This window comes from Scardinius erythrophthalmus, assembly GCF_964197995.2.
Source record: "Scardinius erythrophthalmus genome assembly, chromosome: 17".
NCBI classification, from domain to species: Eukaryota; Metazoa; Chordata; class Actinopteri; order Cypriniformes; family Leuciscidae; genus Scardinius; species Scardinius erythrophthalmus.
This window is the reverse complement of record NC_138237.1, coordinates 35,998,592-36,286,949: the sequence shown is the minus strand read 5'-3', so window position 1 is coordinate 36,286,949 and position 288,358 is coordinate 35,998,592. Positions and strand designations below refer to the sequence as shown.

Sequence of the window (288,358 nt, the reverse complement as noted above, 5' to 3'; positions counted from 1 at the left end):
TTTCGCGTCATCTTTTTTTTCAGCGCACATGAAAACCACAATTGTCAAAGTGCATGCTGATGAAGTTTTATTCTTCTATACTTTCTTGCGTCATAGCCTATGATTTAATAGGTGTCATCATATGACTGTGGGATTTGTAATAATCTTATAGGACTGCCTGTAGCAGGCATTAGACAAATACATTATTTGTAATTCATTCACTGTTACAGCAACTAAAAGGTGTGTATGTGGATATACTTAATATTTGAAGTCACCTCCTCTATCTTTACCAGCAATCCTAAGAACTGAATCATTATACTTGCTTTGCTCATTGTTTATTGTGTATCCTCACCTGCTTTGGACACTGTTCAATAAAGCGTTTTGTTGTTATTCATCCATCTCTCTCTAGATTCTGATATCTCCTAACATTATCTTAATTTTAAATCACATTTTGAAGAATACAATGAATAATAAAATAAACTACTCATTTTAAAACTCTTTTCTTCACTTTTACACTTGACATACCCCAGAGAGCAAGCAACCATGGAAACATTGCATTCAATAGCATTTGATTAGCGTTACAAAGTGATGGTTATGAAATATCAAAAAATAAAAAAATAAAAATAGGCAACGACTACTGGATTGCAACTCTGTGCCCTTCCCACCGCATGCAGTCTACATCCCCAGTGGAAGATGCCTCTGCCGACCACAATTTTCTTGGATGATCCCTCAAGACTGTGAATCTCAGGTAGGCTAGTACGAGACCAATTACTTCTTTGGTGAGTTCAATTCCAACAGTGGGAATGTCCCATTTCCACCATTCAAGAAACTCTTTGTTACATGTCAGTGAGTATTTGGTCTCTGCTGCAGTTTCTTTGTTCACATAAATCATTTCAGCTATACCAGGAGCTTCAGCCTTCTCACTGATTCATTCTTGACTGCAGCTGTTCACATGGACCAGGTGAAATGTGTCTTAGAATCATAAGCCACCATATCCTCTCTCAAACAGATCTGGGTATGCTGGGCATGCATCATCCACAGTCTTCACTCTTTGTAGGGTGAGTCTCCCCTCCTGATGGCTCTCTGTAGAATTGATCACAAATGTGTTCTTTATTGCTCTGGTATTTCTAAGATCTGCCAGGGCTTTTTCCACTATTTGGAATAATTCTATCACTCTTCTTGGCTGGTTTCCTCACCAGTTTCCATGGGAATTGTACTTTTGTTACCATATAGATTTTCTAACACTCTGAATACATCATCAGCGGTGTTATAAGAAGATAATCTGAGGGCTTTAGCAATTTTATCATCAATGCTGTCCACAAGCTGGATCATAACCTCTCCTGAGTCATTTGGCTCACCTTTCCTCTGGAGATTTTCCCAGTCACTTTTCCAATTATTGAAATCTCCATAATTGCCACTGAACTTGGGTAAACATGTTGGTTTAATTCTTACTATTGGCATGGGCTGCAGGTGCCATCACATCCAGTTTTTCTCCCGCACTGGTTTCTGATGCAAATTCAGCTTTTCTTGCTTCAAGCTAATAACTAACCACTTTATTTTAGTGGGGGGGAAATCCGCTTGTTTCTGATGCTGGAATCCTTCTTAAGTCTTTTCGGAGAAGCAAACAAACTGTTTAAGCAGGGTGCATTAAAGTGAACATTCCCTATGCTCTTCCATTTGTTCTGTTGTCAGTAGACTCAAGTGCATGCAGTAGTTCACAAGTTCCACCTCAACCGAAAATAAAATAAAAGAAGATTGTTGAATTAATAAAGTATGTAAGTTGGAGGGAGTTTCTATCCTAGCATTTATATCTTGGATTGATTATTTAGTTGTTTTTTTGGTAGATGATGAAACATGCGCCCCTATCAGCCCAGTCACATTTCTATACACATGTTCAGGTTTACAATGTCATAATTATGAAATGACAACCTGTGACGTTCTCAGAGCTGTTCACGCTCTCAGACTCTAAATTATGTGTTTCTATGGTAACACTATCAATGGCAAATAGAATCTGCAGTGGTCAGGTGGTATGGTAGTCATGTGTTACAAGTTGGAGCTCTCAGAAAATTCAGTTTACAAGTTGTAATTCCGAGTTCTACGAGGACATGAATGCTTTATTCAAGTTGGAATCTCATGAATTCCAAAATGAATCACGTGAGCAGTTGACGGGTGGCACCTTTTTCCCATTTACCAACATTTCCGGTCAAATGTTTTAGAACATCCCCATTTTCCAGGTTTTTATAGAAATTTAAGCAGTTGAATAACCTGAAATTGTACTAACTTAAGAGATAAACTGGCAGAGGTTAACAAAAAAAGAATTGGGTTAGCAAAAACTGAAAAATAAGTACAGTACATTTCAGACTTATACAAAAAGGCTTTTTTCAGGGAAGAACAACTTACAGCTGTTCTGCGGCAGTGGAAGTAAATTAAGCCTGACAATTTAATGTTAACAATTCCTACAGGTGTCCCAACTTTTTTTTGATTACAAACTTTATAAAAGCAATGTTGGAACAGACTATATGTTTCTATACCCTATTAAGCATTATTTGGAGAGTATTAAACTGCAGCAAGTAATATATTGCTCTCACAATTGCAAGAAAAGGGGAAATTAACAAAGGAAGACAGACAGACCATTATAACCCTTAAAAGTATAGGTCTTTCCTTTAGAGAAATTGCTAAGAAAGGGATGTGATGGTCTGGGCCTCTTTTGCTGGATCTAAAGTCGGCGACTTGCACAGAGTGAGTGGGACCCTGAACCAAAACTGCTACCACAGCAGTTTACAGTGCCATGCATAACCCTCTGGTACACTTCTAGTTGGTCAGGGGTTCATTGTACAGCAAGATAATGACCCAAAACACACCTCCAGGCTATTTCAGAACAACCTTAGAAGAAAAAAAAACAAGGCGGTACTCTTCAAATCATGGAATGGCCAGCAAATTCTCCAGACTTAAACCCCATCGAGCTGGTTTGGGATGAACTGGACAGACCGTTAAAAGCAAAGCAACCTACAAGAGCAAACTATATTTGATTTCTCTATTCGACATGGATATTTGCAACCAGGTCCTTAGTGTCATTTGCTTGTTTGTTAATTATTGTTAATACATTTTGGATTTTTGTGACTGTCCTACTGCTTTTGGATCCCTCTCTTTCCACTCACCCTCACACATGTGACAGTACCTTCAGTTCAGTGGTTAGGTATTAAATTGCACAGATAAACATTATATATGTATGGTTTTTAATCAGTCTGTAACATATATCTATAATAGCTTTATAAAGATAATTACAGATTATCTAAAAAATACGTATTATAAATCTGTGCATTATAATACCCAATACCTTTAAGAACCGCACCCATGTTTACCAATTGTTTCAAGGTGACAGACTTGTTTGGAGATAGTATGCTCTACCTGCTTAAATGGTTAAATTAAGTACCCCAATTTAAGTGCTTGGCCTGGTTCCTCTGTTCTAACTGACACCAGAGAGTGGCTGACACATTAAAACAGATACAGTAATAGACTTATAATACTGTGCTTTAATTCTCTCCTTAAAATTAATTCTGTTTATCTGCACAGGAGATACACAGTGAGTCACACAGGCTTGACGTGGGTTCTCTTGGCAGGGCCAAAAAGAATTCAGAGGACGTGGCCTACTTGTGCCATTCAGCCTGTGCTTTTAAATGAAGGAGCCATTTTAGATTACATGTGAAGAATGCTTGGTGGACCCAGATAACATTGACACACGCTTGTGTAACGAGTTATAATTAGTGCAATCCAAGTTTAATGTGCTGTTGCTTTTTCATTAAAAGCCTTATTATTTTATTACTGATTTATTTCCGTTTTTCTTTGAGCAATTTATGTTGATTCTGCGATTCACTCTCTAGAGACTTTTATTTTGATTTTTTTTGTGCGCGCCTCTCTCCAGTTCGCATTGCACACTGGGAGGTACGCGTTTTTCAGAGCTCTCCAATTTATGAGCAAATTAAGTTTGCAAAGTGTGTAAATTGATTTAATATCATCTTGTAAAAAGTACAGAGACTGTATAGTGTGTTCTGTTGTATGTTATATGCGTGAGTGGATTAAGAATTTGAAGATATGTTGTGTGGGCTGTATGATATGTATTAGCAGGGTTTTGAGCCATTATCAACTTTATTGATGTTGATCCACAGGTATTTCACTTTTATTGTCTTTTATATTATTGTATTGTGTTAATGATAATGTTTCAATGTTAATGTGTATTTTGCTCAAGTGTTACACATGGAGTTTGCATTGTACATGCTGGGGAGAGGTGAATGTTGTCATGAAATGCCCACAAGCGATTTATTAACTTTATTGATGTTGATCCACAGATGGTGAGAAGTCCATGTTGGGCGTGACTGTTAATAAACATCCCCATTTTGGTGAACCGCAGTAACAGTGTCCTGGTCCTTGTAGCCGACAAAACGCAGAGAGAGAGAGAGAGAGAAACGTAGCAGCGGTCAGCTGCAGACCAGTTACACTTGTGGGTATGAAAATGCAGTAAAGTGGCATTTATTTCAACAAAGGCCAACAGATTAGATTAGATTAATCCTCACCTGTAGAAAATACTAAGTTTTAAGTATTAATGTGAGAGTTGTTGTATTAAGGATTATAAAGAAAATGTGATAGAAGCTTTGTGATGTATTGTGATGTACATGTCAGAAAGTATTCATGTTTATGAGAGTCTGCAGCAACAGCATGCAAATTATGAAAATGGTAGAGTCGTGGTTAAAAAATAAATAAATCCAGATATTCTGGTTTCAATGGCTTTGAATGGCCTTCTTCAATGTGCCTCACACAGAGCAACAAATAATGTTGTAAGTTTTATTCACACATCACTTCAGGTGAGTGTGAGTGTCAAATGACTTCCTCTTTTTACCTTGAGGTACTAGCTAAGGAATTTCACCTTAAAGTCAGCATGACGCAGAAGTTGAGATAGACTTTTTGTCCCTATTGTGACATATTTGAGTGAAACAGCTTCTCAAATAAGAAAAAAGAATGTAGGGCTGGATTTGATTTTGTCCATCGGTAATTGATTGGATTGTTGGTTTGCTATGGCTGTGATTTCAGGTGACAGATTGTCCCACTTTTAAGCAAGTAAACGCATCATCACGGAGAAGAGAAGGTTTAACACATCTTTAGTATAAAAACAACTCATTACAATTATATAACGTTCTTAATCATGTAAATCAATTAAATTAAAAACCCACACTTAATTCTTTAAAACAACCAAATTAAAAAAGTTGTATATTCTACATAACATTTCTCCTATACACCATTTTGTTCTAAAGATTATCAAGTCTCCCACCAATTTGGAGTAAGCAAATTAAATTTTCAATCTGCTTGTGATTAAAACATTAATCTCTTTAGGGTTCACTCCACCTATACCCAATGATTTGTTTTTCCTTGTTTTCTAAATTGACAATTTCACAGTACCCAAAATATAATTTAAAAGACACAATATTAACTTTTTTGAGACTTTATATTTTACATTTCCAATACAAGCACATTCAGAGAATTCTTCACCTAACCCTCTAAACCATTCTGTTAACAGTCTAAAAAGCCCTTCTAAATGTTTATAATGCAAAAATAGATGTTCCACAGTCTTTTTTTTTACCACAGAAATTACATTCTCCTCTTACTGCTGGATTAAGGTGATTCACATATCTGTTTGTAACTATTGGCCCATTTATTATTTTCCATTGCAGATCTGCAGTTCGCTTCTCTACTTTAGACTTGTACAGGGTTTGTTTCTGAAGAAATATAACTGATATCAGATATAACTGATCTCTCAAAGGGAAATTCAACCTGAACCACCTTGTCCACCTCAGTGGTTTCCGCTCTTTTAGGACCTAATTATGAAATGTTTTAACACTTATTGTGTATAACACTTTCTTAGATATTTGTCCAGATCTCAAGATTCTCAGGTGCCTCTATAAATGAGTCTTCATATCTTCCTCATAAGCAGGAAACGTTGACCGTTTTAGATAAATAACGTAAATCTGTTCATTCAAAGTACTCCTCTGAATCAAGTGTCTATAATGTCCTGACAATGAAGTTTAAAGGAGTAGTTCACCTCAAAATGAAAATTTCCTGATAATTTACTCACCCCAATGCCATCCAGGATGTTCATGTCTTTCTTTCTTCAGTGGAAAATAAATTAATTTTTTTGAGGACAACATTTCAGGATTTTACGGTAACCAAATTGTTGAAGTCCAAATCAATGCAGTTTCAAAGGGCATGATCCCAGCTGAGGAATAGGGTCTTATCTAGCGAAACGATCGGTCATTTTCTAAAAAAAAAATAAAATGTATATACTTTTTAACCACAATTGTTCGTCTTGTGCTGGTCTGCGATGCGCCAGGCATTACGTAATCACGTTGGAAAGGTCACGCTGGACGTAGGCGGAAGTACCGCCCCATTGCCACCGGCCAATATCGTCAAATTCAATTATGCCAGCAGTAGCATAGACCAGAAAGGACTAACCGTCATTCCGGACATGAAACGATATATCCAGCCTTGATTCCTTCAGAAACATGAAAACTTTCCGTTGTAAGTTTACGACATAACATGTTTTAAAGCCGATTTCTTACAGGTGTTGAAAACTTTTTCTTCGTCGAAGCAAGAGACCAGGAGACGTTGGGGATCACGTTCAAACAAAGTTATTCTTTATTGAGGACTTCGCTGTACGCGGCTGCAGTTCTTCCCAAATCATTCTAACTAACATACTTCACATGGTTTCTTTATAGGCCTTTCAGTGGGCTGTCTTTAAAGGTGCTAAACATACACACAGCCTTAGAGGTAACCACTAAATCTAATCATCTAAAGACAATAGAGGTAATTGCCCCCAACTGACTTCCCCAAATGTTATAAACACAAATGGTCCCGAGAACTAAGACTAGGTAACATTCACACACAGTCCAACTCTTAGTTGGAAGATCAAAGGCTAACAAAACCCCTGACTATTACAATGTTTAGACAGCTGACTTAAAGCTGACTTCTGATCAGTAAATTGATGCCATCATGTTCACCTTGAATGCCCAATACAGTGTAATTCACCTTAGTTTTTCATGTGATGTTATGTAAGGAAGTAAGATCAGCAGATCTTAAACATATTCTTAAATTTGGATTCTTCAGTCCCCCGTTTGAGAGTTTTTAAAAACTCTCACAAAATACAAATTTAAACACATAAAGTTAATTCTTGTAACTGGTGTAAGTTACAGGCACATCGCATATGTTCATTCTTGTAACTTGTGTAAGTTACAGGCACATATAACTTGCTCTGTGTTGTTCATCTGTAATTGCATGTTGACACAGAAACAAACATGCACTTAGGGCCCGTGAAATCTTACGGGTGTGCTGGACGTGAGTCATTTGTTGGTTGACACACTTGATACTAACAGGTTTCCGAACCATGAAAAGTTATCTTCAGTCATATTAACCAGGTGCAGCACTCAGATAATGGTGCAGGCTTGTAGTCTTGATCATATCGATGGATGACTGAAGGTTTTGTATTTCTGCGTTGTGTATTTTTTTTCTTCTTTTTCTTTTGTGATTGGCTCGTTCAGCAGTGGGAGTAGTTGTCTTCTTGAGGTTGTGGCTTCATATGCAGGTGAGACGTCGTTGCATATGGATTTTTGGAAAAAACCATCAAGTTTTATCTGCACACTGTAAGACAAAAAACAGAGAGCAGTATTTCTTCAAAACACTACGGTTGTAGCAGTTTAAACACTATGGTTCTATCGTTTTCAGAGTCTACTGTTGTCGTTTCATTCTTTCCCTATTTCTTAATTGATTTGACACCTATGGACCAGTGAGGTAAGGATGGACTAAATGGGGAAAGGCCTATGAGGTAGTGTCTTCACCCTGGATTGGCCCCCGACGCCTGTTGCGTCAGTTCTTTCCAGGGCCCTCACTGAACCGTGTCCTATTCTGTCCCTGTTGTGTGCACACTGTACAGTGTGTGAGAAAATTGGCACATCTCCATTCTCCAGTGAAACATCAGTCCTAATAAACATCATTAACAGAGGATGGTTGTCTAACTGCAATATTCTGTGGTATAACATTTTAAGGCTGTGAGTTTTCTGAATGTCCCCCAAACAAAGACTGTGACAGTCACTTTTCTTTTGTTCTATTAAACAAAAATAAGTCTTTCATCTTTGTTGTAAGTTACTGGGGAGATTAAGCAATCACAGCCCAAATTGTTAACACCTCAAAAAGCTTACCCACGAGTCCAGTGACGAGGGGAGGGGTTGCTTCAAAGTTGCAAACAAATGTAGTAAGAGCTGCATAACATTGTTAACTTGTCTTAAGTTATTTTTATTTTTTCGACATTCTTTTCGAAAATGTCCGTGCTTGCCACAGTAAGAACAACTGGCTTCTCTAGGACTTTTGCGTTTCTTTGGCTTCTCTGAGTTAACCTTAAAGGATGCTGCTGCAATTTTTACTCTTGCCTTGACATCAAAGTCTCTTTCCCAAATAGCTAAACTGTCCAAGTTGTCTTGCAGGGTTCTATTTGACCATGTAAGATCTAAGAAAGGCAATGCATTTCTATGTTCTGACAAAAGACCATCGGACCATGTGCGAACTAGAGGACCATTATGACCTAACACTTTCTCTGGAGTGTCGGCAATTCCGCTGTAAACGGCAGCGATCTGACAGAATCGTTCTGTGTACTCACAAACAGTTTCATCCTTCTTCTGTACACAATCAGTGAGCTTTGACCAGTCCACTTTCGGTCCAACAATGTTCTTTAACACTTTAACAACTTCCTCTCTCAATTCATCTTTACTGGCCTGTTGCAGTTCAGAATTATTTACAGCACTTTCAAAATCATTGAATTCTGACTCAGTCAAGATCTGTGATATTAGCTGGGTGACTTCAGCTAGAGTCATATCATAGAGCCGCATTTTGCTGATCAATGCTCTTCTAAACTTAGAAAAATTTCTTTGCACTGATGGCAAACTTTCAGCAATTCTCTCAATCTCTTTAGGACCTAAAGATGTTTTGATTGCTTGTGGCTGCAATATGGGGGTTGCACATGGAACTGTATCAACACCTTTTCCCTGAGGCTTTTGTCTAGCTACGCACACTTCAACTGCATTTACATCTGCATTGACATTGTCCTCTATACTATCAAAAGACTGTAAATCAGGATAGCTTTCATCTGACTGTTGGTCTTCTAAATCACATTTGGTTGAGGCTTTGTTATGGCCCACCTTTGTCTTGAGACAGGACATGTGAGTCTGCAATTGTTTGTTCTGATCGTTTAACGTAGCAATACAACGAGCTTGTTCTTGTGCAATGGATAAGCTAAATTCTCGGTAACAACAGATAATAGCTTTCATATCGTTCTTGCGAATACTTGCTCCTAGTACCTTCTTACAATCTTCAATTGACCAAACTTTGACTGCATCAATGCCAAATTTCTTTGTTAAATTCAATCTGACTTCCTCAGTCACGATTGAGTCCATGCATTCTCCTAACAAGGACTTAAACTCATTGTCTGTCCATAACGGGCTAGCTAATCCACCTTTCTCTGTCGTGGGTATCAGCCTAGCATTCCTTCTAACCATTTTGTGACTTCCTTTGTTACTTAATCACAAAACACTAAAAAAACTTCTCTCTACTGTCTTGCAAACAGAGGGTACAATCTTATTAGCACATGAGGCTAATCTAATTCTAAAGCTAATTCTCTAGCTTACAGATAGGTCTTCTCTAGCAAGAGCATACACACAATATTAACATGTAACTGTTAATCTTCCCTGCCAATAACAGGGGGTAAATTTCATCTCTAAAAGAAAAACTTTTTAGAGGCTTATCTTTAGTTAACCAAACTCTACAGCTGTTTGTTAACTTCTTCTCTGAACGGCGCAGAGGAAAACATTTGTACTGGTCTGCATTGGTTCTTTTAATGGAGTGAAACTCACCGAGTCTTTCATTTGTAGAGAAAGATTCCGTCTGGAAAAAATTCAGTCTTTGAGATCTTTTTGGAGCTTGAAGTTTTCAATCTGGATTCAGAAGATTCAGTCTGGAACTCAGTCAGCTTCGTTGAGATCTTTGAGCTTGAAGTTTTCAAGGTTCCGTCTGGAAAGTTCATTCTTTGTTGAGTTTCAGTTTCTCCATCCGGGTCACGGCACCAAATTGTTGAAAACTTTTTCTTTGTCGAAGAAAGAGACCAGGAGACGTTGGGGATCACGTTCAAACAAAGTTATTCTTTATTGAGGACTTCGCTGTACGCGGCTGCAGTTCTTCCCAAATCATTCTAACTAACATACTTCACATGGTTTCTTTATAGGCCTTTCAGTGGGCTGTCTTTAAAGGTGCTAAACATACACACAGCCTTAGAGGTAACCACTAAATCTAATCATCTAAAGACAATAGAGGTAATTGCCCCCAACTGACTTCCCCAAATGTTATAAATACAAGTGGTCCCGAGAACTAAGACTAGGTAACATTCACACACAGTCCAACTCTTAGTTGGAAGATCAAAGGCTAACAAAACCCCTGACTATTACAATGTTTAGACAGCTGACTTAAAGCTGACTTCTGATCAGTAAATTGATGCCATCATGTTCACCTTGAATGCCCAATACAGTGTAATTCACCTTAGTTTTTCATGTGATGTTATGTAAGGAAGTAAGATCAGCAGATCTTAAACATATTCTTAAATTTGGATTCTTCACAGGTTAGCCATGAGGTTTTGATTGGGCTAGATATCTTACCAAACCGAACAAGTTCCCATTCAATAACTTCATCAGGAATGAAAGGGGATACATTCGAAATAGTGACTTTAGATATTAGCGTAGCCAACGGAAAAACTGAACAAAAAGTTCTGTTTATCAATATTCCACTTAAAATTAGTCGAGCAACTAGCTGTTCTTCTTTAAGAAAAACAACTACTGCTTTATTCATCCTTGATGCCGAGGCTTCATTTTCACAACCGACCTGTTCACCTACCGCTAACAGCACACTCTCCACCGGAACTCCCTGCTCCGGCACACACCTGACTCGATGGCGTGAGATAAATAAAGTTTTTTTTTTTTCAAACTTTAAAAAGAATTTTAATGGAGAATCCATTAATTCAGCACTTTGAAACCGGGATCTAATTATGGCACATTGTGTTGTCAAACCTAGCATATCAGCTATAGATTATTTTTCTTTTTTAATGTGATCCATAAAGATGGCATCTTTTGTGGACTCTGAAAGCTCTTGTAACTTCATTAAATCTTCCAACACACTCACTGACCCATTATTATCTCTTGTAGTGTTGTAAGTATATTGCTGACACAATTGTTTAATGTGTACCTTCGCACAGTCGCCTGCTTCATTGTCAGGGAAGAAGATTTCATGGCTTTAGAATTTGTCCAGATCTCTTTAACAACTTCTCTAAAAAGATAATCAAACCGTAAATGATTATTAAAATGCCAACAGGCACTTTAGATTTTTTGCCACAACACATTTAATCAAACTATGATCAGAAAAACATACCGGAATTATGAAGCATTCTCTAAGCATACACTTAATTGATGCTTAAAAACTGTTAAGTCTGTCAAGCCTTGACATCAACTGATTGTCATGGGCATGAGCCCAAGTATATTGTCTCTGTGGAAATGAGAAGGCCATGGAAAATTCTTCATATATCAATAATGCTATGAGACTTTATCGATTGAATTAACCTTTCTTGATTGCATGTGGTTTACCATGACTCCTATCTATAACATTTCTAGTACAATCAAATTCTCATCCTAAAAAAAAAAAAAAAATAACATTAGTGCTAAGATCATTTCAAAACATTATCCAAAGTATTCAAAACAAATCATTCATTCTATTGCCATATACACACACACACACACACACACACACACAAAAAAAGTCTCATTGTTTTCAAATGAGTCTGACCTTCTACATCCTTCCTTTATTATTAAACATTGTAGGAATATGGAATAAAGCTCTTAGAATATGACACTGCAACTCCACCACTTAACAAAGTGGAATGGCTTAAACTATCTAAGCCATCAAATTATTTTGGCTATTCTGCAGCATTTAAAAAATATCCTACATCTAACAACACAGAACCCTCAACTTCTAGATTTACAATCTCATTTCCATTGCCTTATCTTCACTATTATTACATTATGACTCATCTGATTCACATGCTGATTGTTCTGCCCTCGGGGAACTTCTGACCTTTTGTACCCAAGGTGCATCTATTCCATCTTTTTCAACCATTTTTCCTATCAGAATCTCAGAGCTATTCTTAATTTTTTTTGGAACAACGACTGTTTATCCACATTATCTTTAAAAACGATATATACATCGTTTCAATAACTTGCTTCAAATTGGAATCATGTTTATTGATCATGGAATGTTCAACGACTGTTATATCCTACCACTATCTCAAAGTTGTTGATACTGCATCATTTTGTGCCTCCATTGCTGATGTCTTTGATATCTCTTCTCCCTTCCTGATATTATTTAAATATCACATCATAATTTCTGAAATCTTCTGAAATTTCTCAAATCTTACAAAAGCATGCTCCTGTTAAGACCAGAAGCGTCCCTTCCGCCCATTCTTCTCCTTGGTACACTCCTGAGCTTTGTATCCTAAAGGCCACTGGTTAGACGGCTTGAGCGTCTCTACAGGAAAACTGGCCTGACTGTTAACTATTTAGCTTTTATTGAACATGTCAATAATTACAAATCGGCCCTGAACTCGGCTCGTTCTAGTTTTGTATCTGCCACAATTAACAAATCAAGCAACAGGCCAAAGCATTGTTTAACACAATAAATAAACTTAGCAAACCTCCATCTCAGGTTGCACTAGCTTCAGATGAACTTTGCTGTTCATTACTGAATCACTTGCTAAAAAAGACAGATGCCATCCACCAGTGCTTCTCTAACGATGCTATGAATATTAGATATTTGCCGAATCAATCTGGTCAGTCCCTGACTTTCTTTTCTCTGACTACTCCATCTTCTGTCTCGGAGTTAATCTTGAAATCCAACCCTTCATCTTGTCGCCTTGCCCCTGCTCCTACTCCTCTTCTGAATCTCTGTCATTCAGTTATCTCTGCACCTATCTCTCACTTCGTCAATGCATCTCTTACCTCTGCTTCATTCCTTCTGCCACTCAAAACTGCTGCTGTTAACCCTGTTCTCAAGAGACCCAACCTTCATCCCTCAGTTTTATCGAATTATCTTCCTATTTCAAATCTACCCTTCATAGCAAAATTACTGGAAAGTACTGTTGCCTCCCAGCTTCAGTCATTTCTAGTCGAAAATAATCTCTTTGATCCCTTTCAATCTGGTTTTCACCCTCTTCATAGTGAACTGAAATTGTCAAGGTACAGAATGATCTACTTCTTTTTGGTGACTCTGGTTCTCTGTCTATACTCCTGCTGCTCGACCTCCGCTCTGCCTTTGATACTGTCTCCCATGAACTACTAATTTCTTGCCTTTCGGATGTCGGTATTTCTGGTGCTGCTCTTTCTTGGTTCTCTTCCTATTTCTCTGACAGACAATTCTACATTTCAGTACAAGATTTTCTCTCACCTACTGTCCCCCTGAAGCAAGGTGTCCCCCAGGGATCCGTTCTCGGGCCATTATTATTCATAATATACATAATGCCTCTTGGTCAGATCTTCCACTGTCATGGTTTTAATTATCATTTTTATGCTGATGACATCCAATTATATACCATCTGTACACCTGCTCTATCTATCACAACCGACAAAATCTCTGCTTGCGTGCATGAAATAAAAGATTGGCTTCATTCAAATTTTCTAAAACTTAACATGGACAAAACTGAGATTATTTTTACTGGACCTCCGTCACTCACTAGCAAAATGCCTACCAATTTCACCTGTGAGATTGCTGGCTCTTACATTAAACCATCTCGTACTGTTAAAAATCTTGGTGTAAGCTTTGACTCCTCTCTCTTTTTCCAGGCTCATATTAATTCTATCACCAAATCAGCATTCTTTCATCTATGTCACATCGCCCAGCTCCGTCCCTTCATCAGTATCAAAGACGCTGAAAATGTCATCCATGCATTTGTCACATCATGTCTTGATTACTGTATTGCCCTTTTCATTGGTCTATCTGCTAGCTCCATTTCCAGATTGCAATACATTCAAAACTCTGCTGCTAGAATACTTACCCACACCAAGTGTTCTGCCCCTATCACCCCAATTTTGTACGATCTTCACTGGCTTCCAGTGGCTTATCGTATTAAATTTAAAATCCTCCTGCTCACTTTTAAATCTCTGCACAGCTTGGCTCCCCCCTATCTTTGTAACCTCCTCCACCCCTACACCCCGACTTGCTCTCTACGATCCTCTGATTCTAACCTTCTTGTTGTCCCTCGGCATCGCTTCAATGGTGGGCAGATCATTCAGTGTTGTTGCACCCAAACTATGGAACTCTCTCCCCCGATCACTCTGTTGTGTTAATACTATTTCTGAATTTAAAACTAAGCTCAAAACTCACTTATTTTCTGAATGTTACCATTCTTAAGTGGTATTACATTTCATTGTGTCTGATTGTATTCTGCTGTTTACTGCTCCATTTACATTATTCTCCTTTACTGTACTTTTACTCTCATCTACCTACTGTTGTTTTGTTTGTTATCATTGTCCATTGCCATTATTGTTGCTTGTTCATCGTAAAGCATCCTTGAACCCTGGAAAGGCGCTATATAAATAAAACTTATTATTATTATTATTATTATTATTATTGAAGAGAAAAGTTTTCCGTAACTAGAGAGCATTCTGTCTAGAACCGCGTTCTCAATAAATGGTGGCATATTAGATCTGTGGTTCCCAAACTGGGTTACATGCAATTTCTTATGAGTCATGCATTTGCTTTTTTAATGCACATTCTCATAATACATTATAAGCTGATTTATAAGTATTAATTAGTCAGTTGTATGGTTCAATGTATGTATTTATAAAGATACAACCTGCATTACTATAATGTTATTATATTATAGTTAAAATTACTTCAGTAATTCAGATTTCCGTCAAATAAGTGAATATATTGTTATTAATAGCTGTGTTGTGTTCTTATAAATACTTATTGTGAATGATAATACAGTTACTAACTTCTATAAATGCATCATTGATGGATTTAGGTAAAGTGAAGACATAGGATGCAATTTTCCTAAAGCAAATGTTAAGAAATCATAAAATGTGCTCATTATACATTTTAAGTTGTTTACTTGTAAATGTAACTAGTGAACAATAATTCATGTAATAAAATAATGATAAAAAACAGAAATTTTAAATACAAACAGTTTTTTTAACAACTTTGTTATGGTAAGCACTAGCAAAACACTGCAACAATATATTTTAAAGTACAAGTAATGCATCGTTTCCTTGTCCCAAGTTAACAGAAGTCAGCATTAAGGGAGGAGACAGGACCCAGCAAAACATGTAGGAAATATGATCCTGAGTACTTAAAGTTAGGTTTCACCTGGTCGGGGGCCGAGACTGCACCTCTGCCGCAGTGTTTGGTCTGCAAGGAGGTGCTAACATGAGACCATGCAGACTTCGGCGTTACATTGAAACTAAGCTTACAAATTTAGTGAACAAGCCAGTTGAGTTTTTTGAGAGGAAACGTGATGATTTGCAGTCACAAAAAAGCATAATACAGTCGTTTGGCGCTATTAACATGAAGGCGACAGAAGCATCTTATCGTGTTTCGCTACGTATAGCAAAGGCAGGCAAACCCCATAACATCGGCGAAACATTGCTACTCTCTGCAGTTAGAGATATGTGTCCAGCGATGCTGGGAGAAGCAGCTGCTGCTAAACTTGACGCGATCCCTATCTCTGACAATACCATCCAGCGATGAATATCAGACATGGCTTGTGATGTCAAAGAGCAGGTCCTGGACTGTGTTTGTGAAAGCCCCTTTCAGGCCATTCTGCTGGATGAGTCCACTGACGTTGCACACTGTGCTCAATTGATGGTGTAGGTTCGGTTTATCAAAGAGCTCAGTGTGCAGGAAGATTTTTTGATTTGTGTTCCTCTACCCGCCCGCACAACAACTGACAAACTTTTCAAGGCCTTGAATAACTTTTACCAAGCTAATTGCCTTGACTGGGGCCAGTGTTGTGGGATAAGCACTGATGGGGCAAGAGCAATGACTGGCCGTCACAGCGGTCTCGTAAAACAGGTGCAGGCAGTTGCACTGCATTATCCATCGCCAGGCTTTAGCAACAAAAAGGATGCCCCAAGAATTGCGTGCCGTTCTTGATGAGGCTGTCAAAATTGTGAACCTAATTAAATCGCATGCCTTAAACGCCCGTCTGTTCTCAATCCTCTGCAATGAGATGGGTGCTCTCTTCCAGCAGCTGCTCCTGCACTCCAAGGTCAGGTGGCTCTCTCGGGGCAAAGTCCTCACCAGGCTGTGCGATTTGCACGAAGAAGTCCTCCTCTTCCTCACCGAGATTAACTCCCCACTGGCAAAACATCTGGCAGACATGAACTGGCTTGCTATGTTGGCCTATCTCTCCGACATCTTCGATAGGATCAACTCCCTCAACACCTCTCTCCAGGGCAAAGAGTGCCATGTCTTTTCGGCACACGACCAAGTGTCTGGGTTCAGGAAAAAGCTGGACTTGTGGTGTGCTTGTGTTGAACGAGGTTCGGTGGAAATGTCCCCAAACCTGGAGGATGTTGCGGAGAAGACAGGACTGCCTCTTAACTCTGTCCAACCGGTCATCACTGTGCATTTGAATGGGTTGTGTGACCAGTTTGGCGAGTATTTTGGAGAGGACACAATGGGAAAGTTCTCTTTCCCCGCCACACCCCATGATGGACTAAGCCTGCAGGAGGAGGAGGCCCTGGTCGAGCTCAGCTCGAATATGGACTTGAAGCAGAGACTGGGAGAAATGCCGATCACGCGTTTCTGGTTGTCTGTGGAGAGCGAATTCCCCCAGATCTCCACTAAGGCTATGAAAGTCCTAAGCCCCTTGACCTCCACCTACTTGTGTGAGTGTGGGTTTTCCGCACTGACCCTGATTAAAAACAAATACAGATCAAGGCTGCAGGTGGAGGACGACTTGCATTTATTTCTCTCTGCAGTGCAGCCCTGCATCGAACACCTCTGCGCATCGAAAAACGCGGCCTCATTGTTCCCACTGATATGGACGATTAAATTGAAACTCAAAGTTGTGTTGTCTTGAATGCATAAATTGGTTGGGCCATAGGGTTGATGCCGCTCTTGTAGTGCAAATGACGTGAATGGCGCATTTTGTTTGTTGTTTAAATCGGAGGTTTTATGTGGCTGAAATCATTACAAAAATTGATGAAAATATATTGTAGCGTCTGGACCAATCAGACACACACAAATTATTCGTTTATTTAATGAATAATCCAGCAAACTCACTCTCCCAACCGAGTCCTGTGAAACTTCCCCCAAAAACTAACATCTCAAATGAAGCTAACACACTGGCAGGACGCGGTGTCTTGTTACAGGACACACTGAGACTGATAAGAGTTTTACGATCCAAAGGAATGTCCGGAGAGCTGTGAATCTCCCTTAAATTCTTGCAGAGGAGGAGAAATGAACCCTGTTAATCCTATATATTCTATATATAACGACTTGATAAATGTGTAAACATGTATCTAATTTCCCCACCTCATGATTTTCCATGTGGTTGTTTTTTGTATTCTTGTAAACTCTATTGGGTTAATATTTCAGACTTTGCATACTATGGTCAACTAAAATCATATGTGTGGCATGTTTGGTCTCTATAAATAGGTACTTTGAAGATCGAAATGATCGTGTACATAATATGCCGATAGCTGTGCAACATATGAGTATTACAAGAATCTTTCTTAGTTTTTTCATCAGACACCAATCCAGTGTGCCATTGCAAATGGGCATGCTTAGAACAAGGACTCATAAATCTCCTCCACGGAAGAAACTCCCAGTCAGAAATTTTCCCTTCTCATTGGTTGAGCCAGGCCTTCAAGGTGTGTCCTTCGTCAAGCTTTAAAAGGCATCTTCGCTAGCCTCCCGCCCTCTTAGCTTCTTAGCTGCTGGCCTCAACTGTCCGTCACGTTGATCGTTGTCCTCTGCACGGACCATGCAAATATCAATTTAATGAGGTGCTCTGAAAAAAAGCTGATGATTCTTTTCATAGTTAAATAGATATTTCCATAGTTCTATTTCCTGCTTCCGGTTCAACATCACTCACCCTTTTACCTATGCATGTATGTATGTATATATGTATGAATGTATGTATGTTTGTTTAGTGTTAGTTATGTTTGTGAGTTAGTTAATAAAACTTGTGCACAATATGAATTTGGTTTCTGATTCTGATACAAAGTCCCTTTTACGATCTTGATCTTGTTACATGCTCTAAGTGCTGTACATGCTAAGAAATAAAAAATTTTCGGTGACCGTGAAAGATACACTTTTCTTAGAATAAATGAATAATCAAAGAGTTTGTTGGAACTGATTAATTGATTGTAATATTAATTTAGCTTACCTCAAAGTTAATCTAATTAACTGACCCAAATATTAATAATTAATCATAATTGGTAATTATGGATTATTATTAATATTTCCCCTTTGAGCTAATATTGTTACAATATGAATCTGTGAAGCGATGCATAAGGATGTAGTGTAACGACGCCCATTTCCAGGAATGAAGTAATATTTTGTTGGTAGTACCAGTTTGCAACAATTATTAGTTAACACTAAGTTGTCAACACTTCGGAAAAACATTAATTCGTCGTTACACTAGATCCTTATGCATCGCTTTCTGCCAGGACTTTAACGCGCTTTTCCCAAATAACGTAAGTGACGTCGACGTCCGGGTTAGCGGTAGCATGAGCCGTCAGGCAAGTGTTATTTAAATAAACTCCTGATGTACTTACAATCTTTCCAATGCCTCATTTTATGAGTACAGAACCTATTTGTACGACTGTAGAAGTTTGGTACCATTCTGGACATTATTAGTGGGGTAATTTACGAGATACATCATAGGATCCGTTAGGGCCTGCACTAAGCCATCCGGCTGATTTCTCTAAATAAGCTCTAACTTTAATAATGTTCGACCAAGGGAAAAAATGCTTCTGGGGGGTGTTTGGCTCGAGGTCATGGTGCAAAGGACCCTAGGTTGATTTTACTCTGAACCATCCCTTTAAATTAGTCGATCATCGTGGCACAATCTGGCTGCAGTAAATGTGAAATTTTTAAACAACTTTGACAAGTCCTTTTATTACCCGCTTTAAATGCATGTTACCTGTCGGGCATTGTTTCCCTAAAGCCTCCTGGGTGGTGGTGGCACCAGGTTTTGGCCCAATCATAGCTGCTAGCAGCTATATTTATTATTATTGTCCAAAATTAATCACATTTTGAGAACTTCATGAACATCATGAAACTTTGATCACTCCTCAAAAGTGGTGGAAATTTATATCTGATATGGATTTCAGAATTCAAAAATTTCTCCGTGATTTTTGTGCAGATTTTGCCATTTTCAGGCATCATATTTTAACGAATTCCTCCCAAACATTTATTCAGATCATCTTCATATTTAGTCAGCATAATCCAAAGGCCTTTGCGAGGCTAAATTGTGAAGCTTTTGAGTTTTTGTTGAAGGGTGTCTCTGTGGTGGCCTGACAAATTTCCATGTTTTGCCATGAAATAGGAAGTTGCTGTAACTAAACCATAAAATGTTCAATCTGCCCCAAACTTCACATGCTTGATAAGAGTCCTGGCCTAAGGCCACATGCCAAAATTCTGTTATATTCATAGCGCCACCTATTGGAAAAAGGATGTGACATGTTTTAGACTGTAATGCACTCCTAACAACATATTAAAATGTGCCATCAGGTGCTATACATGGTAGAAACATGCTAGAAACATGTTAAAACATGCTAGCAACACTTAGCTAAGTGTTAAATCACAATATTAATGTCATGAAACAGGAAGTTGCTGTAACTCAAACATCCAATCATCCCCAAACTTCACACCCTGGTGAAAAAAAAAAAAAAAGCTAAGTATACTTGCAGCCAGACTAATTATCAATATAGGGGAGCGCGGGGCACAACCTAACGCGGGGTTAGTTGTAACACGCTTGTTTTAAATACTTCCGCACATGCCTGGATGACGAAACTTTGTTTATTTACTAGTTGCCATATCAACACTATATAGAAAAAAAAAATCCGCCAAAATTATTTTCTTTTTGGAAGATATCCATAGACATTTATTAAACCATAGCAAAAGTAAATTTCTTACTTAAGTTAATTTTTCATCTCTATTTTTTGTGTTTATTTAAAATAAGACAAATCTGATATTATTTTAATCTCCAAGATGTTATTTAACAGTTGAGATAGTTATTTAATGTTTCGCTAACTAGCAGAAGACACTAGCAGGGTTTAAATCCCAGTTGTGTCACGGTTCATGAATTCACTGGTTTCTTCGTGTCTCGTGTATTTGTTGTTTTGTGTGTGTGAGTGTGTGTGAGTGGGCGTGGCTGCTCGTTCAGTTGATCAGCACTCCACCTGATCTCATTCCCCTCATCAGCTACCATCAATCATCTCTGCTATATAAACTCATCGCACTCTCCTTTCCCTGTCAGATCGTTGGTTTTGGTGTCCTCAGTGTGTTGTCGTCGTCTGCTCTTCCGGTTCCAGTTCCTGTTCCAGTTCGTGTCCTGTTCGGTGTTTTCATGGTGTTCGTCGTGTTGGATGTTCACTTCACTGGATTCACCGTCACCTGTCTTCACCTCCACGCTGACCATCAAGTCCCTGCGCCACCAGCCCACCCGTGTGTTATTGCTGTGTCTTCTGACCTTCAATAAAAGAGTTTACTTGCATATTGCTTCCGCCTCTGAATTATGACAGAACGATCTGACCAGACGATGGGAGCAGCAAGTGGATCCTCTTCGCTTGATGACTTCATCAGAGTAACCATTTCTCGGATAGAGGCTCAAGAGAGGACATCTACGGAGTCGGGTCGGGCCATTCAAGCTCTCGTGGCGCAGGTGTCCGAGCTCACCCAGCAGCTTCAACATCTACGAGCTCCCACTGCGCCACCACCCACACCGGCCACTCCCCCAGTTCCACCATCAGGCGCCTCCCAGGCAGAACCCCGTCTACCGGTCCCTGAACCCTACAGTGGTGAGCCGAATTTTTGCAAAGCTTTTCTAACACGCTGTACTATGCATTTCTCTCTGCAACCCAGAACATTTGCCACAGAACAAAGCAAAGTGGCATTCGTACTCACACTACTGACTGGGAGGGCAGCTCTGTGGGGGACGGCGGTGTGGGAGAATCAAGATCCGTGTTGTGCCTCGTTCCAGACACTCGCCGCCGAGATGAAGATGGTGTTTGACCGCGCGGTCGCGGGAAGAGAAGCAGCACGAACCCTGGCGGATCTCAAGCAAGGAAGCAGATCCGTATCAGATTATGCCATTGAGTTCCGGACCTTGGCGGCTGAGTGTCAATGGAACGAGGAAGCGCAGTGGGACATGTTCCTGCATGGGCTGGCTGACCGCGTCCTGAGAGAAATCTACGCGTTGGATTTACCCGCTACACTCAACGGACTCATCGACCTGGCACTTCGCGTGGATTCTCGTCTCTCTCGTGTTGAATGGATGAAGTTACCGGTTCGGGCTTCAACCACCGTGGAGACCACGCAAGCCAGCGGCGGGGACGCGGTCAGCCCCGTCTACGATCACGAGCCCATGCAGGTCGGGCGAGCTCGGCTTTCCCGGGAGGAGAAGGAAAGGCGGAGATCCCAGGGCCTTTGCCTGTACTGTGGGACTGCTGGTCACTTCGCTTACAACTGCCCGGTAAAAGGGCAAGCCCGGCAGTAAATCTGAGGCTACTGTCGGGTGGGATCTCCGCTGAGAAGACCTCATCAACATCAACTCTCCTTCCGGTAAGACTTAGATGGTCAGCCAACACTCACGACTGTCTTGCACTTTTGGATTCCGGGGCAGAAGGTAACTTCATGGACTACACATTCGCTCACAAGATTCACGTTCCCCTGTTACCACTCACCCATTCCATTGCTGTGCACGCCCTCAACGGTCAAGCCCTTCCCACCATCGCATTCACCACTGGACCCATTACACTCACTGTATCCGGCAATCACACAGAGACTACCTCATTTTACATCCTGGACTCCCCCCTGGCACCTGTTGTTCTCGGTCACCCCTGGCTAATCAAGCATAACCCCAAAATTGACTGGCAGCAGAGATCAGTGTTGGAGTGGAGCAGTTTTTGTCATGAGTCCTGTCTTGCGTCTGCCTGTCCGTCTGTTATTGTTTCTGCTTTTCAGGAGGAGGCAGTGGATTTATCAAACGTGCCCACGGAGTATCTGGACCTGAAGGAAGTGTTCAGTAAGTCTCGGGCTGCTTCTCTCCCTCCGCATCGTCCCTATGACTGTGCAATAGATCTACTGCCAGGTACGTCTCCGCCTAAAGGCAAGCTTTACTCTCTATCTATTCCCGAGAGGGAGGCCATGGAGAAATATATTTCTGATTCTCTGGCATCCAAATTCATCCGACCTTCCTCTTCTCCTGCGGGGGCGGGGTTCTTTTTTGTGGGGAAGAAGGACGGTTCTCTGCGACCTTGCATTGATTACCGAGGGCTGAATAACATCACGGTAAAGAATACTTATCCTTTGCCGTTGATGTCTTCAGCCTTCGAGAGGTTGCAGGGAGCGTCGGTCTTCACAAAACTGGACTTACGTAACGCTTATCATTTGGTCCGCATCAGGAAGGGGGATGAATGGAAGACTGCGTTTAACACCCCCAGGGGGCACTTTGAATATTTGGTTATGCCTTTCGGGCTGTCCAATTGTCCAGCAGTCTTCCAGGCACTCGTCAATGACGTGCTGAGAGACATGGTCGATCAGTTCATTTATGTCTACCTGGATGACATATTGATTTTTTCTTCGTCTCTCCAGGAACATGTTCAGCACGTCAGACGAGTGCTTCAGAGGTTGTTAGAGAATGGTCTTTTTGTCAAGGCGGAGAAATGCGCTTTTCATGCACAGTCTGTTCCTTTCTTAGGGTACATTGTGTCGTCTGAGGGGATGCGTATGGATCCTGAGAAGGTTAAGGCTGTGGTGGATTGGCCAAGTCCAGATTCCCGTAAGGCCCTACAGAGGTTTCTGGGGTTCGCCAATTTTTACCGGCGGTTCATTCGCAATTTCAGCCAACTAGCCTCACCTCTGACCGCCTTGACCTCCCCCAGAACTACGTTCAGGTGGTCAGACGCAGCCGAGGCTGCGTTTGCCAAACTGAAAGGCCACTTTGTTTCAGCCCCCATCCTAGTTACCCCTGATCCATCACGTCAGTTCATGGTGGAGGTCGACGCGTCAGAGGTGGGGGTAGGTGCAGTGTTATCCCAACGTTCTCCTACAGACGACAGAATGCATCCGTGCGCGTTTTTGTCTCATCGTTTGTCCCCTGCCGAACGTAATTATGATATTGGTAACAGAGAGTTGTTGGCAGTCAAGTTAGCATTGGAAGAGTGGCGTCACTGGTTAGAAGGGTCGGGGGTACCTTTTATCGTATGGACCGATCATAAGAATCTGGAATACATTAGAACCGCTAAAAGATTGAACTCTAGGCAGGCTCGGTGGGCACTTTTTTTCGGACGTTTTGACTTTACTCTCTCGTACTGCCCGGGCTCCAAAAACATCAAGCCTGATTCTTTGTCACGTATTTTTGACCATTCCGATCGCCCGTCTACTCCCGAGTGCATTTTTCCGGAGTCCCTAATTATCTCCACACTCTCATGGGAGGTCGAATCGAAGGTCAGAACGGCCTTAGAAGGGGTAACGCCTCCGCCCGGTTGTCCACCGAACCGGTTATTTGTGCCAGAGCAATTACGGTCCAACGTCATTCAGTGGGGTCATTGTTCCAATGTGGCTTGTCATCCAGGAGTCAGTCGTACCACGTCTTTAGTTAAGCAACGATTTTGGTGGCCACGTATGGCTCGTGACGTTCACAGTTTTGTTTTGGCTTGCTCAGTTTGTGCCACTGGTAAGACTTCCAATCGACCCCCAGATGGGCTCCTTCAACCGCTGCCGATCCCTTCGAGACCCTGGTCCCACATCGCTCTAGATTTTATCACCGCCCTCCCACCCTCTCAGGGTAACACGGTAGTTTTGACCGTGGTGGACCGATTCTCGAAGGCGGTCCATTTCATTCCCTTGCCCAAATTACCCTCAGCCAAGGAGACAGCGGTAACAGTCGTTGACCACGTCTTTCGGCTACATGGCCTCCCGACAGACGTGGTCTCCGACAGAGGACCCCAATTTGTGTCCAAATTTTGGCAAGAATTTTGTAGATTACTGGGTGCGACTGTTAGTCTGTCCTCAGGGTTTCATCCCCAGAGCAATGGCCAAACTGAGAGAGCCAACCAGGATTTGGAGAGAACGTTGCGATGTTTGGTCTCCAAGAATCCTTCCTCATGGAGCCAACGACTGTCAATGGTGGAGTACGCCCACAATTCGTTACCAGTATCATCTACGGGCCTATCGCCGTTTAAGTGTAGTCTAGGTTACCAGCCACCAATTTTTCCTAGTCTGGAATCCGAAGTCGCGGTCCCCTCCGCTCACGCCTTTGTCCAGAGGTGTCGCCACACTTGGACTAGAGCCCGCGAGACTCTACTCCAAGCGGGAGCGCGCACCAAGGCTAAAGCCGATCGCCACCGGTCTAAGCCTCCCGTATACGTCGTTGGTCAAAAAGTGTGGCTTTCTACTAAGAACATTCCTCTCCGCTCCGTCTCTAATAAGCTAGCTCCCAAATTTATTGGCCCATTCACTGTCACCAAGATCATTAGCCCGGTGGCAGTCCGCCTCAAACTCCCTCCAGTGTACAGGAGGATTCATTCCGTCTTCCATGTTTCCAAAATCAAGCCCGTGTTTCATTCTCAGTTTAATCCGCCCGTCCCGGTTCCCCCCCCCGCCGCGTCTCGTAGAAGGGGAACCTACGTATTCGGTTAATCGCATTCTGGACTCAAGGCGGAGGGGACGCGGATTCCAGTACTTGGTGGACTGGGAGGGTTACGGTCCGGAGGAGAGGAGTTGGGTTCCTGCCAGAGACATCCTGGATCACTCTCTTATCGATGATTACAATCGACAGGTAAGGGAGTCTGGGGACGCCAGGAGGCGTTCCTAGGAGAGGGGGTACTGTCACGGTTCATGAATTCACTGGTTTCTTCGTGTCTCGTGTATTTGTTGTTTTGTGTGTGTGAGTGTGTATGAGTGGGCGTGGCTGCTCGTTCAGTTGATCAGCACTCCACCTGATCTCATTCCCCTCATCAGCTACCATCAATCATCTCTGCTATATAAACTCATCGCACTCTCCTTTCCCTGTCAGATCGTTGGTTTTGGTGTCCTCAGTGTGTTGTCGTCGTCTCCTCTTCCGGTTCCAGTTCCTGTTCCAGTTCGTGTCCTGTTCGGTGTTTTCATGGTGTTCGTCGTGTTGGATGTTCACTTCACTGGATTCACCGTCACCTGTCTTCACCTCCACGCTGACCATCAAGTCCCTGCGCCACCAGCCCACCCGTGTGTTATTGCTGTGTCTTCTGACCTTCAATAAAAGAGTTTACTTGCATATTGCTTCCGCCTCTGAATTATGACAAGTTGTGCAGGCGAGGGCATGTTGTAACACTGTGTTACAATGTGCCCCTATTAGAAATATGCTATTATATTCTATACTTTTATTAATTTTATTGAGAAAACGTGAGAAAAAAGGTGAATAAAGACTGAGAGTCAGTGTTCAGAAATTACTAATTATTTATTTGTTTTGAACTATGTTGTATAGCTGTGTTTTCATGTGTTCGTAGTCAAAACTCAAAAATGAGTTTATATTTAATTATTAAAAATTGGCATTATTTTATATGAAAAAGTTTTTTAATTGTATTTTATTTTGAAAATATTTTAGTTTGTTTTGTATATTTTTTTTTATTAGATCAGATAACATTTTAAGCTGCCATATGTTATGTTACAATGTGCCCCACACATGTTACAATGTGCCCCACCTATGGGGCATGTTGTCACATTTCACTTCCATTCTTTCGGGGTATATCAAGAAAAAAGTATATACTGTATTAATTAAACAAAAACACATAATTGTAGTAGACATGTGGGAAATTAATGTGGGAAAAAATAAATACTCTGAACCATAAGTAGATTTACACAAACTGAGAAAGTCAAAAAGCGTTAGGTTGTGCCCCGCTCTCCCCTACTTCAAGTGTGTTAATGATTAGTGATTAGTTAGTTAGAGAGAGAGAGAGAGAGAGAGAGAGAGAGAGAGAGAGAGAGAGAGAGAGAGAGAAAGAGAGGAGGGGTCTCCTGAAGCACATGTTGGCGCACTTGCCCACGAGGCTATTGTTGTGTGATATATTTGAGTAAAACGTATAGGCTCATTAATACCTTTGGCTTATTCCAAATACTACAAATTAAAAACTTTGTCTTCAATAACAAATGCACATTATTAGACAAATAAAACGTATCTATAATGTAATTTGAACGTATACTTTCAATGCATTGGTACAATGATCATTTACAGCACACAGTTAAATTATACCTAACATATATTTTTAATAAAGTGCAAATAAATACACTTTTAAATAATAAACAGAATTTTCACTTCAAGTATATTTTTCGAAAATGTACTAAAGTAGCCTACAATTATTTTAAAGTGTGTTAAAAGTAGTTTTGTGAAAATAGGTAAAAGCATGATGCTAATATACTTTTAAAGTCCAACTGAAATCAAAATTGACCCAATTTACTTTGTTAGCACATATTACTAGTCTTGTGGTGAAAATTTAATCCGTGCAAGTTAATACACAGAAAAAAATTGTTTGCCGTCGTAATCTTTAATCGAAGTCTGAAAAGTTACTTCCGGTCTGGAATGGCGGATGTTGTTGGTTTGACGGCTTGGGTTGGGAAACGCTTAACCACTCCCCTCAAACCGTTAGTCTGTTATGAGCGAGAGATGGAGAGGAGGAGCGCTAGAGTAAAACCCTGCCCTCTGTTCAATATTCCTTTTCACTGGGAAATACGTCACAACACTGGAGAAAAGTCGTTTGCAACTTCAGGTTCACGCAGACTTTAATATATTTAAAGATAGTAAAATTTTTGTTAGCATATTTGCAATTTACTATTGAAACATTTAATATATTTCAAATACAATAAAGTATTTTTTTTTTTTTTTTTTTTTCACTAGGTCATGTTTGATGAGAGTCCTAACCTGAAGACATGCCAATTTTCAGTTTTAGTCTTAGTACCACCTACTGGCAAAAGGAAGTGACATTTCACATTGTCATGGACTCCTAACATGTTAAAAATGCTGGCAGTATGCTAGAAACATGTTAAAGTAAACCAAGTTTAAGCATTCTAATAATGTCATGACACAGGAAGTTAAGTTGTTTCAACTCAAATACATTGCAATACAATACAATGTCAAATCTACCATAAACTTCACTTTTGATCAAAGTCATGGCCTGAAGACATCTACATGTCAATATTCAGTTATAGTCATAGTGCCACCAGCTGGTAGCAGGAACTGTCACATATAAATAACTATGTATGTATGTATATATATATATAAACCTGGGATGGAAACAAGGCTTAAAAGTAACTTTGCAACTAAATACCAAGATAGCATGGTGACATTGATAAAATGTTGAGTTGTGCCCCAAACCATCATTTTGGTTGAGATTGAAATTTTAATGTTTAAAGTTTGTTTAACCCTCTGGAGTCTGAGGTGTTTTCTGGGCACTGGAGGTGTTCTGACATGCTCTGACATTTGTGCTTTTTTCAGTTATTTATAAACATGTTAATGGCAAAGGTGTAAATTCACTCTATATAGCACAAACAGGGCTACCAAAATATGTGATCACCATGCATGTATATTTTTTTATTTTTAAGAGAATAATGCTTATGCGTGGTTATTGAAAAAATTAAAAATGAAAGTTGCTGAAAGAAGACCTCAAAACTCATAATAAATATGCATGAATAAGACTTTTGAGAAATGGATGTTCTTCCTTCGAGTTCTGGCTTCAAAATTATGTGAAAATAGTCTTGCTTTATCGTTCAGATAAAACAGTACATTGATTTAAATTGATGTAAAACAGGTTTTGCTTGGAAAGCCATTATGCGAGTGGGCGTGAACGAGGAGTGGTTTACACCTTGGAATACAAAATGTCCCACCCATTATGCATAATGACTCTGCATAATTAGCCATTCATTCAGGTGTGACACTGACTGAGCCACAATGCAAGGACAAAAAATTAGAAGAAGACTTATATTGACCATTTAAGATTTTGCTTACATCTATCTTGTAAATATGTTTTGCTATTTTATTAAAAAGGTTACAATTACAACAATAATTAAAATTTCAACAATATTTCAAGTGTACTCTTTCTTTGTAAAAAAAAAAAGATTATAGGCCTACATTTTAGGCCTATCTATGTATTCATTAGTTTGAATATAGCCAAAATTGGAACAGCTAACATCTTAGTTGATGACTATATTTTATATATATATAAAAATTGCTAAACAAAAGCTTATTTGATATATATATTCAGTATATTCTACAGTAAAAACTGTACTCAAATCTAGTCAACAAAATGTTGTCTTTCATATTTCGCCTGACTGTAACGTTGTTTTTATGAAATATTAGGGCATATAAATGTTAATTTGCAGTTTAATACGTATTGCTTATACAAATAGCCTACATTTTATTTCAACATATTTCAGTCGATTTTTACTCATCTCATTATAGTAATACAGTTTGCTAAAACATCATCATTCATTCACACACGCGATTTAAATTTAAACTGTCTTTTTGCGAGCTGTGGTAAACAGCGCGCATCTCTGCCGTTCATTCATCAAAAACAGAAACCCGATTCACGTGAGAAGAAAAAAAACTTACAGTATTCCTCAGCTCGCTCCTCGATATACCCGCACTTCTGAGGTAGGCTACTTTTTTCATCAAAAGCTTATGTGGCAGTATATTCTACAGTAAAAACTGTACTCAAATCTAGTCAACAAAATGTTGTCTTTCATATTTCGCCTGACTGTAACGTTGTTTTTATGAAATATTAGGGCATATAAAATTGCAGTTTAATACGTATTGCTACGTACAAATACGTACAAATAGCCTACATTTTATTTCAACATATTTCAGTCGATTTTTACTCATAGTAATACAGTTTGCTAAAACATCCTCATTCATTCACACACGCGATTTAAATTTAAACTGTCTTTTTGCGAGCTGTGGTAAACAGCGCGCATCTCTGCCGTTCATTCATCAAAAACAGAAACCCGATTCACGTGAGAAGAAAAAAAAACTTACAGTATTCCTCAGCTCGCTCCTCGATATACCCGCACTTCTGAGGTACTTTTTTCATTATTGTTATTGCTCACAGCGCTGCTGAGGCGGTGTTAAAGTAATGATCTGAATAAACTGATATGTGGGCGTTCACAGGTTTGCTTGGATTGCCTCATTCATTTGCGTTTGAATAGTGCGCGCTCTCCGTAGGCGGAGTCACATTACATTTGAATTAGCTCTAATGAGGTCGACTGGAATCGCTCTCTTTTAATACAGATTTCACAACATGAGAATATTTGTTTTTTATATAAATTACTTCATTTAAGAGAAGAGAATTCAAGCTTCATGCCTGTATGTCTGTTTGCCTGTTTGACTGAGTATTCGCTGAGTTATTGTTCATGTTCGGACGCGTTTCAGAATGGACGACACTGACAGATAGAAGGCAGAACTCGCATCACGTTTATTTTTCTTTATTTGGCAAAAAGCACAACACTTTGTTTTTATTGTGAGTATACACAAAAATAATACACATTTAACAGAATCGATTGATGTATGAAACTTGTTGTGTAAAATCAAAGTCAAAAGAGTATTTTGGGTCTCAATTCAACTCATAAGGAAAAAAGCGAGCAGATCACGCCGGCGTGATCTCCGACCTCTGAGGGTTAAAGCATTGGCATTTTTATGAAAGCCAACAGCACACATGGGTGAAGACCGTGACATTGAACTAACAGTGATTTGTAGTTGATGCCCACAAGATCATGCAGGTATTTATCTCTGCAGAACACTAGTGGGTGTTTCCCAATCAGTGGGGCGTGTCAAACCATGATGGGCATTTTCAACCAAGAGTTAACAAGTCTGATGAAAAACATCCATTGTAGTTTGAAATTGGCCCATTTTGGTTCCCTTTCGAGGGAACTCGCACTGCGTCTTAAAACGACTGCTTTGGGGACGCTCCCTGAGCGTGCGCCTCTGAAGTATGAATGAAACTATTCCAATCCTGATTGGTGTTGCGTCATGACGTAACATGTGACGACATACCCGGAAGTATAAATACACGCCGATACACACACATACTAGCTTTCGCTCTTCAGCAAGCGCTCTCTGTATACTGTCTGTCTTATTTGGTGTTGTATTGTCACGTATCTAAGCAGAATAAATGGCGAGTGAACAGTTTAAACAATGTGTGCACCCCTGCCCTAGATATATTACGGGTGGGGACACACATCAGTTATGTGTAAACTGTTTGGGAGTGCAGCACGCACAGGCAGCTCTCGAGGGAGCTGCTTGTGATCACTGTGAAGCACTTCCTATCAGAGTGCTGCGCTCCCGTCTGGCTATTTTTGATGAGGATGGCCAGGCTCGCGTTCCCCGCGGTTCGGGTCCCGCGTCCGTTGAGGCGGCGCGGCGGCTGAGATCGTGGGGTTCGCAAAAGGATCTTGCAGACGAGAATGAGACTGCTGAGGCACTTTCTCATTCTTCGGCTGAAGATTCTGAAGCCCTCGTTTGTGGTGCAGAAGCCCGCCCTGCGGTTTCTTCTGCCCATGACGAGGGTCCGATGCTTGAGTTGTCTGCTTCTGAGGAAGTGGATGTACTCAGCATCGAGGCGGATGATCGTGAGATAAATTCGCCAGCTCACGTTCCCGCTTATGAGGAGCTTGTCGAGGTTGTGACGCGTGCAGTGGCCAGACTTAACATCAGCTGGCCACTTGATAAGCAGGAAGTAGAAAATAAAAGCAAATTAGATGAACGCTTCCTGCAGCACCGCTCACAGCCTCAGCGCCGGGGTTTACCATTTTTCCCTGATCTACATAAGGAAATATCTAAATCATGGGGAAAACCACACTCTTCTCGTGTCTCATATCCGTCTGCTGTAGACTATAGTCATGTGGTGGGTGCGAGAGAGGTGGGGTATGGGAGATTGCCGCAGATGGAAGAGGCTCTTGCCAGCTACCTCTCTCCTGAAGCGGCATCATCCCTGAAAGCCCCGGCGCTGCCCAGCAAACCATGTAGGGATACCTCTGCATTGGTGGGCAGGGCATATATGGCGGCAGGTCAGGCTGGTTCATGTCTGCACACAATGGCCATCTTGCAGGCATACCAGGCCGACCTACTGAAGGATTTGGATGAGGGTGAGGGTCCCACACCAGAAGATCTTGCGGAACTTCGTAAAGCCACAGATTTGTCTCTCCGGGCTACCAAGGAGACGGCCCGTGCTATCGGCCGCTCCATGTCAGCTCTGGTAGCCACGGAGAGGCATCTGTGGTTGAATTTATCTGGTATTAAGGACAAAGATAAAAATTTTCTCCTGGATGCGCCGCTCTCGCCTTCTGGCCTGTTCGGTGACGCAGTTACAACTGTCGTCGACAGGTTTCAGGAGGCGAGGAAGCAATCTGCGGCGTTCCAGCAGTATCTCCCTCGCCGCTCAAAATCCAAATCCTGGAAGGCTGGCCAGAGCGGCCAGCCTCAGCCGTCGACAAGCTCCACATACAGACAAGAGCAGAAAGAGAGCGTTGCCTCTAGAGCCCCTCCTTCGGGAGCTTGGCAACAGAGGAAACGCTCTCACCCGAAGCCCGCTAGCCAGAAGGGTGACCTGAGGGACGTCCTTCAGGCAAGACAGGCTTCAGGAAAGAGGTCCTAACCAGAGTGGTAGGATCTCGGAGGGCTGTCCCCCCGCACGAGAGCAACCGAGGTTGTTTTCGCAGCGGAGCCCTCAGGAAATCGATGTGGGTTTTCCGCCGTCCACGACGCTTCGGTTCACATCAATTTCCAGCGAATGCACACACCAAAAATGTGTAAACAAGCATCAACTATGGTCACAAAGTCAGTCTCGGCTAAATCCTGCCGGTCTTTCGCTTCAGGTGGTCGAGAACAGTGCTCGAATAATACCCGAGGCCAGCCTCGAGAGGCTTGTTCCTTTAGTAGAGTTTGCAGAAGCGTGGCAACGTCTTCCCAATATATCTGCATGGGTCCTGCGTATAATAAAAATAGGGTACAGACTGCAGTTCGGTCATCGTCCCCCCAAGTTCGCTGGGGTGGTGCAGACTGCAGTGGTGCCCGAGCAGGCTCGGGTGATGGAACAAGAAGTACAATCCCTGCTGGCCAAAGAGGCCATAGAACATGTTCCTCCTCCAGACAGGGAGACTGGGTTTTACAGCCGGTACTTTAAAGTTCCAAAAAAGGATGGAGGGCTAAGACCAATTTTAGATCTGAGACACTTGAATCGTGGAAATTCAGATTCAAGATGCTCACTATTCCCATCATCGTGAATCAAATCAGATCCGAGGACTGGTTTGTCACAATAGATCTAAAAGATGCGTATTTCCATGTCTCCATCCTTCCTTGTCACAGGAGGTTCCTGAGGTTCGCTTTCGGGGGCGAAGTGTACCAGTATCGGGTTCTTCCGTTCGGCCTAGCACTTTCTCCCCGCACGTTCACCAAATGTATGGATGCAGCTCTGGCTCCACTGAGGCTTCAGGGCATTCGTATATTGAATTATATCGACGACTGGCTCATACTGGCCCAGTCTCGGGAAATGGCAGTTCGGCATCGAGATGTCGTCCTTGGCCACATTCGAAACTTGGGGTTATCAACTTGGGGAGACTCAACACGAAGAAAAGCGTGTTGGAACCAGGCCAGAAAACTACGTTTCTGGGCGTGGTTTGGAATTCGGTTACAATGCGGGCACATATGTCTCCCGCACGTATCGAGTCCATACTGGTCATGGTTTCCAGGATAAAGCTAGGCCATGCTATCACTGTAAAGCATTTTCAAAGACTGCTGGGCCTCATGGCAGCGGCATCCAACATAATACCTTTGGGCCTGTTACACATGAGGCCCCTTCAGTGGTGGCTGAAAGCCAAGGGGTTTTCCCCGAGGGGGAATCCGTTCCGTACCATCAGGGTCACGCGCAGATGCCTTCGGTCCCTATTGATATGGAAGAAATCTTGGTTCCTTTCCCAAGGGCCAGTGTTAGGAGCGTCATGTTGCCGAAAGACCGTTTCGACAGACGCCTCCCTCACTGGTTGGGGCGCGGTCACGGACGGCCGCTTTGCCAGGGGTCTGTGGCAGGACCATCATCGTTCTTGGCACATAAATTGCCTAGAGATGTTGGCTGTGTTCAGAGCTCTGAGGAGCTTCCTCCCAGACATCAAGGGCTACCACGTCTTGATACGCTCAGACAATACGTCAGTGGTCGCTTATCTGAATCGACAGGGGGGTCTCAGGTCGCGCCCTCTATACAAACTGGCGCATCAGATTATCCTCTGGTCCCAGGGCAAGCTGTTGTCCATCAAAGCGATGTATGTCACGGGGGTTCAGAATCAGGGAGCAGATATCCTGTCGAGGCAGGGGCTAAGGCCCGGGGAATGGAGACTTCACCCAGATGTGGTGGAGTTAATATGGCAGAGGTTTGGACTAATGGAAGTGGATCTGTTTGCATCTCAAGAGACGACTCACTGTCCACTTTGGTTCTCCCTCACATATCCAGCCCCACTAGGGTTGGATGCCATGGTACAGGCCTGGCCGAGGCTTCGCCTGTACGCTTTTCCCCCGATTGCTCTGCTCCCGGGGGTTCTGGAGAGGGTCCATCGAGAAGGAGTCAGTCTACTGCTTGTAGCCCCGTTTTGGCCGGCCCGAGTATGGTTTTCAGACATAATAGCACTCCTGATAGGCCCGCCATGGCAGATTCCTCTGAGGAGGGATCTGTTGTCTCAGGCGGAAGGCACAATTTTCCACCCTCGCCCAGAGCTGTGGAAATTATGGGTGTGGCCCCTGAGGGGGTACAGTACCTAGATGCTGGTCTTTCAAGTGGAGTAGTTGAAACCATACTTAGCTCCAGAGCTCCTTCCACGAGGAGATTATATGGCCTCAAGTGGAATGTTTTTTCCGCTTGGTGTAGAGAACATGAGGTGGACCCAGTTAACTGCCCAGTGGCTTCAGTTCTGGAATTCCTTCAGGATCGTTTCTCTGCTGGTCTTACCCCTTCCACACTCAAGGTGTACGTGGCTGCCATTGCGGCTTTTCATGCACCACTAAGTGATGGGCCGCTGGGGAGGAACCAGCTGGTCATACGTTTCCTCCGTGGTACATGGAGGATGAGACCGACAGCCAGGACCAGAGTTCCTGCCTGGGACCTGGCAGTGGTTCTTGAAGGGTTATCCCTGGCCCCCTTCGAACCACTTCAGTCGGCTTCACCTGGGAACTTGACTTTGAAAATGGCCTTTCTCTTAGCCATTACTTCGCTTAAGAGGGTGGGAGATCTCCAAGCCCTGGCAGTGTCGCCAGCTTGCTTGGAGTTTGCCCCGGGAGGAGTTAAGGCCATTTTGCATCCAAGGCCTGGTTATTTGCCTAAGGTGCCTTCTAACTTGGCTAGGTCTATCGTTCTACAGGCATTTCATCCTCCACCACATGTGTCGGCAGAAGAAGAGAGACTCCATGTGCTTTGTCCTGTCAGAGCACTGAGTGTTTACCTTGAGAGGTCCTCTTCTTGGAGGAGGTCGGACCAACTATTAGTGTGTTTTGGGTCACCTAAGAAGGGGCTCCCTGCATCCAAGCAAACAATCAGTAATTGGATTGTACAGGCTATTGCTTCGGCTTATCAGGTGCGCAATTTGCCTTCACCTTTGGCCATAAGGGCCCATTCCACTAGAGGTATGGCATCCTCTAGGGCCCTCTACTCGGGGGTACCCCTCCAGGAGATCTGCGAGGCAGCCGGTTGGGCTAGCCCTCACACTTTTATCAGATTTTATAGTTTGCACCTCCCTAACACGCCCGGTGCGCGGGTGCTCTCGCCCTAGCTTGTGCCTTTTGAGCTTCACACAGGGGTAGGCATTTTGATGCGTGGCATAGTGGGCATTCGTTCCCCAAAGCAGTCGTTTTACGACGCAGTGCGAGTTCCCTCGAAAGGGAACGTCTCGGGTTACGTCTGTAACCCTTGTTCCCTGAGAAGGGAACGAGACACTGCGTCGCCTTGCCACGCCCCTTCATGCCTGAGAGCGACTTGCTTCATTGCGAGGCTAGTGTGTGTGTGTATCGGCGTGTATTTATACTTCCGGGTATGCCGTCACATGTTACGTCATGACGCAACACCAATCAGGATTGGAATAGTTTCATTCATACTTCAGAGGCGCACGCTCAGGGAGCGTCCCCAAAGTAGTCGTTTTACGACGCAGTGTCTCGTTCCCTTCTCAGGGAACAAGGGTTACAGACGTAACCCGAGACGTTTTGCTTACTTCCCAGTAGTTTAATTGATGCTTCCTCATTAGAGAGAAAACACGGGTGCATCTTATAGAGAAGTCTTGTTTGTTGAACCACCTGACATACTTACATGACTTCTCTAGCACAGTTTCAAACAATATTGCATCTACCTTATTATTTCTATCATTGTTTTGCGTGCTTGTTATTTGCGTTTGATTTGTATCGTAACTGCCTGTATTTAGATACATTAAAAAGTTATTAAAGTGTTTAAAGTGAATAAAGCATCCATTTTTCTACATTCTTAAAAAATGCATCTTGCTTTAGTAATGTTTATTAGGAATTTCCTGAACAAATTTATTGAAGTGCAAGAGACATGAACATGAGTTAGAAAGTCACACTGCACACACAGCCCATGTCTTGCATCCATCAGTGCTTGCAGAGCACATTACTCCTTTAGTAGGAGTGAAGGCAGATGGATAATAAAAAAAAAAAAAAAATGAGAAGCACCCTTCTGATAATGCTGACATTGATTAAACATTGGCTGCGTCCGAAAACTGATAAATGCTGCCTTCGGAGGACTCATTCTAAGGTTGTGAGGCATCAAGGCTCGTCCGATTGCAATGCTAGTTTTACTTTCTGTCTCCTGAGATGCCTTCATCTGATCGTTTTTTGAAGAATAGATGTATCCTTCTCTGCCTTTGATATCCCACAATCCTGTGCTTTCCATTTTGTGACACTTCAGCTAGAAAAATAAAGATGGCGTCTGAAAGTTGCGTCTGGTCGCACATTTTTGATCAACGTTTTCCACTTATGATGTCATTTCTAGCAAGAAATTACTATTGTAGTCATTAAATATTCACTTCATTTTCAACAAAGCTCGCTCTATTCTGCTGTAGATCATTAAACTGTCACACTGCCTCAGAAGTCTGTCTGAAATCAGTTTCATGAGGTGCCATTGTGTGCAAAGTCAAAATTCAAAGTACAAAGTCATTGCCTGATGGGGCAGCGAGTCAGCTTTCAAGCAGTCAAGTTTTCAGACGCAGCCATTGAGTTTTTAGACTTGTTCGACTTCATGCAGATTGCGTGACGCTACACAAGCCCAGAAAAAACATACATCGCGGTGAGCGCGCTAAATACAAAAATATCTCCCAGCATCATTTCTTTTTGGATATAAACACTCAAAATTGACCATATTCATACAAGAAGATTTGCCATACGCATAATAACTGGCAAGGGATAGCATATCGGACACGACCATCACAACTTCGAACTTCATTTATCACGTCTAAAAGTAAGCAATGGCTTGTTTAACGTGTTTGTTATAGTTAATTTGACTAACATTAAATCTAGAGAGAATAGTGGTCAAAACAGCATGCCTCTTTATACAAAATTATGTTTTTAAATGTAGCTTAAGGCTGTCAATAGATTCAAATGATAATTAATGATGGCATATGTTTTGTATTACGTGCATAAATTCACAGACATTTGCCACAGTTTCTTTCAAATCATGCTTTATAGCCAAATATGTCGCTCTTTCCAATGACGGAAAACAACTTAGAAAACTGTTAATGATGTTTTGTTGTGTTTTATGTTTCTCTTGAAGCAGGGTCAGATGTTATCAGGGGGTTGGGGGGCAAAATGCCAGCAGAATTAATATGCACCCAAAATTCAAGATGTGGTGGACTATAGTTGACTATAGTTCCAAACAAGCCACAGAAAAAGAGTTATGCGAATCTGAACAAATCCGGGGGTTTTGTGATTCAGTGACCTAGTTGCTTAGTTCCAGAAGGAATCTGCCATTTTGAATGAATCAGTTGACTGAATGCTTCTATGACTCATATATTAAGACGGTGATTTGGCGCCACCTATTGGCGGTTTTAATTTCATAATTAAAAAATATATAATTTATTATTTTTTAGCATCTATTTTTTTTTTCTATATTAAAATGATTATATTTAAATCATTAAACTCATAACATTATTTATGGTGTTGTAAATGCAGTGTAAATGCATGGTTATAAAATAAATGGTTAGAACATTTTCCTGGAAATCAATTAAGGGGTCAAATATTGGCACTTAATGGGAAAGTTAATGTCTGCCGGTGATATTCCATAAAACAATAAGCAAAGTTAAACATATGACATTTACAATAAAACCAATATAATTAATGCATCACATTTGTGAATTTACCTTCAAATGTTTTACCTTAAAGTCCGCGTGAACCGGAAGTTGCAAACGACTTTTCTCCAGTGTTGTGACGTATTTCCCAGTGAAAAGGAATATTGAACAGAGGGCAGGGTTTTACTCTAGCGCTCCTCCTCTCCATCTCTCGCTCATAACAGACTAACGATTTGAGGGGAGTGGTTAAGCGTTTCCCAACCCAAATCCTCAAACCTACGTCATCAGGGAAGGTCCTCCAATGCAGAGGGGAGGGGCATTTTCAGATTTTGATTAAAGATTACGAAGCCAAAAAATTTTTTTGTGTGGATTGACTTGCATGGATGAATTGTTCACCACAAAACGATCAATTTAGGCAAACAAAGTAAATATGGCCAATTTTGATTTCATGTGGACTTTAAACATTTTTCATATAATTGTTATTATAATAATAATAATTCCAAAATTTGATAATCACAAAAACATGCTATAATAAATTATATGAGTATTATTAATATTACGATATAAAAGTATAAGAAAGGTAAAAATAAATAAGATTGAGGCCAATATAAACTCTACTTTTTTTTCTGTTTGGTATAGTAACATGACCTCGACTTGACCCTTAGCAGGACTCGACTTGACTTGACTTGGTTGTGTGTACTGCGACTTAGACTTGCTTGAGACTTGATGGTAGGGACTTGAGACTTACTTGTGACTTGAACATGTGTGACTTACTTCCACCTCTGTTTATTTCACTTCAGCTGTGGTAAAGTATGCAAACACAGCGCGAGCGTCACTACGGGAAGGAGAAAGTGTGTCCGACTTCACGTCTCTGTTTTCAGCTCCTCTCGCCTGAACGCGCCAACACTCGCCGATCGGTTTCATCCAGCCGCAGCCGATGTCCAACACCAATGGTCGACAGCATAATCACCTGACCTGGGACTTGATGCTATCCTGTGCCTTAAAGGGACACTCCACCCATTTGCATTAAGCTTTGCATTGTTAGAAACCCAGTCATACTATTGAATGGTCGTGCAACACTCTCTCAATTTCCCCTGAGACGGGAGAAATCCGTTATTTACCTCTTACACTTCCTCCCACAATGACGCAAAAATCGTCATTTTGCGTCATTGTCGGAGGAAGTGTAAGAGGGGGGGGATTTCTGTTGAGACTACAAGCACTCGTTCCTCATCTCTCCCAGGGGGCGGGACCCGCTCACGCTACAGACCTATTACAGATCAGTGGGTGGGACTTTACTCTCTGACCCTGAAAGCAATATCCGCCATCTTGTTTGAAGCTAAGCTAACAGGCGCTGTGGAGACAGATGTACAGTTATGACAATAGCGGAGGAGAGTGCTCAATATGATATAGAAGAAGAGGATTTCGGAAGTCTGATGCTTGAATCAGATGTTTGTGGCTACCTTTACAAGCCGCATTATAGCGAAGAGCAGCCGAGGCAGAAGACCTGCCTGCCGCGGACGAGGAGCCCGGACTGGCTCGAGTTAGGGCGGACTGGTGGCGCCGGTGATCTCACTATGCAACTCATAGACTGTAAGATGCAACTACGAACACAGAGATAGAGTCCGTCTGCGGCAAAGAATTTCAACGATGACAATTTCTCCTGGACGAAATCTCTGAATCAGATGAGGACACGGACGTTTGTGTTGTGAACTATCCTAGTTTCACACCGCATATGTTCTGACTGAACATCCAGGTACCATGCAATAATTCACCTTTTCGAAAGAAATACAAACGAGGAGTAATGCACTAATGAGTTCGCCAACTAACTAGACATTTTGTGTGAATGTGAAATGAATTTCAAGCTCTGGTGGTAGCTAGCCTTGTAGACGGAAGAGTGATTTCTCTTATAGGCAGATATGCGCTGTTCTGGATTAGTGGGAGTGGCTTGCGGAGCTGTGCAATGTGGTGCATTGTGGGAGTTGTTGTCTTTCATACAAATGCGTCCTGAAGTTATTTTTTGTCACGAAGGCACCAAATTCAAAATTTATTTTACATTTCGACTACATATATGACCCACTTTCAATAAAAAACAATGTTCCTATGGGTGGAATGCCCCTTTAACTCACTATTAAATTTGAGGAATGTAACTGAGAACGTAACTTGGCTAACGCTTTAGATTACAACCCGGAAAGTACTGCGGAATTAAAAAGATTTTACAGTGTAACTTTTGGTAATTATAGTGTACCAATAAAATACTTACATATAAGTATAAGGGAACAATATGTAATGTTTTCTGAATAAAGGGGTAACAACCAGGAGAATTAAAAAAAAATATTTATATTGTAAGTATTATAGAACTAAGGGGTACTTATTCTACTATTAGGATACACCAATCTTGGGAGCAATTTAGCAAGAACATACACTGCATACCTTTTTATAATAGTAATGTACCAATATATACTGTATAGGCTTTTTTTTTAAATACAGAAACAAAATATTCACACCTCCACCAGGCTCTTCCTCACCATCAACACTTCGCTCTCTCTCCCTGGACTTCTGATCTCTCAGTCCCATTTTTCATTTCACACACATAGCACGCTATTTGTCCTTGTGCAGTTCTCCCTCGGAAAACGATAGCAAGTTTAGGATACATTTTATCAGAATTTAAAATCCTTAATCTGTTTGAACAAATGTATTTCCCAGATGCGAATATCACCAATATGTCTATAAGATATTTTAATTACCATGATGAATATTATTTGATTTACAGGGATAATCTTCTTAGACTGTTTGTTCTGTTTCTATAAATTTCAAAATCATATTCAAATGCTAATTAAAAAAATGCTTGTTAATTAGATTAGAAGAATAATTAGGTGTTTTACTCCAGAGCAGAACATGTAGACTAGCTTTGAATCTACGCAGGATTAGGAAATACACTGAGTCTCTGTGGTTCAGATACGGCGCTCCTACCTAAGTCACATGGCATGGGAGGGTGTCACATTGGCAAAGGCAGAATGCAATGTGCGGGCAGATCACATTTTTCTTGCACTTTCACTGGTTTCATCCTGAACTAAACTTTTTCCTCTGAAATTAATAAAATAATATTTTTTTTCTCCATATGAAACAACTAAGAATGTAGACTGCAAAGAAGAGGCAACAATTAAAATAACATAAATCATAAGTTATGTTTACACAGACTTTTTAATATGGTGAAAGAACTGATAAGAATGCAAATGTGTGCCTTTAAATGCAGATTTGGATAAAAGCGTCTGCCAAATGCATGTAAATGTAAATATGAAATGTCAGACATATGTAAACCAGCAGAGATTATCATGGTCTGTTTATATCACATTATTGTGGTGTAATAAAAAAATAAATAAAAAATTAGCACATTTCAGAGTCACGTCTCTTAAAACAATGTGAGCTATGATTTTTCTGACCTTTGCCTGGGAGAAAATGTAAATGTTGTTCACACCATAGTGTGATACTATAAATCTGAACTACACACACACACACACACACACACACACACACATATGAACGTAATATAGTAACGTATATTAGTAATACTAACACTTTCTCTTCTATTCTATTCTATAATAATAAAAAAATAAATATATAACATTTACTGCGTTAGATTAAAATGAGAAGGGTCATAGCACTTGCATATTGTTGTCCTACTGTTAGTTTAACTGCTTCTATTGTTCTCATTTGTAAGTCGCTTTTGGATAAAAGCGTCTGCTAAATGAATAAATGTAAATGTAAATGTAATATATATTACATTATAATGTGGTTTGGAATTCATTTGTAAGATTTCATTTATTGTAAGATTTAAGAGTTGATTTTATTTTACTAAAGCCTTTTGTGATTTAATAATCATGCTAGGCCAGGGTCAAGGTTTAGTCAGGTCTAGTCTCTAAGGCTTTATTCAGATAGTCAACTTGTTTTTTTGCTGTACTGATTAAACTAAATATACTTTAGTAGGATGAGGGGAAAATGTTGTCTGTCATTTTGTTGTCTCTCTTGCAACTTTGACCCTGGCCTAGCATGATTATTACATCACAAAAGGCTTCAGTAAAATATTTGTACAAAATATTCACACCTCCACCAGGCTCTTCCTCACCATCAACACTTCACTCTTGTATGATTATTAAACCACAAATGGATCCAATTTAATGACACATTGTTTTTAGCGCTCTCAGATCGCCTCACAATGTGCATGAACCACACAAACCCATTACGAACACAAGGCTCTCAAGGTTCACTTTACTTTTCTACACATTTATGCATGTCACATATAGATATTACATGTTTGTGTGTACTGCGAATAAAAAAGTGTGTGTGGGTAAAAATGGCCTCAAAATCAAGGGTAGTTTACATCAATACGGTTTGTCTACATCAAATTCTATTTGAACAATAATCTAAATCAACAAAACAAATGTTTGCTGAGTCTCCTGTGCATTTTGGATAAGAAACGTTTTTTGATGCAGTGTCACTGCCTATGTTGAGTGTTACAAATTGGTCACAAATTCAGCAAGAATGCTTGACAAAGTAGCTATCATGGTTGTAGACATCAAGGCCGTACACTAGATTTTGAGAGTGTTTGTACTCTTGTAAAGTATGAAGGTTTTATCAATGCAGTTACTCAACTTTTTGTCACGAGAACAGAGCGTAAAAAGAACTTTGTTGTTTATTGTTTTGTCTTTTGGGAGAATAAAAAGTGAAAAGCTTAAAAAAGTTATTAGAAAGCAAATCAACTCAAATGCAGTGCCTGAGCATGCATATCTCTATTTCTATGTGTATGTATATTTGAGCATCTAAAACTAGCTTGTGTATGGCATTCGATGGCACTACTCTGCTGGTCTGCCCCAGGTGTTGAATAATACATGGCTCTTTATTTTCACTGCACTGCAAATTTGTCTTTCCGCACCAGGTGAATCGAAATATTTGAACATCAAAGCAGGGCAGATAAATGTTCATGCAAGCACAGGTTCTGCGTATTTGTGTGATCATGCACGGAAAGTCAAAAAAGAAGGTAAAAAAAAAAAAGAATAGAAGGAAAAGCATACCTTTTAAAACAGCATTTTGTGTGCCATCATTTCCATTTTAAAAGTCCTTTTTGCTTTCTTTGGGGGTTCTCAGCTGGTCTTGCTTCAGGACACACATTTTACATTGGACCATGTGGATAACCAATGCTGTGCAAATACATTTGAAAATACAAAAATGAGAAAAAGTAAAGCAAAACATGTTATAAACAGATTTTAATTGGTTCAAACCTCATACACACTAAACAAAACTTCCATTATATTTTAAGTTATTATTATTATTATCATTATTATTTTTTGGTCTGAAGGTTAATTTTGAGTCTGACTTGACTGAACATGATGCCTTGGATCAGTTAATGAGTCAAATGTATTGAACCGCTCTGGGATGCGTTTCTCAAAAGCAAACAAAGAATGGTGTGAAAAGGGAAAAACATCCAGTATGCGGCAGTCCTGTGGACGAAAATGCCTTGTTGATGCTAGAGGTCAGAGGAGAATGGGCCGACTGATTCAAGCTGATAGAAGAGCAACTTTGACTGAAATAACCACTCGTTACAACCGAGGTATGCAGCAAAGCATTTGTGAAGCCACAACACGCACAACCTTGAGGCGTATGGGCTACAACAGCAGAAGACCCCACCGGGTACCACTCATCTCCACTACAAATAGGAAAAAGAGGCTACAATTTGCACGAGCTCACCAAAATTGGACAGTTGAAGACTGGAAAAATGTTTGATGAGTCTGATGAGTCTCGATTTCTGTTGAGACATTCAGATGGTAAAGTCAGAATTTGGTGTAAAAAGAATGAGAATATGGATCCATCATGCCTTGTTACCACTGTGCAGGCTGGTAGTGGTGGTGTAATGGTGTGGGGGATGTTTTCTTGGCACACTTTAGGCCCCTTAGTGCCAATTGGGCATCGTTTAAATGCCACGGCCTACCTGAGCATTGTTTCTGACCATGTCCATCCCTTTATGACCACCATGTACCCATCCTCTGATGGCTACTTCCAGCAGGATAATGCACCATGTCACAAAGCTCGAATCATTTCAAATTGGTTTCTTGAACATGACAATGAGTTCACTGTACTAAAATGGCCCCCACAGTCACCAGATCTCAACCCAATAGAGCATCATTGGGATGTGGTGGAATGGGAGCTTCGTGCCCTGGATGTGCATCCCACAAATCTCCATCAACTGCAAGATGCTATCCTATCAATATGGGCCAACATTTCTAAAGAATGCTTTCAACACCTTGTTGAATCAATGCCACATAGAATTAAGGCAGTTCTGAAGGCGAAAGGGGGTGAAACACAGTATTAGTATGGTGTTCATAATAATCCTTTAGGTGAGTGTATATACACTCAACCACTGTCTGAAAAAGAATCCTAATAGTATACAGGCGTTAAATGTTAAGTTTAGATGTTAGATGTCACAGTCACGTATTGGAGCTCAATGAGATGTGGCTGAGAATTTTTTTGCATCTAAATAACGTACGTATGGATAAGCGCCTGGAATAAGTATGTCTGGATAACGGATGTGAACCACATTGATCATTTTTTATCTTTACTCCTATTCTGTCCCAACTAGGAATAGGGCCCCCAAGGAAGGCTTTATGATCATAACAAAACCTGGAGGAAGCTTAAAGGGGTGGTATAATGCCCTTTTCACAAGATGTAAAATAAGTCTCTGATGTGTGTATGTGAAGTTTTACCTCGAAATACCCCACAGATATTTTTATACAGCATGTTAAAGTTGTCACTTTTTGAGGGTGAGCAAAAACACACCGTTTTGTGTCTGATCCTTTAAATGCAAATGAGCTTCTGCTCCAACAGTGGAGCTACAACAGCTTGCACTCACACACACATGCACTGAAAATTTGAAAAACTTTTAGCCTTTTATGTTCAAATCGGATTCAGACAATGATGGAGAGACTCAAGAAGTGACAACATGTAGAAGCAACAGGACATTTCTGAATGGTTAGTTGGTGAATTTATGTAGCTTATGTGTAGTTATCTTCTAGTCATTGATTAGCATATTATGTCTTGATAATCTATAAATCGTGTTCCAGGGGCGGGGTTTATGTAAATGTTAGGGTTAGTGATGTCACTAACCCGGGATGAATGTCGTGTAGTCCCTACCAGCCGTTTGTTGTAGTCCTTAAAAAGCGATTTCTTTAAAAGAAAATATCTCCCTTTGCTTTGAACTTTGAGCGTTGTAACTTTGCAGATGTTGTTTATGTTCAAACAGCAACATTACACACTAACTAAACAGTCCCTCCAGGATTTCACGATTTTTTTGTGTGATTTTTGCGATCAAAATGACTGATTTTGTGGTGGTAATTTCCAGAAATTTGTGAAAAAATTTGCGATTTTTATATTTTATAATTAGGACATCACATTTACCATAAAAGTATTATGTCAGATGCACAATCGTCATACATGACACAAATCACAAACAAATGCATAAAGCTTGTTTATTTTGGTCTAATCAAATTCTCATCAAATTAACTTTTAAAACAACCTATGGGCACAACCAGGAACATCCAAGAAATGATTTAAATAATCAAGTAAACACTCAGTAATGAAATAAGAACAAAGGAACAAATAACAAAAAGAAACAAAACAGGACAAATAAATACAAGGATACAGTTACAAACAGTGGATAATTTACGTTTTTTTTTATTTTTTTATTGTGCTGTAGCTATTGTTGTTAACAACACTGACAGCAGCAGGTAAATTAGGTTACTGTCACTTTAAGACCTACTACAGTAATGACAAACGTCCCAATCAGTTATTACTGATAGTTTTACGTAAATACTCGCCAAGATGAATATTTTGAAGTAATTGTTGCTATGTGTATTTGTTCAAGCTATAAAGAGAATTTACGCTGACAGGCGGTGACACGCACACGCACGCGCACACACACACACACACACACTGCAGTCAGGCAGTCATTTGGTCAACACAAAACAATTTACCCCCACTCTCGTGCATGCTCTCGTGCAATATATCAGGATATTGCGTAGCCCGCTCCTTGGCGCTTATGTGAGAGGGCAGGTGAGACAAATTTTCTTTCGCCATGTTTCTGACAGACCGCTCACAGACATCACGCGTGCGCAACATCTGTATCCACGTAAAATACATTGAAACTTTAATTAAACTAGAGATATTGCAATTGGGTGATTATAATTTAATGTTTTGTGAGGTCTTTTTAATTTTTTGTGATTATTTTGCGGTTAAATTAGGAATAATGCAGGATCGCAAAAAAATGCGACAATTTGTTGATTTTGCGTTGTATTCAGCGATCGCGGAATCGCGAAAAACTGGAGGGACTGACTAAAGTTAGAAAAGTGAAATCATAATCAACCACCCCTTTAACAAATCCGTCTCCCATAGGTCTACGACAGTGATCAAGAAGGCTTTAGTATATTTTATAACAGTAACACATGAGCAATACTTTATGAGCCTAAAACAAATGCTAGCTAGCTACATATACATCATACATCCCTAAAGCATTTTCACCTTAAAGAACAAGTCTTCTGTTTCTCATGGCCTTTACAATAGATAATGCTTTGCAATGAACTCTGTTAGAGAAATACATATGGCAATTTATCTGTTCAATAAAATACCTTACTCTATAAAACACCATCTCTGCTTCACTTTTACATTTCAAACCCCACAGTTATTCTTGCCATCTCTGAAAAGCCAAGTCAATTCCTATTCTCACATTATTATGAGTGACGTATGAATGCGATTTCAAATTAAAATCCACCATCGGGTCTAAAATGCAACACTTATAACAGGGTTACCACAGTAAATCAGGGTAAGACAAAAACACATTTTGGAAGAAGAATCTGACTCTTTTAATTTTTGTTAATTAACATTACATAGTGTACGTTTAATTTTAGAAATGTCATTTATAAAAAAAATATACATATATTTTCTGTACATAATATTAAAAGTATTAAAATACAATCTGTTTTGATTGTTGTGTTAATTGTTTTTACATAATGTAAATGAGTCTATAAAAGGTTCATAGAGGTCGCTTATTCGGATGGAAAGCAATCCGATGGGACTCGGGCTGAAATTGTGTTTGTGTATGAGCTAATGTATTCAAGTTTTATTAATGTTATTGTGGTATGAAATAGGATGGGGTCGAGAGCCGCAGGACATTTACGTAGCTGTTTTTATTATTTGTTTATTATTTATTATTCGTTTTGTTTTATTAATTACCTTATATGAGCTCAATCATACTTGTCGTCATCCTTTGTGGACGTACTCGTGACAGTTTGTCAGTGTAATGATATTTTTAATTTTGGAAAGTGAGAATTAGAGTGTAGGACATTATAGGCTCAGATAGTAGCACATATAAGGTTGCCTATATGTAACAGATATTTTTATAATATAAATGGGTTTAGACCACTAATAATGACACTGAATGTGGGTGAGTGAATGTGTGAGGTAGTGTTACGGACATGAAGTTCAGAGAAGGAACATTACACAAGAAAATAACATCACCATAAACTGTGAATCTGAACACTTTTAGAGTTTTATACAGTATTTATTGAGAGTTCATAGATTTTCAAAGATTATAACAGAATTTTAGTTTTTCTGTCAGTCCATATGCATCTGATGACCCTCTGGTTGGCGTCGAAGAGGGCTTGTTGGTTTCTGATGTTGTGAGATATTGTTACATCTCTGTGAATGGAAGCTAAGGCTTAATCTGTGAACATGTGCAAAAAACATAGTTTGCCGTCATTATCATTCTCAAATGAGTTTTGTTGGAGTATTTGGAGTATTTTTTGTTAGAGTACAAATATATAAAAAATATGAATTAAAAAAGTAAAGTAAAATAATGAGAGGCACAAACAAAAAGCAAAGCAGTAACCAAGCGTTTGACATTTGTGCATTTTCTCAGAAACTAGTGCTCACACACATCCATAGTGTGTGATTCTGTGTCTCACATCCCCCCTCCCCCCAACACAATCATACACAATGTTTTTTTTAAAACAGCTTAAAAGGCCTAATTGTGGCATCTAATAATTGTTAGGACATGAAAGGGAAAATACATTTCAAAAAAATAAAATAAACCATTGTAGTTTTTTCGAATGTCAATGTGATCCGAAAAAGAATGCTAGAAAGGAACGGAGAGAGAATGGACTGCACAATAAATAATGCTGGGTATTGAATTCTAGACTTCCTGCTAGGCAATAAATAAATAAATACATACATACATATTTGTTTACTAAGGAGAGTAGTTTCAAATTGTTTACATTATTGATTTGTCATCAAGTATTTCCCATAGCATTGCTTTGTAACCTTTGCATTAACCAGTAAAGTACAAACAAGAAAGCTTAGAAATATTACATTACACATTGTTAGAAAGAATTTTGTATTTACATGAACACCCTGCTCCAATTAGATGTTTAGTATAGTTCATATTTACATCTAGAAATTGTTTTTGGAATATATTAAAATAAGTCCTAATGCCCGAGTCCTTACATAATTTCCTTTTAATAATGTACAACACCAAGATATCTTCTGCAGACAGAGTCAAACAAACTTTGAAGTTTGGAACAACTTCTAAAGAATGGACAAAGAAAACCATTTATGTATGTATGAATAGGAGAAGTAATTGCGTCAATGGACCGCAGAATCCGTGCCTAAAATATCATATTGTTACACTTAATTGTTACATAATCTCTTACCATCACTATGAATATACAATCAATGTTAATAACCTATTTTTATTGTCCATTGTGCATTCATACATTTCTGATCCTTGAGTGAAGAAGCTATGCTTATGCAGATATGAGAACTTTTGTTTAATTTGACTTTTTAGATTAATTGCAAAATATGTTTTGGAATGTATGGTACCAGTATTGCATGCAGTAAAGATATGAGTTAGGGATGCATTATTAAACATTGGTAATAAGTACGGGTTGCTTGATTTTCTGCATGCTTCCACAATTCCCTGGTTATGAATAGTGCTTCATAAGATTTAGTTAGTTTCATTCAATATTTAGTTATTACTCGTGTTCAAAGTGGGTGGGAGAAAAGAAAAGAAAATCAAATCAGTGTTAATTACTTCCTTGAGCTTCGAACTTCTTATGTGTTCGTTCAACCCTGTTGTCTTTTGATCTTAAAAAAGCCAAGAAAACAGATTATTGATATATTGAGATATAAAATGTTGGTGAACATGATACATATTGTTGTTATCTCTATGACTGTTGATAAAATTGAAATTTCACACCTTGATGGAAAATGTCTTGCATGCAGGTCCATCATGATTACACATATCTAAAAATTAATTGAATATGACAGATGTACAGTACCATTAAAAAAAAAAATTAAAATTAAATAATAAATCAGAAATATGTAATTAAATTAAAATGTATAAATAAAGATGAGCATATATACTATCCTCAATGAAATCTGTTCAGTATTGTGCTTTTAATTTTTTCAAGCATTGTAAGGCTAAACTATATTCATATGCCCTTCTCACGTGTGGAGGATGATGGGCTCTGATTGGCTCTTCTTGATGGAAAGCATCATGTGTCATGATGGAATTACAGTATTGGTTCAACATCATGAGCCACTCCACCATATCAACAATTCACCATTTTCAATTCATTTCATATGTAAACACAGAACTACTCTCTTCTTCTGAATTCTGTACAAGTGATATTTACAATACATGACACAGAGGAATTCATTTTGCTTACTATTTTTCATTGATGAAGCCAAGAGATTCCTTAACTGCTGGCTTTTAAAACAAAATCAGTATGAATATGTATAATGCTTCAAGATGTTCAAAGCGCATATATTGTCTGTAAACATACATCCAATCAGAAAGAAAGAAGTTGAATAATACTCTCAACATGGCATGCCCACATAGAGGTGCAAGTAGTGTTTATAAGATAGACAACTGATGCAAGATAAAAAAAAAAAAAAAAAAAAAAAAAAAAAACCCTGCTGGATTTGCCAAAGATTGTGAGGTTCATAGCCTTGAATCTTTGCAAGATAGTTCAATGTTTTGTTTGAGGTAATTTGCAGCTGGTAAACGAGATCTTCCAGTGCGACTGGGGGTACAACTTTATTTTGATGGTCTTTATTTTGACTACAAGCAACATGTCAACTAGCAAGTCATTAGAGTATTAGTAGACTACCTGCTCTATATCTACTAAACAGTCTACTAATAGTCCAATGAGAGTTAGTTGACAAGTACTTGACTGGTTACTAATAGTAGAATGTCTAAAGTGGACCATCAAAATAAAGTGTTACCCAAATGTATAGCCTACTTTCATTTTAGTGATATATGTGTCAAACAATGACCCGGTTTCACAGACAGGGCTTCGATTAAGCCAGGAATAGGCTTTAGTTCAATTAGGGCATTTAAGTAGCTTTTCTAAATGTGACTTAGAAAAATAAAATCAATACTGGTGTGAATCTTGAGCCAAAGTAATGACACTGACATATTTTAAGATATATCAGTGCAAGTTACTTTGAGTTAAAACAGCTCAAACATGCCAACATTTTAGTCTGGGACTAATCTTAAGCCTTGTCTGTCTCAATTTCCGTTAATTGCATTAGTGCTTCTGTACAACTATTCACAGAGACATCTGTGCCATCGATTAACCTTGTGGATTTTTGTCAAAAGTTAGTACCAATCTATTCTCACTCAAAAGGAGACAAAAACCGAAGCATGATCAATCGCTTTGCGTTCAACTACTAAGACAATAATAAATTGCATGCTTGCAATTTCTTGCTTTATGTGCCTCTTATCATTATAATTTTTTGTAAAACAAAATAATGTTTTTAATACTTTTGCAACTATCTGTAAATGTAGAAATTATTTGTATCCTTTTATAGATATGTTGAGCACCTAATCCCACTCATACCCTAAACCTAACCACTTTTCAACAAGATAAAACACGTAACAGGCAGATGAAAGAACAGTCACAGTCATTTATTGCATACAAGTATGAAAAATGACTTGCGGTGCATTCCAAGTCCTCTGAAGCCATATGTTATTTTTATGTGAGGAACAGAGTGAAATTTAAGGTTTTAATCACTAAAAATCTTCATGCTCTGTGAAGACATCCAATAGCTGACGCTTCTTCAGCAAGATTTGCAAGTTTTGAATAAATAATTGTGACTGTACTTGTATCCTCTTATATCCTCCTTTATGTTGTTTTATATTGAGAAATGGTTAGAATTAGGTTTAGGGGTTAGGCGCTCAAACTGTCTAAATTGTAAAATCAGGGATTAGCATTAACTTTTTTGCTCAGTGGTTTTCCAAAGTTACTAGCCACTCAGCATTTTCACTGGCCACCATTTTGACATCGATTCCATGGGGGAAAACTGGCATATAGATATTTTCAATATTATCTCATAACCTGCTGTCACTTTAAGACCTGACGCACTGATCCATTACACTGTGACACATGTGTTTCTCAACTGTTTACGTTCAATTCAAACATAACTGACTGTGCTTACATGAATACTCATCAAGACCAGCACTTTGACATTATTTTGTGTGTATTTGACTGTTGAAGTGCAATAAGCAGCGAAAAACTCAATAGCTGGGTTTCAGTCACGTGATTATGCTGACGTGCGAAGGCGGCGCGATTTTAGGCAGAGGGCAGGAAGTAAACATGGAGAATACGTCTATGGAGGAAACCATTGCAGAGAGTCCGTATTGTACGGATTTAGATCCAGTTTCAAGTCATAGATACAAGGAGTTAATTAACAGATATGTTGGACGTGACCCGTTCCTCATGAAGATTAGTGAGTTTTCGGTAAAACTTAAAGATTTGCCGACAGTCGAGGCTGTTGACATCACCAACTATCTGGTCCTTCAGACATCGTACTACACCAGACAGCAAATGAAGGCCAATAAAAGTCTGGAAGCGTACAACTTTTTTGTCGAAGAGATGCCTCTGATTTAGGCTTAGTTTTTTGGTAACCAAGGTTGACCGTCGGAGCCCAGTCTACCGACTCAACGTCAGTCCCAACTCAACTTAAAAAGTCCCAATGAAGTCCATATCAGACTACTGGTAACTTAATAATCACTACTAAGTAAATGAGCATTTAACGACAACCTAATGCTATATAAACACAGACACAAAAACCATGTTAGCTAGCTAACATACCTCCGACGAAGTGATCGCTGCAGACACGGGCATTAACAGACTCTGCGGTAAATGAATATTGGATATTTCAGTATTGATGTGTATCAAAAAGTCTATAATCTATAACACTACATTGCACTTAGTTTTTTTTTTTTTTTGATGCCTTTTTAAAAGACTACAACTGTAAAATTGATATATTCTATATAAAATTCAAACTGCCAAAATGACTTGTAGTTAATGTCAAGCCCTGAGTGTAGTGTAAATAAAATTGTGGCTTAAACTAAAAATCAAAACTCAACACTTGTGTCATAATGACAAAATTATACCCCAATATATAATTTCCTGACAATAAAAACCGCATGTCCTTTGTGTCCGTGTATTGACAGGAATGGCTTCTCATTAAAAGCAATGGTAATCCTAGTCTGTAGATAGTGTACTGTATAGCAATCGCCAAAGGAGTGCCTTTAGCATCTTAATAGTGGCAAGGCATCTGTCAATGCTGCAGTTTGTGATGCCTTTGGAGTGAGAATGGTTTGAGACTACACACAAGGTGTCAAGGTTAGGCCGGTCACTACATGTTGTAACTACACCATTTTGCTATTTAAGAGCATATATATATATAGTCTGATAAATAAAATATTTATCATTTTTTGCCAGTGGTGTGGTTTTTTGGAGTGCTCTTACAAACGGGAAAAAGGCATATATTTTTCCTTGTCTACTGCCATTCACATCACAGCTCAGAGTAATCTCTGCTGAAGGGTTTGAGTTTAGGTTTGTTCCTCTGATGCTTTCAGCCAATAAGCATGGCCATTTCCTGCTGAATAACAATCAGTCATGTGGCTTTTTCACCATCATGAACAATGATGGCAGAATTCAGGTCACATACTCTCAAGCATCAGTAGAACAACTGCAATTGAGATGAATGGGAATGCTAATGGATAGACTAGCATTACACAAGATTTATGGGAGCTATAAAAATGATTAGAGTTAGCAGCTGAATCGAGTTGTTTGGGGTAGTTAGAAGTAATACCTTCAACTTCCATAGCATGCTGAACATCAAAATTAAACATAATATAAGCATATTGGAAATGTAAAGCTTACCAAAGTGTCAATAAACTTTAGAGTAAAGGATTTGAGTGTCACGTTTTACCAAAATAAATGAGGTTAAGGAAAAGTTTATAATAAATTCTCTTGAATAAATAAACTATCATCTGTGTGTAAAGTAGAAAATACAACCATATGATAAAACTATTCCTATAGTCTCTTTACTCAATAGACCATAAAAAAAGAAAACTATAAATAAAGGAATAAAAATATTAAATTATTGAGTGCTGCTTTCTTAACAACTGAGGAAAGAACTGACAGTGAAGTGCTGTGGATGTCTAATCTTTAAGATTTTTCTGTTGCTAAAAAGATACTAATTTGCAGCAATAACTGGTTTGATAATTTTGCAACAAAACAAATATACCTAATATTGAACAAAACTCTCAAACGCACTAAAAACTACTGACTTTTGGAATAGGCACCATTTGTTCTTAACCTCTTAGAGTATCGGTGTCAGCCAGCAATTAAGGTGAACCCAAGGTTAAAGAGAGTTAGTCCTGATTTTAATCTGTCAACATAAGTCCTGCTTGTATTGCAAAATCAGACGCAGGATAACGGAAGAATATACTGACATAAAAATTTGTGGCGCTTCTTGGACGGCCCCGCAATCCAGTTAGTTGACATAATAAAGCCAATAGATGACATTGAAGAAAGAAAATACGGTGGGGAAGATCATTCTCGACCATTTGTCGATTGAATTTACATCAGTTAAGTCAGGGATGTTGATTTTAAGCTGTGAAGTGCGCCGTCGTAGTCGGCTCTTCTTCTGAGCAACGTGGCGTTCCAGCGCATTGTGCCCGAAGTTGTGCCTGGCCAGGCCGGCTTTCCGATACTGCAGTGTGGTGCTGTCAAAGGCCAGCATGGTTGAACGGGGGTCGCCCAAACCCAGGCTTAACTCGGATGTGCCCATTTCATTCTTGATCTCCAGAGGAGTGAGAAGGATGTTTTCATGGGGGTCCATCTAAGACAAGAATACAGATGGACAGGTTAGTAATGGTAACAGTGTTATTTACATTTTCTTTCTTTTTTTCCATTACTTTGTTATGCATTATAAACAATATCAATTGGAAAAAAAAAATACAGATTGATTTATGATGGTTTTCTTAAATATCTTAAACGTTTTTTTTTTTGTTGTTTTTTTAAATACATTTCCAATACAATTAATCACATTTACATAAAACATAAAGAATAAGAGTGCTAACTTACCTACTGCTTTTCATGAATGATTCTTTATGCTTTGTGGCATTTTAACACAGTATTTAACATAGACTGAGACAAACCAACAAAGTGCCAGTAACACAGTATAATGGAAAAGAGTTTGGTGCACATAGAGATGTAAAGCAAAGTAAGGTAAGGCATGATGGTACACATGATAGTATTTATGCTACATATTTCTACAAAATTCTGACCTTTCCATGACATGTAATAGGGACCGATATGTAGAAATATCTAATAAATACAAAATATATATATATATAAAAAAAGTTTAATTGTTCACCCTTGTATTCAAAACAGATTACCTGTTCCTTTCTGAATTGTATTTTCAATGGTATTTTATTAAATAGTATCTAAAATAGTAAAAATCTGTTTTGGTGAGTGGTTTGGAGGGAAAAGAGAGGTGATGATGGTAATGGAGAAAAAACAAACACATTCTGTTATGATTTACTCACCCACATGTCATTCAAAACCTGACTTTCTTTCTTCCTCGAAACACAAGAAGAGATTTTGAAAAATATTCTGTCCATTCTTTTTCTATATATTGAAAGAGATCCAATATGACAATAAATTTACCAAAAAAAGCATGACTTGTGTACTTTGTGACTTTTGCAAAATCATCTGAAGCTGCACAATAAGACCACGGAAAATCTTCCCTTCTGAAGAAAGTCATATCAGAGTCTGGACAACATACGAGTGTTTAAATGATGACAGAATTTTCAATTTGAGTCAGCAATGTTTTTAAGAGGAAACAAGAAATCGTAAAAAAAAACAAGAACACCACATTCTTAATCCCAACTCGTCACATTAACATACAGGCTACCCCTTTAGCACCACTTTTCGACATGCAAGGTACTCCATTGCTTTTAATGAGAAATATAAGGTATAAATACACAAACGCAATGGTCATGGGAATTTTGTCATCATGATAAAAAATATAGAATGAGTATAATTTCGCCATTATGTTTGGATTCAAATGCTTAAGAGTCTATGATTGGATCATTATTGCAGTGATTATTATGTTTCTAGAATGTTATATGCTTGGCAACAGTTCTTCTAACCCTAGTTGATGGAGTGTGTAATTGCTTTTCATTTCTTAAACAACCATGTACCGTTTTCCAGGATGACAATGTCAAGATTCATCAGGCTCGAATTGTGAAAACTTTACAAAGTGCTTGACTCTTGTATTGACAATACAAAATGTGATGCTCCTCTTGATAGAAACAAATGTTGTGATGTTTTTTTCTATCAAGAGGAGCATACATTTTTGGTCAAGATCTTGTATTGACAACGCAAGAGTCCAGCACCCTGTAAAATCTCCTCTAGCACATCCCAAAGACTTTCAGTGAATTTAAGGTCTAATGTAGATAAAATCAATTGAATGCAACCACTTACGATAAAAAAATTGATTAATTTGAACGAATCATTTTTTTCAGTGCATTCTTTCCCCATTCGATCCTGATGAATCTTGACATTGTCATCCTGGAATATGGCCACGATGTGTCTTCCTACTGTACATGGTTGTTTAAGAAATGAAATCTACACACTCCATTAATCAGGCTTAGAAGAACTGTTGCCAAACATATAATGCACTAGAAACATAATAATCACTGCAATAATGATCCAAACATAGACTCTTAAGCATTTGCCTATTTAAATCCAAACAGCGACAGTGTATATTGTGGTATGATTTTCAGTTTAAACAGCTAGAATAATTTTATTTACATTACACTATTTAAACATTTTTGCACACATAACTGAACCCATACCGCTAAATCAACCCATTTGTATATTATATAATAGAAAACACAGGATATAACAGGCAGATACAACTACAGTCACAATTTATTCAAGATGTACATATATTGGAGGGTTCTGAGGCCAAACGATTGATTTACATGAGGAGCAGACCAAAAAGTTATCACAATTTTCATCCGCCGTAAAGCTCATTTCCTAGTGATGGGGAGTCGACTCCAAAAGAGTCGATTCCTCGACTCGTAATAACCCTCATGTCGGAGTTGACTCCAGCACAGGAATCGACTCTCGTTGTCGACTCCGTTGCTGTGTCTGAAATCGCTCAATCGTGCATCAGAGAGCTGGAGCTGTCGCAGAAACAACATCACAGTCACACACTTTTATCCTACATGTAGCTTGCTTTACAAAAGATAACAGCCAATTACATTGTAATTATACATACCTCAATGCCAGCTTTGTGGTTTCACCAACGTTTTTTTTTTATACAATCGATATTAAAGGGATGGTTCGGAGTAATTTCAACCTAGGGTCCTTTGCACCATGACCTCGAGCCAAACACCCCCACCCCCTCTAAATAAGCTCTAACTTTAATAATGTTCGACCACGGGAAAAAAGGCTTCTGGGGGGGTGTTTGGCTCGAAGTCATGGTGCAAACGACCCTAGGCTGAAATTACTCCGAACCATCCCTTTAATTTGGTTTGACATGGTTATTCTAATTTGTGTTCATAATCAGTAAACGTTTACACTTTTTTTTTATGTGTCCCTGTTAGAGTGTAATTATACATTTAAATATTTAAATACTTAGTAATATGAATTAACTACATGTACTTACTATAGAGTTATGGTAGGGTTAGGGTTTGGTTTAGGGCTAGTTGCATGCAATTATGTTTTATTTAAAGTTATTACTATAGTAAATACATGTAATGTAACCTGTTACAAGGACACATTAAAATAAAGTGTAAAATAAAGTAAAAAAAAAAAAAAAAAAAAAAAACTGTTTAAAAAATACACACATTAATATGTGTATTATGTGTATTATATGTACAGTGCTATGCATAAGTTTAGACACCCATGCTAAAGTTGACTAAAAAGAGGAATAAAAAATCATCTTTTGGAAACTGAACTTAATGCCTTAATTAGGAAAAATCCAACCTTTAAGGACACCAATTTTCTTTGTGAATGAATAATGTATCGTAAATAAATAAATGTTCTTCCTTAAAATACAGGGTGCATAAGTTTGGACACCCCTATGTTAAATTCCCATAGAGGCAGGCAGATTTTTATTTTTAAGTATTTTTTGTAAAAAAAATTTAGGATACTATGCATCCTGATAAAGTTCCCTTGGCCTTTGGAATTAAAATAACCCCACATCATCACATAGCCTTCACCATACCTAGAGATTGGCATGGTTTTATTTCAGTTAGCCTAATAGCTAGTTTGATTTGCATTGAGAGATAATCTTATGGAAAGTACCCCATGCCAATCTCTAGGTATGTTGAAGGCTATGTGATGATGTGGGGCTATTTTAATTCCAAAGGCCAAGGGAACTTTATCAGGATGCTTAGTATCCTAAAAAAAAAAAAAAAAAAAAAAAAAAATACTTAAAAATAAAAATCTGCCTGCCTCTATGGGAATTTAACATAGGGGTGTCCAAACTTATGCACCCTGTATTTTAAGGAAGAACATTTATTTATTTACGATACATTATTCATTCACAAAGAAAATTGGTGTCCTTAAAGGTTGGATTTTTCCTAATTTTTTTAATTAAGGCATTAAGTTCAGTTTCCAAAAGATTATTTTTTATTCCTCAACTTTAGTATGGGTGTCTAAACTTATGCATAGCACTGTATTTAGGCAAGACATTGTTTTCAGTGAACTTTCCTGTCCAAGCAGCTTTTTGGACTAAACTAGACTAATTTGGCCAATCACGCTTAACAATGTGTGGCTTAATAAAAGGAGTTTTAGGCTTCATGTCAGAAAAAATTTAAATAAAAATAGCCAACATTTAGTGTGTAATAATACTGAGCCCATAAAGTGGAAAAAAAAAAATATGAGATGGGAGAAAAAAAGTTAATGAATTTGCGTTCTCTCGCAAATGTTTTGCGTTCCCCCAAGAAACTTTGCGTTTTCTTGCTTAAAGGTTTTGTGTTCCCCTGAGAAAGTTAGCTTTCGATGGCAAAACGGTTTGCGTACCTCCGAGAAACTTTGTGTTCCCTCGCAAAATCTTTTCAGCTTTTTTGCAAGCGAACACAAAGTTTCTCAGTGGAACACAAAACATTTTGGCAAGAAAATGCAAAGCTTCTCGGAGGAACGCAAAACATTAGCGAAAGAACGCAAAAGCCTTGACAAATATTTTTTCCTCCATCTCATATTTTTTTCCTTCACCATGTCCCTTTAGGTGCTCCGTATAACAATGACGGCAATCTTGTGTTCTCATTGCTGAACGTATTTTGACAAAGTAAATGGAGAAAATGGAGTCGATTCCGGGAGTCTATTCCATTGACTCCTACGGTGGGAGTCGGAAATCGGTGTCAACTGCCAGAAGAGGCATTACATCAGCTTTGATTGAGAAATGCTGTTGGCTTTTCTGTGCCTTGCAACTAATTGCGACATGCTAATGTTCGGGTGTATCATTTGATAGATATGGCTGCACACGTTCATTTTCATTTGCTCCAAAAATATCTAGGAAAGTATAAATATTTATGAAATCATCTCTACTTTTACAAATGCATTCAAATAATTAAATGTGGCTTGATCTGATCTATAAGGCAAACAACAGAAAGCAATAGAGTGCCCTGCACATTGAAAAATGATGATAAAGAGGTACCCTGCACGTTAGAAAGGGTTCCTGACCAAGCGTCCATATGTGACAAGTTGGAAGAGAGAACATGTTGTAAAAATAGACGGGGTCTCAAATAAATTTGCCGCGCTATACGCCATAACTCTCTTGATGAACGTTTTCAGTACCTTATTTTTTGAATCGCCTAGTCCTAATGCTGCATCGTCCACAAAGATTGGTTCCCACATGGAGTCATGCGCGTCAATATCCCTCTGTTTCATTCTGGCATACAGAGCATCGTCTCTCTGAACTACATTTCCCATCAACCACTGAAAGCATACAAAATCATCACCATCAAAGCAGTCACTTTTAAAAAAAATTAGAAGTGTGAGGCAATGCAAACCATCATTCAATAACTTCTACTACATCTAAGCACCAGCGAAACATCTTCAAATTTTAACAAACAATAGTCTTGACCAGTTCCCTGAGTGCTGTTATTGCTCAGTGGTTTTCAAATATAGGGTCAGTACCCAAAAATAGGTCACAGATCTGTAGCTATTAATAGGGTCTCAGAGAGCATGGGGAAAACAATGCTAAATGCCAATAATAAAATCCCCAATATAAATATAAATATCTGGGTCTAGAAGCAAAAACCAGCTGAGATCTACTGATATATGTCTCTATGTTGTAATTATATAAAATATATAAACAACTTAATGACTACAGTATCACAACTATTATTTTATCTTCTAACCATAGTACATTACTAGCCAGCATTATCCTAAACAATCAGCTTTTTCCTGAAATACTGCTAATCCAATCTAGATTATTATGTTGCTTTTTCTCATCCGTCTTAGATGCATTTATCTTATAGATGCAAGAATACATTTGTGAATCCTTGCAAATATCTGGATTTCAGCATTGATAACTCATAAAACAGTTCTGGCAGGTTATTATACAGAACCACTTTGACGACAAAACAGTATTTCAGATGTTGTGCAAAGAGATCAGTCCGCTGGTAAAGCCAGCTATGCTGTCCCATCGCAAAGTCACGTCTTTTTTGATGCTCATCGAGGAATTTATTCGGTAAATGTGTTTCCATCGTGGTGAATGTTTTCTTATCGGATAAAATGCTTATCTGACTCAATTGAATGCATAACTTTTTTATTTACTTTTTTTTTTATGCTCATTTTGGCATTTCCATCCAGTGTTTATTTTTAAATTTTTTATGCAAAATCCTAAAATGTGCATAGAAATAGGCGGATGGAATAGTTATTGACTCCAATTGGTTTTTGGAGAAGTCGTAACACAGAGGTTCACTTACCAGCCTGCTCTGTCAATCATACATCAGTGTTTTCAAGTTTTTTTTTGTTTTTGTTTTTTTAAACGTACAACTTTTTGTGTTAAGTCAGATTGTGTTTATACATGAAGATCAGACCACATATTATAAGCAATCAATGCAGAAATCTACTAACTGTATTCTCAAAGGGTTAACAAGCTTATTGTAGCAACTGCATATTTATCTTTTTATTATTTTGACCTGATGTCTCCCGAGTTTGATGTCATAGGGTAAAACAAAAGTTAATGAGTTATTCTCACTGTGATGACGGATTATTGCATTTGGTTGTTTGCAAAAGTTCTGCGAATATCTGTAGTCAACATATTAAATTTCATATACTAATGTGGTGGTGGTTGCATTCTGTGCATTATGTTAAAAAAAGGTTTGACTCAAATTCTACCTCAACATAAAACCACATTGACGTCTGCAACAGCCAAACAGCTTTCATTGAACCACTGCTTTCATTGTCAAACAAACTACTCTGTATGTGCAGATTGTATAGTGCAGTCTCATGTTGGTTACAATCACGTCAGACATTGAAATTACAGTGAAAATATGAATACAGACTAGACAGAACATTCAAAACAAGCATTCACAAGTAACAGGCATTGACACTGACATCGATTTGCAGTGACAAAGCCACCTGGAGTCATTTAGGCCTATTTAAATTCAGAGTTGCCAACAGATTCCCAGCAACATGAGTGTCAGTGACCGTTTTCAATGTTCTGTTTTAAACACTGTTTATGAAAATTTTACAAAAACGTTCTGAGCAGAACTATTCAGTATAATAATATACTATTTTGGTAACACTTTACAATAACGGCCCAGTAGTTAATGCATTAACTAACAATGGGCAATAATTTTTTTTCCACAGTAGATATTTATGAATCTTTTTTAACATCATATACTAAAAAGACAACAGGCCATTGTTAGTTCATGTTAGCTCAGGACCATTAAAACATTAACAGTTACAACTTTTGATTTTGTTTTGGTAGATGTTGAACTTAACATTAACTAAGATTAAAAAATGCTTAAGAAGTACTTATTATTAATTCATGTTAACTAACATAGTTAAAGGGTAACTACTGATTTTCAACCCACTTTGCTATGTTACTATGTCAGTAGTATATGTAAATGAACATTGTGTACACTTTCTCCACGTTACCTGTATATTTGTCAGCAAATGCCCGCTGGATGACATAAACCATACTTTTGAGAGCTCCAAGGCTTTAATAAAAAACTACAGATCATACTTTCACATTTTGTATCCCAGCTCATGGGCAGTCAGGTCAAGCCCAGTGCATTATGGGTGCTAAAGTCACCTTTGTATCTGTTTTCTATGGAAGCTTTTTTTCCGCCACATAATAAAAAAATAAAAAAGGTAATAGCAAAGTTTTCTCTCACAATTCTGACTTTTTTTTCTCAGAATGTTTATATCTTGCAATTCTGACATTATAACACACAATTGACCGTTCGCAAAAGCCACGCCCCCTAGTTATTGTTACTACGCCCGTCAAACAATTGAGAAACAGACACATGGCTGGGTTGAGCTCCATACCGGTATAAGTGATTGGTTTTGGAGTAATGCAGCAGACATATCCTCCAGGGAATGACAGAAAGGGTTGCAATATGCAGTGGAGGGAAATGTTCAAAATGTTAAAATAAGCAAAGACGGGAATATTACAACAATCGAGGCCAGTGCTTGAAGTGGGGGAAAAAAGGTGCCAGTAGGCTAACTGTTACTCTCTTGCATTGGCAAATCATGACATTTGAGATTAATACAGTGAAAAACAAAACTTGAAGATATTGCTGGTACAACAACAATTTATTGTTATTTATAAAAGGGGTGGTTGATTGCTATTTCACTTTTTTCATTTTAAATACTGTGTAATGTTGCTGTTGGTGCATGAACAGTATCTGCAAAGTTGCTGCGCTGAAAGTTCAACGTAAGAAGAGATATTGTCTTTTAAAAATCAGGAAGTTTAATGCCTACAAAAACAACTCGAATGGGACTACAACGAGATACTTCCCGGGTTTTATACGTAACTAACCCATACATTTACATCAACCCTCCCTCCGGAACATGTTCTCCTGTCGAAGAGGAGGAGTTATAGTGGAGAGCTGTAGCTGTCAGGTCTTCTGTGTTCAGGCTTCCTACAGACGCTGTAGTTCGTCAACAATGGTTAAAATTTAAGTTTGATTATGTTCCTGACAATTACAATCGTAGTTTAGCTCTCTGTGCTGCGCATTTTACGGAAGACAGCTTCCAGAATCTACACGAGTTCAATGTCGGATTCAACAAGAAACTATTACTCCAACATGAAGCAGTTACAGCTTTAAAACCAGAGGCCACAACCTGCAAGTAAGATTTAATAATTTTAAATGTATTTGCCTGTATAATTTAAGACGTAATGTTTTAGTTTTATCAAGGATGTAAAAAAATGCCAGTGCTGGCTTTAGTATATGACAGATGCGTACAAATATTTTGGACCCGGATTTGTATATGTACAAATTTTGTAAACGTATTTTCCATGTATACTTTATGACGGAATTTTTTTATTTGATCAAGAACGCAAACCAATGCCAAAGCTGTTTGGTTATAGTAGCTAGTTAGTTCGATGTTATTTTGTGTGTATAAGAAACGTGTACAAACTTCAAAAAATCATCGCAACAGCGAACTTCAGCTGCTGTTATCACATGTACACCTAAAGAAAACGACAAACTGAGTAAACTACCGGTAAGTTTTGTGAATAGTTAAACGGTTGTTCATTCTATCAATAAAACAATATCTTTAAAAAACGGTATTACTCAGTCATGTATTCAGTTATATTAAATGTTTAATCAGGGGGAAAGCGTATCTCAAAAGCTAACAAACAGCAGTAGCATTTTCAAGTAACAGCGTGTGGAAATTCTTTGAGAAAATAATAATAATTTAAAAAAAATTACCATTCAGAAACGTTTAGTAAGAGCCGTGTTTGCGGAGGTTCTGCTTGACTCTCTTCATCACCGCTCTCTGGGCTCAAACTGATGAGGCAATATTGACACCATTACATTTGACCTGGTCCGGAGCACGTGCAACTGTCGCCCGTAAAGGTAATGGGCGTGAAGATTCCGGACGCAGTTTAGCCAATTACAACACACCGGCCGAACTAACCAATCTGAGCTCATTGCCTGTTTCTGAGGGAGTGGTTTCGTAGAATCAGGAAGTCAACTGGTCGTTCAAATGACAGAGGAGGAAGCGGCTTACAATAAAGGTGAAATTTATGAAAAATAAGGCGTTTTTTAACAAACGAAACACGAAGACATGTTATATTGCAGCCCATAAACACAATCAAGCAAAGAAAAAAGGCAGTAAACCACCCCTTTAACAATATAAATGTATTTAAACAAGTCGTGTGTGTGTGTGCGTGTGCTTGTGTGCAAACGGAACTACTCCAAGTCTGCAAGTCCAAAAATACATTTAGGCTATGGTGAGTTTACTACATTTTATCAAATGCATTTATGGTGAGATGATTATATTTTCATGTCAATCTGTGTTCGTTTTGACCAAGAACCATGCTCTGTCACTTTAATTCAGCGCATGCAGCACAGCAAAAATAGACTCGGTGCTGAAACGATTGCAGCACCCGTGTGCAGTGTGAAAGCTTTACCTGTTGCGAAACAGGTAAAGCTTTAGGTGCGAAAAAAAAAAAACGCACTGTAAACGCACTGTAAACAGACTCCGGAGTATATGTGAAACGGGCGTGACTGACGCTTATATATTATATACGCTGACATATGTATGCTTATTAATCTTCAAGGCATTTAGCTGTGAGTGAGGTCTCCCACACTGCTTAATCCATTGTCGGCATCTTTCCGCTTGGGTCTTGGGTTTTGGAAAGGCGAAAAAACGACCCCTCGCTCTAAACTTTTGGGGTACCTAGTGTCAGACTTGCAGGTGCCATTGGCGCATCGTTTCACCATGTGCTGAATTTGCAATGTTTGACGGAGGTCCTTCTCCTTAGTTACAGTTGCTGAGCTAGGATTGGACGAGGAACGTTCGAGGGCGGGGTTTTGCGAATGGTCAATTGTGAGTTATAAAGTCAGAATTGCATGATATTAAGTTGCAATTGTGAGTTATAAAGTCCGAATTGTGATATATAAACTCGCAATTGCGAGAAAAAAGTCGCAATTATCTTAAAATGTTTCATTCTGTGGCCGAAACAAGCTTCCATGGTTTTCTCTAGTCATGTGGCAAACACGTGCAAAAAACAGTGCCTTTCTACTGCATAGAGTGCCAAGTTTTACTAAAAGCCCTCCTTGACAGTGTTCAAATGGAACCTTACTGTAAAGTGTCACCAAAGTATTTTTATAATTCAATTTTTTCAACTTTATGTATAATTACTGTTAAAGTTACTGTGCAGCTATTATAAACTTTGCTAAGTGTATTAAATTTCAAACATACTTTGTTGGGATCCATTCTCATTTTTTCATTGTTGGCTGTGGAGGCTTTCTCTGCCGCTCTCTTCTGCCGCTGCGGTCCTCTGCCGAAGAAGATGTAGTTGACCAGTGCGTACTCCAGCAGAGCCAGGAAGACGAACACGAAACAGCCCATCAGGTACATGTCAATGGCTTTGACGTACGGAATCTTTGGAAGAGTCTCCCTTAAATGTGTGTTGATGGTGGTCATGGTCAGCACGGTGGTGATGCCTAAGTTCAAAAGGGAATTATTGTTAAGGGTGCAAATGACAAAAAGTGGATTCTATTGAGGAACTGTAATTCTTGGAAACAAAGAAGACAGGCAGGATCAAGGAAGGGAGGTAGAAGCTAGTGGCTCGAAGTGCAAGGGTTTTAATGAAATAAAAGAGCAAAACAAAAAGCCAGGAAACAGGAAACTTAAATACACACAAAAAAAAAAAAAAATATGACCAAAAACCAGGGACTCGGAGGGGAACAGAAACATGAAACAAACCCAAAACAAGGGTTTCAACAACTGACAAAACACAAGTGAAAACATACGTGTATTAATACACAAGGGCTAATGAGAAAACTAGAAAACACCTGGGAACGATAACGGGCTAATCAACAGCGTTAAGAGCCTAGCACACTGAATCCGAAATTGTCGTCCGGAATTTTCGCATGTTAAAAAATAAATACTATCTCATGTTGTGTTAATCACATTTACACGCTGCCTCAGAAACTTTTGTCCAAAAAAAAAAATGTCTACGGTTAACGTTTGTGAACGCTGTTTTACCTGTTGTAGCGAGCAGGACAATGCTGAGAGCCGTGAGAGAACTGCGTGAGGCCGGTGGCGTGATTACTGATGAGCGTCACCTGCGCAACGCACTGGTTTCGTATCTCTCACAGCCCTCGGCCTCGTACTGCCCGCCACACCTCTGCTCCCTGTTATCTCTGTCGTGGCCAAGGAGGCGAAATCTGAACTCTATGAGCTTCCTGTCACGGTCACGGAAACCGATTTTGAACTCTCTGAGCTCCCTATTACGGCCATTGAGGCTGTAAATATTCTCTATGTGCTCTGTTTCAGTGATGCTGTGGTATCTAGCACCGACAGTACCGTCATGGCTCCAGGCTCTGATGTGGTCTTCAGAACCGCCTTAGGGGTATTCTGCTCTGTCGTGGTGGTCTTCTGCTTCTCCGTGGGGGTCTTCAGTCCCGTCTGCAAGGCCGTGGTCCTCTACTCCGCCAAGGGGTATCTTCAGTACCGTCTGCTCTGCTGTGTTGGTCTTCAGTCCACCTTGGGGCTCTTTTGCTCCTACTGCACGGCAATGGTGGTCTACTGTTCTGCCTGCTCCACCTTGGAGGTCTCCTGCTCCGCCGGCTCCACCCTGGAGGTCTCCTGCTCCGCCTGCTCCACCCTGTAGGTCTCCTGCTCTGCCTACTCCACCCTGGAGGTCTTTTGCTCTGCCTGCTCCACCCTGGAGGTCTTTTGCTCTGCCTGCTCCATCTTGGAGGTCTCCTTCTCTGCTGGCTCCACCCTGGAGGTTTTCTGCTCTGCCTCCTCCTCCTTGGAGGTCTCCTGCTCCGCCGGCTCCACCCTGGAGATCTCCTGCTCCGCCTGCTCCACCCTGGAGGCCTCCTGCTCTGCTGGCTCCACCCTGGAGGTTTTTCTGCTCCACCTGCTCCACCCTGGAGGTCATCTGCTCTGCCTGCTCCATCCTGGAGGTCCCCTGCTCCGCCTGCTCCTACTAGGAGGTCTCCTGCTCTGCTGCCTCCACCCTAGAGGTTTTCTGCTCTGCCTGCTCCACCCTGGAGGTCTCTTGCTCTGCCTGCTCCACCTTGGAGGTCTCCTGCTCTGCCTGCTCCACTTTGGCGTTCTCTTGCTCTGCCTGCTCCACCTTGGAGGTCTCCTGCTCTGCTTGCTTCACCCTGGAGGTCTCCTGCTCCGCTGGCTCCACCCTGGCTCCCTGAATTGTCAGCTCTGCCCTAGATTCCTGAACTGCCGACTCCCCTTGTTCTCTAGGCCCACTTCCGCGACACAGGCCTGGCCCTTCATTCCTCCACCTGTTCCACCTTCGCTCCACCACCCTCCTTGACTTTTTGTGTCAGTTTTAGGAGCGTCTGGAATCTACTCCTCATGGGGGACCTTTTATTGTTTCCATATCAACTGTTCACCTTCACCTGTCCTTCACTTAGTCTCTTGTTACCTTCATGTATTTAAACCCTCAGTCATCGTCTTATCATTGTCTTGTGTTGAAGTTGAAGTTTCATGCTGTTTTTTCTCTGTATCGTTCCTGGTGTTTATTAAATGTGTTTTCATTTTTCTTCTGCATCAAGCATCGTCGTGGATTATCACATCTAGCCAGCGTGTGGCAATTGCATTCTATGAAAACCAAATGAGATCCCCCTAAGTATGTCCTCATTTAGAAAGTTCGAAAAACATTTGCAATGTGTGAGGGGACTTTATCAGAATTCTTTTCTTTCAGTTGATGATTCAGAATCTTAAAATGGTGTGATTTTTCATGCTCTCAGTCGGCAGAGTGGGAGCTAGGCACCTTAATTGGTGAAACACAAAGCCTTCCTGCTTCTCAACAGAGATTAAGAAATAGTTCTGTCATTTTAAGCAGTGAAATATCCATTCAGTGTCATTCTGACTATTTTCATGAAATTCACCGCTGATCCTTTGACAGGTATTACAGAGCTTATGAGGTACAAAATAAGTATTTTTCTAAAATCCTTGTTTTATTGTTATTATTATTATTATTTGCACTACGACAGATGCTAAAGTCATGTCATTGAAACCTTTTTGTCAACGAACATTTCGGCCTGTTTCTTATCTCTTTTTGACTGCTAAGTACTGAAAGTGTAATATGCATATGGTACCAATATAGCCATGATTCAACTTGATCAATAGCACAGCAGATTCCATCCTCCTACTCCTGCCTCGTGGTTTGGCTAAATCAGATGATTATGCACTTGATACAAAGTACTGTGGTAACTGACACAGACTATCCATCCATGCAGATGCACATTTGTATCCAAATATTTGATGATTCTAATCAGTATGAGCTTTAAACACTTATATCTGCTCATCCTAATGTATATATATACACAATCACTCAGACTTCTGTTAAATACTAAAGTTGTCATGATCCAAGTGTGTTTAATTTTCATGGACTTTTAGGGTAAGTTTACACGACAACGATATGCTTAAAACAGAGAAGTTTTTCCTTTGAGTTTTCCACATTCGTGTCTACACACTGTTTCTTTGCCTGCTTTGTATCTGTGGACCACCTGAGTTTGTTTTATTTAATAAACTACTTTTGTTTTGGACCCTTTGAATCTTGTTCATCTTCCTCAGGACCTATACATGGCAGCAGTGGTTTAAACTTGTCTGGATGAACGAGGCCAGGCCAGACAGCAATCACAAAGAGTGCTCTTTTATTCACACTGAGAAGCCAATCTCAGCCTTACATAATCAGTGATGACAGGAAAAATGTGGAGGCTTATGAGAGAGAGAGAGTGAGAGAGAGAGAGAGAGAGAGAGAGAGAGAGAGAGAGAGAGAGAGAGAGAGAGAGAGAGAGAGAGAGAGGACGTGTGGTGATAAAGAAAATCCAATGAGTAAAAATGTCTGTCACGATGCTTGATTAAAGACTTTTAAAAAGGATCTTAGAGGGTACTTGGGGTGAATCATGTTCCAGTGATATTACATACACAAGGGAAGATCATTAATAGAACAGGGAACAGGGGAGACAGTAATCAGGAACCATAGGGGCTTTCGCACCGGAGGAACCTTTTCATAGTTCCTACAACTATTTGCAGAAGTACCCACTTTTTGTCATGTTCGCACCGTAGGAAATGGGAACGACGTTAGTTCTAGGAACGCCTTTTGGGGGACCTTAATTAGCTCCTACTTCAGAGCAGGGTCAAAACCAGCACTAAAGGAACTGCCAGTGATGTAAGTGAAGCGAACGCACGCAAACACCAGCACTCGCCATTTAAAAAAAGCCTATCTATTGGCGCTTTTCCACTGCATGGTACGGCTCGGTTCGGCTCGGTACGGTTCGACTCGGCGCGGAACGGAACGGTTCGGCTCGCTTCGCTTTTCCACTGCGTGGTACGACTCGACTCGATACGGCACGGTTCGGCTCGCTTTAGCTCGGTTGCTTTTCCACTGCAGTTAGTACTGCTTCAAAGTGGGTGGGACTGATCGTTATAGTTGCCGTCTCTACTGCCATGACATCATCATATTAAATGCAAATTTTTCATTCCGTGTTGCCCCAACGAGAGGAACGTCTGCACCTCGTCCACTGACCACGATTCAGCTATTTCTTTTTTTGAAGTTTATACTCTTTTTTAAAAATACTTTTATAATCTAGCGGGTTTAGTGTCTCGTGTCGTAAATACAATGACGCTGGTAGTGATGATTCTGTCTGACCAATCAGTGATCTGCAGTGTTTTCACGTCACATTTTAGTAACGGTACGGTACGCTTGGAACCTCTACAGAGGTGGTACCATTTAAAGCGAGCCGAAGCGAGCTGTACCGTACCGTACCATGCAGTGGAAAAGCGCCAAAGCGTGCCGAACCGAACCGAGCCGTACCGTACCATGCAGTGGAAAAGTGGGAGAATCGGAACGCTGTGTGCTCGGGCTCTGGCGTACTCAGCGCCATCAAAATAAAAGTCACAACAACAAGCGCAGAAAAATGTCACGTCAGTGTTCCAGCTGGTGGTGCGAATGCAACCAGGAAAATGTTCCTAAGGGAACGTTTAGTTCTCTGGGAACCACCCTGGTGGCTAGTTCCTATAACCAAGTTCCTATAACTACACAGTGCGAAAGGGGTTCATGACAACTAATGATAGAATCAGAACAAGACATAAACGTAACATTTATATCATTATTTTCTTGATAAAACAAAATTGCAGAAGAGGGTAGAGCAGAAAATAAGGAGAGAACACTGCTGCACTATAACAGAAGTATATTTAAGTATATATATATAATGAATGTCACCATATGTGTGCACCTACCTAAAGCAACCCTGGCAGCCGAGGCATCATAGTTGATCCAGAAAGATACCCAAGATAGGATGGTGATTAGGATGGAAGGCATGTAGGTCTGCAGAATGAAGTAGCCAATGTTTCTCTTAAGCTTGAAGCTCAGGGAGAGGCGAGGATATGAACCTGGATGAAAATAACCCAGCAACAAGATCACAATCCATTAGCTACATTATAAAATGCTTTTTCAACAGTTAAGGGATTTGTATATTTTGTCATAGGACCAGAAAAAGTCCCACTCAAAATGTTCTCTGTTAATCTTAATTACGTATCATACTGTGTATGTAATATTCACGTTTGTGCATAATGCTGTTTAAGCCCGTAGCATAAAAGTGATGTTTGAACATATATACTGAACATATGCAGTTGATTGAGATAATTTATATTTATTACATATAGTTAGTATCTCTCTCTCTCTCTCTCTCTCTCTCTCTCTCTCTCTCTCTCTCTCTCTCTCTCTCTCTCTCTCTCTATATATATATATATATATATAATCTTTAATAAGACCGTATAGGGAGGGAGAGAAAGGAAAAGACAAGGGAGGGAGAGAAAGGAAAAGACAAGGGAGGATTGCAGAAGATGGGGTCAGGAAAGGATATCACACAAATCATGCCATATGTCAGAGCAGGGCCCGTATGATATAATATAACATTTAATATATAGGGCACATGCTTAGCCATAATGTAGCGTGTGCACAACGCGCATACGCTTTGCTTCTCTCATCTACACACAGACGCAGCAGTTGCAATTTTTGCAAACCATACATTATTAGAAGGAAAAATATTCCACGTTCCATCCCCAAACAATGTCACTTCTCTGTCTTTTACGGCCCTGACGAGAACGTCGGTCTCCTCGGCTGTGAACCGTTCCTGGCGTACGCCTGGCAAATCCACAGTTATAATAGCAATCCGCCATGGGACAAGCGCGCCTGCTCTTAAAGGGAATGTGAGATGTCGCTCTGATTGGTTTATTTCACATTACGCCCAAACCACACCTATGAATAATGAAGCTGCTTCAGACCAACCCATTTTAGATTTGCGTCGAGATCCACCCACAAAGTTAATTGCGTTTCGCGTTTGATACTTGCGTTTCAGATCGTTAAAATAGGGCCCCTAGACTTAATAACATAGTCGTCTTGTTAAAAACTAGCAGGCTTGGTAGAGCTGTTGAAGTTTAACATCAGAACACAGTCTTCATCCTCTTTGGCCTGCTGAACCAAACATAATTTTTAAAGACTGCATCTACAGCTAACCTCCTGACTTGCATGACAAATTCATGAATATGAAAATGCAATCAATGAATAAATCAAGTGGTCACACAACGATTTGTTAAATAACTTATAAGAACACCCTGTGTCTTGTTTTTAGTGTATGCGTTTTTCATTCTCAGACCAGAGTTCCTTCATACAACCGCTGGGGCCTGGGACACCACTAGACATGCCAAATTGAGAGGGTTCATGAACCCAGATGTGTTGCTTATTTTTTACTAGGGTTCATGAATGAGTTGCTTACTGACTGCCTCTGACTGAAACTGCTTCCTGAAGCAGAAACTGCCCACTAGAGCCAGTCGCATATGTGTCTATGTAGTAAATGGGTTTGAAAGGGAGAGGGTTTTCAACCTCAAAGTGTCATAATATGTGATGCAGGTAAGTAACATAGACTTTTTTCTTTTCATTTTTTTTTTTTTTTTTGCATTTGAGAACACCACTATAACTTTACTATTTTAATAAGCTGCAAACTGGTCTTTTAAGTAAAGTAAAGACTTTACCTTTACTTTATCAATCATATAGTTATTTCAGTTCTTGGCTTATTCCTACAGTGTTCTGTAGTTTGGTTTTATTACCTGTAGAAAACACCACGTTTTTCGAGATGAGTTTGTAGTCCACTATAGAGAACTGAGGAAGCTCTATCCTTTCAACCCCCGTTACTGCATGGTCACCACCCCGCCAGTAGAACTCAATATCATCTGTGGTGTAGCCATCTGAGGGAGACAAAGGCAGATATTAAAACATATATGGATGGTGGTCATGTGATTGATGTCTCATTGGTTGTTCTAAAGTCTTGGTCATTAAAATGGCCAATAAATAGGCATATTCTGGCATCACTACAAGTGCTTAAGTAATGAAAAAAAAAAGAAATAAATGATACAGCTTACTTTCCTACCTTATAACAATCTGCATAATCTTGCAAATCCATTACACAAATGAACAAACACTTGCAAAGCTAACTGAAGTTGACTAGCTAGTGACCCAAAAAACAACAACAAGATGTTTATGAACATTTTCTGCAGCTGTGATGTTGTCTGGACAGATGCCACAAAATACAATAATAAATTGTGGGAAAAATGTAAAACAGTTGTTGAATTTATAAGAAATGAATTCTCTTATTTGCTCTTAAATGATTGGATCATTGGATTGGATAACGTTGCCATATTACGAACCGTCATCTACAGAAAACAGAGTCTTAATTCATTATAAACTTTGCATATACATAATTTAACAAGTTAAATCATTCAAGGCATGCTAAGATGTGAAGACTTATAAATGATGAAAAAAAGTTCAGCTGTGAACATACATCTGAGGGGAGCTCTGAAATGGACCTGTAATATGGGTCATATTCTCTATGAGATATTCTCTTCTTTCTATTAACAACAGAGAAATGTGTCTGTGCCATATGTTGCTGCGTGAATCACTATTTTATTGTATTTTATTTTATTTTATTTTATTTTATTTTATTTTATTTTATTTTATTTTATTTTTTGGTTAGGATATACCCTTGACTTCTATTGTATGGACAAAAAACAGACTCAAATTATTTTCTTTTAAGTTCCACAGAAAGATAGACATTCAGGTTTGGATGACACTAGGGTGAATAAATGATGGCATTTTGGGTTGAACTATCCCTTTTAAAAACATTGACATTTGTAAAGAGTTAACACCTAATTTATGTAAGACACTGATATTTGTCGTTCGTCAGGCTCTCATTGAATTAACACCCAACTGCAGTCCTAACTGCAGATCATGGTATTCACAGGTAAAATTATGCTCCTCATTACTGTGGGTATATGGTTTCTAAAATAAATAAATAATTATAAGCTATAGAATTTGTAATGAAAATATTGTACAATAAAAATACGAAAACAACCTCTATAAAAGTGATTTGTATTCCGTAATATTTAATGTAAGTAATAGCCACATTTTAAATACTGCCAAAACACCATCTTTCTTCAGTATTGGTAGCTGCAAGGTAAATGACTATAAAGGTGGTGGTGCTGGATTGATAAACTGTGTGTTTAAGCATTTTCCAATTTACGTCATCATGTATTTTGATGGCCACAGCTGTTTTCAGCTATAGATTCACCACAGAACCTGTAATGTTCCCATATCACACAGAGTTCTGACCGCCACACGGAGGTGATTTACTAAGGTTTGCGCTAGTTTACTGCTATTTACGCCATAATTTATCTCCCAAACAAAAGGTGTCTTAAAAAAAGCTATGTTAATTTGCGCTGCTCTTGGTAGATTGTATTGGTCATTATGGTAATCATCCGGCTGCATCTGTTTTCTTTAATTTGTGCGTCGTCAGTTATGGAATTACACTCCCAGGCTAATTTACTCAGTTTAATAAATCTGGCCCTTAGAGATGCGCCTAAAAATACAGAGCCTAATATGGGGGAGGTCTGTCTCGCTTTCACTACCTACCAATTGACCGCTGTCCCTGCATGATGGACCAGTCCATGGCAATATATATATGTATATATATATATATATATATAAACCTTGTATAGGCCCCAAATTGCGTCGGCCCACCAGGAAAGTGCCTGGTATGCCAGATTACCAATCTAGCCCTGGTTGAACTGAACCTGTGTTATTAGAGAGCAGAGGATAAGCACATGCAAGCCTTGGGTCAAAATCATTGTCAAGTCAAATCATACAGCACTCCATTTCTGACCTCAGCTGCAGAAAAAAGCCATCATAAATATTCAACAAAACATGAGATATTTTGTTTGCTTCAGTGCTCTCTGTGCTGAAACTGACAGAAACACGAACAGCCAGCCCATCTATCCATAAATGATTGAGAAACATCTTATTGTATCGGAGCAAACAGCACTCTGCATCAGACCAGAAAACTTGGTCTTGCATAATCCATCCATGGATGGTCCCCTGAGCGACTGTTGACTTATCAGGCTGAGTGCCAAAATGCAAAAGAGTGATATATCAGAGAAAAATCTCCAAATTGTTAGCAGATAAAATAATGTGTTTCATAAAATATATATATTGTTTATAATTGTTTTACTCTCATGCCTTTCGAACCCATTTGACGTTCTTTCTTCCTTGGAACACTAATTATTTAAAGCAGAATGGTGAATCTGCTCTTTTCCATACAATGAATGTTAATGTTGACCATTATATTTAGTGAATAATAACTGTTCTCACACAAAGCTATAAAATGTCTTCAACAGACAGGAAAATATAGTCCATGAATTAGACTATCTTCATGGTGCTTTTTGGCACTTGACAGACCTTGGTCTTTGTTCACTTTCATTATATGGAAAAAAATCATGAACAAAACCATGACACCATGAACAAAAAGAAAGTCCTATTTGTTTAGAACAACATCAAAATCAGTAAATTATGACTGTTCAAGACTAGGAGCAATTGAAAACATTAGGGTTACTAATGTAACACTATGGGAATGCCTTCAGTGTGCGTAAGTGTATGAAGCATGTGTGGATTCACAGATTATTGCCCTCTTCAGTCATATGAGGTCACTGGTGCACTTGCATGACTGTAAAAGGGCACCACATTAAGCGTTATCAACTTTGAGAGGGCGCTGCTTTCTCCTGTGGCATCTTCTGTTCATCTGGGATTGAATGATTCAGTTCCACTTGGTTGGGCCGCCAACCTATGCTCAGGCTGAGACCAGTCTCTGCCTTTAGTACAGTATACCAGGTAATAGTAAGGGGGATAGAGCTGTGAGCTCCCTAGGCATTTAATCATTGGCACAATGCATGGCAGCTTTTTGGCCACAGTCTGACTCGCTTGGTGGAGCAAAGCAATGAGCAGGCATGATTTTGTAGTGGTTATATATTCAGTGGGTATTAATGTTCCCATAGTGTCAGCGTAATGATTCATATGAGCCATGTTCACTGAGAAGGGAACGAGACGCTGCATCTCATTGTCATACTCCAGGCATGCCTGCTGTGTCTTACTTCAGACAACCTGAAGCTGGTGACGTATTGTTTGGGTGCCCTTTATGGTACATGCCAGTGCGCCAGTGACGTCATCCTACTGCCATAGCCAATATGAATGAATGTGTAGCACACGTGCTTCCGCCTCATGAATTAAAGCTGCCAAATTGTCTGTAGGTGTGTGCATGTGGGAAAAAGTTTAGCACACCACCAACCCTAAATGGGAAAAGAATTGTTGCTGTGGACACACATTTAAAAATGAAGATTAAGGATCTTGAAAACGTTTGTAAAGATATCCATACAATAAAGTCCCAATTGGTTTAGCTTTCACTGAAAATGATGGTTAAAATGACCATTACATCACACAAACATGACTTCATATTATTTTGCAAGGAATAATGGCATTTGTGTGGTTGGTTGGGCCACTTAACTCCATTGTTTCTATGTCATTGAGCCTGACTTTGCAAATTAGCTTTTGCCGACATTCCTGTCAGGGCTCTTACATCACTGTATTTGAATCGCTCCGGTAGCTGTGAACCCACATGCACAGGAACTCCAGGATGAGAATGAGGAAGAGGAATAGAGTTAAACTAATTCCACAGGGATCTGTTTCAAAACCTAGTTGTTGCCTTTGAAGGCTTCCTATAGTAACTGAAATGGAACCTCTTAAGTGGCGGATTAGGAAGGCTGTAACTTTGTGCATCATACAAATACTTTGCAAAGCACATACTGTAGAAGAAATCAAAAATTGATTTCAATAAAGTTTGCTGTCAACATGTTACTTAAGTCAAGTAAAGTCACCTTTTATACAAAACAGATTGTTTTAAACATCTCCACAGTAATAAACAGGAAAATAACAGAATCAAAGACGACGCAAACGTCATCAAATATGAGACCAATTCAGATTATGCTGTAAAGATAACAGTGTTGTTATTCAGCTTGAGTCAGTTCAAGTTTTGTTCTCATTTGAAAGTGTCAGTGCAGTCAAATAAAAAATATTACTAAGCTAATATTAATACTAAGTTTATTATAATCTTCTATTATAATAAGAATATAATAAGAATAAAAAACAGTGCACATAATGGTCACCCAAATGATGGGTAAAATAGTCATTTGTAATTAGTCTGAGCTGTTTTAAAACTCAGTATTGAAAAAAAAAAAAAACTTATTATGTAAGTTACTTATTATAACTTATTATGACAATTGATTATGGAATGCCTTCTACACATGGATGCATGTGACACTGCCTTGGAAATGACATAAATAAAGGAATTTCCGAACGGTTTTTCAGCCTTTGTGTCAAATGTGCCTACAGTATAATGCCTAAAAATGCTTCCTTCTTAGGCAGCCCACAAAGTTGTATAAAGGTTTCAGTCCTGATTTGAAATTTGCGTACATCTCTCATGTTTGCATAAAATTGCCCCCCATTAAAGCATTATGGATACTAATAAGGATTAAAAATAAATAACCTTAAGTTAGGATTGACTTTAATGTGTCTGAACTATATGACAATTCTTAATAAGCCAGTCCTTCCTAAAAATAAAATAAAAAAATAATAATAAAAAGGATAAACCCTTCACCCCTAAGTGGCAGGGTGAGACTGAAGGAGCAAAAAGCCCTCTAGTTATTCGTTCCCATTCATATTTATATGCATGTTGTAGAATCGTCTACTAGCGCATTTAACAAAAAAGAAAACAGAGATCTAGTGTGGGAATGTCTCCAGTAATCCACGTGTGCCTCTGCAGAAAGTTTGACCCAGATGGTTCAAAGCTACTTTAATCCTTTTTCTAATGTGCAATTAAAAGTGTCCCTAAATTCACACATGGTATGCATCATCTCCTTATCTTTGTACAAACACAGAGCAGGAGAAGTCAAAACAAGACATCTATATAGGCAAAACTCTTTATACACCAGAGGAGATGCACTATGCAGTTCAAGAATTGGTTCTGATGGCTGCCTGGCTCTATATGCTGTGCTTCAGCAGTGCAGAAAATTTGAGTAATATGTAGAGGCCTGGTAAAATGAGATTAGACCATCAAAAGTCAACATAAAAGTAAAAAACTATGTTAAGTCACCTCTATGAAAAGGACAAGCTTTCCTCATCCCCTATTTCTTTGTAAAATATATTCTGTATAACAAAAATATTTAAGATCAACCTGAGCACTGCAGCTACTTTCTTCTTACATAACTCAAATAATGTAAAATCCAATTCATTTGATTTATTTAGTAAGCAGCCATGTGTACAGTATAAAGTGGGATAATGATTTATAAGGCTGGTTTGAATTCCTGAAAACTGTTCTGACTGAAAGACTGAACACAACATTTCTCACAAAAAAACAGACAACATGCAATACAACAATAAACCCACTAATCTGGAAAGAAGATCTTAAAAAAAGTGAATCTAAAAGCTCATTCTCATTTTTTTTTACCCCATGATTATATGATGATAACTATGGAATACAAGAATAATCAAATATCCAGATTAAAACAGAACTAAATAATAATCTCAGGCTAAATTTTAAAATCATTTAAAATTGGAGTCAGATTGAAAATTATTCCTTTGCCAATGCCATTGGATTCTGTCATTGGGCCAATGTGTGAACCTTACAGTACAGTCAACCAATCAATATCACAAAATAAACTCTAAACGAGTTGTGGACAAATTACAGTGACTTTTCTAAGTTGTTCTCTTATATAAAGATATAATATTAAGCAGAATTACAAAAACATATTATTAGATTATTTTCAAGCATATCATAGTGTTATTTCAATAGGAGCATATTTATTTCCAACATATTGATTTTTATCAAAACATTTTCTTTTTGTCTCATGAAGGTATTAAAATTACCTTGGAAACCATGCCTTCACCAACTCTAATCTCATAGGCTTTCAATCTTAAAAAATGAAATTCACCATAAAATATAATTAATTCAATATATAGAAGTATGTCAACGTAAACCAACTCATTATTTATTGTGTAGGGTAAAAAATGGTAAAAAAAATGTTCCAAATTGCATACATGTCAAAGGAATTTAAACATCATTCGAAGCTACATATGCTTAGATCGGTGTACAACCATTCATGTACTCTTATCACTATCTCTGGTGCTCTGTGAGGTTTTTTGATATCTATCATTGCTTTAATTGGGACCTCAACATGACAAGAAGAAAGTTCCTAATGAGATCAGTTTGCCAGGACATTCTCTACCAACATAGTCTCCAATTAAGCGGATGTCTAGGCAGACAAGCACAAGTGAACAGAGAGGGATCAGTTCTCAATAAGGAGCTTAACCTGTCTGTCTCTTGTGCCCTGGTGTTACTGTTCTGCCATCAGTCTAGGTAACGATCAGAACCTGGCAGAATGACAGTTCACACACTACATTGATCCTTGAACTGAAGCTCTTAAACATCTATAAAGGCAACTACTAAACAAGCACATGCATCTTATAATGAATTTCCATTCAATTTCACTTTAGACTCCAATGCATAATGGTATTCAACCTGTATCTTTGATTTAGAATACATAAAAATGTCATTTACGTCTTTTAGTTTGTCAAGAGATTGAAAGCACCTTTTTTGAAGAGTGCGCATGTGTGAACGAGCTCTAGTGTGTAAGAACGAGCCTATGATTGAATCTGGAAATAAAGCAAAATAACTGAGAAAAATGAGAAATAGTCCTCAGATGCCATGTCCGTAATTTATAGCAAAACATCCAGTATTAATTCAATCTCAAACAGATTCATTAAAAGAAGTTATTACTCCACCACCTCCAACGTGGTGGTTGAACGACCAATTTGCAACAGTACGGTTTTGGGAAACAGTCGTGACTAGCTACTTGATTTCTTTAATGATGCATTGTACTATGGTAGTTAAGCAGCGAGTTACGTCGTTGAACGGGAAACGCACCCTAGAATAGAAATATTGCAGGAGTAGCCGGCGTTATAGGAACACTCCTAGATGTGACGACTGTCTGAAGCCTTTCTCTCTCTTTCTCTCGCTGGAATGCATATGCATGTCTTCAATCAATTTTGCATGTGAGCTATTTGTGCCCGAGCCAAGAAACTCATGATGCTATCTCTTCCGGCCTTGAGGATATTTTATATTCTGCCACTTTGGACGCAGCAGAGTTTGACAGCAGGCAGACTGAAGCTCTCCCCCAAAGCAGTCAGGAGGCATGGTCTTCATTGGTTTATAAGTTGGCCAGCATGAAGCTCAGTCTAGACTAGACAATCATGTTATAGCTGACCGTACAGCAAGTCTACTCTTGAGGTTTTGGAAGCAGCCTTTCTCAATGCATGTGACAAACTCTGCTACCTCTGACCTCACCACAATTTCTGGTTTAGTAGAACAGGGGTTTTCAGAGATTCTAGTTGCCCATCTCTGACCGTCTTGGTCAGGAAACAGAGGCGAGGCCCCCACATGGAAAATTGTGTTGATCCACTGAAGCGTATTCTCTTTTCTCCTCACTGCCATCAATAATCTGTTCTGTCAGCTCCACTGCATCTGGCACTTCGGACAACAGCAGACCATCCGTGTACGAGTTACAACGATCTACTCATTTGTGGTCCACACATAAAGGCTTTTGGAACACACAAGTCATGCCTCGGCACACATGTCGATGACATTGTGCTTTCGGCAAATGGTGTCCCAATGGTACATGCTGGGGCCCCTATACAGGTTTGTTGGGAAAGATTGTGTCTCCTGCTAGACGGATTCCCCTGCTGCTCAGTCATTTCAGTGTCTTGGTTTTGTTCATGTTTTCTTGTCTTTTATTTTGAAATTTGTCTTGGAATCACAGGACTTGGAATCACAAGAGTCATGGTAGGGAGGTCCAATATACATATATAAAGTACCAAGCTCAAGCGGTTGTGGAGCTTGGTCCAGTATTGAACTTCCCTACCACTTATTATGCTTTTCTTTTTTTCTTCTTTTTTTTTTTTACCTTGCTTTTAGTATTTAATAGCTGCCTTTAATGCACAATTTGTCATACTGCCACTTTTTCTAGGAAGCAGCTACGTCACCATTTTAAACATTTGTATAATGCCGCCTGTTGGCTATTTTGTCAAGTTCAGTATTCAGTATTGCCAACAAACACAAGTTATAAGACCAGAGATTATTACTTTTTTTCTACTGCAAGGGCAAAACATAATTACATGGACTTTCACGAATTTAAGAATCAGTAATTAAGATGTATTTTTAAAACTATTCCTCAGCAGTACAAACACAGCCTTTCATTCACACATTTTTTTTCTAATGATTGCTTCCTGAACCTTGCAGTTCGATGCCATGATGTACTGTAGAGAAATGAGACAGTTATAACATCACATCTGAAATGTAAGAGAGGTATGAATTTAAGAAAAATAAAAGTAAAAAAAAACCACTGTAAAACGTCCAGCTAAGTCAATGCTTGTGAAGGTGGTTTGGGTCAATCAGCTTGTTCTTCTTGACTGTCATTATTGGACTCGTGGCTCAAACTGATAAAACACGCGCCATAGTTAGCGTAGTTACAGTGGTATTTACAGCACCACACGCTCTAAGTGCTAAACTAATCACAGCAGACAGGGGCCGAAAGAGTAATCAGAGCAGAAAACAGCTTTTCAGAAGCCGGGTTTTAAAGAAGAAGGGTTTTAAAACAGAGCATTTAGACAGAGGGTGAAAAACACTGAAGTATTTTAATTAGTAAAAAGGCCATTGAGCTAAATCTGGATCCTGCATCCTAGAATTTAATAATTTATTAAAATAAATTAAATTAATTAACCTTTTAAGCCCTGAAGGCATTTTTTGATTTCTGAGTGACATACACAAAAGTAAAGACTACGAAACTAAAGCAAGAGGAGTTAAAAGGTAAGCATAGTTTGATAGTAAACTTTTTATATATTTAGATGGAAAAATCATTACATTTGGACATTCTCATGCTGAGAAACTGATAAAAGACAAACTAAATAAATAAAGTGTGCTTAAGGGAATTTTTACATATTTTTCTTATTTGGCATGCCATAACGCAGGAAGAAAATAAGGTATGAGGACATTTCTTTACATGTGAGCTGCATCTAGATCAGCATAAATTAATACAATTTTACAGCATTTGGAACCAAGGTAGCCTTTTTGTTTAGCCTTTGACACCCGGAAGGCATTTTTATCATTTCAAACAGGAGCATCCACTGAAAGTAATGATGTGCCATTTTCTACAATATGTGCATGTTTTATGAAGTTACAAGCGTAAATGCCACGTGAAAGCTACATTTGATTTTACTTAGCTACATGTGTGCCTGTGGAGTTTTATGTGTGTTAACTCCATGAGAGAGAATATATTTAGATCTAAGTGACGGATTATGGTGAGTTGGGCTCTTTTTAATCGAAAGAATCTGCTGTAAATAATGGGTGATTTTCCACAATCAGAACATGTTTCATGAAGTTACGAGCGAAATCTGAATATTATAAACATATTCGTCTTGCAGGGCTTCACATACAAAAACTAGCCCAAATTTCAAAGCCCAAAACAATTACGCTTATTGTATTCTACTCTGTAGGACCTTTCAAATGATATATTACACATGCCTATCTGAGCTGAATGATGTTTTTGACATATTACAGTACATAGTACAAAAAAGTGTGGGAGGAGGTTGGGTGTATAGGGTTAATACAATTAATTATAATATTTCTAATTACTTTTTTTTTTTTTTTTTTTTTTTTTGAAAGTAGGAGGAGCCCATAGATCAAAAACAAATTTTTTAAACAAAACTAAGGATTATTATTGTGGTAAAAGGGGCTCCTTGGAGTCAAAGTGATTGTGAACCACTGTGATATGGTTTAGGACATACAATAGCATATAGATGACCTCATAATTTGACTGCCACTGAAGTACTATTAGGCCTTTGTTGTTCTCATGTTGATGTTAGGATTGTGCGTCATTGGAGTTCTTATAATACCGATGCTGCTACAATACCTGCATCTTTCTGCTGTGACCTATAGTGGGTGGATGGATTGTGTGGCAGCTCCTTTATTATTGTACCTTTTTTAGAGTTACATCCAGATATACGTCATGGCAGATATTCGTTTTATAGCTCTCCTTGGGGCTAAGTCGCAGTTCATTTCTCCATGCATGACATTTTCTGAAGACATACACAGAGCAGCCAACAGCTGTGATGGAGTGGGAGTTGCACAGAAATTCCTAGAAACACAGAATGCATAATCTTGGCCATCTATTTATTTTGACCTGCATTATGTTTTGCAAACATCTGCACTGTTTCTAATAGCACCTCACCTTTCCAATTAGAGTTGCAGGAAAAATATGTATGCTGCAACTTCTGGGCTTCCTGTTTACACTAATTATGATGCATTTCATGCCCTTTTGAGGTGATTTCCAATTTTCATGTCAACTATAATGAACAGAGCTTTGTTACAGTTTTTCTCAATTCCCCATTTTCTCACAACTATAAACACAATCTCAGAACTACACACCAACTTAAATCTCAAACTGTCACATCAAACACAATTATTTTAGCCAAAAACACGTTTGTCAGAATAACACACAAAACGCCTCGGTTACGACTGTAACCTCGGTTCCCTGAAGAGGGAACGAGCGTTGCGTCGAGAATGACGCTATGGGGAACGCTTTGCGTGATGACGTCTTGAAGCACATGTAAAATCAGTCCAATGGTGTGGCGGAACGTCAGAGGCGGGTGACGTCACATACCAGGAAACTATAAAAGCCGGCCCGAAACAGAAAACGAAAGCTTCGTAAGAGTCTGAAGTCGAGCTGACAGGCATGAAGGAGATATGGCAAGGCGACGCAACGCCTGTTCCCTCTTCAGGGAACCGAGGTTACAGTCGTAACCGAGGCGTTCCCTTTCAAGGGAACTCCCGTTGCGTCGAGAATGACGCTATGGGGAACGTCTATACCAACGCCTCCATAGCTACGAATGTCTGTCCTGTGTGAAATCTAGAGAGCAGCATTAGGAAGACAAAACATGAGACCCTGGAGCAGAGTCTAGATCCAGAGAGTAAAACCTGACGAAAGTGTGCGGTGAGGACCAGCCTGCCGCATCACAGACGTCCTGTAAAGAAACTCCTGAAATAAGGGCCTTAGAGGCCGCCATACTCCTCGTCGAGTGCGACCGGACAGCCAAAGGAGAAGGCTGCCCAGCCGCCTCATAAGCAAGTGAGATAGCCTCGACCACCCACTTGCTCATCCTTTGCTTAGACCAGGGGTCGGCAACCCGCGGCTCTAGAGCCGCATGCGGCTCTTAAGCGCCGCCCTAGTGGCTCCCTGGAGCTTTTTTAAAAAATATGAAAATGGAAAAAATATTTCTTGTTTTAATATAATTTCGGTAGGAGGAAAAACATGACAAACATTCTTAACCCTTTCGCACGTACGATCACATCGGTCGGTGTGATTAGAACGGTCAGTGCATGACGTGATCAACTGCTAAATTCAAATGTGCTCTCGCGCGTTGGCTGGCGCTGAGCCAGAGACAGGCGCGCTCGGCTCAGAGCTGTCATATATCACAACTTTTCAGTGTTTTCAACCACATAATGTTTATTTTAGGTTTCAGACATATAAATACAAAAAAAAAATACATTTAGAGTTTGTAAAATACACACTGATGTTAAAGGAAGAGGCAATAATAATCCTTTTCGCTTATAATTAGACACGTTTTATTCATATCAGATACACATTGTGTAAGTAACTTTAAAGTTTACTCTATTCTTCTCCCAGTTCACCAGCCACTTACTTTTATGTATTTCGGGAGAAGTGGATGAATTCACATGTTGTAAATCCAACAGATCCGATTCTCTGAACTGTCTGCGGCACAAACTAAGATGGCGGCGCCCATCGCGCATACAGCTCAACTAACGCGATCGTTATAAAGGTGTTTAAACAACAAAACACTTCCAATTGCATATATTTGACAATCGGAATATCAGATATTTCATGCCATATCTAAAAAATTTGTGAATATTTTGAATAAAAAAGGAAAAATGACAAAAGCAGATCATCATTCATTCAGCTCTGTTGCTGCTGCGGTGTGTCACGTGACACGCAATGACGCGTCACCATGGAAACCATAAAGTGACACATTCTAAATAACGGTCGCCTTGAAAAACTCACGGGTCAGTCAGAACATTTTAAACTTACGTGTGAAAGGGTTAAAGTTTTTCAACGTTGTAAACATAATACACGAATAAATAAATCGAAACATAATACATTAAAATTATAATGGAAGTTAAACTTAAAGCACGATCGTACAGCAGAGTAGTCACGTGGTGCGTCATTCTCTCCAGGATGCGCTGCAGGGAAAATAAACATAATCATGAACGCTCACTATGTATTTGTAGCCTACTTATCATTTTGATACTAGGGGGCTAATAACGCTAATATAGACACTTGCAGCATGTGTTGCCTTCATTATAAGGCTTATAAGGCTTTTAATTTTTTGCGGCTCCAGACAGATTTTTTTTTTTTTTTTTTGGTCCAATATGGCTCTTTCAACATTTTGGGTTGCCGACCCCTGGCTTAGACACTGGACCTCCTTTGTTAGGGGACCCAAAGCACACAAATAATTGATCACTTTTACGCCACAGGGCAGCTCTGTGGACATATGCGTCTAACGCCCGCACAGGGCAAAGCAAATTATTAGCCTCCTGGTCAGCATTTTGAAAGGGAGGAGGACAGAAGGCCTGCAGAACAACAGGTCTGACCACATTAGTGGGGACCTTGGGGATATAACCCGGTCTTGGATGAAGAAACGCTTTAACCATACCCGGAGCAAACTCTAAGCATGACGGAGCAACCGACAATGCTTGGAGATCCCCTATTCTCTTGAGAGAGGAAATAGCAAGAAGAAAAAGAGCTTTCAGCGTTAAAAACTTCTCAGGAACCTCCTCAATGGGCTCAAAGGGGGCCAGGGACAAGCCTTGTAATGCAATGGACAGGTCCCATGGCGGAACCCTAGAGCGAACTGCAGGCCTCAGCCTCCAAGTGCCACGAAGGAAACGGGATATTAAAGGGTCTTTACCCACAGACATTCCACCCAAAGGAATGTGGTAAGCACCAATGGCCGCCACATAAACCTTTAAAGTGGACGGGGTTAGACCTGCTGTGAACCGGTCCTGCAGGAACTCCAGCACTGTACCAATTGGGCAGTTAACTGGGTCCAACCGACGGTCACTACACCAAGAAGTGAAGACTCTCCACTTCAGGGCATAAAGTTTCCTCATGGAGGGAGCTCTGGACTGTAGAATGGTCTCAACAACCTCAGTTGAGAGACCTGACTCTATGAGCTGGGCCCCCTCAGAGGCCAAGCCCACAGGTTCCACAGTTCTGGGCGGGGGTGAAATATTGAGCCCCCTGCCTGGGACAGAAGGTCTCTCCTGACGGGTAACTCCAGAGGATGCCCGTCGAGGAGGGAGACCAGATCGGGAAACCATACTCTGCCCGGCCAACGCGGGGCTATAAGAAGCAGGCAAACCCGGTCCCTGCGAACTCTCTCCAGAACTCCCGGGAGCAGAGCAACTGGGGGAAAGGCGTACAGACGTAGCCTCGGCCACGTCTGAACCATAGCATCCAGTCCCAGAGGAGCTGGATGCGTGAGGGAGAACCAAAGTGGACAGTGAGAAGTCTCTCGAGACGCAAACAGATCCACTTGTGCTTGGCCGAACTCCCTCCATATCAGTTCCACCACCTCGGGGTGGAGCCTCCATTCCCCGGGCCTCGGCCCCTGCCTCGACAGAGTGTCTGCTCCTATATTCTGGACCCCGGGGATGTAAGCTGCCCTGAGTGACAGCAACTTCCCCTGGGACCACAAGAGGATATGGCGTGCCAAGTTGGATAACGGGCGCGAGCGCAAACCCCCTTGGTGGTTGATATAGGCGACTACCGACGTGTTGTCCGTATGTACTAACACATGGTGTCCCCTGAGATCTGAGATAAAGCTCCTCAGAGCCCGGAAGACAGCTAACATCTCTAGGCGATTGATATGCCAGGAACGATGATGGTCTTCCCACAGACCTTGAGCTGAGCGACCCTCCAGGATCGCTCCCCAACCCGTGAGGGAAGCATCCGTCGTTAGCAGTTTGCGACGACAAGGAGCTCCCAACACTGGGCCCTGGGACAGGAACCAAGGTTTCTTCCACATAACCAGGGCACGTAAGCATCGCCGCGTGACCCTGATTGTGCGAAATGGGTTGCCCCTCGGGGAAAACCCCCTGGTCCTGAGCCACCACTGCAGGGGCCTCATGTGCAGCAGTCCAAAAGGTATCACGTTGGAAGCTGCTGCCATGAGACCCAACAGTCTCTGGAACTGTTTGACAGTGAGTAGCTGGCCTAGCTTTACACTTTTCACAGCTGCAAGAATTGACTCTATACGTGGCGGTGACAGGCGCGCCTGCATCGACACTGAATCCCACACCACGCCTAAAAAAGTGGTCCTCTGTAGTGGAGAAAGCACACTCTTCTTGGCGTTCAGCCGTAACCCCAGCTCTTTCATATGGGCGAGAACAACATCTCGATGTTGAACCGCCATCTGCTGCGACTGAGCTAAAATCAACCAATCGTCGATGTAGTTCATAATGCGAATGCCCTGGAGGCGCAGTGGCGCCAGAGCTGCATCCATGCATTTGGTGAAAGTGCGGGGTGATAAAGCTAGGCCGAATGGAAGAACACGATATTGGTATGCTTTGCCCCCGAAAGCAAACCTCAGGAACTTCCAATGACACGGACGGATGGAAATATGGAAATACGCGTCCTTGAGGTCTATCGTGACAAACCAGTCCTCGGACCTGATCTGTGGCACGATCTGTCTCAATGTTAACATTTTGAACTTGAGCTGCATGACTGATTCGTTCAGAACTCGAAGATCTAAAATGGGACGCAATCCCCCGTCCTTTTTCGGAACTATGAAATACCGGCTGTAAAACCCGGTTTCCCTGTTGGAGGGAGGTACATATTCTATGGCCCCTTTCTCTAACAGAGTGTTCACTTCCTGTTCCATAACCAGAACCTGCTCGGGGCCCACCACTGTGGGCAGGACCCCCATAAACCGAGGTGGGCGTCTTTTGAATTGAATCTGATACCCTTTTTCTACGGTCTGCAGGACCCAACGAGAAACATTTGACAGTAGCTTCCACGCTGTCAAAGATTCTACTAGAGGTACCAGCCTCTCGAGACTGGTTTCTGGATTTTGTTGTTGTTGAGTAGTCAATTCGTCGCCCTGTAACGGCGCACCGGCAGGGAACGACCGAACAGACTGCTCTAACACCCTCCTCAGAGGGGGCGGGCATCCCGAGGCCACTACGTTTCCGGGTGGTCCTTGAGATATGTGCTCGCCGGAGACCGCTGCGCCCTGTAACACCGGAGGTGGCAGGGTTGGCAGAACGGTCCCCTGAGGGTACCGAAGAGAGACGGGCACCGTAGAAAGAGGTGTTAACCGCTCTGCTTCGGGGGGGACTACCCTCATTTGTCCTGAGCCCTCGGACGTCAGGACTTTTTCCCAGCAGCCTTCTTGGCGATAATGACGGTCCGCAGATCCGTCTTACCCCTTGAAGACTGCTGGGTTTGAGCGCGCCCTCCGTGTCCCCGTGATTTTTGTGGGGGAGCACGGGAGGACACACTCTGTTTTTGAGTGGCACGGTGTTCAGCACTCTTTTTAGATGAGTGAGGCTGCTCCCGCTCAGCAGCCTCATAGAAAGAACGGCGGGGGAGAAGCTTTTGAAGTGTGGCTGCCTGCTTAGAAGCTTCTTGTGACTTAACAACAGCACTATTTACAGCATCACCAAATAGACCTGATGTAGAAACCGGAGCATCAAGAAGAAAATGTTTTTCTTTGTCCTTAATTTCACTCAAATTGAGCCACAGATGCCTCTCAGTGGCCACCAGGGCTGCCATAGAGCGGCCGATGGATTTAGCCGTCTCCTTGGTGGCCCTGAGAGACAAATCTGTGGCTCTACGCAGTTCAGAGACTGTATCAGGACCAATTCCCCCGCCCTCATCTAAATCACCCAATAATTCTGCCTGGTATGCTTGCATCAAGGACATAGTGTGTAAACATGCTGCAGCTTGGCCAGCGGCGGAATAAGCTTTATTAACCAGGGATGAAGTCATTCTAACTGGCTTGGTGGGTAATACAGATGCCTTCAGGGAGGATGCCGTTGCTGGAGAGAGATAGCTCGCGAGCGTCTCTTCCACCTTCGGCATCTCCCCGTAACCATGCTGCTTATAGTTTGAGATGGATGAATAGTGTGATGTTTGTGCACTATAAACTCTGGATGACATGGGTTTCCCCCACGATCTCGACACCTCGGTGTGGAGATCGGGGAAAAACGGAAGGCTTCTGCGCTGAGGCTGTGCACGAGATGGCAGGAAGCGTTCGTCGAGCTTACTTTTCGAGCGAACGTCCTGCCTATCTTCTGGCCACTCAATACATAATCTGTCGACTGCTCTTGTAACTACTTCGAGCAGTTCCTCAAATGCATGAGACTGAGGTGGCGAATCCTCAGACCCAGCGTCAACACTAACAACGTCCACCTCCTCAGAGCTGGACAATTGCAGCATTGGTGCCTCCATCGGGGGGGAAGAAACCGCAGCGCGTGCTTCCACACCCTGATGAGAGGCACTGGATCTATCAGACGGTTGCTGAGATAAGGCAGAGCCCGTCTCAACATCCACTGATAGATCCATTTGCGAACCCCAGGTCTGAGATCGCCGCTGTGCCTCGGCAACAGCGGGACCAGAGCCCTGGGGAACGTGGTCGGGATTGAACCGAGCCAAACGGGATCGGAGCGTACGCAATGGAAGCGCACAGCAATGCACACAGTCACCACCCTCGAGTGCTGACTGGGCATGCTCCTCTCCCAAACAAACAACACAAAGAGTGTGTGTGTCACCTCCCGTTAAATAACGCGGGCAGGGATGGACACACACTCGATACTGCTGCTTGCTCGCCATAACTGAATATATATATATAGACAGACAACACCAAATAACAAGGACAGATTTCAACACAAAGCGCAACTGAAGACTCAGAAAGCTTTCGTTTTCTGTTTCGGGCCGGCTTTTATAGTTTCCTGGTATGTGACGTCACCCGCCTCTGACGTTCCGCCACACCATTGGACTGATTTTACATGTGCTTCAAGACGTCATCACGCAAAGCGTTCCCCATAGCGTCATTCTCGACGCAACGCGAGTTCCCTTGAAAGGGAACCTAACATATACATAGACTAGTTTCTAGTGAGATCACACTAGTGAGATCAATTCATAATACTGTAACAAAAAACACTTATTGGGATACAGGAATTAATTTTGCAGCTCAATGTCTATTATAGTTCTATACATCATAAATGAAAGAGTGCCGATACAGTTAAATGCAACAATGATCATTTTCATTTCACTACTGTGATCTTACTGCAGATGAAAAATGAGATGCACCGACAATCGTTTTGGAACTGGATGGTGACTCCCTGAATTGAAATAAAACCATGAGGTGCCTATATTTTTATCCATAATGTTTTAGAACCATTAGATGGAACATTATCTAGATGGAAAATTAGCTGTAGCTATAATGTTAGCACATAATCTTTCCCATAGAGTTTAACCAGAGTAGCGTTAGCTGAGGATCTTCTTCCCTTCATATCAGTGTCATCCCACCCCACAGGACCACATCTGAGCAATACTGACAGTGCTTGGTGAGAAACACCTGATATTAACTTCTTCACAGTTGTCAAAAATGTAGTATTGAATTTTCTGGTTTTGAGATTCTCCATGAATGCACTGGGTGTCTGTAGCACATAGCGGGCCATGTTTTAGCTGGACTGCCATACATCCAATGGCCTCCTAGTTTCACATGGCCAGGCTTTTTACTTAACATCTGGTCCATTTTGCAGCTTAATCTGGCTAAGAACTGCCCATTTAGACATACAGTAATGTAAATAAACCAGTTTTAAACCAAAAAACCATGCAAAGTTTATTGCATTTTTATATGCTTTAGAGTGGCAGTTTGTTTGGAAAAAGATCATACTACAGCAAAAAAAATAAATAAAAAAATAAAATAAAATATGCAGACTATATGATGAGAATTTCTGTCCCTGAAAAAGTGATAAAACATATCTAGGGCCCTATTTTAATGATCTATTCACATGGTATAAAGCGCACAGCGCAAGTCAACTTAGGGCGTGCCTGAATCCACTTAAGCTAGTTTGAATAGTTAAAAATGGTCGGCGCATGGTCTAAAATGGTTGTCCCTATTCTTTTAATGAGTAATGGGTGTGTTTTGGCCGTAATGTGCAATAAAAAGCCAGTTGTGTTCGCACCATGGTGGATTTGCTAGTTACAAGGCTGAATTTGCAAGCGGAAAAAAATTAAAGCTTCTCTAGCGAGAAAAAGGATCTGCTCGTGCGCAAGGTTATAGCGTGAAAGCAGACCATCTATGAGCCATATAGTACGTGCTTTGTGGACCCGCCTATAGGCACATATTACTAGCGTGCTCTTTAGATAAGAAAATATTCCAGCATTGACTTTAGACCAGGTTTCAGTTGATCAATGGTCAGTGTATTTCAGTTTCCTCAAAATAGCAACGCACCAACAATGTGCCTGAACGCACCTCGTTTACAGACCAGCAGCCCATGGGTGTACAAATGGGTGCAAAAGCATTTTCTATTTAAACAACGTGGTGCAGGACGTGAAAATGATAACTGTGTCGGGCTGAAACTAGCAAAAAACACTTGCAGCCTGGCGCTGCATTGCACTGAAATCTTGCATGCTCTGAGCATGCTCTGAGCCTAACACCTACTAAGATTGGAACTGAAATAATTAAGCCAGCTCTTTCTATTTTGTGTGCAATATCCATAAGATGGTGCATGAATAGACTTCTGGGAGTCCCATCAGAGGATGACCTGGCTACCTGACCCCAATAACTATTTTTGTTAAATGACTTGCTGTGCATTCAGTATACATTCATCAATATGTGCTCTCAGGGAAATGAACCCATGACCTTGGCATTGCTATAGGTAATGTTAGAGTATAGCTGATGCTCTCAGCACACACTGTGTTCCCAGAAACCTCTGTGGAGTTTACTTGAAAGAAAGTAAAACTTGTGAAAAACTTGGACAGAGCTTGTGAAAGAAAAAGGTAAAACCAATTAGACAAAAGTTCATAGGATTCTCCCAGGATTTGAGGTTATAGACACATAATGCTCACTGACAGGATGTCAATACATGCCAATACAGAATGCCATTTCACAAAGAAAGAAAGAAAGAAAGAAAGAAAGAAAGAAAGAAAGAAAGAAAGAAAGAAAGAAAGAAAGAAAGAAAGAAAGAAAGAAAGAAAGAAAGAAAGAAAGAAAGAAAGAAAGAAAGAAAAAAGCATTTCCCAGTTGAGAAACCATGGACTTGGACATCACATTGCAGTTCTGCAAGCTCTTAAGGTGGAAACCATAAAAAAAAAAAAAAAAAAAAAAAAAAAAAAACCTTAGCTCTTCTCTACAATGCAGCCAATGTGTTGGAGTTCACAAGAGCACAATTAGCAAGTGTGTACACATGCCCTTTTCTGATCTCCTCTAGCTCTCAGCTTTCTATCTTTCTGCTTTAATGACAGCAGCCAATGGGCCATGCGTAACAGTAGACGCTGGAGGATTACTGCTGGATTTCCACTGATTTCCCAGTGTACACCGCATATATAGAGTCACAATTAGATTTGATTAGGCCTTTTCTGCTCATGGCGCTGTGTAGCATGAATGCTGACTGGCTCTCTTTATCTCTTGGCTTTATGGAGATGAAGGTCATCCTAATTAAGGTAACGGTGGAGTACGGCTGGCTTTCTACACACACACTGTGCTCACACCAAAAATGTGTTTCTACTACAAAAAAAGAACCCCTTAGAATTTGACCTGCACCCGAAAGGTATATTTTTTAACCTAGTTTTTTGTAATCCTTAAGGTGTCTAGAAAAGGAATTTTGATGTTCCCCACGCAAATTATTGTACCATATGTGACTTTTTGTATCATTGCCATGATTAGATGATGTATGGTGCATTAAAACTCAAATAAACACAAACAAATGTAAAAAAATAGGTGACATTGGATTTCTGGAACTCCTCCCCTATGGACCCTATTAATATATGTTTTCTAACGTTTGTATTTTTATAGTCTTTATGATGTCTAATAAGCAAATGTTGATGATCCCTACTTGAAATATTGTCTCATGTTGGTCCAAATGAACATCTCCCATAATAAGGAGTTACTATTCAAACCATTATATTGGTATTATATTTATAGAAACAAAACTGAAAACCACTCATATAGTCAAATGTGTGTATATACAGTATATAGGGTACAACAAATCCCCATAAGAATAAACTGAAATATAAAAAAGTGATTCTAATCAAAGGTCAAAAGGTCAAGGGCAATGATGTCTATTCATGATACAGCAGGTCTTCATAATCGACCTCTTGCTCCTCGTCTTCACCATCTCCATCCATCTCCTCGACTGTTTCCTCTAGCAAGTCAATGAGTGAAGTGGGGAGGATAGGTCCACAAGGCCACACTGGTTCCAGGGTACCCTCTTCAGTCTTTTCCTAGCCTTGGCCAGGATCATGGGGCTTGGGACACCAAAATATTGGTGTGGCTGCTCTCTTGTAGTTGGCCAGACGGTGGTTGACACGGTTGATGTGTGGGACCAGGTTGTCTCTCCAGGGCGGGAGCCGGGACAAATCCACCTTGAATCTGGTGGTAAGCGTCTCTGTTATGTCCGCTCAGGATGAATTAATCTGTGTTCATTTGGTAATGCCTCGCTGCATGTTTAGGTTGCAGCTGTTTTGGTCTGAAATGTTTGGTTCCGGTTTGTCCGAAAAGTAAAGAGAGTTGCTTGCATTGTCCAGCGTCCTTTTTTATACACAACAATTGGCGATGAGGATGGCTGAATTTTCTCTTCCTCCTCCACCTCCTTTCCTCGCACTTCCCGGTGAGCCTACAATACCTTGGAATTGCTGGCATCAGTCTTTTGAAACATACCTACAAGCTACGGGACTAGCCGACGTGAGTGCAGTTCGTAAAACAGCATTGCTGAGGCACTGTTTAGGAGTCGAGGGACAACGGGTACTGGAGACGTTAACTGGCAACGGGACTAATACAGACTATGCAGGGACAGTGAAACTTTTAAAAGACCAGTTTGCTGAACCGTTTTTAAAAGACGGTTTATGTTTAGACAACGACACCAACTACCAGGGGAGTCCGTCCATCAGTACGTCTCCAACCTAAAAGGTTTAGCCAGCCATTGTAAATTTGGCGCATTGACAGACGAGATGATACGCGATCAACTGATTGAGCACACTACACAGGCTAAAATCAGGGAGACATAGCTACTCGAATCAGACGACTTGACACTATCTAAGACAGTTGCCATTGCATTCCAAATTGAAAGTGCAGCGGAATGTGCAGCTAAATTAACACAGACAGAATCATCATTAAGCCAAGCAGTATGCATAAGAGCACAGTCACATGACCAGCAACAGCAGCAGCCATCTAGCTCTGGTTTGTATGTACCAGACACAGCCCCAGACCCAGTCATGCATCTCACAAGACAACAAGGGTCAGCATCAAAGGCAGTTTTCCTGCGGTAACTGTGGATCAAACACACATGCCACCAGAGCCCGGCACTGTCCAGCTAATGACCAAACGACCACGTAACTGTGGCAGGAAAAATCACTTTGCAAAAATGTGACGCTCTGCCCCCTCCAGGTCGGATGCACACACTCCCCATGGTTCACCCACCATAATTCGCCATGTAACATCGGGGCCCATGCAATTCAAGTCATGTACAGTGAATATAAACACAGTGTGTATTCCCCTGCTGCTAGACACAGGTGCAAGTGTCTCCCTCCTGAATGCCAGTACCATAAGTTCTTTCATTCCTGTCCACTGTCCACGCCCACTGCCGTCCTACATGGGTATGGTAACTCAAAAATGTACTTGTTGGGGTCCATCACAGTGACTGTTAGCTATGGCACTAGGGTCTTGCCCTCCTTTGTCTACAATGTGGCCCGACGAGGGGTGAATGTAATGGGGCTGGATCTGTTCATGGCATTGGGATTTTCGCTCATTGACACAGGGGGGGGCTGCCATTATGACTGTCGCTGCCAGACCGCATTAGAAGTGGTCATCACTGTTTGAAGGGCTGGGCTGTCTGTCTGCTTTTGTCCATCAACCCCTCATTGACTCCTCGGTGACGCCAGTCGCCCAGCCACTGCGCCGTATTCCACTGGCCCTGAGGGATGGAGTGTCTGTTGAGCTGCAGCGGCTGCTGGATGCTGGTATCACTGAGCCGGTTGATGCTTCACCATGGATTTCAAATTTGGTTGTGGTAGGAAAGAAAACAGGGGCTCTGCGAGTCTGTGTGGACCTCCGCGCAGTCATCCCAGACAGATACCCATTGCCCACGTCGGAGGAGCTCACGGCACATAAATAATTATAGTATTACAGCCTTCAAGTGAGTATTGTTAGTCAGTTATTCTGTAGCATGTAATGGCAATTAATGCTGAACATAGGTATTGATACATTGTGACTTTGTAATACTATAATTATTTATGTCCTCAGAAAACTTGGTGACAAGTGGTCTGTGGAGTGGGATCTGGTGGAGGACATCGAGGTATTTACATGTGTAATGTATGGCCAGGCCCGCGAAAAATCTGTGAACAACGTGCGCAGCATCGTGCTGAAAAAAATTATTGGAGAGGATGAGACGCTTACCACCAGATTCAATGTTGATCTGTCCCGGCTCCCGCCCTGCAGAGACAACCTGGACAACCAATATTCTGGTGTCCCAAGCCATGATCTTGGCCAAGGCTGGGAAAAGACTGAAGAGGGTACCCTGGAACCAGTGTGGTCTTGTGGACCTATCCTCCCCACTTTACTCACTGACTTGCTGGAGGAAACAGTCGAGGAGATGGATGGAGATGGTGAAGAAGACGAGGAGCAAGAGAGCGATTATGAAGACCTGCTGTATGATGAATCATTGCCCTTGACCTTTTGACCTTTGATTAGAATCACTTTTTTATATTTCAGTTTATTCTAATGGGGATTTGTTATACCCTATATATACACACATTTGACTATAAGAGTGGTTTTCAGTTTTGTTTCAATAAATATAATACCAATATAACAGTTTGAATAGTAACTCCTTATTATGAGATATGTTCATTTGGACCAACATGTGACAATATTTCAAGTAGGGATCATCAACATTTGCTTATTAGACATCATAAAGACTATAAAAATACAAAAGTTAGAAAACATATATCAATAGGGTCCATAGGGGAGGAGTTCCAGTGATCCATTGTCACCGTTGATCCAATGTTACATTTTTTTTCGTTTATTTGAGTTTTAATGCACCATACATCATCTAATCATGACAATCCACATATCTATCAATTCATCATGCAAAGACGAAGAGAAAATGGGGTGGATTGTGTCTGTAGGATGTATTGTTCAAATTCTTTGTAGATTTAAAGTTTTCATTTTTCACAGCCGAAAATCAAGCATGGACACAAAAGATGATACAAAAAAAAAGCACATATGGGACGATAATTTGCGTGGGGAACATCAAAATTCCTTTACTAGACACCTTAAGGATTACAAAAAACTAGGTTAAAAAAATATACCTTTTGGGTGCAGGTGAACCCCCCCCTTCCTACCAGACTAAAAAGACAATGAGATTTGATACCACTGATGTCAAACCTATCTCAACACATCATGGCGAGTTTTAATGTGTGCAAGATTCCATGGCAATGGGGAAAAGGATTATTATCGGTAAAAAAAAAAAGTCTTGGGTTACGACTGTAACCCTTGTTCCCTGAGAAGGGAACTAGACGCTGCGTCGAAGGCGGCACTTTGGGGAATGTCTCCATTGTGACAGCGTCTAAAGCACGTGTGGAACTAGTCCAATCTCTGCTCTTTTCAGGAGAGGCGAGGGCAGCCTGTGCGCCTCATATGCTGAAGAAAGAAATAGCCTCCACAATCCACCATCCATCTGCTTAGAAGCAGGGGGGAACAAGGGGAACCCTTCTTAGGTCAAGTCAAGTCAAGTCATCTTCATTTATATAGCGCTTTTAACAATGTAGATTGTTTCAAAGCAGCTTTACAGAGATAAACGTATAATTTAAGGTAACAGAGATTGTTTTGGCTTTATAGCGGTTCTTTAATAAAGTTATATTCCAGCTAAAATTAGTTTTGATTGATTCGCTTCCGTTGCAACGATCATTTGTTATTAAATTTGTGGCCGCTAAGACGACACCATTCTCTCTACACAGACTTTAACCCTCTGAGGTCGGCAAACGCGCCCCCGCGTTTTGCTGGATTTTCTTCACATTGTAGAACTATAAACTTAAATTACTCCGTCATTTATGGTCATCCAGAAAAAAGAAATATAAAAAAAGAATCTGTGATATTTCTACTTTTGTATGTGTCCACTTACAATCAAATCAAAACATTGTGCTTTTGTAAAATAAATAAAATAAACAGGGTGTGCGTTCTGCCTCTCCGTCGCGGTGAACTTTTTTTTCTTGAGCACATCTATAAACTGAAACAAAACTCAGCGAATACTTGTCACACATTTATAAGCCATATACCTTTATAAACATTTAAGTGTGTACTTTTAAATGATCGGATTCAAACTGAAAACAAATATTCTCTGTTTAAGTAATTTGTATAAAACCAACAAGATTGAATATATGTGTGCAGGTTTGGAATTCCCTACAAACCAAGCCTAAACAAAGTACTGGTGTTTCCTTATAATTTTTGATACAGAATTTTATTTTATTTTATCAATTCGGGGTAGGTACGCGAATTGAGTTACCCGACAACGCTTTATCTTTAGAGTGGTAAAGGGATCCTCCATAGGGAGAGACTAGTTGGCACTTCAGCACTGCATTGTCATCAAAAAAAGAAACATTATCTTAAAATTGTTTCGGCACCTGAGGTTATAACTATAGCTCCCATACAACGACGCAATAATAGCATGATAAGCTTCGCGTTTCCCAGTGAGCATAAACAATGGCGGCGGCATAAACAAATTTAGTCAAAGTTGTCAATGGCCTATAAATGAACATTCAAATTCATAACAAACAGTGGGTGAAAACAATCATTCACACAAATTGTCGCCCTACTGTGAATTTGCTTGATCATTTACAATAGAGATTGATCGCTGCTAGAAACATACATGTTGTATTCACCAAAGTTAACGCTGACTGCATAGATCTAGCTAATTACATCCTTGTGTTGGTTTGGCGAACATGAACTATGTCGGATTGGAAGCCCTTCTGCCGGCGGAGTTCTCGCCACCTTTCTAAGGTTTTTCCGATGTAAATTCGTGACTTCGCGCGTTCCTTATCCTTGTCCCTCTTCTTTGCAATTTGTTAATCGGAACGTCGTCTCTTTGGTCGTGTGTCGGCCATAATTCAAACTTCCCTCTTCATGCTTCTCTGTTCTCTCTCCTCCACACACCCCCTTCACGTGCACGCACACTAACCCCCAAAACCCCACCCTCCAATACTTCTTGTCAGTTATTGGCTGGAGCACTGTTTGTTATGTTTCGTGGCAAATAACAAATAAAATTAGCATCAATACACAGTAACATAAACATTAAAATAATACGATTAAAAATGATAGCCAGATTTTAAAAGTGTCTTGCAACATGTTATTTACTAACATGTACAAGTTCAAATAAAGTTGACAAAAAGGTTTTTATAAAAAGATAAACCTCACATATTTCAGACTTTATCTTTTTTGACTCATTCTTTTTATAAAAAAATGATTTACTGACATTTACAATACACTTTAGCTTATCTTTTATTATTAATAGTACAATTCGGTCCGATTTTCCCGTGGCCTCTGTCATTGCTATGCAACCATGCTCTGCGCTCTCCACAATGACAAAAAAGTTTTAGTGGCTAATGAATTTCCACCGCCGAAAAACGCTTGCTGTAGCTCTGTTACAAGATTTATTTACGGAGAAGAGAAAAACACCCGTAGTGTTTGGGTGCACTCCCATCCTTCATGTCTTTTTTCATGTCGCTGTGCCTGAAAAAAAACGAGTGCGTCGCTTAAATTATAAGCGCGCTTACTGCGCGCCTACATTTGAATGAACTTGAGCGCGAAAAAGACGCGATATGTGAACTGCCTCTTGGCGAGCGACTTCGATACTTTTTTGCTACTTTGTAATAACTTTCTGCGGCCAGCGTTTCTGGAAATGAACGAGGGTAAAATCTTTTTTTAAGACCTGACTAAATGAAATTTAAGACCGCGGATGAAAATCTACCTGTTTTTAAGACGTTTTAAGGCCTTAAATTTAAAATTCAGAATTTAAGACTTTTTAAGACCACGCGGGAACCCTGTGGTAAGAACTCGAGCTGCTGCGTTTTGGACCAGCTGTAGTTTGTTTATTAAGTGTGCAGGGCAACCACCCAGTAGAGTATTACAATAATCTAGCCTTGAGGTCATGAACGCATGAACTAACTGTTCCGCATTTGTCAATGAGAGCATATGACGTAATTTAGATATATTTTTAAGATGGAAAAATGCAGTTTTACAGATGCTAGACACGTGACTTTCAAATGAAAGATTGGTATCAAAGAGCACACCCAGGTTCCTAACCGACTTAACAGAGCAGCCATCAAGTGTTAGACAGTATTCTAGATTATTATGTGAGGAAGTTTTTTGTCCAATAATTAGAATCTCTGTTTTTTTTTTTTTTTCAGAATTAAGTAGTAGGAAATTACGAGTCATCCATTTTTTTATATCAGCAATGCATTCCGTTAATTTTGTGAATTGGTAAGTTTCGTTAGGTTTTGAAGAAATATACAGCTGAGTATCGTCGGCATAACAGTGAAAGCTAATGCCATGTTTCCTAATGATATCTCCTAAGGGTAGCATGTACAGAGTGAACAGCAGCGGTCCTAGTACTGAGCCTTGTGGTACGCCATACTGAACTTGTGATCGATGAGACATCTCTTCATTTACTGCTACAAACTGATAACGGTCAGATAAGTATGATTTAAACCATGCTAGTGCAATTCCACTAATGCCAACATAGTTTTCTAGTCTATTTAAAAGAATGTTGTGGTCAATGGTGTCAAATGCAGCACTAAGATCGAGTAACACTAATAGAGAGACACAACCACAAAGCCTAAATCCTGACTGGAAATCCTCGCAGATATCATTTCTTTCAAGAAAGGAACACAGTTGTGAAGACACTGCTTTTTCTAATATCTTTGACAGAAAAGGTAGATTCGAGATCGGCCTGTAATTGACTAATTCTGTAGGACCAAGTTGCGTTTTTTTAACAACCGGTTTAATCATAGCCAGCTTAAAGGTTTTCGGTACGTATCCTAATGACAAAGATGAATTAATGATATTAAGAAGAGGATCTATGACCTCTGGAAGTATTTCTTTCAGTAGCTTAGTTGGTATAGGGTCTAACATACATGTTGTAGATTTAGATGATTTAACGAGTTTAGTAAATTCTTCCTCTTCTATAGAACCGAATGAATCAAATTTTCCCTCAGGGAGACTACAATGCACTGCCTGATGCGATACTGTAGTAGACGGTTGCATAGTTATAATTTTGTCCCTGATATTATCAATCTTATAAGTGAAGAAGTTCATAAAGTCATTACTGCTGTGTTGTTTGGAAACTTCGGTGCTTGAAGCTTTCTTTTTCGTTAGTTTAGCCACCGTTTCAAATAAATACCTAGGATTATGTTTATTTTCTTAAATAGGGTTGAAAAATAAGCAGATCTAGTAGCTTTTAAAGCCTCTCTGTAAGCAATCGAACTCTCTTTCCATGAAATGCGAAATACCTCTAATTTTGTTTTCTTCCAGTTGCGCTCCATTTTTCTGGCTGCTCTCTTAAGGGCCCGAGTGTGCTCGTTGTACCACGGCGTTAGACTATTTTCTTTAATCTTCTTTAAGCGCAACGGAGCAACTGTGTCTAAAGTGCTGGAAAAGAGAGAGTTAAAAATTTCTGTCGCAATATCGAGTTCTTCTAAGCTATCTGGGATGCTGAGATGGTGAAACTGATCAGGAAGATTATTAATAAAGCAATCTTTAGTGGCAGAAGTGATAGGTCTAACATATTTATAACAAGGAGTCGGCTTTGCAGCCTTGGCTAAATGAAGTTTACACGAGACTAGATAATGATCTGAGATGTCATCGCCCTGCTGCAGAATTTCAACGGCATCAACATCTGTTCCATGTGATAGTATTAGATCTAGAGTATGATTACGACAGTGAGTAGGTCCTGACATGTTTTGTCTAACTCCAATAGAGTTTACAATGTCTTTAAATGCCAAACCCAGTGCATCTTTTTCATTATCGATGTGTATATTAAAATCACCAACAATTAGTACTTTATCTGCAGTCAATATTAATTCTGATAGAAAGTCCGCAAATTCTTTGATACAATCTTTATGGTGCCCTGGTGGCCTGTATACAGTAGCCAGCACAAATCTCAAACGTGATTTATCATTTATACTATATATTTTTACATTAAGTACTAACACTTCAAAAGAATTATATTTAAAACTTGAGCCAGTCTGTCTGCTTCCTGACCTGAGGCCCAGATTGTCATGTTTGAGCTCTAAGACTATGTGCCATATTACTAGAGAGAAGAGCAGCATCATCCCAGGAGGGATGATAACCATCTCTTTTCAACAGGCCTCCAAGGCCCAGACAGGAAATAGTAGGTATAGCCTTTCCTGGTCAGCTGATAAGTGGTGGAGGATAAAAGGCCTGCAGGATAACTGACCATGCAACATTGGATGACACCTTGGGCACATAGCCTGGCCTAGGGTGGAGAATGGCCTTTACCCTCCCAGGAGTGAACTCGAGGCAAGAGGGAGTAACAGAAAGAGCCTTGCAGGTCCCCCACTCTTTTGAGGGACGTTATGGCAGGGTAGGGGACCTGCAGGCATTTTTGATCGACGAAGCGTGCCTAGAATTTGGGCGGGCTAATTCTCACGTGATCCTGAGACCCAGGCCTGGATACGTGCCCAAGGTTCCCACCACTCCCTAACGTTTAGCCTACTTTGCTTAAATTTGATGCAATAAAAGAAGCCTATATTTGTTTCAATTCTAAATATGTACTGTAATTTCAGTATTGGGATTATGAATTTGTTTAACTACAATGTTTCACTTGAATTTATCTGCTGGTCAGTTCTCAACAAGCCACGTCAGATTACGCAATAGAAAGAAAGAACTGACACTTTTAAAAGTCTGTGATTGTAGCGCCTCTTATCTGTAAAAGGCAGCAAATACACACCCCAAATAAAAGTATTATTCTGGTTGAGCACCAACTGTAGGGCTTGACATTAACACCCGCTAAATGTGGGTGGATTTCAGCAATGGTATGTAATGCAGTCACTCCTACTAGTCAAGTTGGCGGGTTGAATTTTATATATAATATACAGCATGCATTTTTTTAATTGTTGTCTTTTAAAAAGGCATTTGAAATAAGAAACTAAGTGCAATGTAGTGTTGTTAAAATATTGATTTTTCGTTACATATCGATACTGAAATATCTGAAACGCTTCCAATACTAATTTTCCACAGATAGCAGCTGCGCTTTCTTGCTCTCTCATCTCTCTGACGGCAACATCCCTTCACTCACTCGTTTAATTTGCATATTGCAACCTCATGCTAAATCCTTTATTTTTTTTTTTTTCATCAATATGCACTTCATACCTCTTAATGGAAAAGCAGAAAACATATTTTTGATAACATATTTGGGATAACTGTGAAAATGCATGTCAGAGTAACAACTAAGCCTTGAGGTCAAAGGAACTGTGTCACGACACAGATCATGGGAAGACTACAAACACAGCGGCCAGACGAAAAGCATGTTTTTTTGAGATGCAGGGCTTAAGGGACTGTTCATGGTAGAAAGAAAGCTGAATGCAACAAAATACACAGATATCCTTAACTAAAATCTGCTTCAGATCACTCAGGAGCTCAGACTGGGCCAAAGGTTTACTGTCCAACAGGACAATGACCCTAAACACATAGTCAAGACAATGTAATAGTGGATTAGGGATGACTCTGTGAATGTTCTTGAGTGACCCAGTCAGAGCCTGGACATAAATTTAATCAAACATCTCCAAAGAAACCTAAAAATTGCTGTCCACCGACAGTCCCCATCCAACCTGACAGAGCTTAAGAGGATCTGCAGGAAATAATGGCAGAAATCCAGGTGTGCAAGGCATGTCACATTATAACCAAAAAGACTTTATTCTAAAAGGCTGTAATCGTGGTTAAAAAGTCATTCAACTAAGTACAGAGTTAAGGGTCTGAATACTAATGCAATGTGATATATGAATCAGCTTAGAGAGTGCAGGTGGAACCCGTCCTATTTCAACCTCTCATATAGTGAGTGTCTGGTGTTCCCTCTGCTATTGAGGTGTGTGGTTTCATCATGTCACAAACTAAAGAGTATTGTAAGGCCTTCAGAAAAAAGAAAAAAAAAGGTTGTGGATGCCTATGAATCTGGAAAGGGATTTAAAAAGATCTCCAAATTATTTGAAATATATAATTCCATTTTAAGGAAAAAATAGACCCATTGAGGCAATGTGCTCTGGACAGACAAATCAAAGATAGAGTTGTTTGGGCACAGTAACAGCAGACATGTTTGGCACAGATCAAAGGCAGCTTTTAAGGAGAAGTACCTCATACTGTGTAGCATGGTGGTGGACATTTTATGGTTTGGGGTTGTTGCCACAGGGACTGGACAGCTTGCATTTATCGATTCAACTATGAATTCAACATCATATCAATGAGTGCTTAAAGAGAACATACTGTAAAGCCATCTGTCCAACAGTTGAAATTGAACCAAAAGTGGACCTTTCAACAGGATAACGATCCTAAACACGCTAGCAAATCCACCAAAGAATTGCTCAAAAAGATGAGCGTAATTGAATGGTCCAGTCAAAGCCCAGATTTGAATCCTGTTGAAATATTGTGAGGAGATTTCAAATGGGCTGTACATACAAGAATACCTTCAAACACCTTGCAACTGAAAGAATATTGCATGGAAGTGTGGTAAAAAAAAAGGTCAGATGTCAGTGACTGGCGGACAATTATGAAAAACGTCTACAAGAAGTTATTTATGCTAAAGGGGGCAGTACTAGCTAGGCCAGGGATGTACTTACTTTTCCCACAGAAGAAATTCACATCTACTGATATTTCTGTTGAATAAATTATTGAAAAAGCTTTTTTTTTCAAGTGGATCAACTTTATTAATAGGCACTGTTTCAAAGAGAATCAAATGTTTGTTTGCCAAATATGTAAAACAAAAACAAAACAAAAAAACAACAATTTCAATGTACTTATTTTTTTTCACTTCACACACACATATGCATTTTTTATTTTTATCATATGAGTATGACAAATTAGTGGAGAGAAAGTCTCACGGGACACTCACAGCTCTCGATTTCCAGTGTGCAGTTCTGCTCATCTAGTGGGTATCTGCGTAAGTCCATCATGCAGGCGGCTGTGGTAGTAATCCTGTGCACACAGAGGGTATAACTATTAGTCACAAGCAACTATTTCTCTAGAATCCTGTTCTTCATAGACCTATGTCTGTGCTGGAGTCAATTACTTCCTGCATATTCTTTCACATTCCTTTTTTTTTTTTTTTTTTGCATTTTCACCCATTTCATATTTTATTCCTGTAATGCACTTTCAAGGAAAGTTTTGTAAATTTTATTATGATGGTTTTAAAAATCGTTTTCCTGAGCCCTCTAAGGGAGCACCAGTTTGGCTCACTCCAGCTGAAGGACATACCACTTTTCAGTATTCTGAAGGGTGCAAGGCATTCTGTTTACAACTTTTACTGCCTGAATGGCAGTAAAATGAATGATTAGAAATTAAAATTTGAATGCCTGAAGCATTCTGCACAAGATTACCTTGATAATAACAACAATATTCATGTTTTTTAGCTGTTAAGATTGTTGTGGACAAATTTATGTAAATACAACTAAGTCATTCAAATTGATGGTATTCAAATTTAAATTAGGTGCATACAAACAACTAAAGGTTTTAAAATCCCAAAGTAGAATAAATAAATAAAACTCAAGGTTCAGAGCATGAGCTAGCTACCTGAATAACATGATCATGCAGCAAATTCAAAAACTCTTCGCTAACAGCTTTGCAGATCCAATCCAATAACTGGTGGATAAAATAAACCCAATGTCACATATTGATGGGTAAAAAACAAAACGAATCCTCAGAAAATATCATGTTCACTCAGGAATATGTGACATCGGTTTTGAGTGCAAGACATTTTTTTCAGTTGCATTTTAGAATACTAAAATGTGCTTTATGTATAGCTGTGTAGAGAACTACTCTAAATTAATTCAACCATGTCACTACACTTCATTTTGATTTCATGACTGTTATGCCTAACAACTTTGTACTTTTAGTGAATTAAATACTTCCTGTCTTCCTCTTCAAAATAGAAAGTATCTAAAGAGGGTTTGAACTAAGTAAATGCGTTTTCAGCTCTGTAAACATTTACTGCAGTGGTAGGTGCAAGAGAAATCCTCTTGCAGGGAAGGATAGATGAGCGAAAATCCGTGTCCTAGTTTCCAGTCATACCAGAATCACCTTGCCTCCATGTCATAGCAAAGTGGGAATACCAAAGAAAAGAGGGCAAGCAAGAGGGGTATTAGTATCTGCTTTGATGTATACACTACAGTATATTACACTTAATAGTCCAGGAGCATCTGACAAAGACTTGCCTTCAGCTTCTAGTAGGGGCATTGTCTATTTCTCCCTTTAGGTTTCATTAAAGATGCTGATAAATCTGAAACTTCTCAAGAGACAAAAAAGAATATCAAAGCAGTAAAAGGGCCAATCTAACCAGTGTCAGATCATTGTCCAGCCCGGTCACTTTGGCTACTGAAAACTGAACTCAGACCAAAATAATTCCCCTAACATCATTTAGTAATTCAAATTGACAATAGAAGCAAAGAGATACAATTCTTCTGAGTTATAAAGGTTCATGTGGAATGCTTATTAATATTGAAAAGCTATTATTTTGTTTATTTAATTTTTAATAAAGTATGTTCTGACTCTGGATGGTGAGATATCCATTTTGGAAAGGAAACAGCAATGAGAGGCATCTGGCCATGTCTCGGGCTGTACTCTTTCACCTTTCAAAGTTACAATCTGCCAAAATCAGTCAAGCAGAGTAAGGGCCCTGGGTGTGTTAGCTGACTGGCAAGCCTCGGTGAGAACAAAGAGGAAAAAGAATGATATGAATTCCTCAGCGAGAGCTTGTTCAGTTTGCTAAATTTGCTATCAGGACTGGCAGCTGTTGTTAAGGTAGAAAATGGTGTTAGTGAGAGTGGTTCAAGGTAAGAACTATACTCCAACATCAGTCTAAGTACCATCATGTTCTCTGCAATTAGGCTAGACGTGTCAAATCTCTCTGAAATCACAATATTTATTCTCATATATATTAATAATTATGTAATTATTCAAGAAAGAGTTTTCTGTGGAAGGTAGGAGAAAGTGCATTCTGGAGAAGCACATGGCAGAGGCATGCAGTAAAGAAAGGCATGCAATAAATAATATTGTTGAAAGGGGTCATATAATGGTACATGCACTTTTACAAGTTGATTGTACTGAAATGTGTGTTGGCAGTGCCTGTACACAACCATCATAAAATGATAAAAATCCATCCAATGTTTTTTTTTTTTTAATCTTCTTATATGTTTTCCCCTGTCTCAAATCAAGCCGTTCGATTTTGTGACGTCACAAAATTGACGCCCCCCCACAATTGTTGATTGACAGCAGCGTTTCAACACAGACCCGCCCACGCTCGTGAGCGAGCTGTCAATCATAGTCCGTGCGGACCGGCGCGGTCATTGTTGATACGCTGGAGCACTGTCTATGAGCAGAATGGCGTCTGAGCGATTGTGGTGTTCTGTTCTTGGGTGCAATAAGGAACACAGCATCATTTTGATGTTCCTAAATCCGAACCACTGAAGACGCAGTGGCTGAGTTTTGTTTTCGAAGGGAATATTCCCCTCGATCAACGTCAATGCTTTCATGTTTGCGCGAATCATTTCACACACCAGACTGCTTTACAAACGAGGGTCAGTATAACGCTGGTTTTGCTAAGAAGCTGCTCCTGAAAAAAGGATCGGTACCAACTATTCGTGTTCCTGCTGCACCTCCAGAAGAACTGAAGTGAGTGTAACGTTTTATTAACCTTTATATTAATATTTATATTAATCTTTGCAAATCGCTAGCACGCTTCACGATGAATGCGGCTAAGGTTTACAGGGTACATTACGACATGTTTTCTATGTACGACGTTCTCAATATAATTCATAATCCCACGTTTATAATGAACAAGACGTTATGGTTATTGTGTTATTGTGTTACAAACTGTGTACGCACAGAACAGAGGGGCGGAGTGAGCAAAGCTCATTATCATTTAAAGACACATGCACTTAAACGGCGTGCTGAAAACAGAGCTGTTTTTGACCAGGTAAAATTTGTGTTTTCTTTCAATACTAATGCAAATTTTTAATTAAAGTATATTACAAACTTTTAATTTAGACCCTAAAGAATCATATTAGCTTGTAGAAAAATGGCATTATATGACCCATTTGAACAATATTCGTTTACTGTTGCATTGACAAGAGACCATACTGTTTGAATTGATTCATTCTAGTCAATTACTAGGCATTTTCACCCATATCATTTTTTTTTCTGTAAAACATGAAAAATATTTTTAAATAGTTTACATTTTGTTATAAAAATAAAATCTAAAAAAATAACATACAGAGAATGTTCTTATTTGGTTCCCAAGAAAATAACCAAATGGGAACCATATGGGAACATTAGGGGGAATGTTCTTTGTTTGATGGGTTATTACAATTTATTTCTGGACATCATAATGTTTTTTTTTTTTTTGTGAATTTGTTATTGTAAATATTGTTACAGTGTAATTACACATTTAAGTACTAAGTAATAATAATTAACTACATGTATAGGGCTAAGTTTAGGATTAGGGTTTGGTTAAGGGTTAAGTGCATTAATATGTTATTACTGTAGTAACTACAGTACATGTAACGTGTAACAAGGACGCTGTTTTAAACTAATTATTGTGCTAATTTCTCTCCAAATCCCAAAGTGTGTGACTCAGATCTGTTTTGTTTTATTTATTTATTTATGTTTTATTTATTTATTATGTGTTTTTTTTATTTATTTATTTTTTTTTTATATGTGAACAGCACAAACCACATGGAATATTTTTTTTTAGATTCTGATTTGGGCCATTTCCATATGTGAAATTAAATCAGATACAAGTCGGATGTTTTGCAAAGAGATCTCACTCTGAACAGTCATGTCGGATTTCGTGCGACTTTTACGTCACTCTAGATCAACATTTGTTGTGATGGGAGTCACTCCAAAGATTTTGGGCCTATCCAAATACGCACACTTGCGTTCTTGGCCACTTGAGAGCGCGTGCACGCAACAGAAAGTAAGACCGCCAAAACTCAGTGCCCTTAACGCACACTAAACCCACACTATCCGAAACGGTACTTGAGGCAAAGAGTATCCCATCATGCATCATGTTCAGAAACTCATATGCCCCAAAATCATAAGATGTCGAGGGAAACATTCCACTGTAAGTTAAATTAATTAGATATTACAAATAATTTGGTAGTAAAACATAAAGTGTTGTACATTTTATTGGAGCAAAGATGAGTATGTGTATTTTGAACATTTGCAACTGCTTTTTAACACTTAATTAGAAGCACCGCATTTACTAAATTGTGTCATCTGTTACATAGGGACTACTGAACAGATATTTAGATAATTATTTTTTTTACAACACTATGGGCTAGTTTTACTAAACAGGGCAAATTAGTGTGAAAGCACAAAACCAAAAAGTGTAAAGTTCTGCGCGTGATCTACTGACGGCGCGCAAATTAAAGAACATAGACGCAGCCGGATCATTTACATAATGACCAACGCAATCTACCGAGAGCAGCGCAAATTAGCGTCTGGTGTAAGACATGCTTTTTTTGGGGTGGTAAATAATGGCGCAAATAAATTGACTAGCGCAAACATTAGTAAATCACCTTGCATGATTCCTTTAAATACTCTCCTCCCATAAATTTTGTGTCTGAAAGAGAAACTCCTTCAAATTCATATGCAACATGGTCAGTCGCAAAAATAACCGTCCACGCCTTTTTAGCGCTATTTTTTCACTACGTGTCTTTAGTAAATCCTGATAATAGTTTTTTAACGCCAAAAGAGGGTTTGCGCTGGTGCAAGCTGTTAGTAAATCTGGTTCCCTTCTCTGTCAATCACTTCAACGTACGTCGTGACCGACTGATAAGAATCTCACTAGAGAGGCCAATCTACTTTGAGTGAAACTAAAACGAGCCAATGCACATTGGCATGCAATCATTTGCATCAGCTGTTTAGCCTCGCAACGCGGGTATAAAATGAGCAGAAGGTGCGATTGCATTTCAGCTTTTTGCTTCGGAGCCAAGCACTTCGATGCTCTCTTTAAACTACAAGAGTTTTGAGAACTATTACGAGCTTTTACGAAACTATTACGAAACTATTACAAAGTTTATTTTTTGGATCTCTCCACTCTGTTGCGACTCTTTTTTCTCTCTCTTTCTCTCTCTCCCCTTCTGTATTTTTTTGTTTTTGCTCTTGAGCAAACAGAAAGCTGTTCTTACAGCTGGTAAGGTGAGCAGGTCAGAGCGCTCAAAAGCCGTTTTGACAGCTGGTAAGATCAGCGAGAGAGACGTGCACAGACAGGTGCACATTCCTGTCTGTGTTTGCGTGACTGTTCCCCTGCATGTCTCAGCACCAGTGAGAGCAGTCTGGTGAAAAATGCTTATTTACAAAGATGACATTCTATCTGTGTGTTTCTGGATGCGGTCGTTACTTGTGATCGCGGGATGGTCACGATCGCTGCCTCGTGTGTCTGGGCCTTGAACACGCCTAGGCAGCTTTCATAGATGAGTCATGTACCCATTGTGGGAAGATGACCATCTCGGAGCTGCGGTCAAGACTATCGTTCCTGCAAAGGGGCGGAGTCCCCGTGCCTGCGCCTCGATCTAACCCTCCTCAGAGGGTTGCTTCGGGCTCTGAGGATCTGAGACCTGAGGATCGCGGTGAGCGCGCTTCCTTCAGGGAACCATCCACCTAGGAACCGTCATCCCTCTCACGCTCCGTAGCCAGCAGAGCCACCACCGGAACGCTCTGGACCTCCCTCGAGGTGTGTACCAGTTGTTTCTTTCGGTGCTCCCCGCGATAAACAGATGACGATCGCTGCATCGGAGGGTGGGTCAGACTTCTCCGTGGACGACGACTCGGCACTGTCGCCTCCTTCTGGTGTGTCAACGGTGCCCAAGACGGACCTGGAGATGATGGCCATGCATTCCCGGGCCGCCAACAGTATCGGGCTTGTGTGGAACCCTCCACCGTGTCCCGAGCCCTTGAGGCTGGACAATTGCTCCTTTCTTCCCGGAGCTCACAGGGATGTGGACAGCACCTTTTACTGCCAGAAACCGTTCCAGGCCGTTTCTGCGCTTTGTGTTCGAGGGTCGAGCATATCAGTAAAAGGTCCTGCCCTTTGGGCTGTCCCTGTCTCCCCGTGTCTTCACGAAAGTCACGGAGGGGGCCCTAGTTCCCATCTCGACGACTGGCTCATACTAGCACACTCTCAAGATCAGTTATGCGAACACAGGGACCTCATGCTCAGGCACCTCAGTCAGCTGGGCCTTCAGGTCAACTGGGAAAAGAGCAAACTCGCCCCGTGCAGAGGATCTCTTTTCTTGGTATGGAGTTGGATTCAGTCGCACAGAGAGCGCGCCTCACAGAGCAAAGCACCCAGTCGGTGCTGAACTGCTTGAACACGTTCAAAGGCAGGACGGCGGTCCCACTGAAATTCTTTCAGAGGATCCTGGGGCATATGGCAGCGGCAGGAGCAGTAACTCTGCTCGGGCTGCTCCATATGAGCCCGCTTCAGCACTGGCTTCACGGCCGAGTCCCGAGATGGGCGTGGCATCATGGCACTCACCAGGAGACAATCACACCGGCATACCGCCAGACCTTCAGCCTGTGGTCAGACCCCTCGTTCCTGCGTGCAGGAGTCCCCTTGGAACAGGTGTCCAGGCATGCTGTAGTATTCACAGATGCCTCTGCGACCAGCTGGAGTGCCACGTACAACGGGCATGCAGTGTCAGGGGTGTGGACGGGCCCCCAACTGCATTGGCACATCAACTGCCTTGAGTTGCTAGCAGTACGTCTCGCTCTGAGCCGCTGAAAGAGGCCGCTATAGGGCAGAGACGTGCTGGTCCGTACGGACAACACTGCGACCATTGCGTACATCAACTCTCAAGGTGGTCTATGCTCCCGTCGCATGTCGCAACTCACCCGCCATCTCCTCCTCTGGAGTCAGAAGCATCTGAGGTTGCTTCGAGCCATGTATGTCCCCGGTGTGCTCAACCATGTGGCCGACGAGCTGTCACGAGCTGTGCTCCCGGGAGAATGGTGACTCCACCCCCAGGCGGTTCAGTTGATTTGGAGAGAGTTCGGGGAGGCTCAGGTAAACCTGTTTGCTTCCTCAGAGACCTCCCACTGCCAGCTGTTTTACTCCCTGACTGAGGGAACACTCGGCATGGACGCACTGGCTCACAGCTGGCCCCAGGGCCTCTGCAAATATGCGTTTCCCCCAGTGAGCCTACTTGCACTGACACTGTGCAAAGTCAGGGAAGACGAGGAGCAGGTCCTTCTGGTGGCTCCCTATTGGCCCACCCGGACCTGGTTCCCAGAACTCATGCTCCTCATGACAGTCCCTCCAACTCGCCCGCCATCTCCTCCTCTGGAGTCAGAAGCATCTGAGGTTGCTTCGAGCCATGTATGTCCCCGGTGTGCTCAACCATGTGGCCGACAAGCTGTCACGAGCTGTGCTCCCGGGAGAATGGCGACTCCACCCCCAGGCGGTTCAGTTGATTTGGAGAGAGTTCGGGGAGGCTCAGGTAAACCTGTTTGCCTCCTCAGAGACCTCCCACTGCCAGCTGTTTTACTCCCTGACTGAGGGAACACTCGGCCTGGACGCACTGGCTCACAACTGGCCCCAGGGCCTCTGCAAATATGCGTTCCCCCCAGTGAGCCTACTTGCACTGACACTGTGCAAAGTCAGGGAGGACGAGGAGCAGGTCCTTCTGGTGGCTCCCTATTGGCCCACCCGGACCTGGTTCCCAGAACTCATGCTCCTCATGACAGTCCCTCCCTGACCCATTCCTCTGAGGAAGGACCTTCTGACTCAGAGACGGGGCACCCTATGGCACCTGCGTCCGGACCTCTGGAAACTCCATGTCTGATCCCTGGACAGGATGCGGAGGTTCTCGGTGACTTACCCCAGAGATACTTAACCCTCTGGGGACCAGGCTGTTTTTGGGGTCCTTGAGATGTTCTGACATGCCTTGACATTTGTGCTTTTTTCAGTTATTTATAAAGACGTTAATGGCAAAGGTGTAAATTCACTCTATACAGCACAAACAGGGCTACCATAATATGCGAGCAACGTGTATGTAGATGTTTGTATTTTTAAGAGAATAATGTTTATGCGTGGTTATTGGAAAAAATTAAAATGAAAGTTGCTTAATTAAGACCACAAAACACATATTAAATATGTGTCCACAAGACTTTTGACTAATGGATGTTGTCCCTTTGAGTTCTAGCTTCAAAATTATGTTAAAATAGTCTTGCTTTATCGTTAACAAAAAAAAATACATTGATTTAAATGGTGTAAAACAGGTTTTGCTTGGAAAGCCAATATGCGAGGGGGAGGAGTAGTTTACACCTTAGATTTCAATGTCCCACCCACTCTGCATAATGACTCTGCATAATTAGCCATTCATTCAGGTGTGACACTGACTGAGCCACAATGCAAGGACAAAAGATGTATTTAGAAGTAGACTTATATTGACCATTTAAGATTTCGCTTACATCTCTCTTGTAAATATGTTTTGCTATTTTATTAAAAATGTTACAATTACAAGAATAATTACAATTTCAACAATATTTCAAGTGTACTCTTTCTTTGTAAAAAAGAAAAAGAAAAAAGATTATAGGCCTACATTTTATCATATGTATTCATTAGTTTGAATATAGACAATTGCTAAACAAAAGCTTATTTGATGTGGCAGTATATTCTACAGTAGCCTAAAAACTGTACCCAAATCTAGTCAACAAGTGACTGACTGTAACGTTGTTTTTATGAAATATTAGGGCATATACATGCTAATTTGCAGTTTAATACGTTGCTTATACAAATACATTTTATTTCATTTTATTTCAACATATTCCAGTCGATTTTTACTCATCTCAGTAGGCTATAGCAAAGCAGTTTATTCTTTCACACACAGACGCGCGATTCATATTTAGGCTAAACAGTCTTTACAAATATGTCCCCTTCATTCATCTCACAGAAAGGCGAGTCATATTATAGAAATGCGATTCATCTTTTTGCGGTTTACATAGGCCTACACTAACGTTATTCCATAACGTTATTCCATAACGTTATTCCACACGTGAGAAAAGAAAACAGCCTACCTCACTCCTCAGCGGAATCTGCTCCTCATATCAGGATATATTGCTCCTCATATCAGCAACATCTTTTCTCCATAAGGTAGGCTAAATTATGCCTCACTCGATCGCGACGCGCTTTGTTTACAGCTGATGTGGGCGTTTCACAGGTCTGAAATAGTTCTCAGAATTTGAGTTTGAATAGCACGCGCTCTCCGGGGAGTGGTCACATTACTGTGAATTAGCTCGTAATGAGCTCGACTGGAGTCGCTCTCTTTTTATACAGATTACAGAAGCTAAGAATATTTGTTTTTTATATAAATGACTTCATTTAAAAGATGCAATCTCAAGCTTTATGCCCGTGGGTCTGTTTGCCTGTTTGACTGAATTTTCGCGGAGTTATAGATCATTTTCGAACGCATTTCAAATGGGAGTTTACTGACAGAGAGAAGGCAGAAATCGCATCATGTTAATTTTTCTTTATTTGTCAAAAAGCAAAACACTTTATTTTTATTATGAGTATACAGAAAAAAAAGAAAATGAACAGGATCGATTGATGTATTACACGAAAATGAAAGATCAAAATTAACAGAGCATTTAGTGTTTATTTTCATTGCAAAAAAAAAAAAAAAAAACGAGCAAAACGCGCGGGCGCGTTTCTGGTCCCCAGAGGGTTAAAACCACCACTTCTGCATGAGCGCTGTCTACGAGACGTGGGTACGCCTTGAAGTGGAACCTGTTCATCGAGTGGTGTTCCTCTCGCAGAGAGGAACCCCGAAGATGTTTGATAGGGTCAGTGCTTTCCTTCTTGCAGCAAGGTTTGGAGCGAAGGCTGTCTCCCTCCACCCTCAAAGTACATGCTGCCGCTATTTCAGCTCCCTTTGAACCTTTGCAGTCAGCGGACTTAAAGCTTATTTCTTTGAAGACTTTGCTGCTGATTGCACTGGCCTCTATCAAGAGGGTAGGGGACCTGCAAGCATTTTTGGTCGATGAATCGTGCCTGGAGTTCGGGCTGGGTGACACCCATGTTATACTGAGACCCCGGCCTGGCTATGTGCCCAAGGTTCCTACCACTCCTTTCAGAGACCAGGTAGTGAATCTGCAAGCGCTGCCCCTGGAGGAGGCAGACCCAGCCCTGGCTTTGCTCTGTCCCGTTCGCGCTCTGCGTATTGTACGAGGACAGAACTCAAAGCGTAGAGCTGCGGGCTGGGCGACACCTAACACGTTAGCTAGATACTATAGCCTACGTGTAGAGCCGGTCTCCTCCCGTGTTCTCACCCTAAACAGGTAGAAGCATTGAGAGGCCCGGCTCTGTCGGCTTGCTGCACCCTACCGTGCTCCATATTCTCCAGAGTGAAAAACCTGTGAGTCCTCCAACACCCTCGGCCATGGCGGAGCGTCCGGTGCCAGGCTTTTATCCATTGAATCCTTGAGAACCGGGTTTAGGCTGGGTCTGTGGTCTGGGTATGTGTATTCTTCACGGCTGCTCCTAATCGAAGCCTGTGTCTTTCCCTTGGGCTAAGTCACCCAATATTCATATGCAGTACAACCTAAGGGCTAGTCCATATGTATATTTCCACATAACTCCTTTGAAGATTGTGGCTTCCGCAGCATCCCTTCCCTCCATAGAAAGGGCACGCTTTCCCAGTGTTATCCAATAATTTCACTGTATGGGTTATCACGAAACAACAGTGTCAGAGACACTCTGTTTAAACCCTCTCCTATCGTCCTTCCAGGCAAGAAGGGGTAGAGGCTTACACAGGGCACTGGACGGGGTGCACCAGCTGTGGCGCTTTGGTAGTGATTCCTATCAGTCGGTCACAACGTACTGTACGTTGAAGTGACCAACCGATAAGGGAACATCTCGGTTACATATGGTAACCCTCGTTCCCTAAGGGAGGGAACGGAGACAAACATCCCGTCACCACATCTGCTGCTGCCAGCCGGGGCGGCCAGCTTATCAGGCTTGGCTCCTCAGCAAAAAACTGAAATGCAATCTCGCGCTGCGAGGCTGAACAGCTGATGCAAATGATTGCATGCCAATGTGTATTGGCTCGTTTTAGTTTACTCAAAGTAGATTGGCCTCTCTAGCGAGATTCCTATCAGTCGGTCACGACGTATGTCTCTGTTCCCTCCCTCAGGGAACGAGGGTTACCATATGTAACCGAGACGTTCTTAAATGTGCAGTGTGTTATTTCTCAAAATTGTTGATATTCAAAATCAACCCAAACAAACACACCCCTCTCTTCATTACTCCACCTCCAAAGTTCACCCTCCAATCCTAACCGCCCAGCTCCAAGTTAGTCTCGAACCCCGATCACTGGCATGAGTGGCGAGTCCACTAACAGGGACTCTAAACAGTAAACACTGCATTCTCTAGCAGTCATCAGCCTGCACAACTCTCACTAACTGGCCTCTGTTACACACTCAATGCAAGAGTGGATGTCTATTTATCGTAGTAGAAGCGCAACAAAATAAATTCATGAAAAATAAAGCTAAGATGATGAACAAACTACAAAGAAGCACAAAAAATTAACATACAGATCATTGTTAGTTGCCAACAGCACAGCAGCTCCAGACAAACAATGACAGTCAAAACCAGTGTTCCTCACGTTTGGAGCAAATAAAAGCAACCACCGCATTTGTTTTCAGGTCTGTTATCCATCGCTGGAAAGCTTTTCTAAATTTAGCGTGGGCCCTAAAGCTCTTTCTTGATCATAACCCTTCATTTTCCAATGATATCCTTATGAGCTTTTCTCTTTTGCAAGGTCTCTCAGCTATCTCTCTTTCTACAGTCTTTCTTCAAATCTCCCTCTTGCTTATTTTCTCTCCTCCACCATCATACGCCCCCTAATGCTGATTGGCTACACATTTGTTGTTGTTTCTGGTTGTCGGTCTGACCAACTTTCAAACAGTGTTTTTCAAATATCGCTTCCCATCGGGTAATCAAAACTTTTCAAAACACAGACTTACATTCTTCACACCCACTTAAACATTTAGGTCAAATACAGGAAATACATCTTGTAGGTAGACAAGTGGTCAAGTGCAGAGACCACGAGTGTGGGTATTTGAACAGGCCCTTTACACACCGGTAGTTCTTTGGTACATTATGCATGATACAATTTTCAGTGATAAACCAACTCATACAATAACTGTTTTGTCAATAACCTTCTGTCAATCTAACTGTCTCTGGCATGGGCGGGGATACAAAAATGAGGAAAGTACAATCTACAGTTTTGAAAAAGCCCTGGAGCTGTCAAAAGTCTGCCGGATGACGCAAAACTAACAAATGGATGGAATTTCTCAGTCCAGGTAACACAGAAAGAGTAAACAGACGTGCAAAAACTACAAAGCATGTTGAAAATCTGTGAAGCTACACTTTAAAAATAACTAGCTGTTTTCAAGCTTTGGGGTGGACTGAAATGTGCAATAATGAAGTGCTTCAGAAAGTTTTAAGATACACTGTATGAAGGAAGAGAAAAGTGGACACTTTCTATGCTACTGTATTCATGCAGTCTTTTATGAGACTTTAATTGTCACTGCATCACTGAGATAAAAACAGTTTCTTCTTCTTCTTCTTCTTCTTCTTCTTCATCTTTTTTTTTTAAAGAAAACCCTGTTAGACAACAAAGCCATCTGTTTAACTGCAGGGCCACAAAAATGCCAAAGTCAAAAGATCTTTAATTAACAGTGCAGATTATATATAATGGCAAACTGACTGTCAAATAAATAAGACAGTAACTAAATTATTACTTTCATGCGCAAAAACATCTGAATGGTGTACCCAAGTTTAGTTCACACACACACACACACACACACACACACACACACACACACACACACACACACACACACACACACACACACACACACACACACACACACACACACACACACATATATATATATGTGTGTGTGTGTGTGTGTGTGTACATTTTATCATAAAAGATGAATTTGACCAAAAAACACAGCAAACTCTGATTTACTTGAGCAAAAAGTGAAACAATATTCCATACTCAGTCAGTTGTTAATGTAGATTTATGAGGCACTTGGTAACTCGTCATATAATTTTAATAATGCATTTCTTTACTTCAGCAAGATAGTTCAACTAATGTAAGGCTAATTATACTATAATTAGTTATACATAAAGAGCATATCTCTGTCTAATTAGTAGATGCTCTCATGCATATTTATATAATCAAGCATGAGTGCATTTAATAGCCTGAGATCTTACACGTAAAGAGCCAAAAAGTGTCAGTGAAGTCAAATGCTCTTACTTGCATTTTGTTAAGAGTCAGTTGCTTTATGAAAGGACAGCACTCACTCATGACAATGTCAGTCTACTTACACCAGTGAAATTTCATGATTCCTGATACCAACTTGTCCACAATGAAACATGCAATATGGACAAGGGGCGTGAAAATGTAACGTCAATGTCCCTTCAATAACAGACCGTTGTGTAAAACTCTTAGACATATTTTTGGCAGCTGATAGACCGTTTGGACTTGGAAGCGGTGACATCAGACTTAACGAGCGGACTGTGTCAGAGATCCGACACTTTTCTCACAGCTGATTGGTCCAGGTCCAGTTTGACTTTGACGTGACAAATCAGTGATATCTAAGTGGTTGAGCTGTTTACTTACTTTTTAAATAGTCTTCCAGTTAATGTAATAATTTTGTTCATTTAGACTGATCTGTGAATGTGGAACACACACGAAAACCAGAGGCAGAATTTATCAAGTGAACCAATCATAGCCAGTCATATCCAATCACATCCAATCATAGTGCGATGAAGGCATTGCATCCTCTCACGTGACTTTCCCCCAATCATTCTCAACAACCCCCGACTAAACCCACTGCATGCTTTAGGTGGTCTGTTAAAATGGGCTCAGGGGGAGCAATAGAGACGCTGCGTCCCGCTGAAACTTTACCTGCTGGTGTCACTGTTGGACAGTGTTACTTTAGAAAAACGAGTGATTTATACACTTTTTAATGTTACATTTTTGTAATATTTGCATTGTTTTAGTTTTGTAATATGGATTATTTTCTCATCCTATTTTTATTTTTTTTTTATTTTTTTTGAGGAGGCACTGCCTCCCTTGGAAACGCCATATCAGGCTGCTTTTACACTGCAAGTCTTAATGCACAGATCAGGGCCCGTATTCATAAAGAATCTTAATGCAAAGAGTAGCTCCTAGTGACAAAATTCTAAGAAAATTCTTAGAAATGTGGGCATTTACTCTTAAATTTAAAGAAAAAATCCTAGTAAAGAAAAAAGTAATTCAGAAAGCATCTTAACCCTTAAAAGAGGTCTTAAGGTCAAAATTGTTAGGAGTACGGACGAGGACTTTTAAGAGGCTTAAGAGTTTCTTTAGCAGAGGAGAAAATGGCGAAGAAGGAGAAGAAATGTGTTGCAGACAATGGATGACAGTGAGTTAATAAGACGCTTTAAATTAGATCATGCAGGGATCATGTTTGTGACTGATCTTTTTAGAGACACGCTAATATCTCCAACACAGCGCAGAAATGCCACAGCACCAGAAATGAAAGTAATCACTACATTACGATATTTGGCAACTGGAAAAATTCCATGTTTGATACATTAAAACCAACATTCAAACCACCATTTAAATAGACATGCCAACAATCAGTGTAATTAGAAAGAGTGGAACAATTTTTATCATTCTAAGCCAAGCAAATACCTTATAGGAAATCAACAGCATGGTTAATAAAATAAGGATTTATATATATAATGTGTGTGTGTGAGAACGGTCAAATAGGAAAAATTACGCATGTAATTTCAAAGTGAAGGCTTAGAATAGACCCTATACTTAAAATCACTTTTTCCCCTTCTTGGACAACCAACCAATCACAGTCTTCAAAAGATTGTGTCATACATAGCAACGGGGTCAACCCCGCCTTCTTACTAAGATAAAAGTTTTTGTCTTTTCCTTACTCAGAGTTGCTCTCAGATCAGTCCCGAATTGCTCTTAAGCTAAGACTCCAACGTAAAAGTTTTTAAGCTAAATTAAGAGTTTTCTGAGAGGATTCTTAGAATCTTTATGAATACGGGCTCTGATCTTTTTACCAAATCAGATTTTTCCCCCTTCACATTCTCTTTAGACATGACTATCCGATATCTGTGTTTACGTTAATCCCCGTCCAAAACTATTCTTTTGGTGAATGCTTTACTATGCGACATGGTTGACCCTCGGGCCATGCTATTAAAATAATTTATATAATTCACATCGGGTGGCACCATGATTATTTGCCAGCATGCATATCTAACTGCAGAACCACGTATCACTGCAGTGTTGATGACAGCAGCCTCAGACCAGAAGTTAGGGTAATGCTAACATTACCTTTCACTATAACTAGAAGCTCTTTCTTAATGAATGCCCCACCCCACCCCACCACTAAACCTACCCTTAATGATGCTATAAGCTCCACCCCAACACCGGTCTGAGGGGCTGTTTACACAACACCGTTTTCAGCTAAAAACGTAAAACTTTTTAAGCATTTCGGCCGTTAGTTTACACGACAACGACGTTTTGGGTGCCTGAATTTTTTTTTGCAAATTTGAAAATCAGTTTTGAAAACGGGTTTCAAAGAAAACGGTCTACGTGTAACAAAAACACGAATCTCTGAAGACGATGACGTCATGCATATGCGTATTACATGTTCAGTCTATAGTGTTTCATCGCCATCTAATGGCCTGGCAGCAGAATACAGGGTTTTTAATAGTTTTCGCAGATCTGTCTGAATTGGGATCGCTTTGACAATGGTGTAGTCTGTACGCGGAAAACCCAACGGAAAAACGTCTCCATTTTAAGCATTTCGCTGTCTTGTAAACGTACCGTGAGACTGCTGGTCTGGCTCCGATGTCCTCAGGCTGCTGTGACGTATGGCTCTGCAGTTCTACAGTTGGTTATTATTGGTCAGCATAGATAAGTTAAAAGCTGTCATGGATGTTTGCAGTGCAAAATCAGATTGAACGGACCTAGAGCAGATCTACGGTTTGTTTGTTCTGGAATTCTCATGTAAAATAGCGAGGTACGGTAATATTTGAAGTAATTCGAATGAATTAGCAAGAGCGAGAAAGATATTGTGAGTGTGAACAGTGTTGTTGTTCCTCTCTGTACAATGTCTCTGTGTAATAGTGAAGCTATGAGTTTAATTACAAAAACAGCAAAGTTATCACCTCATTGCTGAGATTTTTGCTTTTGTTTTTTTATGAGTAGAGACGCTGTTTTATTTATAAAATTCACACGCCAGAGGTTGAAAACCTGTTTCTGTGAGTGCGCAATTTCTATATATATAGTTTCCACCTTAATAAAAAAGGAGTTATAGTTATATTGCGAGGACAAACAGTCACCTCTATCTTTGTGGGCAAACATGTTGCCCTCGCCTTGTGGTGACTTGGAATTCCAAGGGGATTCAGATATACATGTTTAGATGCAGGACAGATGTCCAGATATCGGATATGTATCTGATTTAAAACCACAAATTCAGAAACACAAATTATGTTAGATTTGAGTAAAGTTTTATACCAGTGTAAACAGAGCCTCAGATAAGGAGAACATCCAAAATGTACACTGTTGGTGTGTATCCAGAAAGAGGGTTGGGAAACACTGATATATAGGAATATATATAGGAATATACAGATTTTAGACTTGCACCACACTCTTCTATCACAAAATCTTTCTGATAACCAAAAGACTGCATTCTCACAAGCCCAAGGTGATATAGCCTCCTGACCACAAATGTCACGCAGCAAATTGCCAGGTTTTTTTTTTCCTGCTCATGTCTCTGACTTCTCTTTCAAGATGAAGGGGGCTGTTTCTCAACACTGCCCGTGAGAAGTGCAGAAGTGATGTAAAGCTCAGGTGTGCGCTGGGATTTGCTTCTGTTCATGCAGCTTCAGGGTTTAAAGCAAAGCATGCTTTGGACATCTGCCTCTCTAATCCTGCATTTACACTGTTAAAATCAATAATACTTGTAAATTCATGGCATGGATGAATCTCACATTTCACCCTCATTTAAAAAGAAAGGATATGAGAAATTGTATTGTGCTTAAAGAAAATAGATTAAAAAATCATTTGTACTTTGATTTTTTTAAAACAAAATTTAAGCACTTTCATCCACAAGCTGAGCTCCCAACAATTCTTATTACTGTAATAAAAACAAAATACATTCTTATAGATTGGTGCAGGGAAGACGTCAGAATATGGGGTTTTACAATGGGGGTTTTCGATTTATGCGTAAAATAAAGCCTGTGGTAAACATAACTTCACTAAACTTTGATGTTTTGTACTACAATGTAAATTACACACATCCATAGTAAAAATATGAATTTTGAAGCAGCTATGTTCATTTCTAAAAAACATAAGATTTAAAAAAATAAATAGATAAGTTTGGCGTGTGAGTGTGTGCAGAGTACGACGTAGAACAAAACATCGAAACATCACTAATTTACCCTGTTTAGTAAATCTGGGCCATGTTCTCTAAAAACAAGTCTTATCAATGGTCAAACTTTATTTAAATGTATCATTGTTACAGTGTAATTACTCAAATAAGTGCTACATGTACTTACTAAAGGTTTGGTTTAATGTTGTTAAGGCTACTTGTAATTGTGCTTGATTTACCGTTAATACTGTCGTAAATATGTGTAACATATGTAACAAGGATGCATTAAAATAAAGTGTTACTCAGTTTTGCTCCCAATGTAAATCTATCTTGTTGTAAGGATGTTTAGACTGTTTTATTGGAGAACAGAATGAAGTTACTACTATGGTTTTGCAGCAGAGGCAATATCTAAATCTGTAGAAATGTCAAAATTATGTCTGTAATCATATCAAATCGGATGTGGCCCGGGCTTAACCAGAAGTTTTTCATGCAGTTTCTATATTCCAAATATGCCTTGTATAATTCATAACATATATATATATATATATATATATATATATATATATATATATATATATATACACAGGGTGGGCCATTTATATGGATACACCGTAATAACATGGGAATGGTTGGTGATATTAAAGTCCTGTTTGTGGCACATTAGTATATGTGAGGGGGCAAACTCCTCAAGATGGGTGGTGACCATGGTGGCCATTTAGAAGTCGGCCATCTTGGATACAACTTTTGTTTTTTCAATAGGAAGAGGGCCATGTGACACATCAAACTTATTGGTAATGTCACAAGAAAAACAATGGTGTGCTTGGTTTCAACGTAACTTTATTCGTTCATGAGTTATTTACAAGTTTCTGACCACTTACAAAATGTGTTCAATGTGCTGCCCATTGTGTTGGATTGTCAATGCAACCCTGTTCTCCCACTCTTCACACACTGAATGGCCCCCAAGGTCTCCCGATCTGACCCCCTTAGACTTTTATCTTTGGGGTCATCTGAAGGCAATTGTCTATGGTGTGAAGATACGAGATGTGCAGCACCTGAAACTACGGATACTGGATGTCTGTGCTGGCATTTCTCCTGCGGTGTTGCTATCAGTGTGTGTGAAGAGTGGGAGAACAGGGTTGCATTGACAATCCAACACAATGGGCAAAACCATTGTTTTTCTTGTGACATTACCAATAAGTTTGATGTGTCACATGGCCCTCTTCCTATTGAAAAAACAAAAGTTGTATCCAAGATGGCCGACTTCTAAATGGCCACCATGGTCACCACCTATCTTGAGGAGTTGGCCCCCTCACATATACTAATGTGCCACAAACAGGACTTTAATATCACCAACCATTCCCATGTTATTACGGTGTATCCATATAAATGGCCCACCCTGTATATATATATATATATATATATATACTAAATGGTACTACAAAGGCACCATTTCTGTGCAGGACAGGTGGGAAATGTCCAAACCTCTCTTTTTCCAAATTGTAATATTGTCTCCAATAAAAAGAAAATATGAAAGCCAAAAAACAAAAAAAACAAAAACAGTTGAAGTTTAAACAGATCCAATGAAAGAGAACAGTACATCCACTGCCGCACACAGATGATGGCAGAGAACTGATGCTAAGAATGTCTTAGTATGTAAACCTTAACAAATGCAACTTCCACATGCATAAACTCTATGACCTTAATAACGCAGCACTTATACTCAATCTGCGTGTGATGTATCAGGTTAACATAACTTCACACACATGCTGCTTTAATAGTCTTTGCAAGAGCTTGTGAGTAAGACAAATGAGACAAATGCCTCCACAAGTATCCATCACCTTGAGGTGCAGTGAAATGTTACAAAGGGACAATTTAAAGATTCTGTCTAGCACATGCTAAATGTGTTTGAGGTACAGCATTACAAACTGCAGAATAAACTGGCAAATCATTGGTAAATAAATTAGTCATGAGAGAATGACTTTATCCTAGAGCGTTTGGACAACATTATCCTGCTATTTTAATCTATTTAAAAATGCCCTTGATGTGGATTAAGCCAACATACACATTACAGGTAATCTCTTATGCACACATGCATCTATTTTCCCTAAAACTGTGAGTCATCTTCGTGGGCACACAGTATGGTTTATTTTAGAGACAGTGTAAATACTGCCATGACTTCAACAGATGCCAAACATTCGGGTCAAAGTCCTCTTAGTGTAAATGTCATTTGACTGTACAGGTCTTTTCACAAGAGCTCATATGGGAACAATCTGATAATTCCATATGATTATATAAACAAAATTAAGGCTTTGTCTAGTGTTTATCACAAATGAACACTTATGTCAGGGTCAGAGTATGTTTGTTTCATTTTGGTCCATTAGTTCCATTCTGTTTTTGTCATATGTTCATTTCAGCTCCTTGTGCTCATGTCATTGCTGTCATGGTAATGGATTGCCTTGTGCACCTGTTGCTTGTTGAGTTTGCTATAGACCCTTTTACAGTTGGTAAACACGGTGACGTATTTGTGTGGGCGGGGCTTAGCTGGAGGCAGAAAGATCCCTCTGGCCGCTTCACTAACGTTAGTTTGCAAGTTTTGTTAGCTTGTTTTTTAACAATGACTGGAGAAAATCCGATTTTGTCTTAATGTGCAAGGTCACTCACTGTCCAGGATGCCGATTGTTATTTGCAAAATTTTATTTTAACGGACGGAACCAGATGACCGTACACGCTCAGTCAATGGACGAACTGACAGGATTAACGTTAACGCTACCTCCGGTTGAGTGGCCTGACTTCTACACCTACCCGATAGAGAAACCGAGGGTAAAGAGAAACTGAGGACATATAAATATATTTAGATGCCTATAATATAACTATGTGCCGAATGGTCATGTAAATACTTGTGTGGTGCGATCCGCAGTTCTGCCTAGCCAGCGCCAAGACGACAATGTAAAGAGTGACACTACGGTGCAATTTTAATGATATGAATATTTTCTAGAAATAAAAATTCCAGATACAGCATACTCATTTTTCATTGATTCTTGCACCCAAGAACACAACAAGATGACTTTTAATAATAAAAATAATAATTTAAGCTCCTTATTATGTAGCCGAATCTGTGCTGGTTTGTATTGGCCGCCTCCAGTTTTCCGTTTGTTTTGCCTCCAGCTAGCGCCGTGACGTAGGCGCAAAAGGGGTCTATTGTCTGTGTATTTAGAATCTGTTTTATTATGTTGGTTGTCCTGTATTGTCTTTACTTTGCATGTGGAGCTGTTGTGTTTTTCTGCTCTGATGCTCCTTGTTCTGGATTATCTTCTTAGTTTTTCGTTTTGTAAATATAAATAAAGTAAATATCAATATCAATATAAATATAAATACAAATGCTGCATCAAGATCCAAATCGCCTCTCCTCACCTCAACCTCGATGTGACAACTTACATACTTTTACAATGTATTTCACTACAGACTGCATGCAGTAAAATGTGATTGTAATGTATTACTCAGGGTAACAATCTAAATACTTCTCCAAATAAATCAGGAATTGAACTTATAAGTTCATCTTGTTTTAAAGATTTTTTTTTATTATTATTATTATTTTTATCAAATGTCTTAAGGTCTGATACTCGCTTCTCATTTATTAGCTCATAGTAGCCTCATTTTTATAAGTCAGATTCAGCATAATAGATGATTGTTGCCTAAATGTGTTAAACATGTACTTTTTACATTTACATGCTAAGTAATTTGCTGTTTATGCTGCCCAAACATATGATAAGACATACTGTTGCTGTAGTTCACAGCATCTAGCAGTCTGTGGATTCCTTTTCTGCACCAACAAGACTCCAGAAAGTTACCTCACACTGTGGGTTCTCAACAGTGCTCAAAAAAGGTGATTTTAAGTCTGAAGTTGAGGGCCTTGACTTATAGTTTTAGGCAAGGTTTTTATATACAAGCACAAGTTTGACTGTCCCTGATAACAGGTACATGTATCAGGTCAAATCTCACAGGAATATGAACCCAAACACAGGTTTAAATAGAAGAGTAAACATCAGGTAAGTAACAAGTTCACAGTAACTTTCTGGGATAGTATAAACATCTGAAGAAAATGTATCTTTCCACTTGAAAAACACCAACGCCATAACAACCTAAAAGAATACAAAACAAGATTACAGGGGAAAATATAACTGGAAGATGATCAGATGATTAGACAGGAGAAGGTCAAACACAGGAACAGGTAATCCAGAGAACATGACTACAAACTCCATGGCACAAACTCCTGTGTCAAACTCTGTTCCCGGAGGGACACTCTCCTGAACAGTGCCGCTCCATACAGCTGCAAAACACCTGCCTGGAAGTTTCGAGTAATCTTAAAGACCTTGATTATCAAGTTCAGGTGTTTTTAAAAGTCATTTGACCCAAAAGTCATAATAACTGAATAGTTTAGATGAAATCACATCACAATTTAAGCACTAACAAGGAAAATGTGATGGGTCTTCAAGTGAATGACAGCTGATGCAGTAGGGTTACACAAAACCTGATAAAATATTCTTCAATCTGAGAACAACAAAACAGCTCAGAGAGAATAATGAGCTGAACTCCTTTGATTGAACAAAGTTTAGCACTCTAAATGGCCCCGACAATAATATGCCAGCTTTTTTAATAACTAATTTTGTACATTTGAAACAATTGGCTAAATGCTCTTTGCTCCAGAGAAAATAGATGAGAGGTTAAGTCAAGCCAACTACTAAGCATTTGCTAAAGTCAAGCCAAGTCACCTTTATTTATATAGCGCTTTTTACAATGCAGATTGCATCAAAGCAGCTTCACAGTGATAACATGAAAATAATACAACAAAGTTTGTTTCTAGAGGAACATTTCGTTATCGTCCACCCTAAGGAAGATCGATAATATCCTAAAAGATCCTGAAGCCCAAATGAGAGATGAGAGTTACACAATTATTTAACTTCTTTCCACAGGCAGCCGAAGAAGCAATATTTTAATAAAACCTCATTAGCTTATTTTTAACAGTTACATTTTCATGTCAAATGTAAATTTGTGGTCAGCTGGGTCAAATTTGTATTTCTTTCATACATTTGTTTGTATGGACCAAGTTATTTTCGTGTTTTTCTTATGTTTCATTACGGTTTCTTTTGTTCCCTATGTTCCACTGCTTGTCTGTTATCATGGTTACTGATTATGTTCACCATTAGTTTAGTTCCTTGTCACCCCTGTGTATATATTGCCCTATTTTTGTATCTCGAGTTGTTGTCGTTGTCTTTATGTGGATGTAAATCTGGTGCCTTTTAGCCTGTTATTATCTTAATTAATTTGGTTTAATAAAGTGAAAAGGTTGCATTGAGATCCATTTCTCCTCCTCCTCCTCCTCCTCCTCCTCCTTGCCTGACCCTCAATGACAATCATAGAGTTCTCATTTATGGCTCATTTAAATATTTGATCTAAAAGATGTTTCTACTAATATTTCATCACATAAAAAAGAAAAAGTAAAAAGAAGAAGATCCAAGCTGGATTCACACCCACACATCAGAGTGCATTTTATTTTTTAAATAACAGATAGCAAAGTATATCTAAGATGTATCTAAAATAGTGAGATTTTTCAGTGCAGGGCTATTTGAAAACTCACTTGCTATCCTTTTTTGAATGTATCTGTAAAGAAAAACTGAAACAAGATGCATTACATGAAGAGTTTTAATACATTTAAAGGGCACCTATAATGCCCCTTATCAAAAGATGTAAAATAAGTCTATGCTGTCCCCAGAGTGTGTATGTAAAATGTCAGCTCGAAATACCCAACAGATAATCTTTTTTACAGCATGTTTAAATTGTCACTTTTTGGGACTCATAAAAATGCGCCATTATAGTGTGTATCCCTTTAAATGCAAATGAGCTGCTGCTCTCAGCACAGAGGGTGGACAATAATGCCTACAGAGTCAGAGAATATATGCTGTATGGAGATAGAACAGGTGTAGTTTAGTTTAATTACGGTTATAACATATTTGTCATCAGCTTTGATCGACTAATAATAATTAGTTTATAATTAGGGCAAAAATAGTTTATTGTACATCACACAAAAGATGAAGCGTCAGTTTTACTCCAGAAAATCAATGTAAGAGCTGAATAAACACAATATAATAGGTGCTCTGAAAAAACAGTAAGAAAAATTTACTTAATTTTTCTTTGGCAAGTTTTTGCACAAATATTTTTAAAGTAAATTTCACACATATTTTTAAGTAAATTTCACATATGAAATTAAGTAAACTCTACTTAACTAAATGTGATGCGATCTGGGAAAACCCACCACATGGTGAAATTTTACCTATTACAGGTTTTGATATCATATGGATGCTGGTATCAAGCCCTTTCCAAATCTGTTTTTATTTTTATCATAGCTTGTTGCTAGCAGAAGTTATGTTTATCTGAAGTCGGCCGATCTCTATGATTTTCTGGAACGGAATTTTGAGAAAAACAGGTTTAAATAACTGTCACCGTTGAGACGCGTCCATCTCGCGATTGTTATGAAACTGCGTGACGTTATAGTTTAAACAGGATTGGCGCGAAATGCGCACTATACACATTCACTGTACATGTATGCGGTTTATTTTAAAGGTAAACTATCTTTGTAGTCTTACGAGACGGACAGGTGTATGGGATATACGGCGATTGTTTTTTTTTTTTTTTTTTTCACCTCTGCCGGGCGCTAATGGTCGCATAGAATGCATTAGAGAAAGAGAGTATTTTCAGCTTGACACTATAAATCGCTGTTTTTCTGCACTAAACAAGGGAATTTTGCCAAGATATTTTCAGAGATAAGAGAAAAGATGTTATAGAATAATAATTTAATGGAAAAAAAAATTTGACAAAAAAACTGACATTCAAACTATTTTGGAATTTACTGAAAACGGCCCAGCGCGACATCCGACGGGTTTTCCCAGATCGCATCACAAATTAAGTTTAAGCAACAAAGGAAATAAGTAGTTTTAACTTGGCAAGTAAAAGGTTGAGTAATATCTATTTAGTTGAAAGTTTCTTTACAATAAATGTCACTCATTGGATATTGAATTAAACCACACTTTTAAAGTACATGCTTTACTTAGAAACATCTAAGTAATTAATACAATAGATATTCTACATATAGGGAGTCACACATCATGTGAACGCAGAGACCTCAATACTTGGTAGACAATACACAATGACGGTAACATTTGATGGATCGTTTTTGTGTTTGAATGTGTCATTTTGAGTGGAAAATGATCTCCAAATGTCACAAAATGGCAAGTTACTAATCCTAACAACAAAAGCAATGATGAAACAGTGTAAATACAGCTGGAAAACAGTGAAAAATCTACCTCATTAAGTATTCAAGGCCCAGTCATGATGGGAACACCAGTATCAGAAAAGTTGAGTAAATTTACTTAATTTTATAATGTTGATATTTACACTTTGACTTTGGCACATTTTAGAGTGGCCTTTTATTGTGGCCAGCCTAAGGCACACCTGTGCAATAATAATGCTGTCTAATCAGCATATTGATATGCCACATAATCTCGGCAAAGGAGAAGTGCTCACTAACACAGATTTAGACAGATTTGTGAACAATATTTGAGAGAAATAGGCCTTTTGTGTACATAGAAAAAGTCTTAGATATTTTAATTCAGCTCATGAAAAATGGGGGCAAAAACAAAAGTGTTGCGTTTATAATTTTGGTCAGTGTATATAAATATACAATTTTACATATATGAAGAGTTCAGATGCAAAAGCCTCTAAGTGCCATCTGAAATTTTCTTCTAGAATGATAATTTTTATCAAGCTTGTATATTTAAGTTCAGTAATTTCACTTAAATGGCAATGAAGATTACCTATTAATTGTCATTTAAGTGAAATTACTGAACTTAAATAAACCAATATTCACTAGTTCACACTTACAAATAAGTCAGATAGAAATAGATGCGTATTTGGCGTGCTGTCCGAGGAGAGGGCTCCGGGCTCGGTATTCGGCCCGAACCCAGAGTACTCCCCCCGTATTCCTGGCTGTAAAAGATTGAGCCAAGAGTGAGGAGTCGGGGTGGTGGAGGGATGCTGGAAAACTGTCACGGAATATTAGGTGAGTTGACAGAGTGGATATATATATACTTCTTGTCATGCTGATTAGGGTAGACATAATTGTTTGATGACGAGTAGATTGGATTGATTATTTGAATGTGCTCCTCCCGAACTTTGTTTATAAAACATCATATAGAGCCACCTTGAGAGTCAGAAACTTCTCAGAGGCTGACTCCAAGGGCTCAAAAGGAACACCTGATAAGACTTCCAGGACTATAGCCAAATATCACGAATTCCAAAGAAAAGTGTAGCAGGGGACAGCCCTGCTGAAAGATGTTCTTGCAGGAACCAGCAGCCATATCACCCTGTAGCCCGTGTTGCCCACTGAAGCTAAGCAGGAGTAAGTAAGTAAGGCCAGCAGAGGGTGCTCACCCTGTGGTCTGTGTGGGTCCTAACGCCCCCGTATAGTGATGGGGACACTATACTATAACAAGAACCGTCCTTCGGAAGAGACGTTAAACCTAGGTCTTACTCTCTGTGGTCATTAAAAGTCCCATGGCACTTCTTGTAAGAGTAGGGGTGAAACCCCGGTGGCCTGGCGAAATTCCCTCCATTGACCCTTATCAATCATCCCCATCCACTGAATTGGCTTGATTATTCTCTCTCCTCTCTACCTTTAGCTAGTGTGTGGTGAGTGTACTGGCGTCGTTGCTCTGTGGCTGCTGTCGCATCATCCAAGTGGATGCTGCACACTGGTGATTGAGGAGAGATTCACTGGTGGGATTGTAAAGCGCCTTGGGTGTACAGTAGTGCACAGTAAAGCACTATATAAATGCCTCTTTTCATTTCATTTTTATTTCAACTCAAGCATACCACGTACCACGTTGCAAAGAGATGCCACTTCAGGTCATAACGTTTCCTCATGGAGGGAGCTCTAGCATTTAGGATGGCCTTACCAACCTCAGTTGAGAGACTGGAATCTGTGAGTTGGTACCCTATAGGGGTCAAACCCACAGCATCTAAATATTGGGCAGAGGGTGGATAATTACACACCGCACCTGAGACCTTCAGGTCGTTCCTGGTTGGAATCTCCCATGGAGAGCCTTTAAGGAAAGATCCTAGGAAAACAAGACTCAGGCCGGCCAAAACGGAGCAACAGGCAAACTCTGTCCCGGTGAACCCTCGATAGAACACTCGGGAGGCAGAACACCACGTCTGCACCATGGTATCCAGCTCTAACCGAGCTGGAAATGTCAGGGCGAAGGGAACAGTGGGAACAGTGGGGTCAACTCTGCTGAAGCAAACAGGTCCACCAACTTCACCATTCCCCGGGCTTCAGTCCCTGCCTCAACAGGATTTCCACTCCCACATTCTAATACCCTGGAATAAAGACTGTCTTCAGTGATAGCAGTCTGTTCTCAGCTCAGAGCATGATCTGCTGCTCCAACCTGAACACAACTGTCCTGATGATTTATACATGAGACTACGGATGAGTTGTCCATCCAGACCAACACATGGTAGCCCCTCAGGTCTGGGAGGAAGTAATTCTGAGCCATAAATACAGCTTTCCTCTCTAGGTAGTTCATGTACCAGGAGATTTGCCCCAAATCCCCAGGGGCAGGGTGACCATTCCGGACCGCTCTCCAACCTGTGAGGGAGAAGTCCTTGGACACAGTCTTGCGACAACAGTTCGCTCCCAACATGGCATCCAAGGCATACAAATTGGGGTCTCTTACACATAGAAAGGGTACAAAGACATCTGTGCATAACCCTTATTGTTTTCAAAGTGTTTCTTAATGGGTGAAACCCACTGCTCTTGACCCAGAACTGGAACGGTGTAGTGCTGCAGCCTCATTGGTATCACATTAAGAGTGGCTGTCATGAGACCCAGCAGCCTCTGATATTGGCTGATAGGAATATCCTGACATAGCCTGAGTACTTTCATGGCTGTAAGGATGGACTCGACCCGACCCGAGCAGGTGACAAATGTGCCTGTATCGATGTCAAGTCCAACAACAACCTCACAAAATTCTTCACAAAAGTCTTGGAGAGAGCATGCTTTTCTTACTGATTAACCTCAAGTGGACAAGAACAAGATCGATTTCAAAACGCAATTTTTTTAGACTGAGCTAGAATCAGACACAGTTGTCAGTGGAGTTCAGTACATGGATGCCCTGACGTTGCAATGGAGTCAGGTCGGCAACGTGCAGTATGCCCCCAGTCTTGACTAGCCGAATAGTCCAGATGGTGAATTCCGGCGTCCAACAAGAAAGTTGTTTCCTTGTCCTTAATGCTGGAGAGGTATAGCCACAGATGCCTCTCCGTGGCCACCATTGTAGCTATTGAACGATGGCACAGGCTGTGTCCCTCACCAGTGTTCAGGTGTTTTAGCAGGTCAGCCTAGTACGCCTGCAAAACCGCCATCATGTGCAGTGATGCATCAGCCTGACCTGCAGCTTCATATGCCTTATCTACCAGGCCAGATTTAATTTTAAAGGACCTGGATCTCGAGAGCTGATCAAGCATGCTCTGCTCCCAAACAAATCACACTCAAATCATGAACATAATCCCTCATAACATAGTGAGGGCATGGCACCACACATTGGTTATACTCTTTTCTAGATGCCATATTTCACTCATTCAATACAATACAGGGTAGACAAACAATATCCTCCACACAAACACAGACACGCTGTGTCTTTATGACAAAGAAGCTGATGACATTTATATTGACATCGCCTATGTTCCGTCACCTGACCTTGAACAAAAATTGCTTAGTTTCAACACGTGCTTAAGACACACTCAAGTAGAAGCGTTAACATTGCGTCAACGTCATGACACAGCATTGAGTTCCCTCAAAAGGAACTGGTAATCATAAGTATTGTCTATTTCAATCAGTTTGATGATGCACAAATCTAGAGCATATAACCATTTCGAATTGTTAACATATAAAAAAAATTGTTGTAGATGCATTGATTTACTCAGAAAATCGAAAGCATCTGCTGTGTGTATTCTGTCATGGGGATTATGATGCTTTGGAAAATATTGAATGAAAGATTTGTAATGTTTTAAATAAATTGCTATTATGTGATGAATAGATGCTTTTGAATTGTTACCTGAGCCCATAAAGCACAGTGCCATCTGGATGAAGACGGATCATTCTGTTCTTCACTGTTACACCATGTACAAAAGACTTCTTGTCATTCAGGAAGTATGTATCCGGCACCCACAGCTGATCAGCTACCCTGTTATCCAGCGTCAGGTTAAGAGGAATCTCAGAATAGGACAGGCGTTTGTCTCGCCAGGCTTGCTGGAAATACATAGTCAATGTGTAGTCCTGAAAAAACAAAGCATAAACACAGAGAAGATTAATGAATTACCAGGTCTAAAGACAATATAAGAGAGTCAAAGAAAGAAGATAGGAAAGAAAGGGAATATTTTAGGGAATATTTTTAAATCTTTTGGGGGTTAATATTACATGACTGGCTTTAAAATTTGATGATGTAACGTTAAAAGCAAGAGTGCACACCAGGTTAAAAATGAGTGTTAAAACACTGGAGACTAGTACAGGTATAATGACAGAGAGCACACTGGGACTTCTGAACAAAAATGAACCATTTCAATCATTCTTATAATAGTTCAATCATTTAGGCATTGTTCACCTAAAAATGCCATCATGTCGTTCCAAACCTGCATGCTGATTTAGACTATCAAATAACTCACTGACCTTTAAAACAGCAATGACACTTTTTGCACAGGCATTTCAAAATGCAAAGTATTCATCAGTAAGCAACCAACGTACATGAAAAAGTACAAAGCAGGTGACAGAATATGAGAGACTAGGAATGGTTGTATCATATTTTGCTTTTAATGTTTGTAACTGTGTTTTTTGACTATTTATTTTAAATTGTGATATGTTTTCTTAGTTGTTCTGAAATTCAAATAAAAACAAGATGTGAAATGTATAATTTTTTTTGCCAAATTCAAGCAAATAACACTGGGAAAGGGAATACATAGGGGCATAATTTGTGAATGTCTTAATGGCATGTATTAGTTTCAGAACAAATATTATTTAAAAGGTAAGCAACTATTTAAATGTTCTCTATTAAATGCAAGAGGCACTCATGCACTTTTACCCCACAATCTTTCATCATTAAAACTGAAGTGTCGCACTGGAATTCGGCTTATGTTAATATTACAGTCCAACTTCACTGATTTGATTGGCCATCTCAATCATTTTACATTGACGAATGCTGCTAGACCAGCTTAAAAATGTAACTTTTTCCAACATTTTGTCCTCCTAACAACAGGGCGGTGCGTAATGAAGTGCAGGGGGGACTTGTCACCCTCAGTGGAGGGCATGGCCCTAGTTTGTACACAACAGCATTACTGCTGTGTAGCAGAACTCAAAGTGTGTTTGGGGTCCAGAAACCCCACTGATTTACCCTAAAATATTTTTAATTAGTTCCTAATTATTTCTTAATTAAAACTAATTAAAACCCAACAGGCAAATATTGCTTCTGTTTAACCACCAAGCAGACATGCACTTTTCAGAAATGTTGGATGATGGTATAATTCTTTCTTCTTTTAATTTTCCTTTCCGTTTGGGGTTAATTTTAAATACATCGTAGGAAGGTAAATGAATAGATATATAAATAAACGGCTAAGTCTCTTGCTAAAGCGTTTAGCATTAAAAGAGACTCTGAAAAATTTGTCTGTGGCACGTGGTGCTAAATGCCAGTCCAATGTACCTCAAAGGTGATGATGACATTTTTCTGTTTACACGCTGATAAACCCAATCTCAGATTTGCTCTCTTGCTGCAAAGCTTATTATGAAATACCATGCAACACCAGGCGGGCTTTCATGGCTTTCTCTTATCATTATTAAAGGGAGTTCTGGAAAGTTTTAAAAGAAACTGAGTTGCTGAGACTTAAAGAGTATGCTTAGTATGATCAGCAAGACTTCTTAAGGTTCTAATCTTCTCCTCATAGTACTTTTATCAGGCCAGGTACTGGGATACTGAAGAGAGCTGTCTTCTATTAGGATACCTGTAATCTATTTACTCTGGCTAGAAGTTTGAGTGTGGCTCATAGTCTGGGAAAACGTACTCGGTTACTAACGTAACCTCGGTTCTCTCTAGAAGAGGGAACGAGTACTGCGTTTTATCAAAACGCTACGGGAAAAGTCTCTTTTCACGAAACACTGAAGCAAAAAATTATCCTTTAATTTTCATATATGTAAAACGCGTTGCGGCAGCAGCAGACAGCTATGGCGAGACGGCTTGCTCGCTCATTGGCTGCTCTGCGGCAACTGCTTAAGCCAATCGAGCGAGGCCTGGGATGACATCAGGCCAATGAGGGCGCTTCGCGCCCTCCTCGCCACTTCCCGCCGAAACGGGCGTGGCTTACCTCTATAAAAGGAGCTCGAGAAGGCTGACTCACTTGATTTTGATCGCCGAAGCGAACCAGAGTGAACCGTACGCACGGCAGAGAACGCAGTACTCGTTCCCTCTTCTAGAGAGAACCGAGGTTACGTTAGTAACCGAGTACGTTCTCTTACGAGAGTCCTCTCGTACTGCGTTTTATCAAAACGCTACGGGAACCCCTTGCAAAACGCCGTGCGTGCTGGGATAAAAACACTGATCACCAGAAGCTTTTTCAGGCATACAGTGCATAATCACCAGATTGACTCACACAGAGTCAGGGAATAAGGGTGAGAGCCTTAAATCCCTATATTTTAGCGTCGTAGAAAAACATGTCCACAGACGCAAGTATAATCACCACATAGACAGGGTAGGGAACCTGAACTAATGTGGAAAGTGTGGGTCTTACACAGTTCTGCCCAAGATAGTCGGTAGCGCATAGCGCATGAGTTTCAGCGGTCTGATTAGACGGCTGAACAGATTACACCGACAAAAGCTTAGCCTGCAAGGCGGGAACCTCTAGGTTATAAAACCTGATAAATGTAGACGGCGAGGCCCAACCCGCCGCCGTACATATATCCTGTAGGGAAATCCCGCTGGACCAAGCCCACGAAGAAGCAACGCTTCTCGTAGAGTGCGCTCTGACTCCCAACGGGCATGGAATGCCCTTGGCAGTATAAGCCAGCGCTATGGCGTCAACTATCCATCTGGATAGACTTTGTTTCGAAACAGCCATTCCTTTAGAACGTCCGCTGAACGAGACAAAGAGTTGCTCTGTCTGTCTGAAGACAGCAGAGCGGGACATATAAGCTCTTAAAGCCCTAACAGGGCAAAGAAAACTCGAGTCCCCTTCCTCACTCGATGCCGGCAGGGCAGCCAGGGATATAACCTGAGCCCGAAAAGGCGTGTTGAGGGATTTCGGCATATAGCCATGCTTAGGTTTGAGTATGACTTTAGAGTCATTAGGACCAAACTCCAAGCACGCCGGGCTCACAGAGAGCGCGTGCAGGTCGCCTATGCGCTTCACTGAAGCGAGAGCCATCAAAAACACTGTTTTGAAAGACAAATGTTTGAGGCTAATAGACTGGATAGGCTCGAAAGGGGCACCTTTCATGGCCGCTAGGACCGTAGAAAGGTCCCACAAAGGAACTGAAGGAGGTCTGGGTGGATTCAGTCTCCTAGCTCCCCTGAGGAAGCGGATGACTAAATCATTCCTTCCCAGCGACTGACCCAGCGTTGAACCAAAGAACGCTGAAATAGCCGCCACATACACTTTGAGCGTGGAAGGGGATCTGCCCTTATCCAACAGCTCTTGTAGGAAGGAGAGAACCTCCGTTACCTCACATTCGAGGGGTGAAATGCTCCGAGCTGCACACCAGCCGGAGAAAACCGACCACTTCGAAGCATAAAGCCGCCGTGTCGACGGTGCTCTAGCCTGAGTGATGGTATTCACGACTCCCTCTGTGAGACCAACGGGTATCCGTTGAGCACCCACACATGAAGGGACCACAGTTCCGGGTGTGGGTGCCAAATCGAGCCCCCGGCCTGCGAGAGGAGATCTCTCCTCAACGGCAGCGGCCATGGAGCGATATCTGCCAACTGCATCAGAACTGGGAACCATGTTTGGTTCTCCCAGAACGGAGCTACAAGCAGGACTGGGCATTTCGTTTCCCTGACCCGTTCCAGCACCTGTGGCAGGAGGGAGACGGGGGGAAAAGCGTATAACGGGCAGCGCGGCCACCTCCGGGACAGCGCGCTGTCGGTCTTTGAAAAGAACGCGGGGCAGTGCGCGTTTTCGCGGGATGCGAAAAGGTCCACCTCCGCTCTGCCGAATCTCTCCCACAACAGCCGGACTGTTTGTGGGTGTAGAGACCATTCGCCCGGGGGAACATTGTTCCTGGACAGTCTGTCTGGGCCCACATTCTGAAGCCCAGGTACATGCACTGCTCTCAGCGAGCGTAAGTTGTGCTGAGCCCATAGTAGGAGGCGTTTCGCCAGCCTGTACAGGGATATGGATTTCAGACCGCCCTGGCGATTTATGTAGGACACCACAGCCATGTTGTCCGAACGGACTATGACGTGTTCGTCCTTGATGCGGGGACAAAAACGCGTCATCGCGTTGTGCACTGCCAGCATTTCTAGGCAGTTTATGTGTAGGAGCTTTTCTCGTTCCGACCACAGGCCGAAGAACGGTCTGCCCTCGAGCAGAGCCCCCCATCCCGAGGCGGATGCGTCTGTCGACACCATCCTCACTCTCGAGGAAGTCCCCAGGCTTACACCTGATTGGTACCAGTCGTCCGCCGTCCAAGGCACCAGGGCTGAAACACAGCTCTGATCGACCTTGAGGCGTAATCGACCGGACGCCCACGCTCCGCGCGGTACCCGCGTTTTCAACCAGAACTGCAGCGGGCGCATGCGGAGCAAGCCCAGCCGGAGAACTGACGATGCTGAAGCCATGAGACCCAGCATCTTTTGAAACTTCCTGAGCGGGGTGACAGCGCCGCGGCGGAAAGACCTCGCCGCGCGCTGAATGATCAACACGCGCTGTGGTGACAGCCGCGCTGTCATAGACTGTGAGTCCAGAACGACGCCCAGGAACAAAATCGATTGACTGGGGTTCAATGAACTCTTTGTCCAGTTGACTGTGATACCAAGATTCTCGAGGTGATCGAGTAAAATGGTTCTGTGCTCCACGAGCTGTGATCGTGATTGAGCTAGGATCAACCAGTCGTCCAAATAGTTCAGCACTCGCATGCCTCTGAGTCTGAGAGGAGCGAGCGCTGCGTCCATGCATTTCGTAAATGTACGGGGTGCTAGGGACAAGCCGAATGGCAGGACTGTATACTGGTATGTCTGACCCTCGAAGGCGAATCTCAAGTATCGCCTGTGGTGTGACGCTATTTGTATTTGAAAATACGCGTCCTTCAGATCTATTGACATGAACCAGTCTTCCCGGCGAACATGCGCGAGAATTTTGCTGGTTGTGAGCATTTTGAAACTGCGTTTCACCAACACTCTGTTCAACCGTCTTAGATCCAGTATGGGTCTGATACCGCCGTCCTTTTTGGGGACTAGAAAGTATCTGCTGTATAGCCCTCCTTCGCTTAGAGCTGGGGGAACGCGCTCTATCGCCCCTTTGCTTATCAGTTTTGATATTTCGGCTCGAAGTAGGTGAGCTACTTCCAACGAGACCGTAGTTTCGACGTGCGCTATGAAGCGGGGAGGGCGTCGACAAAACTGTAGCGAGAAGCCTCTCTTTATAATGCCTAGCACCCAGTCCGAAACCCCTGGGAGCACATTTACTGCTTTGGGCGCGGCGTCTGCCTGAGCAGAGCGCACGCTCACAGTTCTCGTTTTTACAGAGAGCCTGTGATGTGTTAGACATAGTGTTTGTGGGCACTGGGAAGTGGGCACTCTCACTATGCTGGAAGCGCAACCGACCTGAGTCGATTTTATGTGCGCGAGCCCTACGTGTAGGGCTGTGCTTATGTGTAGTGATGGGCACTGAGGAGTGGGCATCGAGACTACATTTATAGCACCATCGGCCGTGGCCGGGACACCAGAAAACACACTCTTTTCGAGATTTATCTGGGTAGCCGTGAGAACGGCTTTTGCGTGCAGGCAAGCGGGCGGCAGTGCAGGCTTGCTCTCTGCAGAAAACACTGGAACAGTCGCAAACCTTGGGACTGAAACAGCGGGGCGCTTGGGTGGGAGGCCGGCCGCAACGGGACTCACACACCTGCGCTTTCCCAGGCTTGCTAGGACTTCTTCGGCACTTCCGGTTTTACCACAACCCTCGATCGCGGCCCGCGCGAAGAGGGGCGCCGGGCGCTGGACCGAGAGCGGGGCCTCGAGCTGCGCTGTTGTGGCTGCTGCGAAGAGGCGGCCGAAGGCGGGGGCTGAGGCTGAGAGCTCCGCGGGGTCCGTTTGTCCCGAACCGCTGCAGAACCGGAGCGCTTCGGTAGGAAGTGCTTGAAGGCTTGAGACGCTTTCTGGGCCTCGGTAAATCTCTCCACGAACTCGGAGAGAGAAGAACCAAAAAGGCCGGTGGAAGACAGCGGGGCATCGAGAAACGCAGTGCGCTCGGAATCGGCCATCTCCGTGAGCGTCAGCCATAAGTGCCTCTCAGCGACAGTGGCGGAAGCCATACACCGTCCCATGGCTTGTGCGGCGGCTTTAGTAGCTCGGAGCGTGAGATCTGAAGCGCTCCTTAGATCCGCGATGCAGATAGCGTCAGGTCCCATCTCGTCCAGCTTACGGAGGAGATCACCCTGGTAAATCTGCAGCGTAGCCATGGTGTGTAGCGATGACGCGGCCTGCCCAGCGGCGGAGAAGATTCGCGCGAGCAGCGTCGACGTCATGCGGCAGGCTTTGGAAGGCAACACCGGTTTAGTCCGCCGTCCAGCAGAGGGCGGGCAAAGGTGGGTCGCTATCGCCTGTTCCACCGGCGGAAGAGAGAGGTAGCCTCGGTCACTGGCATTATCCAGAGAGGAAAACGCGGGTGACACAGATGAGCGCGTCCGCGCAGAGTAGGGCGCGTTCCAAGCCTTCGCAACTTCTTCGTGTAACTCAGGAAGAAAAGGAGCGGGCTTAGATTCCGGAGAAGTGCGCTCACCAGGGAGGAAACTACCATCCAGCCGGGTTCGAGAGGGGGGCTCCGGTGCAGACCACTCGAGGCCGAGGCTCGCCGCGGCCAGTGCGAGTACCCGCATGAGCTCCGTCTCAATGTTGGCTCTCGTTGAGGGCTTGCGGGCAGGGGGCGCGAGATCCTCAAAGCTCGCCCAATCCTCGCTGCCTGAAGCTAGCAGAGAGCAGGAATCCTTCTCCCCCGACGCGGCCTCTGAACCGACTTCCTCTGATGAAGCGGCGGCAGACTGCGGGCGCTGAGCATCAGGAAGTGATTCAAGAGAGGCCGGTGAAGCTGGCGGGCGAACCGGCGAGCTGGGTCGGGCTGGAGCGGGTTCCGGGACCCGCTGCGAGCGGCGCTTTTTACGGCGCGGCATCGCGGCGGTGAATGCAGGCTTGGAAAAGGATGCCAGGCGAGTCCTCAGAGTCACCATCGGCAAAAACTCGCAGTGAGGGCATCCGCCGTCAGCGAGCGCGAGCGCTGCATGGTCCTCACCCAGGCAGGAAACACAGATGACGTGCTTGTCTCCCTCGGTGAGTGGGGCTCGGCACGAGCCGCAGGAAGGCATCTTGAAAAAGACGCAGCTCTCTTAGGGGTGAGTTTTGCGAAGAACACACACACACACACACACAGAAAAGCAATAATATGAAAAGGATATAGGCGTCGGAAAGCGCAGCAGGTACGGCTGTAGAAGGCGGCGTTGGCCAGCGGCTTCGAGGGCTCGTCCCGCTGATGTGCTTGCCTCAACGACGCTGCTTCCGTGATCCAGCGATGCGTGCGCTTCGCTGAAGAGATTAAAATCAAGTGAGTCAGCCTTCTCGAGCTCCTTTTATAGAGGTAAGCCACGCCCGTTTCGGCGGGAAGTGGCGAGGAGGGCGCGAAGCGCCCTCATTGGCCTGATGTCATCCCAGGCCTCGCTCGATTGGCTTAAGCAGTTGCCGCAGAGCAGCCAATGAGCGAGCAAGCCGTCTCGCCATAGCTGTCTGCTGCTGCCGCAACGCGTTTTACATATATGAAAATTAAAGGATAATTTTTTGCTTCAGTGTTTCGTGAAAAGAGACTTTTCCCGTAGCGTTTTGATAAAACGCAGTACGAGAGGACTCTCGTAAGAGAACTATACATCCTGTGTGCCACCAGAAACACTACAGTGAGGCAGCAAACAACATAAAAATAGCTGTCACCATTGCTATCCTACATTTTCTCAGTGGAGGTGGCTGTCAAATGCTTGGAGCTAATGAGCATCATGGTGTACAGTAAGCTAGTGTGGGTGGGGATGGATGATGTTTCTGTTGTGCTTCTGTCAGAAAGGAAGGAACCATGTGAGTAACATGCTCTGGAAAGAGGTTTTGGGAAGTGTCTTCTGAAGAATCATGGGACAGCACCTGTTATTCAACCTCATCAGAGAGTTGACATCATCTTCAGAGTTCATATGGATTTTCTGCAATGGGTGACCACCACTCAAGAGATAATTAAATGATGAGGGTCGCCACATGAGTGCAACAATTACTAGACACAATTAGAGCTGTCTGAAGTCCAGTCTCATTAAGTTGTTGAGTTTAAATTTAGAAGATGCAGCAAATGCATTAACAAGGGCGATATTTCAGTAAGTACGGTCTAACGTTTCCTGAAAACTATGAGCATCAGATTTTTTTATTAGGTTAACTTTAAGTTCCATTTCATTTATAGTAGTTCTCTCTTTTTTAGATGTTTTTGTACCGTAAATGTAACACTGTTCCAAAAATTAAGTTATATCCTTATGAAAAAGAAGATTATTAAAGTGTGCTATTATCATTCTTCTCTTAAACTAAAAATAAGAAAGCATACTTTTAGTCTACGTTTTATGTACTTCTCAGAAATATACTTAAAACTGCACTAACGTATACTTATAGCCTACTGACAGAAAGGTCTAAGTATATTTGGACTACACATGTACTCATTCTTTTGATTGAGATATACTTAAAAGTAGATATAATTAAGTATTCTAAGTATACTTGGCATACAGTGTACATACAGTCTTACATACATACATTGTTTGATTATATATATATATATATATATATATATATATATATATATATATATATATATATTATATGTATATGTTGCTAATCCTGGGTATCTGCATTTTTGTGTAGGCTAGTGTACATTCAAATCTGACAGAATTTTTCGGCTATCCATGTTTTCACTGTTATACAGTAGGGGGCGCTATTATGCATCTTTTTAGTACCGAATCTCCAGATCAAAACACAGGTGAAGAAGAAGCAGATGCAAGTGATAGAAGATTGCTTGCACAAATGTAAAATAACGTGATCATCAAACATTAAACAGCATATACTGTAAATCAAAACTCCCTAATGTTACCAAATGAAATGTCAAACCCATGAACCCGACTGTGAAGCTTTGGGGGGTGTTGACGGATGTTATTTACTCCATATATGTTTTGATCATCATTCTGAATCCGGACTTAGTCTTTGACAGTTTTCCCAGCTTTTTGTTTAAAATGTAGCTTTTTTTATTTTTATTTTTTATGAAACTTACCCACATTCAAGTGTTGATAAAAAAAGATGCATGGAGCTAGAATGTTTTTAAAATGGAAAGAGTTAAAGTACAGTTAAAGTTATATTTCAAGTCTAAAAATAATACCTAAATAGGAACATAGTAGCATATAAAGTGCAAAAATAAGTGTGTTATGTTCGGTTAAAGTAAACTTACAAGTTTATGCAGTGAAACTACTTAAACAGGATGAAACTACTAAATTAGTAGTTTACTCAGGTACACTTCAAAGTGTTCTTTCATAAACAAAAAAATGTAAACTACTAGTTCACTTCTAGTACTGTAGAGTTGTTGTACAAATGAGAAACGCAGTTGTGAACTAGTTGTACACTTAAAGTTTACTACTGTTACTCTTATAGTATACTTAAATATTTTTTTTATTCACTAAAAAGTGGGCCAATCAAGCAGTTTTGAAATAGTGCACAAGTTTACTACTATTACATTGATATTAGTATACTTACTACATAAAGTATACCTAAAATATACTTTACCTAAGTATACTTAATAAAATTAACTTGAAGTATACTTCTTTTTTTAAGGGTAAACAAGATCCAATAAACAAAAGTGGGGTACAATAGAGAGTTCCTTTTAGAATAATTCTTTGATCTATTTTTTTTTTTCACAGACAGTCCCAATCTATGTGAAAATGCCAATAATCGGCAAGTTCAATGGACCAGCAAGTTCACAATAGTCACAATTTCACACAGCCTTTTTATTATATACACGCATGTGTGTATTGGGTGAGAAACAGAGCTGGTCTGAGACTGGTTAGAGTTAGTCAGGTTAAGAAGTCTCAGAACCAGCTGACCTGGGGGGATTTTTTTCAGTGTTCAGTTCTTGTGTTTGTAATGCTTTAAAATATAACGAATCTGTGGGACTCGATTTTAGATGCATTTGGTCCTTGCATATTAATCAATAGAAATCGGCCTACAGGCATTATTTCCTTTGTAGTTTTAGAATTAAAGCAGGGCAGGGTAAACTCTGCAAATGCTTTTTTATCCTTCTCTCTCATCAACATTTGAAGTAGCTTCTCTATTTCATGGCAGTGCTCTGTGAATTGGAAGGGCCAGAATATGAAAGCCACTGGAAGCTCAGAGCGGCTGTGATGTAAATGACTGTTATTCTCGCTTCTGTCACACTGTGTCTTTTCTCTGAGGGAGGTTTTTTTGTTTATTTGTGTGCATTGACCAGGGGAAGACATGATAGCATCTTGATGACTACTGAGAAAAGTGTGAAGCCTCTAATCTTCTCTGCTAAGTTTTTTTTCCCCCTTTTTTGTTCCCAAGGCTTCTATTTATTAAACATCAGTAGCAGCAGAATCAGTTCGCTAAGTGCTAAGTCTGTGCTAAGAGAAAAATCTTCTTTCTGTTTCCCCATAAAGGTCCAGAAATGTGTCATTTTTTTTTCATCAGGTGTTTGATGTCCTTTGTTAATGTGATGTCATTATGTTCCTGTCTTGCCGCCAGCCAATCTCTGCATTGCTGATCATGGTTTAGAGCATCAATAGATCTGCCCTTTCCAAAGAACACAAGAACGCACAGACAACTTAATCCAGATATTGTTAGAAGGTCTGGCACATCATCTCAGATGTATAAAGCGAAGTATGAATAAAGAACCCCTGGTTCTTTGAATAAGTACAGCGTTTACTCAGGAAACACTAAATATATAAAGGCTAATGTTTTATGTATATGAGGAGCGAAGAAGAGTGTCTAAGTCTAGCATTTGTCCTCTAGTCATAGCCAGTACTGTCTGAAATAGCCTATGTGAAGAACTTAATCTTTTTTAACATGAAATTTTGGCCAAATGACAGAACAAGCTAAGAGCCCACAGCGCTAAAGGAAACTTAATAAGTTGATGAAAACATAATGTGATGCACCAACTGAACAGATGCAGCCTTTCTAATGATGGACAAAACATGCATTTCTAAAATTCTCTGATCACCAACCTGGTAACTCCCTTTGAGCTTGTTTTGGAAATGTTTAATATCCCTGTCCCCTTAAATTAAACTCATGAAAAATAAAAAAACAGATGTTCACACACCAGCTGAGATTTACCCTAGATATTTTTGAAGACACAGCAGCTCAATCGAATGGAGCATCAAACTCAAAACACATACAATCAGAGCTGTATCAGCACTAGAAGAGGGAAGGAATATAAACTAGATCTCTGTGCAGTTCTGTGGAGTGTGTCCCTGTAGATAAAGATGTAGCTGGCCGCCACATGATTTAGACACTCTTTGAGCAGATTGTACACACTATGCCTTGGCTCTATAATGAAATGCCATATGTTTCCCCTGTGCATTTCACAAATGTTATGTCTCTGAAGTGAGAAAAAAGACATACAAAGCCATTGTGATGCGTAAGGCTGATCAGCTGTTTTTCTGATGCATGTTTCATGCAAATAAAATCTGAATTTATCTATCGGGCGGAAGGAATTGGGGGTTGGATCTCACTAAAATGAGATGAATTAATGATTTAATTTTAGTTAAATTGTGGACACATTTTACTTACTTGCTCTCTCCAGTTTAAATCATGACATTTTTAATCAATTTGTGCCCTCAATTTTATGAATCCATCCTCATTTTTTTTTTTTTTTTTTTTATGACATCTATGTTTTATGTTAGGTTCGCAATGAGTTATACAGACATTCTCAATGCTTTGGATTGCATATAAGCATTTTAAGTGAGAGCCATTTTGGATTGAACGTTAAGAACAGAGTGCTTTACCAGTGGTTATATGGTTACTTGGAGGCTAAGCGAGGAAAAAATAAGCAATGATTTAGCTAAAATGAGGGAACTAATTACCATGTCATGTGCCAGCCTGGTCTCATTGTTTTAACAATACTGAAATGTACAATACAAACGTGTTGACAACATTTAAATGTAAACATTATTATGTCTTTACAGCGGAAGAAACATAAACTATAATATATATATATATATATATATATATATATATATATATTTTATTTACAGATGATATTTGTATAATTGTCATTTGTACATTTTAAATATCAATTTTAGATCCCTTAACCCTACCCCCAAACCCAAACATGACCATTTCATAGAGAAAATAAAAAGAATATATAAAACGTAATGGACAGAAATGTGTAGGAAAATGACAATTAAAATGCTAATCCCACTCTTACCTCTAAACCTACCCATAGCCATTTCTTAAAAAATATGTACAGCTATAAAGAAAAACATAACCGACAGACGAGTGTAATTGAAATAATTTATTAATTAAATGAAAAAATGTCAAAAACGGTACCAAAAGTAGTCCAAATGACAATGTGTTGCCGTTGCAGTTCTCTCTGGCGGTATATAATAGTTTTGTGAGCAGAATTTGAGCTATTAATCAGTAAAAATGTTCACTTCTTGAAGGCGCGCATTTATCATTTAAGCACATGTCAAACCTGTGATGAAGAAGCATGAAGTTTGATATCACTGCTGTAAAACGTGTCGTAAAGCTTTTTGAGGCGGCATTTATTTGCTGGGATTTTATTTATGGTTGCTGCTGAGAATGGAGATGAAGATCTCTGAATAAAGGCTTGAATTTGGCTCTGTTCACAACTGTATGGATTCTAAAGATTTGGATTATATTGATTATTTTTGTGAATTTATGTTGCATTTTATTGTCAGTTACTACACTGGGAAAACAGCTTTTGTGTCCAACGGCACCTCGCCCTATATGAATGACTAAAGTTAGAAGTAAATAATGTCTATTCTTTTTCTATTACATTCTGTGCCTGTGTGAAGCATCCACTAATGTCTTTTGCATGCACGCCCTGTGCAGTCTATTATTATATGTAGTGGGTGTCAGGTATGAGGGAATATGTGTGTTGATGTATTCATGACCATGCGCTCAGAGCAGCGGGCGTTCTACATGTCGCTGTGGGCGATTTCTGGGCCCTGCTGTTGCCTGGACGAGCTGTCGTCCTTGGGAGCCATTATTATGCTGTCCACCTTTCCTCCAGCTTCATCTATTGATGAAAATGAGATATAACAGAACCCTCTTCACGTCCATGGATCGATATTGATCCATTTTGTAAAAAAAAAAAAAAAAAAAATTGGATGACAGAATTGGACAAAATAATGGATATGATTTCTGTCTGTGTGCGTGTGTGTGTTGTTTTTGATGAAAGCACATTTGTTCAGGGCTCATTGCTTCAGTGGAAATGGTACACGTTTAAGGGTGGGGTATGTGCACACACACACACACACACAAAACACCCTTGGTCAAGGACACCCCTGAGGAGGCAATATCCCACCTCTATAGGAGTGAACTGCACCGGCAGGGTCTGCATGAGATGATGATGCATTGACAGATTGTAATGACTTGGAGGGTTAGTTCACCCAAAAATGAAAATTATGTAATTAATTACTCACCCTCGTGTTGTTCCAAACCCATAAGACTTTGGTTCATCTTCGGAGCATGAATGAAGATCTGTCCCTCCATTGACAGCTTACACAAATACCACTTTCAAGCCGCAGAAAGGTTGTAAAGACATCATTAATGTAACCCATGTGACTCCAGTGGTTTAACCTCAATTTTTTGAAGCGAAAAAAAAAAATTAAATTACCACTTTATTTAAAAAATATTAATCTCCAACTCTGGTTCACGAGAGTGCCACGGCGCATGTAGGGTTGCCACCTTTGATTTGTGAAAAACCGGGACACTCAGATTTTTTTTCTGTTGTTGTTGGGGGGGGGGGGGGGGTTTCACTTAATGCTGTAAACATACAGAGAACCTTATCAGCTGGTAAAATTATTTAAGGTCAAAAATAACTTTATTTAACAAATTAAATATAATGCATTTTTTTATTATAATAACAACTTTATTTAATGATAAGTAAATATAATAAATATGTAATATAGTAGCCTATGTTTAGCAAAATACTCTCTATAGCTCTTTTTTTCTAGCTAACTAACGTGCTATAGCCTATTATGGTCATCAAATGGCTTTCCTGAGGTAAATGTTATGTGACAATTGTTCTCCAGCTGTTTTATTGACCCTTTCCGCGGTTGAAAAACACTGATTGATCGATATTATGGATGAATTTCGGTAAGTTGTACGTTTTATTTTAACATTGTTCATTCGTGTTTATTTACTATTAGCTAGAGGCGATCAGTTCACGTGCCGCTAGGGATCTTTCACGTCACATTTACAAACGCCAAAACGGTGTTTATTGTTTGAATTTCGTAATAAAATTGACAGAATCTGAGAGCTGAGATTTTTTTAGCGCAATTTTCCACCGGACAAAATTGTGCTTGTTAACTCATTATTTCTGTTCTGTGCGTCTGTGCACACCAATCTTGCACTTCTATCTACTCCTCAACCAGACCACCTAGAGACTTCGGGTTTTCGGCATTATGTTAAGGAAGGTCTAATCTCGGGAACGCACAAAAAAAAATCCAGGAAAAGATTTACTATCTCTTAGTGTTGTGATCCCGTGAGGTGAGAAAATTGCGCTAAAACACTCACTGAGTTTTTATTACTTGTTTAAATGTCATAAGTAACCTGCTCTGTCTAGTCTGTCGGTCTCCGTGTCCTCTTTGCTTCGCGATTTTTCTGTGCCTGAGAAGGGTTAATTGCGCGTGGCAGCTCTGCAGTAACAGAAGGAAACGGTTTGAAACCAGGAAATTCTACTTTAGAAGTACATTTAAAAAAAAAAACGGGACAATTCATGTCCCGGGAAAGAATATAAATTTTCCGGGACTGTCGCTCAAAAAAGAGAACAATCCCTGGAAAACCGGGACGGGTGGCAACCCTAGGTGCATGGGTGTTTTATTGACCCGAGAGCAGACATATGGTGTGTGAACGCATGTTGGAGATTAATATTTTGCAAACAAAGCACTCAGGCCGCTCCATACATTTGAGGTTAAACTACTGGAATCTTATGGATTACTTTAATGATGTCTTACTACTTTGTGGGGCTTGAAAGTGGTAGTTGCGTAGCTGTTTTTCATTTCGGATTTCATCAAGAAGATCTTCATTTGTGTTCTGAAGATGAACGAAAGTCTTACGGTTTTGGAACGACATGAGGGAGAGTAATTAATGACAGAATTTTCATTTTTGGGTGAACTAACACTTTAAATTGGTTAACATTGTTAGTTCATGACATACAGTATATTAGGTAATGAAAATACTTACAAAAGAAAAATACATATATTTTTCACATTTCAATTGAAACTAAACTTATGTCAGTGCTTGTATGCACAGAGTACTGTGCTTTTCTATTACCATTATCTATTAACATCTATTAATAACATATTGTTATGGTCTCGTTGCCAGAACCACCTAACCAGCTAACCAACCAATCCCCACTGTAAACACCAAAAAAGCATTTTTTTAAAACGTTTTAAAGCTTGACTGCCTGTTATATATTGTACATGCAAATGTAACATTCTTCAATCAAATCTGTTATTTTATGTGTAATGCAATAAACAAGGTCATAAAATAATAAACAACACAAGGGTGAGTACATTATGGCAGAGGTTTCAGTTTTGGTTGAATTATTCCTTTAAAATGTAATCTTTAAACATAATGTTTCTATAAAAAAAAAAAAAAAAACACACACACACACACACTGCTTAAAATGGCCCTTGGCTATAAACACCCACAAATAAAACACTTCAGGCTATTATTACTCATATGTAAATTATAACATCGATGTCCGGTTTTTCTCTTGTTTGCTAAAGTGCAGAAAGCGGAACAGTGTTAAGTCACTAAATAAGTCTGTTATTGTATCCGCCAATTAACAAATAAACTGGCAAAAGAGGCTGGCATACTTTACGCACTCAGTACAACATTTGATGCTTCAAAGGTTGTGTGTATGTGTGCAATAAGCTCTTCTTAAATATTTTATTAATATTAAGTTCTCCCCTTCAACCATACCATTTTGCAGTTAAAAAGAATGTTATTATTTAATGATACAATGATGCACCATACAAAATCCTGAGGTTCAAAGGAATGGTAGCTACTGTGAACTTGCACAGATTAACACAGAAGAAATTACACATGTTTGAGGGATGTTATAATGTGGTGTATTTACTGTAATTAAGGTAGGCAATGATTGAGAGTGAGTGAGTGAGTGAGTGAGTGAGTGAGTGAGTGAGTGAGTGAGTGAGTGAGTGAGTGAGTCAGTGAGTGAGTGAGTGAGTGACAACAGACTGACACTAAGGCATTAGTGCATAAAGCTCTCTATGCCTGCATTTTTGCCCTCCTCTCTCTACCCTTCTTCAGTTAGCTCCCTTAACTGTGCTTGTAGGACTAAATTATTAAGTGTCCTTAGGGTTTTTTTTTGGCGCTAACATAACTGCTGATGCAAACACTTGCATTCTCCTAAGTTTCATAGGGTTGTGTTATTTCTCATTTCTTCTAGATGAGTAGAAGGTGGTGATTTGGATATTGGCCTTTAGGATGTTTTTTTCAATAATCAATGGTTTAGTGAAATGTAGTGTTATAATTGTTCATTGTTCAAAACTGGGTGCTAAAGCAGGAGAAGCAATTCTTACTAACTGTGACACCTTTGTATCTTATCCCACTCAAAAACACATTTAAGATCTGAAAAATGTGAGAACAAATGAAAGTGTGTGCCATCAGGAGTGTGTGAACAGATCAACGGAGAGCTTTATTTCTCACTCATATGCGACTACTATTAATCTGCTAAAATAAACACAGGCACGGATACAATTCCTAACTTCTATCGGTTTAACAAAAGAGGATCGAGCCGTATATATTTATGAGGATGTGAAATCATCACAGATTCCTAAAATAAAATGTTAAATTTACCAAAACTGACAAACTGTGTATACATATTTAGAGCAGTTCACCATTAGTCAGGTGGCAATTGGATCAAAACTAATGTTTAATCATACCGTAATATCCCATTATGATGCACTGCTTGCAGTAACCAAAAGGCTTTTCTGAATTGTTTGTGTCATTACCATTTCATCACAACCATTACTAAAAGTATTTGTGGTAAAATTAGCCTATTAAGGTACAAGCTATCCAAGCATCTGCCTCCGTTGCATTAGATCATCATTTAAACATTCTGTGGAAAATCACAGTCCTAATGAGATGCCCTGGCAGTTATTAGCAGGGTCTTTTTTCTTTTTCTTTTTTGTATTCTAACTTTGATGCTGGTAAGGAAAACAAATACAGACCGTGCATTCTCCTGGGCCAAAAAGTAGTCTTCGATTGTAGCTTACATATAGTCATTCATATTCAAGAAATTTGTTAATTATGACAGTATTTAACAATTAATACAAATTACTGGTTTACATAGAGTATATGTGTTATCTATGAGATCATCAAAGCTTCTGGAGCATTTTGTATCACATGCAAAATTTTCTACTTCAAAGTGAAAAATAGGAAGTCAGACTAACACCTGATATAAATAGGGCTAATATTCTACCTGTAGCAGTTTAACTTTACCTCACATAACCAGTCATGTAGGGGTTCTCACACGTGGCTCCAAATATGTTTTGGACACATGTCCCGGTGAGTGTGAGAGTGTCAAATTCCCTTCTTTGATTACGGGGTTCCAGCCAGGAATTTCACCATGGCAGTGAAGAACAAGTTTGTCATCTGCCCAATCTGAAGGATTTATGAGATATTGCACAATGCCTCGGTTACGACTGTAACCTCGGTTCCCTGAAGAGTGAACGAGATGCTGCGCTGTAACTTTACGACACTATGGGAATGCCTCTGCATGATTGAAAGGCAAGGTAAGGCAAGGCAAGGCAATTGCATCTTGAAGCATGTGTGAAATGAGTCCAATGGTGTAACAGAATATCATAGGCGGGTAAAGTCACGACCAGGAAGGAATAAATCACCCCTGAACCAATCAATGTCAGCTTCTGATCTGCTGAAGTTGCTCACAGGCGCGCTGGAAGTATGACGGGGTGGCTCATCATCTCGCTCCCTCTTCAGGAAACAGAGGTTACCGACGATGCTGAATCGGGGAGAGATAGCTCGCAAAGTCTGCTCCACCTTATGAGTATGGTTTCTTCTTCGGTGTGGAGATCCTTTGGTGTGGTTTATTCCTTCCTTGTAGTGACGTCCATCACCATTGGACTGATTTCACAAGTGCTTCAAGACAAAATCACGAAGAGACGTTCCCATAGTGTCGTAAACTGACGACGCAGCGCAAGTTCCCTTGAAAGGGAACTTTTAGTGCCTCTTACTATTATCAAGCGTGACCTCTTGGATAAATTAAAAGAATTATATTTTTGCAGTAAAGTCGAGTAGATTGTACTTTCCCCCCCCCATTTTAAGTGTATTATACTATTTGTTATATGTTGAATTCATGTTTATAAAGAAGACACTTCATAGCATGACATCACATCACGACCGTTGCAGTGTCCAAAGAAATTTTGCATGCTCAAAGTCTAGTGTGACCACGGCTTTAGGCTCAGAACGTGGTTGTATCTGTTGCTGCCTCACAAGCTGAAGACTCATTAAATATAATGAATAATTTGTGTGTGTCTGATTGGTTCAGATGCTACAAAACTTTAGATTGGTCGTGAGCCCTGTGTCTCTCCTGGTTGCCCATTGACGGCAACATTGCTCAGCAACATTGCTCAAAAAGTTGCCCAGTGTATCATCACCTTCAGACCACCACCAGAATGCCTTTGGCAATGTTCTGAACACATAGAGTCTAAATATGATGGGAAAATATCATGCATGCATTAATTTGTACATGAGCAGCTGAATTGTGTAAGATTATGCATTACAAATAGCTGTCATTGAGAATTACCACATTTTGTAAAATGCATCAGAATCTGTGGTTTGTTAATTCTCTTTAACCTTTATTTAACTGGAAATCTTTTCTTTGTACTTTTGTTAAAGTTTTCACTGAACTTAATTGTATTTTGTAAAAATAAACACATTTCTATTTTGATGGCTCCTACACCAAAATCAAATAAAGCTTAATTGTTCAGGAAATGAGGAGACTAATTATTGCAGTTTTGCCAGTGGAATTTTTGCCCAATCTTGCCTGATACAAGACAGCTTCTCAAATCGCCCGTGCTCATCATTATCTTATTCTCTTTTTCATGATGGGCTATACATTTTCTATGGGAGACAGATCTCGGCTGCATTTTTCAAAAGCATTGTGAGCTACGTAAACCGTAGACTATTGATGGCAATAGTTCTATGATCAACTTAGACTTGCGATGCTTTTGTGAAACGCTGCAGGAAGTCAGGCACATCCACACTTACAGTGTAGAGTATCTACGAAACCACTCTGTTGTAGCACATGCAGAATGAGTTCCTGGCATTGTCTTGCTTCCCAGGAAAGTTGTCATATTGATGGTATTGTAAGTATCTATACAATCCCAATCTCCACGTCAATGACACCTTCACACATTTGCAATTCACCATTGCTGTCTGCACTGATGCACTCCCATACCATGACAGATGTTTGCTTTTGCATCAGCCGCTGATGAAAGTCTGGATGGTTGAGAACTTGTTATCCGTTTTTCACAAAAACAAATGAAAACGTGGACTCATCTGACCACAGCACACATTTCCACTGCCTTTTGGATCATCTAAAATCAGCTCGGGCCCAGAGAACTCGGCAGCATCTCTGTATGGTGTATAGCTTTCTTCTTGCGTAACAGAGATTTCTTGATGCAGCGGCATACTGTTAAGTGACAATGATTTTCCAAAGTACTCCCGAGCCCATGTGGCTATTTTTAACACAGAAGCATGACGGTTTCTCATGCAAAGCCATCTGAGGGCTCGAAGGTGACGCACATTCAACAGAAGTTTCCTGCCTTGCCTTACACAGCCTGAGATTTTTTTCTGGATTCCCTAAGTCGTTCCACAATATTATGTACATGTTAGATGGTGAAAGACCTAAATTCTTTGTAATCTTGCATTGAGAAATGTGATTTTTGAATTGTTTGATAATTCTCTCATGATATTTGGCACAAAGTGGTGAGTCATGACCCATTTTTGCTGGCAAAGACTGAGATGCTCCTTTTATACCCAATCACGATAATTGACCTACTTATTGTGGACTGTTTCAAAACAGTTTAACTCAGATATTCTATAATCTTTTCACTTTTATTCTGCCAAATTTTTTTTTTTTTTTTTGTATATATATATATATTCCATCACATGCTGTCATTTCCACCACAGAGGGCAGTGTGGTGGAAATGACATTTCTGTAGTTTTTTGTGAAAAAAGGGAAGATAGCTTCACTGATCCGCTTTGAATTAATACTCAGCATTTCATGCATGCAAATTATTCTTATTTAACTTATTTTTTTTTTTTTACTTTTTAAAAACACCCTTTGAAGTTACAGCATGTTTCCACCACATGCTGTCATTTCCACCACAGAGGGCAGTGTGGTGGAAATGACTGTGGTGGAAATGACATTTCTGTAGTTTTTTTGTGAAAAAATGGAAGATAGCTGCACTGATTAGCTTTGAATTAATACTTAGCATTTCATGTATGTAAAATACTCCTATTTAACTTAAAATTTGTAACTTTTTAAAAACACCCTTGAAGGAAACAGCATGTTTGGAAATGACGTAGAATAAATATATTAACTGATCAAGCAATATTTACCTTGATTTTTCTTATTTGTTCTTGATGAAAATTTAAAATTGCCTCCATGTCCAACATGTGCTCTGAGGTCTCTGAACATTTCCATAGAAACCACCTAAACAATCTTTCACACAAACTTTTTAAAGGGACATTACAGTGTTGTGGTGGAAATGACACCAATACTGTGCGACAGCTATATTTTGTATAAAAAGTAATATTGATGGTGGTCTCACATTAAATACTATAATGTATTTTAATTATTTTACTAGTGCTTAATTTAAGTATATTAATAGTTACCAGATAAGTCATACTTTTAAACTGTATTTTCATTGTTGAAGTCTGGGTGTGCGACAAGGAGAAAACAGTGATTTTGACACCTATAAAGAGGTTGAAAAGTATGAAGAAATCATAATAGAAAGGTAGTAAAAAGTTTTTAAGGAGGTTTTATTGTTAGTTTGAAAAAGAAAGAGGATTTTGTCCAAAATTGTATGTATTTTTAAAAATATGACCAAAGTACATAAAAGTGCCCATAGTCTAAGAATCACCCATATACACCACCGGTCAAAAGTTTTAGATCGGTAAGATTTTTTATGTTTTTAAAAGAAGTATCTTCTGCTCACCAAGGCTGTATTTATTTGATTAAAAATACAAACAAAAACAGTTATATTGTGAAATATTATTACAATTTATTTAAAACAGCTGCTTTCTATGAGAATATATTAAGTGTAATGTATTCCTGTGATCAAAGCTGAATTTTCAGCATCATTACTCCAGTCTTCAGTGTCACATGATCCTTCAGAAATCATTCTAATATGATGATTTGATGCTCAAGAAACATCATCACAGAAATCCAGACCTAAATCTAAAAGATTAATGGTCTGGCGTCGACTAATGAAAATCGGCCAGCTCGAGGGGCGGCACCAAGCGTGCATTTGAAAATCTTGCTGCACGCAATAAATAACCTTATTAGACATTCTCTGATTATACTCTTACCGTATCCGGTTGGCGAAACAGCAAAAACGTCCTTCTTGCAAAGGAACGATTCGAGCGGCGTCTTCTGTTCCTCTTTTAGATAAAAAGCCAAGTCTAACTCGTTCATTGTAGCGGCCAAAGCCGTTTCAAACAACTGGTAATCATCCATAGCCATCTTGCAATGTTTACTATTGACTTCGACGTCACAGCGCTGTCGTCTTCTGTTTAGCTCGCCTATATCAGATAACCCGATGTGATTGGTGCAGCTCAGATCGAGGGGCATATGAGCATCATTATTCGACACCAGAGTAACTCACTGAGCAAATTCAACTTGTGCTCTCACGAGAACTCTGGATTACCAGGGTAATGATGAATAGAAAGTTCAAAAGAACAGCATTTATCTGAAATGGAAAGCTTTTGTAACATTAAACACTACCGTTCAAAAGTTTGGGGTCAGTAAGAATTTTAATTTTATTTTTGGGGGAAAGAAATACAATAAATCAATACTTTTATTCATCAAGGATGAGTTAAACTGATCAAAAGATACAGTAAAGACATTTATAATGTTAGAAAATATTCTATTTTAAATAAATGCTGTTCTTTTGAACTTTCTATTCATCAAAGAATTTTGAAAAAATTGTACACAACTTATAATACAGTTTTTTTATTTTTATTTTTTTTAATGTTTTTTATCAAATAAATGCAGCCTTGGTGAGCAGAAGAGACTTCTTTTAAAAACATAAAAAAATCTTACCAATCTAAAACTTTTGACCAGTAGTGTGTGTATATATATATATATATATATATATATATATATATATATGGTCAGTGAAAACATTGGAAAAATGTTTTTGATTTTTGATTATTCACAGATTATTCACAGATTATTGATTTTATTGCATTTTGAAACATTTTCAACTTTTCTGGGGTTGTATTTCTCCAAGTATGAAATGGATGTGTAATAGGTTACTTCAATTTGAAGGTTTTCAAACATATGTATGAATGCATCTAGATGGATCCTTGTGGCCTCTCTTTGTTTCATCCAAAAGGCTGCATCCAAAAGGCTTCTAATGAATTGCTATGGCGGTATGGGCCTAAACATTAGGAATTAGTCTAAATAGGGTGAAGGGCAGAAACTGCATGTCGACCAATAAGAATTCCTGTTACTAGGGTCCTTTTAATTGCCCTCTAATAGATATCTGTCAGTTGTCCTAACATCCTTTTCTGATGGCATTGGACATTTGTTTGTGCTAGTCCACCAACATCCAATCAAAATGTAGCAAACGTTTCTCCACTGTTGCACTCAGAGAGGGGCCTCGGCAAAAAAAAACCTGGGCCCTGGAATGTGCTGTTCACTGCATGCCTGTTTTTTTTCTCAAACAGCGACCCCTAGAGACCCCGACTCTGCCATGATTCACATCTGAAATGCGTGCTAGTGTCTTCCATAGAGGCTGCTTCATATGTTGTTGATATATATGACGTCGTGCCATAAAGCAAGTCATGATTCTCGCGAGATTTGTCGGGGCGCCAACTCTCAAACTTGCATTGCTGGTTTTTCCAGCGGCGTCCACCCCGCTTTGCTATCGGGATGATTTTCCCTACAACGAGTTTGTTTACCATCTAAATGATTTCGAAGCTGTTATATTAAGGTACAAATCTTGCATAGTGTGCCTTTAACAGATATTGTACTCTCTGGCAGTATACAATAGTGTTGCGTAAGGTACTGAGTACCTGAAAATGTTATCCTGATAAAATGAAAAACAATTTGGAATCAGAAGTAGCCTACACCAAACAGAATGAAATGTTAAAAAATATATAAAACTTTAGAATAATGGTCCCTTGTCAGTGTTGGGGTTAAATAATTACATGTAACAAGAGCTACGTAATCAGATTACTTTATTTAAAGTAACAAGTTATGCATTACTTTCAAATTTACAACAAAATATCGGAGCTACTTTTTCAAATAAGTAATGCAAGTTTATTAACTGACACCTCTTTTGTGACGATGATTATAGTAGTTCTAGACTAAAGGTGAGCATGCATTTCCTCATCTCACTAGCACAAAATAGACTCAGTATTCCTCAAAATTAATAAAAGCATTAAAATGCAAATTCAGAATATTATGAAAACCTAAAATAATTAATGATGTTAAATAACACATATACTTTTTTACTGTGTATCTGGTATGGGTTTCAGAATTTAGTGTGGCAAAATGCACCTACAACATGTCACTGCACTACGTTTCACGAACATTTATACAAAATTCGGTAGGCACATGTAACATCCTAATACCTACAAAAAAGTATCTTACTGCTAACCCCTAAAACCAACAGTAAGTCAGCCATTTTGAAATTTTCACTGCAATTTTTGTGCCAATTTTGCCATTTCAAAGCCACATACTTTAACAAACTCCTCCTAGAGTTTTATTCAGATCAACATCATATTTGGTCAGTCCTTTGCTATGATAAATTGCAAAGATTTTGAGTTCACACCACCTACTGGCAACAGAACGTGACATGTTTAACATTGTCATGCACTCCTTTCATCATATTAAAATATGCCAGAAAGTGTTAAACATGCTAAAACATGTTACACCATGTTAGCAACACTTAGCTAAGTGTTAAAGCATGCCATGAAATGGGGAGATGTTTTAATTAAAAAATGCAATGTCCAATCGGCCTCAAACTTTACATGTTTGATAAGAGTCCAGGCCTAAAGACATCTACATGCCAATATTCAGTTATAGTTATTGCGCCACCAGCTGGTAGCAGCAACTGAGTCACGTATAAATGACTTTGATATAATCCTCCAGTATTTACCCATTTGAATGCATATTGCTATATTGAAAATCCTAACACCGTGTCCGCTGCAAGCTGACCACACCAGGCGAGAAAAAACAACCACTGCAAATAAATAAAACAGGGCATCAGTTTACCTTCGGAAATTTGTCATGTTACGCCCCATCCAGTGTAGACAGTATCACTAATTATAATGGTTTATATTTGCTTTTGTCACGTCACATCACGCCGCTCATGTCAGGTGTACACACGATGTAGTGCCACCAGGTTGCAGTGGCACCGGTGCGAGGGCCCGTTCTTTGCTGCTTTAGTTAGTGATGCATTTTATGGCCATGTTCAGAGTAAAACATATAATTAATCTCCATGCATATTTAACTATCAATGACAGACCATTATTCTAAAGTGTAACCAAATGATTTACATTTTAGTAGTATGTTTTAATGTCTATGCAAACGTAAGTAAATGTAGGCCTATATGTGGTAGAACCACAATTTAAGTAAAGTACATGTTTAAATATTGGAATATGATATACTTCATTATCAATGTGGAAATGTTTTTTATTCATCTTAAAATTCTCTTGGAACTACAACTAAAAATGTCTCACTAACCTTAGTCTGAGCCTCAGACATGCTCAGAGATCAGAAGCTACTTCAAAACACAAGCTTTTCCAAGGAGAATTTGTCATTCCCTTATCATTGCTGTTTAGAGGCCATCTATTCCTCCATAGTGCTTGCAAATAATTCTCCGTAGAATTCAAATGGGTTGCATGAGATTTGTGCACTGTACCATGCTATCCGGTGGCTGTGGAAACGATACACTTTGTGCTATCGATTTGCAATGTATGGTTAGTTGCACAGATAATTGATCAGTGTTGAAAAAATAGTGATCCAATGATCAGAAACAAACACTGATGTTGTCAAATAACCAATATCTGTAATTCTGGACTTTATACACTATGCTAACACATTGCGTCATCACTGCATGTAATCCACCAGACATGAGGAAGATTTACATAGCATAACAAGCAACACGCCACAATATGCTGTCGATCCCGCAGTTGCCCTCATGACAAACAAACAAGTCTACGATCTGCTGATGGCTGCACATTGTACTCGTCTTTCACTGTCAGCAAAAAGCAGACACCACACTGCCAAATGACTTGCCGAGATTATTTCTGAATCTCTCTGCCTGGGTGGTGGAAGTGCTTAGAGATAATTGACTGACAAGAAGCGGCTCATTTGAATCATTGGGTAACAAGGCCTCATAAACTCTTGTTAGGGTGTCAGTGTTGTGTCATCAAGTGACTGTGACATCTGTCTCCAGTTCGTACCACATGTACATCAGAAAGTTGACGTGCTTATTACGAATGTCCCAAAGAATTTGGGACATTATTACGAATGTCCAGCAAGACCCTCCACTTTGAGTTAATATAACACCTTTCATGCATTCCACAAGCAAAACCAAACCTTAGACTCTCCACATGTGGTTGAATATAAAATAGGCATCTAATGGAGCAATCTAACATGTCCTGAATACTCTCTGGATCTGAGATCTAGGCAGTATTATTTTAGGTTTCAGACATTTAAATACACACAAGTGCAAGCAAAAAATACATGTATAGTTTGTTAATGATTGTTTTACACCTCTCACTAAACCAAAAAAAAAAAAAAAGATTTTCTAAACAGGGTAAATTAGCACAATCCCATAAAAGCACAGATGGGAGTGGAAAGTTCTGCACGCGATCTACTGATGACGTGCAAATTAAAGAACACAGACGCAGCCGGATAGTTTCCATAATGACCAACGCAATCTACCAAGAGCAGCGCAAATTAGCGTCTGGTTTAAGACATGCTTTTTTTGGGCACTAAAAAATAATGGGTCAAACACCAGTAAATTGACGAGCGCAAATGAAAACACACTGATGTCTATTACAATCGATTACAATTTGATGACGTGTTTTATTCATATCTGATACACATTGTGTAGATAACTATAAAGTTCACTCTATATTTATCCCAGTTCACTGGACACTTACTTTCATGTATTTTGGGAGAAGTTGATGAATTTAAGTGATATAAATCCGACAGATCCGATTCCCATCACTCGTTATAGATTAGCTAACATGATCATTACAAAGGTGTTTAAGTTACAAAACACATTCACTTACACATACTTGAGAATCTGAATATCAGATAGTTCATATAGTTAACAAGTTTGTAAATATTTTTAATAAGAAAGAAACAACTAAATAAAGTGATTGTGGCTGCAGTTTGTCACGTGACAAGCATGGTGCTTCACCATGGAAATAATGAGGTGATACGTTCTAAAATAATGGTTGTGTCACGATCTGGTCCACAAAGTATGACGAAGAGAAAGGTATCCGTTTAAATAGTAGAGTAGCTTTAATTAAACAACACAAAAGATGAGAAGCGAAGTAACAGTGTGTACTTAAACAACACCAACTGACAGAAGCTGAAGGCTTAAGGACAAGGGCCAACAAAGAAGCTAACAAGATAATTAACAAGGGAAAGGTGAATAGGATGAATCAATAAAACACATGGGAAAACTGGGTCAAAGGAAAACAGGCAAACAGAAACTGACCACAATGAAAATTAAGACAGAACAAAACATAACCCTGACAGTTCACCTTAAAAAAAGAATCACGCTGGGGGCTCAGCTATAATGTTTATACTTGAGTGCCAAAGTGCTGAAACTATTATCTTTATCTACTCTGTCGGATATATCTTATTCAAACTTTTATTATTAAATTAAATAATATTATTATGAAGTAATATTACTATTTTTATGATTTTAGTATTACTTTATAAATACGTTTATGGGGCATCTATTTTATTTTGTTACTTTTCTTTATCACAGCATATTTAAACAAGACAAATTACGTCCCTCCCTTTTAATGTTGTGAATTAAATACAAGATAGAGGCCTATGTTTTGATTTGCAACCTCACAATCGAATCACAAGCATCATCAGTATCCCAGTGTTTAGCGGAGTAAGTGCACTGTGTGTTCACAATTTACTCATTCATGTCATAGGAATTAAGGGAGAGAAAACCCACAGCCATCTGGTTTTGAAGGCTAAACTATATTTGCCAATCTGTTAGACACTTTATAGTGTATTTGGATCCACATATTACTTTCATTCTTTTCCACAATTGTTTAAATATTTAGCTTTTCTTTCTTTTTTTTTCTTTTTTTTTTTAAAATGTCTAATGAGGTTAAATAATTGCATTGAGTTGTGACAACAATTATTGAACCTCATTAGACTGAAATTTAAACAAGTCGCCATAAAATAAAATTATGCATTGAATGCATCTTTTTTAATATAAAATCAAAATAATTATCTTTTCTTTATACGGCCTTTTTTTTTTTTTTTTTTTTTTTTGGTGTGTGTATGACTCCACTCTGTAAAAGGAAGTCAACGTTTTTTAAAGTATGACAGTTGTTTCAATGTTTCCTGCAAATTATGTGGTGGGGGGTGGGGGGTGGTGGGTTGGGGGGGAAGTCACTCACTTTAAATCTTTAATTAACCCTGGACATGGTTTGGAAGGCGGCTTAATTTCACAGCTGAAAATCCATGAGTGCTTTCAGATGCTGCTGATCAAAGAGCTCTCAAGACTGGGACTGGGGGGATGATGAAGAGAGAGAGGAAGACAGAGGCAGAGGAAGTGATGAGAGAAACAGCAGGGTTGTGGTAAACATCCAGAGGAAGACGGGAAAGCAATAGAAAGATATTTCAGGACAAAAATGACTTGTGAGGAAACCAGTTGATGGGCCTTCACACAGCAGCAGAATATGATTGTCAGTGCACTTTGGAATTCTAAATATGTTTTTTTCGTACAGAACAGATACATCTGTAACCAAAGTGACTTTTAAAGACTCACGACTGAATTTTGAGAGTGACTTTTGCTAGTTTTTTGTTGTGTGAATGCAACCCTAGTGGAAAACTAGCTATCTATCTGGGATTAGGGACTATTCGACATGTTGCCTTGCCCCTGTGATAGAACAAGGTTTTAGGAAACACCAATGAAAAGCACAGAGGCAATATTTCAGCAGATCTGTATGTGTTAGAGCATTCCTTTTGTGTTCCAGTAGAGCATATTTGATTCTGGACAATGTCCCTTATGTCTCTAGTCTGCTGTCTCAGCAAACAGAGTGTCTCGAATCCCCTGACTTCTGTTCTCTGAGAACGGCTGTCTAAATTCAAACATTTGGCTAAAACATCATAGGGAGAGAGAAAACATATATTGCCTCCACTGATGCTAAAGTATTCATGTTAGTAGCACATTTGAAACAAAAAAGTCCATAACATATTAGGCATACCTAAATATGTTTTCTTAAATTGTCACATTCTGCTAAATGTTTGAATTGTTAGTTAACCTAAAAAAATGTTGTCATATTTACTCCCTCATGACATTACAGCAAACCTGTATGTCATTGATTTCTTCTGTGGAATAATAATAAAAAAAAAAAGTATATCTTTAGCAGTATGTTCTGGGTACTCTTTTCCAAACAATGGAGAAGTAAATAGTTACAAGGCACTAACCAACATTGTCAAACCTGGCACAACACCAAATGAGAATTGAAATCTATGATGGAAGGGGAGATTTTTTTATAACGGTTGGAATAAAGGATTACATTTTCTGTCTGTTTCTCACACAATGCTTTTCTATGGTTTCAGAGACTTGACAAATGTAATAGGCTGCCTATAGACAATTTTCATTGCCATTGGCATGGGGGAAATGTTCACTCCCATTTACTTTCATTATATACATGCAACTTTTTTAGTGTTACACATAAGAAAGAAGCCCATACTTGAAAAGTAGATAATGACATTTTTAATTTCTAGTCATTTCTATCACTTTAAAACAGTTTTGAAACAGTCTGCATTGTATAAAGGATTACATAAAAAATGGTGACTTTATAATACCACAGAATTTCTGATTCTGTGAAGAAACTTTAAATTAATTAGGGGGTCAGTGAAGATTGAACAACAACAAACTATTATTATTATTATTATTTCCCAGTAATTTAAATAACTGATTATTCTAGATTTCTGGAAAGTAAAAATAAGATCGGCAGGATGTAATTGTTAGCAGTAACAGTGTTGAGGGTAATGCATTACAAGTAACTCAAGTTATGTAATCAGATTACTTTTTTAAATAACTAGTAAAGTAACTCATTACTTTTAAATTTACAACAAAATATCAGTCACTTTTTCAAACAAGTAACGCAAGTTACTTTGTTTTCTCATTTATTGACTGGCAGCTCTCCTGTCCCCATGTTGAGAACAATCGTGAGTATTCCTCAAAATTAATAGAATCAGCAAAATGCAAATTCAGAATCCTACGCAAACCTCCAATAATTAAATATGTTAAATAATGATATATATATATATATATATATATATATATATATATATATATATATATATATATATATATATATATATATATATATATATATATATAATTTTTACAATATTTAAAATAAGTCTCTGTTGTCCCCAGAGTGTGTATGTGAAGTTTTAACTCAAAATACCCCACAGATAATTTTGTACACCATGTTAAAGTTGTCCCTTTTTGAGGGTCAGTAAAAAACGTGTCGTTTCGTGTGTGTCCCTTTACATGCAATTTAACTGGTGCTCCCGGCACAGAGAGCGGAGCTTTAGGAGCTTGTGTCTGTGTGTGTGTGACTGTGTCATAGAAGCTCCGATTACCTGACAAGCACTAAAATGTCAGAACTCTTCTGCCTTTTAAACTGGAGTCGGACAATGATGGAGAGACTCAAGAAGAATCGACAACATGTAGAATGCAACAGGGCGTTTCTGAATGGTTAGTTAATGAATTTATGTTGCTGATGTGGAGTTAACTATCTTCAAGTCATTGATTAGCATATTCTGTCATGACATGATAATCTATAAAATCGTTTGTGTGGGAACTGTTGTAAGATGCCTACAGTGACATGCTATTGCATTTGTGTTACGTACTGTGTATTGCATGTGAAAAGACGGATGCAACAGCTTGAGCAGAGACGCACAAATGTGCTCTACAACAACAACTCTTCCTCTTCTCAACATGGACTGCGCATTCCCGGGGGCGGGGTTTATGTAAATTTTAGAGTTGGTGATGTCACTAACCCGGGAGGAATGTCATGTAGTCCCTACCAGCCGTTTGTTGTAGTCCTTAAAAAACAATTTATTTGAAAGCAAATATCTTCCTTTGCTTTGAACTTTGAGTGTTGTAACTTTGCAGATGTTGTTTATGCTCAGACAGCAACATTACACACTAACTAAAGTTAGAAAAGTGAAATCATAATCAACCACCCCTTTAAACTTTCTTCTCCTGCATTCTAGTCTTCTGTGGTCCAGAATAGCTGCACAGCTTAAAGGTTTGTTTGAGTTGCGACTTCTATTGTACAGGTGTTAACTTGCATTACCTTCAGCCTTATTATTTCAATTCAAGTAAGCTTCTTGACATCCTGGTTCCTCCCAGTCACCAGCCCACCACACTATCTCCATCATCAAGGCTGGACTCACCTGGTAAGCTGGTGTCGCACAGCTCCTGAGCTTCACCTTCACCGCTGTCTCCCTCCAGCTTCTCGGCTCCACTTCAGGTCTCTTCTCCACCAGCTAAACTCCGCGAGACGGATCCACTGGCTTCACTGCAGGACTCCAGGCCCTTGACCCCACCTCAGCCTGTCAGCCCGTTGGCTCCACCTTGACTCTGCACTCCCTCAGCTACGCCATGGTCTGTCATCACTAAGGCTCCACCGGGATTCCTCGTTCCTCCGGCTTCACCTGGGTCCTTCCGAGCCTCTGGCTGCGCCTCAGTCCTCCATCCCTTCAGCTCCACCGGGATCCTTCTTCTCTCTGGTTTTGCCTTGGTCCTCATTCCCACCGGCTTTGCCCCATTCTTCCAGTCCCCTGTTGTCACCTCAGTCCCTTGAACCTCCAGACCTGAAATGTCATCACAGCCCGTCATTCTTGCGAGATCCCCACCTTGCTTGGCTCCACCTTTGTTGGGGTCCCATGGCTTTGTAGAAAATCCTTCAGGACTCCTCCTCGGCTCCTCCCTCTGTCTGCTCCGCCGTGGAGGGCCATCTTCCCAGCTCCTCCTGTTATACCACGTCATCGCCGTCCACCTCCCGCCCTCCGCAGTTGTACTGTCATTTCCGGGAGGGGGCTGTAGTGTCAGGAATATGTTTTGTTTAGTTGTATATTCGTTCCGGTGTGTTTGTTTCTTGTAATTCAGTTCAGTTTAGTCTTGATTGCATACTAGTTAGTCTCCTTGGTTACTGGTTACTTTCAGCTGTGTATCTTTAAATTTCCCTGTGTATTTATACTCCCTGTTTTGTTCAGTTCATGGTTGGTTCTTGTCTTTGGTTTGTGTAGTTAGTGACATTATTCTCTGTGTAATCTCCTATGTATGTTCTCCTAGTAAAGAAGTTATTGTTTGATATTCTGCGTCATGCGTTTACTAACTACCACCATATGCGTGACATTAAGTTAATATGTGGGAACACACTTAGTAAGCACTGCAATTTCACAATGCCCACTAGGTGTCGCTGTGGGATCGTATTAATGAGGTAAGCATATAACTGTTTTTGTCAAGTAAGCTTCATTCATAATAAACCGTTGCAAACCCTGAGCACTCTCTAAACTCTCCAGGTGCTCCACTGCTCTCGCAGTTGACGTTAATAACAACCATTTAGAACATTTAGATAGTTTCTTGTTAGTATGACATGTGGACTTAAATAGCTCTTGAGCAAATTAACCAAGCTAACATGCAGTACAATCATATAGAATTTTCTTTTTTTTTGGTGTGTGAAAAGAATGAAAGCACCATTTTTTAAAGCTACACTGTGTGATATTTTCCCCCATCTAGCGGTGAAATTGTATATGACTACCCAGTGAATATTAGTTTCTGTTCCTTTCAATTCCGAGGGCATTTTAACTCCTACGGTGGCCGTATTATTCCAAGATTAACATGGCTTCCAGTTCGACTTCGTCAATGAGTGCTCCTTCAAGTATTAAGATTGCGCCTTTAAAACTACTCATCACCAGTGATCCGTCGCAGCGCAGATTTATGTTACAAGGTAAACCATACTTTTTCACCATTGATGCGAGGAAAAGTAACTCAAGTTATACTAGAGGTCGTTCTGGCGTTATGCACAACCATGCTATGGTTAGACAAGCAACTTTAAACTTCGAATTTACACAAATAGGCTGAATTACCTGTCGAGAAGAAAGCAGGCAACTTCAGCGTCCGTTTTAAAATCTTTGCTCCTCATGAGCTCTTTCCATCTGGGAAACGTTACTCCAATATTGACTTTGGTCTTGCTGATTTGCCTGTCACGTTGACGTTTTAATTCTCTCTTTCGCTTCCTTGGCGACCCTGCTAACTTACATGTCCTCGAAAATAGGCGTGATCCTCCATCTGCAGCAATCTTTCAAATCTGTCGGCAGTCGCGAGTAATCTCCCCCTCGCATTCGTCATAGTGTCACTAAGTGTAAAATGTGAAAGAGGGACATACCTTGAATTTCCAGGTATGTCCCTCTTTGGTGAATGTATTTTCAAGATGGAGGCGCAACATGGCTGCCGCCATTCGAGCGACTCACTCATATGTATTATAAATGGCAGATTTTACACTTACGAGAGTACTTTATTAGTTGGTGGAAGTAATTACACATGATTCAGCACATATACTTTTTAGCTTTAAAGTGCAAATGCGCGTATATGCTCTACTTCTGGTTGAACCTCAGAGTATGATGTACAATATAACATGGGATGAACTCAAATATCTAGAAACAGCATTACAATAAAGAAAAAAATAGCTAAGTAAACTGCAGATGCCATCGTCATTATCTACAGCAGAATCACAGATACATTTAATGGAGAAAACTGCATACTGATCAAAATGCATATATGCGAGTAAAGTGTACACCAAATATATAGTTGCATATAAAAGTGATACAAAAATACAAATTAATGGCTATTTGTTTATAATTCATTCAATTTTGAACCAACTAATTAGTATACGTTATTATTCCATCACCCCATTACCACCACTTTACGTCATTAAGTTCTATTGTTGAACCATCATTCAAACGATAGATGTGGGACAAATTAACTAGGTTTTCGGGAAACAATTGTTACTAGATAGATAAAGTCTAGGTTACATATGTAATTCCAGTTCCCGGAGAAAGAGAACGAAACGCTGCATCATGAAGTGAATGCCATCAGTGTACCAAACATGCCATTTTCATTGGCTGATGACAGTCCATTATGTCAGAAGTGGAGCACCCATGAAATTAAAAGGGCGCCTATAAGACACGACATCAATTATTTTGTCTGAAGGAGATGTGCAGGCAAGCCCTAGGCATGGCAATGAGATGAACCGACAAAGAGCAGAGCTCTGAGGCAAAATGCCTCAGCTATGTCAGCACCTTGACAAAGCTCTTAGGGAGTAGCCTACCAAAGGGAGTATATTCTATAACCTCAGCAGATCGGCCTGGTATGCTTGCCACAAAGCCATTGTCAATTAAGCGTTTGGTGGTCTGTAGCGGTTTAGATGGCAAGACCTGAAAGACTTCAGCGAAGATGTCTCACCCTGTGAGAGATAGCTGGCCAGTATCTTTCCAACAGCTGGCCAGCATGTCTTTAATTCGAATGTTGGAATGGAAAAACACTAGCTGAATAAGGTTTCTTCCAAGACTTCTCCACTTCATCATGAAGCTCTGGAAGAAATGGAAGGCTCATGGGGGAGGGAAATTCATGGCCTGACAAGAATCACTCATCAAGTCTACCCAAAGCGACTTCCAGTTTCTCATGCCTGCAAGCCAGATCCAATCTGTCTGTGGTTTGGGCCATATCCAGCAGTTCCCCGTCAGTAAATGAAATTGGCATGTTTGGTATATGTGCTTCAGACACCAGTCACACTGATGGCGTTCCTCATATCATATCAACTCCATGTGGCAGCATTAAAGTTCCACTTCGAAAGGGAACAACTTTTTAATAGATTAAATTGATTGTAGTTTGAACCATTTAAAGAATATATTTTAAAGGAGACAAAGAATTGAGGTCTGCTAGTGTATTTGTCTTATAATTCAGACAAATATGTACTTTTAATTAAGGGAGATTCTCAAGACAATGATTGTCCAACAAATCATTCCACTCTGAGTGGATGGCATCTGAAGATGTAACAGAATGTTTAATCTCCCTGACACTTGTTTCTATCAACTTTGTTTCCTAGCAACCATAAACCTCATAAGTGCAAGAAGTCTGATCTGGTCCCGGTCATGTAACAGCTGACATTTCACTGCTAGAGCTGTGAAGTAATGTAATGGCATCTCACATGTTATGAGTAATCAAATGAAAGTGATCACACCTTATATAACTGCTCCAGTCTTCAAATAAATGAAATGTTATATTTTCAGCAGAATTTGCAGAAAACTCCCAGAAATACAGAAATAAATTGTTATGTCATATGATAAATTAACCCCCTGGGGTCAGCGGTCGCACCAGCGCTATTGTCTCGCTTTTTTTCTTATAAGTGCAAAAGAGACTCAAAATACTCTGTTGATTTTGATCTCACATATAAGTGTTATGTATAATTGAAAACTGTCTTCTTTTATTTATGTACACATAATAAAAACAAAATGTTGTGTTTTTCGTAAAATAAAGAAAATAAACGCTGCGCTATATGATGGGTGTTCTGCTGTCTCTCTCAATGTGAAGTTCATTCTGAAATGTGACAGAAGATGACCTGTAACTCAGTGAATGTTTGTCACACAGACTTGAGAAGTATGTCTTTACAAAGCTCTCTATTTTAAAATGATGTAAATGATATCAAAAACAAATATTTTCTGTTTAAGTAATCGGTATGAAAGCAACAACATGTACAGTTTCTCCAGCCCATGCTCATTATCTCTAATGTGACCATACCCACGTGCGCATGAGCAATTGACACGCAAATCGTCCACGTGAAGGAACGCAGACGCACTGCGTTTTTTATGTTACTAGACAACCACAGAAACAGCTGTCCTGTCAGTCAAGTAAACGTCAAAACAGGCTTTTATTAACTTTATTTACTTTCTGTTAACATTGTGGTAGTTACGGTTCGTGAAGTCGTTAAGCTCCAGGTAACCCGCGAGAGCACCACAAGTTTATCCTCCATCATCGCACTCTCCAGGCGTTCCAAGCAACTGTAGCTTTCATCACTACAACGGAAGGCCCGCCTCTCCATTCATTCGATTGGACAGTGGAAAAAAAAGGCGATGAAGTCGGGCGCTTTTTCCGCTCAGAGTTGCTTTTTTTTCAACTGGTAAAACGTGAGGCCCCCGGGGCGCATAAACAGCGTGCAGAACGCTCACTGCCATAGGAAAACAATTGAAAAAAGGCGCCTCTCAATGCAAAAAACACGTTAGGTGTGACCGGGGCCTTAGAAGATCGCGATTTGAAGATGAGAAGATTTTTTAAGGCAAGACATTTCCACTCATAATAGTAAGCATGTTATTGTTGTATAAACTTTACAGTGTGCGTTTGAAAAGCAAAACACGCCAAATATTAAGCTTCATGTTTTTACTCCAATCTCATTTCGTAACGTCATAACGAATGGAACCATTTGAAGTAACATATGATAATCCATATATTTTTCTCTTGTGTAGTGTTACTGAAGTGTTCCTTTTTAACAATTTATAGGCCACCTGCTATATGCTATTGTTATTATTATTTTATGCAGCCCTACACATATATTCCTACAAGGCACAACAAACCTGGTGCTCATTTTATATATATATATTTTGAAACAAATAATTTTGTATAGTATAAGTATATTTTAGTTGTAATTAAATTGTAGTAAAGCATAACTTTAAGTGTATTCAGTGTACTTTTGTGTACTAAATTGGAACAACTTAAGTATACTTAGTATACTTTAAATATATGCCTGTGTAGGGACTTATTAAATGCTTGATTAGTGATATTAAAGTGTACTTTATTTGTGTTACATGTACATTACAAATTCAATACAAGTGTATTCGAAACATACAAGCAATATATATATATATATATATATATATATATATATATATATATATATATATATATATATATATATATATATATATATATATATTATATTATATATATATATATATATATATATATATACTCACCTAAAGGATTATTAGGAACACCTGTTCAATTTCTCATTAATGCAATTATCTAATCAACCAATCACATGGCAGTTGCTTCAATGCATTTAGGGGTGTGGTCCTGGTCAAGACAATCTCCTGAACTCCAAACTGAATGTCAGAATGGGAAAGAAAGGTGATTTAAGCAATTTTGAGCGTGGCATGGTTGTTGGTGTCAGACGGGCCGGTCTGAGTATTTCACAATCTGCTCAGTTACTGGGATTTTCACACACAACAATTTCTAGGGTTTACAAAGAATGGTGTGAAAAAGGAAAAACATCCAGTATGCGGCAGTCCTTTGGGCGAAAATGCCTTGTTGATGCTAGAGGTCATAGGAGAATGGGCCGACTGATTCAAGCTGATAGAAGAGCAACTTTGACTGAAATAACCACTTGTTACAACCGAGGTATGCAGCAAAGCATTTGTGAAGCCACAACACGCACAACCTTGAGGCAGATGGGCTACAACAGCAGAAGACCCCACCGGGTACCACTCATCTCCACTACAAATAGGAAAAAGAGGCTACAATTTGCACAAGCTCACCAAAATTGGACAGTTGAAGACTGGAAAAATGTTGCCTGGTCTGATGAGTCTCGATTTCTGTTGAGACATTCAGATGGTAGAGTCAGAATTTGGTGTAAAAAGAATGAGAACATGGATCCATCATGCCTTGTTACCACTGTGCAGGCTGGTAGTGGTGGTGTAATGGTGTGGGGGATGTTTCCTTGGCACACTTTAAGCCCCTTAGTGCCAATTGGGCATCGTTTAAATGCCACGGCCTACCTGAGCATTGTTTCTGACCATGTCCATCCCTTTATGACCACCATGTACCCATCCTCTGATGGCTACTTCCAGCAGGATAATGCACCATGTCACAAAGCTCGAATCATTTCAAATTGGTTTCTTGAACATGACAATGAGTTCACTGTACTAAAATGGCCCCCACAGTCACCAGATCTCAACCCAATAGAGCATCGAATGGGATGTGGTGTGAAGAATAACAAATTTTAAGAATCTATTTCAAATAAGCTTCCTTACATAACATCATGGTAAAGAATATTGTATTTAGTTTTTAAGGTTAAGATCTCAGAAAAGTTGCAATTCCTGTTCTCACCTTATTGTCTTTAATGGCTCTTGGAGCCCCAGTTTCACTCAGACTGATGGGATTAGCACACAAATGATTCACTGAGAATCTCACCTTTTGTTCTGCAAATGGCTTTCGGAGCCCAAATGGCTCTTGGAGCCTTATGCTGATTGAATTAGGATTGGCCAGACCCTCTGTCTAGGGTGTTACCTAAACCTGTTACATGCTTTGTTTGAATTTGTCTCCACCTTCAAAAGTCCCTCCTCCTAAAATGCCTATAAGACACCATGTACAGTTATGTACTTTAGATTATGTTGGACAAACAGCAGCTGCGCTCAATAAAGAATAACTTTGTTTGAACGTGATCCCAACATCTCCTGGTCTCTGCTTCGATGAAAGAAAACTTTCCAACAGGTGGAACGGGAGCTTTCGTGCCCTGGATGTGCATCCCACAAATCTCCATCAACTGCAAGATGCTATCCTATCAATATGGGCCAACATTTCTAAAGAATGCTTTCAGCATCTTGTTGAATCAATGCCACGTAGAATTAAGGCAGTTCTGAAGGCGAAAGGGGGTCAAACACAGTATTAGTATGGTGTTCCTAATAATCCTTTAGGTGAGTGTATATATATAATATATATATATATATATATATATATATATATATATATATATATATATACACAGATGGTACTCAACCAGAATGCCTATTACCGCCGCGCCAGCCACCGTGGCAAAAATAAACCAGTCGCATTTCAGAGTCATTTCGCCAAATATTGTGCAAAACAGCAGCAATTGCGTTGGGGTTCACTTTACACTAAGGATGAAATACTACAACTATGGTAAACAGAATAGAACATTTTTATAAGGCCAGAAAAATAGAATAACAAATTAAAAATAGAGACGATAACAATATAACCTATATTTCATATTGTAGGCCTAGACATCGGTGGGCGACAAGCCTATTCCCCAGGGAGCAGTGCGATAAATTATGTGCAATGAAGCTGATTATTTGTACTATTCTATTGAGGAATGAGACGAATGAAGAGCGCTTCTCGGCTCGCTCGTGTGAGTGAACACACATTGGAACGTTTGGGCATTTAGCAACGTGTAAGTTCATGAATGGCCGAGTGGTAGAACTTACGTTTCGATCATTTAGATGACACAGGTTCAAATCCCAAACCAACTTGGACTATGGTAATTTTTATATTAGCCTATTAATGCATTTTATAGTCTATTATTGATGCAGAGAGATTTGTCTAGTTCTAAAACTCACCATAGTTACACCATAATTTTGTGTTTATATTTATAAAATAAAATTACCATGTGATTTTACACTAAGGAACAAACCAATCGTAATTTCAAAAGCAGTTCTGTTTATATATATATATATATATTGCTGCTTCACCAATAAACCATATAAAATATAGAAAATAAAGATTTAAAATAAAGATTTAAGATTTAGATTTAGCAACAGGCGCGTTTAAACGACAAACAATAAAATCAGAACCAGTATTCTGTTACGTTCATGGTTCCAGTGGCAGTAATGCATGCACGGCTTTTCAAAATGTCACAGAGCGGTTTGAGATTGTTTTGAATGAAATGTTGAAGTTTAGGCTATAATTAAGTGTTTTGGCACACCACGACGAGTGGCGCTATGCATTGTTCTAAAGCCAGGTTTTATTCTGGCATGTTGAATTAGTGTTTGACAAACGCGGAGGCGTGTTCATTTGGATTTATTTTACTCTTAACAGCTAAAATAACTTAATAGGCTACTCTGTAATTGTTCGGTCATACAGATAAGAGTAGAGTAATATAGCCTACATCGTTTAAAACTGTAAACTTTTATTCATATTAGGCTAACGACAAAAGTTTGTCTGTCGTCTCTGTCTCCGGGAACTGCATGTCACAAAAATGAACCGAACGCCACTTGCCTCAGTTCAGTCACAATACGAAATTAATCGGCTATGTCTAAAGCCTGATTCTGAAATCCATATGAAACCGAGAGGTACAGAGGATCTACTCAAACATGTTTATCTATCATGTGAGCGCTTCCCAATGAGGAAAGGACAAGGAAAGGGTGAAAATCTCGCTCTAATTAAATCTAGGCTTAATCGCCCTGAATCAAATTGTAAAAACAGATCAAATAAATGTATTTGTCAATGTTGCGATACTGTTTCATTTAAGTTCATAATTATTCTATAAATGTTATTTAGTTTAACAGCAGCACGAAGCACTGTGGTTCGAGATTTATTAAAAAAAAAAAAAAAACTCCACAAATCACAAATCGATCACAAATCGCACCCTGGTTGTAAGGATTCAAAGATCCCTGTGGAATTTAATATTGAGTTGAACATTTTGTTCATGACAACAAATGAACATGCGTTTGAAGATTGTATTTAGTTTTGCTTGGAAAAAGCTGGCCCAAACTGAAGTACGTTTTAATTCTTCAATTATTGAAATAATTAAATATTTAGTAATAAACATATGACAGAAATATTACTACATAGTCTAAATTATTTAATTCCTTAATTATCAACACATGAATAGCCTATTGCTAATGTCTAGAATTGCGATTTAAATGTGAATTGCAAACTCTTTGTTTTGTTTTGCAAACTCAGATAGCCTGTGGGGGGTTTGGAGAAGGCTATAGTTGCTTTATCGTGGGGGTGCAGGACAGAGGTGTTAATGTTCCGTCTTTCATATGGAGAGTGTCGGATAGCCAGCCTGATGAGCAGGCAAAGGCTAAATTCTTTTAAGGATAAATATCAAAATCTCCAAAAGTCCATATGTAGGTCCTATATCTTATTAAATTATAAATATTGTAATTTTATTTATTGTATTTAAAGGTTTTCCACACACAATTTCAATTTAGCAGATACAGAGCTCTTTAATTCGCGATCAATCTCGTTTAATTGTAAGGTGAATTCAGCAAGGCATGCTGTGTCTTTGAAGCAACAAAGGTATTTTTCTTACAGTTTTTTCTTTCGTGATTTGTGTGGATGACACACAGCGACATAGTATTATCAGCTCTATGGTGTGTTTTTACCCTGAAATGTTTCATTTCGAGAGAGACCCGGCGCGCGCAGTAACAAAATGACTAAAAAGAGATCCAGCACGAGAGAGAGGCAAAGAAAAACGCCTGTTCTTATTTTATGTTGCTTTGAACTATTTTCGTTTTGTACCGTTTTAATTTTTTAACTTAGCTGCAATTTCGTTGGCAGTACATGTAAAATGTCGCAAGAATAAGATTCTGTGTTTCTTATTTTGCATCGCAAAGGGAATAAACTCTAAACTCGATGCAACCCTGTTTTAAATAAATAACCTGTCCCGAGTGTGTATGAACTGTTAAATAAATAAAATGACTCTTTTGGGAGTGTTCTTTTACTTTTTTTTTTTTTGTGTGTGTGTGTGTGTGTGTGTGTGTGTGAAAGCAATAGCCTACTGTAGGCTATTGAAAGTCTTTTTCTGATTTGTTCGATCTGTTTTGAAAAATGTCTTCCATTGCTATTGCCGGGTATCACTGTCAGTCATCTCAATTTCGTGATTGATTCACAAAACAATAATTTCACAGATTAAAGACGAGCTTCATCATCTTCATTTTCTGGTGCGATCGGCTGACAATTTTCCTTCATAAAGTTTTGTCGTCTGTGCAGCGGCTCAAATGGAATGTAGCACATTTATGTTGTAATGTACAATTGATAATTAAACAAAACGCATGACTTTAATAAACAGTTACATATTTAAGCATCAAGAACGGTAAAACATTAACGCTGTCAGCTACTCTGAGATTCGATCTTGATGCCTTGATGTAGCCTAATATTCTTCTATTGCAATGTTTTAAGTTGAAAATGTTTTCATTATTACATTTATTCAATTCAGTTTCAGTAATGTCAGTATTGTGATTATGAATTCGTTAGAGAGAATAAACTGACACTTTGCAAAGTCTGTGATTGTTGTGCCTAATTTATGTTGCTTTGAACTATTTCCTTTTTGTACCGTTTTAATTGGTTAACTTGGCTGCAATTTCTTTGGCAATACAAATTTAAAATGTTGCAAGAATAAGATTCCGTGTTTTGCATCGCAAAGGGAATAAACTCTAAACTTGATGCAACCCTGTTTTAAATAAACTGTCCCGACACTTTATTTATGCCTTGAAATATTCGATGGGGTTTCAAACTTAATTAATTTGGTGTTCTCTTACATTTTCATTTTTTTATTGAAAGCAATACTGTATTGAAAGTCTTCTCTTTTTTTCAATCTGTTTTGAAAAATGTCTTCCGTTGCTATGGCCGGGTATCACTGTCAGTCATCTCAATTTCGTGAATGATTCGCAAAACAATAATTTAGCAGATTAAAGACTAGCTTCGTAATCTTCATTTTCTGGTGTGATCGGCTGACAATCTTCCTTCATAAGTTTTGTCGTATGTGCAGAGGCTCTACTGGAATGTAGAAAATGTATGTTGTAGAGTACACTCGAAGGGTAGGACTCTGTACTGATACTTCGAACCCTCAGACGCAACACGCAGGATGGCCTGTGGTGCAGAAGGCTAGAGATCTGAAGTACATGTCTTTTAGGTCAAACGCTGCAGACCAAGCTTGGGGGCTGGGCATTCAGAAAAATTCCACTCAGTGTAGCAACGTGGATGGAGGCTTTCGTAGAAAGGGCCTGTTTCAAGTGACACAGGGCCAAGATGGTCATGACCCACCACATACTAGGTACATGAAGAACGAGTTTATAAAACTGGCCTTCATATTGCCTGGAGGGAGCGATGCAAAACACGGCTATATCGCGTCCTTCGCCAGTAGGACAGCAACATGTGCGCACAAGACAGGAGCACTGTTCACCACTAGGTGTGATAAATATCACTGAACTTTCAGGAGCATCTCTGCTCAACACTTAGTGTTATGATTATCACTGAACTTGAGCGGTGCCGAATGATAATGAATCGCATAGCCAAGTCTGATGGTCACAGTCTGGTCGGGACCGGTTGGGAAGCTCTTTCTGCTTCTACGAACCAGGCCCAGAAGACCACAGACGTACCCGAGGTGGGGCAGTGAGGTAGAGGACAGGGATGTGAGTGTGCAGGGCAACACTTACCTGTCTCCACTGGACGGCAGAGGATGCGTGAGAAGGTGGAAGGCTCGCTGACGCGAGCTCACAGGCCTGCGAGGGGAGACAAGGATCCCCCAGAAGCAGCGGCCGTTGGACACAGGTTTGATTAAATAGTAGTACGACGAAGACAAGCTCCCTAAGCGTGAACGTCGACTACGTCTGACGTTCTCGACTGAAAGGGAACTCGCGCTACTTGTAATGCACTACCCCCTACACTGGTCATGCGACTGCCGTAGCCATTGTACTGGCGTGATTTCACATGTGCTTCAGACACTGGTTACGTTGAAGGCGTTCCCATAGCATCAGCAACTGACACAACGTTGTTCCTCGAAAGGGACCTATTTTATAATGTAAAGAAATAGTGTCTCTTTAATTAAATACCACTGTTATGCTCTTAAAATGTAAACTCATTGAGCAAAGTGCAATCAAGCTAGGGATAGTTCACCCAAAGATGCAAATGTTGTCATCATTTATTCACCCTCAAGTTGTTCCAAAACTGTATGAATTTATTTTGTCTGCACACAAAATAAGATATTTTAAAGAATATCAAAAATATCTTCTTTTGTGTTCAGCAGAAGAAGAAAAAAAAAATCATACAGGTTTAGAACAACATGAGGGTGAATAAATTATGACAGAACTTTCACCATTTTTGGGTGAACAATCCTTTTAAATAATGCACTTTACTTGAAATTCACCCTATATGTTGCTGCCTTTTCCCTCTTGCACATGGTGCTGCTTATGAAGGATAGTTGCAAACCAAACACGCTCCGAAATGAAAGTTTTTTCAAAAAGGCCATCACAAGTATAATGCCATAACAGATTCCCAAGCTCAAAGTATATTCAATACTACAGCAATCTACTACATGGGTATATTGGAGTCTTGTGAGCAGAGAGTAATTAGATACCAAACAGTATAAAGGGTATAAGAGTATTCAAGTTTCTCAGGTTTCTCTCTCTTCTCTGGAATTTAATTTCCTCACTTACTACTGTTCTCCATATTTTGTTCTTCAGCAGTCCACCCCAGCCTATTTCTCTCTCCGTAACGCCTACTCACCAACACAAACACCAACAGCCCATCACACAGTCCAACCACCACTCTTATTGTTTAAATTAAAAATACATTATACAGAAGGGATCAATTATATGACCATATTAAGCTACTGTATAAACCAGGGAAGCAAAACCCCCAAAACACATAGTTCACAATATCTGCAATGTCTAATTGGCTCTCAAAAGCTTTTGTGCTGTTTAATGCCTATTATTTCAGAAAATAGTCCTCCATTTAGGTGATTTGAACTGAAGAGTTTATCTTTTAAGCTGATGCTGAATTTACATCAACCTGATGGTACAAAGCTGTATACCCTATAGTGAAAAATAAATATACTAAAATGTATTTGAAATACATTTATTGTATGCTAAGTATACTACAAATGCATTTACATATTTATGTACTTAATATAAATACCCTGCAATTGTACTTTTGGTATAGCCTACTAAATTGGTACACTTAAAGTCTGCTAAATTGTAACTACTCTAAAAAAAGATGGTTCTGTAAAGGTTCTTTACACGTAGTAACAGTTCTATTTAGTACTGTATCGTTGAAGAACCTTTTAGATGTTGAAATGGTTCTTTGTGTTACAGTTTAGGGTTCTTTATCACCGCCCTTTTGTTTTTCAAATCTGTAACTGTCAAAGCCTCCTCATTACTGATTTTCTGGAGCTCAGCTATACAACTACATTTACTACACAGACTGTCAACATACTCTCAACAGGTAAATGATTTCTTTCTTAAAATGTCTATGCTCTGTTCAGTTAAAGGAGTAGTTCACTTTCAAATAAACATTTCCTGATAATTTACTCACCCCCATGTCATCCAAGATGTCCATGTCTTTCTTTCTTCAGTCGAAAAGAAATTAAGGTTTTTGAGGAAAACATTCCAGGATTTTTCTCCATATAATGGACTTCAATGGCAACCAACGGTTTGAAGGTCCAAATGTCAGTCTCAATGCATCTTCAAAGGCTCGACACGATCCCAGCCAAGAAATAAGGGTCTTATCTAGCGAAACGATCTGTCATTTTCTAAAAAAATAAATAAAAATGATATACTTTTTAACCACAATTGCCCGTCTTGTACTATCTCTGAGATGTGCCACACATTACGTCATCACGCTGGAAAGGTCACGTGTGGATGAAATAAAGGATGAAATAAATGAATTTTAATAACATTTTGGTAAAGGTTTTTTCAATAGGGTAGTCATCAATAAATGTCTAGAGGTAGTACAATTCCAAGACGCGTCTGAGAGGCCAAGAGTGGTACCTGAAATCTACAAGCATTGCCAGCAAACCTCTTTGGGTATGTTATAAAGTGTTCACTCAAATAATATAACACACAATTTCATCATGTATTACGTTTCTAAGTAGATGTTAGATGACACCTGAAATGGATCATAGATTTTCTTGAGTACAGGCATTCAATCTAACATCAAGTGCATCAAATGCCATAAGTGTCATCATAATGTATGCAATCTGCCATCAGAAGTGTACGTAACTTTGTCTGTATGGTAACTACTTGTCATGTTTTATGTATTCTCCACTCCGTTCATGTAATTTTATGCGCCTATCTGTTTAGCTGTATATGAAGAGGGACTACAGATGAGCCAACTGAGACTTTTCAGAAATGTCCAAAACTGTCAAAAAAAAACTGTTCATGAAAGATTAACACATTTAAAAATGTAAAACATGGAAACTGTTATTTTACAATCCCTATTATACACAGAGCAGTACAAAAGATGATTTGTCATTCATATATAGCAACTAAATATCCATGACATCAATAATAGAAAAAGAGGTTAGCATGAGTGAAATATGAGTTATTTTAATGATATCTAATATACTCATAACATTTTAGCTAGATTGAGAATAGTAAAAATGCTGAAAAGGAAAGACTTGCAGTATCACATTAAAGGCAAAACCACAAAAGGCAGCAAAAAAGATGAAGGTTAAAATTTGCACACCTCTGGGTTTGTTGATATACATTAGTGTTCTGCCTTTTTTCCATAATAATTAGTGATGTTGTAACCTGAGTGGGCTAAGCTGGGCAGCACCAACCACCTGCAGCTGTCAAACATATTAACACGTGTTTAACTAGATTTTAATTTCCAGTAGGAAACACTCGTGTTTTATGCAAGTTTTATGCAAGTTTATAATTTAGGCTTTTATGTTACGTATTAATATAATTGTGTTTTTACAAACAAGAATCACCTTTAAATTTAATTCTACATTAAATTATTTAAAGGGCACTTTTTATGCCCCTTTTCACAAGATGTAAAATAAGTCTCTGATGTCTCTAGAGTGTGTATGTGAAGGTTTTTACAGCATGTTTAAATTGTCACTTTTTGGGGCTCAGAAAAATGCACCGTTTTAGTGTGTATCCCTTTAAATGCAAATGAGCTGCTGCTCTCGGCACAGAGGGCGGAGCCTCACAAGCTCATGCTCAGTGTCAGGAATGATTAGCCTAGAAATATAGACGCACCCTAGTGGCAGCAAATGTAATTTGCAGCCAGGGCCGTCTAGCAACTCTCCTAGAGTTGGCTTGCGAGCCGGAAAAACCAAACTCTAGTCAGGCCAATCACATCGTGTATTGAGTCGGTGGGCGGGCTTAACATAATGACGGCAGAGTTGTGACGGTTCCGCGTGAATTTCCAGCTACTTGAAAACAAAGCAGATGGGTGCTGCTGCTGGCGAACAGCGGTCTTTCGAATCGGCTTTAGCCGCGACTCTGGAAGACTTGGAGTTAAGCTTTTCTTTGAGAAAAGAACAAAGAACGGCACTTAAATCATTCTTAAAAAAGGAAGATGTGTTTGGTGTTTTGCCGACCGGATACAGCTCTGCTGGTGGTTGGTTGTAGCGCTATCCTATTGCGTGCAGAGGGAATTTGTAAGACAACCGTTTATCCAGCCCCTCGGATTGAGCCCTGCCAATGGTGTGTTCCCAGACCCAACATCTCGATGTGGGTCTGGCTTGTCAGGCTAAGGAATGATAATATCAAAACAGAAACTCTCAGTAGCGGTGTTCATTTCGACCCGGAGACGGACAATAATGCCCACAGAGTCAGAGAATATATGTGACCCGTCACGGAAACCAGGGACACAAGTCGGCAGCACAACTTTCGAGCAAAATGAGAAAGAAGCGGGTTTTTTTTTTCAAAATTGGTGATTTTCGTTTTTTTGCAGAATTTGTTAGTTGAGATCACGAAGAAGCCTCTCCATGTTTGAGATAGCTATATTGGTATATTTAAAAGCGTACATTTTGAGGTTGAAATCGGCTTGTTTTTCGGAGATTCTAGCACGCAGTTGGGGCTAGTCATTGTCGGTGCGTATTTCCATACTGAATAAGCCGGCTTTTGTTTCTTTTGTTATTGCCCCCGCCCTCCAAGGGAACAGCGTGGCTATTATGCATGGTCTAGTGGTAGAGCTTTCGCCAGCCGTTTCAGAGGGTCTGAGTTCGAACCTGCCCTCGTATAGGTTTTTTTTTTTCTCGTAGAGTTTTTTACTCTCATCAAAACGATTATGTTCATCAGTGGTTGTATATCAAGCAGGGGCACGCAAACGTTTGCATTATGTTTTGTGGTTTCACCAGAACGAATAGATAGTATCCGCAACGGATTGAAGCGCGCGTCCGAGTAAAGAGGGTGCGGTGTGTGCGCGAGCCACACGAGAAAACACTGTTTCCGCGCCACTGATCGCAGCGGCAACGAGCACTTTGATCACTTGATTTTAAAAAACACATTTCAGCGCTAGTCTCTTATTTAAAAAACGAACGAAATGAATGCTTTGCCAGTTAACTGGAGATGTTTTATTTATTTGTAGAATTGCATGAGTACACCGAAGAAAATTCCTAGTCTGTGAAACCTTTCATTGACAATGGCAATAAAATCTATTCTGATTCTGATTCATACTTGGATTCATACTCATACTGATATATATATATATATATATATATATATATATATATATATATATATATATATATATATGTATATATATATATAGCCTATATCACATAGCACATCCTGTTTTTGATTTGAACATTGTCTAGAGTTTATCTTATTTTTTATTCAGTGTACATAAGAGTTGCCTATACAGTTTTATCGGTAGATGCTAAGAGACATTTATTTATATATTACCTGTTTGCAAACTTTTTCTTTTTTCTTTGATGGCACATTTTCCTGACCCTTCTGCTCTACAGCTTTACAGGGGGTATGGCTTATTTAAATGATATGTAAATGAGCCCTATTGTCACTCCCAGCAGGAGAGAGAGGTGAGAACTGAACAATCTTTAGAGGGGTTTTCTCCCCTTTGAGCTTTTTTGAGTGCCTACCTTCAAATGGCCACAACTTCTCCAAATATTATCAGATTTGCATGTGTTACACATCGTTGGAAAGCTTGGAAACTACACTTTCAGAATCTGTGAATAACTCAAAATGCTCCAGAACCGACTTGTGTCCCTACTTTCCGTGACTGGTCACATATGCTATATGGAAATTAGAACAGGTGTTTAGTTTAATTATGATTATAACGTATTTGTCATCTGCTTTGATACACTATTAATACAAGCCTGCTGTAGCGGACCCCATCCGAAAGATGGCCAAAAAAAAGTTAATTGTACATCACACAAAAGATAAAGCATCAGTTTTACTCCAGAAAATCACTGTAAGATCTGAATAAACACAGTATAAGAAGTGTGCATTAAAGTCTTATCCATAAACTCTCTCTCTCCCTTTCATTATCATCAACATACACAGTGAATTACACAAAACACTCATTACAACTAACAGTAAACAAACACATACACACCTTTTCAGGGGGTGCTTAATAAACTGGTAAGTTTTATATCCATAAAACAACTCTGAACTGTAATAAAGTGCGCGCTCTCCCTTTCATTACTGCCGTGATCAGTAACGTTAGGCCTGTCAATCCGGAGGCTGTAAGCTGGATCACGAACTGTTGGTACAAATCCATCCTCAAGTAACAACGGGAGTAAATGAAGACGGCTATATTCATTCTTACATCTAACAAAACACCTCAATCGCTTAGATTAGAAGACACTCTTTTCTACAGCTGCTCCGGCATCAAAACAATGTTGAACTGTGTTTAGTTCACTCAGGGCTGGTCTATGCTAAAACTGCAGTGTCAGTCGCATAGACGTGGGAGGGGCCTGTGCAAAAGTACGTCACATTGCTCAGAATCTGAGAACGGCTTGTTCTGAGACACTGCTTATGATTTATGAGGATTTAAAAAAAAGCATTGGGTGGATCATTATAGTTGTGTACACACACCGCCAACACACATTTATGTTCAAACACCATGTAAACGTGACTTTTGCATAATAGGTGCCCTTTAAAGTTTGAAATCTTCTGTACAATGTGGTTCCGTCTAAATTAAGTAAATAAGTTTAATACACAGGGTTAGAAGTTTACAACAAACTTTATGAAGAATATTTGAAGAGTAAATGCAAAGCTTCTTTCCAAACACAAGCCCATTAAAAGCTGCTGGATTTCATTGTCTTCACAATGGACATTCTGTTTTAGAAAACAAACATATATAGTAGAAATCACTAACCACAACTAAAAGCCAAAATTCAAGTTATTTAGTGCTTGACCATGGGCCGTCAAAAAAAGAGAGAATTAAGAGAACTGAGAGGTTGAAGCTGATTCTATAAGTGCTTGAAAAGAGCATTTCATTTATTTTCATTCCAACACAGGACGATGCAGCTCTATCATCTGAAGTTTTTCTATAGTTAACATTAATCTTAATCTAATAAAAAAACAAAAAAAAAATACAGAGTGCCCTGCAGTTTGTATGTTAGAGAGGCAAATATGCTCCTTATCTCAAGTGTATTGAAACAGCACAGTCCAGCTGGGTCAACAGCACACACAAAACCAGTGCATGCTTCTGTTAGAACAGATACGCCACTCATCCTAGAACATCACCCATTTCATGCTCACAAATTATCATGTTTTTCAATCAGAGAAGGCAGAGGTCACCACAATGGCATGTCACAGGATATGTGGCACATTAATTCATCAATCTAGCATATTATAATCAGCATTCCTTTACAAATAGATGAACATTTGAAAATTTGAGGATTTATGCGTTTCTTTTTTTTTTTTTTTTTTTAATGGACTAAAAAAAGATTGGGATGGATTCCAACATCCTCAAACACTCACACTAAGCTTTCAGCCTCTTGGTTTCCTGAATATTTTGATGTGCTTATAATACCATTAACCTCTTCTGGAAACCGTCATGGACTGATGGGGTCCATTTGCTCTCTTTTAACTTTGATAAGTATAAATTCTGTTTTTGTAATCATAAAGTTGTAAACAAGAGGTACTGGTAAAATAACAGAACGTGTGGATAGCATAGTATTGGAAGAGAAGCTGTTGAGAAGCTCATTGCTAAGATTGCTGAGACTTCTTTTGGGGGACTTCATAGTCACTCTCTATCTTATTGCTGTCTAGGGGAAATAACTGAGATCTCATTTGTCTTTTTTCTTTCCTATGGGTCAAGGTCATGGTAAGAACAAAGACTGCAGTGAAGACAGACAGAAAAAAAATCACATGTTTGCACTGCAAACATCAATCTGCACCTAAGATCAAAACGCATCAGGCTTCACTTCAGCCTAGAAGCTGCAAGACCATTCATCAGCACTCAGTCTCTGTTTCACTCTTTGTTTGCATTCATCTGTCCTTTGGTGAATCACACACACCGAAGGCGCTGTTGGGGGCACAACCTTCCCTACAACCACACCCCTAACTGCCTCCCAGAAAATGGCAGGTTGTTAATGTCAAGAAGCTTTTGCAAGTCTATGTCAGCGACTCATATTGCCTGCGGTCATGTCTGACCTTTGCTCTCCTCTCTGGACAGACCTACTATATCATCTAACACCTACTGTGGGAGGTGCAGAGGACCTTTGATGATGGAGACATGTGACCATGTAAGTGAACAGAATTGGATGAGCCAGAAACAATCTAGGGCTATAAATTGAAAGCATAGAGCCATTTTGCTTCGGCCCAGCTCCACCAGTGTTATTCCGAGCAAGCCTCATATAAGTTCATATATAATTGCAATGGAGAAAATGTTTGCTCTGCTAACAAAATAACACAGGTGGAAGCGGTGAATTTCAAAAGTCTACTTCAAACTCCAGAGGGTCGAGAGTTATGTTCAATGATTCACAAGGGAATAAACTGGAGTGGAGAAGATTAGGCTGCTAGTTCTTTAAATGAAAGCAAAAAATTGTCTAAACGTGCTGATGTATTAGGTTTTTTTTTTTTTTTTTTTTTTTTTGCTTATTTGACCCTAATCCGTGTAGCTGTGATATGACAAAACCATTAATGTGTGGTTTAAAATTCAATCAGAAAAGCTAATAAAAAACTGAATTGTGAACTGTGAGACTAGATTTGAAGTAGTGTGACGTCTTGAACATGACATTGCATTCATGCAACTCTAGAGTATAGTGTCTACAGCCATGTATGAATTCACTCATTTACATTGACATGCACCATACAGTATAGTGAATGAGTGAACTGGTGAACAGTTTTGTGACACTATATATGCTTGAATGAGTAAATAGTACAGTAATGCTTCTGTTGTCTCATGCACTTAATGGTGTAATAGGTGTAATGTCATGAAGGATGTAAAGATCAGAGTTGCAAGAATGAATATGTGTATAATATCATAAATGCCTCTTCTAATTACTCACATTGCTAACATTGTCCTGTAACCGAGATACACAGAGAACAAGGAAGAACAGCATAAGAGCATAGCTGGTTATTCAATTCAGGAATGACTTTGAGAATGTGATGTAATAAAAATTAATGTCGTGTGATATAATGTCTTAAGTCTTAAAAATCAAAAGGGGGAGGACAGGGGGTTGGGATCACATTTTAATATAGTGAACTTTGATGCCACACTGACCTAAAGCCTATCAAACAATACAAAATGCACCAACATATACTGTGAAAATACTTTCAATGGGCCCTATCTTGCACCCAGCGCAAATTAGGGAATGAACTTGCGGTCCCGGGGGCGGTTTAGCGCAAAGAGGAGGCGTGTTCCGGCAGAAACGTTCCCTGGTGCTATTTTGCAGTTTCAGAAAACAATTCCGCCACAGACCAGGAAAAACCTAGTCTAAAGTCAGTGGCGCGTTGCGCATGTTATTCATATGCTATTTTAATAAGGACACATGCTTGGCCATAATCAATGTAGCGTGTGCACAACGCGCATGCACTTTACTTATCTCATCTACACACAGACGCAGCAGTTCTCATTTTTAGAAAACCATACATTATTACGAGGGAAAATATTAACACACGAGGGAAATCATTGTTGTGTCCATGAAGATGGGAAAAAATAGGCATAAATCTAGCTTACACATTTACCCAAATCTTTATACGCCTGTTTAACCGAAGCTAATTTGGGTGGGTTTCTCCATCCCCATACAATAGAACTTCTCTGTCTTTTACGGCCCTGACGAGAACGTCGGTCTCCTCGGCTGTGAACCGCTCCTGGCAAATCCGCCGTTATAATAGCAATCCGCCATGGAACAAGTGCGCCAGCTCTTAAAGGGAATGTGAGATGACGCTCTGATTAGTTTATTTCACGTTACGCCCAAACCACACCTATGAGTAATGAAGCTACTTCAGACAAACCCATTTTAGATTTGCGTCGGGTACAAGAGTCATTTATCCCGTCGGTATAATAGCAACAGCGCCCAAGATCCGCCCACAAAGTTACTTGTGTTTCGCGCTTGATACTTGCGTTTCAGATTGTTAAAATAGGGCCCAATATGTTTCAGCATCATATTGTTTCCATATGTTACTATTACTGAATAATTTCTGTTATTTCAACTACATTTAATGGGTTTTATGAGTTTAATCAATATTTAAATTCAAAGTAGTAGAGTGCAATTACCTCATCACTGCAGGTTGTAAAACCAGTTTGATCAAGGCACCAATTCAGCTTTCAATTTTAGTGGGTTGAAATTCTTTACAGTGTATAGGAGAGGCAGAGATTACACAAAATCAGGCTTAACAGATAAGAAGGGAAAGATATAAATAGTCAGAGAACATAAAAAATCTCTAAAACAAAGGCAAAATATTGTAAAGTGAGGAATTTAAGCTTTTATTTTTTTTTTTTATTCAGAGAGGAAAGCCTGGCCAACTCCTCTTCTCCCATTATGAAGATGTGCTGACACATTGCTTCAAGTGCCAATACCAAAAATTCCCCATTGCCACAGGGAGCTGCATGACATCAAGGTTCATGGTGATTTGGACACTCGCTCTAGCTATTTATCCAGTGGAAAAGAATGTTTAATCCAAATGAATGCGTGCAAGTTCCAAGCCAGGAAAATGTGAAAGGGTTTAGAGCAGTGATCTGTGCTTTTTCGCTTTCTTGGCCTAGTAATGACATCATTTAAGCTTGCGGACACACACAAATGAACTCACTCAGACAAACACACTCAGACTCAGACATCAACTACATAAATCGTAATCATTGTTTTGTCCTAAAGACATCTTCACAGTACTAATGAATGCGTGCACTGTTGCTTAAAACATTAATAATTATTGTGTGATGGAATTGCAAAGACTAAAAGCAAGCAAATGATCACACATTCACTTCTCAAACCTTGTATTCTCTGTCTGCAGGGTGAACAAAATCAATACTATGAGTAACTCATAGTGAATATCACTGGGCTATTTTGAGAACAACAGAAACAATAACTCAAAATACAATGCAGTCAGGTCCTGGTGTATTGAAAATACACTACCAGTTCTCAGTTATTGTTATGAATATCACCTCACTTGACCAGACTTCGAACACAAAACTTCATGTTGTACTTAAGAGCCATCACTAGGGGATGCTCTTGTATCTAAGGGGGGAGTGTGTGTGTGGGGGGGGGGAGTGTGTGTGTGGGGGGTGGGGGGTGGGGTTCTATCAGATAGCCATAAGGGTAGAAAGAGTATAAAAACCAAGATGGATAAATTATTGTTGGCATCTACTTGTTTTGTTATTTCATAAATCCCAGCAAAAACATTCAGTTCATTTGCAGAAGGAAATCTGTTGCCATAGAAACCACATTAGCTCTTCCTTGCCATTATTCATGTCCATATGTGAATACTGAGTATAATAGGTAATACATGCTCTGAAAAGTTTTGTTATGCACAATCTCTGATGAATACTACAGAACATTTACTGCAAAATTATCATACAAGAACCACTGATATGAAGTACACACTCACGGATGTAGTGGCATACTGTTCATTGAAATAATTTGATGAAAGCTAATGGATTTATAATCTATAACTTTTCAAATTAAATATATAACTACCTGGAACAGAGAGCCTGGGAAAGGGGGGGTTAAAAATGTGTCTCAAACAGGACAGCATGATGACACTTACCATATTCACTTCTGATACCATGTCTATGCTGGCTATGTCTATATTCATCCCCACTCCCACAGGAGGACCTATAAACCAAACCAAATCATACCAATGAGTATACAGCTAATTGGTTTTGTTTTGCACACTGAGATAAATTGCATGAGCCGTTATTGACTCAATGTCAGCCTGATAACATCCAGGATGTGGTGAAAACTAAACCAAAGATTCCCAAACACACTGATTTCAATATGATCGTTCAGTATGGTAAGTTCCCAGTTTATATTCATCACCATGGTCATCACTGTTTACTGATATTGCTCTTACTTTTTAATATGTGCAAATCAGAAGAACCACATGCAGGTACCACTGGATAAAACATGTTACATGTTATAAATAAATTCGTCAACTTTGCGAAGCACCACTAATCAAACGTCGATAAGCGATTGTTTTAAAACAAGTGAAACCAAGTGTTCAGATCATATCCAAACCTGAAATAATTGGGACGTATTAGAGCGTAATTCTTCATCGTGGCGCGCTATGATTTAACTATATGAAAGTTTAGAGGTGATGTTAAAAGGCTGACATAATAAACCTAATTAAAAACGTGCTTTACCTCCAAAATCTGGCCTCAAGCGAATGTCATATCCCTTCAATAGTCTATCAACAGTTTCTTTTACGATAGACATATTGCTTGGATCATTGGCACTGTAAAGAGGGAAAATAAACCGTTAGATTCAGTTGTATCCTTAGAGATCATTTTAGGTGTATGTGTATGTGTGTGTGTGTGTGTGTGTGTGTGTGTGTGTGTGTGTGTGAGTGTGTGTGTGCGTGTGCGTGCGTGTGTGTATGTGTGTATGTGTGTAGAGTACAGACTGCCATATGAAGTGAGGAGAGCTTTTGGATCAGACTTACCTTTGCGCACACACCATAGCCATTATCACGGGGAACGTCCAGACGCGCATAAAGCCCTTTTCTCGTATTCTAAAGACCTCCATACTTTTATGTTTTCTGGTTTCCGTGAAGACAGAGAAAATCCAACTTAGAGTGCGCTGTGCAGTAATTCCACTGTGGTGCGCATGCGTACTCCAGCGCAGCATCCAGGAGCGGTATGGCGCTGATGGTGCTAGAAGAGCACTTCCCGACCAGAGACAGGGAAATATTTAAGGGAAAACTACGATAACACCAGAGTGAACCATAAAATAGACGACCTTACATCTGCATTGTTTGTGCATCATGCAAAAAAAAAGGAGCCCTGTCTTGTCAAGTGGGCTTTAAAAGCTTCATGAGCAGTTTTAGTGTTCTCTCTCATCTGTCTTGAAAATTTGAGGTAAGGCACAAAAGTAATTAGTCTTACACAAGATGGAGCAGGAGGCTTGTTTTACCGGTAAAAATAAATAAAAATAAAATAATAATAATAATAAATTAGGACTTTAAATTATTTGACTTCTGTTGGCCATCATTTGATGAGCTGTAGGTGCTAAATTGGATGCTTAAAGGGATCGATATGAATCTAAACCTCTAGATTACACCATCCCAACACGACAAGGGGAATCCTAAGTAAACCCATCCATAGTGCATGAAGGGGAATGAGTTCAAAGGAAAAAAAAGGCTGTGCACCTAATTTGCATTGGCATAAGATTCGTCAGACATTTATTTGTGAAGAAGAAGTGTGTGTGTGTGTGCGGTGGGGGGGGGGGTATATTTAACATTCCAGCTGTTAAAATGGGGGGGGGGGATTAACACATTATTACTGTTGGTCAGTGTTTTCAACTGGTGGGTTAAATGTGTCTGTTCAAATAACATTTTCTGAAGAAAAAAAACAACAACAACAACAACATTAACAACAAATTTGTTTATTAACAACAAATGGTGCCAAAAACAAAATAAAAGACTAACAGAGGGAAGTGTTTGATATAATATAATAATCCCAAATATAATTCTATTCTAAATTTTCATTAAGAAATAGGGATAGGCAATATATATATATATATATATATATATATATATATATATATATATATATATATATATATACTGTTCCATTTAAAAAATAAAATAAAAATCTTACTATTTTTTCATGTCAGGCTTGGTTAAATTTTGAAACTTTTACATGTACTCTACATTTGTCCCTAAATAAATATATATTTTTTAATCTGAACAATCACAAATGTTCCCTTTCAAATGCTGCTCACAATGCTGCGCTGAGTGCTTGGGAAAAACACCAGTGAAGTATGTGTAGTATTCTTACGTTCCGCTATCAACCAATCAGTACCGTTTATGCAAATTAGCCCTCGAAGATTCAGTTGTGTACTTGCTGCTAGAGAAATAACACTTGTTACGAACATGAAAAAAGAATTTAATAAATCCTCATGCTAAAGTAAAACTCTGCGTGCACCCATAGCCTCCTTGTACACTTCATCACTGTAACGTAAACAAAACAGTATGTGTATAACACATCAATAGGCCTATGTCACACTTCCTGCTTCCGGAACGCGGAGTAGGGATTCAGAACTTCCGGTCAACAGTATTTCTCCATAAGGATTTAGATTATCAGCCATAATGTCTAAACCATCCGAGGTAGACTGACCAGGAGCTATGAGGTTGTGAAACGAAGGTTTTTGCTCCTGTAGAAGCTATAAGTTCGTATGAAATCAACCTTGTTTTAAGAAAAACACGTTTTATCCACGATCTTATGAAAAAAAACTACACTACCCACAATCCTAAGCGTAGCAGCAACGTCTGCTGATTGGTCCAACTCGCTGTTACCATAGAAACGTTTACCTAACTGGCGAACGGCCCGCCGCTGTTGTTGTAGTGTACTGGGTTGCTCTGCGTCAGGACGTAGACAGCCATAACTCAGCTTTCACGCTTTTCCACTTGAGAGTTTTCATTTACCATCCGAACTAAATCATCATATGTGACTTCAGGCAGGTTGCGGAGAGATTTGGTCCAGCGGTATCTATCGGACTCCGCCATTGTAAAGAGCTAACCGGAAGAGCCGTATCCCTACTAAAAGACGTACTTCCGGTCTTCAATTTTTTCGTGATATAGGCCTATGAAATTGACACTGAATTTGGTACCCTCAGACGGTGACATCATCGGAATGCGCACTGGTCAGGGGCTATAATTAGATGTGCCACAGGTGCATCCTCAGGTATCACTTTGTCTGAAGAGTTCAGCAATTAAGCGTAGCATCTCATTCCCACTTTTTCAGGCTATACGGTTACAATCAAGTAACTCAAGATGTTCCCTTTCAAAAGCTTCTTTCAATGCTGCGCTGAGCGTAATGGGAACGAGAACAGGTGCATCAGAGCCATGCTGTGTGTGTGTGTGTGTGTGTGTGTGTGTGTGACAAGTTCTCTCTCTTTCTGTGAGAGAGCAAAACGTCATGCAAATTAAGCGTTGTGTGCTTTCCTCCTGTGATGACAAAGCACAGGGGGAACTACTCTTGTCGGTCACACTGGTCACCAGATTACACTGGCCACAGAAACAGGAGACCCCAAACATATTAAGTTAGCCTCCTTGACGAGTTAACTTGTTCATAAAAAATATAGCCTACCTCATGTGTCTTTGTGCCTTCGATGTTGACCCATTCGACTATCGCGGGTGCGAAGGTGCACAGTTATACGATGCTGCCTCAGATCAGAGAGACGCTCGCGGGCTATCTCTCCCCTGGGAGCGCATCATCAGAAGCATTTCACAGCGAGTCAGGCTGGTACTGCGCTGCACACCATGGCTGAATTACAAGCATACCAGGCTGATCTGATAAAAGATTTAAGCACAGCCTTTCATCCAGGGCCGGAGTGGGGCCCCTTTTCAGCCTGGGAGTTTCAGGCCCAAGACCGGCCCACTTTTTCCATGGTGGAATTCCAAATTAGCACTTTTTCTAAATTGGATAAATGAAGCAACAGTTCAGCTCTTACTATTGTGTAGTTTGTATTAATACCATGGGTTAACAAATAATGTAAAAGTTAAATAATAATTCACTTAGACTTTATGAGAAGCAATTACGATTTCACACAATTCTGACTTTATATTTCGCAATTCTGACTTTATAACGCGACTTTATATCACAATTCTGACTCTATATCTTGCGGTTCTGACTTTATAAGCAACTGCAACTTTATTTCACGCAGTCCTGAATTTATATCTTGCAATTCTGACTTTATAAGAAGCAATTGTGACTTTATTTCACACAATTCTGACTTTATATCTCGCAATTCTGACTTTATAACACACAATTGCGACTTTATCACACAATTCTGACTTTATATCTCGCAATTCTGACTTTATAACACGCAATTGCGACTTTATTTCACACAATTCTGACTATATATCTTGCAGTTCTGACTTTGTAAGCAATTGCGACTTTATTTCACACAATTCTGAATTTATAACACACAATTGCGACTTTATATCACACAATTCTGACTATATATCTTGCAGTTCTGACTTTATAAGCAATTGCGACTTTATTTCACACAATTCTGAATTTATAACACACAATTGCGACTTTATTTCACACAATTCTGAATTTATAATACACAATTGCGACTTTATTTCACACAATTCTGATTATATATCTTGCAGTTCTGACTTTATAAGCAATTGCGACTTTATTTCACACAATTCTGAATTTATATCTCGCAATTCTGACTTTATAACACACAATTGCGACTTTATATCACGCAATTCTGACTTTATAACACGCAATTGCGACTTTATTTCACACAATTCTCAATTTATATCTCGCAATTCTGACTTTATAACACACAATTGCGACTTTATATCACGCAATTCTGACTTTATATCTCGCAATTCTGACTTTATAAAACGCAATTGCGACTTTATTTCACACAATTTTGACTTTATATCTTGCAATTCTGAGAAATAAGGTCAGAATTGCGAGATGTAATCTCGCAATTGACCCTTCGCTAAGCCCCGCCCTCCTTGGTTACTGTTGCTACGCCTGTCAAGCTTTTGCGCCTGGCACGTCTATTACAGTATGTATGCACCGGTTTCAGACATTCCTAAGGAGATTATTAGTCATTTTTGGCGAACAGGTGAAAATATGAGAGAGCAAGACTGCAGTATGCATTCGAGGGCTATATCCACGACATAATATGCAAACGATTAGAGAATAATTTTATCAAAATTTAAGCTAAAGCCTATAACGTTAGGTCCCAGCGCAAGCAGTAGCCGCCTCGTACGCTGACCACACAAATTGAGGAACAGCTTTGTGCATGCACAGCAGTGTAAGTGAAATTTAAAAATATTCTAATATTTATAATTCAAACAGCTTATCCATAAGTATTGTGGAATAAACACAAGACATTAGCCTGACCACTTTGCAATGATAACATTCTCCCGCTTATATTTGTAGTGTGCCAGGCTAACGTCACTGCTCACACGTCGTGGGTCACATAAGTGACTAACTTACTGTTATGAACTGATTAAGTTTGCATACCAACCTTTTCCTTGGAGATCTCCGGCAAGTGATGTTCCCTCCTTTTACTAACTACCTTTTACTTTTACTAGAACTAACACCGGGAGAGTCGCGATGGGATTGGGGTAACGTTACTAGTTTGGCCGTCGATTAACAAAATGCTGAAATATATTTTTAAGTAACGTTAAGTTATGTCAGTGAGCCTCCGTCTTGCCTTTAATCACACTGCTTGATCCACGAGCTGGACAATAACTTTATTCTAGAGCTGCTATAAAGCCAAAACACTTTACTTTTAATTTCCTATTATCAATGTAAAGCTGCTTTGGAACAATCTACATTGTTAAAAGCGCTATATAAATGAAGATGACGCCCGGCATTTCTCCCCTTGGGTTTTAGGTTTCGGGAAGGGAACAAAATCCATCACCCCGTCCAAACTTTTACGATACCGGGTATCAGATTTGCACAATCCATACGCACAACGCTTCGGCATGTTTCCCTCGCTCGAAAGCTTGCCAGACCCTTCCGCGCCTAGTTACGGTTGCTAAGCCACGATTGGCCAGTGGCGGTTTTCGGGCGTGGCTTAGCGAAGGGTCAATTGTGAGATAAAAAGTCGCAATTATCTTTTAAAATGTTTTATTCTGTGGCTTAAAAAAAGCTTCCATACCTCCTGGCCTCTTCCTCCCATCCATCCTCCCTGACGCGTTACGGTAGGGCCAGCGGTGCCACGGTAGCCTACCTGAGAAAGCGTTTTGGAAAAGACGGACTATGGACCCAACCAACTCTATAGGAGGGGAGGGGAGAACTCCCTCACATGGTACAACCCATGCAGAGGCTGCACGCTGCGGTGTCAGAATGCGAAACGTGTGTAGCCTATGTAACTAACGTGACATTGAAATGTGAAAAAAAAAATAATAATAATAATAATTCCTCGACCAGCCCAAAAGTGAAGCGGCCCACCGGGAATTCTCCCGATTCTCCCGATTACCCACTCCGGGCCTGCTTTCATCCAGACTATGCGTACTTGTCTCATTGATATTTGGCTGCATTTAATGCTGAGGAATTAAATGATGAATACACAACTAATTTAAAAAAGATGCTTTTATTAATATATTTTTTAGGTACATGTAATGAAGTTAGATGTTATGGGAAGAAGGAGGCGGGAACTGGCAAACATTCAACAACTTTAATAAACAAATAAACACAAAATGAAAGTAAAGATAGCAGCCCTTCGCGGACGACTGCTGTCACATATAATAAAACATAAACAAAACACAACATAAGTCCAGGTCTGTTCCTCTCTCGTCCACTTACTGTTGTCGCTCCTCCTTTTATGCTTCCGCTCCTCCGTAAGAGATATGAGACCGGTGCGTCGCACAGGTGTCGCTCATCATCAAATCATGCCACCGGCCTTGCGCCGCTCTCTCACTGCCCTCGGCCTCATCCTGCTAGCCACGGTACATTTAATTCTGAGGAATTAAATAGTAAAACAGCCATAAAAGAATTTACTTTCAGAGCGCAGCCTCTGAGTGCTCGCTCATGGGCTATCTCTTCCCTGGGAGCTAATCATCACTTAAAAAGTCAGTGTTCCCCACCAAGTCATGCAGAATAACATCCGGGGTGGGGAAAGCGTTTCAGACAGCCAGTCGGACTGGTGCTGCTACACTATGGCAGGCATATCAGGCTGAAAGAAAGGCTCAAAAGCAGAGTGTGGCAAGTCGCTCTCCCCTTCTTAAAGACTGGTGCTCAACAGCCTCAGAAAAGACCTGACACCAGGACTATCATCTCAAAGAAGAAGAAGTCCTAATGGCTTTGGGCCCAGGTCTGTTACTGCCGATTATCTCTCCTTGGGTCCTAAAGACATTTAAAAAATGTGAAATTAAAAAAAGAAGAAAAAATGGCCAGAAATGACTGTTTTTTTTTTTTTTTTATTGTGCTGATGAAGTTTTAGTTCATTGCCACTGTCGCCTCTGGCTTGCTTAGTTGGGGACACTTAAATTTCATTGCACCCCCTCCGCATTTCAATGGTGTGGTCTCCACTACCGTTAAACCAGAGCAGGTGCATTTAATGTTACAAGAGTTCTGGTAAAAGGGGCCATAGAACATGTCCCCCTCCCAGAGAGAGAGTCAGGCTACTAAAGTTTGTACTTTATGATTCCCAAGAAAAATGGGGGGCTACGTCCGATTTTAAATCTTCACGGCTTGAACCATTCCCTAATAACGCTCAAGTTCACGATGCTAACTATCAAGATGATTGTGTTGCAAATCCAACATCATGATTGGTTCATCACAATTGATCTCAAGGACGCATACTTTAATTAGAAATCCTGCCACAACACAGGAAGTTCCTAAGGTTCCTTTTCAGGGGCGAAGCTTACCAATCTCGGGTTCTTTCATTCGACTTAGCCTCCCCACACATAACAAAATGCATGGATGCACCTCCAGCTCTGCTGCGACATCAGGGCCATCCACATTTATTACATAGATGATTGGCTGATACTGGTCCAGTCTCAAGAGCTTGCGCTTCGATATTGATCTTCGCTTATCTTGTCTCTCTGGGGTTTAGATGCAATGACAAGAAAAACGTTCTCTCTCCTGCCCAGAGGACAAAGTATTTTGGGGTTATATGGGACTCGGTTACCATCGGGGGCACACCTGCCTTCCAATCATGTCGAGACCATTTTAAACACCCTAAGCAACATCAGGCTAGGTCAGGACATTACTGTTCATCAGTTTCAGAAAATCCTAGAGCGCTTCAGTTGTGGCTCAAAGCCAGGGGATTTCATCTTGGGGTCAATACCCAAGGCAACTCAGGGAAAGGGCACATGCTGAGTACTTCGTGCCCTTCTAAAAATCCATGTCTATGGTAACTCATGCATTTAATGCTTCGTGCACTTTCTAAAATCCATGTTTATGGTTAGGGTTACGCACTGTGGCTTCTTTCCCTTTCTATGTGGCTCAGACCCCGGTTCCTCACCTTGGGACCCCCACTGGGTGAGGGATGCCATTGCTCTAGCCTATGAGGCGCGCGGTCAAGCTTCGCCTCTAGGAGTTAGGGCTCATTCTACCAAGGGGTGTCGCTTCCTCCAAAGCTTTGGCAAAGGGCGCACCCCTGCAACAAGTATGTGATGTGGCAGGCTGGTCCTCTCTGCATATAGGTTTTTATGGTTTGGATGTTCATGTGACTCCAGGCTCACATGTCCCTGTGTCAACATCACAAGCTCATGTCTGAGACCTTTCGCATGCTTGTGAGCACACACTACACAACTTTGAGGGGTCCAGACACCCCTGATGTAGCGGCGTGGGTATTCTTGTTCCTTGTGATGGCTACGGCCACACAGGGTAACATCACCTCAGTTCTAAACATTTGATTATCGTTTTATTATTTCATCTCTTTAGTTGGTTGCACTGATTATTATTTACAGCCATCTAAACTATGATATTTAAATAACGAACACAATACAGTTTTTTGATTTGGTTTATTTTGCTTTACCTTTACATTGATTTACAGGGAGTGCACTAATCACATGTTTCTTTGTGTTGAGTTACCTGGACCTGTTGGAGGCGGTCCCTTCCTGGTTGGGCTAAAGGAGTGGCTAAGGGCTGAGGAGACCTATATCCGGGAGCCAGCTCATTAGGCCATACCATGTCTCACCATGTGCCAGGGGGGATTTTGTCCTTAGTTAGCTCTTGAGTTCTCAAGTGTTAGTTTGTTTACCCCTTCTATGGTATTTGGTTTTGTCAAGTCGTTATATAAGCTCCCTTCTGTGTTTTTGTGGGAGGGTCAGTTTTGTTCAGTTAACTTTGTGTTATGAGTCTATGTATTTGAATCTATAGTCAGTAACTTTTTGTTGACCTCTTTTTAAGGCCTAGTTATTAATTTTGGTCTTTATGTAACTTCTCAATATTTTGGGTAATAAAACCCCCTTTTTTTTTTTAAACAGTCTCCTGTGTCCTCTTGCCTCACTGCCTTGGTCCCTGACATTCCTATAGCATTCATCGCAGTATTGAGAGTAGCTTTTGAAAGGGGTTACATGACTGTAACCCTGTTCTCTGAAAAAGTGGGAATGATATAGCCTCTGATGATCAATTTCATTGACATGTTGTACACATACTTCACAGCTGGTCAAACAAAGATGTTTTTCCCATAGCTCTCAGCGCAGCATCTGGTTCCTGCTTTTTTAGGGAACAGGGTTACAGTTAAGTAACCCTAGACGTTTTACTCTCATTGCTCTCACCAAGTACAATTAGCTCGTATTGTTGGCAGAGTGTACAGTTTTTAAACTAACTCCACCCACCATTGTCTGATTGAGCCAGACACAATTAAAAATAGAAATCCTACTGATAACAAGATCAGTGGTGTGGACAGTAAGACTGGTGGTGTTTTTGATGCTACAGACTCAAGTCTGAATCTGCCTTTTATTAAACTCCTCCATTTTTCTATCGCATATCAGCTCAAAGAGGAGTTTTTTTTATATATAAGAATTAAGAAAAAAGTGCCTAAAGGGTACTTAATAGTGGGAATAAAGTGTTAAACGAGTAGGGTTAGGAGTGGGTGTAGGGGAGAGAACGTCAGTCATGTCCCAATAAACCAGCATCCATTTATATATTTTAATTAATATAATCATATACACTGAATATGTTGTTATTATTTCATACTGTTTTATATTACAATACACTGAGGTGCAAAAAAGTATCTGCCACTATAACTATAAATAGCACTGAGTGTAAATAGCATTTAACTAAATAGCATCTGTCGCTATTTGCACTTAGTGTAAATATAATCTATCGTTTTTTTTGTTGTTGTTGTTTTTTGTTGTTTTTTGCTGCAGCAAGCTCCTCCGCTTTGCATTGGGACACACAGTGTCATGACATTGACACTCTGGTAACGGTCCTGCGTGAGCCGGTGTCTGAAGCATGTGTGGAAACATGCTAAATCTATTGGCCGACAGCATGGTCTGGTGACTCCCATGAGGCTCCTAGAGAGCCTAACTACTTGATAACACTATCTGAGCAAAGCTCCGGGAAGCAGAGGAGGCAGATGTTAATTAGCTGCTGGAGCTCCAGAATGGAGCACGAGAGGCGGTGCTCGCCTTCTGGTCTCGCCTCTGGTCCTCAAACTGGGAAGAGCTAGACCCCTATGTGGCATGAAGTGTACCGAAGCAGTATAAATGTCTTAAAAGCCACGGAATGTGCCCTCTCCTCCTGAAACTTTCCGAGCACCATCTTGATGGATGTGCCAAAAAGCTTGTTAGGCAAAACTGACGCGAAAGCAAAAAATGATAAAATGTATATCTTAACTGCTATGTAACTCACTTTGGGTGAAAGAGTCAGCCAAATGCATAAATTGAATGTATATTTAATATCCCAATTGAGAACTGTTGAGACAATCCAGACAGGATAGTTCTGTCTGGGGAGGCAGAGTCATTTAAACTTCAAATACATGGTTTTATTAACAAAGATCAGGTGGAGCACGTTCATATAATCGACCTAACTAGCACAAGTGGAGGTATATAACCAATTTAACTCTATCTCACAACAGTTTTCCAGCATCCCTTCACCACCCCAAATCCACATTCTTAAATATTTCCTATCGCAACCAGGGAAGGGGGAGTACTTTAGGTTTGGGACAAATTTCCGAGCTTGGAGCCTTCCCTTCGGCCAGCATGCCAAATATAAAGAACATACTTTTTCTATATCCTATTCTATGTATTGTATGTAAACACCCATGTGAACACGTGAAACATATGTATAATTTGCATTCCCATTCGTACAGTTCCCTTTCAAAAGCCAATCTCAATGCTGCGCTGATTTAAGCGCAATGGGAAAGCATCTTTGTTTGACCGGTTGTGAACACGTTTGGCAAACACATGTGGCAAACACGCCAAGAATTTGGCTTATATAACATCCGATGATGACGTCATCAGAATGCGCATGTCAAAGGCAATAAATAGACGTGAGACAGGTGCACTCTCAGGTTCCTTTGTTTTCAGAACCGCATTGTGTGCCATGTGTGCTACTTCTTTCTAAAACTATTCATTTTGTTATGAGTTAGTTTTGTCAAGCAGAAATAAAGCCTTTCTCTCTCTCTTTATCTTTCTCTACAACAAAAAGAAAAGAGTTCAATAAAAGAAAAAAAGAAAATCCAGCAAGAGATGCATGCCACCCTGCTCATGGCCCATCCCTGATTATGATACGCATGAGCGAGTGCTTGCGTTTGAGAATGGCAAGTGCAAGCACTGTGAATTGTTATCATTAAAGTGCTTCACGCTCATCTTGCATAATTGTGAGTCGATCTGCTCTAATATGAAAATAACTATATTCAGCCTTTCATCCAGACCGTTTTTACTTGTCTGGTTGATTTTTGGCAACATTTAATTCTGAGAAATAATTAAAATACTCTGATCTGTAATCTGATTTGAAAAGTTAGATGCTTGAATTAATATATTGTCTGGCTTTTCTTTGGCTACATTTAATTCTGAGGAACTTCTGAGCGCTCCTTCCGCGATGATAAAGTGCATGAGGAGCTACTCAAGGTGGTCACTCATGCAGTGGCCAGATTACAGCTAGACTGGTCACAGGAGAAAGAACAAGCGCTCAAAGTTAGAGCAGATCTTTTACCAGCGATGGTCTCTCCTCTTCTTCAAGGACCTTCAGGATGACTTAACTCGTTCATTAGGGAAACCTTATTCTTCACTTGTCGTTGTGCACTTGACGTCGACTTCGGCTATTGTGGGTGCAAGGGCACGTGGTTATATGATGATGCCCCAGTTGGAAGAGATACTCATGGGCTATCTCTCTGGGAGCTCATCGTCACTTGAAAAAAAGTCAGTACTCTCAACCATGCCGTGCAGAACAAAATTCAGGCTGGTAGGAAAGGCGTTTCAGTCATTGTGTCATGCTGGTGCTGCTCTGCACACTATGGTAGGAGTACCAAGCTGATGTGCTGAAAGAAAAAAAAGACAGTAGGTGACCCCCTGGCAAAAATATGTGATGCAGCAGGCTGGTCCTCTCCGCACACATTTATTAAATTATATAGTTTATATATATTATACTCACACATCCTTGAGTCGACATCCCAAACTCATATCTGAGGCTCATGTCATGTACTTGCCTGTAACCCTGTTCCGTGAAAAAGCGGGAACGAGATGCTGCGTTGCGTTGCTGCACTGGGGGCGTGTTCAGGACATTCAGAAAAAGTGACCTGAAAGCGCACGCTTCGCATGTCTTTTATAGCCTCTGATGTGCGTATTCCAATGACGTCAGCATCAGAGGTTATTTAAGCCAATTTCTTGCCGTTTGCCGCACGTGTTCACAACCGGTCAAACAAAGATGTTTTCCCATAGCGGTTAAATCATCGCAGCATCTCGTTCCCGCTTTTTCAGGGAACATGGTTACAGTCAAGTAACCTGAGACGTTTTCACTGATGAACTTTCTTTTTTTTTCATTGTCCATCTTTTTCTTCATGATTTTATTCCCCAGCTATCTCAATAACCATAAATAACTTTATATTGTAGGTGGTTACACTATGTGACCATGAGTCCTCTTTCACTTAGGTCTGGTTCTGGCTGTGCTGGCTCATAGCTCTCGGGGTTAATCTCGCTAGACTCTGGATCAGAAACAAACACTGCTGGAACTGTAGTGAAACCATCACTGTTTTCCTCTTGACTGGTGAGCAATAGGTGCCGTCTTTTTTTCTCCTCACTACACCTCCTTCCAATGTTTTTACTACAAAGGACCTGGGAGTGCTCACGGAACCCATAATTAAATGTGATCTAACAAAGGTAAATAGAAAATATTAACCATATATGCTGTTTATATTGCTTGTAATTGGGATGAAGTAAACATCTGTTGAGTATTTTAACATAAAATTGTTTGATCGTGTTGAATTCCCTGAGAACAGGGAATGGGACACTGTGTTCTGAGACACGTTTGAGGAATGCCTCAGCGTGACTGATGACTGAAGTACTGTATAATCATGGCAATCGTATTGGCCGGCGACAGTCATGACATCATCTGCTAGTGCGACCAAGAAGTATAAGAGGGCACCTAGAGAACATGTCATCCACTTCTTCGTCTGAAGGGACTGTGCAGCCAGCCCAGAGGCATGGCGACGAGACACAGTACGGACTACCCACGCTGCCATGCTGACGGGATGTATGCCTATCATGGCAGTGACAAGCACAACATATATTTAACTCAGAGTTACATCCCCCTACTGGTGCACATCATGCTGTCAGTAGCACTACACCCTATGGCCACTGCCCGAGCTTCATGCTTAATGAGGAAGTATACTTGTGGTTTTACACTAAGGGCTTGAGCCAAAGCCATCTCAAAGGCCTGGACATCACAACCCAACTTAAGGTGATGATACACAGGGCAACTTTTTGAGCAATGTTGCTAGGCAATGTTGCCGTCAATGGGCAACCAGATGAGACACAGGGCCCACGACCGATCTAAATTATCCAGATATAAATTTATTGCCCATTTTCAATGGGAAAGTGCCCAAGCAACAATCGCTCAGCTAGATTGCCCAGGAACATTGCTCAAAAAGTTGCCCTGTGTATCATCACCTTTAGAGGGGGTTCCTTTGAGGGAGTATGGCCCAGACCCATTGGGCCCTAACCTGCTACTTTCAGAGGGATCAGTGTCAACCCCATAAAATATTCAAATCAAATCAAATAAAAAAAAAACCCTGTACCAGGGAGGCTAAAATGCTTTATTAGATGAAGCCAACAACCTGTGTTTTTTATTTTTTTTAACCAGAGACAAATAACTCCTCTATGGGAAGTGGAGGCCTCAGCAGGATGACTCTAAAAGAGGAGGTAAGGAGGAAAGAGGACTCAGCTCATTATTATGAGAAGAGACCTCTTTTCTAGCTCTACCTGCAAAGGCTGTTTGCATGGAGGCCTCACAGGATGACTATTTTAAGGAAGAGGAGGACTGCTTTACTCACACAAGAGAGTTTCTAGTGTTTGGAAAAAGGCTAAGCTCACTACTATGAGACACATACCTCTTTTCGAGCTCTATCTGCAAAGCTGTTTGCATGGAGGCCTCACCAGGATAACTCTTAAGGAAGAGGAGGCCTGCCATACTCACACCAGAGAGTTTCTAGCGTTACCTCTTAACAGCTAAGCTCTGATATGCACAACACAGAGCTCAAGAAACGAAGGGCCTAAAATACAACTCTCTGATATAAAGAGAGAGATGCCTCTTCTCGATGCAAAGACAAATCTATTTGCATGGAACTCTGGAGGATGGAGGTCTCAGCATGACGACTCTCAGATGAGAGGAAACCAACAACATCCATATAGCTTAGCAATGTAGCGTATGTACGTACTCAGCATAACAACTCTAAAATAAAGGGGAGTACTAAAGTCTGTATCTGGGTGTGGCGAGCAGGACGAGGCTGAGGGCCGTGAGAGGGCGGCATGAGGCCAGTGGCGTGATTACTGAAGAGTGACACCTGCGCGACGCACCAGTCTCGTATCTCTCACGGAGCGGAAGCATAAAGGAGGAGCGACGACGGTGAAGAGCGAGAAAGGAACAGGCTTGAGTTTTATGTGATGTTTTGTTCCTGTTTTGTGTGGCCAGCAGTCATCCGCGAGGGGCTGCTGGCTTATACTTTCATTTTTGTATTGGTTTATTTATTTATTAAAATATTTGAATGTTCGCCGGTTTCCGCCTCCTTCTTCCCGTAACATCTGAACTGCGTTACACTGGGGTAGCCTGGTCGTTTGAGGGAGGTTTTACACTGGAAGCCAGTCAAATCCACCGCATGACAACGATCACGTGTGTTTCGTGTTTATTCTCAAACCTTCAGTTCCACTAATGCTCACAAATCTATTTTTCATAACAGTAAAATCTCTTTTCATGTAGTTGCGATGTTATATTGTGGCATGTTTATCAAAATAAAACTGATTAAAAAAATATAGACCCCACTTCATTGATAGTACAGGCTTATGTTAAACTTTATTTTTGTACAAACAGACACTGGATTAAGTAGTACATAAAGTATTGAATGAAAAATCTGTGTATTTGACAAATTTGCATTTATTTTACTTCAGCTGTGGTAAAGTATGGAAAAACTGCACAAGCGTCACTACGGGAAGCAGAAAGTGTCCGCCTTCACGTCTCCGTGTTCAGCTCCTCTCCGCCTGCATGCGGCAACTCTCGCCGATCGGTTACATTCAGCCGCAGCCGATGTCCAACACACCTGATGTGTGACAATCACACCAAATCCCTGTCCCAGTTAGCAAGCAATGACTGAAACAATCTTGAGTCAATGTTGATGGGTCAAACACTAATTGCATAGAATTAACATTATAAAGGTTGTCAATTCAATATCACTTTTGCACCTGCAATAATGTTGAAACAATGGTAAGATTTCAACAAAAATATCAATGGTAATGCCACTGAATCTGCATTACACTATGATTGATTCTACATCACTGCTGTTGAATCAACATTAAAAATTAACAAAAATAATCAATTGTAATGTCAGTTGAGGCAATTTATTTCATTTGACAGTTTGACAATGAATGACAAAAAGATGTAAAATAAAATTTAAAAAACAAACAACGAAAAAACAAATGGGGCAAAAAGGACAAAAGCAGTACCCTGGAAATCCAGAGTTCTCGCGAGAGCACAATTTTAATTTGCTCAGCGAGTTACTCTGGCATTGAGTAATGATGCTCATTAACTATGCCCTAGCAGCCGAGCTGCACCAATCACATCGGTGTATCTGCCCATATGAAAAAGGTTTGCTAAAAACACCTGTGAGTCTTATATGTTCCAACAGAATATTTAAAGGGACATATATGCTGCAAAAACCACATATATAAATAGATTTTAAATAGATTTTCATGATGTAAAAACATTGGAAAATAATGCTAATTTAATATGAATGTCCAGCATATCTCTTAGGGTTCTTTCACACCTGCCTCATTTAGTTCGGTTGAATCGCACTAGAGTTCGTTGTCCCCCTTGGTGCGGTTCGTTTGGGCAGGGGTGAATGCAACAATTGCACTCGGGTGCGCACCAAAAGTGGACCAAACAAGCGTACCTCGGTAAGCTTTCAAACGAACTCTGGAGCAGTTTGTTTGTGGTGAGAACGTGATCCGACCTTGAACAGACCCAATTGCCAAAGAACTGCGCATTTTTGGACTAAACCAGCAGCCGTGGTCAGCTGCGCTGTGCATTATTAAATGAGGACTAATGTTTGTTGACAGTTTGCACTTTTAGCATGGCAGCTTGCGGACAAACAAGCTGTGAGGAGGTGCGGAGCCTCATAGAAATTTGGTCTGATGACCATATTAGGTCCCAACTTTCAAAAACTAACAAGTTTAGCCCACGCAGTCGTCTCTCCATAGTAAAAAGCAGCGTGTTATCTGTCTGTCGTATTTTACTCCTCTTTGTTTACTTCCGGGAGTTCTGTTGGAATTTTCCTGCACGTTAATTCTGTCCAATCGAAGTGCAGTTATGGAAATACGTTGAAGACACATCTGGCCAATGAGTGATGTGGATGTTGTCACGTGACTACATTTTGGTCTGTTTCATCAACTCATGAACTGATTCGGACCAAAGCAATAAGTGTGGTGTGAAAACGGACCAAAACGCCTGACAAATGCTACAAAGTATCATTTTTCACCCTTGGTCCAGACCAAATTAACCGAACTAGAGATGTGAAAGCACCCTTAGATGTGTATGAAACACAGTGCAGTTTACCAATCAGTATAAGGCTGTACTTCACATGCTGTTGCTCTTATCTTGTCCTATAAGTGGAGCCTATGCCTATACAGTATAGTCAATCATGGTTATATACTGTACAAACAACCTTAGATGAAACACAACATTTAAACTACACACACAAGCACACATTTTAATTACAAAATTATTTATTAGAGTATATTCTACAAGATACAGTTGTATATTTCACATATAAATAGTTTTCATTTTAAATCCTGCATCACCAGATTTCATTTACATTTGTGACAATTTCTCTAAACTTTATCACAGTACTACGTTTACTATAAAAGTTCTATTTTTAACCTATAAACATAAAACTTTCCTAAATGTCAAAGTGATTCTTATGCATCGAAGTGATTCTTATGCATACACTTAGTAAATATCACAGTAATAATTAACTTTATTAACTTAATAAAATCTCTGAATATCATTTACTTGATAGTTTGAGTTGAACATAGCAAAATAATTGACTAAAAATCCAACAATTAATTTTGTCTGAAATTTACAGTTATATTTAAGTTTTTTCACAAAAATAATTTAGTATTTGAATAACCAATTATTTATTTAAAATACACTTAGGCCTAATATATTTGTGAAATTTCCATCAAAATATTTGAGAATGGATAATTAAACTGATCTGTTTCAAGAACCACAAATATTACTTAAGTAAAATCAATATTATTAATATTTAACACACATAATAAATTGATTAAAGGGTAACTAAACCCTAAACCAACTTTTTTTAGTTAATGATCTGTAAGAATGGGCTTTATTAGTGCTGTTCATTGATTCGAGTAACTTTTTTGACATTTGGGTATAAAGTGTTTTAATTCTACAATCTATGGTTTAAAAACGTCCGAGTGCTGCCCTCTTCACGTTGAACGGTGGCTACTGCAGTTGAATTTTCCTATTGGATGTCTGCGGTACTGCGTGATGTAAGCGGTACTGCCAGACGTAAGCAGTTTCCAGCTCACCACGCCCTTGGTACGAGCTACCATGCATAGTATGCATCAGTTAGGATAGCTTCAAGTTAGCATAGCTTTATCTGTATTTAGTACAGTGGGCAGGAGGGTACGTAGGTGTAGTGTTGCTGGTTGCAACAGCACTGCTGGACTGCATAGCTTTCCAGCAGACTTGGAAATTAGGCGCCAGTGGTTACATGCACTTGGCCTGGAAGACCGTGAATTCCCGCCTAGAGATCAAGTGTGCAACCTGCATTTTACGCGGGATTGCTTCTCCAACGCAATAGAGGTGGAAATGGGCTTCTCCACACAGCTCGCGCTGAAAAGCGACGCAGTGCCAAATGCTGCTCCTCCTGCATGGACTCCACCACCGCAGTGGCGTCTTGATGTGAGTGATCATATATATTTTAATCACAATTTATGGTTAGGCTAAAGTTAATCCTCTGGGGTCGACAAACGCGCTGGCGCATTTTGCTGGATTTTTTCACATAGCGGCAAAATATGAATATGCCTACAGAGAGCGCGCTCTATTGACATCAACTCGATAAAACTCATCAGATGCATGTAATTTATGTGGTCTTGCGACCCTGTGAGTCACTCTCCATTTTAGAGTCTGACAACAGCTGTCAAATACTCTGTTGACTTTGATCTTACAAACCAGTTTCATACATCAATCTCTCCTGTTAAGTGTGTATTATTTTTGTGTATACTCACAATAAAAACAAAGTTTTGTGCTTTTTGCCAAATAAAGAAAAATAAACATGATGCGAGTTCTGCTTTCTCTCTGTCAGTGAAGTCAATTCTGAAACGCGTCCGAAAATGAACCATAACACAGCGAATACTCAGTCAAACAGACATACAGACACACAGGCATGAAGCTTGAATTCTCTTCTTTTAAATGAAGTAAATTATATTAAAAAAACAAATATTCTCAGTTCATGTAATCTGTAAGAAAAGAGTGAGATGTCAGATATTCAAACGCAAACGACTGAGGTAATCCATGCAAACTGTGAACGCCCCCATATCAGCTCGAGAAAACACAAGTTTATTCAGATCATTACTTGTTTACACCGTCTCGCAGCGCTGTGAGGAATAATAATAATGGAAAATGTACCTCAGAAGTGCGGGTATTTCGAGGAGCAAGGATCCGACTGAGCTGAGGAATACTGTAGTAAGTTTTTTTTCCTTCTCAAGTGAATCACGTTTCTGTTTGTGATGAATGAACGGCAGAGATGCGCGCTGTTTACCACAGCTCGCAAAAAGACAGTTTAAATTTAAAGCGCTTTCTGTGTGTGAATAAATGAATGATGATGTTTTAGCAAACTGTATTGCTATACTGAGATGAGTAAAAATCGACTGAAATATGTTGAAATAAAATGTAGGCTATTTGTATAAGCAACGTATTAAACTGCAAATTAACATTTATATGCCCTAATATTTCATAAAAACAACGTTACAGTCAGGCGAAATATGAAAGACAACATTTTGTTGACTAGATTTGGGTACAGTTTTTACTGTAGAATATACTGCCACATCAAATAAGCTTTTGTTTAGCAATTTCTGCTCATATGTTATATATATATATTGCATTGCGGCATTGTGGCTCAGTCAGTTTCACACCTGAATGAATGGCTCATTATGCAGAGTGGGTGGGACATTGTATTCTCAGGTGTAAACTACTCCCCCTTTACGCCCCCCTCGCATATTGGCTTTCCAAGCAAAACCTGTTTTACACAATTTAAATCAATGTATTGTTTTATGTGAACGATAAAGCAAGACTATTTTCACATAATTTTGAAGCCAGAACTCGAAGCGACAACAACCATTAGTCAAAAGTCTTATTGACACATATTTAGTATGAGTTTTGTGGTCTTATTTCAGCAACTTTCATTTTTTATTTTTTCCAATAACCATGCATAAACATTATTCTCTTAAAAATACAAACATCTACATTCATGTTGCTTACATATTATGGTAGCCATGTTTGTGTTATATAGAGTGAATTTACACCTTTGCCATTATCATGTTTATAAATAACTGAAAAAAGCACAAATGTCAGGGCATGTCAAAACATCCCAAGGGCCCCAAAAACACCTTAGACCCCAATGGGTTAAACTGAGAGAGTTAAGTGACTTTCTGACTGCCTGCAGCAATGCCATGCCACACATCAAAGGGCTTCAGGTGTTAAATGACTGTGAAGATAATCAAAAATGCTACAAAAACTCCCCGATTGGGTGACGTCTCGTTGGAATCGCCATGTTACAATGCAGTTGAGACAAACAGAGGATTACCCTAATTTCAAGGAGTTTGGTATATTCCTCACCAAAGGGTGCACCACCCTAGAAAGCCAGAGAAGATTAGAGTTGTGTTCGACTGCTCTGCCAAGTATGATGGCACCGCTTTAAATTATCACTTGCTAACTGGACCTGATCTCACTAATGGGCTTACAGGGGTACTCTGCGGGTTTTGCAAACATCCAGTCACAGTTATTTGTGATGTAGAAAGGATATTCCACAGATTCCATGTGAGCCAGGAAGACAGAGATTACTTGCGGTTCCTGTGGTGGGAAAATGGCGATACAAATTTAGAGCCAAAGGAGTATCGCATGAAAGTCCACCTTTTCGGGGCAGCATCCTCACCTGGCTACGCAAATTATGGAATGAAGTACCTTGCATGTCAAAATGAAAGAGAGTATCCTGCAGCAGCCAGTTTCATCAAAAAGAATTTCTATGTTGATGATATGCTCATTAGTGTAGAAAATGTGGACACAGCTATCAAACTAATCCACGAAGCCCGAGATGTGTGTGCAAAAGGGAAATTGCGTCTACACAAGTTCATGTCCAACAACAGAACGGTTTTGGAGTCAATTCCTGTCAGCGAAAGAGCCAGCGAAGTTCAGGATGTTCAGATTGCGCTGGGAGTAAAGTGGAGTGTAAATAGTGACACCTTTTCCTTTAAAGTTGCCCTGGATGAAAAACCAGCAACAAGGCGAGGAATTCTCTCCACTGTGGCTTCTGTGTTTGATCCACTAGGCTTCCTGGCTCCCTTCCTCCTATTAGGTAAAAAGGTACTGCAGGAGATGTGCCAAAAGGGCATTGGATGGGATGAACCTCTGCCTGAAGAGTTAATGCCACAATGGACAAGCTGGCTGAACGAGCTGAAGAACCTGCAAAATCTCCAGATTGTTTTGCTCCTGAACATCTAGGCACTGTTCAGAGGATCGAACTCCATCACTTTTTAGATGCGAGTAGTCATGGCTATGGTCAGTGCTCATATATCCGAGTGTTGAGTGAGGACAAAGTGCACTGCTCCTTTGTTATTGGCAAGGCAAGGGTTGCACCCACAAAACTCGTGACCATACCAAGGCTTGAGTTGACAGCTGCGGTGATCTCTTCAGCGGTCAGTAGCATGTTAAAGGAGGAGCTGGAGCTCAAAATTGATCAAGAATATTTCTGGACAGATTCAAATGTAGTCTTAGGCTACATTAACAATGATGCACGTACAGATGGTAACCAACCAGAATGCCTATTACCGCCGCGCCAGCTGGCGCAGCAAAACTACCGCGGTAAAAATAAACATTTTTTCATCGCATTTCAAAGTCATTCGCGAAATGACCGCCAGGTGTCGCAAAGGGATATTGTGCAAAACAGCAGCAATTGCTGCATTTTTTTCAATTGCCGTAAGTGGGCTTAATGTCAATTAACAGTAAGGATGAAAACGACAACTATGGTAAACATAATAGAACATTTTATAAGGCCAGAAAAATAGAATAACAAGTTAAAAATAGAGACGATAACAATATAACCTGCATTTCATATTGTAGGCCTAGACGTCGGTGGGCGACAAGCCTATTCCCCGGGGAGCAGTGCGAAAAAAACACACACACAAAAAAAAAAAAATTTAGTACCAAAAATAACAAACAAAAGTAAATTATGTGCAATGAAAAGCTTATTATTTGTACTATTGAGGAATGAGACGAATGAAGAGCACTTCTCGCTTGTGTCAGCGAATACACATTGGAGCGCTTGGGCATTTCGCAAGGAGTAAATTCATGGCCGAGTGGTAGAACGTGTGTTATACGATAATTTAGATGACACGGGTTCAAATCCTGAACAAACTTGGACTACTGTAATTTTTATATTAGCCTATTAATGCATTTTATAGCCTATTATTGATGCAGAGAGATTTGTCTAGTTCTAAAACTCTGTTACAACATCTTTTTTTGCTTATATTTATAAAATAAAATTACCATGCATTTCCATTTTACACTAAGGAACAAATATTATACAATGACTTTACTTCTGTAGCCTATAATAATTCCAATCGTGATTCGATACGAAATTAATCGGCTATGTCTAAAGCCTGATTATGAAATCCATTTGAAACCAAAAGATACAGAGGATCTACTCAAACATGTTTAGCTATCATGTGAGCGCTTCCCAATGAGGAAAGGACAAGGAAAGGGGGAAAATCTCGCTCTAATTAAATGTAGGCTTAATCGCCCTGAATTAAATTGTAAAAACAGATCAAATAAATGTATTTGTCAATGTTGCGATATTGTTTCATTTAAGTTCATAATTATTTTATAAATGTTATTTAGTTTAACAGCAGATCGAAGCACTGTGGTTTGAGATTTATTTGCAAAAACTTTAATTCACAAATCGCACCCTGGTTGTAAGGATTCAAAGATCCCTGTGGAATTTAATATTGAGTTGAACATTTGAGCGTTTTAATTCTTCAATTATTGAAATAATTAAATATTTAGTAAGCTAATAAACATTTATGACAGAAATATTACTAGGCTACATAGCCTAAATTATTTAATTCCTTCATTATCAACACTTTAATAGCCTATTGCGAATGTCTAGAATAGCGATTTAAGTGTGAATTGCAAACTCTTTGTTTTGCAGTCTCAAACTCAGATAGCCTGTGGGGGGTTTGGAGAAGGCTATAGTTGCTTTATCGTGGGGGTGCAGGACAGAGGTGTTAATGTTCTGTCTTTCATATGGAGAGTGTCGGATAGCCAGCCTGATGAGCAGGAAAAGGCTAAATTATTTTAAGGATAAATCTCCAAAAGTCTATATGTAGGCCCTATATATTATTAAATTATAAATATTGTAGTTTTATTTATTGTATTTAAAGGTTTTCCACACACACAATTTCAATTTAGCAGATACAGAGCTCTTTAATTCGCGATCAATCTCGTTTTAAGGTGAATTCAGCAGCATGCTGTATTTTTGAAGCAACAAGGCTATTTGTTACAGTTTCTTCTTTCGTGATTTGTGTGTATGACACGCAGCGACATATACAGTATTATCAGCTGTATGGTGTGTTTTTACCCTGAAATGTTTAATTTCGATAGAGACCCGGCGCTCGCAGTGAGGGAGACAAAAGAAACTTACTAAAAAGAGATTCAGCGCGAGAGAGAGACAAAGAAAAACGCCTGTTTTTAATTTATGTTGCTTTGAACTATTTTCGTTTTGTACCGTTTTAATTTTTTAACTTAGCTGCAATTTCTTTGACAATAGAAATTTAAAATGTTGCAAGAATAAGATTCTGTGTTTCTTATTTTGCATCGCAAAGGGAATAAACTCTATCGATGCAACCCTGTTTTAAATAAATAAACTGTCCCGACACTTTATTTATACCTTGAAATGTGCGATGGGTTTTCAAACTTAATTTTATTTTTATTTTAAATTTTCATTGTTTATTTTTTTAATTGAAAGCAATACTGTAGGCTATTGAAAGTATTTTTTCTGATTTGTTCGATCTGTTTTGAAAAATGTCCTCGGTTGCTTTAGCAATTCACAAAAAATAAAAAAAAAAAATAAATAAATAAATAAATAAATAAATAAATAATTAGCAGATTAAAGACGAGCTTCATCATCTTCATTTTCTGGTGCGATTGACTGACAGTCTTCCTTCATCAGATGTGTCGTCTTTGCAGCGGCTCAACTGGAATGTAGCAAATTTATGTTGTAATGTACAATTGATAATTAAACAAGATGCTTGACTTTAACAGAATAGATACATATTTAAGCATCAAGAATGGAAAAACAAACACTGTCGGCTACACTGAGATTCGATCTCAGATCGCTTGAAGCTCCGAGAGGCTCATGTTGTTGCGTTGACCACAGAGCTATCGTCTGCACACTGTTAAACTAATGACTTATGCTCTTACAAAGCCTCATTGATGTAGCCTATTTTTCTATTGCAATGTTTTATGCTGATTATTATTATTATTTTTTTCATTATTCAATTTATTCAATTTAATTTCAGTAATTTCAGTATTGTGATTATGAATTCGTTCAATGTTTCATTTGAATTGAGTTGCTACCAGCTTTCAATTGCTCTCAATGAGCCGCGGCGGCAGATTACGCAATAAAGAGAATAAACTGACACTTTGAAAAGTTGTGATTGTAGCGGCTCTTAGCGGTAAGAGGCTGCAAATACACACCCGCAATTTACGCAATAAAAGTATTATTCTGGTTGAGTACCATCTGTAGGTTTCACATGTTTGTGGCAAATCGAGTTCAAAGAATTCGTGAAACAACTGACCCTGCACAGTGGCATTATATAAACTCGGATCAAAATCCAACGGATCATGCCTCCAGGGGCCTCAAGGTGTCAGATCTGATTCACTCAAATTGGCTAACGGGACCCAAGTTTCTTTGGGAAAAGGATATTATCACACCAAAGACAACTCCAGAGCTACTTGTTGGTGATCCTGAAATCAGAACGACACAAGTACAACAAACAAAGGTAGTAGAAGATGATAATTTTTTGGAGAGGTTTAAGCGGTTTTCACAATGGCACACAGCATTGAAAGTTGTTGCTCGTATCCAGCAATTAGCAAGATACAAAACCGTTTAACCCATAAATGTTGAAGACATGAGAAAGGCCAGTATCGTGCTTGTAAGATTGGCACAAAAGGATGCCTTCAAAGATGAGATGCAAAAACTGATTCATAGCAAATTGCCACATTGTCATCCATTGTTCCAGCTTGACCCAGTACTGCATGATGGTGTTCTGAGGGTGGGAGGGCGATTGATGAAAGCTTCCTTACCTCTTGACTCGAAACACCCAGCAATCCTCCCGAGAGATAGTATAGTCACACGTCTTATCTTGGATTACTGCCATGAAAAAACTCAGCACCAAGGCAGAGGACAAACCCTCAATGAATTGAGAGCGAACGGTTACTGGGTTGTTGGTGGCAGCAAAGTTGTGGCAAATCACATTAAGCAATGTGTTACGTGCAGGTGAAATCGCAGGTCAACAGAGATGCAAAAGATGGTGGATCTACCAGCTAGCCGTGTTGATCCCTCTCCACCATTCTCTTATAGTGGAATGGATTGTCTCGGACCATTTCTCATCAAGCAAGGTCGTAAAGAGCATAAGAGATATGGTCTCATAATCACCTGTTTCTCCTCAAGAGCAATACACATAGAGATGCAGGAAGATCTCACAACTGATGCCTTCATAAATGCCTTGCGGTGTTTTATAGCCATCCGTGGAGCTGTAAGAGAGATCAGATCAGATCAAGGGACAAATTTTGTTGGGGCGAAAAATGAGCTGACAAAAGCTTTGAAAGAATTGAACAAGGACAGATTGACTGCTTACCTATCCCAGAAGCAATGCGACTTCATAATGAACGTACCTGATGCCAGTCACATGGGAGGGGTTTGGGAAAGGCAGATCAGAACAGTTAGGAGCAATCTAAGCTGGGTTCTTTCGCAGAGCTCGGGAAGATTGGATGATGCTTCCTTGAGAACTTTCTTCTATGAAGCCATGTCGATCATTAATAGCCGCCCACTCACCACAGATACAATCAATGATCCCAAGGGGCTAGAGCCACTTACCCCAAACCATTTACTCACCATGAAAACCTCTGTTCCTCTGCCTCCACCAGGGAAATTAGTGCAAGAAGACCTGTACAGAAGAAAAAGGTGGCGCAGAGTACAATATCTGACAGAGCAATTTTGGAGTAGATGGAGGAAGGAATTTCTGACAAACATCACTCTCAGACAACGGTGGCATACTCCAAGACGCAAAGTGAAGATTGGGGATATCGTCATCGTCAAGGAGGAAGGGGTTCCGCGCAATGAATGGAAACTTGGAAGAGTGCTTGATGTTTGTGAAGATGAAGATGGCCTGGTGCGAAAAACCACAATACAAATAGGAAATAGAAAGTTAGGGAAAGAGGGTCAGCGACTTACTAATCCATCCATTCTTGAGCGTCCTATTCACAAATTAGTGGTACTTGTAGAAAACAATTAAATCTTATGCAATGGAACTAATCTCTTTACTCCTACACAAGTTGAGAGTTTGAAGTATCAAGAGTTTAAATACTAGGCTTGATGCCAAGAGTCAGAGAACATTCTATTTGGTTCTGAAATTTGGTTTGTGAAATTACTAAATTTATTCAAACTTTTGCAAGTTTACAAGTTCATCATAAATTATAGTAATTTGGTGGGAGTGTAACTGTCAAAGGACATGTTTTTGTTGAGATGTGTATTTATGTTTTTGCTATAAATTAATGTCAATTTGAGTTCATTCAATTTAAAACAATTGTGATATTCAGAAGCCAATATTTATAATGTATGCCCTTTGAGGTTTTTAAAGTTAGGGGTTCTTTAAGTAAGATTTACGTAGAAAACGTGATGTCACATGACCCAGTTCAGTTTGGAGTGGGTCTGCGTCATTTTTGGGTCAGAACGAATATGGATGCAGAGAAACGACATGTAGTCTGAGAAGGAATTGCCTGATCTGCATGGTTTGAGAGGCGCACACGGTAATTTGACTTTATATATTTCATAATGTTCATAGTGTTGTTTTATATTACTTTACGTGCAATGTGATGTGCTATTCATGATGTTGATTGTATTTGTCGTATTTCTGTTGCAACATTCACGTGGATTTCATCATACATTGGCTCGAGAGACTTGTGAAGGACTGAGAAATGCATATTTTGAGTATATGTTTTTATTTCTTGTAGTTTTCACGGTGTCTACGGTGTCTACTGAAGAGAGAGAGATACAAAATAAACTACAAAGACATCTGTATGAAGCGTGCCCTTTATTTCATCAGACCTATAACGTAATATATCTCTCCTAAGAAAATTAATTTTCTGTTCTATTGTTTTCTTGACCTCAACCAGTTTAATGATTGTGAGAAATTAGTATGTAGATCCATCCCAAAAAGACTTTCAGAATTATCTTCTTTTTAGAAGAAGCCCTGGTACTTTCCCCAAGGTCCTGTGTAGGGAGCTCCTTGTCATTGCAAAATGCTCATTTTGAGGGATGCTTCCCTCACAGGCTGGGGAGCGATCCAAGACAGTAGCTCACCTGAAGGTTTGTTGAGTGGTCATCAGCTCTCCTGGCACATCACATTTTTCTTGCTCTCAAAAACTTCCTTTCAGACTTCAGGGGCCACCATGTTCTTGTCTGGAAAGACAACACATAGATAGGTGGTTGCCTATATAAATCTTCAGGGTGGTTTGTGTTCGGATCCACTTTGCAGACTGGCGCACCAGATCCTCCTGTGGTCTCAGGGAAAGCTACTCACTCAGGGCAGCTTATATCCCTGGGTACCAAAACCAGGGAGCAGACGCCCTGTCGAGGCAGGGGCTGACGCCCGGGGAATGGAGGCTCCACCCTGAGGGGGAGGAGCAGTTATCGATGGTGTTTGGCCAGGTGGAAGTGGATCTCTTTGTGTCTCGAGAGACCTCACACTGTCCCCTATGGTTTTCCCTCATGCATCCAGCTTCACTTTCTATACGTTCTGGAGAGAGCCGGGACAAGGTGTGTCTTCTCTTAGTAGCCCCGCTGTGGCTGGGCCAAGTATGGTTCTCAGATCTTGTGTCTCTCCTCGATGGCTCTCCTTGGGAGACTTCTGTCAGGAGGGACCTTCTATCCCAGACAGGGGGTATAATTCCACAGAACTCATTTCCACTGTCTTTCAAATCATCTGAGATGAACTCAGGCCCAGAGAACTTAACGCGATTTCTTAATTGAACAGTTATATAGCTTCTTGCATAACAGATATTCAAGTTGCATTTCTTGATGCAGCAGTAGACTGTGTTAAATAACAATTGTTTTCCAAAGTACTCCCGAGCCCATGTGGCAATACTGTACACAGTAGCATGATAGTTTTTTATACAATGCCATCTGAGGGCTCAAAGGTCATGCACATTTAACAGAGGTCTCCTGTCTTGCCCTACACGGGCATAGACAATTCTGTCAGGACCACTACCGTCAAATACGATTGACAATTAGCATACAGTTTGGATTGGCGGTATGGTTCCGTTCTGGGCGAGAACTCCCTGCGCATCCATGCAGCCTAGCATGGATAAGAGCAGGGAGAGCAGCAATAACCCCCCTTGGGGTAAACAGAACAGAACCAACATGAATGTTTCCAAATATAATTTAATTCAAGATTTTAAGTACAACATAATTTGAGAATTTATTCTGATTCAAGGGGAATCAGAATGCCAAATCCTGACTAGGCGAGAGGAGGAGCTGGGGATGGAGGAAGGTAATTAGCTCCTGAGAAACGTGATAGCTGCTGATAATACTGAAGGAGCTTATATATGTATACGGCGATAGGCGTCGTATTCCTATAGGTAGATGTGGATCAGCTGAGAGTCAGCTGATGCGAGCTTGATTAACGTGACCTGCCAGAACTAATGCTACACTTGATAATAATAAAAAATTCCAACTTAGCTGACTGTGTGCAAGAGACAGGGATAAATATCTCTCCTTTAAAGAATACAGTCGCTCAACATGTTGAAGGACTGAAACAACAAATCGGGCATTATTTCAGTGAGGATTTAATTTGAATTGCTTGGGTCATAGATCATTTCAGTTGCCCAGGAATATACCTTTCATTTGACATGGAGGAGCAGTTAGTCGAATTAAAGAGCGACACCAGATTGTGACACCTCTATAGGTCTTGCTCTCTGCCTTCGTCTTGGTTAAGTGTGATAACTGAATATCCTCAGTTGTGTGACGCTGCCCTAAAATTACTTCTTCCATTTGCAGTAACTTGTCTGTGCAAGGCTGGGTTTTCAAAATTGACTGCCTTGAAAACCAAGTACCGAAATCATCTTGAAGCGGAGGATGACATCAGGCTTATGCTGTCCAACACTGAACCACAAATTGCGGTTCTTTATAAAAAGAAACAAGCGCGGATGTCCCACCGATTGATTATGTCATGGCTAACGAGACACACACTTTGTCCGAATTTGCATAATTCGTATTCATATGGGACTGTTTTTACAATGCAAGATGAATCTAATGCAACATGTTTTACATGTTAAGTAGTATGTTATTACAACCGAGTTCTCTTCTTCAAAGTAGATATGGTGTTCAGAAACTTTTTTGATAATTCATATAGTCATATAGTTTTATAAAATCTATCTATCTATAGTAAAAATTATTATAGATTAGTGTTATATATAGATAGATTTTATATACTGTAGAATAGATTATCAACTGTGTGAAACTGTGCTGTGCGATACTGTGTCATGTACTTTGCGATAATACATGCAAGCATGTATGACATTATACAAATTATGTTTTCTATTATGAGTGGACATTATAATGTTAATACTAGAGTTCCTACGATCCTGTCATTAGCATGTGTGATAGATTTTTTTTAATTAATAAAATAGTAAACTGTATATTAAACTAACCATGTTTCTAACATCTAACCTTACTACCATTTTTAGGCCTAACATGCTAACACCATGTACTAAAACGTTCTGTTCTGTGTTTTTGGATGTTGTATTTTTGCCATACCCCTTTACTTTGGTTGTGTGAGTGTAAAAATAACAAATATTGGAAATGAAACTAGACACATGACTAGGGTAGAACCTTGTGATTAACAATGAAGTAATCATTAAAACAAAGTTTGCTTTACCTAGTAACAGACGGGTTTGCATATGAAGAATCAATCAAATTCATGCCATTTTGCCATACCTCCCTATTCTATAAAACCTGTTGTATTCGTGTTTTCGGTGGGATTCTCAATGGAATTTGTCTGATATCCTCCGGCCTTGCTTCTTCTTGGGGGAGATTCCCTGAGAACTGTTTGGAAACTCTTCCGGCCATGATTAAAGCAGACTCGCTGGAGAATAGACTAAACGTTGACTGCAGACGTTAGGGAACGTCGATTGTCGACGAGACCCAGGGGATGCCGATTGTAGACGAGACCCAAGTACGTACAGTAGTTAGGTTTAGGGAAAAATCTACCACACATGCTCACGTGTCTTTTTTTTTTTTTTTTTTAACAGATGTGAGAATGACAGTGACCATATACCGGCCTGGATGTGAACATAGACTACAAACTCTCCCTTGACTCTCTTCAAACTTTTTTTTTTCCCTGAGAGTGCTGTCTTCGTTCTGTGCACACAAATGCTCAGGCTGTCAGGGCAAATGCAAAAGGACAAATATGGGCTTTAGTGAGTTGTACAGCTACTTTGGACTGATATTCTACTGGAATATGGGAAGGTGAGCTCACTGAGTTGAAGCGGGGAAGTTTTTTTTTTCCTCCAGTGCATAGAAACACCAAGGGCCCTATTTTAACGATCTGAAACGCAAGTGTCAAAGCGCAAAGCGCAAGTAACTTTGTGGGCGGGTCTTGGTGCTGTTGCTATTTTCCAGACGGGATAAATGACTCTTGCGCCAGGCGCAAATCTAAAATGGGTTGGTCTGAAGAGCTTCATTATTCATAGGTGTGGTTTGGGCGTAACGTGAAATAAACCAATCAGAGCGTCATCTCACATTCCCTTTAAGAGCAGGCGCGCTGTTCTAAAGCGGATTCCTATCATAACGGCGGATTTGCCAGGCGCGCGCAGGAGCGGTTCACAGCCGAGGAGAGCAACGCTCTCGTCAGGGACGTTGGGGATGGAGAAACCCACCCAAATTAACTTCGGTTAAAAATAATGTGGGTAAATGTGTAAGCTAGATGTATGCTTTTATAATAAATTGTCTATCTATCTATCTATCTATCTATCTATCTATCTATCTATCAAATCAATCAAATTTTATTTTTATAGCGCCTTACAACAGCCAAAAGGTGCACAAGGCGCTTTCCAGTATAAGCATCAGTAGACAACATAAAATAAAACACAAATATCAGTAAGAGTCAGAGGTTACGTGTTACCTCATTCCAAGATCTATCTATCTATCTATCTATCTATCTATCTATCTATCTATCTATCTATCTATCTATCTATCTATCTATCTATCTATCTATCTATCTATCTATCGTAATAATGTATGATTTGCAAAAATGAAAACTGCTGCTTCTGTGTAGATGAGCACACGCTACATTGATTATGGCCAAGCATGCGCCCTTAAAATAGCATATGAATAACATGCGCAACGCGCCACTGACTTTAAACTATTTTTTCCTGGTTAGTGGCGCAATTGTTTTCTAAACCTGCAAAATAGCATGAAGGAACGTTTGTGCCAGAACACGCCTCCTTTTTTGCGCTGAACCGCCCAGGGAGCGCAAGTTCATTCCCAAGTTTAGCGACGTGCTTCTGTGGAGGGAAAAGCGCGCTTTGCGCGGGTGCAAAATAGGAATGATACATGCGTCGGTGAACAAAGTCAATTGTGCTGGGTGCAAGATAGGGCCCCAAATATCTTGGGGTAACACTTTTTAAGTATACATTAATAAAGTACTTACAAATAATTAGTTTATAGATCATTTATAGTTAACCCCTAACTAACCCAAAATGAAAAGTTTGCTGCTTATAAGTCATTCTGAATAGACACATAACCAACATATATTTAGACAGCCAACACTTGAGAGTTTACAGTTCATGAGTCAGAATTACCCATTACTATGGAGATATATAAGCTCAAACGTAAAAAAAAAATATATATTATTGTATAAACACATGTTGTCACAGTCATGTTCAGTTTGTTTTACTCGTCACGTGTTCTAGTTTCCTGCCACTCATTAGTCACCATGGACACTAACACTCATAATCACAGCTGTTCTTCTTTTAGTTAATCATCTCTGTGTATTAAAGTTCCTGCTTTTGTTCAGTTCTTGGTCCGGTAGTGTTATGTTTGCACGCTGTTTCGCATGTTGGCTATTATCTTTGTATGCATCTAATAAACCTCGTATTACCCATATCATCTTCTTCCTTGAATTACAGAATACCAGACCAAAAGATGGATTTAAGAGAGAAATGTATCATCCTGGCTCAGGAGAGCCACAATTTTCTTTTTTTTTAGTTAATGACTTTTATTGTTTGGCTATCACCTGCCCCCTTGACGACGAGACCCTGAAGACCTTGTTCTGAATCGGGGCAACCTTCCACCACCCTATCAAACTCCCAGACACCACAGGACTGGTGGGAGACCGTTTTTAGGTGTCTGGAGAGCGTTGCACCCCGATTCAGAGCACAGCCAGACCCAGAGCCCGTTTCATCCCGAACAACTGCAGAGAAGTCAACTGAGTTGACTTATCCCACCCTATCCCACCTGGTATCTGAATCATGTTTCCATGTTTGTAGAACACAAGAAAGACCTTAAACTGTGTGAGCAAAACCACCCTAGAATGATAAAAATCCACACAGTGGTTTTTTACAATCTCAATAAATCATAAGCACTGTCTCAGAATGAGCTGTTCTCAGATTCGGCGCAATGTGACGTAGAATTGAGCAGGCCCCTCCCACGACTGTTGAGTGACACTTCAGTTTGAGCCTAGACCCGCCCTGAGTGAGCTGGACACAGAGTCCGCCATTGTTCGACGCTTGAGCAGCTGTAGACAAGAATGTCTCCTAAGCGATTGAGGTGTGTTGTTGATGGATGTAAGAATGAACATAGCAGTCTTCATTTACTCCCGTTGTTACTCAAGGATGGATCTGTACTGTTTGTGATCCAGCTTACACTCTCCGGAGCAACAGGCCTAACGTGACTGGACACGGAAGAAATGAAAGGGCGAGCGCGCTCTTTATGACAGCTCTTCGAGTCATTTTACGGATATAAGGTTTACCCGTTTATTTAGCACCCACTGAATACTTTAATGTGCACTTCTTATACTATGTTTATTCAGCTCTTACAGAGATGCTCTGGAGTAAAACTAACGCTCATCTTTTGTGTGATGTACAATAAACTTCACTGAGTATATTTTGGTCATCATTCGGACGGGTTTTGCTACAGCAGGCTTGTATTAGTGGATAAAAGCAGATGACAAATAAGTTATAACCATAATTAAACTAAACTATACCTGTTCTATGTCCATACAGCATATATTCTCTAGCTCTGTGGGCATTATTGTCCGACTCCGAGTCGAAATGAACACCACAACTGAGAGTTTCTGTTCTGATATTATCAGATGAGATTGTCCTGACTCTGAGCGCGAGCTTGTGAGGCTCCGCCCCCTGTGCCGTGCAGCAGCAGTTAATTTGCATTTAAAGGGCACACACTAAAACAGCACGTTTTTCTGAGCCCCAAAAAATTACAATTTAAACATGCTGTAAAAAATGATCTGTTAGGAATTTTGAGCTAAAACTTCACATACATACTCTGGGGACATCAGAGACTTATTTTACATCTTGTGAAAAGAGTCATAATAGGTGCCCTTTAAAGATTTTTCAGTCACTGCTTTGTCAACCTGTTTGGACAATAATCTGTCAGTTTGTTCGGAAATTCTTGTTGGGATTAATTCTTTGCTTTAACCTGTGTGGACTGTGTCATAATTACTGTTGCTGGATGCTTGCAGGCCTGCGCTGTCTCTGGGGATGCCCTGCCGGGACGTCAAGCCTTGGATCGCTCCATCTTGGCCCGTCGACCTGTCTGCTCAGTCTTGGTCCTCCCACAATCTGCTCCACCAGAGACCCTCAGCTCAGTGGCTCCTCAGGTTCCCTCGTCCTACCTGCTCCCCCTTGGTCAGTCGTCACACTGAGCTGCGCCCCTTCACCCCTACGGCTGCAGCAGAATCCTCCTTCCCGTTAGCCTCACCTCTGTCCTCGATCACACAAGATTAAGTCTCATTCAAGTGTGAAAGGTTCATTGAGTGAGAACAATATAACATGAATTTAACTGTTCTCCTCGGCTGACATTAGACATTAATAGGTGTTTAAAGGGCAATGAAATATTTTATCAGCATCTTATCAGCCTTCTCTAAAAACTCAAAATATGATCTTAGAAAATGTTTAATAAAATTCAGTTTTAGAGAAATAATCCTCAGTTTTGAAATGAAGCATGACCACATTAGTTGTGGTTTTAAATTATTATACGATATTCAAATAAAATTGGTATACATTTAAAAATTATATTATTAATATGTTTTTTTTTATGTTTGAGCTTATACATATATCCATATTAATAATATTCTGAGTAATTCTGAGTCTTAAACTGTAAACTCTCAAGTGCTTGGCTTTCTAAATATATGTTGGTTATGTGTCTATTCAGAATGACTAATGAGCAGCCACCTTTTTATTTTGGTTAGGCATTTATGCCCCACTTGCCAAAATGTGGGGTGTGGGGTAAGGAATTAAAATATGGTGATTCTATCCTGTATGTGGATGGTATGCTGTATGCTTAACCAGTATCAGATTGATTAACATTAGTACCACCTTGTGTAAGAAACATGGGGGGAAGAGAATGCAGTGACAAACAATCCAGCTGTCGGTATCCATTTCCCATAAATCTCTCATCATGGAGGAATGGATTCCGCTGGATTGTTAGCCATTGGAATCCATTCCCCCACCTCCATGATGAGAGATGTTGATGTAGTAGCTCAAAAGATGCTGATTCTATCCTGTATGTGGATGGATCCTAACCAGCCTCAGTTTGATAAATATTAGAACCTCATTGTGTAAGAAACATGGGGGAATAGAATCCTACGGCAAACAATACAGCTGTTGGAGTAGTTCCGTCACCCATATGATGAGAGATGTTGATGTAGTGGCTTAAAAGATGCTGATTCTATCCTGTGTGTGCATGGAGCCTAACGAGCATCAGTTTCATGAAGTTTCATACCACCTTTTGTAAGAAACATGGGGGGGAACAGAATCTGACAGCAAACAATACAGCTGTCAGTATTCGTTACCCCACCCCTATGATGAGAGCTGTTGATGTAGTGGCTTAAAGGAACACTCCGACTTTTTGGGACTTTAGCTTATTCACAGTATCCCCAGTGTTAGATAAGTCCATACATACCTTTTTCATTTCTGTGCATTCTGTAAGTGTTATTTGACGCACACACCGCTAGCCTAGCTTAGCATAAAGACTGGATGTAAATGGATAAGGTAGCATACTAATCCCAATAAGTGACAAAATAATGCAAACATTTTCCTATTTACATGTTGTGATCTGTATAGTCACAGCGTGTACAAATAACAAGGCTATATGAGACAGAGATCATTTTTAATCGTATAAATACTGGGAACTATATTCTCACTAGGCGTAGGAGCACAGCTACTTGGGCGGAGTGGCTACTTAGGCGGAGTGATTAGCGCAGCACACAAGACGCCCTGTTGATGGTTCCGTAAACAAAACAAACGTGACTAACTAGCTAGTAGCGAACGTGACTCGTGATCATGGCTGACTTTGAGGAATTGTCAGAGGAATTTTACTGGGTATCAAACCAAGATCCAGAACCATATAGTTTTGAGCCAGAATACACAGACGAGGAGTTACAAACTTTGGAAGCTGTAAGACAAGATACAGCGAACACCCATGATTGTAAACTATAAATTTACTATCTAGTAATTGCTGACTCTATTACTCCAACTCTGAGCGAACTCTCTGCTCCTCACCACAGGGCGTCTCTTGTGCTGCGCTGATCACTCCGCCCAAGTAGCCACTCCGCCCAAGTAGCTGTGCTCCTACGCCTAGTGAGAATATAGTTCCCAGTATTTATACGATTAAAAATTGTCTCTGTCTCATATAGCCTTGTTATTTGTACACGCTGTGACTATACAGATCACAACATGTAAATAGGAAAATGTTTGCATTATTTTGTCACTTATTGGGATTAGTATGCTACCTTATCCATTTACATCCAGTCTTTGTGCTAAGCTAGGCTAGCGGTGGGTGCGTCAAATAACACTTACAGAACGCACAGAAATGAAAAAGGTATGTACTTATCTAACTCTGGGGGATACTGTGAATAAGCTAAAGTCCCAAAAAGTTGGAGTGTTCCTTTAAAAGATGCTGATTCTTTCCTGTGTGTGCATTAGGGGTTTGCCCGAAGCAAACTACCTTTTTTGGAAAGGCACGGATAATGCTTCAAAATAATAACGATTAACGAATAATTCTGCTGAAAAATAGGCTGGCTAAGGCTGACACAGTCACTCCTCGTGTTTACTGGATAACAGGTTGAGCCAATGGAAAGCATGATGTTATAAACCTCTAAAATCACTAGGAATGAAATGAGTGCAAATCAAATAGCCGTGTTGCTGTTGTCTCTCAGAAATCAGAGCTTGGCAAGAGTAAATACACTAAAATACTACATCATGCACATGTTATACTATATAAATAATTTAAACCTTGTATGATATGATACACAAATGGAACGAATGGCATCTCTCAGAAACCAGCTCTCTGAGTAGCCTAATAATCAACTGAGTTACATATAATTTTTTCAACTTTATGATAAGTCTATTTAAATGTTTTAAGCTTTGCATTATATGTTAGAGTGAGACAGAGAAATATGTAGCCTCTCTCAGAGACAATTTTTGCAGGTATACACTTTATAATTTGTTCATATTTGTTCTGGAAAATTATATATTTTTGTTACCGGCAAAGTGTGTAATCCGGCATTCTATAGAATGCCTAGGTAATGTATAGAATTAGGTAATGTATTTTTGCCAAAAACCATCAGGCATTCTATACATTCCCCCCCCATACAGAAAGCGCTATACAAATATACTTGACATTGCCTAGGCATTCTATACAATACCGGGATTTCACACTTTGCCGGTAACATATACTGTATATATGTAAATTTAAAATACAGACACCAGGCTGCTGTCACTTTAAGACAATGCACATTTCCAAAATACTGATACTGATTCACGTACATTCTGTTTACATTCACTTAAGACATAACCTACCATTTGCTCGGATACTTGCCAAGATGGGCATGTTGACCAAATATTTGTGTGAATTTATCTGTTAGACTTGAAAAAGAACTTAATATTTGTGAGCTGTGTACACACAAATCTTCTCACAGCTCACAGCACACGCACACGAGAGATCTCTTTCGCGTCTTCTTTGAATGTTTAAATTGCCAAGGCTTAAATTAGTTTAGTTTAAACTACCTTTCACTTGCCTTTGCACGTTATCATATCCAAGAGTTTTTGCTTGAAAGTGATGTGAAAATCATCCTGCCTTCTCATTCACATAAAACAATACAATACATTGATTTAAATTTTGTAAGACACTTTTTGTTTAGAAAGGCAATATGCATGGGGGCGTGAATGATAATGAATAATGCTGTGATTCACACTTGAGAAGACAATGACCCGCATAATGAGCTGCATAATGAGCCTTTCAGTTAGCTATGTCACTGAGAGGGTACCACAAGAAAGAATGCGAGGACAAAAGATATATATATATATATATATATATATATATATATATATATATATATATATATATATATATATATATATATATATATATATATGAAGAGTTCTGATGCAAAAGCCTCTAAGTGCCATCTGAGATTTTCTACTAGAATGATCATTTTTATTAAGCTTGTATTTTTAAATTCAGTAATTTCACTTAAATGGCAATGAAAATTACCTAATTGTCATTTAAGTGAAAATACTGAACTTAAAAATACGAGCTTGATAAAAATGATCATTCTATAAGAAAATTTCAGATGGCACTTAGAGGCTTTTGCATCTGAACTCTTCATATATACAGTGAGGAAAATAAGTATTTGAACACCCTGCTATTTTGCAAGTTCTCCCACTTAGAAATCATGGAGGGGTCTGAAATTGTCATCGTAGGTGCATGTCCACTGTGAGAGACATAATCTAAAAAAAAAAATCCAGAAATCACAATGTATGATTTTTTAACTATTTATTTGTGTGATACAGCTGCAAATAAGTATTTGAACACCTGAGAAAATCAATGTTAATATTTGGTACAGTAGCCTTTGTTTGCAATTACAGAGGTCAAACGTTTCCTGTAGTTTTTCACCAGGTTGGCACACACTGCAGGAGGGATTTTGGCCCACTACTCCACACAGATCATCTCTAGATCAGTCAGGTTTCTGGGCTGTCGCTGAGAAACACGGAGTTTGAGCTCCCTCCAAAGATTCTCTATTGGGTTTAGGTCTGGAGACTGGCTAGGCCACGCCAGAACCTTGATATGCTTCTTACAGAGCCACTCCTTGGTTATCCTGGCTGTGTGCTTCGGGTCATTAAGACCCAGCCTCGACCCATCTTCAATGCTCTAACTGAGGGAAGGAGGTTGTTCCCCAAAATCTCGCAATACATGGCCCCGGTCATCCTCTCCTTAATACAGTGCAGTCGCCCTGTCCCATGTGCAGAAAAACACCCCCAAAGCATGATGCTACCACCCCCATGCTTCACAGTAGGGATGGTGTTCTTGGGATGGTACTCATCATTCTTCTTCCTCCAAACACGTTTAGTGGAATTATGACCAAAAAGTTCTATTTTGGTCTCATCTGACCACATGACTTTCTCCCATGATCATCCAAATGGTCATTGGCAAACTTAAGACGGGCCTTGACGTGCTGGTTTAACCTGTTAACCGTTGCCAGTGCGCCCGCGCACTGAAGCGTTTTTTTTTTTATTTAGTTCAAATTTACTATCAGATTTAATGTTATACCTTGACAAACTATACATCATTAAAAAGATATAATACTCAAGTTTCAGTATTTGACCACTATTGTATTCTGAGAAACTTATAGCGACAGTTATTTCTAAATTTCTGTCAGGAGTTATGAAATGAAAAAATGAGTCGATACCTTTAATATGAATTATGCGCGTCAGCCGCTTTCATTCATAAAAAAAACTCCGTGCTGTCGTCATGACAGCGATACACGAAACAACTTCCCTCAGGGCTTTTAGCTCAAAATGTGCAGATTTGGAGAAATATTGATAGATTCTCATAGGTTAACATCAGATTTCTATTGACAGGAATAATATTTATTGAATTTATACCCAAATGCGTCGATGTAATCTTTATGAGCGTTTGGCACTCTCATTTACTGGGTTTTCAATTCATACCAATAGCCTGAGGGCGCTATAAGCACAATAATAACCCATATATGGGACATGAAGAAGAGCCATAATCATGTGACACTCCAGGACGTCACTGATATACACACAAAGCTAACAAGAGATCGCGCTGTATCATTGCAGATACAGATATTTTGAAGGCAATAAACATGATTGCAATGATATTTCAGTTACCTGTGTTTTTCAAGCCATGCCAGGTATTTTCATAATAATAGATTATATGTATAATGTAATGCTAATCTATAGACCATCATTGTGCAGAATATGATCAAATAGTATTTTTCTGTCTGATTTTTTTTATCTGATGTCAAATTAGATCACAGAAGATTATTTAAAACACTTCACTTGCGTTTTAAAGTAAGTTTGAAGCACAGACATGGTTTTAATCTCATAAATTGTCATGTATTGATGGTGTGCTAAGCTAACATGCTAGCTAGCTCTAGGTGCTTCTATCTTGAAAAAAATGAACTAAATACAGAGTTTTAGACTTATCATCTTCAGATTTTAAACAAAATGTTTAGACATGTGGCTTTAGCTGTAGTGCATTTCTAGATTGCTACAGGGTCAACTTCAATTTTATTTTCATGAAGATGTTTCATAAAAATAAATTTCTAATAACTTTACAAAACTTTAAAGCTATTTATAACATTTTTTTTCATTATGACAATAATTAATTCTACATTTACAATAAACTGCCAGGTGTCAGCTTTCAAATGAGATCATACTTGTGCTTTTAGTGCAAAGGGTTCATGAACTGTATCTGTTTCAGTGTGGGTATGTCATTTCTTGGGATTTTTCAAAAGTGGGCTTGCAGCTTAACAGGTTAAGCAGGGGAACCTTCCGTGCCATGCATGATTTCAAACCATGACGTCTTAGTGTATTACCAACAGTAACCTTGGAAACGGTGGTCCCAGCTCTTTTCAGGTCATTGACCAGCTCCTCCCGTGTAGTTCTGGGCTGATTTCTCACCTTTCTTAGGATCATTGAGACCCCACGAGGTGAGATCTTGCATGGAGCCCCAGTCCGAGGGAGATTGACAGTCATGTTTAGCTTCTTCCATTTTCTAATGATTGCTCCAACAGTGGACCTTTTTTCACCAAGCTGCTTGGCAATTTCCCCGTAGCCCTTTCCAGCCTTGTGGAGGTGTACAATTTTGTCTCTAGTGTCTTTGGACAGCTCTTTGGTCTTGGCCATGTTAGTAGTTGGATTCTTACTGATTGTATGGGGTGAACAGGTGTCTTTATGCAGCTAACGACCTCAAACAGGTGCATCTAATTTAGGATAATAAATGGAGTGGAGGTGGACATTTTAAAGGCAGACTAACAGGTCTTTGAGGGTCAGAATTCTAGCTGATAGACAGGTGTTCAAATACTTATTTGCAGCTGTATCATACAAATAAATAGTTAAAAAATCATATATTGTGATTTCTGGATTTTTTTTTTTAGATTATGTCTCTCACAGTGGACATGCACCTACGATGAAAATTTCAGACCCCTCCATGATTTCCAAGTGGGAGAACTTGCAAAATAGCAGGTTGTTCAAATACTTATTTTCCTCACTGTATATATATATATATATATATATATATATATATATATACTGTATACTATATACAGTATATATATATATATATATATATATATATATATATATATGAAGAGTTCAGATGCAAAAATATATACTGTATATATATATACTGTATATATATATATATATATATATATACATATATATACATATATATAAATATATATATATATATATATATATATATATATATATATATATATATATATATATATATTAGGGCTGTCAAAAGATTAATCGCGATTAGTCACATCCAAGATAAAAGTTTGTGTTTAATATGTGTGTGCACTGTGTATAATTATTTTGTATATATAAATACACACACATGCATGTATATATTTAAAGGGCACCTATTATGCAAAATTCACTTTTACATGGTGTTTGAACATAAATGTGTGTTGGCAGTGTGTGAGCAAAACCACCCTAGAATGATAAAACTCCACCCAGTAGTTTTTTTACTATCTCAATAAATCATAAGCACTGTCTCAGAACGCCCTGTTCTAGATTTCCCTCACTGTGACGTAGAAATGAGCTAAGCCCCACCGACGTGATTTGATTGACATCTGGTTTTGGCATAGACCCCGCCCTCGGTGATCTGCATCCTCCATTGTTTCAACGACAGCCGGTAATGTCTCCTAAGAAGTGTAGGTGTTCTGTTGTGGGATGTAAGAAGAATGGACATACTAGTCTTCACTGACATCAGAGCCACTGAAAACGCAGCGGATGGATTTTATTTATGAAGAAAAGGCACCACTTAAACTTCCTAAATACGAGATTCATTTTCTGACTGACTGTTTAGTGAACGAGGGTCAAAGTTAATCCTCAAGTGTGGATCGTTGCCTACAGTTCGCGATCCAACGTCACCTCCAGAAAAAGTAAGTGTATTTTATGATTTATGAGCAAATAGTCATTTCAATCGATGTCAGCCAGTTCAACAACAAATGCGTCTAAAGCTATTTATTGTCGTCGTCATAGGATGTCTCAACAAACAACGTCAGACAGTTTTATGTCACGTAGGCATTTTTTTTGCAGCATTTACAAATGTAAATAAATTAAGGTCTGCTCTATCTCCATAGACAGTAGGCTATATAAACGTCTATATCCCTCCCCTTAAGAAAAAAATAAATAAATCGTTTGTACTTAGCAAACGTTATCACAGTAGTGTGTGTGTGTGTGTGTAGTTTCAAAAAATTGCGCAAACGTTATCACAGTTCGTGTGTGTGTGTGTGTGAGTGTGTGTGTGTGTGTGTGTGTTGCACATCCATAATGGCAAAGGGGATGCGATTAAAACTGTGTAAGTACATAAATGTATCAAATAACCATTCCGAGACGTTTAGTCCATTCTCATTCGTGTTTATTCTGTGCCGGACTCTCTTCATCATCTAAGTCCAGCAGCAGGGCGGGGATATGCAGCTCATTTACATTTAAAGTGGTAGACGCCAAAACAGCTCTTTTTAAAACAGGCCCCAAAAATGACATTTTCAAATGGTTATAATAAATTAACTGTGGGGTATTTTGTGCTGAAACTTCACAAATGCATTCTGGGGACACCCAAGACCAATATTACATCTTCTAAAAAGGGGCATAATAGGTGCCCTTTAAGAAATATTTGCATACATATACTGTATATATTTATATATAAATTACACATTTTTCTTAAATATAAACAAGCATGTGTGTGTATTTATATATACAAATTTAATTATACACAGTACACACACATATATTATTTAAACACAAACTTGTATTTTGGATGCGATTAATCGCGATTAATCTTTTGACAGCCCTAATATATATATATACATATATATATATATATATATATATATATTATATATATTATATGTTAATGAGTTGACATGAGAACGACTGACATCTCTCTCTTTTCATACAGATTACATAAACAGAGAATATCTGTTTTCGTTTTGAATTAGATCATTTAATAGCAGACACTTAAATGTATATGAAAATATATTGCTCATGCCTGTGTGATTAGTATTCGCTGAATTTTGTTTAAGTTTAGAGACGTGCTCCAGAAAAAAAGTTCACGGAGACGAAAATTTTACAAAAGCACAATGTTTTGTTTCGATTGTAAGTGGGCACATAAAAAAAATAGACATTTTACAGTTTATGTTTTCATATTTCTTAAGTCTGTATGATCATAAATGACGGAGTATTTTAAGTCTATTTTGCTGCTATGTGAAAAAAATCCAGAAGTTTGTCGACCCCAGAGGGTTAAAGAGAGTATAAACTAACCTCTTTTGTCAGCGATTCATTGTCCAGTTCCTTCTAGAGATGTTGTGGGGAGCAGCCTTTTTCACCAAGCTCGATCTTTGTAGTATCAATCTCTGCATCCGCAAGTGTGACAAATGTAAGACAGCATTTGTAACAGCAGGGAGCCAGGGTGGAGAAGATGGAGCACGAAACCACCAAGGCGGAGCACAAGATGCAGAAGGACACAAACACGGAGCAGACCAGTGGCGGATGCTGGTCTTTCAAAGAGGGGAAGTTCATTTTCGGCCTACATCATAAAAACAGTCCATTTATTTATAGGTAAATTTGGGAGTGCTTGGGGCACTACTATAATAGCATAAAAAAATCGCTATTTTTAAAAGACTAAGAAGGCTCGACACAACATGAAACTTTGCTCGAAGTATCACCAGGGGCTCTAGTGTTTTAAAAATAGTGATTTTTGATGCTATCATAGTAGTGCCCCAAGCACTCCCATTCAAAAGGCAATTTGACCAAAAACGAAAATACGGCCAAACTTAAAAGGGGCGTTTCCATTCTAATTATGCTTTTCAAAGAAAGTTTGCCTCTGGTAGATTAACAAAAAGACCCTAGGTTGCATTTTGGCGACAGTTATCCTTTAACGTAGAAATCACGTGACCAATGACAAACGAAGCCTCACTTTCTGTCCGATCACATGCGCAATTCATTTTGCGTGTCGGAATGTTCAAACACCCAGATCTTACTTTACTGGTAAGTTTTCATTCAGACTTATTCAATTACATTTTTAAATACCCAGTCATATAATTAAAATAAATACAAATTATTTCAGGAAAATATATATATATATAAAATAAATAAATATATATTTGCCATATGCAGTTCATATATGTATATATTCTTCTTCTATTACATCATATTGATATTCATATTGGCATTAAATACCACAGCTTAATGGTTAAACAAATTTATCACATAGAAATTCAACATACACACACGCACTGTTAGACTATTATTTGTGCACGTAACATGAAACTTGGGAATGCACGGTGGCTGCGTTGTCCGACAAAGCTTCTTTCACAGGGTTTTGGCTGCTTTATTTTTTGCTAAACACCAGATGGCGTTGTTTTCGATACTCTCGAAGCTTTGAATCTATTCCCGGAACAATCAGGGGGAAAGCCTCAGTGCTTCATGAGGCTTCATTTGCCCATCCCTACCAGATGTCGCTAAAGCACATTGTGTTAAAAGCTTCAAGCAATTAACTGTTTTTCGACACAATTTGATGAAATCCTCAAACGCTTCAGAAAGCCTTGGTTTCCCATCGCTACAAAATGACACAAATAATAACTAAACACCAGGGAAGACAAGGATCAAAACTGAACACCAGGTGCAGAACTGACGCCAAACAAACAGTCATACAAGGACAAGACCTGACAAAGAACACAGGAAATTCTGGGGTTTAAATGCACAAGGGCTAACAATCTAACAAGACACACCTGGGAACAATCAAGACTAATGAACAGGGGCAACCAATTAACAAAAGGACTACAAACATGGAACAAGGAACACAAAACACTTCAACATAAGTCCAGCGGCAAACAGAGGATGATCCAGCTGTTACATGTTCCCTATGTTATTGTGCAGTACTCCCCTCCCTCGTTGTTTCACCTTGTGTGTATTTACCATTGACTGATTAATAAATGCTTACAGCAGTCTCCTCTATCATCCTGATCATTCTGTGACAAGGATATTATTCATATTATTATTCAAATTATATGAATACCAAATGTTCTGTGCCAGGGTTAAAATAATGTAGCAATTTTATTAAATTAACTGGGTTGTCCAGCAGGAACCTTAAAAAGATTGTTTGTCTAGTGATTTAACAGACAGATATTTCAAAAGGTGCACATCTGTCATCGGTATAAATATAATTTCACATACAATGTGTCAGGATTATGCTCTGTTCATTGTGTTTGGTTCTGTCATTCTAAGGCCTTGTCCACACTAAGTGCATCTTTTTCTCTCCGTTTTGGCCTTCCGTCCACACTGAGACAGCATTTTTATTTATGAAAACAAAGCTTTTTGAAAACGCCCTCCGAAGTGGATACATTTGAAAACTGTGTTTTCGTGTTGTAGTGTGGACTGTCAAATTGGAGGCATTTAAAAACAAGGGCGTAAGTTTAGTCATGTGACACATATTGTACCAATAGATGTTTATACCGGTATTGTGCCTGTTATGTGCCATTCACTTTCACACTGTTGCTAAAATATGTTACTTTGCACACTCTTCATATCACAGTCCTGAAGATTACAGAATTTATTTACATTTGCTGTCTGCGGCAAAACATGAGAGCAGCATTTTAGACCAAACATATGGTGACTGAGTGCAACCTGGAGGCATCAGTGAATGGTGAAATATTTTGATAAATAAAATTATCCTGTCAGAAAAATTGTGTGATAACTTTATTATTTATTTTTCTGTATGTATCATCTCAGTGAGCTTTTGAGGTTTTACGCATGCGCAGTATAAGGTGAATTTAGCTTTTTCAGGCGTTTTCCAAAAGTTTCTCACCCACAATGAAACGTAGGAAAACGCCTGAAAACGCTAGTGTGGAAAGACGCTGTTTTCAAATGTATTCGGATTAATGTAGATGTAGTGTGCCTGTTTCATTCCGTTCACCCGAGGTTCATTAAAGGGATACTTCACCTCTGGAAAGATGAATGTGTATTTAAAATAGATCATTTATGTAGAAGAAATGTGAAGAAATTTTTGAATTTGGAGCTTTCTAGACTGAGAAAAGCCAGAAAATGTATTTTTGGCTTATGTGGATGAAAGACAACAACTCCCAGAATGCACTTGCCACTCCCAAGCCACGCCTACCGGTAAGAGAGCGCAGTTGAAAACAACAAGGTTAGGCTACTAGCAGTCTCCGTGACGAGTTTGCCCTGGATTTCGAGATCACCCAAAATGTCCGGGATTCGGCTTTTGCGTTCTACAGTCGCCATTCATTATGTTTACTGTGGCGAGCAGGACGAGGCTGACGGCCGCAGGAGAACGACACGAGGCCGGTGGCGTCATTACTGACACGCGCCGGTCTCGTATCTCTCACGGAGGAGCAGGAATTTTCTTAGCAATGTTAAAACGCACATCAACCGATCACTTGTTTAGCGTTCATGTAAACACTACATTCAGATTCACCAATCGGAATGAATTCAGTTAGATTGAAACAAGAGGTGTGCATGTAAACAATGAATGGCGACTGTAGAAAGCAAAAGCCGAATCACGGACATTTTGAACGATCTCGCCAAGTCCGGGAAAAGGAAGATGGTAACCCCTACTACTCAGCTTTCTCCACAGAACAAGAGCCTGTTAACTTAGCTTCCAAAGAAAGACGGCTGACTGTGTGTACATTCTGTGAGTGAGATCCCACCCTCTATGGGCGGGTTGAAAACATGCGGAACAGCTCCTCCTACTGGCTGTAGTCTTTAACCTCTGGCCAGAAAATCCTCCGATGACGCAAAATGACGATTTTTGCGTCATCGGAGGATGTTTTCCAGACAAAAAATACATAAATCTCTCGTCTCAGGGGGATATGAGGGTGGAAAGCACGGTAATTCAAAAATACTACAGGTTTTCTACTAATACAAAGCTTAATGATAAATCCTGAAGTATCCCTTTAATTAACTCGTTAGTCCCTTCATTTGGTCATATATTCTCCCTGTCTGGTTGGTTTCCTAGTATCCGGTTTCATCTTCGTTAAATGGTTGCTGTTTTGCTACTGATACCTGCGATCTGTTGGATTTTTTTAATTAAAAGACCATTCTATACATTCTTTGTCTTCATGTGCTCTATATAGGCTACTGTAGCATCCACACGTGACACAATGTCAGTCTGTGTAACTTGAATTATATTTGGTATGATGTTCATATCACTGCCATCACTGCCTTCAGTGCTCTGTTCGTGCCCTGTTTTGAGTTTGACAACGAACACACCTGAAAACACAGCTATACAGTATAGTATAAAACATAATAATCATTAATAGTTTCTGATCATTGACTTAATCTTTATTTTTCTATTGTTTTCTCAATAGAATTCATAATTCATATAGAATAGAATAGCATAGTTCTAATAGGGGCTCATTGTAACGCAGTGTCAGAACGTTCCCCACCTGCACAACTGGGATTTAAACCCTGCTAGTGTCTTCTACTAGTTAGCAAAGCATTAAAGAACCATATCAACTGTTAAATAAAGGGGGGGTACAATGGTGTTTCATGTATTCAGAGTTGTTTACAGTGTTAAAGAGATGGATTCTCATGCTAAACATGGGCAAAGTTTAAAAAAAATATTTTGGACGAATAACGAAGATTTTCTGTGCCGAAAATCTTACTTCCGGGTTGGTACAAGTTTCGGCTGTTTTTTTCCGATCGTGGATCTAATGACGTAGATGAGAGTGGAACTCCTTATATGAGCATTTCTCTCGGAAAAGCTCGCTCGCGCACACGTCGACCAGAGGAGAGCGAGACCGCGCATATCAACGCGCTTCAACAGGAAATCATCGGCAGCCAGCGCTGCATAGGATTTGTTCAAGAATGTCTCCAAAAAAGTGGGTTTTTGGATGTGAGGGAAAGCTTACCGTGTTCAGCTTTCTAAAGAACCCGGCGTTACAGGAACAGTGGATGCAGTTTGTTTTTCCGGGGCAGCAACGGAGTGTACCAAGTGCGGTTGTGTGTTCTGGTCATTTCAGTGACGAATGTTTTATTAACAAGGCTCAGGTCGATGCTGGATTTGCAAATCGTTTGCTATTAAAAGGTGGAGCGGTCCCAGTGATAAAAGACCCCATTCATGTAAGTACAACTGGATCAGATTTCTGTCTTTTGCTGGAAATCAAGCACTACCGCTTGACTCTATAGCTCCGCCTCCAGGACCTCGGCTTTTTCCGGAGAGAATCGGAAAGCTGTATTTTTCTTTTATAAATATAATAAAACTAAACACTTTTTGGAGATATTAAGGATGCACTACTACTCTATAGGTACTCAAGATTAACATGAGATTAGGTGAAACTGTGCATGTTATGTACCCTTTAAATAACATGCTGGAGATTAAAATAATATCAGATTTGTCAAATTCAAAATAAACACCAACAATAGAGATGAAAAATTATCACAAGTAAAAAATTTAAATTTGCTATGGTTAAATAAATGTTCAGTGATGTACTGAATTGTGGGCGCAATTTTTTCTCTATATAGTGTTGATATGGCAACTAGTTGTATTAGTTTATACTGTACGGTAATGATAGTATCAGTACTAGAGCAAATACGGTATAGGGGATTGCGCACTCCCGCCTTGGGCTTATCTGTATTAGGCTGTACTACGAAGTAAACGGCACTCACCTCGGCTCTGTCTCTGCGTGTGTTATTATTCCTCCACAAATATAACAGTGGCGAAGAGGTAAAAGAGTTAAAGAATCCACATCAGGAAGGAAACTGAAGATATCTGTCGAGTGAAACTCTGTGAAAAGGAAACATTCTGCCTGTTTTCGGGTTCGGAGGAAACCGAGACTGCTAGCTACTGAAACATCTAATCTTGCCATCAGAGCTAGGAAAGGGACAGATGCCTGAAATCGTATGAGTGCCCTCCTGTGGTGAGTGAATGTAACTGAAAAAAAAATCGTCTTGCAAGACGAAGCAAGTTATAAAAGGAAAACGGAGATTAACAGACGGAGCCAGAGGAAGAAATGTGCTGGAAGAGGGGAAAAGGAAGAGTTGATAGGAAGAGTCCCAGAATTTGAAAGTAAGAAAGAAGATTTTGATTCATATTTAGAACGATTTGAAAGATGGCTGTCAGCAAATGAGATTGATGCTGGGAAGAAAGCAGACGTGTTTCTGAGTGTCTTGGGTTCCACTGAATATGGACTGTTGAAAAACTTGATTGCACCTCAGAAGGTTACGGAAGTGTCATATGACGATATCACACGTGACATGTCACTGCATTTTATGTCTAAGTCCATTTTGATTGCAGAATGATTCAGATTCTACAAAAGACAGCAAAAGCAAGATGAAACAGTGGCTGAATACATTCTTGTACTGAAGAAATTAGTGTGCACTTATGAGTTTGGACAATTTCTCAATGATGCCCTCAGAGATCAGTTTGTTTGCGGCCTCTCAGGGGAGGGATATCACAAGCGGCCATTATCTGAAAAATATCTTACATTCAAAAAGGCCTTGCACTTGCTCTTGAGTTGGCTTACAAAGACACGAAGGAATTGAGAGAACATGCTGATAAACCAAAAGGGGCAGTTCACAAGTCTTCAACACTTCTGGTGATCGGCGGCATCACAAGAAGAGTAACAGTGCATGTTACAACCGGCAGGATGATGGAAGAGCTAAACAGCGCTTCTCTACAGAGAAAAAGCAGAAGTGCTATCGATGTGGCAAGGACAATCATCAATCAACTGAATGCTACTATCTCACCGAAACATGCCACGGCTGTGGAAAAGTCCGACATCTAAAAAGAGTCTGCAAGAACATAAAGCATAGGGACAAAGCTCAAATGGTGAATGCAACTGGAGAAACTGATGACTCGGATGATGTACTGGACCTGTTTACGGTGTACACCGCTTAAGGAACAAAAGATGGAATTTTTGTCAAAGTAGAAGTAGCTGGGAAACCAGTGTAGCGAATCAGCTCAAATTAGGGGAATATATAATTAATAATTAATCATACTGTTTATGAGCCATTATTACCTACACATTTTAAATCGCCCAAAAAGGGGATACATAGCCCATATATTTGTATCTCTATATAGATAATTAACCACAACGAATTGTAATCAATTATAAATATACAGATAGGCTATAGATCAAATTTCAGAATAACCTACAAAGTTAATTTCACATCGAATAATCCGTTCGTCCACCGAACCGACCATACAATCTTCTTATCAACTCTCAAGGAGTATTCTTCTTCTTATAAACTCTCAAGAAAGGCTATTCTTCTGGTCATGAAGAATAACTTTCTTGTTCTATAAGATTACTAACTTGTAGGCTAATCAACAATATAAAGCTTGTAGCTTAAGATCACACATTTAAGAGGCTTTGTTCGGTGAGCAGCAGACAGAGACAATCAAGTGTATAAGGGTTTTTTAATAAATGAAACTATAAAAAATACAACCACATTTAACAAAGAATATATATATATATATATATATATATATATATATATATATATATATATATATATATATATATATATATATATATATATAGAATAACAAAAGTAAATAAATAAAGAAAGAGCAGATCACAGAATGGCAAAATATCACAAACAGTTAACCTGAGAAAGCCAGCAAAGAATCAAATCACCTCAAAGCAGGGGCAGACAACCTTAAACGCATTTAAATCTCGATAGAAATAATACTTTGTTGCTGAGCAAGAATGTGTGTGTGTGAGTGTCCGTCCTTGGTGTGTCTGTTAGTTTGAAGCGTTCTTTTGGTTCTCCGGAGCGCGTGTCGTTCTTTCGGTTCTTCCGAGCACGTGTCGTTCACGGGAAGTTCAAATGGTTTACTTGTAATCAAAGTTGCCAGGAACTCAGTTTAAGTCCATTTCACTCGTAGATAGAAATGAATGAGCACCAGACTAAAACGAGGCAAGACATAAAACAAAACTCGGAGAGAGGACAAACTTAGAGAGACAAAACAAACTTGAAGAAGACAAAAGCTTGAAGAGAGAAAACATGAAGAGAGCTTGAAGAGGGCGTCATTATCATTTAAAGGAAACTTAGCCCACACCTGACTGGGTGAACCGACCAATAGAATTCAGAAACTTTGAGCGGGAGAGAGTTTCTTTGTCTCCTCTTGACAGCCTAATTTGCATGGTTTATGGCGGTGTTAGAATTCGTCATTTCTTACTCCAAAAGATGGTAAACATAGTATAATACATTTTATGGTAACCTACTATATATATTTAGCTTGGGGAAACCGAGAGATTTAATTCGGTACCAAGATCGATATGTCCGGAAGATACAAACGTAGAGATACATAGACCCCTTTTCAGTTAGTAAACATGGTGATGTTTTTTTGTGGGCGGGGCTTAGGTGGAGGCACACTGATCCCTCTGGCCGCTTCACTAACGTTAATTTGCAAGTTTTGTTAACTTGTTTTTTAACAATGACTGGAGAAAATCCGATTTTATCTTAATGTGCAAGGTCACTCACTGTCCAGGACCGCGATTGTTATTTGCAAAAGTTAATTTTAACGGACGGAACCAGATTGGCTGACCCGTACACGCTCATTCAATGGATGGACGATCTGACAGGATTAACGTTAACGCTACCTCTGGTTGAGTGGCCTGACTTCTACCCGATAGAGAAACCGAGGGTAAAGAGAAACTGAGGACATATAAATCTTTAGATGCCTATAACTATGTGCTGAATGGCCACGTACAAGACTTGTGTGGTAGCCTACGATCCGCAGTTCTGCCTAGCCAGCGTCACGGCCAGACAGAAGACGACAATGTAAAGAGTGACATTACGGTGCAATTTTAATGATGTGAATATTTTCTAGAAATAAAAATTCCAGATAAAGCATATTCATTTTTCATAGATTCTTGCACCCAACAACACAACAAGATGACATTTAATAATAATAATAATAATAATTTAAGCTCCTTATTATGTAGCCGAATCTGTGCTGGTTTGAATTGGCCGCCTCCAGTTTTCCCTTTGTTTTGCCACCAGCTAACGCCGTTACGTAAACGTGATGTCGGCTCGAAATTGGTCAATTCTTATTCTTTAACCCTCCTATTACCTTTGGGGTCAATTTGACCCCATTCAGTTTTTAACGTCTCAAAATACATACTGCAAAAAAATTTTTTTGCTTCATATTTAAAGACTTTTCCTAATTTAATGGGGACAACTGGGTAAACATAAAATTAACATGATGATAGGTTTTCAATGTTCTGTACGTACTTTTGTAGCATCGGTGTTCTTTGGGGTCAATTTGACCCCAGGCTCATTTTGCTGTATAAAACATAAGAAATATCAATTTTTTGGTTGTTCACACATTGGTGATTAGGCACAAATCCCACATTTATTCTGGATGATATTGAGGTCATTATAAGTTGAGATTTTATGATCTTCAAAAACCTTCCCTCTGCTTTAGGGCCCTAACCTGACATTACCATATAGGCCTACTTGAAGTATTGCGAGAACCACTGATAGTTCACACGATATAGTGGAGGGGGGAATCATAATTCTCACAAGAAATTAGATATTTCCAGTGCCAATTATATATTTCCAGGGAAGGGAAAACATAATTCTTGCAAGAACTTTGATATTTTGTTCCGTGGGGGAGGGGAAAACATAATATAGGGGAGGAGCAAATGTATGAAAGCTTCCACAGAAGCCTTATAAACCATTTCTCTTTGTGCTTTGTGAGCTCTCTCTTTATGCTCTTTCTCAATTGAAAATGACCTCTTAGCAAAGTTTTTTGGGGTTTTTTTGGGGTTCTATACGGACCTGTTCGCCAGCAAGACACCAGTCGACCCGCCCGAAATGCAGGACGATGCCATACCAGCCATCCCGTCAGTGTTGACCAGTGAGGTCAGGCATGCGATCCAGAACATCCAGAAAGACCGGCGCCAGGGCTGGACGGAATCGAGGCCGAGCTGCTCAAAGAGGGTGGACCGATGCTGTGGGCAGCATTGGCCAGCCGTTTCAGCCGCTACATGGCGCAGAGAAGAACACCAGATCAATGGAAGACGGCCAAGACAGTGCTGTTGTACAAGAAGGGTGACCGCGAACAGCTGAGGAATTATCGGCCAATCTGGCTCCTGCCGACCGTGTACAAGGTTTTCACCAAGGTGCTGTACAACCGACTAGCCAGGCAGTTGGACGAACAACAGCCACCCGAACAGGCTGGCTTCTGGTCTGGCTACAGCACAATGGACCACATCCACGTGCTGACCCAACTGCTCGAACGCTGCCGGAAGTACAAGATGCCCTTGGTACTGGCCTTCATAGACTACGAGAAAGCCTTCGACAGCATAGAGATCAATGCCGTACTGCTCGCCCTACAACAACAGGGCATCTCCTACGAGCACGTGGACCTTTTGCAGGAGCTGAACAGCGGATGCGCCACCAACATCACCTTGTTCGACCGGACATTTCCCACTTGAATGACAGGGTACAGCTGTGGCCAAATTTTAAATTTTTGCTGCTTCAGTTGTTATGATGTTGATTCACATTTTTCTAGATTATTGTGCAGAGTGATCAGTGGCATTTTACATAATTTCAAAAAACTTTATCACAAAACCCCAAATTTCACTGTTTTTGTCCTTGGCACCAAATTACCAGCTAACATCATTTTACTAATCATATCATCAGCACATGATTGCTATAAGGAAGGAAGAAGTGCTTCCAATCATTGTGTTCTTCTGTTAGCAATGGTTTCCTCCAAAGAAAGATGGAGGATCATCTTTGCATCAAAATGGCCTCCATTTACCAGATCATCAAGAGCTTCAAGAATAGAGGTTCGGCTGCAGTGAAGAAGGCTTTAGGATGTCCCAGAGTGTCTAGCAAGTACCAGGAACTTCTCCTCCTGAGGAATCAGCTAGGGAATCGTGTCACCACTAGTGCAGAACTGCTCAATATTGGCAGCAGGTGTGGTGTAAGTGCATCTGCACACACAGCGAGGCCAAGACTTTTGGACAACGACCTGGTGTCAAGAAGGGCAGCAAAGAAGCCACTTCTCTCCAATAAAAACATCAAATATTGGCTGAAATTCTGCAGGAAGTACAAGAACTGGACAGCAGAAGACTGGTGCAAAGTTAATGTATCTGATTAGAACATCTGGAAAATCGATTGTCCAGAGAAGAAAAGGTGAACGCTACCATGAGTCCTGTGTCGTGCCAACAGTGAGGCATCCTGAGACTATCAATGGGAGTGTCATATTGACCCCAAACCTATCCTTGATAAAATATATTGTATAATATAATAAATAAATAGCTATTAAAACACCAAAAATATATATAATTTTGGAATTTTAGATAAATCAGTGACATTTTATAGTGATTTGCTAATTTGTCCATAGTCGTGCAATAGGTATTCTGGATGTATAAGGGGTGGGGGTGGGGGTGGGGGGTTGGTGGTGTTTTATTTAAAGGGCTATTTAAGTAGTCAACAAAGAAACATAAAGTACCTGACTCAAACCTTTGGGGAAAAAATCAAATTGTGGGGGTTTAAATTCGTGGGGTCAAATTGACCCCAGTGGGTAAAAGATGTTGGTAGATTTGAGGGTAACAGGAGGGTTAAAATAAGCACTTAGAGTTCAACTAACACAACTAGAAAGTCATAACTAGGCTAATATGAGGGGGGGAACATTCCATGCATACAGGAATATATCATATACATTTTGGAATTACTTATATTCTGAGTTAGATGCAAAAAATGTTTGTGTATGTGTATTGGGCATCTCGGAGAGGGCTTTTCCTGCCACCTGGACTTCTTGCTTGCTGAGAAAGGGGAGTTGAACTGATTACAATCTGTTTGAAGCTCACGACGGAGTTTAGAGGTGTTTCTGTTAATTTTCCACCAGGCCACAAACGTGTCAAAGGGAACAATTCGATTCAAAATGGCTGCAGAAGATAAAGCTGAACTGGGGAAAGATCTTCAGTCTTCAAGGCGGCAAGAAAAATGAACAGCTCACCCTGCAAACAATGCTTGAAAAGCACAAAGATCTCTTCAAAGATGGATATGGGAAGATTAAAGACTTCAGAGCGAAGATTAGAGAGGCCAAGCCCATCTTCCACAAACCACGACCAATACCTTATGCGTTGAGGGAATCAGTGGAAAAAGAGCTGGAAGGCTTACAGAAGAATGGCATCATAACACAAGTGGAAAGGAGGGAATGGGCGGCGCCTATTGTCTTTGTACCAAAAAAAGACAAGGCAGTGAGATTGTGCGGTGATTACAAAGTGACAGTGAATCGATGCATACTCCCGGAAGAATATCTACTTCCAAATGTTGAGGACTTGTTTGCTACTCTGGCAGGCAGGGCAGTTTTCAGTAAGCTAGACCTGTCTTTCGCTTACCAACAACTGCAATTAGATCCAGAGTCAGAGCAGTATCTTACAGTAAACACACACAAAGGCCTCTTCAGATTCCATCGCCTTGCCTATTGAGTTTCCACAGCTCCAGCAGTGTTTCAACACACAATGGATCAAATACTGCATGGAATGGACAAGGTTGTGTGCTTTATGGATGACATTCTGGTGTCAGCACCTACAAAGGAAGAACACCTGGCAATTTTGGATAAGAATCAAGCTTTCCAAGTGTGCATTCCTGCAAGACTCTGGAGTACCTAGGGAATGGATGCACAGGGACTGCATCCAACCACAAGCGAGTTTGAGGCCATAGTAAACGCACCAGCTCCACAGAATGTTACGATCTTTTTTGGGTTTGCTTAATTACAATGGAAAAATTTGGGCAAATCTGTCCACATTGCTGCACCCACTTCACCAGCTGATACAAGCTGAAACAGCATGGAGGTGGTCTCCACATTGTGAAGATGCATTCCAGGGCTGTAAACAGCGTCTCCTGAATAGCAAATGCCTTGCACACTATGATCCAGAGAAGCCTCTCAGGCTTGCTTGTGATGCCAGTCCATATGGTGTCAGAGCAGTAATTTCTCATGTGCTTCCATCCGGTGAAGAGCAACCAATTGCTTTTGCGTCAAGAACTCTCTCATCTAGTGAGAAGAATTACGCGCAAATTGAGAAAGAAGCATTGAGCATAATTTTCGGTGTCAAGAAGTTCCATAAGTACCTATACGGTAGAAGGTTTGTGTTGCTGACTGACCACAAACCATTTCTGACAATTCTAGGCCCCAAATGTGCAGTTCCAACTCTCGCTGCACTCCACATGCAACGCTGGGCTTTAATCCTGTTGGCGTACGATAATGACATTCAGTACAGACGATCCAGTGACCACGCCAATGCAGATGCATTGTCACGTCTCCCATGCGAGCACGACACTGTTGACGTTACAGAAGGTGGAGTACTCTGTGTTTCACATGTTGATGAGCTGCCTGTTTCAGCAAAAGACATTGCAGAAGAGACAAGACAAGACATGACCCAATCCTTTCCAAAGTTCTTGATCTGACATTGTCAGGCTGGCCGAAGTTTTTGCCAAATCAGACCTTAAACCATTCTATCTGAGAAAGGATCAGTTGTCTACAGACCAGTGATGTATTATCTGGGGGTCAAGGGTCGTTATACCACCAAAGTTCAGACAGAGACTGTTACAGTATCTGATGTACATGATGGACATACACGAATGAAGGCCATACACGAATGTAACCTGAAGTTTCCTGTGGTGGCCTGGACTAGATCAAGAGATAGAGAACTTTGTTAGTCAGTGTGCTGCATGTGAGATCACACTGAACAGGCCTGCAGTAGCACCCCTCCATCCTTGGCCATGGGCTACATCACCGTGGGAAAGAATACATATTGATTTCGCTGAGATCAATAAGCAGCACTACTTGCTGGTAGTAGATGTCTATTCAAAGTGGCTAGAAGTTCTGCCTACACAGCAGACAACAGCTGAGAAGACTGCACATCTTCTCAGAAACCTATTTGCATCATATGGCCTGCCAAAGGTGTTGGTGTCAGACAATGGCCCTCCATTTACATCAGCAGAGTTTGAGCAGTTCATCAAGAATGATGGAGTCCGCCATGTTCTATCTCCGACCAACCATCCTGTGTACAATGATGCAGTTGAGCGAGCTGTGCAGACATTCAAGAAAGCCACAGACTCGTCTGACTCGTCTGGAAGCACAGTCCGTGTCACCCCAGCAACGGCTTGCTCGATTTCTGTTCACATACAGAAACACTCCTCACACAGTCACTGAGCGCACCCCGGCTGAAATGTTTCTAAAGAGACAACCACACACTCACCTGTCATTATTGAAGCCAGACATGTCGGAAGTAGTGTTCAGCATCAGCTACAGCAGAAAAAGGCTCATGACAAGCGAGCAAAGCCACTCCGGACGTTTAAACTGGGAGAGAGGGTGTTAGTTCGAGATTTCATACATCCAAAGAAACTGCGGATTCCAGGGACGATTCTGCAACGAAAAGGACCTCTGACCTATGAGGTACAAGTGGGTCATCGTCAAGTCAAGGTGCATGTGGACCACCTGCGGGCATCTAAAGCTTCATATTCACCAAGCAGAGGGGATGACGATGATTTCTTGGAGTACTCAGCAGGCTGTGAGGATCCGGCAGAAAGCACAGAGCCAGAAAATGTTACTGTTGGTCCATCTCTGGAAGTGCAACAAGAGCACCGCTATCCAGGAAGGCAGCGGACAGCACCAACTAGAATCTCTAAGTGTTCATGTAGAGATGAGTTATGAATACATTATTCATGTTCAGAGTGCTTACTGCTTTGTTAAATGAAGTTTGTATATGTGGTATAAGTTTATAACTGCATATTATGTTTACGAGAATAGTGATAACAGTACAGTTATTTAGTCTTCTTGTCATAGGTTAAAATCTAGGGGGAAGGAGTGTAGTAGTTTATACTGCACGGTAATGATAGTATCAGTACTAGAGCAAATACGGTAAAGGGGATTGCGCACTCCTGCCTTGGGCTCATCTGTATTAGACTGTACTACGAAGTAAATGGCACTCACCTCGGCTCTGTCTCTGCATGTGTTATTATTCCTCCACAAATACAACACTAGTAAATGCACAAAGTTTTCTCATCCTTGCATGTGTGGAAGTATTTAAAACAAGGTTGTTACAACTAGCCCCGCGTTAGGTTGTGCCCCACTCTCCCCTAGTATTATTGTGATCAGAAGGACGGTATCCATGTCTGCTGGCACACCTTTACCCCCTGTTCATGCTCCAGTGACCCGCTCTGCTTGGGTTTTGCCTCCCAGTTCTTGCTATTCTTCAGTAGTCAACAGGCCTGACTTGCTGAATGTATTTCACATTCAGTCTCATTGTTCAATAGTCATATCAAAAACATCCTCAGCCATTATTATATTTCCTGAAAGCTCTATGATTCTCATATCTGGGTTTGGTATAGATCCAACTGACTTTATTTCATGAAATTATTGAGAGTGGACAGCAACTGGAAGAAGTAACCTAATGGCAACTTCACTAATCCAAGGTCTTTGATGAAACTGTGGCAGAATTTTAAATCCTGCTGATCACATGTCACCATGTCATGCACTGATGCGTATTGAATGGCCATAAAATGGAAGAGAAATCCAATGGTGGATGATGACTCTATGCATTAAAACCTCATGACTGTGGATTAGGATAATGGCTCAGAGTTGTTTCAATGTGAGTGGTACAGGTTATGCCAGCAGATTCGAACAGCATCATTTGAATAAGCTCCTGTGGAAAGAGCTATCATGGGGCAGATGTGATCCCATCAATTCTGAGTGTGAAAAAGGCTGTATCAGCATAGAAAGAGCCATTTTATCACCATTTCATGACAGCCGATGATATAGCTGAGCATGACATTTTATTGCATCAGAGATTTTGTATTGCATAATCACAAAACAAAAATAAATAAATGCATAGTTCATAAAAATATCCATATTTCAACAAAAACCAATAACAACAACATCTTTCTACTTAATATTATACTTTCTCATCCTGACAGTAAGCAAGATAGTCATGAAATATAAACAAGTGAAATTTTTCACAACAACTGATAAAATCTAACTTAAAGGCTATTTTATAATGTTTGGATATTACATAAGAGGAAACCTCTAAAATGTAGTATTTATCATTGAAATAAATATATATGTTTCAGTAAGCAAACACAACATTCTTTTGGCAACACTTTAAAACAACCTTCATTAATAAGTGATTGGCAAATATTATATGATGCTTAAAAGATCAGTAGTGGCGAATTTAATTATACATGTGAATATATTAAGTAAAGTTTCATAACATTTTTAGTATTTGAATGTACATTAATGATCAAGTTTGTAATCTGAGAAAAAAAAGCACAGCAATCATCATGTAAATTCAAACAGTAGAACATTTCAGCAGTCTTTCTCTTCTAATCCCTCATAATGCTTTATTCGATCTTTGTCAATGTCCTTTGGTTGCATCTCTCTGCCTCTTTAAAAGCACTTTAGTTTTCCATCAGAGTGAGTCAGAAGAGGAACTCCACTGAGGAACTCCAGCAAGACTTCACGCATAAAAGCTTCAGGATACGCACACAAGCCTCGCAACCACACCGGCTCCTTTTGCACACATAAATTATGGGATGTGCAACTAACACCAGTTGACAAGGGGACACTTGGATAGAGAGTGCGCGTAAAGCATGGCTTGGATACGCACATGTTTTTTCCTGTCTTGGTAAGTAGCAAAGTGTTTTTATCTGACTTCACACATGTTTTTTTTTATGCTTTGCTTATTCATGTATGAAAATGTTTACAGTGTTGGGCAGGTGTTGGCAAATCCACCGACTGAGACAAGGATTTATTTGGATAACATTACGCGCATTTTGGATAGGTTGTTAGATGGATATGACAACAGACTCCGACCTGGTTTTGGAGGTAAGCAACTGCAGGAATTACTTAACATATTAAAGTGTTACTTAATGTAGTTTATTAAATACATTTACTTTAATTTTCTCTGTAAATTATTCTGGACTTTGCATGCCAGACTTCCTCAAGTTCATCATCAGAAACTGCCTTACTGCTTTATAAGGTCATTATGTTTAAAATATTTATAATGAGTGAACTAAGGCGCATCTTTCTTTCTTTCTTTCTTTCTTTCTTTCTTTCTTTCTTTCTTTCTTTCTTTCTTTCTTTCTTTCTTTCTTTCTTTCTTTCTTTCTTTCTTTCTTTCTTTCTTTCTTTCTTTCTTTTCTTTCTTTTCTTTATTTCTATTACTTATTTCTATTTGAAAAACTATAGGTCCTGTCACAGAGGTTAAAACGGACATATTTGTCACCAGCTTTGGTCCTGTTTCTGATGTGGAAATGGTATGTGATTAAAAACAATTATATATGATACATGCAATCATGCATACAAACCTAAATCCTCTGTAATTGCATGTTTTCTATGTCCACTGCCTCTATTCATGTTGGCCTGGCTTCATTATTCTGACATTTGGGCAGGATGTCATTATAGAAGCTTAGGGATTTTAATCTGGATGACAATCCCTGACACTGAGGGTCCCGGCTCAGCTTTCTTTCCACTGTTACACACTACGCTATTTTCCTACAGTGTCCAAAGCCACCACGCTTGCCATGTGATGCACTGTGACAATCCGAAAGACAGTAAAGATAAATCTCTGCCAAGATTAGTGGGGAAAAAAAGATAAAAATACCATTCCTGATGGTGAATGTATACCAGCCTGATTCGTATACATACCCGATGACACTTTCCTGATGTGTTCACTCATACAAATGTATTGTGGGTTGCTGTTTATATATATAATATATATATAAAAAAAATCACATGCTCTGCACATGACAGTTTAGATTTCTGTTGATTTAAAACTGCAGTCATGGAAAACACATGTAAATATCTAAAAATATACTCTAAAAAGAATAATAATTTCTTAGGAATACACAATGGATGTGTTTTTTCGGCAAACATGGATTGATGACCGGCTGAAATTTGAGGGCCCCATTGAGATCCTGCGTCTCAACAACCTAATGGTCAGCAATATCTGGACACCGGACACTTTCTTCCGAAATGGCAAACGTTCTATTTCGCACAACATGACCACTCCCAACAAGCTGTTCCGCATCATGCAGAACGGAACTATTCTGTACACCATGAGGTAACCTGCGTGCCAGAACATTTGCTCTCCAAGTCAAAGATGGACTGCACACTTGCTCTTTAAAATTGCTGTAGAAATGTAATAACACATTCTTTTACCAGTCCACAACATTTTTTTATTAAACAACAACAGTGGATTCTATTACAGTATATGCCATGTACTGGTTAATTATTCGGGGGAAAAAAACTGTAATACAATGTATTCTTATTTGTTTATGCCGATAAAGTAAATAAATGTATTGTATACAAAGGATTTTCCTATATGAACTCAGACTTTTGAATACCACTGTATATAGGGTTTAACAAGGTCATCTGTTATTTCACACATATTAAAGGTAAAACTTTTCTTGTTTTCAGGTTAACCATCAATGCAGAGTGCCCCATGCGATTGATAAATTTCCCAATGGATGGACATTCATGCCCTTTGAAATTTGGCAGCTGTATGTATATTAAAATGTCACAAATTCCCTTTGAATGCTTTTATTGGTATGACTGACTTTAGTTTTGATTTGTGCCTATAATATAGATGCCTATCCAATGAGTGAGATTGTTTACACATGGAAGAAAGGACCATTATTTTCAGTGGAAGTTCCTCAAGAGAGTTCCAGTCTACTACAGTATGATCTCATTGGACAGACAGTGTCTAGTGAGAGGTTGAAGTCAAACACAGGTATGATCTTTGGGTCGTTTGATTTAGTGACAAATGACTGTTGTTTTCTGGTTTGCTGAGCACGAATGCCGAGAGCTTTCTTAATACCAACCTCTTGCCAACATATTTTTTTCAGTTGAAAAACTAAATGTTCTTTGTCCTGATTTAAATAAATCTTAAACATCTGTGTTGAATGTGACATTTGTTAAACAGGATTTTATATTCGTCTTTAATGTATTTCTACGCAATGTACAGTTTCTTGAACACTTGTTTAGGATTGCCTGTGCCACTAATGTTTTATGTCCATCTGTTGTAGGTGAATACATAGTCATGACGGTGTACTTCCACCTGCAAAGGAAAATGGGTTTCTTCTTGATCCAGACATACATCCCTTGCATTATGACTGTGATCCTAGCACAGGTCTCATTCTGGATTGACAAAGAGTCAGTACCTGCCAGAACTGTGTTTGGTAAGCATCTGTTTTTTGCTTCCTCACAAACTGTTTGTCTGTTGGGCTCACTGTGCAAGCACCAGTATGATAATACTAAATCCAAACAGTGTAAAAAGTGATATATTTATTAATAATAATAATTAATTCAGTGCTGAAAAGTATTCATTAAACAGACTATAGACCATTTAGACTATTTGACCTATTGTGTGTGCTATTTATTCTATGTTCATTGTTAACTTGTTAATGGTGACTCATTTTAAAATATAGCTGCTAGTAGCGATTAAGGGGTCAGATTATTTTAGATGATTGTAGATGATTTTAGTGATTTTAATGTGATTTCATTGCTTATAACCTTTGACCAATTTGTGGAGGTAGTGGGGTTGACAATGGCATACACAAAGTTTGGTGTCAATCCAGCAAAAACTTGAGATACAGCCTCAGATACAGTTTGGCATCATGCCATCAAACTTTTGATATGTAAAAAGTTAATATGTAAAACGATAACGGTTTTGTCTATCAACACAAAATCTATATCTTTTTGCTGGCATGGTCTGAAGATGATCTTAATTAAATTTGGTGAAAATCGGACCAATGGTTTGGGAAAGTAGGTTTTCAAAGAAATGCAAAACAGCCAACGTCCAAAATGGCCTATATGGAAAAACGATGTATCGTTTGACTTGGCATGCTGAAACTTAGTCGAACGAGACTTTTTGGCCAAACTGTTCAGAAGTTATAAGTAAAAAGAGCTATTTTTCATATCTCCTGACAACTAGCTGGCACTGTGCCAAAATGTGGGTCTCCTCAGGTCACAGTTGTCATAACACAAACCAAGATTGGTCTGAATATGCTAAAGCTTTGCTGAGATACAGCCTCACTATCATTTTGCCGTTATTTGAGAACGATGAGAAACTAAACTATTTGACTAATGATGAGAAATTATGTCATATGGTGTAATCAAATTGTCTTGAGCCAAGGAATCTGAGGGAAAAATTCTAGTCATTATGGTTCAAAAGTTATTAGCATAAATGTGAGTGCAAACTTGGACAGTTGGTGGCGCTAGAGGGATTGAGGTAGAGACTCCAAATTTGCTGTGGTAAATGTTTAGATTGTTCCCTATCCGTGTGCCAAATTTCCAAACTTTCCCTTAAGTGGTTCTATGGGCTGGATTTGACGGATTGCATGGTTGAAAAAGAGTAAGAACAATAAGAACACTAGGGATTACAATGGGTGCCTGCGGACTTTTGGTTCTTGGCCCCTAATTGACTGTGTGTTGAGTCACTTGAATGCCTTACAGAAGTAGCACTCTGAGTTGCCGCCCATTTAGAGTGTTCCAAATCAGTCACATGTCGCTACATTTAAGGTATGATGCTGTTTTAAAAGGCAGCAGCCTATAGGCAATAGAGGAAAAAGCAGCTCACTCAGTTTTGGAACAGTTTTGCCAGTGTTTGAATTTTAAGCACACCAGATACAAAACAAATTATTCTACACTGAAAAGTTACAGCACAATTTAAAGTGAAAATTGTAATTGTCATAACAAGGGTTTCTTTATAAACAAAAGGGTAGCACTTTATCTAAGGGTCAAATTCGCACTTCTAACTAATTGCTTATTAGCATGCATATTACTTGTATATTGGCTGTTTATTAGTACTTATAAAGCACATATTAATGCTTTCTGCAAGACCATATTTTACATATCTTAATCCTACCCAATACCTAAACTTAAATGCTACACAACTACAGTATTAATAAGCAGTAAATTAGGAGTTTATTGAGACAAAAGTTGTAGTTTGTGAATATGTGCTCCCCATACTAAAGTGTTACCACAAAAATAATCCAGATGAATTTGCTAGGCACTTGATGAGATGATGCACATTTTTTTTTTTTTATGTAGATCTCATTTCTGCTTCATTATCTTAATGCACTCTTCTTGGCAGCTGTTGGCAATGGTCCTAAATCACTTAACGTGCCTTGGCCCTTGTTCTGTGGTGGTGCAGTATAAAGAGCAAACATTTTGAGATCCTCTTCCTTGCCTTCCTCTGTTTGCTCTCTTTTTCATTTATAAAATAGAAACATGGGTACATGTGAAGATTACTCAAGTTTTCAGTTGTGTAGAAGAAGAGTATGGAAATATCTTGCATTAAACTTTACTGCACTCTAAATAGTGCTACTTAACCTTTAAAGACAGAGACAGCCACCCGTGGCTAAAAATATCTATTGTTTGTTCCTCTGAGCAGGAATGATTGTTGTATGTGTGGTTGAAACTATCATCTACTCAAACAATAAACATAGGTTTTGGTCTTTTGAACCACCAATTATTAGCATGTTTCTTTGGAAATTTAAACAAACGCAAAGTGAAAGTAGTTGTGTGCGTGCATATTTGTGTGCATGGAAACAAAACGATATGACAAAATGTTGTAATAAATGGCTATAACTTGCTTAAGGATGTTTACATGTAGACAAAAATGTATCTGGATGTCTAGAACATCAAAGTATAACTTTCTAAGAAAAGAAAAAAGAAAAATAATGAAAAAAAAACTCTGTTTGAGTTCACATAGTAAAAAAAAAACATTTTGCTGGAGATTTTCTTAATTTTGTTAAATTCATCAATTCTCAGAAAAATTAAATGTAAAATTGGGACTTTAAATGAGCTAAATTGAAACTTCAAATTATCCTGTTTAAAATGATATAAGGCACTCGATTCTGTCTGCTAGAATGGGTTAGAAAAACAAAGGAAAGTACAGGCGAGTCAAGTGCCCCAAAATGTTCTAGGTTCTAGGTCTTAAAATGTACTGTATTAACTTTTTCTTTTTCCTCATTGCTTTTTCAGCTGATTAATTGTGTTATTTAAGAATGAAGTACCTGTCTTTGTGGTCTCCCACTTGTGTTTCATTGGAGCTATTAGAATGAGTTTTTTGGCAATTCGGAGTGTATCAGTCTATAACTGAAGGTTTTCTCTTTATGAACACATCAGCATTTGAATTTTCAGTGTCAAAATGTGTCTTGGTAGGGACACCAGAAACGTATACATTGAGATATTAAAGATGATTTGCCTGTCAGTCAGTGAAGTTGCCAGGTGCATTTCAGCTTTAGTTGCCTGTAATTGGGATATGTTCTTCTTTTGCTGATAAAGTCACAACTTCAGTATAAAAATGGCTTGCTCTGAGTGAGGTGTTAATTACACCATGTCAGTAGATTACAAGCAAACATCGGCTCATGTGGAGAAGTGAGTAACCTACAGCATGTTTCTCAGTTCTGAGGTGAGAGTGTTATGCCTGTGAAAATAGATGTGACAGAAAACTTAAAACAGTGTAAAAAAGAAAAGGAGTGAGAGTTTCTGACAAATGACTTGCTGTAGAGAGTAGAGATGAATAGGTAGAGGCACTCACTGTCCATTTCTATTGTAGTTGCTCTACATCTCAATCTTTTACCACTAAGAGCTGAAATAACCCAAAGCATTTGGTTCAGAGGTGTAATTGACTGAGGTTCATTTGGACCAGCTTTTTGCCGTTAAAAGCATTCTTTTGCCCCTAAGGCAATTAGTGTTTGTTCCTTTGCTTTCTTTCTCTTTCTCTACTACATTTTTATTCATGCTCAGGACACATTAAACATGTTCTCGTGTACAAAAGCTCTGTCTAAATATCAAACTTTGATTTGAAACTGAAGTTGAACATTCAATGATATTTTTAATAAGATTGTGAAGATAAAAGCTTAAATTATATTTATTTGTGGAAGATATCAATTTGGTAGGGCCAGGAAGTTGTAAATGAAGCTATGTGTGATATTTAATACAGTAGTTATGAGTGTAAGTTATGAGTTCTGAGTTTGTCAATTGACCTATTTAAGTACATTGCTCTTAAACATAAAGTTTAAAAGTTTAATTGTCCCTTCTGTAAGAAATCATACTGGGCTGTCCTCATAGCAGATACTCTCTCTCTCTCTCTCTCTCTCTCTCTCTCTCTCTCTCTCTCTCTCTCTCTCTCTCTCTCTCTCTCTCTCTCTCTCTGTCTCTCTCTCTCTCTGTCTCTCTCTCTCTCTCTCTCTCTCTCTTTTATCAGCAACACCTTTGGTTTTAAAGTAACCTGTTTTGAGAAAGCGGGGTAAAGTGTGGTGAAAATGCAAAAAGTAAAGATTGTTTTACAGATGAGAGATGTCTGTAAGATTGTCCTTTATTGATGGTAGCGAGCGTGACATTGACTTTTTAAACATAATCATAGCAAATAGAAAGTAAAGTGACAGCATATGAATTGGCATGTCATCATGCTCTTGATAGAGAATAATAGAAGTTGCAACCCAGACTCATTGGAAATACATGCCTCTACCTATTTTTTTTCTTATTTATTTATTTATTTGTGGAAATTCCAAAATAATACTTTTATTCATCTAGGACGCATTAAATTGATCAAAAGTAACAGTGAAGCCATTTATATTGTTACAAAAGATTTCCATTGAATAAAAACTTTCTATTCATCAAAGAATCCTGAAAAAAGTATCACCATTTCCACAAAAATGTTAAGCAGCAAAAAAACTGTTTTCAACATTAATAGCAATAATACAAAATGTTACCCGAGCACCAAATCAGCATATTAGAATGATTTTTGAAGGATCATGTGTCACGTGACACTAAAGACTGGAGTAATGATGCTGAAAATTTGTCATCTCAGGAATAGACTACATTTTAACAGCTGAACTCAAAGATCTAAGACTTTTTCTATGTAAACAAAAGGTCTATTTCTCTCAAATATTGTTCACAAATCTGTCTAAATCTGTGTTAGTGAGCACTTCTCCTTTGCCTAGGTAATCCATCCACCTCACAGGTGTGGCATATCAAGATGCTGATTAGACAGCATGATTATTGCACAGGTGTGCCTTAGGCTGGCCACAATAAAAGACCACTCTAAAATATGCAGTTTTACTGTATTGGGGTGTGGGGATATTTGAGAGAAATAGGCCTTTTGTGTACATAGAAAAGTATTAGATCTTTGAGTTCAGCTCATGAAAAATTGGGGCAAAAACAAAAGTGTTGCGTTTATAATTTTGTTCAGTGTCCTCTTCTTGGTGAATGCAATGAGTGTTTGCAAGTTTGTGGCTCTGTGTCCTTGATTATTCACTGGGGAAATGTAGACAATGAAATAAGGCGGACCATGCTGAAACTGGATGGTGTAACCAATGTTTCCCTACAGCACTCTTAGGTAACTATGGTCGTAAATTCCATTGAACTCTATTGGTAACGACAGAACTTCTGACCATAGTTGCTTTTGGGAAACTCACTCCTAGACAGTTTGTAGAACCCAGCGAGAAACATTCGTCAGAAGCTGCTATGCTGTCGAACATCTCACCAGAGATGCAAGCCGATCTCCGACTGCACCTTGACCTGCAGGATCAACTGTCAGCAACCAGCCCCAGTAGGGTCCTCGCCAAACGTCACACTCAGCACACGCCAACCATAGAGAGCAAAGAGTCTATAATAGCATAAGACACAGGCAGAACACAATCGTCTCATGGGCCTGCTGGAGGTTTGGGAAGTGCACTCATATTGATTGACACATAAATTGTCTAGAGATGCTAGCGTTATGCCTGGCTCTCAGGAGATTCCTTCTCTACCTATAGACCTTATGTAGCCCCGCCCCTTTTCAGCGCTGCGCTCGTTGTCTTTTGACTTCCAGTCTGTATTTCCACAGTGATCTTGCGTATTTATGAATGAACGGCTCGTTTTAAAATCTTCCCGGTCTACTCACATTTGTTATGACATCGGCTTTAAACATTACAATCCTCATGATAACTTTTGTTAACTTTAATTAAATCCACTTCAAAAGCTAATTACTCCTGGACAGCAATGCCATAGAAATATACAGAGTGACTGCAAAAACAGAAGTTCAAAGACAATATTCTAAAGATGGTGGCACCCTCGTTTCTCTGGCGCATTAGGTCTACATGGCTGTCATGTGTTGGTCAGGACAGACAATACATTGGTGGTATCTTACCTGAATCGTCAGCGAGGGTTGGACTCTCGGCCCCTGTGCAGGCTTTGTTCGTTGGGGCGATTCATGTCCTAGGACATCTGAACCTGGGGGCGGATTTACTCTTGAGGCAGGGGCTGAGGCTCAAAGAATAGAGGTTGCATCCCATTGGTGGTGAGCATGATATTCGGCAGAGATTCGGTTGAGTGGATACTGTTTCTATAGTGTAATTAAATTAATAGCAGTTGAGTTGTTGAAAGAAATCTGTAATCTAGCCTGCTATGGGGATAACTCAATAATTGCAATAATCTTAACAACATCAAAAACATAATTAATTATAGCTCCATTTATACTTATTTGTAGAATAGTATTGCCATTCTATAAATATATTTATAAAGACCCATTGAGACCTATAATGGATTATGAGAACAGTTATTGTTAATTTATATGATTTGTATTATTTAGTAATGAATTTCCTTTTTTAATGTGCATGCTCATAATCCATTATACCCTGATTTATAAGTATTAATTAGTCAGTTGTATGGTTCCATGAATTTATTTATAAAGATGCAACCTGCATTTCTATATTGTTATTATATTATAGTTACAATGACATTTTAGTAATTCTGATTTATTTCTGTCAAATAAGTGAATATATTGTAATTAATAGTGTTGTGTTCTTATAAATACTTATTGTGAATGATAATACAGTTACTAACCTCACAGTTCACAATTTGTAAGGTACAATTTTAGTAAAGTATAACTACTATAAGCAATACCATGAATATGGCTGAGGAGATTTTAGATTTTAGATTTTAGATTTTAACAGCGTGTCAAAATTACCATTCATGGCCTCTAATGCAAATGATAACTAATTGGTACAGCAAACAAGTTTCTCTGTTTCTCTGTTTTTTTTTATTATTTTTTTTTTATTTTTTTATATATATATGTATATATTTGATCATTTATAAATCAGTGTATAATGAAAATGTATAATGTGAATTGAAAAAGCAAATGCATGACTTGTAAGCAATTATAAAAATAGCATAAATGTAACTGTAACTGTTCTTATAATGCGGTATAGGTCTTAATTAGTCTTTATAAATCTATTTATATATTAGTAATACTTAATACCATATAAATGGGGCTTTATAGAAAGTGTTACCAAAATATCTAAAACAATAGAAGGTTTATAGTTCCCAAACATTAAGAAAAAAGAACTGAATGAAATATAGAAAGGCCATTCTTTGCTCATAAAATAAAAATCCCTTGTTTTTGGGTTCCAATTCTATATTTTATTAAATGAAACAACACTTCTCAAACTGATGCTCAGATGTAAAATAAAACATTGCAAAGCTTGTTAAATAGTGTTATCTGTCATCTTTTAGACAAATCACTTTGAATCTGAAAGGCTTTTCAGTCCTTACTGAACTAATGGTTACTTATCCTGGAGCTATTCCATGGGAGTTCATGCAGAGCTCTGAGTAAATGACCTATTCAATAGAGCCAGCACGCACCAGCAGACCATGGGTCTCTATAAGCCATTATGAAATAACAGTATACTTCTCCCCACCCCCTTGTTTTCCCATCAGCCCCTTTATGTTGGTTAAAGGACAAGACCTGAAACATAGGAAAATGCTCTTCGTCCATACTAGCATTTTTAGCATTTTCAAGTTCCTTGTCCACTCTGAAATGCCAGAAAATGCTTAATTCATCTTACTGTGCATGCGTAAAATGTATAAAATTCACTAAGATGAAACACAGACCAGACATAATCAAGTTATCATGCTTTTTCTGGCACAACACTGTGCAAGTAAACACATATCTATGGGTACAATACGTGATTAAACATTCAACAATTTCAATTACCTACTGTCTCAGTGTAGACGGATTATTGTAGACAGCTAAATACACGAAACCATGACATTTCTCATGTTGGACTCATGGCGTTGTTAAATCACAGGAACATTACAACGTATGAAACCACTTTTGTACTGCAGATTTCATACTCATTTTAGCATAGTTAAAATCCATGCTTTACATACGCTCAAACAACATTGTGGTCTGTCATAAAACCATGATGTTTGCAACATTCTTATAACAAGATTTTTGTAACTACAAGAAAAGGTTCTATATAGAACTTTAAAGGGTTCAGTCAGGTGCTTAGAACCTTTTAGGGGTTCCCATAATGGAATTATTTTATGGATTTAGCTTTAATTAACAGGGGGTTTTTTTCTAAGAATGATATCATGATAACATGGAAGCTTGTTTCCCGCCACAGATAAAAAAAGGTAATTGCTACATTTATCTCACAATTCTGACTTTTTTTTTTTTTCTTACAATTGCAAGTTTACATCTCGCAATTCTGACTTTTTATCTTTGGATTGCGTGATATAAAGTCACAATTGTGTGTTATAAAGTCAACTTTTTTTCTCAGAATTGCATGTTTATATCTCACAATTCTGACTTTACAATAAGCATATAAAGTACGAATTTTTAGATATAAACTCGCAATTCTGAGAAATAAAGTCTGTCTTTTTTTTCTTAGAATTGGACATTATAACTCGCAATTGCGAGTTGATATCTCACAATTCTGAGAAAAGATGTCAGAATTGTGAAATAGAAACTCGCAAATTCGTGTTATAAAGTCAGAATTGCGAGTTTATATCTTGCAATTTTGACTTTATAACATGCAATTGTACATTTATATCTCACAATTCTGATTTTATAACACGCAATTGTGACTTTATATCTCAGAATTGCGAGATGTAAACTCGCAATTATGAGATAATTATCTTTTAAACTGTGGCGGAAACAAGCTACCATGAGAACCCTGTCCAAAAATCATGTCTGGTGTGTTTTGGTTTTACAAACTGTGAATGACTAATTGGCCCTTCTTTAAATGATAGTAACACTTAAACATCCATATGGAAGAAAATAAATAAATAAATAAATACTTCAAGTGTATGCCCTTACATTTGTTTAGCTTTTGACTGTATCATTAGCCAAATGAAAAGTGTTTACATAAAATGCTCCTAGAAAATGTTCATGTTTTCCAAATAAAATTTCACAGCTCAGATTGCAGTAAATAATGAAGAATTTTTATTTTTGAATGAGCTATTCATTAAATCACTGTTTTTACTACTGTTCAGGATTAGGTTGAGCTGATGCTGTTTAGCAAAACTTAATCTGGAAACTGAAAACAAAACAGAGATCCTTATCAAGCTAACTGTTTTTTTTTGTGTGTGTGTGTGTGTGTGTGTGTGTGTGTGTGTCTGTTTTCTGGGGGGGATTTTCATGTATTCTCGACAGGCATCACCACAGTGCTAACCATGACCACGCTGAGCATTAGCGCCCGCCATTCGTTACCAAAGGTCTCCTATGCCACCGCCATGGACTGGTTCATCGCTGTCTGCTTCGCATTTGTCTTTTCTGCCCTGATCGAGTTTGCTGCTGTCAACTATTTCTCCACCTTGCAGGCCAATAAGGAACTTCGGCGGGCCAACATGGCCTGTGCTGCGGCCACAGCAGCGGCCAGAAGTGATGGAGAAGTTTCGGTAATTCTTATCTACATCTTTGTTTCTCCAGTCATTCCACCCTCTCTTCTCTCTGCCTTTCATGGCTCACTCTCGTTTTAGCTGATAACAAGCACACTAGACGAAAGGAGACAGCCAGTGGTCTCCCTAGCCCCTAGCCCTAGCTGTTGCAGATTATATAATCAGTTCAATGTAGCAAAACATCCAAGCAAATGCATGCCAGACTCAAAGCGAGGGGATCTATCCTCTGTGTCTTGATCGCTGTAGGGGTAGACACAATGGCTCAGTACGCCTGCCCTGAGTGAGTAAATTGACATGTGAAGTCACAGTCAGATTTCCATTTCATGTCATTGATGTCACAGACATGATGACAAAGTATGTGGCTCAGTTTTGTTTGGTACACATTCAGAATTGTAGAAGTGCTTAAGTTCGCTTAACCTTGATCAGCTCAACAGCAGATTATATTGGCTTCTATGCAGTGTTGAAGCTCTAGACAAGAATATTTAACCCTAATATACTGTAGTTAGCTCATGACAGAAGTGTCCCATACAAGTGTATTGTACAAAAGTGCTAGCTTGTGCTATTGCAAGATATTGGCTTTTTTCAACAGGCTTTCTGAATACTCCCCTGTCTGCCATTAATAGGACAACCTGTAGACTTGCCACAAACACACCCCATTGGTTGAGCCAATCTGTCTATGCTGTCCTGGTTGGTATGCCTTAAATGTTTTGATAGCACAGAGTCACACTGTTCACACTTTTAGGCTGGGGATCAACCTACAAATAGCATTTTACATTGATATTTCTGCTAAGTGTCTCATTTTAGTCTTATTTCATATTTCTGCAACAGAGTCACACGAACGCACACGTCATGTAGCCATGCACTGAAGACCAACGGCCAAGGTCTGGATTTTTGTTACATAATACATTCAATTTCATATCATATACCCCCAAAACACTTGGAGTATATAGCACACGTCACATAGGATCATTCTGCGATATGCATCTTTTTTTTTATTCTCCTTTTTTGGTCCATTAAAGAAAAAAGGGTATACGCCCTATATATATATATATATATATATATTCCAAAATCAGTTACCAGTGAACCTCAATGTAGGGTGGACACCTGTGAACCATCTATTCATGAGTTTTAAACATGAATAACCTGTGAAGGTGCACCTTAATGTAAAATGAACACATGTGAAACATTTATTTATGAATTATAAATATTAATAACCTGTGAAAGTGAGCCTTAATGTTAAGTGGACACACAAATAATTTATTTATTAATTAATATTACACATACAGAAGAGATGGAATGAAAAGATGAAATGTATTTTATTTTTGATGCACTATATCAGTTCAACTCTAAATTTGAGAAAAAAAAAAAAAAAAAAAAAGATTAAACTTCTTTTACGGCACACTGGAACATTACTGACTTTTTTTTTACTCATGAAAAGTGGCTTATAAGCAAACTCACAATAAACAATTTAGAGACATTTTTCAAATCAGTTGTGTTTTTTTTTTTTTTTTTTTTATGATACGGCAGACCAAATACAATAACCTTGGATTTATCATTATTAAATTTCAGAAAGTTTTATGTAACCAAATTCTGATGTCAGAAATAAAGGCGTTTAATGAGTCAAGAGAAAGAACAGAAGCAGAGATGTAAATTCGCAGGTCATCAGAATACAAGTAAATATTCAAAAGTAAAGGTCCAAGAACAGAGCTTTGAGGGACACCTTGAGAGAGAAAACAGGTGGAAGTTTTGAAGTTTTGAAGTTATGGACAGCAATGAATATGTGTCTATTAGTGAGATAGGATGTAAACCAAGAAAGAGCGCTGCCCATGATGCCTGTACCTGAAAGATGAGCGATAAGTATGTGATGTCAAAAGCTGCTGTTAAATCAAGCATGCGAACAGTAAGATAGGAGAAGGTCATTGGTAATGTTTACCAGTGCAGTTTCAGTCCTATGGCCTGATTGAAAACCAGATTGATAGGGATCAAGAAGATTGTTAGCAGAAAGATGAGATTGTAGCTGAGAGGGAACAACTTTTTTCTAGCAATTTAGAATGAAAGGTAGATTGGATATAGGTCTGATATTATTCATAGCAGAAGAATCTAGTACTGATTTCTTCAAAATAGCAGCAGCAGTTTTAATGATAGAGGGACAGACCCAGAGGAAATAGAGCAGTTGGTCAGGTGAGCAATAGAAGATGAGATTACAGATAGGCAGCCTTTAAGAAGTGAGAAGTGAAGTAACACTGCGATTACACATAAAGTATAAACACTTTAAAAAACATATTTTTTGACAACATATGCAATGTCACCTCAGTTAGCTTACCCGAAAAATCAGTAAACACGATGTGAGATTAAAAATTTGCTTCAGTCCTGACAGCGTGACTTCTCATGAAAAGCGGCTTTATCGGATGCTCACTAGGGCCAACTACAGGCTTTGGTGATGTGAATCTTTTTTTATTTCCAAAATGTATCAGTGTATAACAAACAATGCAAAACAAGATACAAATTCTAACATGTAATTTACAGGAACTTTCACATATCTTCCACATTATAATATGTAATGTGCAGTGTATTAATATAATATTGTCACTTCTAGTTTTGTGTTCTAGAGAATCTTGTTTTGATTTTACTGTATTCTGTTGTATTTGTGTTCATTTCCTTGTTTTGTTCCTGTTTGATTTGGTTTCTAAGTCCTTGTTTGTTTCTATAGTAACTGATTTGGTTCAACCTATCTTGTTTTGTTGCTCATTTAGTCTTGTGTATTTATAGCCCTGAGTTTTATCTTTGGTTGTCAGAATTCGTCTTCATGTGGATGGATTGTTCCCCTGTATTTTCCCTCAGTTCACTGCCTTTCACAAACAAACAACTGTTACAAATATGCACAATATTACATGCATTATTTTTTATTAGTAATATTAGTAGGATATACTTTTTAATGCTCTTTCAGCTTCACATCACTAAAGCATGTGTGTTCTGGCATGTGACAGGAGCCACTTTACATGAGAAGTAGTCACGCTGTTAGGACTGTTCCATCGTGCTCTGAAGTAACATTTTTATCTCATACTGTGTTTCTGATTTGACAGGTAAGATAACTAAGGTGACATTGCAGACTATGTTTTCCAAGTGTTATGTGTAATTGTTGTGTTACTTCAATGTATTAGTACCATACAAATAACCACAATGGCGCTCCCGCTAACAGTTCTGTATTGCTCTGTTGAAAGACATTATCTAACTTTCTATATAAATTAAAGTTATTATTATTATTATTATTATATAAATGTTCTGTAATGTGTATTCAGTAATTGATTACAAAACAGTTAAATTAGATCAAATTAGATTGTCTTTATTTAGCTTGTATTTATGAAATGTTTTTGCCTTATAGATGTGATACTTGATTATCGTTTGGTGGAAGACTTGATTGTTTCTCTGAATTGTTTAAGTCATGCTTAGTAATTTTCCAATGTGCTGTAGAAATAAATTGTAATCTTTTTAGTTTAAAGTTTACATTTCTGTTTAGTTTATCAACACTACCCACACTAGAAAAAAACTCTTTTCACACTCTTTTCTGTTTGTTCATTAATAATTAATAATGCTTCACATGTGTCCACTTTAAGGTTCACTTTCACATGTTACAAACGTTTATTACTCATGAATAAATGGTTCAAAGGTGTCCACTTTACATTAAGGTTCACTTTCACATGTTATTCATGTTTATAACTCATGAATAGATGGTTCACAGGTGTTTACCCTACATTAAGTTTCGCAGGTAACTAATATTGGAACTACATTTTTCATTGTTATCTCAAGTTATGGCTGTGTTCACAATACAGATTGATACTTTCATTTTGATAAACAAGATTTTATACATTACTGTGGATAGGCATCATGAACTATTTGAAGAGTATCATGAGTAAGATACAGAGTAGCTTTTGGTAAGCAACATAGTAAGAAAAGTGTCACGAATCGTGAGATATTAAGGAGAAAACTACAAATACAATATCATTCAGTCTCACTATATTAGTCTGTTATTGCTGCATCATGAAATAAATCAGGAATATGGTTTTACGTGAAAGAAGTATGAATAAATATATTAATTAAGCATTTATAACATGTGAGTTACTGTTTTTATTCATGCAATTATAACTGCTTATCAACGACTTATAATGTAATATGTAAATAAGTTATTAGTCATTAATGAGCACCTTTATAAACCCTTACAAAGGAAACCTTGATGTAAAGAGTTACTATTTATTCTTGTATTCCAGTTTAAAAACTCTTGAGGTAGACTTCCTGAAAAGTGGAAACACTGTGGCTTTTTAAAACAGACAAAACTTCTTCTTGTTCAACCAATGGCAGGCGCTTGGGGTAAGAATACCTCATAACTGGAAAGGAATGTAAATGGGATGCGGCAGGGGAAGGAGCAGTCGGTGTGTTTGAGAAAACAGTCACTAATTTTGCAATTCTTTTTGGTAACGCTACTGAGAAATAACACACTTCCCCTAAATCTGAAATATACATATTTGACGGCTCTTTTGGAGTACAGTGCACATTTGTAGAATACATATAGAGAACCAGGCATATTATACAATTGTGTGAATGTCCCATTGCCTTGGATATTTAGCCTGAGTTAGCTGCTGCCTGTTGCGCTGTCAAAAATAGCTGCGGTATTATGGCAGCTTGAGCCAGGTGCTCCCTGGGCGATTTCACATTGCAGCAGGGGCGACACAGTGATCTGCAGCTGACACTCACAGCTTGGAAACCTGTTCAGTGATGGAACCGAGTCAAAGCCGTTTTCAATGCCAAAACTTTCGCAAGCCAGAAAGGGCTAGGGCGCTGCAAATAAAAAGCCATAAATAACCTTGTTCGCTCAAAGCAAAGACTGATTTAAACTCATTTTACAGATATCATTAATTGTCACCTGCCTGGAGAATTGAATGATTATGACCTGAAAATTACATCATCACAAAAAAAATAAAAATCTATGTGTCATACAACAGTTCTTTACGGAGACAGTAATTGGTAACATTGGCGAGTTAGCTTCCAGGATTTTGTTTTGTTTAAAGATAAAATAACACAATAAAATAAAATAAGAGTTCAGGCTTAGATCAGGATGTTAGTAGATACTGAGAATGTAGTCGATTTGGATGAAACAAATAAATTTAGGGTCAAAGGCAATTTCCAATGTATATTAAATTGGAAAATGCAAATTTTTAATACATCCTTATTATTAATTTCACAGTATAAATCACGCAACTATACAACACTAATCAGCACAAGTCAACACTTCTGCAATGAAACTTACAGTTTTGTTGAAATTTTATTTTCAACAAAATCAAAATAAATATGAATGACGGGGTGAATCTTATTCTTCTTTAAATAAATAAACAAACAAATATATATATATACCATTTTAGCCTTTATTTAGATAGGACGGTATTGATAGTAGACATGAATCGGAGAGAACAACAAGCCAGGATTTGAACTTGAGCATCCCGAAGTGCATTAACATCAGTGTGCTGCTTGCAAAGCTAAACTGTTTATGCAAGGTTTTCATTCTGTTTTATGGACTTTTAGTTTGTTTCACCTTGTTTTCATGTGCTCTGTTCCTGTTCCTGTAGTTGCTGATTGTTTTCATCACCTTTTTCTAGTTGAGTTGCTCATTATCTGGTTACTCTTGTGTATTTATTCCCCTTAGTTTCTTCAGTTCTTTTTCAGTTATTGTCTTAGTTACACTAGGCTGTTTTGTTGTGCTTTATCCCCTGACTACTCCTGATTTCTGTGTCCTGTTTATTATCTTGAATGAATAAGCTGCACTTACTAGATCCTGTCTCAACTACTCCCTGCCACAACGTGGCAGAATAACCGATCCAACAAATAGATCTAGCTGCGACATTCCCCAGCTGTCATCACATGGGACTTCCTCTTATTCGTGAGTTTGCTAATTTCTCCTAGTTTAATGATGTCAGTCTGAAGACTATCTTTTGGGTCGGCATGCAGAATATCCAGTAGATGGATTTGCTGGAGATGGGGGATCTGACTTGGAGGGAGTACATCCTCAACTGTTTGGAGTCTGCCCAACCGGTGGTGATGGGTTCCTCAGACTCAGAGCCAGATACCACACCCGCCATGGACCCAGAGCCCATCTAGCCCTTTAACACACCCACTGCAAACACAAAGCTAGAGCCTACCGCAGACACAGATTGTTTTGGATTAATTGTTTGGAGTTAGATCCCGCCTATTCCTCCACCCTTGACATGGAGTTGCTCGCTAAGAGCTCAGTTAATTGAATGGACTCGCTGGTTCTGCCCAGTCTCCTGTTTCCCTCATTGCTCCTGGTCCCTCCCAGCCTCCAGTCTCCTTTGTCGCTCCTGGTCGCATCCAGCCTCAAGACTCCTCTGTCGCCACCAGTCTCGCTACCAGTCTCACTCCCTCCTCCTCTCACAACACATTCAGTACCTTGGCCACACCTCCACTGGTTCCCTTCAACCCCTCTGTTCCTTCTTAAGTTGCTCCACCCAGCTACTTGGATCCACATTGTGCATTTAGGTCTCCAGCTTCACCCTGGTGTGTCGATCCCCTAATTTCACCTCGATCCTCCGAGTCCCGGACTCCACCTCAGCTCTCTGACCCATCAGTTCCACCTTGGATCCACGCTCCCTCAGTTCCACCATGTTCCACCATCCCTCTGGCTTCGCCGGGCTCCCACGTCCTTCTGGCTCTGCCTTGTTCCATTGTCATTCTGGTTTTGCCTCAGACTTCCGGGTCTCCGGTTACCCCTTAACCCTCCACCCCTTTGGCTCCACTGGGCCCCTCCTTCCGTCTGGTTCCAACATTTTCCACAGTCCCCTAGGCTCTATCCTGGCCTTCTTAGTCTCCTGGGCTCCACCTTGGTCTCTCCCACTTATAGCTCCACCTCAGTCAGTCGGACTGCTGGCTCCATCATGGCTCCTTCCTCCATCGCTTCCACGTGGCCCTTCGCCCTAATGGCTCTGCTCTGGGTTGCTTCCTGGCTCATCCCTCTGTCGTCTCCTCCCTGGCTCCTCCCTCTAGCGCCTGCTCCTTGGTCATTCCCTCTGCCTTCCTCATTTCCCCCCATCGACACTTCCCCCTGCCTCTCTGCCAAACTTTCGGTTTCTGTTTCTCCCTCTCCATTCACTTATGTGTAGTTTCTGTTTATGGCACGAGGATGCGCCTTCTGGGAGGGGAGGAGTAATCTTAGGTTTTCATGTGTTCTCTTCCTGTTTCCTTTATTCCCCATGTTTCCAACTAGGCTGTTTGGTTGTGTTTTATCATCCTTCATTGTCGCTGTAATTAAACATAGACTATTAATAATAATGATTATTATAAACCATAATACCACAATTATTATAGTTTAATTAGCTCATATGTAGAAAGTTAGATAATGTTTTTATGGAACAGTTTAACATTTTTAAGGAACACTGAATATGGAATAAGGAACACTTAATACAGGGTTTCTCAAACTCGGTCCTGGAGGGCCACTGTCCTGCACAGTTTAGCTCCAACCCTGATCAAACACACCTAGCTGTGAGTTTTCATGGACTTTCAGTTTGTTTTAATTTTTCATGTGTCTTCTTTGTTCAGATTCCGGCCACTTGTTTGTCTCTTTGGTTACCGTTATCATTAGTTCATATGTGTCAGTTGTGTGTGATCAGTTATCCTTGTTTGTGTTCCTTCTTAAGTTGTTCCTCACCGTTCATGTTTACACGCTGTTTCATATGTTGGCTGAGAATTATAATAAATCTTCTGTCACTGAATCATCGTCTTCATCTTCCTTGGAACCTTAGCGTTACAACAGTATTAAGTAGGTACAACTAGTTTGTTTCATTGGAGGAAAGAAAAAAACACTGTAATATAATTTTCTATAGTATCACATTACACTAGCTGCACTGTTTTTGATTGTCATTGCATTTGTCCAAACTTACAAATTTAAAAAGTGTCCACTGTGTCACCAGTCAAATAGTTTGATAACTGTTTGCCTGTTCTTATGTCACGAATGAATCTCTCTGTGTCTAGAATCCTCTAGATCCTGGAGGTGTGTTGAAGAAAAGGCTGAACTCCCTCTCCCAAAGAGATGCTCCTGACAGGTTCTCCAGGCCACCTCAGTGTGATTTCCATCAGCATGGTTCCACTTTCCCTGCCAACAAAATGCTGATAGAAACTAGTATTATTGACAAGTACTCACGCATCCTCTTTCCTCTGTCCTTTGGGGCCTTCAACTTGGTCTACTGGATTGTCTATCTCACCAAAGACACTATGGAGTCCAGGTATGGATCTGCTCTGTTTGGTAGACCTTGCCTTTTCATTCTTCTAAAGAATTTGAAGAATTATTCGTGGGGAAAAATGTAAGTGGGGTGGGCTTTGACAGGAAGTTCACAAAATTACTTGAAAAGACTATTTTAAATGTAAATTTGGTTTGCTGCGTAGTTATCATTTCACAAATATACCTTGTATAATAATAATCATTATTATTTTTATTACATTTATCAAATTGATTTATTTATCTTTTAATTGTCGGAGTGGATAGCCTCATAGACAGTGCTTCGAGATAATAACAAAAAAAAAATGAAATGCTAAAAAAAAACAAAAACATATACAATGTTTTCCAGAGGAACTTTTATTCCTGGACAATGTCAGGACAATCATCCACCTCAAATAAGAGAAGTCAAACTCTATATAAAATAGCTGATTAGAGAGCTTGGAAGCAGGGAAGAAAATATTCACTGGTTGAAAATTGTTAAAAACAGCTTTTACTATGCATACAAATGCAAATTCGAACCAATTATAAAGAATACATTAAATGCTTGCCATCTCCGAGAAAGACAGGGAGAAATATCATGCAGCCTATAATAACTTATAAGGTTTAAAACATCTAAATAGACATATCAAGTATCTAGTAGAAAATGTGTATGATTCAGTATCTCAGTTGATATTACTCTTAATAGAGAAATGGCCTCTGAGAGACGATCAGAGACAGCAACACGACTGCGACTATTTGATTTGCGATCGTGTTGTGCTTATTTCATACATTCGTGTATCCTATCATACAACGCTTAAATCATTTTAAGACATATCAAATTGTAGAAAATGTGTATGATGTAGTTTTTTAGTCGTCATTACTCTTGTCAAGTTATGATTTCTGAGAGACACATCTTTTGTAACGAGTTGTCTGGGGTTCAAAACTGGCCAATGTACAACTTTTAGAAAACCAAGCAAAATAGCTACAGCAAAGCCGTGGCTGAACTGTATGTCAGAATCAGGACTCATTTGGTTGCTTTTTGTTTTGTAATTTCACTGAAAGAAGAACAGGTCACAGACTGCGTAGAGTCTGCGTCTGAGTGCTGTCTGCTGGTCTAAAGAACAGTGCCATTCTCGATTAATGTCTCCACTATCAGGGTTTGCTTCTAACTAAAAGGAAGCATAATGCTTAATGTAACTTAAATGATTTTTTAATAGTGTACACTCACTATTATGAGATGGAACCTGCATACTGGCTCAGACAGAAAAAGGGCGGGAGTATGTATTGAGGAGTTCCTCCCAAATCCAAAAAGAGCATTTAGTTAGACTATGTTGCAAAAAACATACCCATCTCATTCTGAAATGTTTGACCCACATTTACAAAGTACTGTCCACATATACACATCAGTGGGGCCTATTGAGTCTTCAGGAACATGGTAGTGGACTCTTTTCACATAATGTGATGATGCATTTCCACAGTTATTAACATCATAAATCTTCTTTTTTTTTTTTTTTTTTAATATTACATTGTCAATCAGTTACAGAAAACTATTTAATGCTGCTGTGTGAGTGTTACTAAAATGGCCAAAAAAAATTGGTTCTGTTTAGTTTCACTGTGTTTTGGTTTCGTTTTCCCTGTTTTGCCTGAATTCTGTTGACTACAGGTCCATTAGTTACTGATTACATTCACCTGTTGTTCAATGAGTTTCTTCATTCTCTTTGTATATTTAAGTTTAAGTTAACTCTTTTCATTGTTCCGTGTCATCAATGTCTTTACAAGGTTGTTTTATTTTTTTTCCCTGTGTTATCTCCTGTGTATTCCTGCTTTGGATTTTTGAATTAAAGGGCCCTATGCAGTGCCGTATTTTTCACAAAAAAGTAGTTTTTTGCTAGTTTCAGCCTGACGCAGTTATCATTTTCTCGTCCTGTGCCACGTTATTTAAATAGCAAATGCATTTGCGCCCATGGGCTGCAACAAGTTGTATTCAGGTGCATTGTTGGCGCGTTACTATTTTGAGGCAACTGAAATAGACTGCGCCACTGACCAACTGAAACCTGGTCTAAAGTCAAGGGTGTAATATTTTTTTTGTTATTTAAAGAGCGCGTTAGTAATGTGCGCCTATAGGCGGGTCTACAACGTGCGTACACTCTGCTTATTAAACACACAGGGACGCATAGCAGCACACAAACATGCCAAATTTAAAAAATAAAAGGATTACAATGTAAAATATTATTATTGTGTACATAAATATATGGTGGAATCCGGCTTGTCCCGTAGATGGTCTGCTTGGGCGCTTTAACCTTGTGCACGAGCAGATCCGTTTGCGCTCTGGAGACGGCTTCGGTCTTTCCACTATCAAATTCTGTCATGTAAATAGCGAATCAGCCATGGTGCGAACACAACTGGCATTTAAAGGGAATGGGAGATGAGACTCTGATTGGTTTATTGCACGTAAAGCCCAAAACACACCCATTACTCATTAAGAGAATAGGGACAACCCTTTTAGACCATGCGTCGGGAGCGCAGACCATTTTTCCCATCGTTAAACTAGCAAAAGTGGATTCAGACACGCCCTAACTGCACTTGCGCCATGCGCTGTAGACTATTCACTTAGATCATTAAAATAGGGCCCAAAGCCTGTCCTTTGTTATATCCTTCATGCAACTTATTACAATCATAACACTAATAAATGTGTCAGTACTTTTTCTCTTTTGGAAAGTCATACAAATGTTGTCATGAATTATTATATTATTTTTTTTGGCTATTGGAGCAAATGAAAATGTAAATATATATGTGCTGTAGTTTCCTTTCACCTCTATAGAAGTTTTTCACTTATGATGACTTCCGCTTCCGAGGACCCTTGAAATGTGATAAGGGTCTGTGAGGAGTAAGTAGAATAGCTAATAATTCGCTCTGCTCATTGCCCATGCAAAAAAATGAATTACATACAACTTTGAAAGGCACACTGGCAATCAATCAATCAATCAATCAATCAATCAATCAATCAATCAATCAATCAATCAATCAATCAATCAATCAATCAATCAATCAATCAATCAATCAATCAATAGTCCCGATTATTTCTAATGGTCAGAAAGGGGTGCTGGAAATTAATGGAATTATTTAATTAATATTAGTCAGTACTTATTTATACAATTACACTGTAACATGGGTGCCTTAAACTGTGTAACCTAAATTCTGAGCTGTAATCATTATTATGACCGCCGCTAGCGTAGCTAGCGAAAGCGGTCATATAGGGATTGTCAAAGTTTTTTTTTTTTTTTTTTCTATCCTCTAACTGAATTTTTCGTCAACGATACCAGGGACACCGAAGCACCGGGGAACATGAAATTTGGTGGGCATGTAGCCCCACTAGACTTCTAAGGAAAAATTTTGTTCGGTCCCCGGGGACCACTCCCCCCCCCGCGCTGGGCCCCCCCAAACCCAAAAAAATGCAGTTTTTCCTAAATAACTACCTGAACCGTGGCACCGAGGATGAAGAAATTTTTATGGTATGTTGGTCTACTAGACTTTTACGGAAAAATTTCGTTTGGTCCCCGGGGGCCACTTCCCCCTCCCGCGCTGGGGCCCCCGTAAATTTTTCGTCAACGATACCAGGGACACCGAAACACCGGGGAACATGACATTTGGTGGGCATGTAGCCCCACTAGACTTCTACGGAAAAATTTCGTTTGGTCCCCGGGGGCCACTCCCCCCCCCCGCGCTTGGCCCCCCCAAAACCAAAAAAATGCAGTTTTTCCTAAATAACTACCCTAACCGTGGCACCGAGGATGAAGAAATTTTTATGGTATGTTGGTCTACTAGACTTTTACGGAAAAATTTCGTTTGGTCCCCGGGGGCCACTCCCCCCCCCCCCCCCCCGCGCTGGGGTCCCCGTAAATTTTTCGTCAACGATACCAGGGACACCGAAGCACCGGGGAACATGAAATTTGGTGGGCATGTAGCCCCACTACACTTCTACGGAAAAATTTCGTTTGGTCCCCGGGGGCCACTCCCCCCCCGCTCTGGGCCCCCCCAAACCCCAAAAAATGCAGTTTTTCCTAAGTAACTACCTGAACCGTGGCACCGAGGATGAAGAAATTTTTATGGTATGTTGGTCTACTAGACTTTTACGGAAAAATTTCATTTGGTCCCCGGGGGCCACTTCCCCCCCTGCGCTGGGGCCCCTGTAAATTTTTCGTCAACGATACCAGGGACACCGAAACACCGGGGAACATGAAATTTGGTGGGCATGTAGCCCCACTAGACTTCTACGGAAAAATTTTGTTTGGTCCCCGGGGGCCACTCCCATCCTCCCCCCCCCCCCCGCGCTGGGCCCCCCCAAACCCAAAAAAATGCAGTTTTTCCTAAATAACTACCTGAACCGTGGCACCAAGGATGAAGAAATTTTTATGGTATGTTGCTCTTAAGGGCCCACATCAACCTAGCCCATAATCACTCATTTGTGATTTGCGCCCCTCCCATAAAAAATGAAAATGCAATATTATTCTGCTTTAATCGCCCCTATCTTCAGTGGAGATGTTCAGGACTGCACCATATTTCATGTGTATGATTAACTTGACATCCTCTGGGGGTATCCTCTGCTAAGTTTCGTAGAATTTCATCCATGGGGGGGATATAAAATAAATTAATTTATGTGCACATTTAGTGACTGTACACTCATCGGCCTTTAGATGGTGCTGTTGAGCGAAGGGTTGCTGGTTTAGGATGATACTGTCACACACACACATGCAGGAATACAAACAAACGCAAGCATGCACACACACTGACATCCACACGCACAGACACACACCCATACACACACATACAAATCCACATGCACAGACACACACACACACAAACACACACGCGCACACATGTACGCACACATACATACACGCACAGACACACACACACACACACACACACACACAGACACACACATACACAAACACACACACACACACACACACACACACACACACACACACACAGACAGACATGCACATACTACTACTTTTTTTAGGTATATACATAAACACGCAATACAGCCAAATTACTCCACGTCATTTATTTTTGTGGAAAGCCAGTGCAGGCCTGAGCGGCGGTCATATTTTGTACCGCGATGCGGTACATCTTGTTAAGTTTTTTAATGACCTTTATTAATACGTTTGTTAATGACTAGGGGTGTAAATCGGACAGTTCATCACGATACCATATGATATTGATTCTCTCAGCCAGCGATACGGCATTTGCCGATACCTCAAAAAATTCTGCCTTGTCACCTGACCTGAATACTGCACGCTGATTCGCTAAAACGCATATATCGGGTTGTGTTCACAAACAACAAGGGTGCTTGTCGGTTTCTGCTGTAAAACATGAACTCGCAATGCCTTGACAGTGGACAATACCGGCTTTTGTGACTAAACGTGTTTAGGGTTCAGTCAATCTTGTCAGGCGTCTATTTCAGCTGAGGGCATCGTTACAATGTTACAAAGGCACACCGGCAGACAGTATGGTGAGTAAACGAAAATGTGCACTTTGGCGGAAGTTATGTGAGGATGTGGAGAGTGTCAAAATAAAGGTACCTCATATCGATATTTTACGAGTGGCATCGATGCATCATACTGTTAAACGTTTAATCGATGCATTGATCCATATCGATGTATTGTTACACCCCTAGCTAAAGGCACTAGAATTCAGCATACTGTACCTGCATGCGTGACTGCAGACTGTTGTACAGCTGATGTCTTTTAAGTGTGGAGGAGTTGAATTAATAGTCTCAATGACTGAATAGAATTAAGACACTTATTAATGCTTTTATGTTGCTGAACAGGGAAAAAAAATCTTATGATAGGGCATGTATATTTAATCTAAATTTAATTCCTGGCCAATGCTGAGACAAATTTCAGGAATCAATAGGCACATTTGTTTCCTGCTATTTTCTGCTTACCCCCTACTCTCTGTTATCCCTCATGTGTAAAGGGTAGCCTTGTTAGCATATCCATTAAAGAGTGGCGTGACGCAGAATGAATGAATAAACACAATATTGATTAAATAGACAGTGAAAACACTATACAAACACCAACAATGTTAATGCAGTGCACTGAATAGAAGAAACAGAGAGCTTAAATACACAGGGCTAGGTAATTAAGGAGACAAAGAACAGGTGAGCACTAATCAGAAACCATGGAAACTAAAGGACTAGAACTCAGGTAAAACAGTGACAGCACGTAACAAAGAAACTAAACAGGACATGGTAATGAAACTATCAATAAAATTACCCACAACCCCAGAAAGCTAGACCTCGCGCTGAGAGTCCAAATTGAAGGGAGGGAGGGGGCTCTAGAGGAAGACAAGGAGCTGGCAGAGGGAAACACCAATAAGAAGACGATAATGGGAGTAGCCAGGGAGAAGATGATGGTTGGAGGAACCAGGAAGGAGATGATGGTGGCAGGAACCAGGGAGGCTTAGCTAATTCACAGCGGCGGTGGAAGTGGACGGGGCTTGCTGCTCATGGTCACTCATTGGCTCCTCCCACTATCACCTCGATTCACTATTCCCTACATTACTCCACTAATATAGTCCACTTGAAGGAGCGCATGAAAATAATAATTTCATAATAATTTTAATAATCATTTGAAACATAGCAAACTAGCAGCTACAGTAGTATTGAAAAGATTTATCTTGAACTCTGTCATGGAAACTAGCATATAAACCTTAATTAAACAATTTAATAAATTAAAAAGGAGTGTATGATTTTACGCTGGACCAGAGCGGTTTGGAAAATGGTTGGATGATTTGATTCAGCTGCAGGCGCCATCTTCTGGTGAGACGCGGGAATTCATTCGGCGCTCGACTCTCACAGTGCGTTATGGGTATTCTCTAGCTGTTGAGCGTACATCAGTTGTTTATTATTACAGTGCATTGTGGGATTGAGTGAGTGCACTCAATAACATCCACTATGGTTTCAGACACAGCCATAGATTCGGTTTCCTTTTTTGAATGACAAATGTAGATTGAATGTAGAAATGTAGCCACCTGCTGGTATAGACAGGTATGTCCTCACATGCAGGTGCTCAGACATACAGTATGTGCTAGTTGGCTATTGTCCATTGTTTCCCAACCCTGTTCCTGGAGGCACAGCAACAGTGTGCATTTTGGATGTCTCCCTTATCTGACACATATATTTCTGGTCTTGGTGATGAGTTGAATCAGGTGTGTTTGATTAGGAAGAGTTAAAAAAATGCGTAGTGTTGGTGTGCCTCTAGGAACATATTTGGGAAACACTACTATAGTCTTTGCAGAGTGGAATAGACGCAACATGACGAGGGGCGACAACACAGTTACCTTTTGTCGCTTGATGTCGGTTTATTGTGCATGGGCTTAAAAGCTTTCCAAGTTGTTTTTTTAGTTTTGATAACAATTTGATTCCAATCTTTTCCTTCCAATAAAATGAGATCCATGACTCCTGAACTGCCTGCAGTTCGTGACAGTGTGTATGGTTGGCAGTGTGTGTGGACTGAAGTAAAAACAGTTGAGAACTACAGATATGATATTAAATAAAAGTATATATAAAGGTATATCCCACCCTACCTTCAGAGCTCTCTCCAAAGCCATGTCTCCTCTAAAACACGTGGATGTGCGCAGCCAGAGCAGAGTCTGCAAAGCGTCACGAGAGACGTCGTTGGTGGAGGGGGGAACGTGCCTCATGTGTTATTCACTTGTGTGACATTAACTGTATACAAGTTATGTGATTTGTACTGTATTGTTATATCTCAAAGCCTCATAAATTGGATGGATATTTTATAGTCCTGAGACTTCCAAATTTAGATTAATTTAATTACTGATTGCTATCAGGATGTGAAAAGACTCTTTTTTTTTATTTTTATTTTTTTTTTTTTATGAAAAACATTGCCTACCCTACCTTTAAATGCATTTTAGGTAAACTGACATAAAATTAATTGTAGTTTAAATAACTCAACTGAGCTAATAAATTAAAAGTTTTAATGCTGTAGTATTGAAATGTTTCTGAGAACTGATTCATTGTTTTCATAATATACTAGACATAATAATATTAAGGCATATTAAATGGTCTATTTTGGGAATGTCCTAAATTTGAGAGACTTTTGTTCCAACAAATTAATAAACATGATATTAAGCTTTTCATTCACAAGCTTAACAGGTTTAACCTGTCCTTGTGTCACCTTTCTCTTTTCAAATCCATTAGGGAAAAATAAAGAATGAAAAAAAGGCCTCAAAGCCTCTGATAAAGCTGCCACGGGACAAAAGGAAAATATGAGATATCTCCTCTATCACATACATACACGTTCAGTATGCCGGTGTGTGCTTGCTTGACAAAGACATCATAGTAGGCACTACCAGCCTGCTGGTGACTTTCCCATGAATAGTTCCATTCAGGTCCAGACATTAAGAAGCACATTGTCTGAGTTGACTTGCATGTGTGAATGCACAGTTTCACAGAAGCTACTGCTGGTGATCGGCTCTTCGCTTGATTGCCCACTGGAGTGCCTGATGTGAGAGGAAGTGCTTTTCTCATAAATCAAAGGCAATGAATGTCAGCACAGCCTGAAATCCCCCATTTTCTCATCTTCACACAGGCCTGTGCCATAACTTTGGTGTAATGACCGTTCAATTACTGCCCAAATATATGTCAGGAAATGTTGGACGTGAGACCCAAAGACCCAGATTTATCATATCTTTATGGATTCACACTCACATAGCACAGTTTAAGGTACCTTTTTTTTTATTATGTATGTTTCTGTATGAATTTGTTACATTTAGCACTCCAGGGCATAGGATTATTTCATGAATGAATGAATGAATGCATACATACATATACACAAAGCAGGGGGATGCAGCGATGCCATTATCTGTAAATGTATCTGTACTCAGCTTGTATGTGGGTTGGTCTTAAAGGTGAAGTTTAAGAATGTTAAAATACATTTGCTTAATCAAGTTTAGTGTTTACTGACTATTACTAGTATGCCATTCATGGGTTTATCTCCCCCAAAAGTGTAAACTTTAGCCGCGTTTCCACCGAAATTACCCGGAAAAATTTGTCCCAGGAACTTTTTCCCCCCACACCTGTGGCTGTCTGCATTTCCACCGCGATCTAAAGTACCGTGAAAAAGGGAAGTATCGTAAGCCTAAATTGATCGTAGAGACCACTGATGGCAATTGTTCTGCGATCAACTTAGACTTACGATGGTTTTGGTAAACGCAGCCCAGATACGTTGGATGGGTTTATTATAAGTGAGATGCTCGCGTTCTCTATAGATAAAGTGTTAGCCTTCTCAGTTGCTTACTCATCATGACCTATAGCAACACAGCAAAAAGTATTCACAACATGTACTTTTATTGAAAACAGCCTAATTTTACCTGTTGGGACATGCTTTCACAAGCACTGTTAGAGCTGTTTGTGATGTTTGAGGGGGTGTCTGTTTTTTGCAAAGTGAGTGACAAACCCAATAACGTCAGCCCACACATTGTTAAAAGAACAATTATTATAATAGACAATACAGCTGTAATATTTACACATGCACACGCGAATCAGCTTTCTACTCTAGCTGTACTTCTGCTATTTTGTTTTCAGAATTGTCGCTGTGTTGTCTGACTTACTTTGTGTTTATAATTTGTTGTATTGTTTTTGGATTTATTATTTTGTTTTCATAATTGTGATTTGTTTTGCACTTCTCAGCCACTGTAATACTGTATGTTTCTCTGTCTCACTAGCTCCCTGAGACGAAAATCATTTATGTATTCTTTATAATTTGGACAGATTTGCATTTGTATTTATAGTTGTTTTAGAAATTTTCAACCACTGAATATTTTCTTTCGACTTCCATGTCCTCTAATCAGATATTGCATATAGAGTCCTCTGAGGCTGTGGATGATTGTCTTGATATAACGCTGTAGTTTTCTTGCATGCATGAAGAGTTAAACTACAAATCATGGCTCCAAATTATTGTATTGCCCACCTAATTAGAAATTTAAGTGAAGTCAGCAACATCATAGATATCTGATCTCCAAGTGTCACGCTTGGCATAGCTGGCAGGAACCGGGCTTGCTGCAAAAAAGGTGTATATTCAAAACCTGCCAACATGAATAAGCAAATCTATAGCGGTATTCAGAACCTTCTCAGTTGTGATGCAAAATCAATATTGTGTATGGAATAAAAGCTGACATTCAGTTAGTTTTTAGTAATAGTTGTCAACACAGTCATTTTCAAAGCATATCAAAGGTGAAATGTGGTTGAAAACCAGGTTTTAGACTATTGAATGGTTATTGGTGTAATGTCATGTTTATGTGTCCATGATGGGTTAGCAAGGACAGCCATATTTGTTAACCATTAGCTTCAAACATATATACTGTAAATATAAACTTGCTTTTCCTCTTTTGGTTTATTTTCCTTTTTTCTTTCTCTTTCAGGGAAGTATAAGAACTGTTAGAAACAACGGAGAAAGGTGACTGAAGACAATGACCACCTAATAAACTAACGGATGGACGGAGGAATGAGAGAAACGATAAGGGTCAGCTGCTGAAGAGTTAACTGTGATTGTCCTGAGAGGGCTCAATGTTAATCTTCTTCACCTTTGCCCCTTCCCTCTCTGAATAGCATGTATTGACCTCTCATTGCTCTGGCATGAAACTATCTGACTACAGAATGATTTTCCTACTCTCTAAAGACATTTGCAAGTTGACAAGTTGCAATAGCACTTGTTGGTACTCTTGTTATTACATTCTTTCTTCACACAGTCATCACAACACAAACAAACTCAGCAGACACTCACAGTATTGTGCGGGTAAAGCATCCCAAGGTGGAATACAAGCAGCAAATACAAGCCTTATAGCAGCCATTTTACTTTTACCTTGAAAAGAGGCATCAGGCAATACTAAATTGAATTAATGGACTCAACAGATTGAATCCATTCATCGAAGGCTGTCATACAGGTCCAGAACTTTGTGTAGTGGGATAGTGTACCATTCTACAAGAAACAATTTTTGGATCTGTTGGTTGAGAACTCACTGACAATTGTTTGAACTGGCGCATTATAATCTTTGAGCATTAAAACATCATGAAGGACGCACGTGATTTATTCATTCATGTATTTTTATTTTCATGGGTTACACTTGTACCCTTGGGTTGGTCTTGTGAATGGCTCATGTTATTTGTCCCTTGTATGACTCTCCAGACAATCATTGGACCTAGCCAAACCATTACACATCCCCCAGTGTGCTGATACATCCATTATGGTAATTAGACACATTACGGATTGGATTTTAGGTTCTGATATTTTACTTTTTAGAATTTAGCAACTACTCTGTCTGGTGTCAATTTTGTCCATCTATGCCTAGGGGAATTTTCGGTTGCACTTTATTTTACAGTATGTGCACTTACTGTACAGTGTAAGTACTGAATACAATAAGGTAGCTACATGGGTTAGAGTTATGTTTTGGGCTATGTAACAAGTTATCACACAGTTATTTAAATTGCTAAAATAATAACAACATGTTTTATGTAACATGTAATATTTTTACATGTGTGTGTACATGTGAAACGGTACCGTAAAATAAAGTGCTGAATTTTCTTCTTGGCACATTGAATAAATGTGCAGTTTGTGCAACTGATGCACCTGCAATTTTGGTACTAACTAATTAGCCTTCTTCAGCGATATGTTTATTGTTGATAAATATTGTCAGTCAGCCTAATATGTGACCCTGGACCAGAAAACCAGATTTATATTATCTTTAAATTGAGATTAGGATAGGACAATATTTGGTCGAGATACAACTATTTGAAAATCTGGAATCTGAGGGTGCAAAATACTGAGAATACTGAGAAAATCGCCTTTAAAATTGTCCATTTATGTGCATCCACTCACAAAAATACATTTTTGATATATTTAAGGTAGGAAATCTACAAAATATCTTCATGGATCATGATCTTTACTTAATATCTTAATGATATTTGGCATAAAAGACAAATCGATCATTTTGACCCATACAATGTATTGTTGGCTATTGCCACAAATATACCCGTGTGACTTGTAACTGGTTTTGTGGTCCAGGGTCACATATGACTAATCTTAACAACAGCACTTAAAGTTTTGTTTTATTTTACGAGTTAAGCTGCTTTATTTATTGTGGCTTTGGTCCACCTTCTCTACAAAAGTCTTTCTAGACACTGGAGTCCACCTAGATCAAAGAATGTGTGCTATTTTCTGACAGTAGCTATTATCTTGAATACTTTTTTTCCCACTCTTTTGGCTTCATTGAATGAAGTTTTGGATAAAGGCAGCACTCCTTGGGGACAGCTATGACTATGTACAGTATGTTTCAAATGCTTTGTTTTATTCACACATTTTAAAAAACACACAGATATGTTCTCACTGCTACAGATACGCCCTTTTCAAGAGTGCAGGAGTAGATAGATTCAGTGCTGTCCATTTTGGCATTGATAAACTGTTGTTCTTATACAAGGTGCTATAATAACTGAAGATGATTTATTTGTTGGCCTTCATCAAAGCACATTTTAGAATGTATGTTTAAATACATCACCATCCAAGTCTGCTTTGGAAGAAACTAACATGTAAAGAGGGTTTCCTGGCAACAGTCTATCTGCTATGAAATGAGTTCATTTATCTGTGTGTGTTTTTTTTTTTTTAGAACAGATCTTTATTTTTATTTATAAATTGCAATTTATAAGTCATGGCTTGAAATTATGTTCAATTCTCATCTTATTATAAGGGAATACTGACTGCCCTTTTTAATGGGCACCCATAAAAGTGTTCCCTGGTGTATGTACATGTGTAACTATGGATAATTTATAATATAATGATTAGCAGGTTCTCTGACCTGCTTATATTTGACATTATGCAGTCTTTTATTTTTAAAGAATCATAAGCATACAGTGTGTGTGTGTGTGTGTGTGGTGGTCCTCACTAGTTAAAAAGGCTTATAAATTGGCCAAAACATGTTTTTATTTAAATCTAGTGTTTTGCATGTTTCTTTGATGGGTATGTTTAGGGGTAAAGGTCTGTTGGGTTAAGCGATAGAACATATTAATAACCTGATATAGATCAATGGAAGTATATGCAATGTCCTCACTAATATAGTGAAACAAACGTGTGTGTGTGTGTGTGTGTGTGTGTGTGTGTGTGTGTGTGAGAGAGATACCAAAATATATGAATCAAAATATAAATATACATAAATATACACATAACATGTATACACTCATTTAAAAAAAAAAATAATTAATAACTACATTACATACATGTAAGATTTCCCTCATACATTCATTTGTAAAATTCGATCTTTCAATTGAGATAAAACATAATTCAAACTCATGTGCTTGACCATATAACAAAAAAATCAACACATCTTTTCTATTTTGATACTTATATTACAGGCCATAAAATAAACATTTAATGTAAATTCGAAATTCTTTTTTTTTTTTTTTTTTTTTTACTAAATTCTTCCAATAATTGAAAAATTGGCTTCAACCTTTCACACTACAAAAAATAAGTGAGACATATCTTCAGACTCCAAACGAAATGGCTCCATGTATTATCCGCCATGGGAGGTCACCAGTTCTCTAATTAATAAAGAAGTTTATACAAAGTCATCGCTACCTTAAGGGGATACATCAAATCCCACTAATCCTTGCCATTTAAAGTCTGAAACACATTTTAATGATTCAAAATGCATCACTGTTCTCTCTTTCAAGTATTACATAACAAATGAAGTTCTGGAGTTTAACAATTCAGTGACTTTTCTTCATCCTTCAGCCATGTCTCCACAGCTGCCTTTACCCCTAAACTTGGAAACTCAATCATCTCATTAATACAATGTTGTTTTGTTTCCTCCTCTTCCACCAACAACAACAACATTGATGGTATAACAGAAAAAAATTCAGTCCAAAATCTTTCTACAACACGGGGTGAATTAATACCAAGCGTTACTGCAAAATCCCTCAAAGACAACCATTCACCCCTACATAAGAGATGAGAGACTTTTATAAACTGGGCTTTCACCAAAGGAGCCTGCATTGAGGGAGAGTTCACGAATTTCCACTTACAATACCTTGTCCTCAAACAATTCTCAGAACATTCCTTGATTTTAGAACTGTCTTATAAAAAGGTGTTAATTCGACCAGTTAAATTAATTAAAAACAATTGCAATCTAGTCCCAGTTATCCTCCTCTCCTCAAAAGACCACAAGTCACATTAGCCCAACTAACATCCTTCCATACAAAAGCCTCAGAGCAGCTTGTAGCCTAAAAGCAGCAATCCTACATCCTATATCAATTAATCCTTGCCTCCCTTCATGAAGAGACAGGTAAAGTACCGCTGCCAATGCCAATGCTGACCTACAGGGGTAGATTTAAGGTTTACACGGGCCCCTAGGTAGACAAGATAGCAACTCCTGCACTAACATCAGAGCCATGACTTAAAACATTTGCTCCCTTCCAGCACAATCCCCATTCAAACTCATTGCTCATATTCGTCACGTCTTGAGTATATGTTTTTGCTTTGTTTTTCCTGTTCTGTTCTGTCATGTCTTTGTCTAGGTTAGATTTCTAGTTTGTTAATTAGTTTAGTTCTCTCAGTTTTCCCTTCCTGTTTGTTTCTATGGTTACAGGTTGATTTGAGTCCTCATTTTAGGTGTGTTATTTAATTATCTTGTTAGCTCCTTTGCCCTTCTACTTACAGTAAGCCCTCACTTTCTGTTAGTTCCTTGTCTTGGATTGTTTGAAGTCAGCTTGTTCGTGGTTGTGTTTCCTCCAAGTTATTCTCCTGTTTATTGTTTTGATTCATGATTTAAATATTTATTTTGAATATCTCCTTCTTCGTGCGCTTAATTTCAGCCACCGACCATGACAATATTACTAAGAGAACCTACTGAAATATTCTTAATGTTATTTTTTTAAATATTAATATTTAAAGCTTTTTCTTATACCTCAGACATTCACATTTTCCATGAGAAAGAAAGAGTAGAAAGAAGAGCAGAAGAAAAGAAAAAAGATGCACAGATATATAGGCAAAGCCATAATGTTTATTTAGCTTTTCCTCAAACTTTCCTTTCATTCACATTTTTTATCCTGCCTTATTGCCGTTATACTTATGTCTGAACCGTTTCTGCTGTGATAAAACAGTATGATTGTACGTTTTATGTGCCCACACTACAGAAGCTAAACTTATCCTTATCAGGGAAGGAAATCTCCTGTCTACATTTTTCCTTTTAATCTCGTCAAAAAAAAAAAAAAACCCATTAATGGTAAGGAACCACCCTTATTATACTTATTTCTGGGTGTTTCTCCCTCATTTCTGCTTCGAGGTCTTGATTGTGGCATATATTTGAGGTTTAGAATCCATTATTCCTGTAATTCTTTTGTCTTATATGAATTTAATAAAGAGCTCTGTCTCGTATTCTGTCCAAACACACCGCGTCATCTACGTCAGGTGACCTGTAAATGCGCAAAAACTGTTTGCATTGCAGTTTTGCGAAATATTTCTTTTCGAATTGCCTCAAAAACCCCCTCATGCGAGCGGAAAAACTTTTTTGCGATAAATGGGAGTTTTTGCGAAATTGACGCTTTTCCATTGGGCATACTTTCAATTCGCAATTTCAATTTGCGCAATTTGAAGGGTAATGGAAACGCGGCTACTGATGTCTCCATAAGATTCTTGACTTTCTTTCTTTTTTTTTGCCATTTAATAAATGAGAACTTTAATGTTTTTTTCCCTTTCTGATTGATTGTTAAGTTGTATTTTTTTTTGTTCAATAAAATACATTTTAGCATGCTTATGTAATATGTTGTCAAATGTGAATTACGTTAAAGCCTTTTTGTTATCGGTATTATATGACAAGGCCTGATTACATGTAGACTGTTCTTAAATGCTGCTGTGGTATGTACAGATTTAATTTATTTGAACACGTTTAAACTATTTTTCCTTCAATTTTGAAATTGTAATGTTTGTTGCTCTGGTGTATATCTTTTTTTTTTTTTATGGGGACCTTATTGCAACAAGACTGATTTATTGAGAAATTTAAAGATAAAAAAAAAGCAATGTGGACTTTACCTGCAATTCATGACTGTGCCATTGTATGTAAAGCAGTTTAATTAAGATGAAACTTGTGATATTAATTGCAATGGAATAATGAGGAGTGTCCATGGACAGAAATTATCAGTATTTGCAAGCACATTTTGCCAACATTAGCTTTATCCAAAACTTGTATCTATTTCAAACATCAGTTTTAAAAAGTTCAAGTGCTCATTCACTTGAATTATACATGAATTATGTGCATTATCTGGAAGTTCTCGAATGTATTGTCCTTGGGGATCATGTCTCAGAATTAATGACTTTGTACTGACAGTGTATTGCCCAGTAATATCTACTCACTCTATGCATCTCTGTAATATCTACTTATGTCTCTCCTACAGCCAAAAGGCTTGAGATTATGCAAATAAATTTCAACATTCAAGTCTCCATCCAATTACAGACCCACATCCTCCCGATGCCCAAATGCTCAGGGTTGCCCTTTCTAGTCAAAAAGGGGAGAGTGCCACCTATTGGTACACAGCTTGTAACCTGCCCTATGCACTTACTCCTCCCTTCTTCCTCCACCTGCCTAGTGCCAAGTCAGACATGTTAATACCAATACCAAGTAGGTATGCAACTAATAAACTTTTGCACCATGCTCAGTTTGTGCTGTTTAGAGATGGCGAGCAGTGCGTTTTAAGGAACAGATGGCTGACAAAGAGGCCCAAAAGGCATCATGGGTTGATTCAGAATCTTCTGTGCATGAAATATTACCATAAAAAAAAGAACATTCTATTCTTTTTTTTTTTTTTACTCTCTTTAATTTCTGCATTTCCCAATCAACAGTCAGCTACCACAGCAACTTATGACTCCTCGCATATGTTGTATAATTTAAGGATTTAGTCTTTTCCTTTTTCGTTTTTTTTGCTCTTGTGATGACAAATCAGAATGATCTCTTTTTTCATTCAAAACTGCCAAAATTAGCTCAGCTCTGCTCCAACAGCAGACTGACAGATGACACGTGATTCAATCTGCGTTCTGACGTAGTAAAAGCAGAGAAAGAGATCAAAGGGAGAGAGGAGTGAAATTACTCATGCCAAATGACGGCAGACTCTTGTCCCTCAAATGCCAAGCTGTCGTTAAATAAACATGACAGTGGAATCCGGCTCTCTCTAGATCCACACTAGACTAGGACTAAATGTGCCCTGATCCATTAGTCTTCAACAATATGGCCTTGCTGAATTCCGTTTCAACCATGTGTGGATATTTATGCTCACATATGTTCTTCCAAAAGAAAAGTACATTGCAATCAGGGTTACATATACGTCAGAGGTGTCACATGTCAGTGTTTGTTTGTATTAGCGGCATGTTGTCCTTTGTTCTGTTTTCCCGCCACTCATTTGTTTCCATGACAACCTTTATCAGTTCAATTCAATTCAATACATAATTCAATTAAAAAAATCAATACATAATTCAATTAAAAAAATCAATACATAATTCAATAAAAAAAAATCAATACATAATTCAAATAAAAAAATCAATACATAATTCAATTCATAATTCAATTCAATACATAACAAGAGATTTATAAGGCTTTTTTTTTTTTTTTTTTTTTTTGTAGGCCAGTCATTTTTGACCGGGAACACCACAAGTGTAACTTTGTGCCACTTTTTACAAAATAAAAGCATTTCAAAACAAATTTCCTGGTTAAACATTAAAGCAAACTAGTGTGATAAACAGTGCAAATTTGTTATATATATATATATATATATATATATATATTGACAAAATGATCCATATATAACGTTTTTTTTTTTTTTTTTTTTTACTCAAAAACGATCGATCAATAAAAAAAAAAAAAAAAAAAAAAAAAAAAAAAAAAACTGTCCTAATTGATAGAAACCAAGCTGACAAAAAATTGCATCCCGTAATTGGTGATGATGTTGCAAAATTAGATATTTATAATAAATATTTTGTAGGCCGGTCATTTTTGACCAGGAACACCACACGTGTTACAATGTGGGGAAAAAAAACGCATAAAAATTACACAAAGTACCAAAAACAATTTGGGCAATTGTTAGACTCTCGTTGAGTAAATTTGGTAAATTTTAGTCCAATGCAATAACATTAACTAACATTTTCGGGTACGGGAAAATCCTCTCCGGGTCAAAATGACCCGAACACAACAGAAAATCTTTCACCTAAATTCTAAATGCTATTCTATATATTCGTTCAATATTTTTTGTTTGCATTTAACTTGCACTATATTTGTTCATTCAATTGTTTTGAAGTCATGTAATAGATTCACTAGAAATCTCTGAAATCTCAAAGATGAGTGAAGATTCTTATTGTTTTATTTTTTTGGGCACCACTTAAGGTCATGGGTATGGAATAACATGAAAAGTCTGTAAATGATGACAATTATATTTTTGAGTGAATGATTCAATTGAAAACAACAGGTCTCCTCTATGGTTGAAAATAATGTATTTATGTAAATTACTGCTTTCTATTATTAAGTAAAAACCCACCTCTGTCTTAGCGTTTTAATAAGTACATTCTTGTTTGTTTCATTCTAGAAGGAAAGGCATGTTCTAATAAAAAACTAAAATAAAAATCTTGAGTTTTAGCTAAAACCTATTACTAAGATCATTTTAAATTTACCTTGAATGATGTGTTCTCATTTTAGCTGTACTGTTTTAAACTGCAGAGAAAAATAGATAGATAGATAGATAGATAGATAGATAGATAGATAGATAGATAGATAGATAGATAGATAGATAGATAGATAGATAGATAGATAGATAGATAGATAGATAGATAGATAGATAGATAGATAGATAGATAGATAGATAGATAGATAGATAGAAACAACAGTATATGGAATGGATTCTCACTTCTCAGTCAATTTCTTCCATTCTCGTTCACACTTGTTGGCCAGTAAGGCTTGGTCCCCAACTTCAGTTTTGCATCCCTTTGTCCTCGTTGTATAGATCCACTTGCTGTTGCTGACCAGCTTCAGCATTCTTTTAAGCAAGAAGCTTCCTTCAAATCAATTCTCAATCTCGTAACGGATCTATCATAGTCAGCGATGGACTCATCCCTCCACACACTGCTGATCCACCGGGAGCTCAGGAATTCTGCCGTGCATCAAGTAAAATGGCGCAAAACCAGTTGATTCATGGGCTGTGCAGTCATAAGCAAAGGTCAATGTTTGTAACATATGTGGCCATTTTTGCTTGTTCCTAGGTGGCACAAGCCTGATCATTTTACCCAGAGTTCTGTTAAATCGCGTTGCCCATGGGGTGATATGCAGTCGTTCTTGAATTTTTCTCTCCAGCAGATCCCTGCTGTTGTCAGATCCCATGCATATTAACAAACTGCTAGTAATGTCTTCCTTGATAATTTACCTGTTATCCAAAGAAGCTAATGCTGAACTCAGTAAAGCTTTAACTCTGAAGGAGTTGGAAAAGAGATCTCTAAAGTATGGAGTGTGGCAAAGTGCCTGAGTTGATGGGCTACCAGTTGACTTTTACAAGTCTTTTTGGCCCATAAATTGCCGTAGAGCGGTTCTCACTTTGTTGCCATAAAAGGGAGACTTAAATGATATTAAAAACTGGAGTCTGGTGAGTTTGCTGAGCAGTGATTATAAACTGCTCTCTAAGGCTCTGGCTTATAGATTGGGCAAAGTTATCCATCCTGACCAGACTTATTGTGTACCTGGTAGACACATGTTTTATAACATTTCTTTTATTAAGGGTGTTTTAGACATTGGCAAGAGTCTCAACTTAGATTCTGGTCTAGTCAATAGACCAAGAGAAGGCTTTTGATCGAGAGTAGCATCATTTTTTTTTTTTTTTTGCCATGTCTTAGCAGTGTGTTCGGCTTTAGTCCCAATTTTATTTATATGATGCAGGTTTTGTACAGTGACATTGAGAGTATATTGGAAGTTAATCGGGACTTATGTGCTCCTTTTAAAGGTTTTAGAGGGTGCACCTTGTCTGATATGCACTAAGTTGTATCAATAGAGCCTCTTTTAAATAAGTTAAGAACAGATTCGTATGGATTTTATATTTCAAATTGTTCAAATGTTTAAGTTATCTGCATATGCTGATTATGTTGTTACTTTAATAAGTTGTCAGAGAGATGTGAAATTGTTGCAAAAATATTAATAGATGTTAAAGTGTTTTCTTCTACACAAGTAAATTGGTCTAAAAGCGAATGAGCTGCCTGGTTGGGAGCTGGTTAAGCGTTTTTTTTTTTTTTTTGAAGGGGTTGTTGAAAAACTAAAAGGTCCCCTTGACAAGTGGAAATATTTGCTTCCAAAAATGTCATATAGTACATTGATCATCAATAACTTTGTAGCATCTTCTCTCTGGCATCTGCTAATTTGTGTTGATTCTCCACCAGAATTTTTGTTAGAAATTTAGTCAATTCTAACGAATAAAGCTGTTTGTATAACCCAAGGAAGAGGGAGGACATGGAATCATACATTTACAGAGCAGAACAGCAGCTTTTCGGCTTCAATTTGCACAAAGACTTCTGACTAGACCTGTGGACTCAAGCTGGAATTTTGCTATTTTGCAAGCCTTTTTTCTGGTTAAATCTTTAAAAAGATAGACTTATCCTTATACATAGACTTATACTTTTTATCATAATTGTTTTTTGTTTTTTTTTTCAAAATCTGGACTTTGTTTATTGTACAAAGACTCTGTAATACAGGTTCCTTGCACTGGTAAGTTCCTTGCAAGAACGTGGATATATCACATGAAGGCCCTCCCTGCACTTGAAGGAATTCTTCTCAATTCTGGAGTAACAACCTTAGGACATCTATCATGGCTAGCAGGAACAGGCTTTAAGAATGTTGAATGGTAGCTGACCATTTGGGCATTCCATCAAAACACATAGTGGCTAAACTTCTTGAAAAGTGGAGGTGTGCTCTCACAATGGAAAAACTCAAACTGCTGGAGGACTATTTGGAGGGTTTAATTCTTCCAAACTGCAGAGATCCCTTTCCAAATGTGTTATCACCTAATGTAGAAGAGTGTTGTTACGGTGTATGCAGGCAGTAAGATGAAGACACTGAAGAGTAAGGTTCCAAAACAAAGTTAACTTATCATCCCAACAGGTAACAATCTGAAAAGGTAGCAGGCTAACACACACACTGAGTATAACGGTGACCGGACAAGGAGTGCAGGTGAAGGAACAACTTTAGTAAACACAAACGAGAATTGTTAATCAAACACAGCTGACACATACAAACTAATAATGACGGTAACCAAGGAGACAGAGAGGCGGGAATCTGAACAAAGAAGACACGTGACAAATGAAAACAAATTGAAAGTCCATGAAAATCTAATTAAGCTGAACAGAATGGTGACATAACGCCCCCTCCGGCAAGGAGCGACCTCGTGCCGAAACAGAAAGAAGACAGCTGGAGGTATGGAGGGGGTTCCAGAAGATGTGGCGAAGGGATGGTGATGGCAGGACGACGAGACCCAGATGGTACAGGTGGAGGAAGTCCGATGGCGCAGACCCAGAGCTCCACAGAGCCGACGGTCCACGGCGTCGACGAAGGTGGGAATGGCCCATATGTGGTAGGTGTGGCTGCCGTTAGCAGTTAGCATTTCCCAGAGCACATATTGCACCTTTAAGCTGGATGCACACTGTACGATTTATAATAGCCCTTTACGATTGTTGCTTGTCAGACTGTACGAACATGATCCTTGCTGTAAGCCATGTCACACTGTACAATCTCAGATGTCATTAATGTCAGACTCTACGACAGTCAAGACGTGTTATAAATAGTGTTATTAATGGCTTTGCAGCCTTGGCTAAATTAAGTATACACGAGACTAGATAATGATCTG

The 288,358-nt window shown here is 39.4% G+C and overlaps 2 protein-coding genes across 3 annotated transcripts; one reads left to right on the top strand and one right to left on the bottom strand.

Annotated features, from left to right (window-relative positions):
- Positions 1-53,523: 53,523 nt before the first annotated feature.
- On the bottom strand, positions 53,524-187,627 carry gabrb2b (gamma-aminobutyric acid type A receptor subunit beta2b; the record flags this gene model as incomplete). Of its 2 annotated transcripts, none has more annotated exons than XM_081390061.1 (10): positions 187,444-187,617; positions 187,145-187,236; positions 186,550-186,617; positions 131,865-132,085; positions 103,136-103,218; positions 71,334-71,471; positions 69,465-69,617; positions 64,443-64,687; positions 58,848-58,988; positions 53,524-53,871 (listed from the first exon to the last, which is right to left on the bottom strand). In XM_081390061.1, the coding sequence occupies exons 1-10, from the start codon at positions 187,524-187,526 to the stop codon at positions 53,524-53,526; spliced, it is 1,572 nt and encodes a 523-aa protein (XP_081246187.1). In that variant the 5' UTR covers positions 187,527-187,617. The 2 variants fall into 2 exon arrangements, with proteins under 2 accessions (XP_081246187.1, XP_081246186.1); XM_081390060.1 differs by lacking the exon at positions 53,524-53,871 and adding an exon at positions 55,955-56,227 and having other exon boundaries at positions 187,444-187,627.
- Positions 187,628-245,892: 58,265 nt separating this feature from the next.
- gabra6b (gamma-aminobutyric acid type A receptor subunit alpha6b) lies at positions 245,893-279,321 on the top strand. The gene is made up of 10 exons (XM_081390259.1): positions 245,893-246,117; positions 246,199-246,317; positions 246,681-246,748; positions 247,334-247,554; positions 247,911-247,993; positions 248,080-248,223; positions 248,519-248,671; positions 257,923-258,167; positions 266,202-266,452; positions 276,877-279,321. The coding sequence occupies exons 1-10, from the start codon at positions 246,083-246,085 to the stop codon at positions 276,884-276,886; spliced, it is 1,329 nt and encodes a 442-aa protein (XP_081246385.1). The 5' UTR covers positions 245,893-246,082; the 3' UTR covers positions 276,887-279,321.
- Positions 279,322-288,358: the final 9,037 nt, after the last annotated feature.

Excerpts from the sequence above, each read along its gene's own strand:
- gabra6b (XM_081390259.1), top strand. The coding sequence starts at position 246,083 with ATGGCTTGGATACGCACATGTTTTTTCCTGTCTTG. Across the intron at positions 246,749-247,333 it reads CTGTTTCTGATGTGGAAATG|GAATACACAATGGATGTGTT; the intron begins GTATGTGATTAA and ends ATAATTTCTTAG. Across the intron at positions 248,224-248,518 it reads GAGGTTGAAGTCAAACACAG|GTGAATACATAGTCATGACG; the intron begins GTATGATCTTTG and ends CATCTGTTGTAG.